This window comes from Entelurus aequoreus, linkage group LG20 (assembly GCF_033978785.1).
Source record: "Entelurus aequoreus isolate RoL-2023_Sb linkage group LG20, RoL_Eaeq_v1.1, whole genome shotgun sequence".
Classification (NCBI taxonomy): domain Eukaryota; kingdom Metazoa; phylum Chordata; class Actinopteri; order Syngnathiformes; family Syngnathidae; genus Entelurus; species Entelurus aequoreus.
The window spans coordinates 34,221,139-34,509,496 of NC_084750.1; the positions used below are offsets into that span (position 1 = coordinate 34,221,139).

At 39.1% G+C, this 288,358-nt stretch overlaps 10 protein-coding genes and 2 long non-coding RNA genes across 19 annotated transcripts in view; 5 read left to right on the plus strand and 7 right to left on the minus strand.

Annotated features, from left to right (window-relative positions):
* slc30a8 (solute carrier family 30 member 8) overlaps window positions 1–1,942 on the minus strand; it is a 32,454-nt gene extending 30,512 nt beyond the window's left edge. Inside the window, exons 1-2 of one of the 4 annotated variants that reach the window (XM_062029983.1) lie at window positions 1,840–1,942; window positions 1,486–1,588 (exon numbers count right to left, since the gene is read on the minus strand). In XM_062029983.1, the coding sequence (XP_061885967.1) occupies window positions 1,486–1,588; window positions 1,840–1,870 (134 nt within the window). In that variant the 5' untranslated portion in view covers window positions 1,871–1,942. Of the gene's footprint in view, window positions 1–1,485; window positions 1,814–1,839 lie in introns of those variants that run through there. The other 3 variants (XM_062029985.1, XM_062029986.1, XM_062029984.1) reach the window with 3 other exon arrangements.
* Window positions 1,943–14,460: 12,518 nt separating this feature from the next.
* Window positions 14,461–47,684, minus strand: LOC133636207 (uncharacterized). The gene is made up of 5 exons (XR_009822197.1): window positions 47,664–47,684; window positions 43,415–43,486; window positions 32,034–32,207; window positions 26,468–26,520; window positions 14,461–14,845 (listed from the first exon to the last, which is right to left on the minus strand). It is a non-coding gene; the product is annotated as an uncharacterized LOC133636207 (long non-coding RNA).
* A 1,606-nt stretch (window positions 47,685–49,290) lies between these two features.
* Window positions 49,291–56,736, minus strand: utp23 (UTP23 small subunit processome component). The gene is made up of 3 exons (XM_062028916.1): window positions 56,300–56,736; window positions 52,876–53,050; window positions 49,291–49,869 (listed from the first exon to the last, which is right to left on the minus strand). Exons 1-3 carry the CDS (start codon window positions 56,485–56,487, stop codon window positions 49,501–49,503), a joined length of 732 nt encoding a protein of 243 aa, XP_061884900.1. The 5' UTR covers window positions 56,488–56,736; the 3' UTR covers window positions 49,291–49,500.
* Window positions 56,737–57,582: 846 nt separating this feature from the next.
* Window positions 57,583–59,242, plus strand: LOC133635680 (uncharacterized). The gene is made up of 4 exons (XR_009822110.1): window positions 57,583–58,333; window positions 58,466–58,536; window positions 58,650–58,720; window positions 58,808–59,242. It is a non-coding gene; the product is annotated as an uncharacterized LOC133635680 (long non-coding RNA).
* Window positions 59,243–63,358: 4,116 nt separating this feature from the next.
* rnf5 (ring finger protein 5) lies at window positions 63,359–91,190 on the plus strand. Its single transcript, XM_062029987.1, has 6 exons — window positions 63,359–63,706; window positions 83,304–83,322; window positions 83,451–83,563; window positions 83,643–83,700; window positions 86,077–86,188; window positions 89,898–91,190. Exons 1-6 carry the CDS (start codon window positions 63,390–63,392, stop codon window positions 90,008–90,010), a joined length of 732 nt encoding a protein of 243 aa, XP_061885971.1. The 5' UTR covers window positions 63,359–63,389; the 3' UTR covers window positions 90,011–91,190.
* Window positions 91,191–92,355: 1,165 nt separating this feature from the next.
* Window positions 92,356–134,766, minus strand: slc44a4 (solute carrier family 44 member 4). Its single transcript, XM_062029988.1, has 21 exons — window positions 134,513–134,766; window positions 120,932–120,980; window positions 120,721–120,794; window positions 113,383–113,461; window positions 113,202–113,301; window positions 112,976–113,095; window positions 112,807–112,867; window positions 110,679–110,799; window positions 110,059–110,142; window positions 109,755–109,867; window positions 109,471–109,593; window positions 104,714–104,813; window positions 104,492–104,584; window positions 104,268–104,370; window positions 100,768–101,027; window positions 99,499–99,593; window positions 97,351–97,454; window positions 94,878–95,022; window positions 94,709–94,803; window positions 93,289–93,373; window positions 92,356–93,209 (listed from the first exon to the last, which is right to left on the minus strand). The coding sequence occupies exons 1-21, from the start codon at window positions 134,550–134,552 to the stop codon at window positions 93,094–93,096; spliced, it is 2,160 nt and encodes a 719-aa protein (XP_061885972.1). The 5' UTR covers window positions 134,553–134,766; the 3' UTR covers window positions 92,356–93,093.
* A 4,602-nt stretch (window positions 134,767–139,368) lies between these two features.
* On the minus strand, window positions 139,369–178,378 carry ehmt2 (euchromatic histone-lysine N-methyltransferase 2). Its single transcript, XM_062029989.1, has 26 exons — window positions 178,287–178,378; window positions 175,555–175,618; window positions 175,314–175,472; window positions 172,409–172,635; window positions 171,336–171,402; window positions 169,513–169,589; window positions 168,994–169,108; window positions 167,390–167,476; window positions 164,916–165,052; window positions 163,266–163,409; window positions 162,877–163,196; window positions 159,708–159,947; window positions 158,384–158,466; window positions 156,372–156,478; window positions 156,144–156,266; window positions 155,949–156,050; window positions 155,444–155,548; window positions 153,355–153,509; window positions 153,044–153,211; window positions 147,351–147,495; window positions 145,763–145,840; window positions 145,566–145,681; window positions 144,204–144,290; window positions 144,048–144,126; window positions 140,052–140,227; window positions 139,369–139,958 (listed from the first exon to the last, which is right to left on the minus strand). The coding sequence occupies exons 1-26, from the start codon at window positions 178,311–178,313 to the stop codon at window positions 139,778–139,780; spliced, it is 3,369 nt and encodes a 1,122-aa protein (XP_061885973.1). The 5' UTR covers window positions 178,314–178,378; the 3' UTR covers window positions 139,369–139,777.
* Window positions 178,379–188,947: 10,569 nt separating this feature from the next.
* LOC133636212 (zinc finger and BTB domain-containing protein 12-like) lies at window positions 188,948–202,203 on the plus strand. Of its 2 annotated transcripts, XM_062029990.1 has the most exons (5): window positions 188,948–189,241; window positions 194,819–195,027; window positions 195,120–195,314; window positions 198,448–198,636; window positions 200,909–202,202. In XM_062029990.1, exons 2-5 carry the CDS (start codon window positions 194,824–194,826, stop codon window positions 201,986–201,988), a joined length of 1,668 nt encoding a protein of 555 aa, XP_061885974.1. In that variant the 5' UTR covers window positions 188,948–189,241; window positions 194,819–194,823; the 3' UTR covers window positions 201,989–202,202. The 2 variants fall into 2 exon arrangements, with proteins under 2 accessions (XP_061885974.1, XP_061885976.1); XM_062029992.1 differs by lacking the exon at window positions 198,448–198,636 and having other exon boundaries at window positions 200,909–202,203.
* Window positions 202,204–204,242: 2,039 nt separating this feature from the next.
* On the minus strand, window positions 204,243–210,992 carry nelfe (negative elongation factor complex member E). The gene is made up of 11 exons (XM_062028918.1): window positions 210,931–210,992; window positions 210,652–210,731; window positions 207,883–207,952; window positions 207,623–207,768; window positions 207,466–207,540; window positions 206,560–206,597; window positions 206,107–206,480; window positions 205,889–206,030; window positions 205,733–205,787; window positions 204,587–204,689; window positions 204,243–204,486 (listed from the first exon to the last, which is right to left on the minus strand). The coding sequence occupies exons 2-11, from the start codon at window positions 210,724–210,726 to the stop codon at window positions 204,413–204,415; spliced, it is 1,152 nt and encodes a 383-aa protein (XP_061884902.1). The 5' UTR covers window positions 210,727–210,731; window positions 210,931–210,992; the 3' UTR covers window positions 204,243–204,412.
* Window positions 210,993–211,094: 102 nt separating this feature from the next.
* On the plus strand, window positions 211,095–247,235 carry skic2 (SKI2 subunit of superkiller complex). The gene is made up of 29 exons (XM_062029993.1): window positions 211,095–211,235; window positions 211,544–211,662; window positions 214,627–214,748; window positions 218,365–218,482; window positions 218,559–218,673; window positions 218,763–218,837; window positions 221,046–221,099; window positions 221,922–222,085; window positions 222,271–222,426; window positions 222,499–222,644; window positions 225,611–225,757; window positions 225,844–225,928; window positions 226,281–226,387; window positions 226,477–226,623; window positions 228,159–228,255; window positions 228,330–228,542; window positions 233,423–233,533; window positions 235,243–235,354; window positions 235,438–235,556; window positions 237,250–237,381; window positions 237,984–238,121; window positions 238,193–238,297; window positions 238,519–238,654; window positions 241,360–241,486; window positions 241,572–241,782; window positions 243,162–243,272; window positions 243,383–243,601; window positions 246,577–246,717; window positions 246,834–247,235. Exons 1-29 carry the CDS (start codon window positions 211,223–211,225, stop codon window positions 247,032–247,034), a joined length of 3,741 nt encoding a protein of 1,246 aa, XP_061885977.1. The 5' UTR covers window positions 211,095–211,222; the 3' UTR covers window positions 247,035–247,235.
* Window positions 247,236–251,943: 4,708 nt separating this feature from the next.
* Window positions 251,944–270,823, plus strand: prrt1 (proline-rich transmembrane protein 1). The gene is made up of 4 exons (XM_062029994.1): window positions 251,944–252,127; window positions 259,093–259,415; window positions 262,408–262,599; window positions 266,907–270,823. Exons 1-4 carry the CDS (start codon window positions 252,112–252,114, stop codon window positions 267,081–267,083), a joined length of 708 nt encoding a protein of 235 aa, XP_061885978.1. The 5' UTR covers window positions 251,944–252,111; the 3' UTR covers window positions 267,084–270,823.
* Window positions 270,824–276,071: 5,248 nt separating this feature from the next.
* Window positions 276,072–288,358, minus strand: part of tmem268 (transmembrane protein 268) — a 48,457-nt gene continuing 36,170 nt past the window's right edge. For 3 of the 4 annotated variants that reach the window (XM_062030003.1, XM_062030002.1, XM_062030004.1), the window contains 8 exons: window positions 286,988–287,089; window positions 286,593–286,687; window positions 286,393–286,500; window positions 281,208–281,360; window positions 280,984–281,094; window positions 278,718–278,807; window positions 278,395–278,607; window positions 276,072–276,782 (listed from right to left, as the gene is read on the minus strand). In XM_062030003.1, coding sequence (XP_061885987.1) covers window positions 276,615–276,782; window positions 278,395–278,607; window positions 278,718–278,807; window positions 280,984–281,094; window positions 281,208–281,360; window positions 286,393–286,500; window positions 286,593–286,687; window positions 286,988–287,069 — 1,020 coding nt within the window. In that variant the 5' untranslated portion in view covers window positions 287,070–287,089 and the 3' untranslated portion in view covers window positions 276,072–276,614. The remainder of the gene's footprint in view (window positions 276,783–278,394; window positions 278,608–278,717; window positions 278,808–280,983; window positions 281,095–281,207; window positions 281,361–286,392; window positions 286,501–286,592; window positions 286,688–286,987; window positions 287,090–288,358) is intronic. The other variant, XM_062030005.1, reaches the window with a different exon arrangement.

Genomic DNA, 288,358 nt, shown 5'->3' on the forward strand with positions numbered 1-288,358 from the left:
GACCCCCCGCAACCGGACGGTAAGACCGCCCCCGCCCCACCGGCAACCGGGCCCCCACGAGCCCCCGGAGAGCGCAGCGAGGCCAGCCCACAGCCACCCCACCCAAGCCGGCCGCCACAGGACCACCCAGCACGGGGCCACGGGAACCACCCACCCCACCCGCAGGGACCCCAACGATGGAGATGGAACAACCAGCAACCGCCCCGCCGAGTCCCCCCCTGAGGTAGGGGAAATAAATAAATAAATACATAATAATAATAATAATAATATTAATAAAATATATTTAAAAAATAAGAATAAATAAATAATTAAATCTATTTATAAAAATTTTTTTTAAAAAGAATTAAAAGAAGATCACAGACATGCTGACACACAAGGTCGCTACCCCAACAACTGGCCGACTCGCAGCACCTCGGAATACCCTGCAGCACCAAGCTACCACAGTAGACGCAGGGACCAGACCCAGCAGGCCCCAATCAAGACGGGCACCCGGAAGGGATGGACGCTGGGACCCAGGAGCTCCAGACACGCAGTCCGGATGCAGTAGCCTGAGGCGCCGACCCCCACCCGACAGGCAGGCCCAGAACGTACCCCCAGAAATATACATACATATATATATACATACACATAAACATACACATGTACACATACACACACATACACATGCATACACATACACATATACACACATGTAAAAAAAAATAAATTTAAATTAATTTTAAAAATTACTTGAGACTTCCTGTGGGCCGGATTTTGGATGCTGGGGGGCCGGATTTGGCCCGCGGGCCGTAGTTTGGGGACCCCTGCTCTAGAATATCACGGTTTGTGGTGATATTTTACTGGAGCGGACTAAAATACGATTATTTAAGCTTCCGGTACGATCATTTTGTCATTTACCGTCTGGCTACATGGATACAGCCTGTCCTCATTTAGGGTCAAGGCAAGGTGAGCTGGAAAGTTATTTATTGCTACCACTTTCTACAAATCTAAGAAAGAAGTGTAAACATTTTTACTTGAGTTAAAATATATATATATATATTATTTATTTTTTTACACAACAGACCACGCCGTGTGAGTGTCACTAATGTGACGTATATTTTGTTTTTATACGACATCAATCGAACAGTGACGAATCTGCGGATGTGTAGAACATGCTAACCGTGTAGCTTTTTGAGTTAGTGGCGGCGTGCAAAAGAGCCGTGGGATGTCACTAGTGACTATGGTGAGTGGACTGATGTTTGCACACTGCTAATCCCCGCATGCTTTAGTCCCGTGTGGAAAAAAAAGGAACATAAGAAGAGGAAAAACAAGACTATACCCAAATTAAACTACTACAGATAACAAGACGACTAAATACGTCACAAAGGTATAAAGAGTGCCATTCAATTAACTACTTACTACAGTCATGGTTAAGCTGCTTAAAGTTTGGGTCGAATATTAACTTCTTTTTTTTAAAAATAAACTATAATAAATGAAAAGTCTTACCGTCCCGGGTTCGAGTAGGTGCTTTTTACATCAGTCACCAGGTGAGTCCTCTCAGGGTCCTTGTTGGCTTTGAGCATGATGACAGCGGAGATTAATCCCTCAATTGGGAGAGAAAAGAAAAGAAAAAGGACAATAAAAAGAAGCGTCTTGACTTTAAAAGACAATGCAAGTTACTGGAGCTGCTGTCTGCACAGTTTGAATGCGGGCAGCCGGTGTGCAAAAAGCTAAATGAAAGATTCATCTTGTGACTGCTGCACCGTGTGCAAAACGGTGGCGCTTGCAGCGACCTTTTTTTTTCTTTCTACCAAACAAAAGTATAAATAGGATAACACATATTAAATATTGGTATACAACCCATGTGTGGTCTTGATTGCGGCGTCCACATACAGTAGAAGTTACTTTAGCGGTTAATTGAGAGGGTGGTCAGTGCACGAGAAATAAGGGGGCGGGTCAATACCAATATCGATGTATCGATACCATGAACAAAGATAGCGATGAGGTCAATATTTTTCAGTTCTCTCCAGTCGTGTGCCTTAACATAATCAGGTATCATGATCATAATTAAAGATAAAAGTAATATTTAATTTACTTTCCCTAAATATTAGAGATGTCCGATAAATGCTTTAAAATGTAATATCGGAAATGATCGGTATCGGTTTTTTATTATCAGTATCGTTTTTTTTCGTTTTTTTTTTTATTAAATCAACATAAAAAACACAAGATACACTTACAATTAGTGCACCAACCCAAAAAACCTCCCTCCCCCATTTACACTCATTCACACAAAAGGGTTGTTTCTGTCTGTTATTAATATTCTGGTTCCTACATTATACATCAATATATATCAATACAGTCTGCAAGGGATACAGTCCGTAAGCACACATGATTGTGCGTGCTGCTGGTCCACTAATATTACTAACCTTTAACAGTTAATTGTACTAATTTTCATTAATTACTAGTTTCTATGTAACTGTTTTTATATTGTTTTACTTTCTTTTTTATTCAAGAAAATGTTTTTAATTTATTTATCTTATTTTATTTTATTAATATTTGAAAAAAGGACCTTATCTTCACCATACCTGGTTGTCCAAATTAGGCATAATAATGTGTTAATTCTACAACTGTATATATCAGTATCGGTTGATATCGGTATCTGTAATTAAAGAGTTGGACAATATCGGAATATCGGACGTCCCTACTAAATATATAAAAGTATTCATATTCTCTTCATGTCATGTTATGCTCCTTCCAGCGCTGTTGTTTTTAGGTTATAGAGTTTTTATCCAATCAGAATTCAGCTAGCTTATGTTGCCATGCTGCACCAAATCTGCCTAGAGCATGGGTGTCAAACTCTGGCCCGCGGGCCAAATTTGGCCGCATTCACCGCTAATACTCATACTTGCCAACCCTCCCGATTTTCAGTGCCCCTCTCGAAAGTTTCCCGGGGCAACCATTCTTCCGAATTTCTCCCGATTTCCACCCGGACATCAATATTGGGGGCGTGCCTTAAAGGCACTGCCTTTAGCGTCCTCTACAACCTGTCGTCACGTCTGCTTTTCCTCCATACAAACCGCGTGCCGGCCCCTGTAATTGTAATCCGCAAAAAATGTGCCGTTGTTGAGTGTCTGTGCTGTCTAGAGCTCTGCAGAGTAACCGTGTAATACTCTTCCATATCAGTAGGGGGCAGCCGGTAGCTAATTGCTTTGTAGATGTCGGAAACAGCGGGAGGCAGTGTGCAGGTAAAAAGGTGTCTAATACTTAAACCAAAAATAAACAAAAGGTGAGTGCCCCTAAGAAAAGGCATTGAAGCTTAGGGAAGGCTATGCAGAACGAAACTAAAACTGAACTGGCTACAAAGTAAACAAAAACAGAATGCTGGACGACAGCAAAGACTTATTGTGGAGCAAAGATGGCGTCCACAATGTACATCCGAACATGACATGACATGACAATCAACAATGTCCCCACAAAGAAGGATAAAAACAACTGAAATATTCTTGATTGCTATAACAACGTAGATACGAGAAATATCGCTCAAAGGAAGACATGAAACTGCTACAGGAAAATACCAAAAAAAGGGAAAAAGCCACCAAAATAGGAGCGCAAGACAAGGACTAAAACACTACTCACAGGAAAACAGCAGAAAACTCCAAATGAGTCAGGGTGTGATGTGACAGGTCGTGAGAGTACACCTACTTTGAGACAAGAGCTATAGTGATGCATGCTTGGTTATTTATTTATGTTGTCTGTCTATCTGTGTTGGCCATGCGATGAGGTGGCGACTTGTCCAGGGTGTACCCCGCCTTCCGCCCGAATGCAGCTGAGATAGGCTCCAGCACCCCCCGCGACCCGAAAGGGACAAGCGGTAGAAAATGGATGGATGGACCTAATTTTGCTGAACGTATTGAATGTAAAAAGGGAATATTATTGTTTTGTTATTGTAACTGGCTAAAAATACTTGAGCTGTAAAATGAGGACCAACAAATTAAAAAGAAAAATGAATATTTTCAAGTAAAAAAGTATTGGTATTGGCAATAGTGGCCTTGTGGTATTGGATCGATACCGACATTTACCATATCGACCACGTAGTTCGACAACCATAAAAAGAGCCGTGCACCATTTGTATTCACAGCCAAGTATTATCACAGTTAAGTACTCATAATTTGCCAATGTGGTTAAAACATCATGTATTCTAGTGTTTGAAGGTTTTGGTTATTGATGCACAGAAATATATTATTTATTTTTGTTTATTTTCAAATTGAACTAAAAGTAAGTAAAACCCGTAAACACGTGCGTAATGCAAATTTGATCAAAATACATTTTCTTTAGCTTGAAGGCAATCCAGCAAAAAGTTGAAGCTGTATTACCCATATGTACCACAAGATGGCGACAAAAACGACAAAGACATACAGTTCAATGTATGACTGAGCAATAATAATCAATCTATTAATCACATTTTATTTATATATTATATTATTCAAAGGTGTCTCAAAGGGCTTCACAAAGTCACACTGACACCCCCTGATCCAAACCCACATACCGTATTTTTCGGAGTATAAGTCGCTCCGGAGTATAAGTCGCACCTGCCGAAAATGCATAAAAAAGAAGGAAAAAAACACATATATAAGTCGCACTGGAGTATAAGTCGCATTTTTGGGGGAAATTCATTTGATAAAACCCAACACCAAGAATAGACATTTGAAAGGCAATTTAAAATAAATAAAGAATAGTGGACTTTCGCTGATGTGTTGGACTTTCACAATATTATATCAGACCCACTCCACACCGAGGATGTCGTTGTGGCTTGTACAGCCCTTTGAGACACTAGTGATTTAGGGCTATATAAATAAACATTGATTGATTGATTGATTGAACAACAGGCTGAATAAGTGTACGTTATATGAGGCATAAATAACCCACTGAGAACGTGCCTGGTATGTTAACGTAACATATTATGGTAAGAGTCATTCAAATAACTATAACATATAGAACATGCTATATGTTTACCAAACAATCTGTCACTCCTAATCGCTAAATCCCATGAAATCTTATACGTCTAGTCTCTTACGCGAAAGAGCTAAATAATATTATTTGATATTTTACGGTAATGTGTTAATAATTTCACACATAAGCCGCTCCTGAGTATAAATCGCACCCCCGGCCAAACTATGAAAAAAACTGCGACTTATAGTCCGAAAAATACGGTAAATGGATTTTTTCAGTAGGCCTTTAAGACTGACGTGTTTTGTGATGATAATGGAGGATATTAAATATGTACCTCTATTGTGTAACTAAATAAATAAATGATAAATGGGTTATACTTGTATAGCGCTTTTCTACCTTCAAGGTACTTAAAGCGCTTTGACAGTATTTCCACATTCACCCATTCACACACACATTCACTCACTGATGGCGGGAGCTGCCATGCAAGGCGCTAACCAGCAGCCATCAGGAGCAAAGGTGACTACAACATTGATAGGATTCCTGTTGCTCTTTCAAACTTCCACAAACAAGCCCTTCTGGCCTATGGTCGCTTATATACAAGCACAATTTTTCACCTACGAAATATTTCATTCGGAACAATAAAGACATATGTTACAAAAGGAAATCGCTTTTCCTCAACAATTGGTTCGAGAGTGGTATTATTTTAGTGGGTCAGCTTTTCAATAAGGAAGGTCAACTTTTTAACTACCAAGAATTTCTCAACCATTTTAAGGTCCCTGTGACTCCCAAACAATTTGCCATTGTATTTGATGCCATTCCAACAGGTGTTGTTGTGTTGTACAGGGCTTACTCATCTCCTCTTTCTGCTGTAACAATTGTGAATGATCCACTTGACACTCCTGAGGGGAAACTTAGCTTTGATCAGAAAAATCTGCAGCTTATTCCAAAATGATTGTGTGTCTGTCTCCTGTGTAATTGCGCTCTGGAATAATGTTGTGAATGACATCTGCTGGGTCAAAACGTGGTCCCTTCCTAACAGGTATTTACTTACCAGCAAAGTCAAAGAGATATCTTTTAAAATCATTCATGGTTATTACCCTGTAAAGACTGTGATGGTTAGATACAAGAAGGACATTGATGTTACCTGCACCTTATGTAATATGCATCCAGAGACTGTTCACCACCTGTTTTGGACTTGTGAAAGCACTCGATCACTATGGCAGGGCATCTGTCGCTTCATCCTGGACAATATTCATGACAAATTTGTGCTTTGTTTTAAAAGAGGTGCTATTTGGATTTACACTGTATGAAAAACTATTTGAAAATGAATTTGACCTTTGCAACCTCATTATACTATTGGCTAAGTTTTATATTCATAAATGTAAGTTTCTCAATATCCGACCTGTTTTTTGTGCCTTTAAAAAGATTTAGAACTCTACATTAAAACACTCTCTACCTCTAACAACCAAAAAGCTGTGAAAACGATGATGCTATGCTCCAAATTTAAGTTATTTACTGAGATTGAGTGAGCCTACGGCTTTGCACTTTGTTTATTTTATATATATATATATATATATATATATATATATATATATATATATATATATATATATATATATATATATATATATATATATTGCATTCTTTTTTTAGTTACTTTGAATTTACATCCCCCTGGCGCTGCTTTGTACTGTTTTGTAATTTTTTTTGTACTTACTTTGATTATTATTTTCAACTGTTTAAATGTTGAAATTTATAAATAAAGGCTTATATAAAAAAAATTTAAAAAAATAAATAAATAAATGTGTACCTGCAATACTTCCAGTACACCACAGGGTGTCAGTGCCGCCTTCCAAACACTTCCTATTTTTCTTCACTGTCTGTCACGTGTCTTTAGAGCAGGGGTCACCAACCTTTTTGAAACCAAGGGCTACTTCTTGGGTACTGATTAATGCGAAGGGCTACAAGTTTGATACACACTTAAATAAATTGCCAGAAGTAGCCAATTTGCTAAATTTACCTTTAACTCTGTTATTATTAATAATTAATGATATTTATCTTTGTGGAAACACTGATCATCTTAATGATTTCTCACAATAAATATATATAGAAACAGATAAATATCAATATGCAACACTTTATTTTTATATTTTCTCTAAGTGCACATTTTTCAAATTGAACATTTTCAAATGATCACTTCTAAGACAGTCTTGTGAAATCACAATATCCCATTTTAACTAGCTAGCCACTAACATTTTTTAACAAATCATGAATTACTTTGCACCATGTTTGTACAAATAATAACTCATGTAAAATACAAAAGTAAACTCTCCAATTTTTAAATCATGTCACACTTTGAACTGGACACCAAATCTGTTATCTGTTTCTTTGTCAGTTAGTGGGAAGCCTGGCATTGCATGCTGTTAACTAGTGTGTTGTACTCTGGTGTGTAACTTGACACTGCAACTCTGAGTGAGTCTTGCAGATGTGCATCAGTGAGGCGTGTTCTGTGTTTGAAAGGTTTTGTACAAAGAGTATGAATATGGGGGCCTGAAACTTCTCAACCTTGAAGCTATGTGTCTGTCTTTAAAAGCATCAATTGTTCCAAAGATGTATTTAAACATTGAGTGGTACACAAATGTCCTGTTGGACAAAAAACATGTACTGTATCAAAAGAAATTGTATCCTTTTTTACAAGTGATCCCCTCCCAGAGAGTCTGCTGGGAAACATGGCGGGGTTCATAAAGGAAACAATCCACTCATAGTGGTGTTTTCAATTTTATGTGCCAGAAAAAAGAGACGATATTTTGCAGCAGTTAATATGGATGAACTCTAATATTGTAATAGATGGAAAGCCTTTCTTTTGGAAAAATATGTTTGAAAGAGGAATCATTTTTGTCAATGATATTATCAATGAGAATGGTAAAATTTTGAAGTATGATGAATTTAGAGCTATGTATGGTGATGCTTGCTCAAGCTTTTCATTTTATCAACTAACTGGAGTAATTGGGAAAAGATGGAAACAAATAATTAATTATGGAACTACTAAATTATTAGTTTGTAAACCTCTAATAAGAAATTCTAGTTGGCAAAAAGGAACTAAAATAAATGGAAAAATATATAATTTTTATTTAATAAAGAAATCTTTGAAGGCTGCCTCATACAACACAAATGGAAAATGGGAGGACTTTTTTGACTGCCCGTTGCCATGGGATGCCATATTCAAACTAATCTATAAAACCACTATCGATGTGCAAAATCGTTATTTTCACATTAAAATTATTTATAACTTCTTACCCACAGGGAAAATGTTAAAATTATGGAATATGACAGAGTCAGGTGATTGCCGATTTTGTTGTCAGGAGCCTGAATCCACCCTGCATTTGTTTTGGTATTGTCATATTGTGTCTTTGTTTTGGGTGGAAGTTGAAAAAATGTGTTTAAGGATTGGTGTGTTTATGAAGCTTAATGTGGTTTCTGTTATTTTAGGAGAGTTCATTGACAATCATGATTTAGTAAATTTAATTATAGTACTCTGTAAAATGTTTATTTTTAAGGCCAAAAACAGATATTCACTTAGTATTACTTTCTTTAAAACATTTATTCAATATTTTCTAACTTTAGAAAGTTACATGGTTGAAAACGATAATGATGCCAAAAAACATTAAAAAAAAAAGATAAGAAGTCCTCAAAGGCTTATTTTGAAAGTATAATTATGTTTATAGATTATATGATATCTGTTGTTGTGTTCCCTAATTTGAGTGACCTGGACGTAATCTGGACTGTACATAAATGCTTATTTTGAAAATGTAATTTTGTTTATAAATTATATGCAATCTGTTGTGTTCCCTAATTTTTTTCTGTGTACATGAATGAAGGTGTGTGTTGCTGAGTCCGACTTGGACATTATACTTTTAAACAAATCTAATTTCATTGACAACCTGGTCTGTTGAAGATAAGGCCCTTTTTTTAGAAATAAAATAAAATAAAATAAATAAATAAAAAACATTTCTTGGATAAAAAAGAAAGTAAAACAATATAAAAATAATTACATAAAAAATAGTAATTAATGAAAATGTTAGTGGACCAGCAGCCTATACAATCACGTGTGCTTCAGGGACTGTGTCCCTTGCAGATGTGTTGTCTATGTTGTGGGAACCAGAATATTGGTAGCAGAAAGAAATAACCCCTTTTGTGTGAGTGGGTGTGGATGAGTGTGCATGGGGGAGGTTGTTTGGGTTGATGCACTGATTGAAAGTGTATCTTGTGTTTTTTCTATGTAGATTTAATTTAAAAAAAAAAAAAAAAAAAATTTAATTTTTTTTTTTTTTAGAACAGGCCCGCGGGCGACTCATCTGGTCCTTACGGGCGACCTGGTGCCCACGGGCACCGCGTTGGTGACCCCTGCTTTAGAGGCTCGTTTTGGATTTCATTTTAGCTATCTGGCCTAGCCTTTTAGCAAGATTGATAGATAGCAGGGTATGGGCAGATCGATCAAAATATTGATACAATCAATACCAAAGGCAGTATCATAATAAGGGATCTATCAAGGATATATATATACTTATTTTTTTATTTACAATTAATAATTTTTAATTTACAACTTTGTCAGCAACATTTATCTCTGATATATATATATATATATATATATATATATATATATATATATATATATACATATATATATATATATATATATATATATATATATATATCATCATTAGCCGTTGTCAGTCCACTGCTGGACGAAAGCCTCAGCATGTTTCTGCCATAGTGAACGATCTCTTGGCGTACTCTTCATGCTGGTTATATATATATATATATATATATATATATATATATATATATATATATATATATATGTATATATTATATATTATATATATATATATATATATATATATATATATATATATATATATATATATATATATATATATATATATATATATATATATATATATATATATATATAATATATACATATATATATATATAATATATACATATACATATATATATATATGTATATATATATATATATATGTATATATATATATATATATATATATATATATATATATATATATATACATATATATATATATATACATATATATATATATTTATTTATTTATTTTTTAATATTATAAAAAAAAAATATATTTTTATTTTTTTAACTTTATTTTTGTGGTCTGCCACAAAATAAATACATAAAATGTAAACTCCTGCCAACAGTTTCACTTATCATGAAATTTGGTAGGGACATCTATCATGACAGGACAAATGAAAAAGTCTATTGCACCCATGTTAAAAAAATAAAAATAAAAAAGAACGGAGGTTGGCCATTTTGGTTTGGAACCTGGATTTTTTTGGATGATGAACTCCTACCCCTAGTTTTGATTTCTAATTATGATCAACAAATTAATGTAAACATCTCAAAATCATTTAGTGATCTTTAAAGATGTTGATATCTGCAATACTCGCCTTGTATTTACTTTGTAGGACGAGAACTAACTTTAGCAACTTCTTACAAAAAGTTACACTCCAGATTCTCCCAGCATGCGAACGGACGAAAGAACGGCTCTTTTACATGACAGATGATAGCCGAAGAAAATGAATCAGAGTCAGGGGAAGCGTAGCAGCATTTAGCTCACTTATGTGGTTCATTGTTCTAATTGGGGTAATAGAAAATGCGCTCCAAAAAATTAATTTACATCCGAAAAGTGATTGTAATTTAACCCAATTCGAAATCAACTCATAATTCAATGATTAAAAATCAATTAATTCTTAAAAAGACGTTTGTTAGGCCTTATCCTTAAGCAGCCAAGAGAAGCTTTTGTAACCTGGAATCTGTTTTGAAAAGGTTTTATAATTTTTCTACCAAATAATGTATTGCGAGAATCGGTTTGAATCAAGAATTGTGCTGAATCGAATCATCACCCCAAGAATTGGAATCAAATCACATCCTAGAGCACAGGTGTGAAAGTCGTTTTCACTGAGGGCCACGTCGTAGTTATGTTTGAAGGGTGACAAGCCGGTGGCTGAGCTGATTTGGGAGTTGTGGGCGTATTCCACCCAGGATAGGTGTATGGTCGAGGAGGACGGGAGGCAACGCAGCGCAGGGAGGACTCCAGGCTCTGGTTAGCTCGTTCAGTCTGTCCATTGGACTGTGAGTGATAGCCGGAGGATAGGCTGGAGGTGGTTCCCAGGGCCCGACAGAAAGCCTTCCACACCTCCAAGGTCAAAACTGAGGTCCGCGGTCCGACACGATGTCCTGGGGGATTCCATGCCGCCTGAAGACATGTGTGACTAACAGGTTAGCTGTTTCCAAGGCGGTGGGGAGTTTCCGTAGGGAGACAAAATGTCAACAATCGTAAGGATGGTGTCGTTACCCTCAGAGGGGGACAGTCCGGTAACGAAGTCCACTGCGATGTGTGACCAGGGGCGTGGAGGGATGGGCAAGGGCTGCAGGAGCCCCGCCGGGGGTCGGTGCGAGGGCTTGCTGCACGCGCACACCGTGCACGCAGCGATGAAGGTCCGGACGTCAGAAGCCATAGATGGCCACCAGAAACGCTGCTGGATGAGGGCTAGAGTGTGGTGGACCCCCGGATGGCAGGCTCTTTGACGTGTGCCCCCAGGAGAGTACTGATGACCTGGTAGATTGTGGGCCGACCAGCTGACCCGGTGGACATCTGTCAGGAACCGTCTGTCCCTGAAAGGCTTCTTGAACCTCCTGTTCCACCCGCCAGTGGACCTCTCCCAGCACACACTCGGGGTCCAGGATGGTCTCCTTAGAGGGCTCCCTCCCCTCCAGGGCGAACTGACGGTAGAGTGCGTCCGGCTTGGTGTTCCGAGACCCAGGGCGGTAGGTGATAGTGAACTGGAATCTGCCCAGGAACAGGGCCCAGCGGGCCTGCCGTGAGTTCAGGCGGCGGGCAGTGCGGAGATAGGCGAGGTTTTTGTTATCTGTCCATACAATGAAGGGTTGAGCAGCCCCCTCCAGCCAGTGTCGCCATTCTTGCAATGCCAGCACCACCGCCAGGAGTTCTCGGTTCCCCACGTCGTAGTTACATTCAGCGGGAGTGAGAAGAAGGCGCAGGTGTGGAGCTTGTTGTCTGAGGGTAGGCGTTGGGAGAGGACGGCCCTACCCCGGAATCCTAGGCATCGACCTCAACCACAAACTGCAGCTCAGGATCTGGGTGCACAAGAACAGGGCCTTCACAGACTCCACCTTGGAGGATCAGCCCCCAGCAGTCCCTTCTCGACCACAAAACCCAGAAATTTTACCAATGGTACATGAAATTCACACTTTTCTGCTTTGACATACAACTTGTTTTCTAGCAACCTTTTCAAAACATCTCGAACGTGGGACACGTGTTGTTCAATAGAACTTGAGAAAATCAGGATGTCATCCAAGTACACAAAAACAGTTTTGTTGAGCAGATCCCGTAGCACATCGTTCACCAGGCTTTGGAAAACTGCTGGCGCGTTTGTGAGTCCGAAGGGAATGACTAAATACTCAAAGTGCCCTAAGTGGGAGTTAAATGCTGTCTTCCATTTGTCCCCTTCTCTAATCCTGATGAGGTGATAGGCATTTCTAAGGTCTAGTTTCGAGAAGACACAGGCAGTGTGTAGGGGGATAAATGCAGAGTCAATCAGGGGGAGTGGGTACTTGTTTTTGATTGTGATTTCATTTAAACCAGTGTAATCTTTGCATGGACGCAGGGATTTGTCCTTTCCTACAAAGAAAAAACCGGCCCCCACGGGAGGAGGGGCGAATGACGCCGGCTGCTACAGACTCTGTAATGTATTTTTCCATGGCTTCACGCTCAGGTTTGGACAAATAAAAAGTCTTTTGGTGGGGAGAGGAGCACTGGGAAGCAAATCTATGGCATAGTCGTAAGGTCTATGGGGGGCGGTGAGGAGGCGGAAGTTTTGCTGAACACTTTTTGCAGGTCATGGTAGTCAGGGGGTACATTATTCAAATCGATTACCTCAAGTGCTGTGGGTGGGTCTGGCGGTCTGGCGGGCAGGGCGGAGTGGAGGCAGTGGGCGTGGCAGTGGAGACTCCAGTTACGGATGGTGGCAGTGGACCAATCTATGTGCGGATTGTGGAGCATGAGCCAAGGAATTCCCAAAATGACAGAGTTAAGAGGTGATGAGATAACGTAAAGTCTAGGTGTACATGATGGTTGCTGGAGAATACTGATTTCAGTGGGTCAGTTTTGTGTAACTAGCTCTAATAGCTGGCCGTCTACAGCGTGCACCTTCTTGGGGGAGGACAGTTCGTATATGGGGATGTCATGAGCCTTCACAAAGTTACAGTCTATAAAACTATCGTCGGCCCCGGAGTCCACCAGCACCTGGACCGGAACCGTGTGTTCGTACCTGGTACTTGGATTCTTGAAGCTGAGGAGGAAGAGATGCGGTTCACCAGAGTTCCCCCTTCTACTGGTAAGCCTGGTCTTTTTGTCACCTCTGGGCAGCGGGAGATGAAGTGGCCCCCTTGGCCGCAGTAGAGACACAGCTTGTCTCGCATCCTGCGTTGTCTCTCTGTCGGGGTGAGGCGAGCCCGTCCCAGTTGCATGGGCTCGTCAGCAGGTGGCGGCCGTGGCTTGTGAGCGTAGTAGGTGGCTTCCAAACGTCCCCGCAGTGGAGTCTGGTGAGCTGGGTTGGGCGCCGAAGGGAAACCGCCTCTTCTTCATTCCCTCACGTTCCCTAGCCCTTTCCCTTATCCTATTATCAAGGCGGATGGATAGATCAATAAGGGAGTTAAGAAAATTACACTCGTCCTGGACTGCCAGCTCATCCTTTAATCCCCCTGCCAACCCCTTTAAAAAAATGGCCTGAAGGACAGAATCCCCTCACCCACACGGAAATTCACAGCACATTCTGCCACTGAAAGGCAACCCTGTTGAAGATCCAGTAACTGGCTGACGGCCTGCCTGCCCTTTACGGGGTGATCGAAAACTCATCTCATCTTTTCTGTGAACAAATGGTAATTATTTATTAGCTCATGCTGTTGAGAGGAGATAGCTAGGGCCCAAGCTGCTGCCTGGCCGGTGAACAAGCTCATAACAAAAGCTACTTTAGCTTGGGGAGTGGCATAAATGTGGGGTTGTTGATTAAATACTAAATTACACTAGTGTAAAAATTGTGAGCAGGTCCCTAAATCTCCGGAGTACCTGGCTGGTATGGGGATATATGGCTCACGAGCTTGAGGTACTGGGCCGGTCGGCTGGGTGTCAGCGGGGTGGTAAGCAGCGGAATCAGGTGAGGGAGCAAGTTTGTCCTTTAGTGCTGCCATCTGACCGCCCAGTTGAGACGCGCTGGTGGTGAGCTGCTGCAGGTGATTCATCACTTGCCTTAGGGATGACTCGTGTTGATTCACCATGGTAGCTTGGGACGAGAGCACATGTTTCAAATTGTCAGACTCTGCTGGGTCCATGCTGGCTGGATTATTATGTCAGGGGTCAAACAAGGAGGCCATGACTTAGTAGCAGAGTATGATACAAAAAAAGGGTTTATTAACAAAGTAACAACAAAAACACAGTTCATCAAAGAATGTAGCAAAAAGGTATCAACTGCAAATTCCTCAGGGGAAAAGTGACAACAGAAAATGGCTGAACAGAAAATCACCATTAATATGGGAAAAAGGCGAGCGCAAAAGTTTAACAAAAAAGGCAACAAGGCACCAAACTCACAAAAGCACAATTCCAACACGGGAGCATAAACATGTGGCGAGAGGCAGGAGATCTCTGGGAGCACTCGTGAGATGCTGAAGCCAAAGAGAATAATCCAGCACTGGAGACAGAGAGAGTGTTGCTTAAGAAGCCGGCTGATTAGCCCAAACGAGCTGCAGGTGTGTAGGGAGTCATGTGCTCCCGGAGATCGCCCCGCCCATCGGCACTCACTGCAGGAAGAGGGAGGGAAGGATCAGACACAACACATAAAATCAGGCCCACAACAGACAAATTGGCTAGGAACTACAGAGGGGGCTCAGAATGGAACCCTGAGGAACTCCAGACAGCAATTTAACTCTAAGACGTTGCATCATTTAGAGATTTTCATTCTGGTCCACTTTCTTGAGTGTTTCTTCACATCTTGGCTTTTGTGTCGCATCAATGAATGGCTATTTATTTCTTTATTTATTTCATCAGTCCAAAAGTTAAGTTTGAGACCCAGGTTGTCATCTAATGTAGCACAATGACCTAGATACTTTTTGTTCCAAATGTGGACAAAAACAAAACTAACAAAACTGAAATAACTTTCAATACGCTATTTTGGTTAAAGGCCTACTGAAATGAATTTTTTTTATTTAAATGGGGATAGCAGATCCATTCTATGTGTCATACTTGATCATTTTGCGATATTGCCATATTTTTGCTGAAAGGATTTAGTAGAGAACAACGACGGTAAAGGTCGCAACTTTTGGTCGCTGATAAAAAAAAGCCTTGCCTATACCGGAAGTAGCGTGACGTCACCGGAGGAAGGACTCCTCATATTTTCCCATTGTTTACAATGCAGCGAGAGAGTTTCGGACCGAGAAAGCGACGATTACCCCATTAATTTGAGCGAGGATGAAAGATTTGTGGATGAGGAAAGTGAGAGTGAAGGACTACAGTGCAGTGCAGGACGTATCTTTTTTCGCTCTGACCGTAACTTAGGTACAAGGGTTCATTGGATTCCACACTTTCTCCTTTTTCTATTGTGGATCACGGATTTGTATTTTAAACCACCTCGGATACTATATCCTCTTGAAAATGAGAGTCGAGAACGCGAAATGGACATTCACAGTGACTTTTATCTCCACGACAATACATCGGCGAAGCTCTTTAGCTACTGAGCTAACGTGATAGCATCGGGCTCAAATGCAGATAGAAACAAAATAAATAAATCCCTGACTGGAAGGATGGACAGAAGATCAACAATACTATTAAACCATCCATCCATCCATCCATTTTCTACCGCTTATTCCCTTCGGGGTCGCAGCTGCAATCGGGCGGAAGGCGGGGTACACCCTGGACAAGTCGCCACCTCATCGCAGGGCCAACACAGATAGACAGACAACATTCACACTCACATTCACACACTAGGGCCAATTTAGTGTTGCCAATCAACCTATCCCCAGGTGCATGTCTTTGGAGGTGGGAGGAAGCCGGAGTACCCGGAGGGAACCCACGCAGTCATGGGGAGAACATGCAAACTCCACACAGAAAGATCCAGAGGCCGGGATTGAACTCACGACTACTCAGGACCTTCGTATTGTGAGGCAGATGCACTAACCCCTCTGCCACCGTGCTGCCCTACTACTATTAAACCATGGACATGTAACTACACGGTTAATAATTCCCAGCTTGGCGAAGCTTAACAATGCTGTTGCTAACGACGCCATTGAAGCTAACTTAGCAACGGGACCTCACAGAGCTATGATAAAAACATTAGCGCTCCACCTACGCCAGCCAGCCCTCATCTGCTCATCAACACCCATGCTCACCTGCGTACCAGCGATGGACGGAAGGACGAAGGACTTCACCCGATCATCCGTGCGGTCGGCGGCTAGCGTCGGCTAGCGCGTCTGCTATCCAAGTCAAAGTCCTCCTGGTTGTGTTGCTACAGCCAGCCGCTAATACACCGATCCCACCTACAACTTTCTTCTTTGCCGTCTTCATTGTTCATTAAACAAATTGCAAAAGATTCACCAACACAGATGTCCAGAATACTGTGGGATTTTGAGATGAAAACAGAGCTTTTTTGTGTTGGATTCAATTGGGTACCAATACTTCCGTTTCAACGATTGACGTTACGCGCATACGTCATCATATATAGACGTTTTCAACCGGAAGTTTAGCGGGAAATTTAAAATTACACTTTATAAGTTAACCCGGCCGTATTGGCATGTGTTGCAATGTTAAGATTTCATCATTGATATATAAACTATCAGACTGCGTGGTCGGTAGTAGTGGGTTTCAGTAGGCCTTTAATTTAAAAAAAGCGAGTTTTCATTCAGATAGAGAAGAAGTTTGTATATAGATAGACAAGGTTGCTAGAAACTACTAAGAGGGCCCAAAATGGAACCCTGAGATCACCCAGAAACTAATTTACCTATAAGACAATGTAATATTTAGAGATTTGCAATTTGTTCTACTTTCTTCAGTGTTTCTTCACATCTTGGCTTTTGTGTCCCATCAACGAATGGCTATTTATTTCATTAGTCCAAAAGTTGGGTTTGAGACCCATGTTGTCATCCAATGCAACGCAATGACGTTGGTACTTTTTGTTCCAAATGTGGACAAAAACAAGCGACTAAAATAACCTTTAATGGGCTATTTTCGTTAATTAAAAAAAAAAGTGAGCCTTCATTCAGATAGAGAAGAGGTTTGCATGTGTGAATAGACAAGGTTGCTAGGGGCTACAGAGGGGACCCAAAATGGTGTTCAGTTTAGAAAAACAGTGACAAATCTCTTGCTGGATGGCTCCGTGGGTGCACGTTTGGGTTTACATTCATTCATCCAAAAATCCTTTTCTAACACACCATGTGATCTTTAATTGAAAAGACAGGTTGCCCTGACAACCACTTGAGTGATACAACTGACGTCAGAGCCGGGCTGTCACGTTCATGCTCCAATGACTTTGGCTAGCTGTGCCAAGATGGGTGGCGTTGACGTTTGAAAGACAGACGGCAGGAAAAGAGAGGGGAGAAGGCGGGAGGAGGAAGGGTAGAAAGTGCCCCAGAAGTGCCAAGCAAGTCATAACAGAATCAGACGAGGCTCGGCGGGCTGAATACAACTGCAGGGAAAAGCTGCTGTCGTAAAAACTAACATGATGGAAGTGGTTCTAACTCGACTGCGGGACTTCTCCTGCAAGGTCACCACCTTTGATGAACATGAGCCAGGGGCTGCATGCAGGGATCCCCCAAGCAGGGCCGACTGCCCCAGGAAAGGATGCTCAGCTGGAGAAGGCCCCAAACTGGACATTGAGAGCGCACTAGCATGGCTACGAAGGGAGCTGGTAAGTTCCAGAATTACAGCTTTCATAAGCTAATGAGTGTATTGCTTACCTCGGCAAAATACGGCCCGCGGGCCACATGCGGCCCATTAAGATTTTCAATCCGGCCCGCCGGACGTTCTACATAATTTTTTTAGACCTTTAACATCAAAACTGTAGCCGCCATTATGACGTGCAGTGCTGTTTTTAAATGACCGTAAGTCTTGAACTACAGAAAGTATTTCAATGGTTGAAATCTGCGCTTTTGGGTGTTATACGAGTTATTATGGTAATCTACACTACCGTTCAAAAGTTTGGGGTCACCCAAACAATTTTGTGGAATAGCCTTCATTTCTAAGAACAAGAATAGACTGTCGAGTTTCAGATGAAAGTTCTCTTTTTCTGGCCATTTTGAGCGTTTAATTGACCCCACAATTGTGATGCTCCAGAAACTCAATCTGCTCAAAGGAAGGTCAGTTTTGTAGCTTCTGTAACGAGCTAAACTGTTTTCAGATGTGTGAACATGATTGCACAAGGGTTTTCTAATCATCAATTAGCCTTCTGAGCCAATGAGCAAACACATTGTACCACTGGAACACTGGAGTGATAGTTTCTGGAAATGGGCCTCTATACACCTATGTAGATATTGCACCAAAAACCAGACATTTGCAGCTAGAATAGTCATTTACCACATTAGCAATGTATAGAGTGTATTTCTTTAAAGTTAAGACTAGTTTAAAGTTATCTTCATTGAAAAGTACAGTGCTTTTCCTTCAAAAATAAGGACATTTCAATGTGACCCCAAACTTTTGAACGGTAGTGTACGTCACAGCAGCTCAGACGAGGAACAAAGCAGAGTGGGCGGGGTTTGTTTTCAGAGCAGCCAGCCCCATACGCATGTGTCAGAAACAGATGCGAAAGCATATTTTTACAATAGATTTCTGCATAAAAGTGATAATATACAATATTGTAGGTGTGTATTACCCTTTGCATTCATATTTTTCTGTTTGTTACATTTTTGTTGTGTTTTGCTTGATTGTAAAATGTCTATCGAGGAGCTGGTCTGAGAAGTAAAAGAGGAGCGGCGTTCATATGTTGTTCAATCAATCAATCAATCAAAGTTGATTTATATAGCCCCAAATCACGAGTGTCTCAAAGGGCTGCACAAGCCACAACGACATCCTCGGCTCAGATCCCACATCAGGTCAAGGAAAAACTCAACCCAATGGGCTACAGTGAGAAACCTTGGAGGGGTCCGCAGATGTGGGTACCCCCTCCCACCCCACGGAGCAGAGGATGAATAACCACTTTTTTTAATGAAAGGGGAACGGTGCCAGAGGAAAGTTAATAATAAGTTTATAATATTTAGCACTGATGGTGCTAATAGTACAAACAGTTCCTTAAAAAGTTTCCCAGGAAATGGGTCAAGTTAAGTAAACATGTTGTTTGTTTTATCCCATTTACACGCCGCAGGAGTTCCTCTAATGTTATTTCATCAAAAAGAGAGAGACTATTTTGGAGGGCAATATCCGTCGTATATACGTTCGTATCTGTGTTAATAGAACCCGGTTGTAGCTGGGATGTGTTGTCTTTTATCTCCTTTATAATGAGTTCAATTTTCTTGTTAAAGAAATTCATAAAGTCATCTGCCAAGTGGGTGGAGCCACTCGGAGGAGTCCCTTGTTGGGTTAGCGATGCTACTGTACTGAACAAATATTTAGGATCTTTTTTTTTTAGGCGGATGGGAGTTGAGTAGTAATAAGCTTTAGCTAGGGTAAGCATGCATTTATAAGTTATTAAAGGCCTACTGAAATGAATTTTTATTCATTTAAATGGGAATAGCAGATCCATTCTATGTGTCATACTTGATCATTTCGCGATATTGCCATATTTTTGCTGAAAGGATTTAGTAGAGAAAATCGACGATAAAGTTCGCAACTTTTGCTCGCGGATAAAAAAAGCCTTGCCTGTACCGGAAGTAGCGTGACGTCACAGGAGCTAGTATTCCTCACAATTGCCCTTTGTTTACAATGGAGCGAGAGATTCGGAGCGACAAAGCGACGATTACCCCATTAATTTGAGCGAGGATGAAAGATTCGTAGATGAGGAACGTTACAGTGAAGGACTGGAGAGGCAGTGATGGACGTATCTTTTTTCGCTCTGACCGTAACTTAGGTACAAGCTGGCTCATTGGATTCCACACTCTCTCCTTTTTCTATTGTGGATCACGGATTTGTATTTTAAACCACCTCGGATACTATATCCTCTTGAAAATGAGAGTCGAGAACGCAAAATGGACATTTAAAGTGACTTTTATCTCCACGACAATACATCGGTGACACACTTAGCTACTGAGCTAACATGATAGCATCGTTCTCAAATGAAGATAGAAACAAAATAAATAAACCCCTGACTGGAAGGATAGACAGAAGATCAACAATACTATTAAACCATGGACATGTAACTACACGGTTAAAAATTCTCAGCCTGGTAAGGCTTAACAATGCTGTTGCTAACGACGCTAAGGCTAATTTAGCAACTTAGCAACCGGACCTCACAGAACTATGATAAAAACATTAGCGCTCCACCTACGCCAGCCAGCCCTCATCTTCCCATCAACAGCCGTGCTCACCTGCGTTCCAGCGATCAACGGCGTGACGAAGGACTTCATCCGTGGGTTTGGCGGCAAGCATCGGCTAGGCGTAGTAAGTAGTCCTTGTTGTACAGCTGTAAGTATTGTACTTAGCCGCTAATACACAGATCGATCCCACCTACAACGTTCTTCTTTGCAGCCTCCATTGTTCATTAAACAAATTGCAAAAGATTCACCAACACAGATGTCCAGAATACTGTGGAATTTTGTCGAAGAAAACAAGAGGTTTCTGTATCGGGTTCGATGGGGTCCATCCACTTCCGTGGATTTTGTGACGTCACGCGCATAAGTCATATCCAAAGGAGTTTTTCAACCGGAAGTGTGGCGGGAATTTTAAAAATGCACTTTATAAGTTAACCCGGCCGTATTGGCTTGTGTTTCAATGTTAAGATTTCATCATTGATATATAAACTATCAGACTGCGTGGTCGGTAGTAGTGGGTTTCAGTAGGCCTTTAAACTATCACTCCATGCTTGATGGAAAACCTAAAGTTTAGTCACGCGCCATTTGCGTTCCAGCTTTCTACATGATAGTTTAAGAGCTCTAGTTTCTTCTGTAAACCAGGTGGTACACCTTTTATTGGCCCTTTTTAGCTTTAACAGTGCTATACTACTATCAATGGTGTCGCGCATGGCGTCGTTAAAATTGTTAGTGAGGTTATCGATAGAGCCCACATAATTTGGGAATGGCGCTATTACCGAAAGCAGTAGGCCAGCAAGAGTCATCGTTGTGACAAAATGTTACTGTATAATATAGTGTTTAAAAAATAATAATTTAAAAACACTATATTATACAGTACAATTTTGTAAATGTCAAGTTTTGACTGCAAAATCGACAGTCTACTTAAAACAATTTATATAGTTAATAATGAAATCCAGAGGCAAATTCATACATTATTCGCTGTCTCTGATGGCAGCCATAACTGTGATGTGGCCCTCAATGAAAACGAGTTTGACATCCCTGCTGTAGAGGATGCTGATTCTGTGGAATAAACAAAATAAGACTAATAGTGAAGAGAGAAGTCCGGGCCCCAGTCGTCCGATTTCTGGTAATATGGGCCCCAAAACACTTAAGTTAAATATCCCAGTCCTAGTGAGTTTGTATTGACTGAATGGTATCACAGTAAAACACTCCTGTGAGTTATACAGGCAATGGTTAAATACATTTCTGTAAATTTACACAGCACTCCAGTGGAAGGCATTTATCGTCCCACTAAATAACCACAGCAGCCATTTTCTGCCTTTATGTGCCGGGGGCCCAAGGTTTTACTCGCCTTTTGTTCCTAAGATACGTGAAAGTCATGTTGGTAAAATGTCAGCCGTTGTCAGACATTCCCTTCGATGTGTGTTTTCACAGCCTGTTTTTTCACTTGACTATTGCATGCACACACACACACACACACACACACACACACACACACACACACACACACACACACACACACACACACACACACACACAGCTCATCAATGTAAACTGATGTCCTGCACAATTAGTTAAAAACCTAAAAATTGAGTACGTTTTGTCAAAGCAAAATATATAGTTATACAATATAGTCATCAGCTAAGTGAGAATACAGTGGTAGCTCAATTTAAGAGCTGTCTCTCAGCTTGTGGAACAATTTCCCTTGTGGATCATTAAAGTTTGTCTAAGTCTAAGTCTAGCTTATTGTTATGCTTTAACTTGCAAGCAAAAATTTGAGTTACAAGCATCTCCCCCATTAGTTGGCGCAGTAAACACCACAATGAACCCCGTAAAATCCGCCCAAAACATCTGGTTTTACTCACTAGCGTTAGCTTATTGCTAAAGATGGACATAACCATGTTTTCCAACCATGGGGAGGAAGAAGGTAAATGTGAAGGACAGTGGTTTTTTGATTGATTGATTGAGACTTTTATTAGTAGGTTGCACAGTGAAGTACATAATTCCGTACAATTGACCACTAAATGGTAACACCCGAATAAGTTTTTCAACTTGTTTAAGTCGGGGTCCACTTAAATTGATTCCTGATACAGATATATACTATCATCATAATACAGTCATCACACAAGATAATCACATTGAATTATTTACATTTATTTACAATCAGGGGTGTGGGGGGGGGGGGTGTGTCAGCAAGTAGTGGACAGACAGAGAGAGAGAGAGAGAGAGAGAGAGAGAGAGAGAGAGAGAGAGAGAGAGAGAGAGAGAGATCAGAAGGCATAAGAAAAAGTATCTGCATTTGATTGTTTACATTTGATTATTAGCAATCCGGGGAGGGTGTTAGTTTAGGGTTGTAGCTGCCTGGAGGTGAACTTTTATTGCGGTTTTGAAGGAAAGAGTGAGAACAAGAAGAGGACGATATGCACTGAATTAAGGAAAGAAAGAATCAAAAACGAGACAGCGTGTTGCCAACTTGGCGAATACATTTTCGAGCGTTCACTGCTCAAAGCAGAATATGTCAAACGCCAGCCAAGAATGTTAAAATAATATCTAAACGCCGGACATTTATTCATGAAAATATGAGGAAGCTGCTGCTGATGTGTTTGACGGAGAAGCATCTCATAGGTGGTACCGTAAAAGTCCAAGGTAAATGCTGTTTATTATTATTACATTAAAATACTATAGTTATTTAGAGTGCATTCTACTGTATTATGTTTTATGCAATACTTTTTATATAAAAGTTTGTTTTTCTTTTTAAAAGGCACGCTACTAATGGTGCTGTTTTGTGGGCGGCCAAGCACCAATTCAATTGATTTCAATTAATTTCAATGGAAGACGTTTATCGAGATGCAAATTTATAGTGTTTAGAGGTTTGTTACAGAACCAATTAATCTCCTAAATTGAAGTACTGCTGTATTTTTTTTAAAAGTGTTCTTAGATTGTAAGGGTCAGGACTTTCGAGCAATTTGAGAATACATTACAAGTCACTGTGTTTAAAAGGCCGTACTGACAAAGTGTGATTGTTTTTCCACTCTATATGATATATATATATACAAAGTGTACGTACATGCATCCATTTTACTAAGCCATATTCAAAAAATGTAATAACTATACCTCTGCATGACACTGTAAGCTTATTTCCACCTGTTACCGGCATGGCACCACTATTTGAGAAGGACAGTACTAACCCACCTGAGCTAACCTTAACCACAAACCCATCCATCCATCCAACCATACTGACAGGGGTTGGTACCGAGCAAATATCAGGTAAATACAACCTGGGTTTTTTATGCCATAGGATTCATAGGATTCCGTTTTCAACAAAAATGTAAATATGAGTTGGCACTGATTGTTGTCGGAATACAACCTATTTTTTTAGGCAAAACCAAAAATAATAAGGAAACAAAGGCAAAACCTACTATTGGCTTTCATGTGCGTCCAAGAACTGTTTCATTGAGTTTGTAAACAATGTACTGTAATATAAAATACAACAACAATGTGACATGGACAACGACACAGATATTTGCGAAAGAATACTTTAAAAAGAACTGAAAAATACCAATCTCATCATGCTAATACGCTTGGTGTCGATCCTGTCGATATTTTAGGATTATAGCAGGGATGTCAAACTCGTTTTCATTGAGGCCCACATTGCATAATGTATGAATTTGCCTCTGGATTTCATTATTAATTATATAAATAGTTTTAAGCAGACTATTGATTTTACAGTCAAAACTTGACATTTACAAAATGTTACTGTAAAATATAGTGTTTTTAAAAATGTTTTACAACATTTTACGGTAAATGGAAAAACAGTACCACTGGGGTTTTTTGGGGGGAGGGGGGTGTTACGTAAGAAGCTGGGGCAGCTTAGTTGGCAGAATTTTTGCGTTAAATTTACATTGTTTTTTACAGCATTACATTGTTAATGGAAAAAGAGTACAAGTTATTTCCATTTACAGTAATGCACCGTTAAAAACAACAACTGTAGATTTTACAGTCAAAAACTGGCAGCTCAGTCAACAGAATTTCAACGCAAAAAACAGTAGTAGTTTTTTTCAATTTACATTAATATGCTGTAAAGAACAAGGTAAAAATGTATTGTCATTTTTATTAATTCAATGAGTAGTTTGCTGTAAAGTTTGCTTGGGTTTTTTATTTTTTTATTTAGACAAAACATGTTTGTAAAGTATGATAATATACTGTAATATTGAATACTATTAAAGTTTAAAAGGTATGCAATTTCAAGCAGTACACATTTTTTCTTTCAAATTGAAAAAAATTCATTACATTTAGTGAGAAAATATCAAGTACTTTATTGACACATATCATTTCCAGGTGTTTGCGGGCCAGATCTGGCCCCCGGGCCTTGAATTTGACACCTGTGCATTTTAGGATAAAACAACCTACTGTCACAAATTTTGTGTTCCAATTACGGTCTCTGAATTAGAATGTGTTCCAATACTAGACTATGTTACGTTTTAGTGATTTGTACTGAATCAACTGCAGAGTTGTTGCAGTTTGAGCTCTTTAAAAAAGCCAGCCATTGACAGCCCAGTAACAACCAAATGAGAGGAGTAATACACGCCAGCTGAATCAATGGGAGTATGGAAGATTTACCACTCCCTTCTTCTACAAACGTAAAAGGGTACAAAAAGTCTGCAAAGTTAGGTTGAAATGAAATATAGAGTGGAACCCACATAAGTCAGTTCTGTTTATGTTGACAACCCAAGTCAACCAAGTCCTCATCTGTATTCCACATGACTGAAAAGTGCCTGTTTAAGACGGCGTATGCCATACATCAGTGGTGTCCAAAGTGAATAAAAAATAAAAAATAATTATTACTTATTTCTAACATTTTTATGACTGAAACCCTCCCGGGTATCGGGGACCAAACTTGAGAAAAGCCATAAAGGTTAAAAAAAAAACCTATATATTCTATTGGTTTTAAAAAAGGAAAAAATATCAAAATGGCCCCCGCAAGCTTTGATTTTTCAGTCTGCGGCCCTCAGTGGAAAAAGTTTGGACACCCCTGCCATACATGGTCGACAGCTTTTCTCAACATTCATTTTTTTATGGATAATGAGCCTGTTTATGTCGCCATGTATTGTTGTATTGTCACACGGTGACTTCCTGCTCAGTGCAAAGTAACGTCAAAATAAAAGCATAGCAGTGTTAACCTAACATAATGCACTTTTTTTCCAAGTGCACCACTTTTGCACTTCTTATCAATTGCGCACACAGTACATGCAATTTTATAGATTATACACGCATTTGTTTGTTTGGCACTTTTTAATTTAGCCTTAGCTGAGCTTACCAGCTGGTTGCACAATCATAAACTGGGTTGGATGGCGCATGCCTGGTTGCCACGCATGTCGCCAATACGATGTTTGTGGAAACATTTGTTATACATCATGACTTTTTAAACCCTGCGTAATGTCTTTGATGTAAGTGTGACGTCATTATTCTTACTAACCGGACAATAAAAGTCAGTGCCTTGCTGCACATCACTGCTGTGATATAGCAAAAATAAAACATAGCTACTGTAATATAATTGTACAGGCCAAAAGTGTGAACACACCTTCTCATTTCAATGCATTTTCTTTATTTTCATAACTATTTACATTGTAGATTGTCACTGAAGGCATCAAAACTATGAATGAACACATGTGGAGTTATGTACTTAACAAAAAAAGGTGAAATAACTGAAACTAGTTTCTTAAAAATAGCCACCTTTGCTCTGATTACTGTTTTGCACACTCTTGGCATTCTCTCGATGAACTTCAAGAGGTAGTCACCTTAACGGGTTTTCACTTCACAGGTGTCATAGTTTTGATGCCTTCAGTGACAAGCTACAATGTAAATAGTCATGAAAATAAAGAAAACGCATTGAATGAGAAGGTGTGTCCAAACGTTTGGCCTGTACTGTACCTTCACACACCACATCATCCACATACTCACACACCTACTTACCAGTTCTATTGAGTCAACAGTCTGCATTTAGACAGTCTTTCATAATAAAATACCTGCAGAAAGAAGAATTTCAAATAAGTTAGTAAACAAATAACTAAATATACAGTAGGAAGTGAAGTTATATTTATATAGCGCTTTTCTGTAGTGACTCAAAGTGCTTTTACATTGTGAAACCCAACATCTAAGTTACATTTAAACCAGTGCGGGTGGCAGTGGGAGCAGGTGGGTAAAGTGTCTTGCCCAAGGACACAACAGCAGTGACTAGGATGGGAAGCGGGGGATCGAACCTGGAACCCTCAAATTGCTGGCACGGTCACTCTACCAACCGAGCTATACCGCCCCAAGGATCCACAGGAAGGGGATTCATATGGCCCCATTCGTGGCGGTTTAATTGAGACATGAAACCTGACAATTCCAACTTTGACTACAACGTTAGTTGCTATGTGGAGTAGAGTAGCACTCTCCATCATTTTCTGCAGACTGCAATGCAAAATGATTAACCCCCCACCTTCCTCTCACGCGAGATCCACCCAGGAATGGAGCCATATGTATCACTTCCCCACCGTCACACAACTTACAGTATATATTTTGTGTGCACAGATAGAAATGCGATCCCAGGACCAAGCTCTGGTCCGCCAGCTGATGGAGCTTCACTCCGGCATCCAGGAACTCAAGCAGGAGCTCTCTGAGGAGGAGGAGGACGACGACGACGAGGAAGGCAACACCTGGGACTCTGAGAGTGAACAGGGAAGCGTCTACTCCAGCTGCGGAGAAGTGGGCTCGACCGTTCCTTTCATTAAGAAACCTTGCTGCCTTTATTCCAGTAGGAGAAGCTCGGTGCCGTGAACAAAAAGTAACCAGTGTTACTCCCCCTTGCACTAAAATCACTAAAACATCTGAAGATACAGATTACAGACAGCCATTTTTTATGGATATGATATTAAACAATACTCCTGTGTTTGTCTACACAGAGATATCTAGGATTACTGTAGAATAACCTGAAGGCAGTCACCGTTGCCTTTGTGTAACATTGTCTATCTTTGTGTTTATGAGACAACTATACGTTTTGTATGGAAAATGTACTTTTTCATGTCACATTTACCAAATGTGGGGGGAAAAACTCCCTCTTTTTAAATGTTTTTCATGATGTGTTCATAAAGGACAAAGCTCCTTCCTTGTGGAAATTAAATGTTGATGTAAAAAATAAAAAAAATTAAATAAATAAAAAAATTAAAGGCATTGTTACACGTCTTAAAATAAAGCCTCTGGCTCTGCCAAGAGTCATCTATGGACGTGAAAGCTCGTGAAAGTTTGTTCATTCTGCTTTACTTCAGCAAACAGGCTAATCTGGCATCATGTTGTTACAATGGGACGTGTAATCAGCGTTGCCAGACGTCTGATGATTTCACCCTTTAACTCCAAAAATTCAATAATGTACGATAATTTGAGCCCTTTAACAAGTGACAATTTGTAAACAAGAACAGGCGCCTGAAGTGGAAAGGTAGTCATGTGTCTCCTAACAACCAATTGTTAGCGCCCCCCCGCTGTTGCACCACTGGCATCTTATGTAAAGGTAAAACTGCATTTTAAGATATACACTATAGACCAGTGTTTCTTCACCATTCGCCAAAAAATATGTTACTCAGTTGTAATACCATTTTCCACCATCACACCCACCCACGCCATCTCAAAATAACAGAATTAGTCTGGAGCTAAAGTCATAGAGAAGTTTCTTAAGCGCAAAAAATATGACTAAAGTGGTAAAACTGTATTTTCAAATGTACTTAAATTGTATTGACAGTTTAGTTAAGAAACATTTTAATCACTGATTTAGTTTCTTATTTTAGAACAACATAATTGGATGTACATTTATTTTTCATCAGTTATTTATGAGTCCCTCCTTATACAGTATATTTGGTTAGTACTTATTTTTCTAATTAGCCTGAACTAAGCCTAAGATGTATATGTTAAATAAATAATATTTGTGATTAACACATGGTTTCACATCATTTGACAAAGTTGTGAACCGCAAGTAGGTTAGATATAATGATTGAATATAATTAAAATCAAGAGTAAGATGACTATTTCAGGCTTAATATTTGCGTGGGCCCATCAGTAGTTCGAAAGTTGGGCGCCGAGGTCAAAAAGATTAAGAACCTCTGCTATAGACAGTCTGTGCTTTTTTACTGCCGCGGATGGTCCTGAGCAACGTCAAATCGGGAATGTACGATTATTTCCCTCAAAATACGATAATTTGTCATTTATCGTCTGGCAACCCTGTGTGTTATGCTCGCACATTGGCTCACTACGCTAGTGTTGCTAACTGTTGTGTCCTTACCGACTGGTACCTTGTTGTATGTGATGTACGACATCTATAGGACAAAGTGGATAAAGTGCACAATAAAGCTTTTTTGAAACACACTCTGTTGCAGACAGGCGTGAACAAACACAGCTCATTAGCATTAAAGCTACCGACACAAAAAGGAGTGTTTCCGGTAGGGCAGGGCTATTCAACTGGCCCGTGAATGACACCATACCAGCCCCCGAGTTCAGTTCGAAACTTGGGAGACAAACATTTTTGCAGAAAATCCCTAAAAAAGTTATCCTGTTGTATAGAGGAACGTTGACCACTGTAAACACATTGACAAATCCTTGAATTGACAATTTTACATAGAACACTGAGGTCCAAACGTGTGATTTACATAACCACTCAAAGAGCCATTTTGGCAAGTTTCACAAATTAAAGAAAGTAATGGGAGCCACAAAAAAAAAATTTAAATTTAAAATGAAAAACACCGCATACAAAGCTTAAAAACTTTGTGCTATGTTAACCAGGGGTCTCCGACACACGTGGAATGTGGAAATTTGATGTTAGTGCAGCCCGCGAGTTTTGAATGAATGGCGCTTGATAGCATCATACTTGCCAACCCTCTCATTTTTCCCGGGAGACTCCCGAATATCAGAGCGTAATGACACTGCATTTGGCGCCCTCTACAGCCTGCCCTAACAGTGTACCTGCTCGACCACCCGTAGAATGCAATTTCAGCTTGCTCACGTAAGTGACAGCAAGGCGTACTACCTCAGCAGCCACACATCTTACACTGACGGTACCAATACCCAGAATCCCATGCAGCCCTAACTCTTCCGCTCAACCAACGCACGGAGAGGGGGGGGGGGGTTGATGTGTGGGGAGATTTGGTGGTAGCGGGGGTGTATAATGTAGACCGGAAGAGTTAGGGCTGCATGGGATTCTGGGTAATGGTTGTGTTGTGTTTATGTTGTGTTACGGTGGGATGTTCTCCAGAAATGTGTTTTTCATTCTTTTTTGGTGTGGGTTCACAGTGTGGCGCATATTTGTAACGTAACAATGTTAAAGTTGTTTGATACGGCTACTGTCAGTGTAAGCTGTGTGGCTGATGAGTAAGTATGCTTTGCTGTCTCCTGTGTGTGCAAGTAATAACAACATGCAACATGTGGCTGGACTGGCACGCTGTATGTAAATGCTATAGAGGACAATTACCGCAGTGCAATTACGGCACACCCTTTATTTAGTAATTAGAGTGTAAATAGGGTTATTTTTTCCCTGGGAGTAATCTATGAGAGACACTGAGATCCATAAGTCTCCTGGGAAAATCGGGGGGGTCGGCATGTATGTAGCTGAGCCGCATCAGAGTGGTCAAGGAGCCGCATGCGGCTCCGGAGCCGCGGGTTGCCGACCCCTGACTTAGGCGTTCCTCAAGGCACCCATTTATATCCTCTCCCTTTTTGCATTTATTTATCATAATGTGATTTATGTTACTAAGGTGTCGCTGTTGCTTGTTTACTTCAGATGCAGTCAGTAGTCATTTGTTCAACTTCTTTAGTTACGCTAGTGGTGTTCCTCAAGGTTCCATTTTAGGTCCTCTTGTTTTTGTCATTTGGGCTATTCAACGGGTGCACTGCAAAAACTGAAATCTAAGTAAGATTAAATATCTCAAATAAGGGTGATATTTGCTTATTTTCTGTCTGATAAGATAATTCTTCTCACTAAGCAGATTTTATGTTAGAGTGTTTTACTTGTTTTAAGTGTTTTGGTCCTAAATGATCTCAGTAAGATATTACAGCTTGTTGCTGAGATTTGATGACCTATATTGAGTAAAACATGCTTGAAACTAGAATATCAACTGTTGCAAAACTGTGTCATCAACACTCACAAGTATAAAACTAATTTTTTAAAGTAATAATTTCTTATTTCAATCATGAAAAAAAAAATCATGCGCATATCATTATGTCAAGATAATGGCACTAGCATTTACTTCATTTAAGAATATTTTTCAACATATTGGGCAAAAAGCTCTCTTTTTTTTCTACCAAGAAAAGTGCACTTGTTATTAGTGAGAATATACTTATTTTAAGGTATTTTTAGGTTCATTGACGTTAGCTAATTTTACTTGCTTTGGAAAGTCTTGACAAGCCAAATTTTCTTGTTCTATTGGCAGATAATTTTGCTTAGTTCAAGTAAAATACCCCTCATTTTTGTATTTTTTTTTCTTGTTTTTGAACACTGACTTTTTGCAGTGTGGCCAGCAAGTTCAGTTCAAAAAAGTTGTGAAAAACTCACTTTTTTGCAGCAGATTCCTAAAAACACAGGAGTGCTGTCATAGAGATGATCTTTGACTAGCTTTTTTTGCAGTAGGTCCTTAAAAACAGCGGAGTGCTCCTGTAACTCTGACAAAATAAACACATAAAATTAAAATGTTCACTCTAGAGAACATTGGTTCTCTGGAGTATACAGAATAAAACTAATAATAAGATGTCCGCTTCCCCTGGTCCTCAGCTTTCTGGATATGTGGCCCCCAAAATAATTTAGTTAAATATCCCTGCAGTAAAGCACCAATGCCTGATTTTGTGTGACACCCTCAGTACACTATTGTGGTGCCCCAAAGACGTAAATTAAAATCGATTTGAAGGGGGTTGAGGTCTTGGCTTTGAGTTTTTCCACACCAAACCTCTCAGAGCATGTTTTTATGAACCTTTCTTTGCCTCGGTTGTCCACAACGTAAGATGAAGCCCTGAAATTGATTAACTGGCTTGTCTCAATACTTCCGTCTACAAAGTCTGATTGGCATCGGCTGTGACTGCTTCCCGCATGGACGCAATAACAAGGAAGTTATCGGCACGGTTCGTTAGCGCTGCATGCTCGCTGACCTTAAACGGGACCGCTGTGAGTTCCATGCCGTGATAAAACATTGTGACAGGGCAATAGTAAAAAAGGTGTAGGTCCAATTAGCTTTATGAAGATACATTTAGAGAACAGAGGCGTTCCTACTAAAAAACGAGGTACGTTCAAATCCAGAAAACTGCGTACGCCAGTAAACATTTTTACGCCGAAATAAACTTTAAAATTGGTCCCAGATGTCGGCGTGGCTTGGCATGCCCAGTTCAGTTCAGTTTATTTATTTATATAGCACATTTAAAAGCAACCCCAGTTGGCCAAAGTGCTAAAAAAGGGAACAAAAAAGGGCACGTAGTGTCGCATTTACATTGTAACACAGAAGGATGAATAAAACACAATAGTAAAATATACCTTAAAAGAATTGCAGAATACAGCACGGTGGCAGAGGGGTTAGTGTGTCTGCCTCACAATACGAAGTAGTCGTGAGTTCAATCCCGGCTCTGTGTGGAGTTTGCATGTCCTCTCCGTGACTGCGTGGGTTCCCTCCGGGTACTCCGGCTTCCTCCCACCTCCAAAGACATGCACCTGGGGATAGGTTGATTGGCAACATTAAATTGGCCCTAGTGTGTGAATGTGAGTGTGAATGTTGTCTGTCTATCTGTGTTGGCCCTGCGATGAGGTGGCGACTTGTCCAGGGTGTACCCCGCCTTCCGCCCGATTGTAGCTGAGATAGGCTCCAGCGCCCCCCGCGACCCCGAAGGGAATAAGCGGTAGAAAATGGATGGATGGATGGATGGATCTCCTAGAATACTAAAATGTAATAAATAAATAAAAAAGAATAAAACAAGAAATAAAACCAACCAAGATATCCTGCCTAACTGGATTTGAACGCCAGGGAGTAAAAATATGTTTTTAGCCTACATTTAAATTGGCTCTGAGACTGGGAGGATCTAATGAATAGGGAAAGGTTGTTCCACAGTCTGGGCCCTGCCACTGAAAAGGCTTTATCTCCTCTGGTTTTTAGCCTGGTTTTTGGGACAGCCACGAGGAGCTGGTCTGAAGACCTCAGGGTCTGGCTAGGACAATAAGACTGCAGCAGCTCAATAAGATAGGGCGGGGGTTCTTGGTGTAAGCGTTTAAAAACAATAAGTACAATTTTTAAATTAACTCTAAAAGTAACTGGGAGCCAATGAAGGGAAGCCAGTACAGGGGTAATGTGCTCACGTCGTTTGGTTTGAGTTAAAAGACGAGCAACAGAGTTCTGCAAGCGCTGGTGAGAGCACTGATCCAGGCCTACGTACAACAAATTACAGTAATCCAGGCGTGACGTCACAAATGCACGATTAGCACTTTCAAAGTCAACCAGTGGAAAATACTGTTTTATTATTGCAAGGAGTCTTAGCTGAAAGAAGCTTTGATTTAATGACAGAGCTCATTTGTTTGTCCAGTCAAATCTAAAAGCAAAAGAACTGCAGATTGACCTGAGTCCACAGCTTAAAAGCAGGTCATTAAAAACTCTTCAAAGGGCAGTTTCTGTGCTATGTTGTGATTTAAAGCCAGACTGAAAATTTTCCCCAATACCATTTAAGTTAAGATAAGGAAGAAGTTGATCATAAACAACCTTCTCTAGAACCTTGGATAAAAATGGAAATTTCGAGACTGGTCTAAAATTAAAAAATTAATTTGGGGTCAAGGTTATTCTTTTTGATTGGTGGTTGGACCACAGCATGTTTCAATGAGGTTGGGAAACATCCACACCTCAGGGAAGAATTGACTAGATGGACAATAAAAGGCCCTATAGAGTTAAAAACATTTTTAAAAAGCCGACATAGGATAATGTCCAGTGGACATGCAGAGGGTTTTATCTGTTGAACTATTTGTCAACTATATGTCAAAAATTGTTTACAGAGAGTAAAAGAAGACACCACACTGTTGGAGCTCAGTGGCTTGATAAGAGAGTTCAAAATGTTAAATAGCACGTGTGGTTTGTGGCTATTTTTAGATACAAGATTAGAAAAATAGGTGCTTTTTGCTACTTTAACATCCATCCATCCATTTTCTACCGCTTATTCCCTTCGGGGTCGCGGGGGCGCTGGAGCCTATCTCAGCTACAATCGGGCGGAAGGCGGGGTACACCCTGGACAAGTCGCCACCTCATCGCAGGGCCAACACAGATAGACAGACAACATTCACAGCCCTTTGATATTCTACCAGAACACGTCCAGGCCACGCCTCCTTTAATAACGCAAATCATATTGAAAGTAGCCATGTGCTTGGGCAGTGCAGGTTTTAATTCAGAGCTACTGCTAAACGGTTGCCTTTTAACTACTAAGTGCCTTGTGTCTTCTCTGCGAAACAAATGTACCAAACTAAAGTTCAGCCTCCTCCAGTTTATTCTGGCAACCTCTTTTAGCTCTATTATAGTTCTAAATGCTTTTAGTACCCACGCCCACTTAGAACTACTACAGAATGTGGCACTTAACCAGGATTTTAAAAATGTGTGGCCTTTGATTGATAAAAAACAGTGACATGTTAAAATGGTGCATGATAAAAACTATTCTTAGCCAGGTGTCAATTGTTAATCGACCTCTACTCTTGTCCACCACAACATCCTTTAATTTTCACATTCAGCGATTACTGAATGTGCGTCAAAGCTCAGAGGTTTTGGCATCCCACGCACTGCAGTCAAGCGTGATATAAAACGGAAGTCTGCCTTTTATTGGTACCGTTAACCCTGAACTCTGACTGGCAGGTTCCTAAAGCCCTTCCTTTTTTATTTATACAGTAGCAAGCTCACATGAGCCAGATTAGAGTTTCATGTGAAAATGATGCTATATGGATGGGGTGGAACGACCACCTCTGTGTGTCGCTAAAGCATTCGCAGCCTGTAGAAATGTACATACGTTAGCCATGTAATTGGCGTGAGGCAGCGCTTGTACATTTCCACATCAACGTCAGTCTGGGTACATCTCATCTTTGCCGTAAAAATGATCGTACGCCAGGTTTATAGCTTACATGAGGCCCCTAATGTATATTTTTTCAAACTAAAGATGCTAAAAAACATAAACATATTCTAAGCTACTGTTATAGGTGGCATGCATTAAATGACACTTGGATGTATTGCCAAGCTTAGATTTCTAGCAAACAGACGCCAGCACAATAAAGATAAGTACAGAATATTTTTATTTGTCATACAATTAATTAACTTTATTGGTGAAAGTGCAAAACATCACACAAACATGCACACATTCCACAAACTAAGCATGTTTTTCTCCTTCTTTTCTTTCTATAGTCAGGATGTCGTTGTGGCTTGTGCAGCCCTTTGAGACACTCGTGATTTAAGGCTATATAAGTAAACGTTGATTGATTGATATAGGTAACCATTGTCAATTTATTACATTTTGTAACCATTTCATCTCATATCAAAAAACGCCATGTGTTCCTGCAGCATTTAGACTGCACCCGTTAGGGATGATAATCCCCGACTTCCTCCACACCTCCATAACTCTCCCTTCTTAGTCTTTGGATCTCCGAGTTGAGTCCGAGCAGTGTTTGGGCCAGCTGGAGGTCCTGTGAGCGCATCTCCAACTGCATGACAGAAAGACAACTCAATCAGCTCATGATGGACAAGCATAGAATTACAGTAATTACAGTACTGCACACATCGTTGAGTAAAATGGTTCCTTGTTTTTTATTCATTTCCACGAAGTAGGGACAATATTTACTTTTATGATTTATTATATGCATTTAACATCTTATAAACTCGACAGTTTTTACACTCAAACACTTCCAATGCTCCAACAACACTGTATACACTGAAAAACTGACTTAATTTTAACACAAAATTTAAATGGGTAATCAAATATGCGATAAGTGAACTGGGAAGTGGGAAGTGGTGAGTGACATGGACGTAATTTAGAGGGCGGCGGGAACATATCCCCGGCCCTTTTTGTCCATTCACTTTTTAATAATGTTACGCTATTAAACAGAGACAAGTCAAACACTTGTGTCAGGCGGAAAACGGCCGCTCAGGTTGAAGATTTTCCCTTTTAGACAGTCCACAAGCTCATTGATTGCCAACGTGACAATGATTGACAGCACGCGGCAGCTGACCACTCAGTGGTCTGATGCGAGATAAGACAAACGTGCATCTAATCCGAGGGTGTCTAATGTGTGCAATTTTGTGCCCCACAATTTTAAATAAACAGTAAAAATGAAAGGAATAAGACGCACTGTAATAAGAAAAAACTTAGAAATTGTAATACTAATAACTAATAATAATACATTTTGTAGCATACAAAACAAACCTGACAATTTTTTTAAAGCCAGATTTACACCAAAATTTGGAAAATATACCTTAAATAATATATTCTATAAATAAATCCAAAATGTATACAATGTATTAAAAATATACATTATCGAGATGATTATGTAATGAATACCAAAATCCTATTATAATATATATTTGGGGTATTATGGTAATGTAAAAGTGCACAGGGATTTTCATTAATAGAAATTACGAAACATAATGGAGTTAATGTGTGCAGAAAGATTATATAAATGAACGTACCAGCTCAGACCTGAGCCAGGTTATGGCTCCATCTATCTGCGCCCTCCTCAGCTCCTCGTTGGCTTGATAACTCCTGCTGATGCTGAGCGGCCTCGCCGAGGCACCCGCAGCCTCTCCGTGATCTTCGCTGCTCGCCCTGAAGGCGTCGATCAATTTGTTCTTCACGTTCTCCAGAACCATGCTGGAAAGCGAGTCTTCGGTGTAGCTGTCACGGTCCATGACGGGTTGCTGGCCCTGCGGGCGATTCTGGAGCGCTCATCAAGCTACTTTTGCGGATCAACAAGTGTGCAGAGCTTCTGCAGCTGCCAGCTCGCTCTCCTCGGAGCTGCCTTGTTTTGTCACAGTTACTATGGAGAAGCACCTCCCTCGGGGAGCCCCTAATAGGAATGGTGGAAGACGCTGGACAAAGACTATTGTTGCCTCCAATAAGAAATGAAAAGACCCCCCTCCCTTCATCCCATCCTAACTCAGCCACCACACCCTCCCCCTCTTTTTTTTTGTTTTTGCTTCTCATTCAGTCTGTGCCGCCCTCGTACAACTCAACTGTGAGAAATGTGTGGCTGCCTTTTCGGTTTCCCTGATGTACGCCGCACACAAAATCCATCAAAGCTTCCGTGGACCTCAATAAGACCTGCTTGTCAAGCTTAGGAGACGAACAGGTTGTGCGAGGAAGGAGACACTGCTTCAGTGTTAGTCCATTCCCCCGCACAAAAGGCTGTACTACAGTGAAACACAAGCAGAGCCTTTGTTTCCCAGTTCAGTCTGTTCCCAGTAAACCATGTGGGATGCTTTTTGGCAGCTGCCAGTAGTTTTTTTCTAACTTATATGACTGCAGCCTTTTCCTGGAGGTGATTTTTCACTCTTGACTGAAACAATAAAAGAGACAATTGATTACGGTAATTGTCTTAAAATTAACTTTCAACGCTCACTCTTTCCTAAAAGGGAACCTGCACGTTTATTTTGGAATTTTGCCTATCATTCACAATCCTTCTGTGAGACAAGAGCACCCACATTTTTCTTTTTTTATGCACTCTAAATCCTAAATAAACGGCAGTAGGGATGTAACGGTAAATGGTATAATGATAAACCGCGGTAAAATTCCGGACGGTTAGTAATACCGTTTAATTTTTTAATAATCGAAAAATGCATTTTAGGCGACATGGCTCACTTTCTGGAAACGTAGCAGCAGCCACGTCTCCAAAGATGGCGCGTGCGCACTAGCGCTGTTTGCAATGGCGGAAAACAACACACTAGGGTTGTAGAGTCTACAGGTACTGGTATAGTATTGCGGTACTAATGAATCAAAACCGGTACTATACTCTGTTTGAAAAGTACCAGTTTGCCATATTTTAATTTATTTTTTACAGGCATGACGTGACATTGCTGGTTTTACAAGCACAGGAGCATGTTCGGCAGCGCACAATCACGGAGTACTTACAAGCAGACACAGTGTGTAGACAGAAAAGGGAGAACGGACCCATTTTGGCTTAAAAACTAACAATAAAGGTGAAGCTATAAGACTGAAACGCCCTCAGGAAGAGGTGCTTTAAAACATAGCTAGCTAGTTAGCGCATACTTGCCAACCCTCCCGTTTTTAGCGGGAAAATCCCGATATTCAGCGCCTCTCCCGACAACCTCCCGACAGAGATTTTCTCCCGACAAACTCCCGGTATTCAGCCGGAGCTGGAGGCCACGCCCCCCAAAAAAAAAGTCTGCCGCAGCTGCGATTGGACCTGACCAGCCTCCGGGTACAAGTACTGGAGTACCAATTGCTTGCCAGGGAAGATCTCCCCCAGGAAGCAAGGATTGACCGGTTTTGGGCCATGCTAGGGAGAGATGGAAGATTCCACACTCTCGTGCATTTGATGAAAGCACTTTTGTGCGTGCCACACAGCAATGCATCATCAGAGAGGGTGTTCAGCATGGTTATAAAAATAGTGACAGAGAATAGAAAGAGGATGGACAATTCAACCCTTAACAAAGCATTGTACTTTCAAGTACAACAATGAGTAGATGAGTGTTGTGTGTGTGTGTGTATATGTGTAAATAAATGAACACTAAAATTCAAGTATTTCTTTTATTTATATAATAAAATCAATATATATATATATATATATATATATATATATATATATATATATATAAATATATATATATATATATATATATATATATATATATATATATATATATATATATATATCTAACGGTGTAGAAACAGACGTTCATTATGCTTGATTAAATTATGAATGAAGTGTTGCAACAGCGCCTGTTGCTGGCGAGAAGTGGTATGTACTTTACCTGCGGGAAGTGCTCAGAACTGTGACGCCTTCCAATTGATAATCCCGTGACCCAAGTGGACTCACAGTCTCACAATTTGCACTGTTTTGCAGGACACTAATAAAAGAAATTCATAATCCACCTGGTGCCAGTGATATGTTGAAGCGACAGCAGTGTGGAGCTGCATTTTGCCACATACAGTTGTGGACCGTCACATATATATATATATATATATATATATATATATATATATATATATATATATATATATATATACATATATAGCTAGAATTCACTGAAAGTCAAGTATTTATATATATATGAAATACTTGAGTTGGTGAATTCTAGCTGTAAATATACTCTCCTCTTAACCACGCCCCTAACCACGCCCCCCGCCCCAACCACGCCCCCCACCCCCGACCAAGGGCCCCCCCACCTCCCGATATTGGAGGTCTCAAGGTTGGCAAGTATGAGTTAGCGGCTAATGTCCATCCGCAATCGGCAGAGTTTTAGTTTCTTCTAAATCACTAATCATCACCTCCATGGCGACAAATAAAGTGAGTTTCTTACAAGTATCATCCCTGCAGGACGAGGAATAGCTAAACATGCTTCACTACACACCGTAGTAGGATACAATAGCTCACCGGCGTCACAATGTAAGCAAATGCCATGGGTGGATCTACACCTGACATCCACTGTAATGATACCAAGGACAAGAGCGTATATAGTCGATACTACTATGATTACAGCAATATTTTTTATCGTCACAAAATATTTTTTCATTTTTTTCATATTATATTCATAAACTCAGGAAATACGTCCCTGAGAACTTAAATTATGACCAATGCATGACCCTGTAACTACTTGGTATCGGATTGATACCTAAATGTGTGGTATCATCCAAAACTAATGTGAAGTATCAAACAACAGAAGAATAAGTGATTATTACATGTTACCAGAAGTGTAGATAGAACATGTTAAAACAGAAAATAATCAGATATTATCAATCAATCAATCAATCAATGTTTATTTATATAGCCCTAAATCACAAGTGTCTCAAAGGGCTGTACAAGCCACAACGACATCCTCGGTACAGAGCCCACATACGGGCAAGGAAAAACTCACCCCAGTGGGACGTCGGTGAATGACTATGAGAAACCTTGGAGAGGACCGCATATGTGGGTAACCCCCCCCCCCCCCCCCCCCCCCTCTAGGGGGGGGGGGGGTTAACAGTAAATGAACAAGTACATACATTTTTACAGCTTCTTCTTTATAATTTTGACAAAATAATAGAATGTGGAATGACACAAAATGATACTGCATATGTCAGGAGACAAATTTGCTTATTTACTACTGTGGATGAGGAACGTGAGAGTGAAGGATTAGAGTGCAGTGCAGGACGTATCTTTTTTCGCTCTGACTGTAACTTAGGTACAAGGGCTCATTGGATTCCACACTCTCACCTTTTTCTATTGTGGATCACGGATTTGTATTTTAAACCACCTTGGATACTATATCCTCTTGAAAATGAGAGTCGAGAACGCGAAATGGACATTCACAGTGACTTTTATCTCCACGACAATACATCGGCGAAGCACTTTAGCTACGGAGCTAACGTGATAGCATCGTGCTTAACTGCAGATAGAAACAGACGAAAAAAGCCCCTGACTGGAAGGATAGACAGAAGATCAACAATACTACTATTACTATTAAACCCTGGACCTGTAACCACACGGTTAATGCTGTACCGCCTGGTGAAGCTTAGCAATGCTGTTGCTAACGATGCCATTGAAGCTAACTTAGCTACGGGACCTCGACAGAGCTATGCTAAAAACATTAGCTGTCCACCTACGCCAGCTCTCATCTGCTCATCACGACCCGTGCTCACCTGCGTTCCAGCGATCGACGGCGCAACGAAGGACTTCACCCGATCATCGATGCGGTCGGCGGCCCGGAGACGGAGGAAGTCTAGGTGAGGACAGCGGCGCGGCGGCGGGCGTTGTAGCTTTCGACGACACCCCGGCCGCCATCAGAGTCGGCAAGAAACATATATTTCCCCAAAGTTACGTACGTGACATGCACATAGCGCCACGCACGTACGGGCAAGCGATCAAATGTTTGGAAGCCAAAGCTGTACTCACGGTAGCGCGTCTGCTATCCAACTCAAAGTCCTCCTGGTTGTGTTGCTGCAGCCGGCCGCTAATACACCGATCCCACCTACAGCTTTCTTCTTTGCAGTCTCCATTGTTAATTGAACAAATTGCAAAAGATTCACCAACACAGATGTCCAGAATACTGTCGAATTTAGCGATGAAAACAGACGATTTAAGCTGGCGACCGTGCTATTCCAAAATGTCTCCTTCAACCCTTGACGTCACGCGCAAACGTCATCATACCTAGACGTTTTCAGCCGGAAGTTTCCCGGGAAATTTAAAATTGCACTTTGTAAGTTAACCCGGCCGTATTGGCATGTGTTGCAATGTTAAGATTTCATCATTGATATATAAACTATCAGACTGCGTGGTCGGTAGTAGTGGGTTTCAGTAGGCCTTTAGTGTACCGTAAGATTTTTTGTTAAAATAAAGTCAATAATGCCATTTTTTGTGGTCCCCTTTATTTAGAAAAGTGTCGAAAAGTATCAAAAAGTATCGAAATACATTTTGGTACCGGTACCAAAATATTGCTGTCGTGACAAAACTACAACACACGGACCTCGCTCTTGAGATGTTGCCCTCTTAGTAAACAGACAACATCTGAAGTCTGGACGTATTTTGGATTGGTAAAGCATGCTGAAGGTAAAATAATTGAGGATCGTCAGTCCATCACCAGAAAATGCAGGAAAAAAGTCTCCATGAAGGGAGGCAACACTTCAAGCATGTTGAGCCAACTCCGGAACTACCATCCACAACTACACCTCGCGTACAAGCTAAGTCTACTTGTACAGTAGCTGAATGCATGATGGAAAGTGTTTGAAAATGAAACGTTCTTATAGTTACACTTCTGTGTTACATAAAGTTACTTGTTATTGGGCGCTATCAGTGAGCGCAAGTAGCTTGTGCACACAACACATACTGCAGCAGAACAAAATATACTTCCGTTTGTGTTTTGTACTGTTAATGACCGCTGCTACTTTACGTTACTGTTAAAACGTAGTGTTAAAAACAAAACCTAGCAGAAACACTGCAACGTGTTTTGGTTTTAAAACTGTAGCATTAGGGTTTGTGTGTCAGTCAGATGATTATAATAATAATCAGCATCTAATAAAAATAATAATACATTTGCTTTTCCCTTATTTACAGAGTGGGCGTGCAGCGCGCAAATCTGATACAACAGTTACAGTACATCATCATCTACCAACATCACACATACAATAGCTGATGTCTTCCAGAAGCAGTTCCTTCGTCAAAAATGGCAACAGACCTCACTGCAGTGCTGTCATATTTCATTACCAAACTGTCAAATAGTTGAGGTGTTCTCTGATATGTGTAAAACTAGACCTCTCGTATATCAACACTATTGTTGTATACTAGGACAACAAGTGCACTTCCATCTTCATGGGATCGTTCTCCCAAGATGCAGACGGAAACTCCGGAGTCAAGGTGCCGGTGAGACAATGATTTGACTGAGGTTGCCAGATACGCAGCCGAATCCGAATCCCACTCCAAAGAACTTCAAATAGCAATCGACGAGTCCTACGTTGTAGGTTTCTCTTGTTTACGCTTTGTGCAAGATGGTTTACGAAGTAACTATGCCACATTTTACTGATGTCGATTAGCCAAATGTATTTGTAAAGAATTGGTTGAGATATTTTCATGTACAATGTCATTAAATTGCTACAGTGGCAGGTGCAGAGGAAGTACAAAAGATGTTAAAAAAAGGACCAAATCTAAATTAAAGCACAATTTAGTCACATAAATAGATCATTGATGTCAAAACTATGGTTTACTACAGGACAATCAACTTCTGTATATAATTTCTGCTGCCCTCTTGTGGTAGCCTTGCTAAGATAGTTTTTATGTCCAAGGCAGTTATTGCACTATTAGAGCAACATAAAAATGTACAATAAATGTTGTCTTAAAAGTGGACTAAAATTTTGCATTTAATCAAATCTGTTATACGTTCAAATTCATTCAAACTGATATTTTGACCCAATTCACTGAGTTCTGTTACAAAGCTTCCTTTCAGACAAAAGAGCAGGCGTGCCCTAACTTTTTTCAGCGAGGGCCGCTTACAGAAAAATTAAAGAATTTTACATTTCCAAAATGAATACAATGCAGGGCAATCAATATATGCTGAAAAATCTGTAAGAAAATTGCAGCATTTTGCTTTTTTCATAAGCAAAGTATTGTCATATCTAATCTAACCCCCACATCGCAGTTATGGATGCCCTCAGAGGGCCGCTTTTAACAGTGAATAACATACGGCATGAATATAAATGTGTATAAAGTCGTGCTCATAAGTTTACATACCCTGGGAGAATTTATGATTTCTTGGCCATTCTTCAGAGAATATAAATGATGCATGGTCGAGTCGCCAGAAGAAAGCCATTTCTGCGCAAATGTCACAAAGTATCCCGCTTACATTACGCCAAACAGCACAGAGACAAGCCTCAAAACTTCTGGAACAAAGTAATTTGGAGTGATGGCTTTCTTCTGGCGACTCGACCATGCAGCCCATTTTTCTTCAAGTGCCTCCTTATTGTGCATCTTGAAACAGCCACACCACAATTTTTCAGAGAGTCCTGTATTTCAGCTGAAGTTATTTGTGGATTTTTCTTTGTATCTCGAACAATTTTCCTGACTGTTGTGGCTGAAATCTTTGCTGGTCTACCTGAATCCCTAATTTTCCACTTCTTAATCAGCGTTTGAACACTGCTGATTGGCATTCTCAATTCCTTGGATATCTTTTTATACCCCTTTCCTGTTTTATGCAGTTTAATTACCTTTTCTTGCAGATCCTTTGACAATTCTTTTGCCTTCCCCATGACTCAGAATCCAGAAACATCTGTGCAGCACTGGATGAAAGATGCAATGGTCTGTCAGAAGCCTAGAAACTCACTGACCTTTTATACACACACATTAATTACAAACAAACATGTCACAGGTGAGGATTTGAACATTGATTAGCCATTCAAACCTGCTTGTGTCAACTTCTGTGCATGTTATAAGATCAAAGTCACTGGGGTATGTAAACTTTTGATCAGGGTCATTTGGGTACTTTCTTTTGTCATTTTGATTTAAAAAGAGTAAACAGTTGTTTGCCAATAATTCATAAATAGCTTCACACAACCATAATTGTGTCTTTTTTACGTATGTTGTACAAAACTAAACCTTTAGATTGTACTGTATAAAACCACAATTTTACCGTAATATTTGCAGGTTTTTTGTTTTTTTTACAGCATTTAAAATACAAAAAATACATGTAATTAAATTAAATGGAATGGAAAAACGGTACTACAGTTTTTTTCACGTACATTTTTTGTACTGTAAATTCTACGGTTGTTGTGTTTTATGGTGTATTATCACTCTATATCAGACCTGGACATTCTGCGGCCCGCGGGCCGCATCCGGCCCTTTGTGCGTCCCTGTCTGGCGCGCGTGAGGCCAATTATAAATTACAAAATAAATTTAAAAAAGTATCTATGTCGAGTGTGCAATACAACGGTGCTGCTTTTGTTTTGAAAATCGTTATTTGTATTACTTCCGTGTGGACGTATGCGTGTGCGTGATTGTGAGTGAATGTGAACAGCTGCAATCACAAATTACAAAATAAAGTTGAAAAAACATCTATGTCGTGCGCGCAATACAACTGTGCTGCTTTTATTTTGAAAAGTATTATTTATGGGCGTGTGTCCGTGTGTAACCTGCGAGTGAAGGTGCACATGCAGCGACAAGTGATGCACGGTTTACACCCGAGACGCTAAAAAGAGAAAAGTTGATGAAGAATGCCGTGTTTCCAACAAGACATGGACTGCCAAGCAACGTTCCCTTTAAGGTGCGTGCCTGCGCAATTGCGCACTGCTCAAGCGTCCTCTGCGCACAGCAAATATATGCCGCGCACCAAATCAAATCCCATCTGAATTCTAAACAAAATAAACATATTTATTCTATGTAATTTTGCAATGCAACTTTGAGTGACAGTGACAACAAGCGGCCCTAACGGTGTTCGTCAACACCGTTCAATTGAACACCGTTCAATTGTTGTAACGTCTATCGAGATGCTTTGAGGACAGGAATTATATCGATCACTTTATTGAGCAAAACTGTTTATATTCGGACATAACCACACCAAAAACATGAGTAAAACAATTCTATCTCGAAAAACTAGTCATTTTCTGCCGTACAAACCAGGCCAAAACCAACTTGTCATCTGTCACTAACACGCATAGCACTAAACCACTGGTGCGTTTATGGCCACACAAAAAGTCGGACAACTCAAACACCACACAAAGTTACACTATGACTCCTCAGTCATACGTGTGCTTATTTTACTGTCATTTATTATTAATGTTAATTTATTTATATTAGTCATGGAATGCTGTTACACACACTATGTTGAAGTATTACTATTATTATTAATTATTATTATTATTATTATTATTATTTATATTACGGTATACATCAAAAATAATATTGAGCAAAATTTAATTGAAATATTGTCGATGTGGCCCTCCAGCAGTGCTCGGGTTGCTCATGCGGCCCCCGGTAAAAATTAATTGCCCACCCCTGCTCTATATTGAAGTGGGTTTTACTGTAAAAAAAAAAAAAATTTATATGAAAAGTTTGTTGGATTACTTGCTTTGAAATCATAAGTCAAGCAGATGTTTAAGTATTTATCTTTATTTGAAACAATAACATTGTTTTGAAATGTATGATGATATAATATTTTGTTTTATTATTAGAGATGTGTAAATATGTAATTGTATGCAGTACATTTATTTTTGTAATACATTTATTAAGAAAAAGAAGGACATTTATTTACACATTATTTCCACGCTTTCAGGGGCCACACAAATTGATGTGGCGGGCCAGATCTGGCCCCCGGGCCTTGAGTTTGACACAAGTGCCCTAGGGATATCCATCCATCCATTTTCTACCGCTTGTCCCTTTTGGGGTCGCGGGGGGTGCTGGAGCCTATCTCAGCTGCATTCGGGCGGAAGGCGGGGTACACCCTGGACAGGTCGCCATCTCATCATATCTAATTCCTTATTATCAGTCTTTACTCAAATTATTATTACACTGACTAAAACCTTTTTGAGGGCTTTAGTCAACTCAAAAAGTGAGCATATCCTACTAAAAAGATGTGTAAACATGTTCATCATGACAGGATGCATGGAATTCAAAGGTCGTCTGCCATTTTGTAGTATAGTGCCCATTTTTGCGGCCGCACTTTGACCAACATTGACTTGTTGGTATGATCATGTAAAAGTTAGAATTTTTATACATAGCAGATGTTAATATAAACGCACAATTGCAAATCATAACATCGAAAAAAAGACAACTGTTATAGTATTTGCTTACACACAAACAGGAACACAAGCAAGGTTGTTCATATACAACTAATATTTAGTAACCCAAACGCGTGTTATTAAAAGTAAAATGTCCCCCCAAAGACCAAGTGGAACACATATAGGCATACTTGCCAACCCTCCCGTTTTTAGCGGGAGAATCCCGATATTCAGCGCCTCTCCCGACAACCTCCCGACAGAGATTTTCTCCCGACAAACTCCCGGTATTCAGCAGGAGCTGGAGGCCACGCCCCCCCCAAAAAAAAGTCTGCCGCAGCTGCGATTGAACCTGACCAGCCTCCGGGTACAAGTACTGGAGTACCAATTGCTTGCCAGGGAACATCTTCCCCAGGAAGCAAGGATTGACCGGTTTTGGGCCATGCTAGGGAGAGATGGAAGATTCCACACTCTCGTGCATTTGATGAAACCACTTTTGTGCGTCCCACACAGCAATGCATCATCAGAGAGGGTGTTCAGCATGGTTAGAAAAATAGTGACAGAGAATAGAAAGAGGATGGACAATTCAACCCTTAACAAAGCATTGTACTTTAAGTACAACAATGTAAGTAGATGAGTGTTGTGTGTGTATATGTGTAAATAAATGAACACTAAAATTCAAGTATTTCTTTTATTTATATATATAATAAAAATATATATATATATATATGTATATATATATATATATATATATATATATATATATATATATATATATATATATAGCTAGAATTCACTGAAAGTCAAGTATATATATATTATATATATATATATATATATATATATATATATATATATATATATATATATATATATATATATATATATATATATATATATATATATATATATGAAATACTTGAGTTGGTCAATTCTAGCTGTAAATATACTCTCCTCTTAACCACGCCTCTAACCACGCCCTCCACCCAACCACGCCCCCAACCACCTCCCGATATTGGAGGTCTCAAGGTTGGCAAGTATGCATATAGGACACATTTCTGATGTGTGCTTTTTTTAAAAATAAAATACTACTAATATAAAAGTGTGGTGTTACTTTTACGTTCATGCTATATGTATTCCTTAATATTTGAAAAAACCTCAACTCGACCTTATTCGTGCGCAATACCACAAATGTACTTTGAATTTAATTTTTTTTTTTTTAAATCACACACACACACATATATATATATATATATATATATATATATATATATATATATATATATATATATATATATATATATATATATATATATATATACATACATATATATATATATATATACATACATATATATATATATATATATATATATATATATATATACATATATATATACATATATATATATACATATATATATATATATATATATATATATATATATATATATATATATATATATATATATATATATATATATATATATATGAATACATAAATATATACTCTAAAGAGTGGAATAAGTGGTATATATCGAGCGTCTTATTAGCATGCTATTTTGACCAAAAAGAAATGTCATGACAGCAATTTCCAACATTTTTGTAGCTTTTATATATTGATGAATTCACCCAATTATGTTATAACAGTTGTTTTACGTAACATTTGATATCGTTTGGCTTGTTAAATGGTTTTAAAATTACCTTTAATGGCAAAAATGTTACTTTAGGACATTAGCTAGCTTACCTGACACTGCCTGAAGCTACATCCGGGTATGATCACGTGGGTAGGGGCAGGCAACTCGATAAAAATATCGGTTGCACTGATACCAAGGGCAGTGCTGTGTGAGATCGGCATTTTTTAGATCTCTTCTTTAATTGTACACATTTGTGTTGTTTATATGACTATTTTCATGTATTGTTTACAAACTCGTGGAAAAGGTCATTTGGGGCAAAAAGCCAAATATTTAAGAACCAACAGTAGTTTTATCATTTATTTTGCTCAAATATATGCACATTTTATTTTATTTTATTATTAGAATAGAATAGAAAGTACTTTATTGATCCATGGGGGAAATTCAGCACCACAGTTCGCTCACAATAAACAATAAACACTTGGTATTTTTTATATGTGAATAATATACAGTCTATTCTACAGCATTATTCACATGTGAATAATATAAATACAGTCTATTATACATACATTATAAACTATTGACATATTGTCTTATATTGTTGTACTGTTATATTGGTAAACTCACAAATAGGTGCATTCATACAAATACAGTATTTAATATGTATCCTGTTTTATTCTGATTATAATCATGATTGATAAATTAAGTGCAGAATCAAAGTAATTCAAAGATGTTGAAAAAAACATGTATCAGCAAACCTGGGGCCGTACTTATCAAGCTTCTTAGAGTGCCATTTTACACGTAAGTCCTGAGAATTTGCGAAATGTAGTCCTACTCTCAAACTTAAAAGCTTTTTATCAACGTTCTTAAGTGTAAGAATCACTCCTACTCTCCACAATATTTAAGAGACCTTCAGAGGTGTCTTAAGTGGTTAGGAGTTGCCAGCAGGGGATGGCACTGAGGCGAGAGAGACGTGCGCGAACGTTCAGGGAACGGAACAATGTTTTTTTTTTTTTGATGACGAGCAGCTGATCAAACGGTATCGTTTAGACAGAGCGGATATTATTTTTGTCACAGATTTAGTACTTTTCGATTCCTTGTTGATTTTTGCATGTGTCTGCAGTGGGCTAGTATATATAGAGCCACCCACACCAGTTTCAAATTAGTTGCCTAATTAATGAATTGGAAAGAAAATGTTATGACAGTAGCGTATGTGTGTGGCCGTGAGGTGAGTGACGTCAGTGAGTGTGTGGGCGATAGAAGAGAGGGAGCGGTAGCGTGAGTGCCGGCGGGGACTAGTTTGTTTTGTATTATTTTGTAGTTTATTGTCAAAATATACACTCCCATTGTCCACTTAAATATTTCCAAGATATTTCTTTATTCTTAGACAACGGATTCCCTTCCGTGATTGGTCATTTCTATGGACACAGAAATGACGTCACCTAAAATTCCGTTTACGGCACATAGTAATGTCGTAATTCAGCTCTGAGTGTGACACTTAAGATTCAGTCCTACACTTCGCTGAAAGTGTGAGTAAGACGCTTGATAACTAACTTTTAAGTGCAGCTTTCAGCGAAGAATTTATTTACTCTTAAGTCAACTCTTAGCAGACTTCTTAGGAGTAATTCTAAGAAGCTTGATAAGTACGGCCCCTGGTCATGTTGACTCACTGTATGGAATGATATCAAAATTTGCTGTATCGCCCACCCCTAACGGTCACACGACAACCACTCCAAAATGTATAGGACACAGGATATTTAATGTGTTGGGTTAAGTTAAACAAGGCAATAAAAAGGACATTAAATGCTGTAAAATGTAAAAATATGTAAAAGGATTGTGTGTTGATTTATTGTTGGAGTTGTTAGCAGAGTAGATGATGTATGTACTGTATGTAATATGTTGCCATGGAAATAAACATATTTTCAGCACACATGTTAACGGTATATAATTCTATGGTGCATCACCTCCCTCTGTTCTACTCTTCTTTTGTCGGCGCCGCTTCTGACCCTCTTCGCTTTTTTTAAGTGGAGGTGTGGGCACGCCTTTCTTCTTCTTCTTCAGGCAGCTCAAAGGGTTGGGGTTGGGCCGTTTCCTCTTCTTCCCGCGTCTGTCCCCGTCCTTCCGAGCGACTATGCCCTGCTCCTTCTTCATGCTGCGGAGGCTCTGCTGCTGGCTGGGGCTCACCAGCTCCCCCAGCTGCACGGCCTGGACGTGGTCGAGCGACAGCTGGTCGGGTTTGTCCAGCACGATGGTGTTGACGATGATGTAGAGCAGAGGCACGCCGGGGATCTTCTTCAGGCCCGTTGTTAGCGCGCGGTCCTGCGGAATCAAAAACACCACTTAGACATGCAGACACACACAGCCAGTCCATATGGACTAACTCAGGGGTCTGCAACCCAAAATGTTGAAAGAGCCACATTGGACCAAAAATACCACAAAAGTAATCTGTATAGAGCCACAAAAAATCAAAGTGTTATAAGGAAGGCAACACATGATGGAAGTGTCTATATTAGCCTACTATCAAAATGACTATGTGTCGCAGGCTGACACAAATCCTTGTTGACAGAAATGCTGGAATTTACTTTTTATGCCACATATTTTTGCAACATTAGAAAGCATCAGAGGGTGAGATAACTCCTGGAAATGACTGGCTTAGAATGGCCAAAGGCATATATATGTGTGTCCAAGTTAAAGGAAACGGCAGGCTTTCTTCTTCTAATGTATTGGTTTGCTGTGGTCTGGAACAATATGGCACACAAACTATCAGAAATGCAGCACACGTAACATACAGATAATGTGTCATGAGACTAGTGCTGGGCGATATGGGCTTTTATTAATATCTCAATATTTTTAGGCCACGATATATATCTCGGTATTTTGCCTTAGCCTTGAATTAACACTTGATGCATATAATCACAGCAGTACGATGATTCTATGTGTCTACATTAAAACATTCTTGTTCATACTGCATTAATATATGCTCATTTTAAACTTTCATGCAGAGAGGGAAATCACAACTAAGTCAATTTACCAAAACTGTATTTATCAAATACTAATTTCGAAACAAAGTGCAAGATTGTCAGAGACATTTTAAAACAAATTAGGGCACTTTTGTGCATGATGTCACTAAGATGACATTTGTAAACAACACTAAATTAAAGTGCACTTTTTTAACAGAACGCCACTACAATATTTTTAAACAAATAAAGTGAACTTTTGTGCATGATGTCACACAAGATATTTCCAAAAAGAGGACCCTATTTGTATGGCCACAATGCCTGAACATAAAACAATGGCAACAAAAGGTCAATGAGGTTACTTATGGAAAAGTTCACAGCTTTAGTCTTAGATTCTTCTGTATGAAATACCTGTATATGGCACAAATAAGAAGTTCAAAAAATATATAGTTGCATTTTGTGCATGGTGTGTTGTGCTTGTGAAAACAACCAGTGAGTAGTACCAGGTTGTTCAGAGGTTTTGTGCCGAAAACAAGCCTATTAACGGTGTCTGGTTTGAGAGATGCTCGGTGGCATGTAACTATATTCCCACTGGTACTAAACACCCTTTCCGATGGGGAACTGGTGGCAGGCACACAGAGATACTTTTTTGCCACATTTTTTAGGTTTGGGAACATTTCCTCATGGTCTTTCCACTACTGCAGGGGATTTGCTTCACTGTCAACATTAACAGACTGCAAGTAGGCAGACAACTCTTTTTCAATACGCTCTCTCTGTGATAGTGTGCTTGAGGATGATGTTGCTGCTGTTTTAAAGAAGCTTCCAAGGGTTTTCTTCCTTAGTGGCTCTGTTGGTTGTGATGCTGTTGATGCATCTTGAGGGTGGGAAGCAGGGCCCTGGTCAGACTCGAACAGCATAGCCTCCATCTCAGCTAAGGCTCTGCTCTTGATGTCCTCCACCTTTCCTTCTGGCAAGTATGTTGTCTTGAACCTGGGATCCACTAAGCCTGCCATGTCCAGCAGGGCGTTAGTGGAAGGATCAGAAAACTTCTCGCTCAGATAATCCAGGATGGAGGCTTTGATAGACTGGGTCAGTGGAGTGTCATCCTCCTGATATGCCAAGAGGCTGGACTTGAAGAGATGGAGCACAGGCTTGACATAGGACACTGTGATGTAACTCTCACCTGATAGAGCATCAGTGAATTCCAGGAGGGGTTTGAGAGCCTTGTGCACTGACTCGAGGACTTGCAGGTCTTGCCAGGTGAGAACGAGATGCCGGGTTTTCTTGTTCGGATGCAGTGTTGTAAAGCGCGTCGCCACTGGACTCTAAAGCAGCGGAGACGCGTTCTCTGGAGTGATTAATCACGATTTTCCATCTGGGAATCTGATGGACGAGTCTGGGTTTGGAGGTTGCCAGGAGAACATTTCGGACTGCATTGTGCCGAGTGTGAAATTCGGTGGAGGAGGATGTGGTGTGGGGTTGTTTTTCAGGAGTTGGGATTGGCCCCTTAGTTCCAGTGAAAGGAACTTTGAATGCTCCAGGATACCAAAACATTTTGGACAATTCCATGCTCACAACCTAGTGGAAACAGTTTGGAGCGGGCCCGTTCCTCTTCCAACGTGACTGTGCACCAGTGCACAAAGCAAGGTCCATAAAGACATGGATGAGAGAGTCTGGTGTGGATGAACTTGACTGGCCTGCGCAGAGTCCTGACCTGAACCCGATAGAACACCTTTGGGTTGAATTAGAACGGAGACTGAGAGCCAGGACTTCTCGACCAACATCAGTGTTTGACCTCACCAATGCGCTTTTGGAAGAATGGTGGAAAATTCCTATAAACACACTCCGCAACCCTGTGGACAGCCTTCCCAGAAGAGTTGAAGCTGTAATAGCTGCAAAAGGTGGACCGACATCATATTGAACCCTATGGGTTAGGAATGGGATGGCACTTCAAGTTCATATGTGAGTCAAGGCAGGTGGCCTAATACTTTTGGCAATATAGTGTATATTATTTTGTTTTATTATTAGAGATGATTAGTGTAAATATATGTAATTGTACGCAGTACATTTATTTTTGTAACACATTTATTAAGAAAAGATAAGGTACTTTATTTCCACATTATTTCCATGCTTTCGGGGGCCACACAAATTGATGTGGCGGGCCTTGAGTTTGACACCTGTGCAATAGATTAACACATATACCAGCAGCTAAATTAGGAGAAATGGTCCTAATATCATATATTTGCCCAAAAATATATTGTGATATATATTATCACAAGAGGCTGCAATTTATACTGCAATATTTATTTTGAAGTATTAAGACGATAATGTAATGTTTGAAAAAAACTAAACCGTGTGTTTTATTGACCTGTGTGGCGACAAAGTAGTGATGTGGGTTTGTCTCCTCCAGCATGGACAGCAGACACTGGGAAGCAGGAACCGGGTTCTTGAAATGTGGACATCTCCTCACTTGGTACCGCTGCAGAATGACTCTTGCCCCATAGAGTTCTTTCCCCAGAGTTTCCAGTTCTTTCAGAGCACAGCTGAAAAGCACAACAACCACGTGAAATAGTGCTGGCTGAAAGATTGTATGTACTGTTAAGTCAGTGTTTTTCAACCACTGTGCCGCGGCACGAGATATTGTCTGGTGTGCCGTGGGAGATGATGTCATTTCACCTAATTGGGTTAAAAATATTTTTTGCAAACCAATAATTGTAATCCGCAAATAATGTGCCGTTGTTGAGTGTCTGTCCTGTCTAGAGCGCGGCAGAGTAACCATGTAATACTCTTTCATATCAGTAGGTGGCAGCAAGTAGCTAGTTGCTTTGTGGATGTCGGGAACATGGTTTGTTGTGATCACAATATGCAGACAACAGCGGGAGGCAGTGTGCAGGTAAAAAGGTATGTAATACTTAAACCAAAAATAAACAAAAGGCGAGTGCCGCTAAGAAACGGCATTGAAGCTTAAGGATGGATATGCAAAACTAAACTAAAACTGAACTGGCTGCAAAGTAAACAAAAACAGAATGCTGGACGACAGCAAAGACTTACAGCGTGTGGAGCAGCAGACGGCGTCCACAAAGTGCATCGGTACATGACGTGACAACCAACAACAAAATAGGAAACACTACAAACATGAAAACACACAGTTAGGGCTGGGCGATATATCGATATACTCGATATATTGCGAGTTTGTCTCTGTGTGATATAGAAAATGACTATATCGTGATATTCGAGTACCGTATACGTTCTCACGCAGTTGCTTTTAGCTGCAGGCATTACACTACAGGCTCTTCTCACTCTTTCTAGTCTCTCCTCACAGACAGCAAGCGCACCTTCTTACATACGTCACATACGTATACGCCCTCGCGCAGCAGAGAGGTAGCAGCATGGGTAACGTTAGCTGTGGTGCGAGTGGTAATACGAGAGAAAGAAGGTGCGAATCTGGTAACAAATGAAGGAAGAATTAATTCCCAAGAAAAACAGCACTGGATCCATCGTCTGCCGGTGGTTTGGCTTCAAGCGGGAATATGTCAAACAGACAACCGTAATTTGTCATGTGTGGGGCAAAAGCGTTGCTACAAAAAGTAGCATTACTGTTAACATATAGCATCATTTGAAAAGTCACCTGCTAGAGAATGAAGAGTGCTTACTCCGCATGTCAACATCTCCGTTCGGTGCCACACCAACAAAATGCAGAGGCAACCATTTCCACATCAACCGTCACCGTATGAAAAAAATAGTCAACAGGAGATAACGTCCGCCGGAACCTACCACATAGTGAAGGACATACACAATTTGATTTCCTATTATGCAGCTCATTTTTATTTGAGTTATTGAAATATCTTGTGTGACATCATGCACAAAAGTGCACTTTATTTGTTTTAAACTATTGTAGTGGCGTTCTGTACAAAAAGTGCACTTTAATTTAGTGTTGTTTTGATATGTCATCTTAGTGACATCATGCACAAAAGTGCACTCATAGCTTGTTTTAAAACAGGGGTGTCAAAGTCAAATGGACGGAGGGCCAAATAAAAAATTTAGCTACAAGCCGAGGGCCGGACTGTTCGAATGTTCATTGAAAAATTTTTAAATGACGCATATAGTCTAGTGAACCTAATTGAACCTACTGAAAACCTAACAAATATATTCCAATATGATCAGATAAATAAAGCAATATTTTCTTATGGCTCTGTCAGTAATCTTTAATTTTCAACAGACACAAAAGACAAATTTCCTTTATATAAAAATCCCCATAACATGAACATTAAATGAAAGAAACCGGTATTCAAGGCACCATCAGTAGCCTATATTTTCTATTTTAGCAAAAGTGGGCTAAATTTACTTCAAAGAAAAAAACAATAATAGCAATTTTCTATCATCCACTCAACTGAAATATTTTAAAAATATAATTAAATTGAAATACAATAAAATAAAGTGCAAAAATCTATAAATCAAAAACAACACTTTGTTTAAGGAGAAGTAACATGCAGTGAAAACAAATATTAAACTTTAACTTTTAAACTTGAATTGAGTAAAAACTCTAAATATGTGATTGCACAGTAATGTTCACATTAAACCCCCCTCCTCCCTCCGTGGGAGGGAGGCGAGTTGGGTGCCCGAAACCCCCCGCTGGTTTCGGCCCGCCCCTTGGCGCGCGTGGCACGGCGGGCTCCGCGACCCGACGGCTGGCCCTCGTGGCTTGACGGCGGGCGCGTCCCGACGGGCCGCGCGTAGGGGTCAAACGCAGAAGTCTCAGGGCCTCGTGGTGAGGGGGTGGCCTGCGGGTTTCGGCCCGCTTGACCCCCCCGCTCCGCTTGGCGCGCGCGGCACATGACGGGTTCCGCCACCGACGCTCGGGCTGCAGCCCGACGGTGGTGCGGGCCCGGCGGTGACGCGCGGTTTGGGGAAACAAAGCAGAAGTCTCAGGGCCTCGGGGCCGGGTTTCGGCCCGCCCCCTTGGCGCGCGTGGCACGGCGGGCTCCGCGACTGACGGCCGGGCTGCAGCCCTTCGGCCGGCAGGCGCGTCCCGGCGGGCCGCTCGCCCCCTTTCGGAACCTTGGACCGGCATCCGCTTGGTGCGTGTAAAAGATCTGCGGTCTAAAAAAAAAAAAAAAAAAAAAAAAAAAAAAAAAAAAAAAAAAAAAAAAGATCTGCGGGCCGGTTCTAATAATAAATCAAGATCATCCCAAGGGCCGTAAAAAACCTTCTCGCGGGCCGGATATGGCCCGCGGGCCTTGACTCTGACATATGTGTTTTAAAATGTCTCTGACAATCTTGCACTTTCTGTTTTGAAATGACATGAATGTTTGTGCCACTGCTTAATAACTGTTTAATAAATACACTTTTGCTAAATTGACTTAGTTGTGATTTCCCTCTCTGCATGAAAGTTTAAAATGAGCATATATTAATGCAGTATGAAGAAGAATGTTTTAATGTAGACACATAGAATCATCATACTGCTGTGATTATATGCATCAAGTGTTCATTCAAGGCTAAGGAAAAATATTGCGATATATATCGTGTATCGTGACATGGCCTAAAAATATCGAGATATTAAAAAAAGGCCATATCGCCCAGCCCTACACACAATACACCTACTTTGAGACAAGAGCTATAGTGATGCATGGCTGGTTATGGTTTGAATTTATATCTAACAATTGTGAGAACGACTATTTACTGTCAATATCGGCTGCTAAGTTTCATTTTTTTATGATTTCTGCTGGTGGTGTGCCTCTGGATTTTTTCTAATGAAAAAACAAGGTTGAAAAACACTGTTTAAGTGTACTCACTTGGTGGTGCACAGCTGCACTTCGCCCATTAGATATTTCGGTATTTGCTCCTTGATTTGAATCTTGTTCTTCAACGCGGCCTGGCAAAAAGTTCCGTCAATGAGAACTTGATAAGGTTCCCTGAAGCAAAAATTATATTTGTAAAATGATAACGTTTTCTTGGCTTGCTTTTGTCGCTTGATCTTCATGGTCGCTTGTGCGCGTACACGCGAGACTTAATCAGATGTGTTGATATCTATAAGACTCTATGGTAGCAGTATTTAACATTATCCGCAAAAAACGACTAGTTTAATGTGCCAATTTTCCGCTATTTGATCAGTTTACATGATGTGTGTGTTCTTCTCTAGCAAGTCAGACACGTGTGTCCGTTCTGGCTTAGACTCCGCTAGGAAACAAAACACTGGTAAAAAGGTTCCGGAGTGAGTAGCTTTCACACTGCTTCTTCTTCTTCATTTTCATTTTATGGCGGGTCGGCAACCAACGTTATAGATGCATACCGCCACCTACTGTACTGGAGTGTGTATCCTCGGGATACTTAGGTTACAGACTATGTCTGTACATATCAAATATGTATTTACACCAGTGGAGGCTCCTCCATAGAGGTGGAGGAGGCCTGGCCTCCCCAATAATTTGAGAGAAGAGAGAGATTTAAAAAAAACAATAAATATATTTATTTTATTTATTTATTTTAACAAAAAACATATTTTTTATTTTTTATATTCATATTATTTTAGTTTTGTTCATAAATCTAAATGTTCCCATGGCTAAAACCCAATATTGCAATTGTAAAGCAACAGGCCAGATTTCCCTATCAGTTTGTATTAAGGGAGGCCAGGCCTCCCCTAGGAAATTAGCTTCTCATAGAAGTCAATGTAATGCATGCTTTTTCATGCCAATATGTGATTGGCCAGATCACTGAAAATGGGTGGGCAACGGAGGCCTGGCCTCACCATGCATTGTGTCCAGGGCTGAAAGATTGACATTTTGTTCGTCCAATCACATGCTACTGGTTCATTTGGAATCAATCCTTTCCTTTCCTAATCAACACAGAAGCCATTTTGAGAATTCGCCAGCCACTTCAGTCAAACAAACACTCGCCATAGTGGCTACGAGTGTCCTATCAACTTGTGCTTTTCAGGAAATTTAGAGAACACCCCTGGCTATCATCCGTGAAGTTTATAGCTCATATAGCCAAATACTTTTGCTTAAAACGACCTCGGAAATCGGCGAGATGTGACAGAGGACCCGGCACATCACAGCAAAAGACGCAGACAAGGTAACAGGACCCAAGAGAAGTTTACAAGCGACTTTACGACTCCATCCATGTAAGCGTTAAAAATCAGATTGAGCAGAGGTTTCAAAATCTTGAATGTATGAGGTTTATGGAGCTTCTAGATTTTGACCTATATGACTCCTACAAAAAAGAGTTTCCACAGGCAGCATTCACAAGTCTGAAAGATAACTATGGTCATTTATTCGATATGGTAAAACTGAAGTCAGAACTGCAGGTGTTTTACAATAACAAGGACCTCCAGGGCAGCGCTAGGTTGTGTGATTCACTGTGCGCAATGAAAACCAATGAACTGAGCGAAGCAATGCCTGAACTGTACAGACTAATGTGTCTCGTTGCCTCTATCGGGGCTACGTCTGCCGGGGTGGAGAGAAGTTTCTCTTGTCTGAAAAGACTGAAAACGTATGCAAGGAACACAATCGGACAAGATCGACTGAGGAGCTTGGCTATCATCGCACTTGAAAGAAGGATTCTAAAATCTCTTAGAGAGAATCCACAGTGGTATGAAAAGACCATAGACATCTTTGCAGCACAAACAAACAGGAGAATGGACTTTACTTTTAAGTAGGCCTAAATTATTTTTCTAGGCCTAGGCTATATTTCATTTTCTTTTGTACTTTTTTTTTAATTGTTGAAGGGAAACAAAAAGCAGAGACAAGACCGTTTTTGCAATCAACGTTACAGTTTTTTTTAAATCTGGGGATGGATGGCTGAGTTGGACACGTTCTGGATCCACACGACCTGTGAGTATTCTCACTACTTTGCTCTCAAGAAATTGCAGTACAATCTGAATTACTTTTTGGATGAACTGGGTGTCTACCAGTGTTACACCACTAGTTCTCAGTAGTAATAACACTCCATTTCATGTCTCTCAGTAGATGAAGCCAGCTGCAACCCGTAGAGTGGAGTCGTGGAGAGAGCCCCTCGCCCCTCAGCTAAACCAGAGGTGGGTTGAAATCTCTACCAGTGTTATACCACTAGTTCTCAGTAGTAATAGCAGTGTTACACCACTAGTTCTCAGTAGTAATAACACAAAATTTCATGTCCTGTATTTCTCAGTAAATGAAGCCAGCACCAACCTGTGGAGTGGAGTCCAGGAGAGAGCATGCCGCCCCTCAGCTAAACCAGATGTGAGTTGAACTAATTAGATGTCTCTACCAGTGTTACACCACTAGTTCTCAGTAGTAATAACACTCCATTTTGTCTGTGTTTCTCAGCAGATAAAGCCAACTGGAACCATATTTTTACATATTTTATATTAAATATATTGAATAAAACTACATATGATAAAGAAAGTGTTATCTTATCTTTTTTATATGCTAAACTTGATTAAATTGGTGATTACATGTTGAAGCTGTAGAAGAATGAAAAATGTAAGCTAAACAAAATTGTTTTTAACTACATAATTAAAATTCCTGCCTTTTACACATGTTCACTTGGCGTTTATATAACATCCAAATGTCATTTCTCAGCTTAATTATCAGGCAGGCTCATAGACTTACAGCAATGTAATTTCTTCAGGAAGGCACAAGGCTAAGCTCTGCACAATGAATTGCATCAGCAAGAACTTTCTGACTGTAGCTTACACTCCAAATAGTATGCCTTTGGCCAGCACAAAGACAGATAAGAGAACAGGGAACATTCCATCGCGAGTGAAGTGAGCAAGCGGAAAAAAATGGCCTCCTCAATTCTGGAAGTCACCAGCCTCCACTGATTTACACAAAACCACACATAACAAAAGGAGAGGAAAAAATAAAATAAAGAAATATATCTATGTATATACACACTATATTGCCAAAAGTGTTTGGCAACTTGCCTAATTGATACTTCAAACTTGCATAAATAACTCTTAAGGAGTATAACATAATTTGGCTTCTGAGAGCTTCAAAATGTAATGAATAAAATGCTAAAGTTGTTGATGAACAAGCAATTATTTTAATAATTAAATATGGTAATTTTAAATGAATTATTATGATCATTTAAAATTATTTCAAAAATGTTTATTTTAATGTATAATTCTACGGCTGGATGTAATAAGCAGTCAGAAAAAATACAAATAAAAATACAATTAATTTTGATGTTTTTAGCAAAATATAGTAAAAATGTATTTAGTTTTTTTTTAATTAATAAATATATTTATTTTTAGGTGAGATAAACATAATAATACGATTTCTTTCTAGTCTGGATGATTTAGTTCTTGTCAAGCTGTTGTCCTCCCGTCTCTTCCCCAAGGATGGCTCCAAGAGCTGGGCAAACGCCTGGAGATGCCCTCTATCAACAACACGGTCGGCGGCCCGTCGGTGCACAGCTCGTACATCGCCGCCTTCTACTTTACCCTCAGCAGCCTGACCAACGTCGGCTTTGGCAACGTGTGCGCCAACACGGACGCCGAGAAGATATTCTCCATCTGCACCATGCTCATCGGCGGTATGCCGGACGCCTCGTATGGACTAACGTGATTGGGCAGGCACGCTGTTTATATCGTGGGAAAGCAGACGTGAAAAAAGGCTGTCCTCACTCAGGTCCGCATGGAGCTGGAGGGGGCGTGGCCTCCAGCTCCGGCTGAAAATCGGGAGATTTTCGGGAGAATATTTGTCCCGGGAGGTTTTCGAGAGAGGCGCTGAATTTTGGGAGTTCCCCGGAAAATTCTGGAGGGTTGGCAAGTATGCCTGCCTCGACTCACATATGAACTTGAAGTGCCATCCCATTCCTAACCCATAGGGTTCAATATGATGTCGGTCCACCTTTTGCAGCTATTACAGCTTCAACTCATATGGGAAGGCTGTCCACAAGGTTGCGGAGTGTCTTTGTAGGAATTTACCACCATTATTCCAAAAGTGCATTGGTGAGGTCACACACTGATGTTTGGTCGAGAAGGCCTGGCTCTAATTTATCCCAAAGGTGTTCTATCGGGTTCAGGTCAGGACTCTGTGCAGGCCAGTCAAGTTAATCTACATCAGACTCCGTCATCCATGTCTTTATGGACCTTGCTTTGTGCACTGGTGCACAGCCATGTTGGAAGAGGAAGGGGCCCGCTCCAAACTGTTCCCACAAGGTTGGGAGCGTGGAATTGTCCAGAATGTTTTGGTGTCCTGGAGCATTCAAAGTTCCTTTCACTGGAACTAAGGGACCAGGCCCAACTCCTGACAAACAACCCCACACCATAATTCCTCCGCTGACCCCCTATCTGTCAGTTTACGTGGCCTACCACTTCGTGGCTGAGTTGCTGTTGTTCCCAAACTCTACCATTTTCTTATAATAAAGCCAACAGTTGACTTTGGAGTATTTAGGAGCGAGGACATTTCACGACTGGATTGGTTGCACAGGTGGCAAAATCCCAGTTTTTACCAGGATTCTCTAATTGCTGTATTAATCAGTGATTTTGCCTCCCCTCTTCCAACTGGGATAATAATTAACTTATAGCTTTCACACTTACAGTATATGTTGATTTAAAACAATAATTTGCGACATTAACCTAACTTTGTTGCTTTTTTTTATGTTAACGGGGTTTGATGAATTATCTTGAAAAATTGAATTTTTAGACACCAATTGTTATTTTTTTTATTTTTTTTACTTGTTGGCTAGGCCTCATTAGTTTATTTACAGGGGTGTCCAAAGTGCGGCCCGGGGGCAGCAATTTTTTAAATTTTAAAAATGCGTTTACAAAAAAAAAACATAAACAGTGGAATAAAAAAGCAAACAGGTGTAATGTAACGAGAACATGTAGCAGTATCGACACTAATAACAAAAAGCTGCCATGCAGGCAGTTTATTTTAATTTTAAAACTGTAATTGCTCAAAAATAAATAAACACTTATACTCGACGGCTAAAACTGAAGTTGATCCAGCGATTTAAGCATTTAAAAGTAAAAATAATCTTTACTGATATATGATTTGTTTTATCAGTTTAGGCCTTTTGGATCATTTGGGACTTTTAGTCAGATTTTTCTGTACAGTCATTGTTCAAAAAACAATAATGAGTCAAAAGCAATGTTGTTATGAATTATTTACATATAAGACTCCAATTACTTCACATTAAATATTCCATTTTGAAAAAGTTTTGGGGAAATGTTGCATATTTTGTGTTTTTTTCATGAAAAACCGAAAAGGGCATTAAATATATACAAATAAATTCTGTATGACGGATAGTTCTTACATTTAAAGTTAAAGTACCACTGATAGTCAGTCACACACACACTAGGTGTGGTGAAATTACTCTCTGCATTTGACCCATCCCCTTGTTCCACCCCCAGGGAGGTGAGGGGAGCAGTGAGCAGCAGCGGTGGCCGCGCTCTGGAATCATTTTGGTGATTTAACCCCCAATTCCAACCCTTGATGCTGAGTGCGAAGCAGGGAGGTAATGGGTCCCATTTTAATAGTCTTTGGTATGACTCGGCCAGGGTTCTTAATTTGATATATAAATAATTAAGTATTTAAAGTTAAAAAATACATTGACTTTTCTTTAAAACTCTAATAACCGTTAACATTCTCCAAAATTGAGAGGAGCCCTAAGTATTACAATGTATGGTGTATTGGTTTTGAAAATGAAAATGTTTTTCTTAAATTTTTCAGTGAGTGGCCCTTAATGGAAAAAGTTTGGACCTGCCTGGTCTATTAGAACATTGGGCTATATTTTAAAGCAGGCGTGTCAAACGTACGGCCCGAGGGCTGGATCAGGCCCGCGAACACGTTTTATCCGGCTCGCGGGATGGGTTTGCTAAGTATAAAAATCAACCTAAAATTTTTGAATGAAAGAAACAGCTCAAGGTGTCCACTGGATGTCGCAATAGCAAATTGCAGCCACACTTCCGTCAGTCTACCCCAGGGCAGCTGTGGCTATGAAAGTAGCTTACCACCACCAGGTGTGAATGAATGATGGGTTCTACATGTAAAGCGACTTTGGGTACTTAGAAAAGCGCTTTATAAATTCCAGGTATTATTATTATTTGTATCTTTGCAGATGATGCTACATATGTACAAAATAAACCACATGATGTTAGTACATCAGCCCAGGAAAATGATCAAACTACATAAATAACATCCTGTAATTTGATTTTGATATAATTTTTATCTAGATAGATTGAAAATTAACAACAATGAGTTGACTGATGGACATTATCACATAATTTATTCAGAAAATATAAATACAAATAAAGTATATATACTATTAACCGCAACAGATAATTGTAAAAAAAACAACCCCAAAAAACTTTATGATTTGTACAATTTCAGAATGTGCTTGTTCTATTTTTAAACAAAAAAAACAATCTGAAGCTGTCTTTATTTTTAAGTTATCGTGCCATGATTTCACCAGTCCGGCCCACTTGGGAGTAGATTTTTCTCCATGTGGCCCCCGATCTAATCATCAATTTCCACACTTCTATTAGCCCTGGGTCCAGCTGACCAGGACATCTTATCTGTAATAGAAATGTGTAGGGGGGGGTGTATGGTGTGTGGTCATTAAATATGTATTCTGATATATGTTCTTCACAGAAAATGAGCCAAAGTCAGTGAGTCTCAGTTTGAAAAATTAATTAATTGTATCATTTTTCTTTTAATAAAAAATGAAAACGGGTCCCACAGACCCGAACACCACACTTATTTATATATCGCATTTATAGCATATTTATACATATTATTTGTATGTATGTATAAATGTATAATTTACATTACTTTCACACGATTAATTATGGTATATTATTAAATACATTTTGGATTTGATTTACGATCGGTAGGCGGTGGTTTGTTTCCCCCGGAAACGGACATCTGTATTCCGGAAGTGCGTCACAAACATAGCTTTATGTTAGTGACAGGCAGCCCACTCGTCGCTTGTGATTCACAGCTAACGTTAACCCTGGTCGGGCCCTTGTGTGACAGCTCGGTGCGTGGCCCTTTCACTTGCACAGGACGTACTATGGCGGCCGCGGATCCCCGGTCCTCGAGTGACGGCGGACCGGCCAGCAGAGGAGGAGTCCCGGGCGGGGAGAGCAGCAAAGACCGCGATGGACCGGGCGGCAGCAACGGGGAAGGCGAACGGGAACGAGCCACCTTCGAGTGCAACATTTGTTTGGACACTGCCAGGGACGCTGTCATCAGTATGTGCGGACACCTCTTCTGGTATTTACCGGCTTGCTTTTTCCCCCACCCAAATTTCACATTTGATTATCATACCCTGCTTGTGTGTGTGACGACTGTGCGGCCTTTATTTACTTTCGTTTGGGCTGTTTTTAAAGGTGCAAACACGCCCATCCACAATGACGGAAGAGACTAGATTATCGTTTCGCATTAGAACTGGGGCGGTATAGCTCGGTTGGTAGAGCGGCCGTGCCAGCAACTTGATGGTTCCAGGTTCGATCCCCACTTCCGCCATCCTAGTCACTGCCGTTGTGTCCTTTGGGCAAGACACTTTACCCACCTGCTCCCAGTGCCACCCACACTGGTTTAAATGTAACTTAGATATTGGGTTTCAGTCACTTGAGAAAAAGTGCTATATAAATGTAATTCACTTCACTAACTTCTTCATAACAAGTGCAATCGCCTAGATGGGTCTGATAGAGCCGGAGTGATCTTTGCACCTACAGTTTGGTACGTGCTGACCTTATCGTATGTTTTGGTGTAAGGCACCTTAGTTCATGGCTGACACATTAACCTGCACAGTCATCTTATGGAGATTTTTACTAAAGCAGTGGTTCTTAACCTGGGTTCGATCGAACCCTAGGGGTTCGGCGGAGGTCAAAACACACCCGACTCATCATGTAAATACAAACTTCTCCCTATCGGCGTATTACGGACACGGCAACAGCTGACTGATTTGCAGGAGTGTAGTTTGTTGTGAGTTCATGCACTGTGTTGGTTTTGTTGTTTGAACAAGGTGATGTTCATGCACAGTTCATTTTGTGCACCAGTAAAAAAAAAAACATGGTAACACTTTAGTATGGGGAACATATTCACCATTAATTAGTTGCTTGTTAACATGCAAATTAATAACATATTGGCTCTTAACTAGTCATTATTAAGTACTTAATAATGCCTTATTCAGCATGGCCTTATTATAACCCTGACCCTAACCCTAACCAAATAACTCTAAATTAAGTCTTTATTACTTAGAATATGTTCCCCTAGTGCAGTGGTTCTTAACCTTGTTGAAGGTACCGAACCCCACCAGTTTTATATGCGCATCTACCGAACCCTTTAGTGAAAACATTATTTTTTTATTTTTTTTTCAAATTTAAGACAAAGTTATATGTTTTTGGTAACACTTTAGTATGGGGAACATATTCTACGTAACAAAGACTTAATTTAGAGTTATTTGGTTAGGGTTAGGGCCAGGGTTAGAGGGTTAGGCTTATAATAAGGCCATGCCGAATAAGGCATTTATAAGTACTTAATAATGACTAGTTAAGAGCCAATATGTTACTAATTTGCATGCTAATAAGCAACTAACTAATGGTGAATATGTTCCTCATACTAAAGTGTTACCATGTTTTTTTACTGGTGCACAAAATGAACCGTGCATGAACATCACCTTGTTCAAAGAACAAAACCAACACAGTGCATAAACTCACAACAAATTACACACCTGCAAATCAGTGTGACTTCTGCTGTTGCCGTATCTGTAATACGCCGATAGGGAAAAGTTTTTATTCACACAGGGGCGGCGTGGCGAAGTTGGTAGAGTGGCCGTGCCAGCAATCGGAGGGTTACTGGGGTTCAATCCCCACCTTCTACCATCCTAGTCACGTCCGTTGTGTCCTTGGGCAAGACACTTCACCCTTGCTCCGGATGGCTGCTGGTTAGCGCCTTGCATGGCAGCTCCCGCCATCAGTGTGTGAATGTGTGTGTGAATGGGTGAATGTGGAAATACTGTCAAAGCGCTTTGAGTACCTTGAAGGTAGAAAAGCGCTATACAAGTATAACCCATTTATCATTTATTTATTTACGATGAGTCGGGTGTGTCTTGACCTCCGCCGAACCCCTGAGCCCGACTCACCGAACCCAGGTTAAGAACCACTGCCCTAGTGTCCAAATAACTCAAAATTATGTCTTTGTTACTTAGAATATGTTCCCCATACTAAAGTTTTACCAAAAACATATAACTTTGTCTTGAATTTGAAAAAAAACAAAAAACTTTTCTTTTTCATTTAAGAATGGTGAATGCGCATATGAAACTGGTGGGGTTCGGTACCTCCAACAAGGTGAAGAACCACTGCCCTAAAGGGACATGGAGGGGAAAAAAATGTTTTGCGAGATCTCGCAAAAGGTTTCTCTCCTATGTCAGTGAACCGGAAGTAAAACAGACACAGCGATGGTGAACCGGACGTGAAACAGACAAAGCAATGGAGGAGCCCACCCATCATCCGTGGGAGAAGTTTACCCATCTTCTTCCGCTTATCCGAGGTCAGGTCGCAGGGGCAGCAGCCTAAGCAGGGAAGCTCAGACTTCCAGCTCCTACCGGGGTATCCCAAGGCGTTCCCAGGCCAGCCGGGAGACATAGTCTTCCCAACGTGTCCTGGGTCTTCCCCGTGGCCTCCTACCGGTCGGATGTCCCCGAAACACCTCCCTAGGGAGGCGTTCGGGTGGCATCCTGACCAGATGCCCGAACCACCTGATCTGGCTCCTCTCGATGTGGAGGAGCAGCGGCTTTAGTTTGAGCTCCTCCTGGATGACAGAGCTTCTCACCCTATCTCTAAGGGAGAGCCCCACCACCCGGCGGAGGAAGCTCATTTCGGCCGCTTGTACCCGTGATCTTGTCCTTTCGGGCATAACCCAAAGCTCATGACCATAGGTGAGGATGGGAACGTAGATCGCCCGGTATATGAGAGCTTTGCCTTCCGGCTCAGCTCCTTCTTCACCACAACGGATCGATACACTCGATCGATCTCACGATCCACTTTTCTCTCACTCGTGAACAAGACTCCGAGGTAATTGAACTCCTCCACTTGGGGCAAGATCTCCTCCCCAACCCGGAGATGGCACTCCACCCTTTTTCGGGCGGTTCGCAGCCGAGTGTGAAGCGACTGGGATGAGAATCAGCACCTCCAAGTCCGAGTCCATGGAGAAGTTTATTGATTTCTATTTTAGTATTGGCCTAACATATGTAGACATCAAATCGTATTATGGTCCCACAACATAGCACAGATGATTAGGGATGATACTCGAAACCGGTTTTCCCGGTTGTTCGATAAGAAAAGAACCGAGTCCTCGGACTCTAATCCCTTTTTGAGAACTGGTACCCGTTATCAAGACCACTATAGTAAAGAAAAAGAGTTGGTTCTTTATTCGAATCCCTCGGAACGAATCCCGTCCCGACCAGAAATGCCTCTCGAGACATCACAAGAAATCAGTCACGTAGCTCAGTCATTAGGCGCAGATAGCGAAAGCAGGAAAAAAATGGACGGGAAAAAGCGCTCCAAGGTGTAATAAAGTTCAAAACAAAAGGTATAATCCAATGAATAACTTTACTGAAAGATCTCAGCAGGGTACAAACACATGAAGAACACTTTTACGACCAACCGGAAACATAGCAACCAGGCTAGCAACGCACCTCCTTTACGGCAGCTGTCGCAACGTTTTTAAAGCAACCACAGCACATACATATATATATACACAACATATATGACATGATATCCCTTTTTTAACTTTTGTTTTTCTTTCCTTGTAAACAAAACAAAATCACACTGTATATGTGTTATCTGTCTAATTATAAATAATGCAGACGAGGCGTGTTGGCTGAGTTCTTGACGTTTACTTTCACGGGTGACGACATGCAACAACACTTTTCAGGGCTACCGCGCATGCTCGTCACTCCCGTTGCATGATGGGTAGTGTAGTTGTTATATTCCCTAGCTCATAACATCTTTCCCCCTATAAATAAATAATGTTTGTGTATTATAGTGTATTTCTTTTTTTAGCTTTAACTTTTTATTTTTTAGCATTGTAACCACATTTGCAAACAACTTTTCTCTTCATAGAATTTTCTTTCAATAAAGAAATAAAGTGCAAAAATGTCAAAGCATCATAACAAACAGTTATGTCAAATAGCAGCAGAATTGCACTTTTTGGAGAGCTGTATTATTTCCAGTTTTGTGCCCAAGGGACTGATTTTATTTAACACTATATTATTATTTATACACCTATAGTGATCACAGAGACAGGTTGTTTTTGTGTTACTGTATATATTTGTTTTTCTGAAAAATCCCACTTAATATACTTTCGGTAACCACAGTTAATATTTATTTATTTAATTTTATTTTGTTAGGGGGTAACAGTCAATATTTATTTATTTATTAGATTAAATTGTTTTCTTATATAATAAAAGTGAGTTTTTGTTAAACCAAATATTGTGTGTTTTTTTCCATATACAACAACCTATCTGGACTCGATAAGAGAATCGATAAGGAATCGGTTCGATAAGAGGATTCGATAATAGGCTCAAACTCGATAATTTCTTATCAAACATCATCCCTACAGATGATGGGGAGGCCCCCGCTCCTCCATCACTGTGTCTGTTTCACTTCCGGTTCACCATCGCTTTGTCTGTTTTACTTCCGGTTCACTGACATAGGAAAAAAACCTTTTGCGAGATCTCGCAAAAAGTATTGCCAGATCTCGCAAAAGTATTGCCACATCTAATGCCACAAGTAATGCCCACTGCTCCCCTCACCTCCCAGGGGGTGAACAAGGGGATGGGTCAAATGCAGAGGACAAATTTCACCACACCCAGTGTGTGCGTGTGACAATCATTGGTACACCAAACCAACATGACTACTGTGCAGTCAACAGAGTGCAAACTATTTGAGTATGCAAGGGGGCAAGATCCTTTTATTAAAAGTAGATTAGAGCAAAAAAAATCGAACTATGCGATGCAATCTATCGCTATACTTTTTGTCGATTTGTCAAGGGATGTTAGGGATTATGGAGTACTCGGAAATGTCAAACTATCTGGTGCTCCAGACGTTATTCTAGATACAGATAGTACTTTATTGATTCCTTCAAGAGAGTTTCCTCAGAAAAAAAAGACACGACAGAACGGATGGAAACTAGGAAAAGCATGGAGGTCTACAACTTCTTTGTGTGTGGCTCGGTCAAGGAAATTGGTATCAAGACTCTCCCGGATAAATCATGCATCGTTTTTGCCGGGTTAAGGTTGCATTTCATGATTAACTTTGCGTCTACAGCCATGTTTTGTTGCCTTATTGTTTTTGCAAGCGCCACTACGAGTATGCATGTTCCTAATCAAAATATAACTAAAGATCTCAACGTTGTGTATGTGCTGAAAGTAGGGCTGGGCGATATGGCCTTTTTTTAATATCTCGATATTTTCAGGCCATGTCACGATACACAATATATATCTCAATATTTTGCCTTAGCCTTGAATGAACACTTGATGCATATAATCACAGTTGTATGATGATTCTATGTGTCTACATTAAAACATTCTTCTTCATACTGCATTAATATATGCTCATTTTAAACTTTCATGCAGAGAGGGAAATCACAACTAAGTGAATTTAGCAAAACTGTATTTATTAAACAGTTATTAAGCAGTGGCACAAACATTCATGTCATTTCCAAAACAGAAAGTGCAAGATTGTCAGAGACATTTTAAAACAAGCTATTAGTGCACTTTTGTGCGTGTCACTAAGATGACATATCAAAACAACACAGTGCGCTTTCTGTACAGAACGCCACTACAATATTTTAAAACAAACATACGGTGTTGATCTGGAATTGTTTGCCTCGGCATTTTGATGGAGTGGGCGTGTGGCACCGAATGGAGATGTTGACATGCGGAGTAAGCACTCCTCATTGTCTACCAGGTGACTTTTCAAATGATGCTACATATTAACAGTAATGCTACTTTTTTTAGCAACACTTTCGCCCCACACTTGACAAATTACGGTTGTCTGTTCGACATATTCCCACTTGAAGCCAAACCGCCAGACGATGGACCCCATGCTGTTTTTCTTGGGAATTAATTATTCCTTCATTTGTTACCAGATTCGCACCTTCTCTCTCTCTTATTACCACTCACACCACTCCGCTAGCATCACAGCTAACGTTACCCATGCTGCTACCTCTCTGCTCCGCGAGGGCGTATACGTATGTGACGTATGACGTGACAGTATGTGAGGTGTCGCTGTCAGTGAGAAGGAGACACAAGAAGGAGTGGGAAAAACCTGTAGTGTAATGCCAGCAGCTAAAAGCAACTGCGTGAGAACGTATACTCGGATATCACGATATAGTCATTTTCTATATCGCACAGAGACAAACCCGCGATATATTGAGTATATCGATATATCGCCCAGCCCTAGCTGAAAGCCTCAATTAATGATTGTTGCCTTTTAGGGTTTTTTCACAATGGACTCGCCGAGTTGGTGCTTTTATGAAACACTCATGTTTTTTGACCTCGTTAAACAAGATAAAAATACAAGTAAACTCAAGATAATATTTAAATGGGAAATATTACAGGTTAAAAGTACAGTACAGGCCAAAAGTTTGGACAAACCTTCTCATTCAATGTGTTTTCTTTATTTTCATGACTATTTACATCAAAACTATGAATGAACACATGTGGAGTTATGTACTTAACAAAAAAAGGTGAAATAACTGAACATGTTTTATATTCTAGTTTCTTCAAAATAGCCACCCTTTTCTCTGATTACTGTTTTGCACACTCTTGGCATTCTCTCGATGAGCTTCAAGAGGTAGTCACCTGAAATGGTTTTCAGTTCACAGGTGTCATAGTTTTGATGCCTTCAGTGACAATCTACAATGTAAATAGTCATGAAAATAAAGAAAATGCATTGATATGAGAAGGTGTGTCCAAACTTTTGGCCTGTACTGTATATCAAACAAACCTTAAACAAAGTGATCACTGCAAACCTGTGCGTTCTTCTACTTGATATGCTACCTTGGTCTGGAGTGTGTGCTACTTGTCGTTTTTCCTAAAATCTTGCACTCTATTGCCCTTCTTGAATACCTCTTAAAGGAACTCTGAAGAAACTTGTATCTTTTTCACGTTTTGATCGGTTCCAACAGCCTAAAGCCATGCAAGCATAGGGCATTTTTCTTCGAGAAAGGTAAAATACCGCCCACAACGCTATAATAACAGACGCTCACATATTTAATGAGCCGGACATGACGTCAGGTGAATACAACCTATGCTACGACAGTCGTGGGAGCGAAATTTAGCATTTAATTCAGTCGGAACAAACATCTTCTAAGACAAACCACACAGTCCAGCTGCAATCGATTGAATGCCCTGAGAATACAATGAGATTATCAATAGATTCCCCAAAGTTCCGTTTTAGGGCCCCTCTTTTTTTCATCATTTGGGCTTAATCATCTGGTGCTTGCGAGTTCAGTTCAAAAACTTGTGAGAGACTCATGTTTTTGCAGAAGGTCATTAAACTCTGTAACTCTGACAAAATAACTGACCAAAATCAAATGTCTGCTGTAGCGGACAATTGGTTCCTTGGAATATACAGAATATGACTGATATAAGAATCCAGCCCCCAGGTCCTTAGCTTTCTGGAAATGAAATATCCCTGTCCTAGGGACTGCAACCAGTATAGGAGAGAAACTGGATGCATGCTGTTTAATGTGTGCAATTGAATGAAATATAGAGTATTGAACAATTGGCTAAGTGTTTAAAATGCTTTGTTCTGCTTCCTTGCTTTCTTTAAAAGTCTGTTTTTGTGCCAAACTTGATGACTCCTTGCTTTTGTGGCTCCTTGCAATTATTAAAAAGTGAAGTCCCATTGTTGACCTGTTGTAGACAGGAAAGTAATGCAATGACGTGCCTTTTGGTTTAGCAACCGATGACTTCATGGAAAAAGCTACAGTCAGGTTATTTCCTGTACTTTTAGTAATTATCTGGATACAGCTCAAAACATTTCTTTTTTTCTTTTCACCTGCGCTTGCAGTTATAGCTGCCATGCTAATTGGAAGATTTCTGTTGTAGATGTTGCTAATGTCATTTAGTTGCCATGCTTCCCTCCCCTGACTCTTGCACCGTCGTATTTGTAATATGATGCAACAATCTGTAAAGCAGCCAGATGATGGCATCACTTTTTGCCCTGTTGCAACTTCACAATAAAGTTGCCATCAAATCATAATGCGAAATTACTCTGTCAGCAGTGTTCAACTGCAGTATTCGACCGCCTGTTGATTTTTGTAAGTTTTAAAAGACATTACGTTACAGTACATATTTTTTTTAGCATGTTTATGTCGACAAAGAGACAGAATATTAAACAAAAATCCAGAAAAAAATCAAATAAAGATTAGAAATTCGTGTTTGATTTGCCTTTTTTAACTGATCTGTGATGTTTACCGCAGCTGTGTCCCAGTGTTTACATGGCTAAAGATCATACTCACGTGAAAGAGTCCTTCAAAAGGAATGCACGGAAATACTCATTTACTGCAGTAGCGACTTATGTGTGAAATTATTAACACATTACCGTAAAATATCAAATAATATTATTTAGCTCATTCACGTAAGAGACTAGACGTATAAGATTTCATGGGATTTAGCGATTAGGAGTGACAGATTGTTTGGTAAACGTATAGCATGTTCTATATGTTATAGTTATTTGAATGACTCTTACCATAATATGTTACGTTAACATACCAGGCACGTTCTCAGTTGGTTATTTATGCGTCATATAACGTACACTTATTCAGCCTGTTGCTCACTATTCTTTATTTATTTTAAATTGCCTTTCAAATGTCTATTCTTGGTGTTGGGTTTTATCAAATAAATTTCCCCAAAAAATGAGACTTATACGCCAGTATGTTTTTTTCCTTCTTTATTATGCCTTTTTGGCTGGTGCCACTTATACTCCGGAGCGACTTATACTCCGAAAAATACGGTACATAATTCCATCCATCCATTTTCTACCGCTTATCCCTTTCGGAGTCGCGGGGGGTGCTGGAGCCTATCTCAACTATAACCGGGCTACATAATTATATTTCCATATTCCTTGTTAAACACATGCAGGAGTTGCATGAACTCCAGGAGGGTGCATGTCTTGCCAAAACACCGGCTCAAATTTGAGCGCAAGTTGCAACGAACGCGTCGCCTATGCAGAGTGTGAAGCCGCTTCTAAGATATCAGTCCTCACCACCTTGGCGAAAAATAAACAGTTTCTTCCAAGTACTATTATCACTGGAGGACAACAGGAAAATTAATGGCTAAGCATAGCATGCTACTCACACACCGAGCAGGACGGCACAAGAAGCTAACCGCTAAAGCTTCAATGTAAAGTAATTGACCCATATGTCGATGCTAACAATACCTACTATAGTATCAGTATGCAACTAAAGTGATTAGATAAATATTTTTCTAGTTCTTATTATAAAGAAATATTTTTTGGGGTCGTTTTTGTTATTGTTTATAAACAAAGGGAATGTCTCGACATACAGGAAGTCTTTGAGGGCAAACCCCAAATTATTTCAATGTGAGCCAAAAGTAGTTTTTGCTTTTTGTTTACTTATTATGCATTAGCCACTAAACCAGTGTTTTTCAACCACTGTGCCGTAAGATACAGTATGGTGTGCCGTGGGAGATGATCTAATATAACCTATTTTGGGTAAAAAATATTTTTTGCAAACCAGTAATTATAGTCTGCAAATGATGTGTTGTTGTTGAGTGTCGGTGCTGTCTAGAGCTCAGCAGAGTAATCGTGTTATACTCTTCCATATCAGTAGGTGGCAGCCGGTAGCTAATTGCTTTGTAGATGTCGGAAACAGCGGGAGGCAGCATGCAGGTAAAAGGGTATCTAATGCTTAAACCAAAAATAAACAAAAGGTGAGTGCCCCTAAGAAAAGGCATTGAAGCTTAGGGAAGGCTATGCAGAACGAAACTAAAACTGAACTGGCTGCAAAGTAAACAAAAACAGAATGCTGGATGACAGCAAAGACTTACTTGGGAGCAAAGACGGCGTCCACAATGTCCATCCGAACATCAATCAATCAATCAATGTTTATTTATATAGCCCTAAATCACAAGTGTCTCAAAGGGCTGCATGACATAACAATCGACAATGTCCCCACAAAGAAGGATGAAAACAAAATAGATGCAGGAAATATCGCTCAAAGGAAGACATGAAACTGCTACAGCAAAATACCATAAAAAGACAAAAAGCCACCAAAATAGGAGCGCAAGACAAGAACTAAAACACTACACACAGGAAAACAGCAAAAAAAGACTCCAAATAAGTCATGGCGTAATGTGACAGGTGGTGACAGTACACCTACTTTGAGACAAGAGCTATAGTGATGCATGCTTGGTTATGGTTTGAATTCATATCCAACAATTGCGACAACGACTTTTTACTGTCAACGACTTTTTACTGTCAACTGAGTTTCGTTTTTTAATGATTTCTGCTGGTGGTGTTCCCCGGATTTTTTCAACGCAAAAAATGTGCCTTGAGTCAAAAAAGGTTGAAAAACACTGCAGTAAACAAATAAATTGTATGTAGCATTCTGTACCACAAATGTGACGCATCATTTAATTTACAGCAATATTAGCGCATTCTACATTTCATCAGATAAGCTTTATAAAAATGTGTTTTTGTTTACTTACTGTCAAACATTTTAAGTTTTACAATTGCCAAACTGTAGTGGTACACAGGCTCCATCTAGTGGTACACCAAATCATCACTTGATGAAAGTACAGTGTTTTCTTTTCCTATATTTAAACACAGTGTTACTGTTCAAAATGTTTGTAATGTTACAGTAGCCAAAAGTATTAAATATACTTGTTTAACAAAACCTTTGCCTTTTTAGTGAATACTTAGGTCTACACTGTATTTTAATGCTGTTCATTATGGTGGTACTTGGTGAAAAGAGTTTAAAAAACCATAATCTATTGTGGGCGTATGGGATAGGGACTTGAAATCAGATCGGATTGAAGGCAAAAAAAAATTGGATCCGGATCCAAAAATGTTGTTTAACTCTGGCAATGAATAGTGGAGCGCCACACATTTTATAGCATAATTCTAAAAAATCTTGAATAAGAGCCCAACAACAGCATCTCTACTGTCAAGCATGGCGGTGGAAACAATCAGCTTTGGGGCTGTTTCTTTGTTAAGAATACAATAAGGGCCTGATTTACTAAAAGCTAAATACCTGGCGTAGGCAAAGAAAGCATGTTGTATTATTGGGCGTGTTGCTATCTACTAAGACTGTGTGTGCAATTGTCAAGTGGCGCATACTGCCTTATTTAAATAAGATTTTGCATGTACTATATGGGGCCTCACCACGGAATTACTCATTTACTGCACATTCACGTTATGCTCCTACCTGTGGTGTGTTTTTATGTTTTCAAACATGCAGGAGACATGTACCACTTTTTATGGGCATTTTAGAAGCAGCCGTGCAGTCCACACCACTCCCCCCCCCCATTTTCTCACCACTGAAGGTGCATGGTAGAGAAGATGCAAAAATGCATAGCTCAAGAAGTTTTATCATATTGGATATATGTTAGACATGTATTTTCTATGTGAAAAAACGGAAATATTAAATGACACAAACACGTCAATTACATTTGTTTTTATCTGCCCCTTAAGTCATCTAGCGGCTATGAAATTATAAAAGGATGTTGCTGAGTAGACGTTTACAAACGTGCTAAATAAAACGTGCTCCGAAAACGGTGATGTGTTGCTAAATCACTTTGCGTGTGCTGTATTTGCATTTTGTCCTCCCAGTATTGTGGGTGTTATGCTAATCAGCATATACTTTGCATTTTAATGAGGAGTCAGGCAGAGACGCAAAATGGATGACATGCCTTATTCTGCTCACTTAACAAATGCGATCCACTTTGCACACGTTTTGCCTGTGATATTAAGTTTGCACGTGTTCTAATACGCGCAAACCTTTAGTAAATCAGGCCCTAAGTCCGTAAGACGGGTCTGTAAGACTGCAATGAGGGCGTGATTTGCCTCCTGAGAACCTTGTGGTCTAATTCAAAACACCGATGATGAGTCTTGCGGAATTACAATCATGTCCCAAAACATAGGACCCAGGCCACAAAGGAGTGTCTCAAGAAGAAACATTTAGATCCTGACGTAGCCTAATCAGTTTGAGGAAAATCTAAAACTAAGTAGCCAAGCAAAACAGCCTTGAACAATTCAGCATTTGGAGAGGATCTGCAAGCAGAAGTGGACTACAAAACCTAAAACCAGGGAAGTTGGCACGTTGTGTAAATTGTAAATAAAATCAGAATACAATGATTTGCAAATCCTTTTCAACTTATATTCAATTGAATAGACTGCAAAAACAAGATATTTAACGTTCCAACTGGTAAAATGTGTTATTTTTTGCAAATATTAGCTCATTTGGAATTTGATGCTTGCAACATGTTTCGAAAAAGCTGGCACAAGTGGCAAAAAAGACTGAGAAAGTGGAGGAATGCTCATCAAACACTTATTTGGAACATCCCACAGGTGAACAGGCTAATTTGGAACAGGTGGGTGACATGATTGGGTATAAAAGCAGCTTCCATGAAATGCTCAGTCATTCACAAACAAGGATGGGGCGAGGGTCATCACTTTGTGAACAAATGCGTGAGCAAATTGTCCAACAGTTTAAGAACAACATTTCTCAACGAGCTATTGCAAGGAATTTAGGGATTTCACCATCTACGGTTCGCAATATCATCAAAAGGTTCAGAGAATCTGGCCGAAAACCAACATTGAATGCCTGTGACCTTCGATCCCTCAGGCGGTACTGCATCGAAAACCGACATCAGTGTGTAAAGGATATCACCACATGGGCTCAGGAACACTTCAGAAAACCACTGTCAGTAACTACAGTTGGTCGCTACATCTGTAAGTGCAAGTTAAAACTCTACTATGCAAAGCGAAAGACATTTATCAACAACACCCAGAAACGCCGCCGGCTTCGCTGTGCTCGAGCTCATCTAAGATAGACTGATGAAAAGTGTTATGTGGTCTGACGAGTCCAGATTTCAAATTGTTTTTGGAAACTGGACGTCATGTCCTCTGGAACAAAGCGGAAAAGAACCATCCTGATTGTTCTAGGCGCAAAGTTCAAAAGCCAGCATCTGTGATGGTATGGGGGTGTATTAGTGCCCAAGACATGGGTAACTTACACATCTATGAAGGCACTATTAATGCTGAAAGGTACATACAGGTTTTGGAGCAACATATGTTGCCATCCAAGCAATATTATCATGGACACCCCTGCTTATTTTAGCAAGACAATACCAAGCCACATTCTGCACGTGTTACAACAGCGTGGCTTCGTAGTGAAAGAGTGCGGGTACTAGACTGGCCTGCCTGTAGTCCAGACCTGTCTCCCATTGAAAATGTGTGGCGCATTACAAAGCCTAAAATAATAGAAACTAGAATATCAACTGATGCAAAACTGTGTCATTAACACTCACAAGTATAAAACTACATTTTTAAAGTAATAATTTCTTACTTCAAGCATGAAAAAAAAAAATCATGATGCTGAGCGCATATCATGTCAAGATAATGGCACTAGCATTTACTTAATTTGAGAATGTTTTTCAACATATTGAGCAAAAAGGTCTTTTTTTTTCTACCAAGAAAAGTGCACTTGTTATTAGTGAGAATATACTTATTTTAAGGTATTTTTGGGTTAATTGAGGTTAGCTAATTTTTCTTGTTTTGGAAAGTCTTGACAAGCCGAATTTTCTTGTTCTATTGGCAGATAATTTTGCTTAGTTCAAATAAAATACCCCTAATTTTAGTAAAAAAATTTTCTTGTTTTTGAAGACTCACGTTTTGCAGTGTAATCACATAATGCATGATGAGGGTTGGTGGATTTATTCCATTTGGCACAACCTTGTCCACAGCAATGATACAGTAAATAATTGGTGCCTGGTCTGACCGTGGTATATGGATTTCCGAGAAGTAGAATTATATGTCGAATATTTTCATAACTACAGCAAAAAAAGACTATGACCTTTTTTTAACATTTTAAAGCCCTGTAGATATGAAAAAACACCCTTATACTCACCTTTACACTTTTTAAATTCAACATAGTAATGCTGCCTGAGGCTGAGTCATGTTGTACGTGTATGTTAACGTAACATATTATGGTAAGAGTCATTCAAATAACTATAACATATAGAACATGCTATACGTTTACCAAACAATCTGTCACTCCTAATCGCTAAATCCCATGAAATCTTATACGTCTAGTCTCACTTGAATGAGCTAAATAATATTATTTGATATTTTACGGTAATGTGTTAATAATTTCACACATAAGTCGCTCCTGAGTATAAGTCGCACCCCCGGCCAAACTATGAAAAAAACTGTGACTTATAGTCCGGAAAATACGGTAGCTAAAAAAAAAAAACATGCTAATGGTAGCATGTGTCAAGTACCAAGTTATGACTGAAGTGTACGCATGCAAAATTAGCTATGAAAGTTAGCTAAGCGTCTTAACAGGTAGCATGTATCAAGTACCAAGTTATGAGTCTGAGGTGTACGCCTGCAAAATCAGTTAAAAAAGTTAGCAATGAATGTTTTTCATTATTCACACAATAATTGTTATTTTTTAATGAGATGCAACTATTTTATTTGTAAGAGTTGAAGCGGAATTAAAACGCTGCCCACCCAATTTTACAAAATATACAACTCTAAGATGCGTATCAACAAAACTAGCTAAAAAAAAAAGTTAACATGCTAATGTTGGCATGCTAACAGTTAGCATGTGTCAAGTACAAAGTTAAATGACTGAGGTATACACCTGCAAAATTAGCTATTAAAGTTAGTATCCTTAAGTTTTAACATTAGCGTGCTAACATGTAGCATTTGTCAAGTACCAAGTTACGAGTGAAGTGTACGCCTGCAAAATTAGCTAAAAACGGTAATGCTTTTGAGCATTCACACAATATTTTTTTAATGAGGCAGCATCAATAAGGTGCCTAGCAACAAAACTAGCTAAAAAAGCTAAAATGCGAATGTTGGCATGCTAAATCAGTTAGTACTATGTAATATGACTCTTTGGTATACGCCTGTAAAATTAGCTATAAATGTTAGCATGCTAACAGGTAGCATTTGTCAAGTACCAAGGTATGAGTCCGGATTGTACGCCTGCAAAATTAGCCAAAGTTAGCATGCTAATGCTTGATTGATTGATTGAGACTTTTATTAGTACATTGCACAGTACAGTACATATTCTGTACAATTGACCACTAAATGGTAACACCCGAATACGTTTTTCAACTTGTTTAAGTCGGGGTCCACGTTAATCAATTCATGGTAGCATTCACACAATAATTATGTTATTGTTTTAATTAAATACTATTACTATTTATTTATTTATTTGCGAAAAAAAACATGTTTAGATTAGAGTCAAAATTGAAATATTTCAAGGCTGCTATGTAAGGATATAACAGAACATTTTATTGTGGTTTCAACAGGGAATAGGGAATAAACTGATTTGATACTCACTATCTCATGGTTATCATGTGACAGCAGAACATGTAGATCGAACATCTTTGAAATGTCTGCGGGCTGTAGATGAAAACATACAACAAAAGTCATGAGTCATCACAATTGAGACGGTAGTGATGAGGCAATCATTTGCTCCATTACATGTACACAGGCTCCAGTTGTGCAATAAAGTCTGTCAGTTTGAGGCCGGCATTGCTAGCTTTTTGTTTAATCTGATTCTGACGCGTGCTTTGTTCCATTGTTTGCACGTTCCAAAGGAATGTCAGCAATCTGCATCAACAAAGGATGTTTGAGTTAAGCTCAATTGAATAAATTGAATGATGCAAACATGTTTGTTACTGGATACTTTCTAATACTCTTCTGCTTTGGAGACTTTGAATGTGCAAGTAATATGAAACTATAATTATTTGATACTTGTTTATATTGACAAATGTGGTGTTTTAGTCTGTTTTAATTAAAGACACTAGGGCTGCGAATCTTTGGGTGTCCCACGATTCGATTCAATATCGATTAAAGGCCTACTGAAATGATTTTTTTTTATTTAAACGGGAATAGCAGATCCATTCTATGTGTCATACTTGATCATTTCGCGATATTGCCATATTTTTGCTGAAAGGATTTAGTAGAGAAAATCGACGATAATGTTTGCAACTTTTGCTCGCTGATAAAAAAAAGCCTTGCCTGTACCGGAAGTAGCGTGACGTCACAGGAGCTAGTATTCCTCACAATTCCCCATTGTTTACAATGGAGCGAGAGAGATTCGGACCGAGAAAGTGACAATTACCCCATTAATTTGAGCGAGGATGAAAGATTCGTAGATGAGGAACGTTACAGTGAAGGACTTGAGAGGCAGTGATGGACGTATCTTTTTTCGCTCTGACCGTAACTTAGGTACAAGCTGGCTCATTGGATTCCACACTCTCCTTTTTCTATTGTGGATCACGGATTTGTATTTTAAACCACCTGGGATACTATATCCTCTTGAAAATGAGAGTCGAGCACGCGAAATGGACATTTAAAGTGACTTTTATCTCCAAGACAATACATCGGTGACACACTTAGCTACTGAGCTAGCGTGATAGCATCGTTCTCAAATGAAGATAGAAACAAAATAAATAAACCCCTGACTGGAAGGATAGACAGAAGACCAACAATACTATTAAACCATGTACATGTAACTACACGGTTAAAAATTCTCAGCCTGGTAAGGCTTAACTATGCTGTTGCTAACGACGCTAAGGCTAATTTAGCAACTTAGCAACCGGACCTCACAGAACTATGATAAAACATTAGCGCTCCACCTACGCCAGCCAGCCCTCATCTTCCCATCAACAGCCGTGCTCACCTGCGTTCCAGCGATCAACGGCGCGACGAAGGACTTCATCCGTGGGTTTGGCGGAAAGCATCGATCGGCTAGGCGTAGTAAGTAGTCCTTGTTGTGTTGCTGTAAGTATTGTACTTAGCCGCTAATACACCGATCGATCCCACCTACAACGTTCTTCTTTGCAGTCTCCATTGTTCATTAAACAAATTGCAAAAGATTCACCAACACAGTGGATTTTTGTTGAAGAAAACAAGAGGCTTTTCTATCGGGTCCGATGGTGTCCAACCACTTCCGTTGCTTTTGTGACGTCACGCGCATAAATCATATCCAAAGGACTTTTTCAACCGGAAGTGTGGCGGGAATTTTAAAATTGCACTTTATACATGCCGTATTGGCATGTGTTGCAATGTTAAGATTTCATCATTGATATATAAACTATCAGACTGCGTGGTTGGTAGTAGTGGGTTTCAGTAGGCCTTTAATGGGGTCACGATTCGATTATAAATAGATTTTTTCGATTCAACTCGATTATCGATTCATTCAATACATAGGATTTCAGCAGGATCTACCCCAGTCTAGGTCCTAGAGGTCCAGTAATCACAGGTAAGAGCTACTGTGCTAGCTCTAGTCACAGCTTGCCCCACTTTTAGTTTTGTCTCTCTGTAAAGTGAAGGTACAACATTGTCTGTAAAAAAACGAGCGTGATGGGATGTCATACCGTAGCTCAATAGTTTTGATCATGAACCTGAAGCCTTCTCTCTCTCCACTGCGCTGTATGGTCGCAGGTCTTTTGCAATGAAAGCGATGGATCTGGTTATCTTCTTTGCCCGTTCAGAACTGGGTGGTAATTTTGTAAAATGGTGAAGTGTGTGTTGATCAGCTGCCGGTGTTAGTGGATGATCCTTTTCCATTGATAACTCTGGGTGGTGTCTGTCCAAGTGAGCGTGAGGATTTGAAGTATTCCCAAAATACTTAACTTTAGCGTTGCAAAGTCTGCAAATTGCATGAGTCATGTCAAGCCCTTTCTTGCCACAGTAAAATCCAAAGTGTCTCCAAATGTTTGCTTTCAAAGTCCGTGCAGGCGGTTGTATTTCTTCTTTAGGCTGCTCCGTTTCTTTTTCTTCTACCTGCTTTTTAGCGGCAACACAACAACACTACACTCCCCTTAGTAGCTAGCCACCATTGTATTTTCTTTTCAGTTACACGAAAAGATGTAAAATGTGAGTCTCTCACAAGTTTTTGGAACTGAACTCACAGGCCACCAGTTGAATAGCCCAAATCATGCACAAGAGGGAACCTGAAATGGAACCCTTAGGAACACCGCTAGTATAAGTAAAGAAGTTGAAGAAATTACTACTGACTGCATCTGAAGTACACAAGCTCCTTAGTTGCATAAATATGGAAGTAGAGTTGTCTCACATCAACTTCTATGTATCCATACATCCAATTTCTACCGCTTGTCCCGTTCGGGTGGGGGGGGGGTGCTGGACCCTATCTCAGCTGCATTCGGGCGGAAGGCGGGGTACACCCTGGACAAGTCGCCACCTCATCACAGGGCCAACACAGATAGACAGACAACATATACCAATATGATAATAATACATAGGCATATATTAATAAATATACAAATACAAATGTGATATACAAATAAATAAATAATTTGTATAAATAAACGCGTATTTGTGAATATATTTTTGAGATATATTGTAGCGTCCCGGAAGAGTTAGTGCTGCAAGGGGTTCTGGGTATTTGTTCTGTTGTGTTTATATTGTGTTACGGTGCGGATGTTCTCCCGAAATGTGTTTGTCATTCTGGTTTGGTGTGGGTTCACAGTGTGGCGCATATTTGTAACAGTGTTAAAGTTGTTTATACAATCACCCTCAGTGTGACCTGTATGGCTGTTGACCAAGTATGCATTGCATTCACTTGTGTGTGTGAAAAGCCGTAGATATTATGTGATTGGGCCGGCACGCTAAGGCAGTGCCTTTAAGGTTTATTGGCGCTCTGTACTTCTCCCTACGTCCGTGTACACAGCAGCGTTTTAAAAAGTCATACATTTTACTTTTTGAAACCGATACCAATAATTTTGAAACCGATATCGATCATTTCCGATATTACATTTTAAAGCATTTATCGGCCGATATTATCGGACATCTCTTCTCTAATAATGATGTTAGTATTATTTACTATTTACTAAAACTTATACAGTATGTGTTTTATGTTGCACGATTGCACCAAGAAAAATTCCTAGTTTGTGAACCCGTTCTCAAACAATGGCAATAAAAACTATTCTGATTCTGATTCTAGTAAATTTAAAAAACAAAAAATTATGTGGTACATTACATAGGACATGTAAGTGTCAAAAAGACAGCCATCGTAGATGATAATAAATCTAAAAGTAAAATAGGATAGGATGGGTCTTTGTCATTGCACAAGTACAACGAAACTTTGTTTTCAGCACAAACCCGTTCAAGATTAGACAAACAAACAGTGTACAGGGTTACAGAACAGGAACGCTGATGGGTCGCCACGAGGCGCCCCGTAAAAGATGGGAAAAAGGTAAACGCTGGGGAAGGATGAGTAAAAAATACAATCTAGACTGGTCTCCTAAGGGGGCCCAGTCTGGAGTAGGAAAAAACCTCCATAGCAAAGCACATATACATATTACAACGTACATCTAGAGATATCTAGCAACAGAGGGGAGGGAGTGGGGGGTCATGGTGACAAATATAGTGTAGAAATGCACCCAAATGCAGGAAAAGTAGTCTTATTTTCAAAATGTTCTTTCAGAGTTTGCGGGGCAGCACTTTGTCCTGAATCAGCACCATATTTCTATCAGCACTGCTGGGTTAACAACATTGCATGTTTTATATAAGGTGTTCAACGACGAGATGCAAATTAATCTTTTTTTTTATGATCTCTTTTTCTTCAGCTGGCCCTGTCTCCATCAAGTAAGTATTAGCACACTTTGACCGCCTGATAAGTTGATTTTGGATCCATTTTTCAGTTGTTTTTTTTTTTAGATATATAATGAATAGTGATGACAAGAGCTCTTTCAGTCATTTCTTTTCCACTCCAGTGGTTGGAGACGAGGCCCAGCAGACAACAGTGTCCTGTGTGTAAAGCTGGCATCAGCAGAGACAAAGTCATCCCATTATATGGACGAGGGAGCTCCAGTCAAGAGGACCCACGGTTTGTGTGCGCGTGTGGGCGTGTGTGTGTGTGGCTGATGGTGCCTTTTTGAGTGACTGTTGTTAACGTTTGCCCTCAGGTTGAAAAGTCCCCCACGGCCTCAGGGACAGAGAACAGAACCAGAAAGCAGAGGCGGCGTGAGTCTTATTTTCTCATCTATACTCCAAGTATCAATGTGACAGATATCCGATTATACTGTGTATGTATGTATACGTATGTATACATGTATGTACAGTACACGCCAAAAGTTTCTCATTTCAATGCATTTTCTTTATTTTCATGACTATTTACATTTTAGATTGTCACTGAAAACTATGACACCTGTGAAGTGAAAACCATTTCAGGTGACTACCTCTTGAAGCTCATCGTGAGAATGCCAAGAGTGTGCAAAGCAGTAATCAGAGCAAAGGGTGGCTATTTTGAAGAAACTAGAATATAAAACATGTTTTCAGTTAGTTCACCTTTTTTTGTTAAGTCAGGCTCCAGCACCCCCTGTGCCGAAAAGGGACAAGCGGTAGAAAACTCCACGTGTTCATTCATAGTTTTGATGCCTTCAGTGACAATCTACGATGTAAATAGTCACGAAAATAAAGAAAACCCATTGAATGAGAAGGTGTGTCCAAACTTTAGGCCTGTACTGTATTCAGTCGTAGTCAAAAGTTTACATACACTTGTGAAGGACATGTAATGGCTGTCCTGAGTTATTCCAATAATTTCTACAACTCTTTTTTTTTTTGTGATAGAGTGATTGGAGCACATACTTGTTTGTCACAAAACATTCATGAAGTTTGGTTCTTTTATGAATTTATTATGGGTCTACTGAAAAAGTGACCAAATCTGCTGGGTCAAAAGTATACATACAGCAACATACAGTACATGATCAATTTGGGGATGTAGAAAAGTTACAATCAAATCAAATTAGCTTCATGACATGGCCTCTTAACCTTATGTGAGTGATTATTATTGACGACACCTGTTGACTTCTCTGAGCCCATTTAAATAGGGCTCATGTGATGCAGTAAGACTCGGTTACAATCGCGACAATGAGAAAGTCAAAGGAACTCAGCATCTGAAAAAACGAATCATTGACTTGAACAAGTCCGGAAAGTCACTTGGAGCCATTTCAAAGGTCCCAAGAGCAACTGTGCAGACAATTGTTCGTAAGTATAAAGTGCATGGCACAGTTTTGTCACTGCCGTGACCAGGAAGAAAACGCAAGCTATCACCTGCTGCTGAGAGAAAATTGGTCAGGATGATCAAGAGTCAACCGAGAACCACCAAAAAGCAGTCTACAATGAATTGGAAACTGCTGGAACACAGGTGTCAGTGTCCACAGTCAAGCGTGTTTTGCATCGCCATGGACTGAGAGGCTACCATGCAAGAAGGAAGCCCTTGCTCTAGAAGCCACACCTTAAGGCTTGTCTAAAGTTTGCTGCTGCTCACATGGACAAAGATAAGACCTTCTGGAGGAAAGTTCTGTGGTCAGATGAAACAAAAAATTAGCTGTTTGGCCACAATACCCAGCAATATGTTTGGAGGAGAAAAGGTAAGGACTTTAATCCCAGGAACACCATTCATACCGTCAAGCATGGTGGTGGTAGTATTATGCTCTAGGCCTGTTTTGCTGCCAATGGAACTGGTGCTTTAAATGGGACAATGAAAAAGGAGGATTACCTCCAAATTCTTCAAGACAACCTAAAATCATCAGCCCGGAAGTTGGGTCTTGGGCGCAGTTGGGTGTTCCAACAGGACAATGACCCCAAACACACATCATAAGTGGTAAAGAAATGGCTAAATCAGGCTTGAATGAAGGTTTTAGAATGGCCTTCCCAAAGTCCTGATTTAAACGTGTGGACAATGCTGAAGAAACAAGTCCATGTCAGAAAACCAACACATTTAGCTGAACTGCACACCTTTTGTCAAGAGGAGTGGTCAAAAATTCAGCCAGAAACTTGTGGATGGCTAACAAAAGCACCTTATTGCAGTGAAACTTGCCAAGGGACATGTAAGCAAATATTAACATTGCTGGATGTATACTTTTGACCCAGTAGATTTGGTCACATTTTCAGTAGACACATAATAAATTCATAAAAGAACCAAACTTCATGAATGTTTTTTGTGACAAACAAGTATGTGCTCCAATCACTCTATTACAAAAAAATAAGAGTTGTAGAAATTATTGGAAACTCAAGACAGCCATGACATTATGTTCTTTACAAGTGTATGTAAACTTTTGACCACGACTGTATATGTATGTATACATACATGTATGTCTATGCATGTATACTTGTATACGTGTGCGTTTATGTATATATATGTATATGTATACATGTATGTATACGTGTCTGTGTGTATATATGTGTATAAGTTTATATTTATAATATATCTGTGTGTTGGTATTTATATTATATATTCAATATATATTAATGTATTGTATAAAAATAAATACAATTCAAAGTGTCTCTTTTACTTTTGTCTCCACATATTCAACTAAACATCGGCGGTGCCTCCAGATGTTCCAGGGCTTCAGCGACACTGGTTTTCACATGTCGTTCGGCATCGGCGCCTTCCCCTTCAGCTTTTTCACCACCGTCTTCAACACCAACGACCCCTTTCACCGCGCAGGTATGCATCTTTCCGTAATAAAAAATGATGATTTACAAATCTGACAGCAAAGGTTCAATTCAATCTACGTCTATTGGACCGAAAGCAAATGAATGGCTAAAATTATTCAGGGCAATTTCATAGCGTAGCATGAGCTCATATTGTTTTTGTTTGTTTACTGGTTAATAAACACAGTCGGCCAGGCAAGGTCTAAGCTTTTTAAACAAGGCCTACAAACATGCTAATGCTAACTAGCTTGCAATTAGAGAAAATGTGAGGTTAGTTTTATCCAATGTTCTCTTTTTACGCCTGTCAGCACCACTCCTAAATTTTATTTTCGGCACCATTTCAGTCCTTAATATTAATGTTTGCGTGAAGAAGCACATGTAAAATGGCAATTATTTAATTACAGGTTGCTTCAAATTAAATGTTTTACTAGCCCCTTCATGCTCCATCACTGATAAAAAAAATATAATGACAGTGGCGTACAGTTAGTGCTGGCCTGGCAATTTGATGCACACTGATTGAATCCTGGTTGGGCTTGTAACATGTTTAACTTTATCTTTCATTGTGTCAAATTTTTATTTTGCACAAAAAAAATTCAATTTCTGTCCTGTAAATTTGTTTTAGTGCAAAACATGCAGTTTGATTAACTTAAGATTGACTATACACACTTACTCTTAGGAACCAAAAGGAAACCGCTTGTAAAACTCACCATAAAAATATGTGTACTTTTAACGCTTAAAATATTTCAACAACTTCAGATCTTATATAACAACTTTGTATTACAAAGTTGTTATTTTTATAGTTTTTTAATGTTTTACTGCATTTATTTATAAAAAACCCAAAAAAAAACGCTTTTTATAATGGGGGGAGGAAGCAATATTTCTTTAAAAAAATAAAAAATAATAATAAAAATGTGCACAGTGGAATTTTTGAGCTTGGGTAATTACAGCCTGGAATTGGTCAATATTTCACAACAGCAGGTACGAATAGGTAAGAAAAGTTGGTTTTGCATAATAATGCGAAACAAAACGCCAGATAATGTCTCTTAAAAAGTGCTATTTTGGGGTCCTTATACACTCACCATACTAACACCCGTATGTTGAAGCACGGTACGTCTGACTACAGTAGCCGTAATGCTCCGAAAATCCCTCAAGCGGTGCGGCTTCGTCACTTACTAAAGTTGTACTAAAACATTTTGACAGATTTTTGAGCGCCGTGTGTAATGTTCTATATTCTCAATGAAACATCAAAGTTTTGGTGTTGCTTGCTTACGGGGTACTTGCTAGTGTCATTTATTTACCTGCAGTCCAGATGTGCCTCTTATGTGTAACTGCCATCTACTGGTCACACTTATCATTGCATCATTTACAAAGTAAAGGTTGGTAAGCACCATCAAAATTATAAGGTACATTAGGTGCACTGGGTTATAAGGCACACTGTAGATTTTTGAGAAAATTAAAGTATTTTTAAGTGCGCCTTATAGTCCGAAAGATACGGTACTTTATTCATATCCTATTCTAATGACATTGCAAGCTTTAAAGTGAACAATCATATCCTGTTTTAGGCCCTCGGATTGCACAAGGGTCAAAAAGTATAAAAAAAAATTGACATGAGTAAAGTGTGGAAAAAAATGTTGCAATGGGGGGTATGAGCCTTAAAATTTAATTCTGAGTAGGTCAAGGTTTCTTTCATGGTACCCGAAGGTAAAATAGTTATTGTGCAGACATTTGGGCGGTGCGCCAAAGAGTCACTTGTTTAAGGCAGTGTTTTATTTTCCTATATTCAAACAGTGTTATTGTTTAAACATTAGCCAAAATATTAGACTTACACTTCCTTTTTATTGTCATTCAAATTTGAACTTTACAGTACAGATAAGAACAAAATTTTGTTGCATTAGCTAATGGTAGTGCAGAATAAAAAATCAATAAGGTGCAGGTATAAATAAATAGATTACTGTACAGATAAATATATTGCACTTTTGCATATGCATCCACGTTTATGGATGTATGTTATATTGTCTTTATATTCCAGCGAGTTAATCCCTTTTTGGGGGGAATTGAGGGGATAATTATGATGCGTTCAAGAGTCTTACGGCCTGAGGGAAGAAGCTGTTGCAGAACCGCTCTGCTACGGAGACTGCGGTACCTCTTTCTAGAGTCAGAGTAAATATGAAATATACTTGTTAAATAAAACATCTGCCTTGTTTTTAATGACTACTATTGTGGTTCTTGGAGAGCCAAGTTTTTGTTTCTGGGGGGTGCCTTTAAGAACCGCTGGCATAGATGTAGAACAGGGGTGTGGAACACGGTTACACTGAGGGCCACAATCGCAGTTATGGCTGCCCGCTTGTAACCATATATCATTTATGAATATAAATGCATAAGAATTCACCTCATGATATTATACAATTAATTGCTGGGCATTTGATTATTATATTTGTATTACACACTGGAAAAAAACAAACTGGAAGCTGAGTTGCCACAACTTCACCGTAAAATGTACAATGTTTTTTACAGCGTATTACTGTAAATGGAAACTGACATTTATTTTTTTTACTGTAAAATCCTGGCAACAGAGCAGCCAGTTTTTTTTACTGTAAAATCTATTGTCATTGATGAATAACTTGCTTTGATATAACTCAAGCAGATATTTATTTTGTTTTAATTTTAGTATGATAGTACTATAATGATAGTATTATATTTGTTGTAGGGATGTCCGATAATATCGGACTGACGATATTATCGGCCGATAAATGCTTTAAAATGTAATATCGGAAATTATCTGTATCGGTTTCAAAATTATCGGTATCGGTTTCAAAAAGTAAAATGTATGACTTTTTAAAACGCCGCTGTGTACACGGACTTAGGGAGAAGTACAGAGCGCCACTAAACCTTGAAGGCACTGCCTTTGCGTGCCTGCCCAGTCACATACTATCTATGGTTTTGACACACTCACAAGTGAATGCAAGGCATACTTGGTCAACAGCCATACAGGTCACACTGAGGGTGGACATATAAACAATTTTAACATTGTTACAAATATACGCCACACTGTGAACCCACACCAAACAAGAATGACAAACACATTTCGGGAGAACATCCGCACCGTAACACAACATAAACACAACAGAACAAATACCCAGAACCCCTTGCAGCACTAACTCTTCCGGGATGCTACAATATATACCCCCCGCTCCCCCCCCACCTCAACCTCCTCTGTCCCAAAATTCCAAGCTGCTGTTTTGAGGCATGTTAAAAAAAAAAGCACTTTGTGACTTCAATAATAAATATGGCAGTGCCATGTTGGCATTTTTTTCCATAACTTGAGTTGATTTATTTTGGAAAACCTTGTTACATTGTTTAATGCATCCAGCAGAGCATCACAACAAAATTAGGCATAATAATGTGTTAATTCCACGACTGTATATATCGGTATCGGTAATTAAGAGTTGGACAATATCGGATATCGGCAAAAAAGCCATTATCGGACATCTCTAATTTTTTGCATTATTAGATAATAAAGTTTAATCAATAGCATGCAATACATGTATTTCTGTCCGTCACAATGAAAAGATTACATTTAGTAAATGATAAAATGCTTTATTGACTCATTATTTCAGGGCTTTCGCGGGCCGCCTTAAATGATGTGGTGGGGTAAATCTGAGTTTGACACCTGTGATGTAGAATGTACATATTTTAAAACATTTTGTACTCACTTCCGACAGATCAATACGCGGGCGATCCCCAAGGCAACCTCAACAACGGGAATTACAACTGGCAGGATTCCCTTTTCCTGTTCGTGGCCATCTTCTTTTTCTTCTGGCTGCTGAGCGTGTGACGAAGAGGACGAGCAGCGAGAGGACGAACAGCGAGAGGAGAAAGCGAGGCGGCGCCCTGATTGGGAAGGCAATGGGTGGGGTGGGGGGGCAGGGGAGCTGGATAAACAAATACCACACACACTTTTTAACCAGAGCCACAGATACACACTCGGATGCTAACCTCAGCACGCGCCTGACACAAACGAGGGGCGCTAAAGTGTAATCGGCTTGACTGTAGGAGTAATCCGTCTGCTTTTAGGGGAGAAGAGACAGTATTATGTGGCTTATTCCAGCGAACGTCCTTACAAGGACACGGGGAAGAGTTGTGGAAAGTGAAAACAGAGAAACATTGATGGTTACCATAGCAACGGATTTTCTTGCCTCGACGGGACCAATCAAAAAATAGATTTGTGTATTTCCCCTGAAGGAAGCTACTATTTGTCTTAACTGCCAGTACACTGTGAAGTTATTTAAAACTGTCATCTGCCAGGCACCAGAGCAATCCCAAAAAAAAACAAATAATCTGCAGGCTAAGTGAACCATATTGGGAACTAGTAATCTATGCCACTCTTCAGTGAACTGCAATGTAAAATGTAATATAAAGCACACCTGAGTGATGCATTTGTATATAATACAATCTGTAATATACATGTTTTTATGTCTTTTGGAATTCATTAGTAGCACAGAGATGCGGTTTTTTTTTGTTTTTTTTAAGTTTTGCCTTTAGCCAGTGGTGTCTTCCAGAAAACATGCACAGTACTCATCTTGTGTCCCGTTAAACTGGCCGTGTCCAAAGTGCGGCCCGGGCGCCTGCAGCTCACCCCCTTTCAGAACGTTACTCTGAAAAGAGAAAAGAAAAAGTAACGTAAGCCATGTATCAGTCCATGAATTTTCAAATCTACAAAAAAAAAAATTGGAATTGGATTATTTAATTAAGATGCGAAATGTGCTTATTCTATTCCGGAATTTAAGTATATAACATTTTTAGTTATAGACATGTTTTGGATAAGTCTGTTTCCTCGTTGAGTGTTCCATTTTGGAAAAAGTTTGGATGATACCAGGGTATCTTTAGGATGTCATCATTGAGGGCATACTTGTCTGATTGTTTGGTATGTTGGCTAATGTGACACTACACCTGGACACATTGTGCAGACAATAATGTCTTCAAATATTAAAATTGTTTAAAGCATCCACCTGTTGTTTCTGTTAAATGGTTTTTAATTGCAAAGCGCTTTCTATCAGTATATATTGACATTGGTGTTATCTTCAGTTATATATTAATTTATGAAGAGAAATCAACAGGAAAATAAACTTTTTTTTAATATTGTCATAAATACGGAATAGTAAAAGATAAATTAAAATGTAGTTTTTTCTGTAAAAGTATCAATTAAAAAGTATGTCACAGTTAAAGTAGAAAGCATTTTAAATTGTTTTGACACAAATACTGGAAAGTAATACAAAAAACATTAAAGTATTGAACAGTTAAAGGACATTAATAAAAGTATTGTAGAGTAGAAGTAAAAGTATTTTGTCATAAATACTAAAGATTAAATATAAAGCAAAAAAAAAAACTCAAGTAGTGAAGTAGAAGAAAACCCACAAAAATCTGTAATGATCATTGGAGAGTAAGTGTCGAAAAAAATAAAAACTTTAAAGAACATAACAGTAACATTACTGAACAGTTAACATAGAAAAAAGTTTTTTAACTTATTTTGATACAAGTACTGGAAAGTAATAGAAAAAAACATTCACGTACGAACCGTAAAAGGAAATTAGAAAACAAGTATCGGAAAGTAGAAATAGAAAGGCGAAAGTATGTCATATGTACTGAAATACTAATTAAGTAGAAAAATAAACAATAACAAGTATTGAAGTAGAGTAAAATCCCCCCAAAATATTGCATACGTATTGGAGCGTACAATTAGAAAGAAAAAAAATTACAAGACCTTAACAGTATTTTAAATTTTGTCAAATACTGAATAGTAAAAAAAAAATGCTTGAGAGTAAAAGTAGAAATTAAAATGTATATTTTCAGTAAACATTAAAAAGTTAATTATTTTGACATAAGTACTGGGGAGTAATAAAACTACTAAAGAATAAAGTAGACAAAAACCTTATAAGTACTAATGTAAAAGAAAAAACAAACCCCAAAAATATGTCATAAGTACTGGAGTGTAAAAGTAGACATAAAAACAAAAAGAACCTAACAGTAAAATGTATTCCTTTAAAATATTGTCAAAAATACTAAAGATTAAAGAATAAAGTAGAACCCCCCCTCTGTCATAAGTACTGGAGAGTAAAAGTAGAAATAAAAACAAAACATTTGTCACAAGTGCTAAGAAGTTGTTTTTTTCAAAAATAGAAACATTAACATTTTTTTTAAAAAAGCATACAGTAAATATTGGAGTGTATAGGTATTAAGAAAAACAAAAACATATTGTCATAAGTAGTGAAAACTTAAAAGCAATTCCAAATAGTGTCACAAGCACTGAAGAATAAAAGTAGGAAAAACATTTAAAAAAAGAAGTACTTAGTATAAAAAAAACGTCGTGATAAGTACCAAAGAGGAATAATAGGAAAAAGGTAGAACTAAAAACACCCAAAATGGTCAAAAATACTGAAGTGTAAAAGTAGAAAAAAAGCAATACAATTATACAGGATGGAGTCAGGGTTAGGTTTAAAATCTAACAGTTCAACACCACAATGTAAGCTACAGCACACTAAAGTGGACTCCATCATACTACAAATGTAGAACAGAAATGACTTTTTGACATAAACAATCTTTTATTATAAATCAACAATTTCAATACGGTCAAAAACAATGTTTTTGCAACATGATATAAAATAAAACATTTGCAATAGATAAACATTAATGGTGATCATGTGCACAGCAGAGAGAAAAACTATTTCACACAAAAAGATGTCAACAGAAAAGTTTTTGAACCAACTCAATCAAGGAGAAGTTCAATTTGACATCTTACAAAAAGGCTCAGTCTGCACTAACGCCACTCACTCATCTTTGAACATTGAACAATCATTCTAAAGTGCAAAATCAGCAAATAGTTTTGGTAAACGTGAGAAAAAAACAGGAGGGTTGGCGACTTCACTTTTTCTTGCCCTTTTTGGGAGTCTTGTTGGATTTGTTGAGGATCTTCATGAGGTTTTTGGACATGAAGTAGGGTTTTTGCAGAGAACCATCATTGCGCTCCAGGTCCTCCACTGCGGAGAGTCAGCTTGTAATGTGCACTGATCTTTTTGCATCCTATTTTGTATGAAACACTTATTATTTGGTACTCACGGAAGCAGAGGAAGAGTGTGTCCACACACATGTTGTACACACTGAAGAATCCGTGAGCTATGAGGTAGCTACCAAACACCACCGTCTGCATTTTGGAGAAGAACATCAATAAAGATCATAAAGCTCAGAGGTTCACTGAGGGCTGCTTCTAACAGTGAATACTATTATTACACCTTGTTTTATGCATTTTATTAGTAGATTTTTTTTTAAACTAAAATGTAAAAAAAATACGGTAAGTTGCAATAATTTCACCTCAAAATGTAGTGTATATTACTGTAAATAGAAAAACAGTACTGCTCTTTTTTATGATAAAAAAAAGGCAGCTAAGTTGCCAGAATTTTACTGTAAGATGTACATTTGTTTTTTTACTGTAAATAAAAAAAACTGCAATTTTACAGTAAAGTTTGTTTTTGTTTTTTACAGCAAATCAACAACTGTAGATTTTTCTGTGCATTACTGTAAATGCCAAAACAGCACCTCAGTTTATTACAGTTAAAAAAAAAAAAGTACTGTTTTTTTCAGTTAGAGAAAAACGCAGTAAATTTCACAATTTTATCAGGAAATCTATTGCTACTTTTACATTGCACAATTTGATGGATAACTTGCTTTGATATCATTATTAGTATTTATTTCTATTTAAAAAATGGTTTGAATGTTTGATAATATATTTTTGCATACCGTATCGCAGTTTTTTTCATAGTTTGGCCGGGGGTGCGACTTATACTCAGGAGCGACTTATGTGTGAAATTATTAACACATCACCGTAAAATATCAAATAATATTATTTAGCTCATTCACGTAAGAGACTAGACGTATAAGATTTCATGGGATTTAGCGATTAGGAGTGACAGATTTTTTGGTAAACGTATAGCATGTTCTATATGTTGTAGTTATTTGAATGACTCTTACCATAATATGTTACGTTAACATACCAGGCACGTTCTCAGTTGGTTATTTATTCCTCATATAACATACACTTATTCAGCCTGTTGTTCACTATTCTTTATTTATTTTAAATTGCCTTTCAAATGTATATTCTTGGTGTTGGGTTTTATCAAATAAATTTCCCCCAAAAATGCGACTTATACTCCAGTGCGACTTATATATGTAATTTCCTTCTTTGTTAAGCATTTTCGGCCGGTGCGACTTATACTCCGGAGCGACTTATACTCCGAAAAATAAGGTAATTAGACAATATTTAAGTTAACATAATTTGCGATTACATGGAGTAAAAAAAAAATTTTTCCGCCCAAAATAGAACTAAATAATATATTTAGTAAGAAAAGTTACAGTACTTTATTGATACATATTATTTCCAGGCATTCGAGAGCCAAATAAAATGAAGTGGCGGGCCACATCTGGCCCCCGGGCCTTGAGTTTGACACCTGCGATATAGTTGGACACACTGACTAAAACATACAATGATTGGCATCCAGTAGTAGTTGAGGGTCTCCGTCTGGAAAGTGTTGCCTGGTAAAGGTATTCGGCCGGAGAAGAAAAAAAAGGACAGTACACCTGAGGGGGAAAAAATGGTCAGAAACATGCACCGAAAAAGATGACGATTAAAAGGTGCGATACATATTACATACCGATTCCGCCCACCACCAGGAGCTTCCCAAAGAAGAGCAGCATGTCTGCCACTTTGTCAATGACCACAGCCCTTATGATGTTCCTCATCAGCAGAGAGAAAGCATTCCTGGCCGAGGTACAGAAGTTCTTCCCGTAAATGGCGATCTGCGGAACGGCACAGATGGTCAAACAGGGCTGGGCGATATGGCAAAAATGTTTTTATTTAAAATAAAATTAATTTAAAACATTTTTTTTATATCATCCGATCTCGATCAATATCACCATTTTTTTCTCATTAGAGCAGATTGTCCCGTGCAGGATTATAGCGAGTATCACATCTTTATTTTGCAGTATTTATATATAATAATATATATTGCAGTATCTTGTAATAGACATGTCCACCATGTTTGATAGAGGTAATGTATGCTAACAACTGTCAGTTTGTACATATATACAATTGTGTTTATTAGACGGGTAACGATATGGGTAACCCACGCTACGGTCCGACTTCCTTTTAGGGCCACGGTTTTGCTTCTTTTTTGGTACATTTTGTGGGAGTAAAAAGAAAAACTTTTTTTCCTCTCAAGGTTATTTTATTTATTTCTCTTGCAGTAAACAAAGTATTAGCCGTGAAGTGAATACTCTGAGCTTTATTTCAAGTTAACATTTACTATTTATTATTTGTATTCTTTAATTACGTGTATACATGAGCGCTTCTCACCAGTGCTTTGGCAAAGGGTGACCCAGATTGTGTCGTTTTTAAAACTCAAATTCTGTATCTCATATTGAATGAAAGTAAAATATTGAATTTGAAGTACTGTAGAATAATGTGTACAAACACATAAAACAAGTTTAATGATTATTTCAGGAAGAAAATGGTTTTCTATCCACAAACAAACAAAAAGAACACAGAGTGTCTGCAGAGTGTTTTAGTACATGTTATATCAGAGGAGTTGAATCTTTGCAGACACATAAACAACAAAAATAATTAGATTTAAAAATGCCTTTTCTAATTAAATTAATTGGTGTGTTGATTCTCCCAGTCCGGACAAATACATTAGGCGTTCTGTGAGTGACTGCAAGTCCGCATTCGTGGCAAGATTATTGGTGAGATGCAGCAGATAGTGAAAGTAAAGTTGCTGCTTCTTTTTAATGTTGTGTTTCAACTTCTATGCTAGTGTTAGTCATCCATCCATCCATTTTCTACCGCTTGTCCCTTTTTTGGGGCCGCAGGGGGTGCTGGAGCCTATCTCAGCTGCATTCGGGCGGAAGGCGGGGTACACCCTGGACAAGTCGCCATCTCATCACAGGGCCAACACAGATAGACAGACAACATTCACACTCACATTCACACACTAGGGCCAATTTAGTGTTGCCAATCAACCTATCCCCAGGTGCATGTCTTTGGAGGTGGGAGGAAGAGGATTACCCAGAGGGAACCCACGCAGTCACGGGGAGAACATGCAAACTCCACACAGAAAGATCCCGAGCCCGGGACTGAACTCAGGACTACTGAGGACCTTCGTTTTGTGAGGCACATGCACTAACCCCTGTTCCACCGTGCTGCCCATTTTAACTCAATTAATAAAAAATATAATATGTTTCTTCAGTAAACTGTCAATGATATCAAGTACAAATGAAAATACAGTTTCATCACATTAGTCATCATTTTTGCACTTAAGAAACTTCCTTAGAGCTTTAGCTGCAGATTTATTTTTTCTTAAATATTGTCATTACTGCCACAAATGGTGGAAAAGTGTATTACAACTGACTACCGCTACAGACCACAGCTGAGAAAGATATTTTTGTGCGGCCCTCTAGGGGGCACTCACGGCCCTACAATGGTAGAGTCATATTTCTTTATTTTGTTCTTCTGGGCATCACTTCCAGCTGTGAATGGGGAAGATGCACAAGGCGATTGAACATTAATTACGTCGGCACAAGCCTGACATTCGTGACAGTGGAACTGGATGGTTGTGCACAGACCGACACAAACACACACACATTAACAAACACACAGGATCACGGGGCGGCATGGCTCGGTTGATAGAGCGGTCATGCCAGCAACTTGAGGATTCCAGGTGCGATCCCCGATTCCGTCATCCGAGTCACTGCCTTGGGCAAGATACTTTACCCACCTGCTCCCAGTGCCACCCACACTGGTTTAAATGTAACTTAGATAATGGGTTTCACTATGTAAAGCGCTATATAAATATAGCTCACTTCACTTCGCGGTCAATAAAGGCGGATTGTTCCGTGCAGGATTATATAAAACATCGTTGCTTCCCTACTGTTGACCACAGAGGTCTCTTGTCACAGACGTTTCCGCCATGTTTGATCGAGGTAATATATGCTGACAGCTGATCGCCATGTTAGAACTCAAATTAATCGCGATCAACGAACACCATCATATAATCACGCAGCCCTAGTCAAACAAGAAATATTGCCTATGTGCTGACGACTACTACTGTACTACTGGAAGTGACATGTTACCATGATGTATGCATTTCTGTTGAGGAACTTGATGAACTTCTCCAGGCACCAGAGGCAGCACTTCATGCAGCACAAGATAAAACGTGCGACACAGTTCTGAGCCACTGGAGTCATGAAGAAAAAAGCATATTAGTACTGCATACATAATGTATACTGTAACAAGACAAAAGCTTATTAGTAATGTATATTAATATGTATATATATATATATTTACACATATATATATATATATATATATATATATATATATATATATATATGCATATATATATACACACACGTATATATCTGTATACATGTATATGTATATATACATACACATATGTATATATATATATATATATATACAGTACATATATATATATATATATATATATATATATATATATATATATATATATATATATATACACAGTTACGGTGTGTATATATATATATATATATATATATATATATATATATATATATATACACTGTAACTGTATATATATATATATATACATACATATATATATATATACTGTAACTGTATATATCAGGAGTATCAAACTCATTTTTATTGAGGGCCACATCACAATTATGGCTACCCTCAGAGGGCTGCCTGTAACAGTGAATATATATGAATATAAACGATTAGCCATATTACACAATTTGCAGGGGCAACTTATTTCTAATGTTGCATGTTTTACCAACAAATTTATGGAAACTTGTTTGGAAATCGTAAGTCAAGGTGACAAGCATTTAAGTATTTATTAAGTGTGGCTTATATTCCGAAAAATACGGTACATTTAGCCAGAAAGTGCTTTATTATTTCCAGCCTTTCGCAGGCCACATAAATTATGTTAAAAATCAAATATTAAATATTAAGGTCCACATTAAAAAGGAACTGCAGGTGTTGTTTATCTTTCACAATGTTTATGTGGGACAAGAACATGTCATATTTTTTGTGCATTCTCAATATCAAAAAAACGCTCGCAAGATACGGCTAACATTTTAGCAAATGGGATTTACCTAGATTGCCTCCAAAGCACTCTAAAAATGCATTTTAATGACTGTTGTTGGCATTGACAAAAGGTTTGCTCCTTTGAATGTCAACAGTTGTTTTTTTACTACTGCTTAATCTAAATAAAACAAATAACTCACATCAGGACTGAAGAGCACTTCATATTTTAGTTCTTCTTACTACGGCTTTTAGTACTACAATAGGTGAAACCACCCTTGCCTGTACTCGCCCTCCTTGTGTTGGGCGATGAACAGTTTGGGCTTTGGCACCAACATCTAAACTAGATCTGACCATGATAAAGTGGAACCTTGGTTTACAAACCCCTCTTTATGCAAACTTTTCAGTTTCCTAACTTTTAGATCGCGGCAAATTTGCCTCTGTGTACGAACCATGTCTCTGTGTACAAACGCTTCATTCATGCATTTTGTGTCCCGCTGGCTGCCCTTTTGTGCTAGCTCATATTGAAGAGATTGAAGAAGCCGGCTTCGTACTACAGAATGTTTTGAATTGCGATGAGAATGGATTTTTTAGAAAAAGATGCCAAAGTGGACTTACTACACAGCGGAGGAGAACACTACTTGTTGTTTAACTCTTTTATGAGCACACACACAAACACTCCCTTCTCTCCTCTCACGAGCTGCTCCTTTTGCCAATTGTTAATGTTATTGTTAGGAATGTTTGTGATTTCTGGTCGTTTGTGAAGGCACCAAAGGGACTTCTGTGTGCGCGCCCTTGTTGGCAGAGCAGAGCATACAGCACCGCTCAGCTTGTCATCGTTGTTTTAGCTTGTTATTAAAGAGATAGTAGATTTATCCTCTCTTTGTTATGTTTGTTTGATATACAGTACTGTGTAACACTTTATATTGCGTTCAAAGTGTACAAACTTTAACTAAAATAGGGACTTTTGTCGAGGCTGAAACAAATTTTTCATAACTACATCGTTTTTTTATGGAGAAATTTGCTTCACTGCAACTTTTTGATTTACTAACCCTGTTCAAGAACAAATTAAGTATGTGCATCGAGGTTCCACTGTATATCTATGAGCACGAAGCCTGACAGGGAAAATGTCTTCTAAGACAAACTGAACAGTACAAATCTGGTTGACTGGATGCCCTGAGAGTATTTCAAAGGGTGAGACGCCTTACTTCTGGTTTTGTGGTCAATGTACTCCAGGATCACCCTCGCTACCTGCACAAGTGTCAGGATCAAAGCACCAAATGCCAGTGAGCCAATATGGTACCTGGGATTAAAAGGAAGGAAACTGGTTAAATGTATTATCAGCTCCATTTTTTTTTCTCAGCATAATGATCAAATTTGAAAAAGCTCTGTCAAAACATTTACCAGAGTGGTGTATAAAGAGAGTATGGCCAACTAAACAACAGGCGCCATGACTGCTACCAAGGACGTGTGCGGCTGTGCCAGGATGCATGCAATTGCTGTCGCTTTGACGTTGGTTTTTCTGACGAAATTACCCAAAATAGCATGTCTATATATAGCTTTGGACCAACAATCAAGGATAAATTATAACATTTGTTTGAAGTATGTCAACTGTGGTGGCTGCTCCAATGTATTTGTAATTACTGTATGTATCACTCATTATGTAGTATTTTAACTGTTATTTATTTTTGTAACATGCTAAGTAAATAAGTGTACTTATTTTTCCATATTTCTGCACAATAAGTCAGATATGGTAACCAATCTTGAAAATGATATGATTTTTGGTCTAGAACACATTTTGCTTTATTCATTATTGACGTATTTCTTGCCACTTTATGTTGTATAATTTTTATGAGATTTCCGGTTCCTTTTATTTCAAAATGATTACACCCAAAATTGGGTTTCTTTTACTCATTCTTTGTCCGCCTATTTGTATTTGTGTTTCACTTTCTCTTCTGCTGTTACCGAATTGCATTTTTTAAATATTTATTTTCAACAATAATCTGTTTTTGTCAAACAATCTCTTTAAGTTATTTATTTATTATGTTATCATTTGTATTATATTTTCTGTGTTCTCTCCTGAACAAAACACAAAAGTTGTGTCGTGCTTTTACCTGGCACAAAATGCTTCAGTTGGTGGCTCTCCAGTGTTGATGGTGAACTTTCACTTCCCATACTTGTCTACTTTCCGGGTTGTGCGAAAGCGATGTAAAAGCTTTGTACAATTCTTGCGGTTAGAGCAGCCAGACCCATGGTGCACAACAAATTTTTAGACGGCGAAAAAGTAACAAAGAAGCGCCGCAAACACATACCATCAGCTCAAAGTTAGTAGCAGTCATGGCTCGAGAGCACCTGAAACTGAGTTGGCCATACTCTCATTATTACAGAGTACAGGAGCCCACTCGTGGCTACGATGCAAACTGCAGCCAGTAAGCGTTTAGTGTAAGAGCACATTCTCGGGAAGCAACTCAACATACCTTAGTGTGCGCATAAAAGCAGCAGACAAGGGGAACATGGGGATGTCGTCTGGTTTGGAGAGGGCCCAGTAGTAGGAGGCAAAGGCACCAGCAAGCGTGCACTGGCCCAAAGCGATGACAAAGTTGACACACCAGAGAAAGGCCACTGCGTTGTAGATCTGAAGGTTGAAGAGGGTCCTCTGGAACGTGCCCTCATCGTTGTATTTGACAAAAATGCACGCAGCGGAGGGGCAAGATTGGTAATCTGATGCGTTGAAGGTCTGAAAGGAGCAGGTAAAACTGACTGGATGCAAACAAGACATACAATTCATTAAAAAGCATTTATCATTACCTCCGCCAGGTACTTATGTAATTGTCATTGATTTGTCTGTTTGTTAGTTAGCAACATAACTCAAAAAGCTATAGGCAGATTTCAGGAAACTTTCAGAAAATGTCCAAAATGGGATAAGGAACAACAGGTAAGATTTTGGGTCTTATCCAGATAAGTATTACGTTACCTCACTTTTACTTAGTATGTGGCCAACATACTGGATAGCATACACTGGATAGCATACATCAGATGTTGGCCACTATGTATGTGGCCAACATCTTAGCACCTTTGGTTGGCAAAACTCCTCATCATGTCCAAAACTCAATTGACTTTGAAGGGAAGATCAGAAATCTAAAACTGGACAAAAATGAAACTACAGTTTCATTCAACGTCACCCCCCTTTTCACCTGTATTCCAACCCAGGATGCAATAGAGACGGGGAGCCAACGTCTAAGAGGTGATCCCACTTTACAGGATAGATCCACACTAAACCCAGAACAGATTTGCCTTTTGCTGGAACTTTGCCTTAACACTACATACTTACAAATCATAGGAATGTTTTACCGACAAAAACATGGTTGTGCCATGGGACCACCTGTATCCCCAATAGTAGCAAACCTTTACATGAAGGACATGTAAAAGAGAGCTCTGAGGTCTTTTAAGGAAACAGCATCAAGTCATTGGTACAGATATGTGGATGACACATGGCCACAAGCCTTCACCGAGCACATTAACATCAAGTTCACACGTGAGAATGTCAAAGACAATAAGTTGCCTTTTTTGGACTGTGATGTCCACATTGATTAAAAATAGGGGCTTCCATGTCCGGGTTTACCGAAAACCCACACATGCTGATCAATACCTACTTTTTGATTCACACCACCCACGGAACAGAAACTGGGCTTTATCAGAACCCTACAACACAGAGCTGATAATGTTCCTACCAGCCCACAGACCAAAAAGAAAGAGCATAGGCATTTGAGGGAAGCCCTCAAAACCTGTGGTTACCCCAGCTGGTGGTTTGTGAAATGTGAATCCAATTCCAGAAATAACAAGAACAGAGTGGATGAGGAGGAAAAAGGTGACAGACACAAAAATATTGAGAAATATTTTTTAACCAACACAACATCCCTGTACACTTCAAACCAGGCAACACCCTGATGTGTCAGGGTGTTGCCTAGTGCATCCTAAAGACCGGACACCCCACACCTACAAAAACAATCTAGTGAATGCTATCCAGTGTAATGATGAATGCACTGATTCATATATTGGGGAAACAAAACAACCACTAAGCCGACGAATGGCACAGCATAGACGGGCAAACTCTTCAGGCCAAGACTCAGCTGTCTACCTGCACCTCAGGGAGAAACAACGCTCCTTAAGAGACCAAAAATGTACAGATTCTGGATAGGGAGGATGGATGGTATGAAAGGAGTGAAGCCATCTATGTCAAGGTTGAAAAATCATCCCTGAACAGAGGAGGTGGTTTGAGACACCACCTATCTCCCACATACAACACTATCCTTTCAGCCATTTCTAAAAGACTCTGCAATTTTGCCTACAACAAATAACAGGAGTTAGCAACATATTCTAACTCCAAATGGTATTCTAGTCAATGAAAGTGACCAGAATACCATTTGTTCACAACTGAATGGAATGCTAACGTGGGTGATTCCGACTCTTTTGGACTGGTAGTAGTCAATCCACAGTGATCGTTCTGCCACACAATACCATCAATGCTAACGAGGGGAAATTACACTTCAACAACTGTCGTTGGCTTTGACAGTTAAGATTGCTCGTTTGCATTAAAAATAGTTGTTTTTCTCACTACGATAGGGCGAAACCATCCTTGCCCAGGCGCACCCTCCTGGTGTTTGGAGTATAAATATTTGAGGTTTTGACACCAGCCGCTAAACTCGATCTGACCAATCTAAGTCTATGAACATTAACTGACAAAGCCTACTCAGATGAGAAGTGAAACATCGTCTAAGACAAACCAAACAGTCCAGCTGCGATCGATTGAATGCCCTGAGATTACAGGGATTTTGTTTGACTTTTTTATACTTATTCTATCCAAATCCTGAAGGCTGTTGCTTTGTAATTTCAAATTTCAGAGATTTTTAATGGGATTCATGTTTGGAAACTGGCTAGGCCACCCTGGGATCTCACCATGCTTCTTTTTGGCCGGATGTTTTGGTTTATTGTCATGCTAAAAAGAACCATCTGACGCCAAGAGGTCCCCGAACAAGATTCTGCCATTTAGTTCAACCTGTTCTTTTAAACCCCGCACAATAACAGGTGCTAACATGTGCCTGTGGTACTGTTCTTATATCCTTTTGTTTAAACAAATATATTTTTAAGCCAGTGACATACTGTAAATCACCTTTAAAGGGGACCTATTGGTACCTGTTTTTGTGTAATTGGGATCTGCATTAAGTCCCTAAAATTTGAAATCAAGCCATAGACGCAATGTGGAGATATTTAAAAATCAATCTTACCTTCTTTCATACCTGCGCCAAACAAGCCATTTGGAATTTGCCCAATTTGTGATGTTTTTTTTCAGCGGATATATCCATATATAGTAGAGATTTACCTGAAAGGCTTTGCGCGAGTTCACCATTGTAGTCCAACATTTAAGTCAATAAGTTGCTCTTTTTTCTCTATCCTCTTGTTGTGGGGCAGACTGGCTCGTACATGCACATGCATCCTCCGCTGTTGCCATTTCTAATACAAATTTGTGTATAGTTCAAACTTATATCTCTCGGTAGACACGTTAAAAACGTCAACATGGCTGACGAGGAGAAGACGCAGTGGAAGTGGAGACACGTAAACAAGACCGCCCACAGAACGGCGTATCCTGAAAAGACGGTCAGAAAGCGGCTTGAAGATGGAACCACCATTACATGTTATGTAGACCACAAGGAAGTGTTTTAAATGTAGAAAAAAAATCATAATATGACCCCTTAATAGTAAAAAATAGTTTAGGAAATCTAATCAAATTAAAGAACATCTGGCATTCAGAAAAAGATAAGTGTTTGACCTCAGAGGTTCCATTGTAGTGTCACCACTCCGTGAAAGCAAAATTATGGCTGTGCTACGATTAGACAGTTGCGAAAATACGATAAACACTAACAAAAATAACTTGGATTACGATTCTAACCCACACTTGGCTTTTATTCCACCCATTTACCTGAGGATCACACTTCATTGTGCCATTGATGCTCTGACAGTCACTCATACTGGAATTGAGGGCAACCACTTTGTAGATGGGTTCTCCTGAGGTGGCCAAATATCTGTAATTAGCAATTAGTTCAGGAGGAACACATGTTGTGGTCTGTAGACTGTATTACTACAGACAGGGCTTACATATTATAATAGGTATGTGTACTGATGACAGACAGAATAAAAGGATACAAGGCCGTGGCACCCCAGTAAGCCACACAAACCAGGAGGAGAACAAATGTGATCAGAGGGTACAGCAGCGTGTACATCATGACACCAATTGCTCTGTGAAACACACGTCAGCTCATCTTCCAGAAGACTCAAGTTCGGACAACAGTTAAAAGTTGTCCAGTCATATTACACTGATTTAAACAATCCTTGAATTATATTTTAGTTCAAACAAATACAACTCACTTGCTCGACTCTTGTATGAGCGCAATGGCGATGAGGATTCTGGACCGCAGGAAGATGAGAATTAAGATAAGGATTGCCTCGACCACACAAAGAATGATTACTGAGGAGGATCAAAACTAGTTTTCATTGTCCATGAATTACAAACATGATAATAAAGGGTTAGGACTTTATAAGTAGCTGCACGTTCTGGTTTGTAAAATTGGTTGAGACAAAAACACATCTCGCGCTTTAGCACATTTCTTTTCAACTGGAAAACCATGGGCCAAATCTGGCCCAAGAATGACACCCTACACCCCAAGCTCAGTTCCAAAAACTTAGAAGAGACTAAAAACACTCGAGCGCTGTTATATAGAATCTTTGACTTGATTTTTTGAAGGAGGTCTTGAAAAAGAGCAGCGCACTCCTGTTGCAAGGGAAATATTTGTATTTTTATTCAACCCAACAAAAAATGATGGAATACAAAAAAAATATAAGATTTGCAACAAAAAAAAAGGATTTTTAAATCTTTAAAATATTTTTTGAAAAATCAAACTTGTAGTTAATTTTGTGGCGAGTTTGGTCCGCTTTACAAAATAATAAAGCCACAAATCATATGGGATATTAACTTCGCTGAATGTCTTTTTTTTTTTTTAATACACACACACGCTGAGAACCCACTGGCAGAAATGTAGACCGGCGCCTATGTTAATAAGTATGTATTATAAATAGAAAAATTGAATAGTGTATATTATGTGTTTAGAGGGTTTGCAAAATACTCATCTACAGTCTAGTCTCAGTTTTTAACTGAAACATGGCTGGAACAAAATAACAGTGCAAGCATTCTGATCGAGACAGCACCCCCCAACTATAACTTCGTTGATATATGTAGATCGGGGAAAAGAGGTGGAGGGGTTGCTGCTATATTTAAAAACATGTTTCAGGGGAAACAGATGTCACTCGGTGAGTTTACATCATTTGAATACCTGTGTGCTGTGTTGAAATGCTCTCCCAAAATTCTCTTGTTAATTATCTACAGGCCACCTAAATATTCTGCAAATTTTTTTGATGATTTTACTGAACTATTGTCTAGCATCTCCACTGACTTTGACTGCCTGGTTATAACTGGTGATTTTAATTTTCATATTGACGATTTAAATGACAAGGGCGCAAAAGAACTTTTTACTATTTTAGACACATTTGAACTGTCTCAACATGTGAAAGAGGCTACACATTATAAGGGACACACCCTGGACCTGATTATCACAAAAGGTCTCAATGTTTCTGATGTTCTTGTGATTGATCCTTCATTGTCTGATCATTTCTGTGTTTTCTTTAATATTTCTGTAATTCCGGACACACAAACAGAATCAAAGAATGTCAAAAAGCGGTACATAAATGAACATGCTAATGTCCTCTTTAAAAACGCCATCTCCTCACTACCACCTCTAAACCCATGTCATGCTGATGATCTTGTAAGCAACTTTAATTCCAAAATTGTGAATATCATAGATATCATTGCACCTGTTACAGTTAAAACGATTTCTGGCAAGCAAAAGGCACCCTGGAGAAAATCTGCTGCTGTAACAGCCCAGAGAAGAGAGTGCAGGAAGGCTGAACGAATCTGGCGGAATACAAAACTTCATATTCACCATGACATCTATAAAGAGAGCCTCCAGGCCTACAATTTAGTCTTAAAAAGTGCTAGAGAAACATTCTTCTCCAATATCATAAACAGCAACACAAATAAGGCCAAAACCCTATTCACAATCGTTGACAGACTGACTAAACCCCCAACACAAATACCAGCCGAACTCCATTCCACGCCGAAATGCAATGACTTTGCATTCTTTTATACTGATAAAATTGAAGGCATCAGACGCACCATCAATATCTCAAGTAAAAAAGTTGGATCACCACCCCATTTAGGCAAAAGTAACACAGCAATGATGGCAAGCTTTAATGCCATAGACTCTAAAACTCTAGTGGAAACGGTGACAGCTCTAAAGTCATCCACCTGCTGCCTTGATGTTTTACCTACCAACTTCTTTAAGAATGTTTTTGACTGCCTATCAACAGACATCTTGCAAATAGTTAATAATTCTATTAAATCGGGCAATTTCCCGAAGGCTTTCAAAACTGCAGTCATTAAACCTCTTCTAAAAAAGCAGAGCCTAGATGCCTCTGTTATCAACAACTACAGACCAATTTCAAATCTACCATTCATAAGTAAAATAATTGAGAAAGTTGTCCTCCAACAACTAAATCACTTCTTGGCTTCTACTGGCTGCCACAACAACTTCCAGTCAGGATTTCGACCTCTTCATAGCACAGAGACGGCCCTTCTTAAAGTTATAAATGACATCCGTCTAAACACAGACTCTGGCAAAACTTCAGTATTAATGCTTTTGGACCTCAGTGCTGCATTTGACACTGTCGACCACTCAATACTTTTGGACAGGTTGGAAAACTGGGTGGGGATCTCAGGCACAGTTTTAAGCTGGTTCAAGTCATATCTACAAGATAGGAACTATTTTGTTTCCATTGGTGACTTTGTATCAGAACCAACCAACGTAACGTGTGGAGTCCCCCAAGGTTCAATCTTGGGGCCGACTTTATTTAACATCTATATGCTCCCACTAGGACAAATCATGCAAAATAATAACATTGACCATCATTGCTATGCCGATGACACCCAAATCTATGTAGCGCTATCACCAAATGACTATCGCCCCATAGATCTTCTGTGCCAGTGCATTGAGCAAGTCAAACACTGGATGTGCCAAAATTTCCTACAACTAAATGAAGATAAAACTGAGATAATTGTTTTTGGTGCTAAAAAAGAAAGGTTTAAAGTCATCCAACACCTTCAATCACTGTCCCTGAAAACCTCAAATAAAGCCAGAAATCTTGGGGTTATTTTAGATTCTGATTTACATTTCGACAGTCACATCAAATCAGTAACAAAATCGGCCTACTATCACCTCAAAAATGTAAAAAGACTTAGAGGGCTCATGTCAGCTCAAGACTTAGAAAAACTTGTACATGCCTTTATTACCAGTAGGCTAGACTATTGTAATGGTCTCCTTGCAGGTCTTCCCAAAAAAACTGTCAGGCAGCTACAGCTTGTTCAGAACGCTGCTGCTAGAGTTCTAACAAACACCAAAAAATGTGAGCACATTACACCAATTCTTAAATCCTTACATTGGCTCCCTGTACATCAGAGAATAGATTTCAAAATCCTCCTGCTCACATATAAATCACTACATGGTCTAGGGCCCAAGTATATCACTGATATGCTCCCACTATATACGCCCTCTAGATCACTAAGATCTTCTGAGACCAATCTGTTAGCGGTTCCAAGAGTAAACTCAAATCAAGGGAGATCATCATTCAGTCACTATGCAACACATAGCTGGAATAAACTTCCTGAAGATGTCAGACTCTCCCCAACTCTCACTACTTTTAAAACTAGACTGAAGACTTTTATGTTCACCTTAGCTTTCAGCTAAATCTTTTAATCTTTTAACTTTTAACGTCTGCACTGTTTTTATTTTTATTTTTTTTATTTTTTTTATTGTCTGCATTGTAATTTTGCTTTTATTTTCTTTCATTTCACTTTGTTGTCTGTGAAGCACTTTGAGTCTGCCTTGTGTATGAAAAGCGCTATACAAATAAAGTTGCCTTGCCTTGCCTTGCCTAGTCTGAATATTGTATTATGTATGTATTAATGTGGATATTAAAATACAACAATTCATTTGCTCTGTATCATCATTTTTTTTTGGGTTGCATAACATACACATTTCTCTCCATAGTTGCATGGACAGTAGGGGTGCTTCAAAAAATAAATTCACAGCCAAATCAAATCAAATTGTATTTATTCTGATTTTAAATCGATTCATAATTTTTGAGAATTGGCATCTAAAAATCCATCCATTCATCCATTATCTACCGCTTGTCTGTCTCGGGTCGCGGGGGGTGCTGGAGCCTAACCCAGCTTCACGTTTAAAAAAAAAAAATTCTGAAATTTTATTTTCTATTTTTTAAGATTACATTTTTGGATTAAAACTAATATTTATATTATTATTAATGATACTGTTGATTATATTAATTTTTAGTTTTTCTTTTTTTAGTATTGTATTTGTATGTCTAGTCTATTGCTTTGTAAATGTATTTCCTAAGTATTGTAAAGCTGGGATTTGGTTGGAGTTGCTCTGTTTTTTTTAATAGATTGTGATTTTTGTAAATACAAGTTTAAAAATAATTTTAAAAACACGTTCTTTTGGTCAACAGTGCGCACGCGCATAAGTTGTACATCAGCAGCCAAGATGAGCTTTTGTAACTTGTAACCTGTTTTGAAAATGATTTGTTATAATTTAAATAGCAAAAAATATATTATGAGAATCGTGTTGAAACAAGACTCGATTTTGAATCAAAACGTCACCCCAAGAATCGGAATCGAATTGTGAGGTGCCCAAAGAATTCAAACTCCAATAAACAGCTTTTTTTTTTTTTTCAAATTTAGTAACACTGACAATATAAAATAAAATAAAATGTCCACTGCAGAGGACTGTGGTTCTCAGGAATATACAAAATAAGAATGATAGTGAAGGGAAACGTCTGGCCCCCAGTTATTAGCTTTCTGGAAATGTGGGCCCCTAAACAATTTAGTTGAATAGCCCTCCTTTAGCAGCTTGCTGAATGAGCAGCATCTTTGAATAGTAAAAAAACTGTGCACAGATAGTGAATCATGTGTGAGTAAAAACATGTGTCAGACTCACAGAAAGCTAACCAGGTCTCTTGCACTTGCAGATAAACATTGAAGTCAGTAGTGAAGCCAACGTCCGTAATGGAAGCAGCTTGTGTCTTGTAGCGATCATACTCCCAGTAGCAGTGCCATATCCCTGTTGCAAAGACACAACCCTTACAATTATACGAGCCAAACAAACAAAAAGCTACACTACATAGCACAAATATTTCTTAACTCGTTATGTATCATCTAATCATGACTAGACTTTTCATTCCCATTTAAAGTACAGAGAATGTAAAGAAGTGTTTAGCTTACCATATGCCCCGGTGCTGAGGACTGCTACAATAAGGACCCACACCATGACACTGGCAGTGAATCTCAGCAGCAACAGGAACAACATGCTGAGCACCATGGAGATTACCAGACCACTAAAAAACACAGTGAATTAAATATCCATTAAACAAAACACAATATAATTATGTCCAAATGTATAATAAGAATATGAATATTAATAGTATTAAATTAAATAAAAATGTAGTAATCAAATAGGTCCGTTGTTGATACTAAGTATGTGGTGTTCTCAGTGTCTGCCAACAGGTGGTAGTGTCAATCAACTAACAGAAGGATCCAGGGCCATGATGATGCGAAATCCTCAAAGATGCGAACGCCAATGTCCCTGGCATTGAAGCCATTTAATATATCCCTATCAAAGACAAAAATAACATGACAACATCAGTGGTAAATATTGGCAACATTTCAAAAAGCATGTTGTAATAGTTTTAGTGCTACTAACATGTATGCAGTGGTAAAGAAAAGTATATGTTTGCATAAGCCATTGTTAATAATACAAATATTTTGAGCATTTAAATATTGTTCCTTAATATCTTTAATCTCTTTTTAGGTCAGTTTTCTCTCCACTGCATCACTATTGAGATCCAAACATAGACGAACAGCATGCAAACGAAACATACATCTATGTGGACGACTACTGTTAAACTAGCATACAGTATGTATGTCTCATGAGTGTTTCACATGGCACCGCTGTGCAGCTTGACTCGTGCACAGCAACGGGAGTAACTACAACCAAACACTACTCTAAGGATTGGCACACTCACAAGTCCACCAACCTTTTGCTGGTGATAAAGAGGAAAAACAAGTGGGATTATTAAAGTGGTTATCTTTTAATCTGGGCGTGTGACCTGGGGTTTGTCTGTATAACAATGTAAGAGCTACTCCTACCCAGTGCCGTTCTTGATGAGGTTGACCGTGTCACTGACAGTTGTTGGCAAGCCCGGAACGTTGGAAAACTCTGGCGGAATCTGCCCAAGCACTTTGATATCAGGCAGACATCTTCCTAGTACTAATAAAAAAAAAGACGAACAATATAATGAGTGTTTTTCATGTTTTTCAGTGGTTCATGTTTTTGTAAGCCAACAATTGACCAAAAGGAAAAAAAACTGTGAAACCTTAAGAAGTAATGAAAATAAAAATAATAAAGTATAGGATCAAACTGTTGCCATTATAAAATATTTGCTGTACAATTTACATTCTTGAATGTTATACATGTGTAAAAATCTGTTAGAAACTGTTATATTAAAACGTAAAAACACATTAAACATAATTAAAGAACAAGCGACATGAAGGTGCTCCACTTCATAAATGCACCACACACATCTCACCTGCGTAAAAAGAAGTTAAAAAACATCAAAATAACTAAACACAACACTTAAAAATTACATCCTGTGTAACGCTATGCATGACTCCAACTTTTGATTTTAAAGACTTTCGAACATTTTGGTCCACATGGCATTTATTTGACTTCCAAGTAGGGATATGTATCTTTTATTGTATATTTTAAACAATAATAGTTGCAAAATCGGTACTTTTAAAACGATGCCAGTGCTTAAACATTGCTCGAACCGGTACTTAATATTTGTAAACAAAAAAAAAGAACAATGCCTTTTTATGGAATTTTCAATTTGAACAGAATGGTAATTGAAATACTTCAAAGATATAAAATAAATGATAACTAATAACACATTTAAAAATAACAAACACATCCATGCACAACAAATTCAGCAATAGAGAACATAGAGAACATGCAAAAATTTAATGTTTGATCCACGTAATTCCAGGGGGGTGGTGAATGCACCACCACGCTGGCCGTAACAGTTAGTGGTGCATAATGAGGAAGTGTTGTGTTTTTGTGGCGCTAGCAGTGTTACGAGGGCTACTCTTGGCGTTGTCACTACAAAGTCAATACCGGAGGACATGATCAGTACGTGCATGCGCTTAGACCAGTCACTTCCTTCCCTCGCAATTTTCATAAAGGAGCTTCTGGGGACGGCGTGGCGAAGTTGGGAGAGTGGCCGTGCCAGCAATCTGAGGGTTACTGGTTCAATCCCCACCTTCTACCATCCTAGTCACGTCCGTTGTGTCCTTGGGCAAGACACTTCACCCTTGCTCCTGATGGGTCCTGGTTAGCGCCTTGCATGGCAGCTCCCGCCATCAGTGTGTGAATGTGTGTGTGAATGGGTGAATGTGGAAATACTGTCAAAGCGCTTTGGGCTCCTTAAAAAGGGGTAGAAAAGCGCTATACAAGTACAACCATTTACCATTTACCATTCTGTGAAGTCACTTGCTGTGATATTTGAATGTTTTACTTATGTTTTTGTATTTAAAAAAAAGAATACGTAACAGAAAAGGATAACAATAATATCAAAATCCCAACTGAATTTTAACTATCGATTTTTATTAAATGTTCATTTTTCAAAAAAAGGCACTTCACTTAAATCCATATCTGTAGCTGTAGGCTAAACCAAAAAGTAGATTTTGTAATTGTCTGTATTGTGAACTGATGTATTGGAAGAAAATAAAATGTATTACTTTGTCTTCAGTTTAATTTAAGGCTGCAGAGCTGATAATTTCTGTTTCTATACAGATTAGTTATTGTCACTTTTCACCATGCATTAGAAAACTGTATGCTTGATATATAATGTTTGTTTTGTAGGCAACGTTTTATATTACATTGTTATTAAAATAAAGATTATCAAAAAATAAACGTTATTAGTGTCAGTGTGCATGAATGTAACTGCCGCTAAATAAGTTAGGGGGAAGTGAGATAGTTCTTGATGTTACTTGCACAATACCACTGCCAAGTCCTTGTTGCACGTGGTTGAGTCTGTATTAATTTTGCACTGAAATGAGGCACAGATAGCTATTTTTTTTGGTCTGGATATTATCGTTTACATCTGCACCAGTGCTATTGTGGAACCGGGTTTCGGTACCCAATCCTACTTCCAAGGTCCCACTGTATTAAGAAGACCAAGTGAATTGAACTATATACCGAACAGTCATTTACACTTACCAGCGATTGTGGGAATAGTATAGAAAGGACAGAGATCCTTCTCCACAATTTCTTTAACAGACTAAAAAAACACAAAAAAAAACATTTTATCGTATTAAAAAGTGCTGGCAGACCAACTTAAGTCTGATGTAAACACACTAAACAATGTACTCTGCTTAAACAAACTTACCATGTTTGACAGGTTTACGGATGGTGCACATAGATTTTGGTTGAAAACCTCTGCAGGTTGCTGGGCGTATGCAAGCGGCCCCACAGCAGAGAAATTAGTGGGGCACTTTGCCACACATACCTGTTGAATAGTACAGTAAATGAGGGAGATTAATGTGAAGAAATGGCAGCATGCTTGGCAAAAATGTTGGCTGCACATCAGCCACGACTAAACCACTGCACTGTACCTGTGTGGTTGGACACTGGAACCCATTGAGAGCCGTAGCCATCACGTTGACCGACGTCGCACATTTGACGATGTCAAAGTACAAAAGTGTGGGTCGGTCTCTGAAGGGAAGAAGGCTAATTAATACAGTATCGGTCAAATGGCTTGATACTTTGATGTTGATAGAGGTTAAAATTAATCACTTATTTGGTCCAGTGCCACAATACCATCCAGTTGAATTCCTCGGAAAAAGAACATGCCGGGGATCTCCATAAAGCCAAGCTGATAAAAGGAATACAAACATATTAGGTATAGATCCAGTATACACATGCAGTTACACTAGTACATGCATCATTTTAGAGACTAACTGGGGAAGTACCTAAAGGGGACCGATGATGATTTCAAACTACATTTAACACACTTCCTTGTGGTCTAGATCAGGGGTGTCAAACTAAATTTTGGTTTAGGGGCCAGACAAACCCTTAAAAATGCCAAGTAGGCCAGACCACTACAATCATAACATACAGTGTTTCCCACAGGAATGGTGGCGTTGGGTCGCTATATGACATCATCCTCTAATTTTGATCTAAAATTGATCATGACACAAAACTGTATGTGTGTAAACTAGTAAAACAGAGCCTAGTGTGTGTGACATTATATCATGTTTTTAAACCTTTTTACATTAAATTATTGACATACCTGTGTTGGTTTGGTTCTTATAACACGCGCGGGTGATTATAAATAATATTCATGGTGTTTCCTGGGCTCCATGCAAGTGAGTGATCATTTTAAATATTTTTTTTTAATTAAAATTTTTGGGTGGATGGGTATCCATTTATTTTATGCTTGCATTTTTTTAATTACTTGATTAATCAATTGATTTTAAAGATAATGTGCACGTCATCGCATGGACAAAATCTCACCGTACCATTGGACCATACCAATGAACAAATGCGTCAAAATGCGCGACTAAGTCAGCTGTGGTGTGTGCGCATGATGTGTGTTAGAAAGTAGAGTTACAATGCTATCTGTTGTGTGGAGTTGGATCAAAAAGCTAAACAGACAGTCCTTGCATTGTGTTTTCCAGGGCAAAAAACCAGACAAAATCTTTATGCGGCGGTCCAAGTTAACTCTGGTGGGCCACTACAGTCAAATGCTGTATGGGAAACACTGACATAATGACCTATTGATAGAATACAGTAAGTCCATGTTCCATTTGTTTTCATTCAAATAAATACCTAAGAAAATCTTCATATTTACCATATTTTCCGGACCATAGGGCGCACCGGATTATAAGGCGCACTGCCGATGAGCGGGTCTAGTCAGGTCTATTTTCATACAAAAGGCACACCGGATTATAGGGCACATTAAAGGGGTCATATATATGTTTTGTTTTTTTTCTAAATGTAAAACACTTCCTTGTGGTCTACATAACATGTAATGGTGGTTCTTTGGTCAAAATGTTGCATAGATTATGTTTTACAGATCATCTTCAAGCCGCTTTCTGACAGTCGCTTCAGGATGTGCCGTTTTGTGGGCGGTCTTATTTATGTGGCTCACCTTTGGCAGCATCTTTTATCCATCATCTTTGTTGTAGCGGTGTAGCGTGCAAAGACGGGAGTGGAAGAAGTGTCAAAAGATGGAGCTAACTGTTTTAATGACATTCAGACTTTACTTCAATCAATAACGGAGCAGTATCTTCTCATCTGTGGCTCACTAGTGCAACAAGGCCGGAAATGTGTCTCGTGAAAAACTGTCAGACCGGAACTCTCTAATAACTAAAGTTCCTTAGGTGAATTATGTAAACTCACAATACCAGTATTTTTTTAGCGCTTTCATGGCGAGTTTACTGACAGATATAAGAACTTTACACTACTTTATATTAGAAATGTCAACAGTGGAGGATGAATATCCCATAACAAGAAGATAGAGAAAAAGAAGAAGCTTATCGACTACGGTGTCCACACGGACTACAAAGGCGGACAGGCGCAAATTTTCAGGACTTATGCAGATCCCAAATACAGATCAGCAGGTACCAGAAGGTAAGAAAAGTTGCTTTTGAATAATATTGCGAAACAAAACGTTAGATAATATCTGACCTTACCTTACCTGTCTTACCTTATACACACATCATAATAATAGTTGTATGTTGACACACAGTACAACCTATCAAGCGGTGCGGCTTCATAGCTTACCAAAGTCGTACTAAAACATTTTGATAGATTTTTGAGCACCGTGTGTAATGTTCTATATTTTCAATGGAACATATAAAATGTTGGTGTTGTTTACTTGAATCATATTGCAGTCTACACGTATCTCTTATGTGTGACTGCCATCTACTGGTCACACTTATAATTTCACCATGTACCAAATAAAATAGATTTGAGGTCGGTAAGCACAACCAAAATTATTCCGTACATTAGTCCGGGAAACCAAAGTCTTTGGGTTCCGGGGGGAGTATAGTTGCAAAGCTGAAACTTAAAGGAATTTACGTTTTGAGAAAATGAAAGGATTTTAAATGCGCCTTATAGTACAAAAAATACAGTATTAAATATCCATTCACAAAACATATCATGAACAATCTCAGATTTCTAAAAGCAAGTGTGCTGACAAATACAAGAAAAAAACTTAAGTCTAAGGTATTTGGAACTAAGAATTATACTAATATAATATATCTTCTCTCGTCTTAGTTGTGCTAGCAAGATATTTTTTGCTTTGACGAGTGACGCGAAATACTGGTATATTCCTTGAGCACCGACATGTGATTACACACTAAGCACACAGGTTTTACATTCATCTCTGTTAATAAATAGAAATTGGTCTATTTTTATTGGAAAACCTTACTCTCCTTTTTAACAAAGACATTTTAGCTTTGGATGAGTAGGTGAGTATAATCTGAGGTAGTCTACACCTTAATTAGTAAAAGGAGCATTACTACCATTTGCTGTTCGGTCTTAGTGTCAGAGTTGTGCCTCTTCTTTTACTCTATTTACAACAGTGCATGCTTCTCCTCGAACACAGTGCACACCAAGCAAATGATTTAGAAATAGCATGGTATACATGCATTTTTTGACTTAAGGGTAGTCAGTGTACAACTTTTATAGCAGAAAGCAGAAAGCCAGTGTTGTCTAGACATCTTGCTACACAAGTACCAAAATGATCGAGTCGAGTTTTGCATAGAGTCAAGCATGGTGGTGGTGTTATAGTCTGAGGCTGCATGAGCGCTGGCCGCGGAAAACAAGAATTCCAAAATATGCTGTACAGTGTTTCCCATAAACTGCCAAGATACCTGCGGCGGTGGGGGCGTGGCTATGGGCGTGGTCACCATGACATCATCGAGTAATTTGCATAATTTACTACAATGATATGATTTTCTCTAAAAAGGCTAAAAAAATGTATACTTACTAATTAATAATAACAGTTTTGTTTTAAACGTCCATCCATCCATCCATCCATTTTACAATATAATTACAACACTTTATGTACATATTTATATACAGATTTGAACAATAAGTTATTCACTGAAATATATTTATTAATTGTGGTTCTTACAAAAAATATATCTTATAAAATATAAAAGCTAAAATGTCTCTTAAAGCTCTGCCCCTTTAATTAGTGCATACTAAATAATTTAACTTTAGCCTACTACTACAACCATATTATTTACCAGCAACATAAAGTGAAACAGAGGCAGAGGTGTCCTGCCACAGTCAGTAACAAATAAACAGAAAACAGTAGTGGTCAAATACAATTAAGGCAACAAGAGAAGTATCCTACACTTCTCTTTTGTAAAGTAAATCTGAACAGCCTATATGGGCATCTACATCAACTATATGATTTGCCTGAGAAGCTGGACAGGAATTAAAAAAAAATAAAAAAATTAAAAAAAATTTATTTTATTTGTGGCGGACGTAATTCTTTCGTGGTGGGCCGCAACAAATAAATGAATGTGTGGGAAACACTGCTGTATTATGTCAGTTTTTCCAAGATGATATGGAACTGAAACACACCTCAAAGATGACAGCTCCCGTGATGAGGAAGCTGAAGGTGAAAGTAAAGGATGGGCAAAATATGTAACTAATGCCAGATATAGTGGTTGTGTTTTAGTACGTGTGTAAATCTCTCTCTCTGACACCTTAAGAGTTTGTGCTGACATTTTAGGCTTTTGGCTAGTTTTTCCTCGTGCACTTGTCTTTCAATCTGCAGACCAATTTGATCCGCGGGCAGGGTGAAGGCGCAACAGACGGGTTACAAAGTATGCCCCCAGGCCTAAATGAGCACGAGCCCAAAGAATGTAACATCCACCAGCTTTGTGATAATGGAAAATTCCGGGAACAATCTGTGCACCTGTGGGGAACTAAATGGCTGAGAGGTTTAAGACAGTGCAAGATAACAATGGTGCTCACACTACTATACATATTCAAACTTTGGCCACAATTTGTAGATGTTAACTCTGTGGTGTAGTGTTGACACCTATTCAGATTGTGTTAAATTATTCTCAGAAGACAGTGACTATTTACTGCTTTCCAAGCTGTACACTGGCTACCCGAAATTACATCCAAGTTTTTTTTTCATAGAGAAGCTATAATTAACTGATTTTTTTTAGAGTATGAACAATATCCTACATTTTCCATCTAGAATCACTATTCCATCTTTTACATCCCTTAAATTTTGAGTCAATGTTTCTGTCTTGTATCTCTTATTGTTCTGTCCTGTAAGTTTTCTAATAGCCCACCGAAGATTAATTTCTGTTCTGCAATAGCAATAAAGATCATCTGTTCTGTTCATTATTTTTTTCAAGCTTTTACTCTTCCACTGAAGCCACACACTTTAAAAAACATTGCAATAATGAATGGCGCTCCTTCTTTGTTGGGTCGATTGTTACTCAAAAGAATAGAAATTCGACTGGATGGGATCCAGTGACATAACTTAATGAGGTCAAACTAAGCTGCCTGCACACAGACTTTGTATTGACCTAAGATAAGGGATTACGTACTGCGCCTTGGAACAAGTTAGATGACACCGTTAAAATGGTCCAGTATAAGGGAAATTGGCTAGATATGGTTTAACAAGATGATAACCAGGCTGACGCCTTTAGGCAGTGTCCCAATGTACAGCATTTTACAGAACAATCTCTGTCCACACTTTAAAGTGGACTTATGATGATTCTAAACTATTTTAACACACTTTCTTGTGGTATAGACCAAGAGTTCTTAACATTCATGATCTTGGGCCCAACTTTTCCACTACAGAGAGGCCCAAGGCCAACTCAAAAATTACCACTGAATTAGTAATCTTACTCTTGATTTAATCGTTTTCAACAATTTGACCTAACCCACTTACAGTGAACAGTCTTGCGAAATGATATGAAACCATGTGTTGATTACAAATATTATTATCAAGGCTTAGGTCAGGCTAATTACAAAAATAAATTATTAATCAAATATACTGCAAAAAGAGGGACTCATAAAAACTGATGAAAAACACATTCACATACAATTAGACTGTGTTAAAATAGAGAAATTGTAATTAAGTTAATAATAACAATAATTTATGTGTCTTAAAAAAACTGTCAATAAAATTGAAGTGCAAATGAAAATACAGCGTCACCACTTTAGTCATAATTTTGGCCCTTAAGAAACTTTTCTATGACCTTACCTCCAGACTTCTTCTGTTTGTAATTTATAAAAAAATCTTAATTTATATGATATTAATCATCAAATGCTTTTACTAAATTACAGAAATGCTAATAAAACTGTAATGATTTATTATACTGACATCAAGTTACACGAATGTACACTTTATCCAATGATTGTTCTACAGCACAGATCTCAGTGTACAACATGCAAATGTTTTAAGGGGAAATAATTGTAAACTCTGAATGGGGTACACATCATTTCCAAAGCAAGACCCCCACCCAGGCATACAATAGTAGTATAATATATATTTTTGAACTTTCATTGAAAGCGGGCCAACTCGCCTTTATTAGAAAATAATGTAATGCAAATTACTGCGGTCATTTGATTATAATAATAAGACATTTAACTTGTTATGATGTCAGGTTTGGGGCAAGTGTGCTGCTGGTATGGCCACATGGTATGTGAACGTCTGATTCTGCACACATTTTAGTTTAGTACAAGTTAGGGGGAACATTGGTTTCTGGCTGCAAAACAAGTTTACCTTTATGTACCAATAAAGTAACCTAACCTAGTAATTTAATTTATGTTGCGGTTAATCCGTCTTTGTCGAAAAAAACATCCTGTGTAAAATGTAGAGGGCAAATAAACACAGAAGTATTTGTCTTTTTAGAAATCAGAGCAGGCGGGTGGGTATAAAAGCGAGAGGGCATGACACAGGAGGCTGCAGCCTACATTCTCAGCACAATTGAGCGGCAGAAAGGTGCTGGTCAAAAGCATTTAACTTGAATGCCCACATAAATACCGTAATTTCCGGACTATAAGCCGCACCTGACTATAAGCCGCACCAGCTAAATTTAGGGGAAAATACAGATTGCTCCATATATAAGCCGCACCCGACTATAAGCCGCAGAGTTTTGATGTGTAATTAGCGTAGTATATAGGGGTTCCTGCTGCCACGGAGGGGATTGTCGGGACAGAGGTGACTGTTTGGGAACGCAAAGCGTTCCATTTATTAACAATAAATCTTTCAATCATTCAATCAAACTTTCACATCTTTGACATAGCGAACAGCATTCGTGCAGAGTACAAATAATACAACGGTGCAAAGTTTATACAAAGTGCTCGCCTGTACGTTATCAAAATAACCAGCCTACCGGTATATGAAAAGTCAGTCTTTAATCATTGTGTCATTGTCTTCCTCCTGCATACTAAAACCACTGAAATCCTCTTTGTCGGTGTCGGAGAAGAACATGCCGTAAATAAGCCGCACCCTTGTATAAGCCGCAGGGACCAGAACGAGGGGAAAAAGTAGCGGCTTATAGTCCGGAAATTACGGTAAGTATGTCCGGCACATTGTAGTCTGCCCACTGTTAAAAAAGACAGCGACAGAGTCATACAAAACTGCTTGCAGGCTCATGATTTGACGTGTTGGCATTGTTTAACATGAGTATACAACATTCATAGGGTAGAACAGAGAAAAATTATTACTTTGTGCATGCCAAAGTAGTAGTAGGTATCACTATATGTCCTAAATGTAAAGACTTTGGCCAATCAGAAGCCTGAAGAAAATCATATTTAAAGGGTGGCCTGATAATGCAGCGAATTTCAAAAAAAGTTTCAAAAACAAACAGAAAACAACATTAAGGCATAAACGACAAAAGCATCATAGAGGAGGGTAACACATTGTTCCATTGGACATCATTAATAATGAGAGCATCCACAAAAGTCAAAGTGTAACTAACAATGGGTTTATTATTTAGAGAGGTGCAGGAATATAAAACAGTCTATGAGGAAATAAAACAGGAAGAGTGGAGGAAAATATGTGCTATAGATACGTAATGTTTCAGAGTGGGAATGTGACAAATCGACTTGAAATATGTCAAGTAGTGTAGTTACGCTCACCTACAATTCCGACTGCTATGTAGCCAAGGAGGACCACTAGAAACAGCACACAGCAGATGATATCAGTGCACCCTCTGGAAGAAAAAACAGCACAGCAAAATTTACAGTGTTTAGGGTCTTAATTGTGATTCTGTCAATTAATACGAGCTAAGCTTGACCTTCACAGCACATAAGGAAATGCAGTGGGAATTTTTTTTAAATTGAGAATCACCTCTTTTTTATGGGTCCATTAAAGCTAGGATCAAACTCGGCCGGTTCACCTGGGACAGAAAAAGCAGACAGTAAATATTTGTTCCCACACATACAACATCCACTACTGGCCAGTTGTGGCATTGTGTCATTACCTTATTAAAACCTTTCTTGTTTGTGGGTCCACAGCGTCTTGTGTCATTTTAAAGTTAATACATTACTGTGCTGAATGAATGTGGAATTTTAATAGACCTGAGAAGGAACTATTTGTACTCGGGGAGTGCTTACAGGTGCTGTAAATGTAATCATTACGAAAGAAAAAACTTCCTGGAACAAACTGAATGACTAATTGCAGGAAGGTACATCAACAACAAATATCATGAGGCCACATAAAGAACAACAGGTTATTTTTTTTTATTTCTTTTGAATTTACAATGTTATGAAGGACTCCAAACAGACATAATGAAAACATTGAGAACATTAAATAGCTCGCTATAACAAACAGAATATAACAGACTGCTAGTAGTTTCATTCAAGGTGAGCAAAAAAGTGACAAGAGGAAGCATAATAGGATTTCAACAAAGGAACCTGTTCATCTGCCTCTTGCAATGACACCAGTGTCCGATTTCACAATGTTGTGCATTTGCAGTAAAGGGTGACTTGGAAAAAAGCTCCATGCCAGTTTAACAGAGAACGGCCTCTGCCAGTGTTGGTGTGTGCCATGCAGGGCCAACCTTGGCTAAATGGGAGCGCTAAGCAGAATTTTGTTTGGAGTCTGATTACCTTCCACTGTATTTTGTCTAAAAGTCCACTTTGTAGATGTTTTTGAGCCTGTCTACCAAATCCTCCATCTTGGTAGACAGTCATTCATTCAGCAGAGCATTAAAATATATTTATTGTATCTGGTTTGTGTAAATAAAGTATTTTTAAACAAAAGCAATTGAGTTCTTTGATGGCAAAAGATGGCGTGGTAAAAACAAGTGTTTGCTACTTCTCGTACGTCACCCCAACTCATACTGACTCAGTGTGTGTGGCGACGGAGAGTACTTAGACTTCGACTTAGACTTCCTTTTTATTGTCATTCAAATTTGAACTTTACAGTACAGATAACAACGACATTTCATTTCATTAGCTCATTGTAGTGCAGGATAAAAAAGCAATAAGGTGCATATATACAGGGCCTCTTGGCATGATTTTTCTTAATTTAGAACAGTGGTTCTTAACCTTGTTGGAGGTACCGAACCCCACCAGTTTCATATTCACGAACCCTTCTTTAGCGAAAAACAAAATTCAAGAATTCAAGTTACATGTTTTTTTTACTGGTGCACAAAATGAACTGTGCATGAACATCACCTTGTTCAAAGAACACAACCAACATAGTGCATGAACTCACAACAAATTACACGCCTGCAAATCAGTGTGGCTTCTGCTGTTGCCGTGTCCATAATACGCCGATAGGGACAAGTTTTTATTTACACGATGAGTCAGGTGTGTCTTGACCTCCGCGGCGCAGGCTCCGCCGAACCCCTGAGGCTGACTCACCGAACCCCTAGGGTTCGATCGAACCCAGGTTAAGAACCACTGGTTTAGAGTCTGATGAGCAAGAACGATGATGTCACACTTAATTTAAATACAATTGATGGAATGTTCATATTTTCCTGTTTAGATGAAGAATTAAAGGCCTACTGAAATGAAATTTTTTTATTTAAACGGGGATAGCAGATCCATTCTATGTGTCATACTTGATGATTTCGCGATATTGCCATATTTTTGCTGAAAGGATTTAGTAGAAAACAACGACGATAAAGGTCGCAACTTTTGGTCGCTGATAAAAAAAAAGCCTTGCCTATACCGGAAGTAGCGTGACGTCACCGGAGGAAGGACTCCTCACATTTTCCCATTGTTTACAATGCAGCGAGAGAGATTTGGACCGAGAAAGCGACGATTACCCCATTAATTTGAGCGAGGATGAAATATTTGTGGATGAGGAAAGTGAGAGTGAAGGACTACAGTGCAGTGCAGGACGTATCTTTTTTCGCTCTGACCGTAACTTAGGTACAAGGGTTCATTGGATTCCACACTTTCTCCTTTTTCTATTGTGGATCACGGATTTGTATTTTAAACCACCTCGGATGCTATATCCTCTTGAAAATCAGAGTCGAGAACGCGAAATGGACATTCACAGTGACTTTTATCTCCACGATAATACATCGGCGGAGCTCTTTAGCTACTGAGCTAACGTGATAGCATCGGGCTCAAATGCAGATAGAAACAAAATAAATAAATCCTTGACTGGAAGGATAGACAGAAGATCAACAATACTATTAAACAATGGACATGTAAATACACGGTTAATAATTCCCAAAAGCTTAACAATGCTGTTGCTAACGACGCCATTGAAGCTAACTTAGCAACGGGACCTCACAGAGCTATGATAAAAACATTAGCGTTCCACCTACGCCAGCCAGCCCACATCTGCTCATCAACACCCGTGCTCACCTGCGTTCCAGCGATCGACGGAAGGACGAAGGACTTCACCCGATCATCCGTACGGTCGGCGGCTAGCGTCGGATAGCGCGTCTGATATCCAAGTCAAAGTCCTCCTGGTTGTGTTGCTGTAGTCCGCCGCTAATACACCGATCCTACCTACAACTTTCTTCTTTGCAGTCTTCATTGTTCATTAAACAAATCGCAAAAGATTCACCAACACAGATGTCCAGAATACTATGGAATTTTGAGATGAAAACAGAGCTTTTTTGTATTGGATTCAATGAGGTACCAATACTTCCGTTTCAACGATTGACGTCACGCGCATACGTCATCATATATAGACATTTTCAACCAGAAGTTTAGCGGGAAGTTTAAAATTGCACTTTATAAGTTAACCCGGCCGTATTGGCACGTGTTGCAATGTTAATATTTCATCATTGATATATAAACTATCAGACTGCGTGGTCGGTAGTAGTGGGTTTCAGTAGGCCTTTAATCATAATCCTTATGCAGGTAAAAAATAAAAAAATTAAAAAGTGGGCTTAAACGAGTGTCTTTTAATGTCTTTCTCGCCATCTCTGTGTCGAAGTTAAATTTCGAAGTTGACCAACTTCTCGGTGTATGGCCACAACCTGAAAGTGAACTGAAGTGAAATACATGATTTATAATCAAGAATTAACTTTTACCAGCTCAGAGGCAATGCAGCATTCTCACCGACTCAGTATGTTAATAGCTGCATAATCTAGTTACCTCTCTGTGATCACGGCGCCACTTGAAGTATTTCCTCAGTGTTAGTGCTTATAATAACAATATGCTAATACTTGGTTAATATGCAAGTCACGACATGTAAATGGGAGTATTGTTGGCGGTTTTTAGATGTTTTTAGAGGGTTTAATGGGTGCAATAGAGTACTCTCCTTAGCTGTTTTGCAAGCCACCTCATACTTGTCATATATTGCAAATTAGAATGCATAAAACATTTAAAACATACAGTACAGGCCAAATGTTTGGACACACCTTCTCATTCAATGCGTTTTCTTTATTTTCATGACTATTTACATTGTAGATTGTCACTGAAGGCATCAAAACTATGAATGAACACATGAGGAGTTACTTACTTAACAAAAAAAGGTGAAATAACTGAAAACATGTTTTATATTCTGTTTTTTTCAGAATTGCCACCCTTTGCACACTCTTGGCATTCTCTCGATGAGCTTCAAGAGGTAGTCACCTAAAATGTTTTTCACTTCACAGGTGTGCCTTATCAGGGTTGATTAGTGGAGTTTATTGCTTTATCAATGGGGTTGGGACCATCAGTTGTGTTGTGAATGAGAAGGTGTGTCCAAACTTTTGGCCTGTACTGAATGTGTATTACATAGGGATTGTGAATGATAGGCAAAATCCCAAACAAGTGTAGTTCCCCTTTAAGTTTGTTCAAATTTAAATTGTTATTTTTTTATGGATTTCAGTGACATTCAGGAGTGTTAGTAAAACTCCATGCTACACAATTTTCACGCAACCACAAAAAAAGGTGTCACGGCAAAGCCATTATTTCAGGCTTAAACCCTTTTGCCTCGCTAACGCAGGATGGGTGTCCCCGCAGGCTGGATGGGAGAATACAAATAAGATAAATGTGTAAAAGCGTGTAAAAAAAAAAAAAACACTTACGCGCAGACGGGAGAATAGGGCCCTCAGCAAACAGGAACGTTTTTATGTTGCCGACCCCTGGGTTAGGATATGTTTTTAATTATTTCTTACTCTAATTCGGTCATTCGCGTTTATATGCACTAACTTTCTCAGTTCCGGTGTTTGGAGGGCAGGATTGTGTCGAGCTGTGGACATAGTCACTACTGGTGGGGAGGCTCGTAACTCAGATTATGCTCGCAACTTAGAGCATAACAAAAAGCCGAGAGACAATTAATGGGAATTTTAACATGTTGTAATGTATCATTAATGGAAAAAAATTTTTTTTACTTTTGTATTGCATATCACATAAATAACTAGTCCTGAATATAAGCTACTTCTCTTCTGTAAACTGTTTGCTTCATTTCCACTAGATTGTACAAGGAAATTCAAGCTGAAGATGACCAAGTGTTTCTGGTAAAATTGCAGGTAAGTGTCATGTTCTGTGGTCATGTTTTGTTTAGTTATGTTCTGCTTGGTTTTTGGACACTTTTTAGTTCCTGTTTTCACTCCCTTGCCTTGTCACCATGACGACCATTAGTTTCACCTGTTTCACGTTTTGCACTCGCGCACCTGTTGTCAATCATGTCTGTATTATTTAAGCCGATAGTTGCCAGGAAGTCAGCCTGGCAACATTAACTCTGTTTGCTTCTGCTACCCTTGTCATCCATGCGTTCATTTCAAGCCATTGTTTCATGCGCATTTTTCATGCCACAGTAAGTGTTGTATATTTCATGTCCACAGTTTTTGCCTTTGTGCTAGTCTTTTGTTTTCATTAGCCAAGTTTGTACCTCCGCCTTTGTGCGCGCCTTAAGTTTGTTCCTGTTGTTAGTGTTAAAAATAAATATGTATTTACCTTCACGCCATGTCCACTCCAACTTTACTTGCATCTCGGGAAAACAAACATCCCACAGTCCACGTCTTGACAGTAAGCAAATGTTTCAGTTAATCATTACAGGGGACCGATGATGAATTTCGTCTTTTCTGGCTTATAAACGTTGTTACAATGTTGGATACTCGTGTTAAACAATGCCAACGTGTCAAATCATCAAAAATCTGAATTGACTTTTATAGTTTAATGATGCGTTGAGCCGATGTGGTCCGAGTGTTGACAAGCAGCAAAAGGGCAAAACGCAAGAGTTGCCTGTGGGTTGACAGTTATGACAATGACCCACCTGCCTTTGTTCTGTGTGAATGCGAATGCAATGTTTACTGTAACGGACCGCAGTGCCATTGCAATTTTGCAGCATAACACTTGCCATCCTATTCTTCTGGGGTTTTTTTACATGTTACATAAACTAACATGAATTTACCGGCAAGGGAGGGTTTATTTGCCGTGGCCACACCAAACCTCCCAGAGTGTCAATACTCTTGTGATGACAACAATACAGTATAAGCAAATATCAGGAAGCAGAATTCTAGCTTTTCAGTTCGCATTGACACTGCTAAGGAATGTCTGCTTTTGTCACTGAACCATTAAATTATTTGAAATGTGTTACAATAACAAATTACAAACTTCAAAAATATGGAGATGTCGGGTATTTGACCACAATCGATTAGTTAAGAAAGCTAAGTACTTTCATGGGAGGTGTTGTTATAACTTAGTAACTCGTTGACCACCTTTTGAGGGAAGTCACTCAAGTTAATTGTAAATTGTTAACATTTAAACGAATACGTTAGAGTTTGGTGGAACAATGAATATAGTGTCAATACCAGGGATATTATCGGCATAATACTAGAGCAGGGGTGTCAAACTTGTTTTCATCGAGGGCCACGTCGCAGTCATGGCTGCCCTCAGAGGGCCGCTTGTAACAGTGAATGTAAGAATATGTGTACAGCTCCACTAATGGACATTGAAGTGTTACTTTCAAAGGCAAAATGAAAGTATTGCTAGAAACATAATTTTATATGGGACTTTATTGTATTATATGTATAGTACATTTTCCAAAAAGAAAAACGCATAAAACACCACCAGAATTAGAGATATTACAAGTCAAAGTGATGAAGCTTAGTGTTACGCTCATGACTTGGTGTAACTAAATATTACCCTATAAGATGAAGGCAATCACATTTTATTGATATTTGAAATGTATTCAATGTTTATAAATGCATATTTAAATATACTAAAAGTAAAAAAGGGAATAAATATTCAAAATAAGATCATTAAATGAAATCTAGTTTGGTTACGCCATCATGAGCGCAACACAAGGTTGTAAAAGTTTCAACTACAATTCTAAATAATATGTCAAAAGCAAACTGAAATCAAATACACACAGCTTAAAGATTGATCAATACCTATTTAAATTGAGTAATACATAAATATGATGATTTATCAAAATATAAAATAAATATACCTGAACAGAACGCTCATGATGGTTACACCAAAAAGTAACACTATGAATCGCGTTTTTCCAAGTTTTTGGGGCATTTTTATGCTATTTCCAAGCGTCTCCTTTTTATTATCGTTGATTTTAAATGGTCAAACTAATGCATATTATATATGCATGCCCTAGTAAACAAAACAAAAAGTCATATTTATTTTGATTGTTACATTTTGAAGTACATTTGTGCAGGTGGGTGCGAATGTACCCATTACCAGAGCTGTACACATATAAAAGTATAATCGCCTCATTATATTATTGCCTATGCCTTTGTCCCACATGCCATTAGACTGTACAACTCCTCTCTGGGGGGGAGGAAGGGATCTCGGATGACAGGGGATGCAAAACAATAACAGTGCAATACTTTTTCACAACATGGTCACTACTGCCTAGTTTATCTTGTTATATTCTTATTTTACTGTTATATTTTTATTCTCCTTGTTGCTTTTTATTTTTATTCTTATTGTAATATTTTTCTATTTTGTTTCCATTTATACTTCCATTATTTACTTTTTACTTTTTAAATTATATCTCAATTCTGTACACTGCTGCTGGAATTTTAATTTTCCTGAGGGAACTCTCCTGAAGGAATCAATAAAGTACTATCTATCTATCTATCTACACTACCGTTCAAAAGTTTGGGGTCACATTGAAATGTCCTTATTTTTGAAGGAAAAGCACTGTACTTTTCAATGAAGAGAACTTTCAACTAGTCTTAACTTTAAAAAAATACACTCTATACATTGCTAATGTGGTAAATGACTATTCTAGCTGCAAATGTCTGGTTTTTGGTGCAATATCTACATAGGTGTATAGAGGCCCATTTCCAGCAACTATCACTCCAGTGTACTAATGGTACAATGTGTTTGCTCATTGGCTCAGAAGGCTAATTGATGATTAGAAAACCCTTGTGCAATCATGTTCACACATCTGAAAACAGTTTAGCTCGTTACAGAAGCTACAAAACTGACCTTCCTTTGAGCAGATTGAGTTTCTGGAGCATCACATTTGTGGGGTCAATTAAACGCTCAAAATGGCCAGAAAAAGAGAACTTTCATCTGAAACTCTACAGTCTATTCTTGTTCTTAGAAATGAAGGCTATTCCACAAAATTGTTTGGGTGACCCCAAACTTTTGAACGGTAGTTTATCTTTGGTTATTTTATTTTTGTACATACAAATTGATGGATAACTTGCTTTGAAATCTTAAGTCAAGGTGACAAGCAGATATTTAAGTATTTATTGTTATTTTTACAAACTATCATACGGTATATAATAATTAGGGGTGCTAAAAAATGTTTTTTAATCACATTAAAATCCTGATTTTTTTGGTAATTTTCAAAAATCTAATTTATTCTATTTTTTTTAGACGTATTAATAAAAAATGTGTTTTTTAGGCCATCTCAACGCTTACTTGGTGCGCGTATATGTCATACGTCAACAACCAAAAGGAGGCTGTGTAGCCTGTAAGCTGTTTTGTTAAGGTGTTGTTATTATTATACCAAATAATACATTGCAAAAATCAGTTTGAATCGAGAATCGTGTTGAATCGAGTATCGATTATGAATCAAATCCTCACCCCAAGAATCGTAATCGAATGGCGAGGTGCCCAAAGATTCACACCAATAACAATTGAATATATGTGTATACAGTATATCAAAGTTTAAAACATATATCAAATCTCATGTCAAAATGGAAACAATGATAACATTTAGTAAGAAAGATGAAGTTTGCACATTATTCCCAGGCTTTCGCGGGCCACATTAAATGACGTGTCGGGCCGGATCTGGCCCCCCGGGCTTTGAGTTGGACATGTGTATACTAGAGTGATTAATACATTTATTTATGTATTTCCTCAAGACAATGAACATTGATAACCAATCTGATTAACAGACTGTAAATGAGGCAGATTACAGCATAGTTGCTCATTTACATCTGTAGTCTGAAAACAGAAAAACAGAACACAGTATGGCGATATGACAATATCATGTTAAAAACACAGAGACCCAAAAAATAAAAAACAATGACTGGGAACTTTTAAGAAATAGTTTAATATTAGGGATGTGACGATATGAAAATTTCCTAGTACGGCTATTGTCACCAAAATTATGACGGTTATCATAATTATCACAGTATTGTTGAATGTGCTCAAAAAATACTCATACACTTATAACAAAGTTTTTTTTTAAATCAAACACAATAAATAAATAGCCACACAATATACTTTCTTGGCAGAAGAAATATGTTATATAATAATATTGCTATGGCTACTTAAGAGCTATATTATTTTATTTGAGTGCTTAAATATGTTAATCTTCTTCCGTTTTTAATTTGTAAAAAATTTTTTTATAATGAGAGAGAAAAACAAACAAACATGTGTGGGTGCGTTACGGCCCGTTGGTGTGACGCCATGCAAATTCACTTCTTGTTGTCATATTGCTTCGAGTATCGATCGATCTCTCTGTTTTAAGAGAGCACAGCCTATAGCAGACCAGGTCAAATACGGCTCGTTATGATTCTCAATCCGCCCCGCCGGACGTTGTACATTATTTTTTTAGACCTTTAACATCAAAACTGTAGCCGCCATTATGATGTGCAGTGCTGTTTTTAAATTACCGTAAGTCTTGAACTATAGAAATGATTTCAATGGTTGAAATCTGCGCTTTAGGGTGTTGTACGAGTTATTACGGTAATCTACGTCACAGCAGCTCAGACGAGGAACAAAGCAGAGTGGGCGGGGTTGGTTTTCAGAGCAGCCAGCCCGAAACGTGTGTGTCAGGAACAGATGCGGAAGCAGATTTTTACGTGATAATATATCATCATGTAGGTGTTTATTACCCTTTGCATTCATATTTTGCGGTTTGTTACATTGTTGTTGTGTTTTACTTGATTGTAAAAGGTACACAACTATCGAGGAGCTGGTCTGAGAAGTAAAAGAGAAGCGACGTTCATATGTTGTTAATATTCAGTGTTTTATTGTTCATAGTTAATATTGTAAATCCCACTTTCTTTATTTTAATGTATATTTTGGGTGTGCCATTCGGTAAAAACTGTAAAATTACATTCTGTTTTTTTTAGGTGGACTGTCATAACTTTTTTAGAATTGTGACTTTTGGTATTATCCATCCATCCATTTCTACCGTTTGTCCCTTTCGGGATCGCGGGGGGTGCTGGAGCCTAGTGTTCCTGAAAAACAAGGACCCAAACACACATACTGTACAGCAGATTTTTACAGCTAAATGTGTACATATAATTTATGCACACATACACATTGCCCCCCCCCAGACACATTTTTTCTCTCAAAGTGGCCCCCGAGTCAAAATATTTGCCCAGCTCTGACCTATAGGTTCAATATGCACAATTGAATATCTGAGCTGCTCAGACAGCAATGTGTTTATACTGTACAAGTTTAGATTGAGGAATGTCATTTTTTTTAAATAGAGAAAGTAGTTAATGACTCTTGTATTCATGTCGGCATTCAAGTTAGCCAGCGCTAACTTTTTTCTCCAGTTAATGAGCAGTGTCACCAGTTCGTTCATCAATGTTATCAATCATGGTTTTACGCTAATTTTAATTTAAAACGTTGTTTTTTTTATTGAGATTGAGACTTTTATTAGTAGATTTCACAGTACAGTACATATTCCGTACAATTGACCACTAAATGGTAACACCCGAATAAGTTTTTCAACTTATTTAAGTCGGGGTCCACGTTAATCAATTCATGGTATAAATATATACTATCAGCAGACTACAGTCATCACACAAGTTAATCATCAGAGTATATACATTGAATTATTTACATTATTTACAATCAGGGGGGTGGGATGCGGAGGGGTTTGGGGTGGGGCGGTTAGGTTGGGTTGCTATCAGTCATCAACAATAATATCATCTGAGAAATGGACATTGAAACAGTGTAGGTCTGACTTGGTAGGATATGTACAGTGAGCAGTGAACATAGTGAGCTCAGAAAGCATAAGAACAAGTATATACATTTGATTATTTACAATCCGGGGAGGTGGGATGTGGTGGGGGGAGGGTGTTAGTCTAGGGTTGTAGTTGCCTGGAGGTGTTCTTTTAGTGCGGTTTTGAAAGAGGGTAGAGATGCACTGTCTTTTACACCTGTTGGGAGTGCATTCCATATTGATGTGGCAAAGAAGGAGAATGAGTTAAGACCTTTGTTAGATCGGAATCTGGGTTTAACGTGGTTTGTGGAGCTCCCCCTGGTGTTGTGGTTATGGCGGTCATTTACGTTATGGAAGTAGTTTGACATGTACTTCGGTATCAGGGAGGTGTAGCGAATTTTATAGACTAGGCTCAGTGCAAGTTGTTTTACTCTGTCCTCCACCCTGAGCCATCCCACTTTGGAGAAGTGGGTAGGAGTGAGGTGTGATCTGGGGTGGAGGTCTAGAAGTAACCTGACTAGCTTGTTCTGGGATGTTTGGAGTCTAGATTTGAGGTAATACTAACCGTGGGAAGTTTTACCACGGTTTATCATTATACGGTTTATCGTTGCGTCTCTATTTAAGATCCTTTTTAAAAGTGCAGAAAGTGGGACATCTTCTCTCGATATATTTTCCAGTTCTCTTCTAGGTTTATTTTTTTTATAAATATATATATAAAAAAAAAAAAAATCTCCTCTCAAGGTTCTTCTGCACAGGGGGGTTTAGGAGCAAGCTTTTAAATTAGCGCCAATGGCATTTGCTCAAACTGCACTTTATGTTGTTTGAAAAGTGTTACAGTGTAAGGCACTAATGGCATACATTGTTACATTGTCGTAGGGTTGTACGGTATACCGGTACTAGTATAGTATCGCGGTAGTAATGAATCAAAAACGGTACTATACTCTGTTTGAAAAGTACCAGTTCCCGGGCATGACGGCGCATCATCACGTCGTGACATTGCTGGTTTTCAGGAATAGGTGTTTTAAGACATGGCTGGATAGCTAGCAGCGAACATCCATCCGCAGTCGGCAGTATTTTAGCTACTTCTAAATCACTAATCCTGGTCTCCATGGCGACAAATAAAGTAAGTTTCTTACAAGTATCATCCCTGCAGGACGAGGAATAGCTAAACATGCTTCACTACACACCGTAGGAGGATACAATAGCGAATCTACACCTGACATCCACTGTAATGATACCAAGTGGTTAGAGTGTCTGCCCTGAGATCGGTAGGTTGTGAGTTCAAACCCCGGCCGAGTCATACCAAAGACGATTCCCGGGCGCGGCCACCGCTGCTGCTCACTGCTCGCCTCACCTCGCAGGGGGTGATCAAGGGGGTCACATTCAGAGGATAATTTCACCACACCAAGTGTGTGTGTGACAATCATTGGTACTTTAAATTTCCCTTTTTAGGTACAATAGTGTATCTAGTCGATACTACTATGATTACATCGATATTTTTTATCGTCACAAAATCTTTTTTCCTTTTTTTCAAAATTCATATTATGTTTATAAACTCAGGAAATATGTCCCTGGACAGCTGAGGACTTAAATTCTGACCAATGTATGATCCTGTAACTACTTGGTATCGAATCGATACCTAAATTTGTGGTATCATCCAAAACTAATGTAAAGTATCCAAACAACAGAAGAATAAGTGATTATTACATTTTAACAGAAGTGTAGATAGAACATGTTGAAAGAGAAAGTAAGCAGATATTAACAGTAAATGAACAAGTGGATTAATAATAATTTTTTACAGGTTGTCCTTTATAATTTAGACAAAATAATAGAATGAGAAATGACACAATATGTTACTGCATATGTCAGCAGACTAATTAGGAGCCTTTGTTTGTTTACTTACTACTAGAGATGTCCGATATCGGCCTGCCCAAAAAACCTCCCTCCCCCATTTACACTCATTCACACAAAAGGGTTGTTTCTTTCTGTTATTAATATTCTGGTTCCTACATTATATATCAATATATATCAATACAGTCTGCAAGGGATACAGTCCGTAAGCACACATGATTGTGCGTGCTGCTGGTCCACTAATAGTACTAACCTTTAACAGTTAATTTTACAAATTTTCATTAATTACTAGTTTCTATGTAACTGTTTTTATATTGTTTTTACTTTCTTTTTTATTCAAGAAAATATTTTGAATTTATTTATCTTATTTTATTTTATTATTATTTTTAAAAAGGACCTTATCTTCACCATACCTGGTTGTCCATATTAGGCATAATAATGTGTTAATTCCACGACTGTATATATCGGTATCGGTTGATATCGGTAATTAAGAGTTGGACAATATCGGAATATCGGATATCGGCAAAAAGTCATTATCGGACATCCCTATCCTTCCATCCATCCATCTTCTTCCGCTTATCAGAGGTCGGGTCGCGGGGGCAGCAGCCTAAGCAGGGAAGCCCAGACTTCCCTCTCCCCAGCCACTTCGTCCAGCTCTTCCCGGAGGATCCAGAGGCGTTCCCAGGCCAGCCGGGAGACATAGTCTTCCCAACGTGTCCTGGGTCTTCTCCGTGGCCTCCTACCGGTCGGACATCCCTACTTACTACTAAATAACAAGTTGTCTATTATGTTCACTATTTTATTTAAGGACAAAATTGTTGTTCGATTGCAATAAGAAACATATGTTTAATATACCCTAAGATTTTTCGTTAAAATAAAGCCAATAATGCCATTTTTTGTGGTGCCCTTTATTTTGGTACCGGTACCAAAATATTGGTATCGGGACAACCCTACATTGTTGTATTATAATATTATGATTAATACTATTTATTATCTTTAATAAGTACTATTAGTCAAATTAATATATTTCTGGTTTGTCAACACTCACTCAAAGATATTGAAAACTTTCAAGTAAAAAGAGTCGGTATCGGTTTTGGGGATACTGGTCCTTTCAGATCGATACCAACAATTGTATTGAATTTAATAGATTTCCTCATTGTCAATGAGTCACCGATAAAACAGGTATACATCATGAAATATATAACCACACTTATTCAAAGGTACATCATTTTTGAACTTCTTATTTAATTCCGTGTACCAAGTAAAGGCAAAACAAGGTAACGGGCGACGTCAACTCACCGTACGGAGACTCTGGATTTATCTTGTCTTTTTTGCCCATTTTCCGCCTCTCCTCCCGTCTTCACTTCGTTGGCTTCCCACTCACAGGTCGCTTTTACCTCAACTCGGCCACAAACCGTCCGACGAAAAAGTTTTTAAAAAAGTGGTTTGGCAACAGGCCAGCATAAAAGGAACAAATCTTTTCCTTCCTGGCAGTCGTTGCCACGCAGTGACGTCACACGCGCACCTGCTGGGAGACGTGCACCGGAAGTGGCCAGGTGCACGCGCCGCTTGGGAAATAAAAACATACATTTTTATATTCCAATAAATGATTTTAATATTTTCAAGCGCTTGAAACGAACGAAGGAGTTCACTATGTTGGGCAAATACCTTCACCGAAATGCCAGTTACATCGCATCGTAAAAACGCCAATCACGAAAATGGCGGCGTCAGCAACGTGTTATTGTGCAGCTCTCGATTAAACTTTATTTTAAAATGTGTGACAGAGCGTGAGTATTAGAACACAATTTAATGAACACTTAACATGTTTAAGTATCATTCCTTTGTTCAGTCACTGTACAAAACCCAAAATCAGTGAAGTTGGCACGTTGTGTAAATGGTATAAATAAAAACAGAATACGAACCCCGTTTCCATATGAGTTGGGAAATTGTGTTAGATGTAAATACAAACGGAATACGATTATTTGCAAATCATGTCAACCCATATTCAGTTAAATATGCTACAAAGACAACATATTTGATGTTCAAACTGATAAACTTTTTTTTTGTGCTAATAATCATTAACTTTAGAATTTGATGCCAGCAACACGTGACAAAGAAGTTGGGAAAGGTGGCAATAAATACTGATAAAGTTGAGGAATGCTCATCAAACACTTATTTGGAACATCCCACAGGTGAACAGGCAAATTGGGAACAGGTGGGTGCCATGATTGGGTATAAAAGTAGATTCCATGAAATGCTCAGTCATTCACAAACAAGGATGGGGCGAGGGTCACCACTTTGTCAACAAATTTGTGAGCAAATTGTTGAACAGTTTAAGAAAAACCTTTCTCAACCAGCTGTTGCAAGGAATTTAGGGATTTCACCATCTACGGTCCGTAATATCATCAAAGGGTTCAGAGAATCTGGAGAAATCACTGCACGTAAGCAGCTAAGCCCGTGACCTTCGATCCTTCAGGCTGTACTGCATCAACAAGCAACATCAGTGTGTAAAGGATATCACCACATGGGCTCAGGAACACTTCAGAAACCCACTTAACTGTTGTTAAAAGGAAAGGCCATGTAACACAGTGGTGAACATGCCCTTTCCCAACTACTTTGGCACGTGTTGCAGCCATGAAATTCTATGATAATGATTATTTGCAAAAAAAATAAATAAAGTTTATAAGTTTGAACATCAAATATCTTGTCTTTGTAGTGCATTCAATTGAATATGGGTTGAAAAGGATTTGCAAATCATTGTATTCCGTTTATATTTACATATAACACAATTTCCCAACTCATATGGAAACGGGGTTTGTAAATAAAAACAGAATACAATGATTTGCAAATCCTTTTCAACTTATATTCAATTGAATAGACTGCAAAGACAAGATATTTAATGTTCAAACTGAGAAACTTAATTTTTTATTGCAAGTAATCATTAAGTTAGAATTTAATGGCTGCAACACGTGCCAAAGTAGTTGGGAAAGGGCATGTTCACAACTGTGTTACATGGCCTTTCCTTTTAACAACACTCAGTAAACGTTTGGGAACTGAGGAGACACATTTTTGAAGCTTTTCAGGTGGAATTCTTTCCCATTCTTGCTTGATGTACAGCTTAAGTTGTTCAACAGTCCGGGGTTCTCCGTTGTGGTATTTTAGGCTTCATAATGCGCCACACATGTCTGGACTACAGGCAGGCCAGTCTAGTACCCGCACGCTGTTGTAACACGTGCTGAATGTGGCTTGGCATGGTCTTGCTGAAATAAGCAGGCCGTCCATGAAAAAGACGTTGCTTGGATGGCAACATATGTTGCTCCAAAACCTGTATGTACCTTTCAGCATTAATGGTGCCTTCACAGATATGTACCGTATTTTTCGGACTATAAGTCGCAGTTTTTTTCATAGTTTGGCCGGGAGTGCGACTTATACTCAGGAGCGTCTTATGTGTGAAATTATTAACACATTACCGTAAAATATCAAATAATATTATTTAGCTCATTCACGTAAGAGACTAGACGTATAAGATTTCATGGGATTTAGCGATTAGGAGTGACAGACTGTTTGGTAAACGTATAGCATGTTCTATATGTTATAGTTATTTGAATGACTCTTACCATATGTTACGTTAACATACCAGGCACGTTCTCAGTTGGTTATTTATGCGTCATATAACGTACACTTATTCAGCCTGTTGTTCACTATTCTTTATTTATTTTAAATTGCCTTTCAAATGTCTATTCTTGGTGTTGGGTTTTATCAAATACATTCCCCCAAAAAATGCGACTAATACTCCAGTGCGACTTATATATGTTTTTTTCCTTCTTTATTATGCATTTTCGGTCGGTGCGACTTATACTCCGGAGCGACTTATACTCCGAAAAATACAGCACCTTGGGCACTAATACACCCCCACACCATCACAGATGCTAGGTTTTTAACTTTGCGCCTATAACAACCCGGATGGTTCTTTTCCTCTTTAGTCCGGAGGACACGACGTCCACAGTTTCCAAACACAATTTGAAATGTGGACTCGTCAGACCACAGAACACTTTTCCACTTTGCATCAGTCTATCTTAAATGAGCTCGGGCCCAGCGAAGCCGGCGGCTATTCTGGGTGTTGTTGATAAATGGCTTTCGCTTTGCATAGGAGAGTTTTAACTTGCACTTACAGATGTAGCGACGAAATGTAGTTACTGACAGTGGTTTTCTGAAGTGTTCCTGAGCCCATGTGGTGATATCCTTTACACACTGATGTCGCTTTTTGATGCAGTACCGCCTGAGGAATCAAGTCACGAGCTCCAAATTCTCTGAACCTTTTGATGATATTACGGACCGTAGATGGTGAAATCCCTAAATTCCTTGCAATATCTTTTTGAGAAATGTTGTTCTTAAACTGTTGGACAATTTGCTCACGCATTTGTTCACAAAGTGGTGACCCTCGCCCCATCCTTGTTTGTGAATGACTGAGCATTTCATGGAAGCTGCTTCTATACCCAATCATGGCACCCACCTGTTCCCAATTAGCCTGTTCACCTGTGGGATGTTCCAAATAAGTATTTGATGAGCATTCCTCAACTTTCTCAGTCTTTTTTGAAACATGTTGCAGGCATCAAATTCCAGATGAGCTAATATTTGCAAAAAATAAAAATGTTCATATCAAACATTAAATCTCTTGTCTTTGCAGTCTATCCAATTGAATATAGGTTGAAAAGGATTTGCTAATCATTGTATTCTGTTATTTATTTACCATTTACACAACATGCCAACTTCACTGGTTTTGGGTTTTGTATAATACAAGCAAAATATTTGCCAAATAAAACACAAGAGACTACTTTTGTTGGTCAATGTTGAAAATGTGAAATAACTGAAAACATGTTTTGTATTCTAGTTTCTTCAAAATAGCCACACTTTGCTCTGATTACTGCTTTGGACACACTTGGCATTCTCTTGATGAGCTTCAAGAGGTAGTCACCTGAAATGGTTTTCACTTCACAGGTGTGCTTGAAGCTCATCGAGAGAATGTCAAGAGTGTGCAAAGCAGTAATCAGAGCAAAGGGTGGCTATTTTGAAGAAACTAGAATTTAAAACTTGTTTTCAGTTATTTCACCTTTTTTTTTAAGTACATAACTCCACATGTGTTCATTCATAGTTTTGATGCTTTCAGTGACAATCTACAATGTAAATAGTCATAAAAATAAAGAAAACGCATTGAATGAGAAGGTGTGTTCAAACTTTTGGCTTGTACTGTATATCAAATAGTAGGTTTTGCTATTTACCGTCTGCTCAAAGAATTGTAACACAAGGGAATAATTATTATATTGCTATATTAATATGTAGGTAAATTGATCACACATATGCTGCGTTTTATTATGATCTTGAAAAATGTCAATACTGTAAAAAGTAGCGGTATCTGCAATACTGGTCCTGTATTTACTCGGTACCAGATCGATACCAGAATGTGCCATACTGTATCCCTCAATGCAAGTAGGAAAGTACATTTCTGAATCATTTTCATGTCTTTATATGCACCCTCTGCTGTTCAGAAGCACTCATCAGAGTTGATATCACTCTGATACATACAGTACCTGTAAGAAAATGTTGCTAAAGGATACTTACAGGCCCGACTAATCAGAAGTTTGGTGACACTGTTGCACAATTGAATGAGTGTCACCAAACTTTCGACTTGTACTGTTTCACAATCGTATTAAGCAAATAATCATTAGAATAAAAATATATACAGGCCAAAAGCTTGGACACTACTTCTCATTCAATGAGTTTTCTTATTTTCATGACTATTTACATTGTAGATTGTCACTGAAGGCATCAAAACTATGAATGAACACATGTGGAGTTATGTACTTAACAAAAAAAGGTGAAATAACTGAAAACATGCTTTATATTCTAGTTTCTTCAAAACTCTGATTACTGCTTTGCACACTCTTGGCACTCTTTCGATGGAGTTTCAAGAGGTAGTCACCTGAAAGGGTTTTCACTTCACAGGTGTCATAGTTTTGATGCCTTCAGTGACAATCTACAAAGTAAATAGTCATGAAAATAAAGAAAACACATTGAAATGAGAAGGTGTGTCTAAACCTTTGGGCTGTACTGTACATATTGACAGTATATATATGGTACTGTACATGACAGCAAAATATGCTTGCAGGAATCAATGTGGGAAAACATTGTCCTGAATTTATTATAGGAAAGTTAGAAAACAAAAATAAAAGTCAATGCAAATGGAAATCCTAATCCTCTGTACAGGTGCAGGTTAGGTCAGAATGTGTAAAAAAAATGCTGCTTGTTTCTTGGCAAAACAGGAACTAAACATTGTATGTGACACATGATGGCAAATAAAAATTGTTTGACAATATGCATACAGTATGCAAGCAAACTTGATCTCATTTTGTTTTTTAGCAATAATTGAATGTTTTCGGCCCAAGTTGTCGACGATTGATAAAAGTTGATATTACAAATGTGTTATCACATAGACTAAAATAAAAAGTATAGTAGATTAAACATGTTGTTAAATGCGCCATAATATTACGATGAGTTTGAGTTCCTTTAAATGTGTCCGGGTATAGTTAATCCACAGTCTGCTCCCGCCTCTGGACTGGCGTCCATTCTGGCTAGTCTGCTCTGTTCCAAAGCGATGGCCTCTGCAGAGTGTTTGCATTTCTCCGAGCCACACTGACAGGTAAAGTACTTGCTCTTGATGTCCCAAAAGCGGTCTCCGTAGTCAAACCTATGCAAAGAGACACAGATAGGATGAACAAGCCTTCCTAAAAAGTGCAATGCAGACCATCGATGGAGGTGACTCACACGTCTCAACACTCACCCGAGCTCTTGGCCGCTGAGGATGTCTCTGGAGCTGAAGAAGGCAATGCGAGGAAACCTCAGGTCCTGGTGCAGCATGAAGACCCTCACTGGGATGAGGTTGGGGTCGCAAAGGTGGTTGATGAAGCGGCTGATGTTGCCGTAGTAACGAGCATCAATACAATACACCTCCCCGTCCTTGAAGAAAACACGTCTTCTGTTAGACATCAATTGCAGCTGGAATGTTTGACTGGAAAAGGTGGAGTCACGAAATGACTTTAATGCGACTGCTTTCCGGAAATTGTTCATGAAAACCAACACATTTCATGATAGACATAAAATACTCACAATTAGGGATGTCCGATAATGGCTTTTTGCTGATATCCGATATTGACCAAACCCTTAATTACCGATACCGATATCAACCGATACCGATATCAACCGATACCAATATATACAGTCGTGGAATTAACACATTATTATGCCTAATTTGGACAACCAGGTATGGTGAAGATAAGGTCCTTTTTTAAAAAATAAATTAAAATAAAATAAGATAAATAAATTAAAAACATTTTCTTGAATAAAAAAGAAAGTAAAACAATATAAAAACAGTTACATAGAAACTAGTAATTAATGAAAATGAGTAAAATTAACTGTTAAAGGTTACTACTATTAGTGGACCAGCAGCACGCACAATCATGTGTGCTTACGGACTGTATCCCTTGCAGACTGTATTGATATATATTGATATATAATGTAGGAACCACAATATTAATAACAGAAAGAAACAACCCTTTTGTGTGAATGAGTGTAAATGTGGGAGGGAGGTTTTTTGGGTTGGTGTACTAATTGTAAGTGTATCTTGTGTTTTTTATGTTGATTTAATTAAAAAAAAACAAAAAAAAACAAAACACGATACCGATAAAAAAAAAAAAACAGTAACATAGAAACTAGTAATTAATGAAAATGAGTAATATTAACTGTTAAAGGTTACTACTATTAGTGGACCAGCATCATGTGTGCTTACGGACTGTATCCCTTGCAGACTGTATTGATATATATTGATATATAATGTAGGAACCACAATATTAATAACAGAAAGAAACAACCCTTTTGTGTGAATGAGTGTAAATGTGGGAGGGAGGTTTTTTGGGTTAGTGTACTAATTGTAAGTGTATCTTGTGTTTTTTATGTTGATTTAATAAAAAATGAAAAAAAATAAAAAAAACCCGATACCGATAAAAAAAAACCCGATACCGATAATTTCCGATATTACATTCTAAAGCATTTATCGGCAGGCCGATATTATCGGACATCTCTACTCACAATAATCTAAAAGTTAAAAAACGAGGGCTGTCAAGTGATTAATTTTTTTAATCAGATTAATCACACTCTTGAACTGTGATAAATCATGATTAATCACAGGTTGCTATTTGCTTGCATAACTAAAGTTTCCTTAAGAAAATACCCCAATATATGGATACAAGTGCAATTTGGTAGTAAGAATGTCATACGCGCAGGGGTGTCAAACTCATTTTAGCTCAGGGGCCGCATGGAGGGAAATCTGTGCACACGCAGGCCGGACTAAAATCATGGGATTAAAACTAAAAAATAAAGACAACTTCAGATTGTTTTCTTTGTTTTACTTTGGACAAAAATAAAACAAACACATTCTGCAAATATTACAATAAAAATACCGGCAGCGGTAAAGTTTAGATCCATGAAGGAAAGAAGAACGTGAATGAATGTTTATAACTGAATACATTTACATATGCATACAAAAATCTTTTTGTTTTGTATTATTTTTTTAATGAATAAAATAACGTTTATGACAACCTTTTTCCAAAACACAATTTAGAATGTGAGATATAACAGGATAATGCATACATTTATCATTTGTTTTCAAAACGCTTACAAAAAAGTGGGACCCCAAAAATTTACTGTGGGACCCCATTTAAAGTAACTTTGATTTAATTTTTGTTCTTTCTAAAACCATACAATGTTCAGACACTTTTGGCCGCAGTCGCCATAAACTTGCGGTTTAAAGACATGTGTCGCTTCTTTGCTCATTCATATCTATGGCTGACAGACGTGTGCTCTACTGTATAGATGTTATTGTCTCTCCTGACGTATTAATCTACTTGCTAATTTCCTCTTCTGAGCTGGTTACTCTCTGATGTAATGTGGTTCCGATTAGCCCTCTGTTGAAGTGCACATAGCATTTATTATTTTCTTGTTTCACTACTTCACATTCAAGGTAGCCTAGCGCTGCGGCTACAATAGCTTTTCCTCTCCTCCTAACTCCACATGTCTGCACTAACCAAGCTGACACATAACATTAATATAATGTTAGTTAATGGTTCTCCCATTGTTTATTAGAACTAAACCTACAACTAACGTTTAGAGAACATTAGCAGTAATGCCGCATTTTAAAACAGTCCATGGATTCGTGAATCACCCATGTTCTAATCGTGATGCATCGTAGAATCGATCATCTTTTCCACATCAAATGCATTCGCTCACTCTTTGGCAAGTAATGAAAGTCGCCACTTCACACAGAATAAATCATCAAATATGACTGGAAGTAATCCACTAAATCAGGCATATTGCAGTAAAATAAAAATATAGTTGAGTCCTTTGGGGACACGGTGAATCACGACCAAGTCCAGTATGGTATGAATGGCGAAGTGAGTACACCCTAAGACAGACCTGGGCAAATTAAGGCCCTGGGCCGCATGCGCTTAAGCTTTTCAATCTGGCCCGCCGGACATTCCCCAAAACATTTTTTAGATCTAAAGGTCTAGTTCTAAAGCTTGGTGATATATCAGATAGTAGGTGGGTTTATTTTTTACCCTTCGCTTTCATATTTCGCTGTGTTTGTTGCATTTTTGTTGCGCTTCGCTTGATTGTAAAATATGTCAATCGAGAGGGGGTGTGACGTTCATATGTTGGCAATATTCAATGTTTTATCGTTCATAGTTAATATTGTAAATCCCACATTCTTTATTTTCATGTACATTCTGGGTGTCTCATTCAGTAAAACATTTTTAAATTCCATTCCGTTTTTTAAGGCGGTCTGTCATAACGTGTTTAGCAATCAATCAGACATTATTGTGAGGTTTTGTATTTGTGTTCCTAAAAATAGATTTACCGGCCCCCAGACACGTTTTTTTCTCTAAATTTGGGCCCCCGAGTCAAAATAATTGACCAGGCCTTCCCTAAGATAACTTGGTGTGCTAATAGATAACCAGAAAATAAATGAATCCACTCAACAGTGCACAACATTTAAATGAATAGACTAAATAGTTCATCTCGGGAATGTAAAAAAAATCATAATGTGAAATGCAGATTTTTCAGTTGTGTTTTTAAAATTTCCATTACCTTTTTAGGGCTGTCAACATTAACAAAATAACTCATATGATTAATTATTAAAAATATCACATTAATGACGAACACACTTAGATTAATCATGCAATTCATTTTTTTTTACCGTACAGCTCTTTTAACTTAAACATTATACGGTCATGGATCAGATCAATGCATATGTCAGCACAAAAATTTGTGAAAAGACTTCTTTCTTTTTTTTTTTTTTGTGAAAAGACTTCGATTGGTGTGCTTGCTGGCAAATTTTTACTCCAAAATATGGCCTGGAAGAACTTGAGATAAAACTCCTACCAATTTTTGGTGAAAATAAATAGCCAGCATACAGGTAAAACGATAAAAACATACCTAGATGACATTCTGACCAAAATTTGCATTGATGTACAAATATTGGTGTCTTTTCTTAAGCAAATGTTATTCATGCAAGGGAATAATCACCTGTGATAACTGTAATCATAATTCATCAAATTCATAAATGTGATTAATCTGATTTGACAGCCCAACTTTTTTAAAAGCTGTTTATCTGCTTTTGCATATGGTTTATATTAAAATTAAAGCCTTTACAGAGATAACTATTAGAGAGTTAAAACTATGTTTATTGTAGTTTCATTATTATCACTATAGTAGTTTGTGGTACCTTATTGTCCAAGTCAAAAAGGTAGGAATCGTCCTCTCTAACGTCGGCTTCTGCATCCGAGATCAGCTCCCCCACATATCTGCGTGGGAAGAAGACATCACTTAATCTGACACTTTCTGTGGAAAACATACCTTGATTGGACAGGTGGACTCTTACTCGCAGATGAAGCTTCCCTGGGGGATGTCCTGCAACGCTCGAACGCCCCAACCCATCTTCTCTGTCCTGTAGAGTTGAAGGCGAACTCTAAGAGAAGAATATGAACATTTAGTGGGTTTACTTCTAGTGTGAAAATACACAAAGTACCTAAATTTTGATGAAACGTGGCTTCTTATTTCTGACACATCAACAGAATGGGTGGTAATGTCCAAATTCACTTAAACCTTGGGTAATAGTTTGTGAATTAAGGACTACACATTGCTGAACTAAACTTGCTAATACAGGCAAAAAGTAATGTAAAGAATGCAATTCGACACTTCCCTTTATGACCAGTGGCATTTTAAATTTAAACTTAGTAGAAATTGGCACCTTTTTTCAGTGCTAAGTTAATACTTACTATCAAAGTAAACCATAAAGTTACTATTAAATCATGGTAACTATTTAGTTAGTGGCATCAAAGTGAGGCATACATTAGATATAGTTACACAATAGTTGATCATTTTCAATGTCTAAATCCGGACTTAACTGTCGTTTATAAATAATTAAATGTAATTTGACATTTGTGTATTTAATTACAATTCTAATGAATTAATTACACATTTAAGTAACTATTTAAAGGTGTATTTATTTTAAAAATGTTGTTCCATTTACTAAGCCTGATTTACTAAGATCCAAATACCTCGTGCTAAACAGCGTGTGCAATCTACAGTACAGGCCAAAAGTTTGGACACACCTTCTCCTCATTCAATGCGTTTTCTTTATTTTCATGACTATTTACATTGTAGATTGTCACTGAAGGCATCACAACTATGAATGAACACATGTGGAGTTATGTACTTAACAAAAAAAGGTGAAATAAATGACAACATGTTTTATATTCTAGTTTCTTCAAAATAGCCACCCTTTGCTCAAAATAGCCATTCTTGGCATTCTCTTAATGAGCTTCAAGCACATCTGTGAAGTGAAAACCATTTCAGGTGACTACCTCTTGAAGCTCATCGAGAGAATGCAGCGTGAGCACTCCTCTCTCTGTGTGGAACTGTGTCAGTTTGCATGTCCTTTTCCAAACGTGCTAAATAAAGTGCTCCCAAAACAGTAATGAGTATTGATAAATCACATCACAAATGTATTTCCATTTTCTTCTCCCATTATTGTGGGAGTTTTGATTATCAGCATATATTCTGCATATTAATAAAGACAAACGCAAAATGAACTGCGCACCTTATCCTGCTCACTTAACAGACGCAATCCACTTTGCACACGTTTAGTAGATCAGCTTTGCGTGTGCTTTCAAATTTGCGCATGTTTTAGTACACGCAAACCTTTAGTAAATCAGGCCCTATGCGTGTGTATACTACTTACTTGATGCCAGCCTGTACCACTCTGTTCTTGCATGTTCGGTGACAAGAGCAGGCCATGTTGCATTCAAAAATAAGTGGGGGTTCAATCTTGTTAAACTCCTGCAGCAACCGCTGATCCTACAGATAGAAAAGGGTATTCTATAGTTTTAATCTGCATACTTCTGACCCTACATGACATACATTTTGTCCTCCGTTTACCTTGTCATACCAGCAGCGGATGCTGAGCTGTCCACATAGACAGTTACTAGACGAGCAGTCGTCTGTGCAGCCACAGTGCTGAAGACAAGTGTGAGATTTGATGTAATATACTGCAGTTGAAGGCCTACTGAAACCCACTACTACCGACCACGCAGTCTGATAGTTTATATACCAATGATGAAATCTTAACATTGCAACACATGCCAATACGGCCGGGTTAACTTATAAAGTGCAATTTTAAATTTCCCCGGGAAACTTCCGGCTGAAAACGTCTATGTATGATAACGTTTGCGCGTGACGTCACTGGTTGAACCAGACATTTTGGAATAGCACGGTAGCCAGCTTAAGTCATCTGTTTTCATCGCTAAATTCCACAGTATTCTGGACATCTGTGTTGGTGAATCTTTTGCAATTTGTTCAATTAACAATGGAGACTGCAAAGAAGAAAGCTGTAGGTGGGATCGGTGTATTAGCGGCTGGCTACAGCAACACAACCAGGAGGACTTTGAGTTGGATAGCAGACGCGCTATCGTGAGTACAGCTTTGGCTTCCAAACATTTGATCGCTTGCCCGTACGTGCGTGTCACTATGTGCATGTCACGTACGTAACTTTGGGGAAATATATGTTTCTTGCCGACTCTGATGGCGGCCCGGGTGTCATCAAAAGCTACAACGCCCGCCGCCGTGCCGCTGTCCTCACCTTGACTTCCTCCGTCTCCGGGCCGCTGATCATCGTGGTGAAGTCCTTCGTCGCGCCGTCGATCGCTGGAACGCAGGTGAGCACGGGTGGTGATGAGCAGATGAGAGCTGGCGTAGGTGGAGAGCTAATGTTTTTAGCATAGCTCTGTCGAGGTCCCGTAGCCAAGTTAGCTTCAATGGCGTCGTTAGCAACAGCATTGCTAGGCTTCGCCAGGCGGTACAGCATTAACCGTGTGGTTACAGGTCCAGAGTTTGGAAGTATTGTTGATCTTCTGTCTATCCTTCCAGTCAGGGGCTTATTTCGTCTGTTTCTATATGCAGTTAAGCACGATGCTATCACGTTAGCTCCGTAGCTAAAGTGTTTCGCCGATGTATTGTCGTGGAGACAAAAGTCACTGTGAATGTCCATTTCGCGTTCTCGACTCTCATTTTCAAGAGGATATAGTATCCGAGGTGGTTTAAAATACAAATCTGTGATCCACAATAGAAAAAGGAGAGAGTGTGGAATCCAATGATCCCTTGTACCTAAGTTACGGTCAGACCGAAAAAAGATACGTCCTGCACGTCCTGGCTCAAATTACTGGGGTAATTGTCGCTTTCTCGGTCCAAATCGCTCTCGCTGCTGGTGTAAACAATGTGCAAATGTTCAACCGGTGACGTCACGCTACTTCTGGTACAGGCAAGGCTTTTTTTTTATCAGCGACCAAAACTTTATCGTTGATGTTCTCTACTAAATCCTTTCAGCAAAAATATGGCAATATTGCGAAATGATCAAGTATGACACATAGAATGGATCTGCTATCCCCGTTTAAATAAGAAAATTTCATTTCAGTAGGCCTTTGAGTTTGCTAGTCAAGTAGCAGAAGCAGTACAGTCCGAAACATCTTACCTGTAAATGTGTGATGTTGCGATCTATGTTCATCGCTGACGTTTCACAGTTTTCGGAAACGTATTTGTAGTCCGAAGGGCAGCCTTCGTCGTCCACCGCGTTGACACATGGAATGGGTACGTTCTCGTAGCCTTGGGCAATGTCACTAGGATAGTGGAGTAATAGTAAAGACAATCAGGTATAATGGCGAATTGTAAACCGAAAGCAGGCGAAGGGAGTACCTCAAAACAGATAACTGACACAATACTGTACAGAATATTAAATCATCATATACTTGCATGCTACCATTAGGGGTGCCGATAAGAAAAAAAAAAATCGATCCACACCTGAATCACTATTCCTATTTATTTCAATTCAGAATCTGTAAAAAAAAAAAAAAAAAAACAGTTTAAGAATTGATTTTTAAAATGACATCGCTGCGTTTATTCGTTCCGTGTATACATCATCACCCAGAAGCCAAGATGAGCTTTTGTAACCTTTAAAAAAGGTTTTGTTATAATTTATATACCCATTGATACGTTGTGAGAATCGATTTGAGTCAAGAAACGGTTTGAATCGAGAATTGATTCTGAATTGAATCATCAACCCTAGAGTCAGAATCAAATTAAATCGTGAGTAGTTGTAAGATACCATACAACTTGATTAGAATGGAATAGAAAATAATCATTTATTGTCACTGTCAACTTTGTAAAATTCAGTTTTAGCAGCTCCACATGACCTCAAGCAGTGCCTGAGACAACAAACCGTAGCAGTATAATAATAAATAAAAAATAATATGAAAAAAATGTATTGTATATTTTTTTAACCATGTCTCAACCTATATGGCATGCCTGTAGGATACCCTCTTTCACCGTAAATGGAGTTGCTTGCTTGCTTGTTTGCCTAAGAAATAGTTAACCCACAGGTCTTATGGGTCAGACTGATATCACATATTAGGTAGTAGATCCAAAGATGGTTTGTTTATTTTAGATAAGAGTTGTGGAGTCAGATCAGTACAGGAAGTAGTTTTAACAAAAGGGTGATACCAAAACCAAAGGACAAGGTCAATTAGCAATTTGAAAAAAAGGTTAAGTTACACCTTGAAACCAAACCAACAGAAAAATCGAAGGAAAAACACCACTTGATCTCTTGATGGCAGAAAGTCAAACCTACTTGAGCGGGGCCTGATTGTCTCCCTTTTCAAGATTGTCTTTGTACCATTAACTTCAATCAATCACAATTCTGAATCGGAAACCACTTAGGGAGTCTTGATTGAGTCAAAAGAATACGCTAAAAGGGGAACTGCACTTATTTGGAATTTTGCCTATCATTCACATTCCTGATGAGAGGCAAAAAGACAAAAGGTTTTTGGGTTTTTTGCCTTCTAACTTGTAATAATCCGTTCGTTCTAGCAATGCAGCTAATGGGAACGATCCATTAACCTGTATAATAACCAAGCTGTAGCGACATTGTTATTGTAAAAGCCAACACTGAGGAACTCTTTTGCTTGCGTAGTAATACATCGCCATGCTGCGGGATTAGCCGTAAACTAGCTACTGTAAGCTGTAAACTAGCTACTGTAAGCGGTAAACTAGCTACAACAAGAGGTAAACTAGCTACTACGTCAACAACTGAATGGCTTTTGAGTTTGTACTGCACAATAAGATGCCATAGGACACCAATCTGTACTGACTGAAAAACAAGAACAATCATGTTAAAGTATTTATAAAGTATTATTTGTATGTACTGTAGCTGTACGGTGATGTGCTTGTATCATGATCAATATTAGTGACTCACTCTATGTTTGGTCAAGCTGGCCGGGGACGTTTCCAGTTGATTTGGGTAAGCAATCCATTTATTTCGGCATAACTTGGCTCAAAGTTTCACATTTGCAGCTTGACCAAATCATGCTGACCTGACTCTCTCGACTTCCGTCTGCTCCAACGTTTCACCCTCCGTTCGTGCTCGCTTCTATAAGCAGCAGCTCATCCTCCATATGTTAAGCTTCAATAAGATTAGGTTGCGAATCCTCATTTGTCCAAAAATAGTAGTCTTCGTTGTCTATTACCAAGTCTGCCATGATTAAAACACACTTGTGTTTGTTTCCGGAAGTAGGGACACACATTTGTTGCCTGAAGTGTGCTGCTGTGGAAACGGAAATAAATGTGCAGAGAAAATAGGTTTCGTAATTGCTTAAAATGACCAAAATACTGTCACACCGCGGTGAGGGATGTCTTGTCTTGGTTTTTTCTGTCTTGTGAATTGCATGTTTTAATTTGAAAAGTAACTCTCCTCTCGTTTCAGATCACTTGCCCTTCCTTTTGTGTCATCAGTCTGACATCCCTGATCCCTGATTGTTTCCACCTGTTCCCCATTACCCTCATGTGTCTTATAAGCCCACACCTCCCCTTTGTTCTGTGCCAGATTGTCTCGTTTGTTCGTGCCTCTCTAGCATCCTGTCCAAGCCTTGCTTCGTCTCTTGTTTGAATCTCTTGATCCTGAATTCCCTTGTTGATATTTTGAGTTGTCTTTTTCTCCTCCTCAGCAGAGTGATTTTGGTTATTTAGTTTTGCAGCCGAAGTGTTGAGTTTTCAGTTTTTTCTTACAGTTCTTCCTTTTCCTCAATTTTTTGAGTGACACCTTTTGTTAACTTTTTTTAGATAAGATACAGTGTAGAAGTTTTATAGCCATTGTTTCTCCCTCCTTTTGGAGCGTTTTTTTGTTTATGATAAACTTCATAGATTAAATCCTGCGCCAAGTTTAGTTCGTTATTGTTTTTGTGTTTCCTCCTTTCGGAGTGATTTTCGGTCGTTCCTTTTTGTGGAACCTTTTTTCGCCGACTAGTCAGGTTATCGCCTATGTTGATTTGCCCTGACTCTGGAGGTGAAAAGAAACTTTCAAAATAAAAGCCTGCTGGATTGTTCCCTACTCTACATCTGAGTCCCATTTTTGACCAAGCCTGACAATTACAATAAATGTTGTGCATATTGTTATAAACATGTCTGTTATTACATTATATATATACTTGAAGTGTGTAAATAAAATGTTGATGGATGTTTTGAAGTTGTTTTAAAAGGCTTTGAAGGCTGCAACCGTGACTCCCATTAGCTGCCTCTCGCAAGCGTTTTTTTCTCATCTTTAAAATAAAAAAATTAAAAACAAGAGATGTGTGTTCTTGTCTCATGATTGTGAGCGATAGGCAAAATTCCAAAAAAAGTGCACTTCCTCTTTAAGGCCCAGACAAACTCGGGGTGAACAAACACGGAGTCCCACAAGACCCCTACACGCAAACCTCAAACGTTACGCTTGTGTGAGCTCTGCTCCACGCACTGTGTCACGCAAAACACTGCTCGCCATGTTTCACATTGACCCACATGACACCAATCTGCATTTTGCCACACGAGCGTAATCATAAAACCTAAATCATGTCAATGTATGAATGAAATGTTTTCCACGTCTCACCCCTGAGACAATTTCATACACGGTTGATTTTCCGGACTTGATAACTGGTTGCAACACTTTTCCCGCAGTAGGCGGTAGCGATTACTCAGAGTGACCGCCATCCTCTGTACGTCTCTTGTGGCGTTTAATGGCTGTACGTCTTTGAATTTTTGCAAAGCCGGCAAGTAGAACAGTCGTCAATGTAGGCGCCATGAGGAAAAAATGAACACAACGCCCAAGGATTGTGGGAATTGTAATATTGGAATATTATTTTGACAATGTTATGTCAATTTTGCCATGTACAGTTATTCCGTGCTTAACATATATATAAATAACATCATAACATCAAAATGATTTCCACGACTCACAAAATATAGATTCGGACATGAACATTTTTGCGACAAATTCCGAAAAACACTTGAGTGCTTCTGGACCTGGAACTTGAACTGTTGTAAAAACATTGGCAGATCTTTGCATTGACATTTTAACCTTGCAAACAAACAGAACACAGGGGTCCACACTAGCGATTTACATAACTGGGGCATTTCTTAAGGCACCACTTTAAGTCCTCTCTTTTTTGGCAGTTACAATTATTTTTTGTAATGCAATTTATGTAACTAAGGTGTTGCTGTAGGTTGTTTACTTCAGATGCAGTCAGTAGTCATTCGTTGAACTTTTTTAGTTATATTAGTGTTGTTCCTCTAGGTTCCATTTTAGGTCCTCTTTTTCATCATTTAGGCTATTCAACTGGTGGCCTGCAAGTTTAGTTTAAAGAGAGAGACTCACAATTTTGCAGAAGATTCTTAAAATGATGAGAGTGCAGTCATAGAGATGATGTTTGACTAACTTTTCTGTAGGTTCCTAAAAAAGCAGAGCGCTCCTGTAACTCTGATGAAATAAATAGACCAAAATGAAATGTCTACTGTCGAGGACACTGGATCTCCAAAATATACAAAATAAGAATAATAGTGAAGGGAAAAATCCGGCCCCCCCGGTCTTTAGCTTTCTGGAAATGGGGCCTCCAAAACAATTTAGTTGAATATCCCTGCTCCATTTCAGCTCAATTTGTTGAGGTAGCTGGCCATCCCACGCTAATTGCCTGGTACACATATCAAGATAATTGAGCAATTTTAAGCCTGACTTCCTCCTTCCACCCGAAAACAGCAAAATATTATTAATAATCTGAAGGTAAAGTGCCCTTAAAGAGGACCTTATGCAAAACCTATCGGTACCTGTTTTTGTATGTAAGTATGTAAGTACATTTTATTTTTAAAGCGCTTTTCACAGATAAAACCACAAAGCGCTGTACAAAACATAGGTGAATTAAAACAACAATTCAATTAAAACAACAGGGGCAACATCATAAAAAGGATAAAAAGTGGATTAAAAATTATAGTTAAAAGATGCATTAACTAAAAGCTTTACCAAAAAGAGAAGTCTTCAAATGTTTCTTAAAAGTGTCAATACAGTTTTTGCGTATTTGGGATTTGCCTAAGTCCCAAAAATTTTGAATACAACTATGGAGGCATGGCAAAGATATTTATAAAACAATCTTGCCTTCCTTCATACTTCCTCCAAACGAGCCATTTAGGATTTGAGTAGCTAGTGACAATTTTGTCCCTGGTTCCGTCAAAGAGCTTTGTGTGAGTCCGCCATCGTAGTACCTAAGTTCCTTCTTTTTCTGTATCCTCTTGTTGTGGGGCAGACTGGCTCGTATATGCACATGTATCCTCCGCTGTTGCCATTTCTAATAGAAAGCAGCGTATAGTTTGAACTTATATCTCTGTCAGTAGACTCGATACGGAAGCTTTAAAAACCACAACATGGCTGACGGGGAGAAGACCCAGTTGCAGTGGAAGCACATAAATAAGATCGCCACCGTCAGACCATTAGAAAGCATCTTGAAAGTGGTCTGTAAAACAATCTGTACAACATTTTGACCAAAGAACCACCAGTACATGTTATGTAGACCACAAAGAAGTGTTTTGAATGTTCAATCAATCAATCAATCAATGTTTATTTATATAGCCCTAAATCACAAGTGTCTCAAAGGGCTGTACAAGCCACAACGACATCCTCGGTACAGAGCCCACATACGGGCAAGGAAAACTCACCCCAGTGGGACGTCATGTTAAATCATAATATGACCCCTGATGTAAACTGGCACTATAAAACTGTATTTGACCTGCCTATTGCCATCTAAAGTAAAAAAGTAAGACAGAGAGACACCAACGCCAATGGATGCAAGCTCCCAAAACATTAACAGCATTTACCTGCATATGATTCTTTCTGTCCGAAGCATACGATTGGTTATTCCCCTTCGTATCTTTCTGTTGATTTGGAGTGCAACCCAGACTGGCGTGTCGGGGCGGGCAAGAGTGAGGGGTGTGTCTCCTTCCCTGTTCATGATGTCAATATCTGCACCTCTGGACAGAAACAACCTAACATGCCAGCTTTGTAAGTTACAGTAGTTGATCGTGTCAAGAATATCATGTCAATTTGGTAGTTACATGTTCAAAGTAATATGGCTGGGAAATAGTGCTTAGATAATAAAGCATGAAACACTTGATTGAATTTGACTCACGTAACGCATTCCAAGTAGCCTTCTCTGGCAGCGATGTGGAGTGGCGTGTCTCCATGCAGGTTTACTGCTGCAAGTGAACAGCCAGCGTTCAACACCATCTCTGCAATATCCACGCTTCCTGCATACGCTGCCCAGTGGAGACACACATTCAGCTCCTAAAGGGAAACATTTTCGTTGATTAAAATGTATCTGTGATTAATTCAGTTAAATACAAATTCAAACATACCAGTATGTATGGTCAATTTGTTTTAGACAGGCTTATATAATAAGTTACGTTAAGAAACATAATGTGGTTCCAGTTAATTACACATGTCTAAAAAGGAGTAGGAAGCAGCAGAGCCTATTTAATTATAACCCTTTTTGTTATCGATTACTGATCATTCATTCACAGCACATATTTTACATGTTGACACATATACAGTATAGTACAATACTTCCTGAACTTAAAAAATATATAGTTCTGAGAATAATAAACAATGTTGGGTATCAGAAACACACATCTACAGTCATGGCCAATAGTATTGGCACCCCTGCATTTCTGTCAGATAATGCACCACTCCTCCCAGAAAATTGTTGAAATTACAAATGCTTTGGTATTCACATGTTTATTTATTTTGTTTGCATTGGAACAACACAAAAACAGCCAATTCTGATATTATTTTACACAGAACTCCAAAAATGGACTGGACCAAATTATTGGCACCCTCAACTTTTGGTTCTGCCTCGGGGAGCCATGGTCATGTTTGCACCAGAGACCAGCTGCTGGCTCTCTGCCACACCGGAGTCCACATAGAGAGACCGGAGGTGATGCAGAGGAAAAGACGGTGCTGTGCAGAGAGCGTTGAGCGTTAGGATGGACGAGCTTCACAGAGCCCTGGTTGAATGAGCACTTTGGTTTCCCTGGACGGATTCTCACTCATCGGCGCTGACTGGACATTGGCCGAATGCTAGTGGGCAAACTAGGACAGATCCTGCTCTCTTGGTTACTTTGTTGGGTCTGTTCCTGTCTCTGTCTGTGCTGCCACACACCCCAGGAGACGACGTGTGGCGCATCACAGAGGCCACTGAGGTTTTTGTTTTGTTTGTCCAGCATGGTGCAATAGAATGTGCGCATTGTGTATTATTTGTTGCTAATATTTTACTTTTGTAGCTGTATGTACAAATAGTTCCACTGAAGTAGCAGGTGGTTGCATCAGATTTGTACTCTTTTAATGTATTTCATGTCCTTTGTGTTCTGCGCTCTCTCGCAGTTGTTATGTTTTTGTTTCTTACATTGAACAAAGAGCACAATGTACAAAGTCAAATTCCTTGTGTGTTAAACATACTTGGCCAATAAAGTTGATTAAATAAAATACATACAAAAATAGTAATTTATGTATACAAATTAAGCGCTAACTTAACAGTTGTGTACAATGCAAATTGTTTCCAAGACGTTGGTCACAGCAGTCAAGTGTTGCTCTAACACAGAAAGTACTGTAAAAAAATATGCCACTAAAAACAAGTACCGTATTTTTCGGAGTATAAGTCGCTCCGGAGTATAAGTCGCTCCGGAGCATAAGTCGCACCGGCCGAAAATTCATAATAAAGAAGGAAAAAAACATATATAAGTCGCACTGGAGTATAAGTCGCATTTTTTGGGGAAATTTATTCGATAAAAACCAACACCAAGAATAGACATTTGAAAGGCAATTTAAAATAAATAAAGAATAGTGAACAACAGGCTGAATAAGTGTACGTTATATAACGCATAAATAACCAACTGAGAACGTGCCTGGTATGTTAACGTAACATATTATGGTAAGAGTCATTCAAATAACTATAACATATAGAACATGCTATACGTTTACCAAACAATCTGTCACTCCTAATCGCTAAATCCCATGAAATCTTATACATCTAGTTTCTTACGTGAATGAGCTAAATAATATTATTTGATATTTTACGGTAATGTGTTAATAATTTCACACATAAGTCGCTCCTGAGTATAAGTTGCACCCCCGGCCAAACTATGAAAAAAACTGCGACTTATAGTCCAAAAAATACGGTACTATGTTTTTCCAAATAAAGTTTTGATATGACAATAACTCACCTTGTCACTGATGGTAACGTCGGCTCCTCGGTTCAGCAGCACCTTGATCACCTCCACGTGTTTGTGCTCTGCAGCCCAAATAATTGGCGTCCAACCGCCGTTGTCCTGAGATTAGCCATGGAGAAGAATTATAAAATGTATCTGTGTTAATCGGTAATAGGAACTAATAGTGGATGTTGCTGTCAGCCCAATAATAACATTACTATAATTAAGTAAGTACATTTCATTTATAAAAGTCTTTTCACAGATAAGAATCACACAGTGATGTACAAAAACAAAACATAGGTGAATTAATACAACAATTTCAATAAAAACAACAGGGGCAACAAAATAAAAAGGATTAAAAAAACGTTAAAAAGTCCATTAACACAGTCAAGCTCACGGAGGGACTGGTGCAAGTCACTCCATTCTATACAATGCAAACTCCTTTTTGCATGCATGACTGATGACATGTACAGTAAGTGATGCATACAAAAGTGTATTTTTGGAATTAGAAGCTCATTACCTGACCATTGACATCAACTTGTCCTGTCTCCAACAGCATGCTGACAATTTCTAGGTTGCCCTGTTTGGCTGAATGGTGGAGGCCAGTATAACCATCAGTCTCCTGAAAATAAACCAACAACATGAAACATGAATCTTGACCAAACCTGCAAAATCTTACTGTCACTGTTTTTTGAAAGGAGACAGCGATACTTACAACATGATAGACACAGGCGCCATTCTGGACCAGGTATCGAGCCACCTCTATGTGGTTGTTGACAATGGCTTCAAGGAGTGGCGTTCTAAGGTCTCTGTCTTGAGCATCAATTTGGGCACCTGCCTGGCAGTAGAAGATTGTCATTTATTAGCTAATGCACCGGATGGGGATAAAACCCTAATAAACAAATGACACATACATGTATGCTGTGTTAATGCACCCTCTCACCTGCAGGAGTATGTAGCAGACTTCAAGGAGTCCTCTTTGAGCGGCAGCATGTAGAGCAGAGCGCCTGTTCTGAGAGTCAGGCTGGTATGTGGGATCAATGCCTTCCACTTTGACAAAAAACATTGTACAAAATATTAAGATTTTTTTTAACAATTTAAAAACATAATAATCATTTCATCACATACACAAAATTGAAGATAACCAAAATATATACAAAAAAAATTGGTCAAAATGTTAGTGAAAATGTTCTAACTAGAAATATACGAGCATTGTTTTTGTAGTATCTATTCCCTTTTATGAAAAAAAAGGTGAAATAACTGAAGACCTGTTTTATATTCTAGTTTCTTCAAAATAGCCACCCTTTGCTCCGATTACTGCTTTGCACAGTCGATGAGCTTCAAGCACACTTGTGAAGTGAAAACCATTTCAGGTGACAACCTTCTTGAAGCTCATCGAGAGAATGCCAAGAGTGTGCAAAAAAGTAATCAAAGCAAAGGGTGACTATTTTGAAAAAAATAGAATATAAAACATGTTATCAGTTATTTCACTTTTTTAAGTACATAACTCCACATGTGTTCATTCATAGTTTTGATGCCCTCAGTGACAATCTACAATGTAAATAGTCATGAAAATAAAGAAAACGCATTGAATGAATAGGTACAGTATGTCCAAACTTTTGGCCTGGACTGTATATACATAAAAAAGTCAATTAAAAATATTCAAATTTAAAAGAAAACTTTTTTTGGAATTTTGCCCATCAACCAAAATCCCTATATGAGACAAGACTTCTTTCCCTTTACTGTGTTTCTAGTAGAACAACTGCCAGCACGAGGCGGATAACAATGCAGGTAATGAGGATTCTACTATTTCGCCTTTCACACACTAAAATAACATCCCAAAACCGCCAAAACGCTCCATTTATATGCCGTGACCTGCATATTAACCATTCTTTAGCGACATTGTTATTGTAAGGAACTACTTTTCTGGTGTAGTGATGCCGTGCAATGGTCACAGCGTCTTTGGCAACTATCAAGAGCTGTGAGGTAATGCTAGCAGCTACTGGAGTTGCTTTTGCTGCTGAATCGCCTTTGAGTTTGGAAATGTTTGAAACTTGGAAATTCCACACGCTACCAGCTAAAAACCCAGACCGACTTAAGCAGCGGATACTGGCTCTCAACTTAAGACAGGAGGCACCACTAGGAAGATGCAGCAAGATGCTCGTTTGCTCCCAGCATTTTTTTTATCTGAGGAGTGAGGATTACGCTGAATTCACCAGCTAAATGGGGAGCACAAGTCTTGTGCTGAAAGATATGAACATACAGTACCATCATTAAGCATTCCAGTGAGAGAAGACATTGTAAGGGAATGTTTTATGTTTTTATTTTGTTGATGAAACATTTAGCATTTAGCACGAGTGCTACATGATAGTTTAGTGTTTCACTATAGCTGGATCTGCCTAGTACCAGCTTCTGAAATGTGTGGCTAATCCTCTGTATATTCAGGCTCAAATAGATAAGGTTCTGGATGTCCCAAAGTAGTTGTCGCTGGCTTTCACAAAGTCTTTATTGTTAGCAAATAGAGAACATGCTCTCTATGCTGTTGTTGCTATTGACAGAAGTAGCATTCGTTGCTATGCGCTCTGTGAAATCAATGCACCCAGGAAAGAAGTAATGCTTAAAATGACCAAAATACTGTAAGGACTACATGTTATCATGAATGCCTGCTACTCCATTGTTATAGCATGAATATAAAACATTGCTGGAGTTTTTGTTAGAACGTGTTATAAGCAGAAAAGGTGAATCCCCATTACCAGAATCGTTAGCCGCCTCCTACTAGCAGTTTTTTACTATGTAGATTGCACAGAAAAAAGAATGATGTGTGTTCTTGTCTCCCATAGGGATTGTTGATGAGGGAACAAATTCTAAAAAAAAGTGCAGTTTTCATTTAAGCATAGTAGTCATATTTCTATTAAGAAAGCAACATAAGTTTACAAATTATTTTGTTCAACTCACTTAGCATCAATAAAACTTTCTGCACCTCGCCTTGCTTGGCAGCAGGGTAGAGTTGGCGAGGGTGGAACCTCAGTTTCTTTTTCCTAAAAAAAAACACAACAACTTTTGATTTAAACAGTCAACATTTTTCGGGAGCACCAAGCATCCATCTCCATTTAGTAATAGTGGTATACCACGCCTTTCTATATACCTAATAAGAGATTATTTTGACAAGTTTTTAATTATACCAGGTAGGCTGCGAATCCCAGTATGTTGGCCAAGAAGAATGTAGATTTACCTTGTAGCCTAGATATTATACATTTATGGTTAATTTTATTAGAAGAATCCTACCATTTCTACAGTGTACAAACTAGAAATTGATGGCGTGAACAACTCTGCAAACATTTCGGCAACATTGTAATGAGCAGCCAGCCAGTAAACCACACACCCAGTCATTTCGCTTTACGCACACAGGCACGCGCGCACACACACACACACACGCACGAGCATGCGCACGCACACACACACACATGCAAGAACAAGAAGCGGCACAATACCCAGAAGACTCATGTTACGCTTGTCTGCAAATTTAGTGATTTTTACTCAACTAAATGTTAAAAAACAATTTAATCATATAGAAATACATTGACAACACAGTTTAATGGACAAATATTAACATTTATTTTATGGTTTTATTGTTTTTGTAAATCCACCTTACCTGCCTACCCTGACTACACACCCATGCTACTTATTAATCTATTATATCCAAACTTTTAACATATTTTATTTTTTATTATGTTTATTGCACTGTAGCTCTGGTTAAGAACATATTTCCATTTCCTTTGTGTATATGCATTTACTCTGAAAATGACAAGTAAAGGAATCTGAATCATAGTGGTCAATTATTATCTTAATAGCCCTTGAAATGAGCAGGATATGGCCATTTTAAAGATGCTGAAACCAATCATGTAAATCAATACTGTACATGCTAAGCTAGCTGAACAATACAGCAACATCTTAGCTTTGTATTATAGGTAACAAAGCATATTAGTGTACTATCTAATAATACAGTATGCCTCATTAATAATGTATTAATTAGATTTTTTGAATATGCCAAGGGGCAATGAAAAACCAGCCTCTGGGCCCCACTGTGGATTTCCCTGCTCTAAATTATCCATTAGTGTAAATGTTCATGATTGTTTGGCATACGCGCCCGGTAACTGACTGTCAAGGGTGTACCCTGTCTCTCGGCCCAAGTTAGCTGATATAGGCTCTAGCTCAGCATCGGTGTTTCTACTGCTTCAGCTGACAGAATACTTGAATATTTAAATACTTGAAAGCAAACCTTTCAGTGTCCTGTGTGAGAATAGCCTTTTGTAGCGCTGCCCTGCTGGGTCCTGGTGGAAGAGCACTGGGGCTAACAGGTTTCCCGTTTGGCATACAGACAGAAGGCCCCACGCTGTCCACCCCTTCTTCTGGAGGAGGAATGGTGGTGACGGACGCAGTTGAGGGTGCCGGTTGGGTTGGTTGCTGTTGTTGTTGCTCCACGGTCAGTGTTACCATTCCATGGCTGCGCATACGTGCACTGGTAAAGGCCATACAGAAGGATAATGTAACACACATGACATTTTGAGCTTTTCTTTTTTTAATATGATACTGCAGCACCTCGATTTATGAACACCTTTTTTTGCAAACTTTTCTATTTACAAACCATAAGATAGAGCCAAATATGTCTTTCTGTGCGAACCATGGCTGTGTACGAACACTTCATTCATTCATTCATATTGTGTCCAATTGGCAGAAACCTTGTGCCAGAGGCGCAGCCATTTTGCGGCGGCAGAGCCCTCCATGCCACTACACCAGACCTGGGCAAATTAAGGCCCAGGGGCCACATGCGGCCCATTAAAATTTTCAATCTTGCCCGCCAGACATTCCCAAATCATTTTTTTAGATCTTTAAGATGGAAACTGTAGCTGCCATTATGATGTGCAGTGATGTTTTCAAATGACCGTCAGTCTTGAACTATACAAAGTATTTCAATGGTTGGAATGTGCGCTTTTGCATGATATACTAGTTACTATGGTAATCTAAGTTACAGCAGCTCAGACGAGGCACCAAGCAGTGTGGGCGTGGTTTGTTTCCACAGAGTGTTTCCAGAGAGGCCAGCCTGAAATGCGGGTGTCAGGGACAGACGCGAAGGAGATTTTTACAACAAAGTTCTGCAAGAAAAGTGATATATCAGATTGTAAGTGGAGTTTTTTTACCCTTCGCATTCATATTTCACCGTGTTTGTTGCATTTTTCTTGCGTTTCGCTTGATTGTAAAATATGTCGATCGAGAGGGGGTGTGACGTTCATATGTTGTCAATATTCAGTGTTTTATCGTTAATAGTTAATATTATAAATCCCAAATTCTTTATTTTCATGTACATTCTGGGTGTCTCATTCAGTGAAAAAATTTAAAATTCCATTCCGTTTTTAAGGCGGTCTGTCATAACAATCAGACATTATTGTGAGGTTTTGTATTAGAGATCCTAAAAATAGATATACTGGCACCCAGACACATTTTTTTCTCAAAATTTGGCCCCCGAGTCAAAATAATTGCCAAGCCTGCACTATACTGTGTGCGTGTGTATTTTCAATGTTTTTTTTAGCATTTTGCTAACTCAATAGGAGTCCCAAAGAGACACCAGATCAGTGTGGAAAGTGGGAGGGAATTGCTGTGGGGTTAAAAAAAAAGACTATTGGCAAGGAGTACATCAATGGCACTAGCAAGTAATATGGAATAATCGACTAAGCAGTCTTTGCACTATAGCAAGATTTTAATTGTGATGAGACCTGACTTTTCTGGAAAAATATGCCAAAGCGGACTTACTGTATATCACAGCGGAGAAGACGGTACTAGAGGGACACAAGCCAATCAAGGATCGCCTGCATCAGTGGCGTCATTATCAACACACACACACACACACACACACACACACACACACACACACACACACACACACACACACACACACACACACACAAACAAACAAACAAACAAACAAACAAACAAACAAACAAACAAACAAACAAACACACACACACACACACACACACACACACACACACACACACACACACACACACACACACACACGCACGGCCCTTCTTAGCTTTCCCGTCCGTTGTGTCTGCCTGCTTTCTGCCCCAGTCAGCTCCACATTTGCAGACGACGAGGTAAAGTGGATTTTACTTTTTAAACATTTATTATTGCAGCAAAATTGTTATTAAAGGGGAGCTGCACTTTTTTTTGCCTATAAGTCACAATCCTTATGAGAGACAAGAACACATGTATTTTTAATGCATTCTAACTCGTAAATAAAATTTAATAAAAGTACGCTTACAATAGGAGAAATACAACGAGCCATGAATTCATGGTGTCATTGCGTCTATTCCGACCATAAAACCCAATAAATAACCATCCAAAAAGCACCAACTATTTGAATTTTGTGACCTGAATATCAACTAAGTACTGTATTAGCGATATTGTTATTATAAGCGCTAACGTTAAATACCTATTTATTTTGGCGCATTGATTACAGAGAGGTAACTTTTCTTATGCTGCTGTATTGACGTCATCAGCTAGTGAGGTGTTTTCTCGCCTCGGAGCTCACCTGCATATGAGATTGATGTGGCAATAAAGACCCGAAAAGACGCTTTATTATTCGGGAGCATTATGAGTAGTTCTTCATCTAAGCGAAAACATGTGTAAACAAGAACAAAGAAACATCCTAACAAATGGCATCCCAGTGAGAGCAAATGTTGTACAGTAATATTACATATTATTAAGAACGTGCCTATTACTACATTACATATATACTTACAGTGTGTATATAAAACGTTGACAAAAGTGTTTTGAATGCTTTTTAAGCGCTTTATAGGCAGAATAGAGAAACTTCCATAGACGTTATTGTAAACAGACTTTTGCTCGCATTTATTTACAAGTTAGAATACATTAAAAAATAGAAAACATGTGTGTTCTTATCTTACATAAAGATTTAGAATGATGGGCAAAATTCCACAAAAAGTGAAGTTCCGTTTTAAAGTTAAGGATTTTTGTGATTTTAGATCGTTTGTGAGGGCATTAAAGGACTCGTGTGCACGTGTTGGCAGAGCACCTGCATACAGGACTGTTAAGGTTGTCGTTCTTGTTTTGGCTTGTTATTAAAGAGATAGTTGATCCATCACCCCCTTGTTATATTTGTTTGATATACAAGACATTATATCACTTTATGTTGTGTTCAAAATGTACTAACCTTCACTAAAACTTTTGTCGAGACTGGAACCCAATTTTCGTGTTTCCATTGTTTCTTATGGAGAAAACTTGCTTCACTATACCAACTTTTCTATTTATGAAGAATGTTCAACAACCAATTAACTTCGTAAATCAAGATTCCACTGTATAATGCTATTCAGAGTAATTGGGTTAAAAAGGCAAATACAATTTGAAGGTTACAAATAGAATTTTACCTGACAGGCCTTTCAGGCATCTTTTCGTCCTTCATCCCTCCTGTGGAGGCCGTCAGCGAGGGCGCTGTGGGAGCAGATGGCGGCAGAGACGGTGTTGTGGTAGAGGACGCTGACATGGTGACAACCTTAGTCGTCGAGGCGGCTGTGGAGCCAGAGGAAGGTATGGTGACTTCCTGAGCCTCGGTAGCATCTTCACCACAGTGGGGACAGAAAAGCATCCCTCCATTTCCCCTAATTCGCCCTCCCCCGAGCACTGTCACACACCCCCGGTGGAAACGGTGGGCTATGCGCTGGTCCGGACAGCACTCAAGGAACGTTCCCTTGAAAAAGACATTGGGCATGAAAAAGGGCAACTCGAAAAGAACCAAAAGTGGTAATATAAAACTTACAGTAATGCAAAAGTAGCCACAGCCGGGGCAGCAGTGGTGCTTGACCATGTGTGAGCGATGAGTTTCACAAAGCACCATGAGGTTTACTTTACTAGACGGCCGCATGGTCTCTCCTTTGCTCGTCACATTTGTGCAAGCCCTCAACTGGTAGATATAACCAAAAAAAGACAGTTGGAAATAGAGCATAGGGGTTATAGGTGACGATTAGCAGGGATGTTCCTTTGATCAACTGTTTGGAGTGTAACTTCCTGTATGCAGTATGGATCATTAGTCTGGAGTACGTACGTACAGTGGAACCTGCTAAAGTCAACCAATATACCAAGTCCCGGTCCACCAGGAAAAGAGCCCGCTTAAGTCGACATTGACATACATTGTTGACTGTCTTTTTTCTTTAACAGCCAAAGTGGTAATTTTGATGAAAAATGGGTCTATTTAGGTCACCATGCGTAGTATCGTCAAATTCCTCATTATCATTAATCAGCATAAAATGGCTACAGCAACTAAACTAGTGCCTAGTTACGCAGCAAAGTTATTGTTCTGTCTAAAGTAAGCTTAAAAAAAAAACATGACAATATTGACATAACAAAATTACATATATATATGATTTTTTTTAGATTGCTATTCACGGGAAAATATGCACATGTACGAAAGCTTTTTGTTGTTATTGTCAAGAAATACATATGAAATTACCGAAACAGCTCTGTTAGATTAGATTTAGGGATGTGAAAAAAAAACCACTGTTAGAAATCCCACTATTTTTCATGTTTTGTGTTTCTTATGCTTCCCTGAAAATGTTAGGTCTTAGTATCTTGTTATTTTAATGGTTAAGCTTTTATTGTTTTGAATATTGTTTTTTTTATTGTAGCACATTGAGATGTATTTAAATCAAAAGCAGATAAGTAAAATCTATTTTGATTTATTATTGCTGGCAGGCATTGTGGCATCCTACTCTGTTCAGCGGTCCTTGAATGCATCGTAAAAGCACCTCCTTCTCGTATTCCTTTGAGTATAGAACAGTCACATTAAGAGAGCGCAGCTTGTAGGTTCAATAGCTTAGTTGCCCAGACAGCAATGTGTTTATATAAGGTTAGATTGGGGTATGTCGTTTGTTAATGGGTAAATACCGTAGGTTTATCAAAGTGCAGTTATCAAAAACGTTTTTTTTCCATAATTTTATTCAAAATTGTAATACTAACCGTTAGGAGTTTTACCGCGCTTATCATTAATACCGTTTCTCGTTACATCCCTAATTAGAGTATGAAATAAAACAAAAATATATTATTTATTATTGCCCAATTTCCTTAAGTCAACAAGCAACAAGTAAGGGTGAAAGCAACAAGTAAATGTGCAAGCAATGGCTAGTTTCGGATTCGATTTTAGCTATGTCGACATGCGCTTAAGTCAACACCCAGTGTCAGAGGCATTGACAGAAACGGGTTCCAATGTATAATTGAAATTTTAAAACTTCATTATAAGAAATACATATAGAAATACTTTTTCATAGATGCCCACTACTAATACTTCAGGCATCTTCTAGATGTTTATGATAACAATAGGCGGCCGATCTCAAGCACCTCCTATTCATTCTAGACATGTACTGATGCAAACATCTGCAGGAATAACTGCAAAAAGGTCAAAGTTGACACACACCTCTCCATTGCTGCTCTCAGTGGCCATGCACTGTCTGCTGACATGGTGGCCGGAGCTGTCAACGCGAGGAGCCTCCATTCTGCAGCTGCACAGAGGAAGCTCTTCCAGCCTCTCTGTGTCGCCTCCATCACTTCCTTCTGCAACCACAACATTCTTCATTACTTTTCTTACATCATTGTTATTATTGCATGCATTTATTAATTTCACACACACACGCACACACATTCATTTCTAACTAGAAAGGTCTAACCATATCTTTTTTTTTACTTGATGATATCACATACTGTATGGAAAGCAGTTTAAAGTGGTCCCCGCTCTATCTCTCTATAACAGGTGTAGGGAACCTGTGGCTCTTTTGATTACTGCATCTGGCTCTCAGATAAATCTTAGCTGACATTGCTTAACACGATAAGTAATGAATAATTCTGCTGCTAATCACAGTGTTAAAAATAACGTTCAAAATATACATTTTAATGCATCCATCCATTTTCTACCGCACCTGTACAAGAAGTCGCATTAACGGTAAGAAGTATTTTATTTATTATTGGTTAGCTTCAGAATAATAATGTTATTAAAAAGAATAGGAGACTTATTATACTCTAAAAATGTTGGTCTTACTTAAAAATGCACGCATTTAGTATTATATGGCTCTCACGGAAATACATTTTAAAATATTTGGCTTTCATCGCTCTCTCAGCCGGTTCCCGAACCCTGCTCTATAAGCTCGGGGGTCCTAAGCCTGGAAAACGTTGACGATCCCTGCACTACGGCAATCAAAGTATAATATTTACCAGTAAGTTTTTCGAGAACACTAGCTGCGTTTCTAAAAAAAACGTGCAAATTCATTTCGAGTGTTTGACTTAATAAAAAAAGTGTTTTTACATTGTTTTGTAATTATTCAGCATGCTCTAAAACTTATTTTCTGGTAACCAATTCAATTCAATTGCACTCAAAATGTTTCAACCATCATTGTAAATTCTATTTATATGCAAAGTTTATTGGAAAAAAAAGAAGTAAAAAAGTAGTTTGCAGTAAACCAACAAAAACAAAAACAACTTATTAGCTCAAAACAGTAAATAATAAAAAAACAACCCTACATTTCTTTTTTTTTTCTACATAGTGTGTACATTTAGAAAATACATGTACTTTGCAAAGGGAGTTAAATAATTTGGAGTACAACTGCGATTCAGTAGAAACAGGACCTTTTTTCTTTCTTTCTTTCTTTAGTTTATTTCGAACATGAACACACTTAGATCATAATACATCACACAATTTCATATCATTTCATTTTACATCTTGCCCGAAAAGGAGTAGGAAGAAGCAAAGCTTATTTAATCCTACCCCTTTCCCACTTCAAAGCGTTTACAAATATATAGAATAATTTACTGACCTTTTTATATAATAAAATAACATCTATGGATGACTAATACAACAGTTGTGTAATATGTAATTAATTAATTCAGTCATTATTAACATACTGAGATGAAGAATATCTTATTTTCAATAAGGTTGGAAGTATTTCTCATAATTCTTCTTCTTTGTACTTTGTAAGCACTATTATTTTGAACAACCTCTTAAACTGGATCATATCAGTACAATTTTTAACTTCTTTACTTAATCCATTCCATAATTTAATTCCACATACTGATATGCTAAAAGTTCTAAGTGTTGTACGTGCATATAAATGTTTTAAATTATTTTTTCCTCTAAGGTTATATTTCTCCTCTTTAGTTGAGAAGAATTGTTGTACATTCTTTGGTAGCAGGTTATAGTTTGCTTTGTACATCATTTTAGCTGTTTGCAATTTTACCAAATCACCAAACTTTAATATTTTTGACTTAATAAATAAAGGGTTTGTATGTTCTCTATATCCAACATTATGTATTACTCTAATTGATCTTTTTTGTAACACAGTTAGCGAATGTAGCGCACATTTGTAGTTATTTCCCCATATTTCTGCACAATAACTCAGATATGGTAACACTAGCGAACAGTAGAGAATATGAAGTGATTTTTGGCCCAGGACGTATTTTGCTTTATTCATTATTTAAATGTTTTTTGCCACCTTATGTTGTATGTTTTGTATAATATGTCTGTATTTAACACCACAGTGACAAGACACCTGTGACAATACAATTCCTGAGAAAAATTGTGTGTGAAATGTGTGAATGCTGTTGACTCTGATGCCGAACTGCAATGCTGTTAAACGACACGTTCAGAGCACTAGCCGAAACTAAATGCCGGCGAAATTGCTTACGTCAGCATGTGTCGAGTACGTAGTTATAGGACTCTGAGGTGTACGCCTGCTGAAGTTGAATTGAAATGCTGCATGCTAACAGTTGTCATGTGTTAACTACCAAGTTACATGACTCTAGGGTAAATGGTTACAAAATTTGCCAAAAAAGTTAGCATGGAATAAGAAAACTGGTTGGAATATTATACGTGTGACTACTACAAGTACTGTATAAACCTACCATGATGAGGTGAGAGCGTCAGGCTGTCGGCAGCAGCGATGTCCAGGGCACCTAAGGGAACCTCTGTGTACTCAGTGGATCTTCCATCTGAAAGCAGTAAAAAAGACAAATCCTATGACGCAAAAAGTACTTTGTTTATTGTAGGTGGAACTGCTATCGTACAGCAAGGGTTTGTGTGGCGTCGCAGACATCTCAGGCCTTATTGTAGCAAGGATAAATATTTACAGAATTTAAACAAACAATGTTTCTGCCTTTACCATGACCATCCCATCACCCACTTGAGCTGTCGATATTACTTTGCCCGTTATCTTATTACCGGCCATTATTATCGTGAGCTAGATTTAAACTACAGAAGATGCAGTCGGCAGGAGCGTTGAATGTTTTAAAACCACAAATTTGTAATGCATATGCAGGGTTTTTATACTCAAATAATGTTGATAAGAAAGCAGACTAAGACTATAACCTGACTTCTGATCTACATTTTTGCAAAGCATAATGCTCTTCAGCACAGCCTCTATTATCATTCATGAAAAGAGGAGCAGGTACTGTGTGCCATTGTTATCAATAATCGTTTACTCTTTAAATGTTATTAAAAGCTATGTGCGTTTAGAATTTCAATAAAAAACACCATTATTGTGTAAAATTAGTCACGTGCAATTTGATTTTTTTTGTAAGGGGGGCAGAGTATTTGCTGCACAGTTGGAGGAACATTGTGTTTTAATGACTCCAGGGTATTAAACAAAGTATTTGCATATGTGTACAGCTCCACTAATGGACATTGAAATGTTACTTTCAAAGGCAAAATTAAAGTATTGCTAGAAACATAATTTTATATGGGACTTTATTGTATGATATGTATAGTACATGTTCCAAAAAGAAAAAAGCATAAACCACAGTATATTTAAATATACTAAATGTAAAAAAGGGAATAAATATTCAAAATAATCTATAGTTTGGTTACGCCATCATGAGCGCAACACAAGGTTGTAAAAGTTTCAACTACAATTCTAAATAAGATGTCAAAAGCAAACTGAAATCAAATACACAAAGCTTAAAGATTGATCAATACCTATTTATGATGATTTATCAAAATATAAAAGAAATATACCTGAACAGAACGCTCATGATGGTTACACCAAAAAGTAACGCTATGAATCGCGTTTTTCCAAGTTTTTGGGGCATTTTTATGCTATTTCCAAGCATCTCCTTTTTATTATCGTTGATTTTAAATGGTCAAACTAATGCATATTATATATGCATGCCCTAGTAAACAAAAAAAAAGTCATATTTATTTTGATTGTTACATTTTGAAGTACATTTGTGCAGGTGGGTGCAAATGTACCCATTACCAGAGCTGTACACATATAAATATGTTACTGTAAGTAGCAGTATCGCATCAGATAGACATGAAAAAGTGGTATTGGGCCGTGCCTAATATTAATCAGGTTTTGTCATGAGTTAGTCATTAGGTCACTAATTTGTATAAGAACATGAATACACAAGTATAGTTTACCATTGAAGATATGTTTTTTTACTGTTAATCTGTGTTATTTTATGTCAGACTTGATACCAAATGACAAGAAGATGTTTACTTTGTCACTCACCTCCAACAGCTTCCACTACATCACAGGTGAATTGTTCTTTTCCTGCCTGATGCCATGGGAACTCCTGAGATTTGTTTTGAATGGGTGTGCTTCTTTTTGATTCAGATTCTGAATCCTGCAAAAGAGAGAGAATAAATGTGATGTATTGCTTTGACACAAATTGTGCAGAATCGGCACTATTTCCAGTCAATGCAAGCCTTTGCTTGGACTAAAAAAAAAATCACAAGGCACACATAGACAAACAACATTCCCACTCACATTCACACCAATGGGCAATTAAGTCTCTGATTAACCTGAAATGCGTGTTTTAGGGATGTAGGTGGAAGCTGGAATTCCCAATGAAAACCCACCCACGCATGGGAAAAACATGCAGACAGACAGTCTAACCCTCAATCTCCTGTCTGTGCAACATGCTAACCACCATACCACTTTATGGTCCCCAGCACTCACTTTTTCAACAAAGTTACAAGAAAATAACTCACTTCCTCGAATCAAATAAAGTCTTGATATTCGGCGTACCGTATTTTGTGTATTGTCGGAAAATGTCTTCTCAGGAGTGCTGGCAGATATGTGGTCCACTTTTCTCTTTTTTGCAACTGCAGAAAAAGTGACACTTTAATAAGGACCCAGTAACACAAACAAAAGTTTACCATATTAAGGTAATTCACATATTAAAATAAATACAATGGGGAGTAGGGATAGGGACATTGGACTAAACTTAATCAACTCAAAGAATCAATTACCCGATTGTTTTTTGTTGAACATAATTGAAACCTGTTTATGTCTACGCCCCTCAGACTGGCTGAAACAAGCTGTTGTCGACATAATCTACTGAACTAGACCTTGCAGCAGTTTACTTGTGACTTTGGCCAGAGACATAAGGAAAATGAGTGATAATATACAGATTTTTGATCCCAGGGTAGTTTGTTGACATGGTTTTCCTCTACTTGTACATATCTTTATTATCTCCCCCAGGAGATTATGTAATTGCCGACGAAGTGAAAAGGAATTGAAGGGAATTATATTTATATCTTACTTTTTCCTCTAGTAAATCAAAGCACTTTATACATAGGGAAACCCATTACCTACATTTAAGCTATATTTAGACCAGTGTGGGCTTCCCCAAGGACACAACGGCAGCGACTGGGAAGGCGGAAGATGGATTTAAACCAGGAACCTTCAAGTTTCTAGCCGGCCGCTCTACCATTTGAGCCACACCACCCCGTCAATTGTCAATTGGTTAGTTAGTTAACTCAAAAGGTTATGGGCGGATTTTTATGAAACTTTCAAGAAATGCCCGAAATGGGATAAGGAATGAGTAAAACGATTTTGGAGGTGATACTAATCTAATATTGTAACAGCGATCCAGCGCCTCCCCTCACTAAAATGGGGCACGCAAACAATTGTTATACTTTTTTAATCAAACTTGAATTTAATTTGATGCATGCTGCAACTATTAATCGGTTAAATTGATTAATTACATTAGAAAAAAGCTTTAATTTATATTTTGTCGCTTTGTTTAATCCTTATTAAAAAGGGGAACTCGTAAAATCCGGACTGCACGGAGTGCCTGGAACCTGAAATACGCGGACATAAATTTCTGCACGGCCGCTGCAGTACAGCATATGTGGGTGCCATGATATGTGTGGCCACGAACAGCAGAGCTTTTTTTGTATAAATGCAAACAAAAGTGAAATTTTAATGTTGACGATGTCCATTTGTGTCGTTCACACTGGTGAATGCATGTTAATGAATGATAGGTGGTGGTCTGAGGGGCCGTTGGCGCAAATTGGCAGCCACGCCCGTCAGTCTACCCCAGGGCTACAAATGAAGCTTACCACCACCTAAATGTGAATGTGGAGTGAATGAATGATGGGTTCTCACTTCTCTGTGAGCGTTTTGAGTGTCTAGTCTATAGAAAAGCGCTATATAAATCTAATCCATTATTATTATTTTTAGATAAGCAACATTTCCCCCAAAAAGTGCAGGTCCCATTTAAAGTTAAGTTAAAGTTTAAGTTAAAGTACCAATGATTGTCACACACACACTAGGTGTGGTGAAATGTGTCCTCTGCATTTGACCCATCCCCTTGTTCACCCCCTGGGAGGTGAGGGGAGCAGTAGGCAGCAGCAGTGGCCGCGCCCAGGAATAACTTTTGGTGATTTAACTGCCAATTCCAACCCTTGATGCTGAGTGCCAAGCAAAAAAACTATGGGAACAAAACACAGTGGACAGTGACTTGTGAGTCGGTCGACTTAAACAGGTTGTCAACATAAGCGAGGCCGACTTAAACAGGTTCCACTGTATAACACAAGTTTGAGCCAGTATAGGAAGACACTCACCAGTTTCGGTATCTGAGGATGACCCTGAAGGAGGCATTGGTGCACTTGGTGTTTGAATTTGGCTCATCTGTATATTAAAGTAGTTAGTGGCTGAAGTGATGATGAAAATATAGAGTCAATGCAACATAGTTATTAAAAACTTGATCAATAACATATTCAAAGCAGGATAACTTTTCCAAGATGGTGCCGCTGCAGTGGCTGCTGGTTGCAGGAGCTCTGCACTCTTGTGTATCCTCCTTTTGTGTTCTTGATGTTTCCCTCTTGTTTTCATGTGTTTGTTTCCTTTTTGGTTGGGGCCCTGTTGGGATTGCGCAACAAGAAGTGGCACTTTCGTGACTTCTGCGGCGCCTTTTTGAGAACTTTTGGATCCGACTCAGGGAGGCCTTTTGGCCATGTTTCCACCTGGAAACCAGCTGCTGGCTGTCTGCCACACCGGAGTCCCCGTGGAGAGCCCGCAGGAGATGCGGGGGGAGAAACGGGGCTACTGAGCTAGCGTTGAGCGTCAGGATGGACAAGCTTAACAAAGCCCTGGATGAACGAGCATGTATCGGAAACTTTGGTCTCCCAACACGGATTCTCGTACATCTGTACGGGCCGGAGATCGGCCGAGAGCTAGTGGGCAGCCTAGGCCTCGACTCTCTTGGTTGGGGCTGTTCCTGTCTTGTCTCTCCCCTAGCAGATGATGGCATGAAGTACTGCAGAGGCCACCACAGTGTACAATATGTGGGTGTTGATATTATGCTTTTGTTATTTGTCTATGCATGGTGCAATCATATATGAGCAATATGTATTATTTATTGCTAATTTTTTGGTTTTTCGATGTGTTTTACTTTGTAGCTGTATGTAGAAATGGAGCTGCTGAAGTGGCAGCATCAGCTCTGTGGTCTTTTAAAGTAGTTTATATAATTTGTGTTCTTTATTGTTTTTTTCTTGTTTTTTGTGGACTTTTTTTATCTACACAGCAACCACATAATTTCCCTATTGTAGTATGAATAAAGTATATCCTATCCTATTCTATTTTAATAGAGCACGGGTATCTTTTACCAAAACTCTGTTAGGTCCAGAAGGCTTACCTGCGCTGGTGGTGGCCGGTTCATTGTTTTGCGTGCTCGATGGATTTTAGGGGATTCACTTAAAAGTGATGGAGAGGAGGACGACGAAGGCGCAGACGGCAGCACAGGTTTACTACTGACAGGCCCAGAAACACTCATCTTTGCTCGGCCTGGCGACAGCGTCAAAGACGTGGAAGGAGAGGACAACAAGGAGGACGACGACATTTGTAAGGATTTTGCTGCATGCCCTGAAAAAGAGAAGTACAAAGCATTACAGTGGGACCTGCTTAAGTCTACAATCAATCAATGTTGACTAGGTTATCAAGTCCTGGTCTAACAGGTTCTTATTTCTAAAAAGTGGATATTGACATACAAGTTCCAACGCTTTTGTCCACATAAAATTTGAGAAGAAAAGGCAAATTTCTATAAAAATTAATAAATAAATAAATATATATTAAAAATAAAATAAAATATATATATATACACACAGTACAGGACACACCTTTCCATTCTATGCGTTTTCTTTATTTTCATGACTATTTACATTGTAGGTTGTCACTGAAGGCATCGAAACAATGAATGAACACATGTGGCGTTATGTACTTAACAAAAAAGGTAAAATAACTGAAAACATGTTTTATATTCTAGTTTCTTTAAAATAGCCACCCTTTGCTCAGATTACTGCTTTGCACACTCTTAGCATTATCTCGATGAGCTACAAGAGTTAGTCACCTGAAATGGTTTTCACTTCACAGGTGTGCTTGAAAAACTAGAATATAAAACATGTTTTCAGTTATTTCACCTTTGTTTGTTAAGTACATAACTCCACATGTGTTCATTCATAGTTGTGATGCCTTCAGTGACAATCTACAATGTAAATAGTCATGAAAATAAAGAAAACGCATTGAATGAGAGGGTGTGTCCAAAATGTTGGCCTGTACTGTATATATATATGTTCGTTTACGTCGACATGCATTCTAATATTACAGTGTAGTGTTGAAACGACAACGTCAAACATCAATTTATACAAATGAGGAATGACTTGGATAAATGAACATTCAACATCACTTTTGCATCTACTGAACACTCTTCAGGCTTTCCCGAAGATTGCCAAGATACCTGGGGGCGTGGTCACCATAACATAATTGTATAATTTGCTATTATTATACGATGTTCTTTAAAAGGGCTCAAAAAATGTATGCATACATTTAAAAATAAATCTGTGTAATTATCATTTAGTAGTAACATTTTTGTATATTATATTGTTTTGCCATCTTTTTAATTGTTGCTGCTTATAGTACAATGTACGTTGTTGAGAATTTTTGAAGACTTTTAGTGACTTTTTCTTTAATAAAAACGACTCGCAACAAATCTAGTATCTTTTTCCGGTGTTATTATAGACTGTACTCGTGTTTACAAAAATCTACTTCTGTGCCAGCTGCAGTGAGAATGACGTCACACTTGCTTCGCGCTGCTGCTCCAGTTGAACTTTCTCTCCTTTTTAATAATTGCACATTTTGTAAATCGCTGTCCACAGGTATATCTGGGATGTATTAAAGTTACGTCCACATCGCAGAAATGCTGACAAAGCTCCAGACTATCGCGTGCGTCTTGTTTACTTTATAACAACATCTGGTTTTGTCAGCGCTGTGATCAATGTCTTGTTTTGGCAACAGAATTTCCGGTGCATCACTAGTCAATAGTGCGCAAAAAATAAGCTATGTTTATATACAATCATACTGTAACAACCTGGTGGTAGTAATGTTTTATGTTTGTGTGGTTTTAATTTAATTAGAATTTTTCCCATGATCGCAAACACACCCTCCGTGCCTGAAAGCGGATTGACGTAGAATTAGGAAGTGTTGTGCGTCCGGAATTGAAGCACGGAGACGATTAATTGGGCTGGTTGTTAGCATAAGATTGAGAATAAAAGTTAAAAATACCGTCGGATATTGCGTGACGACTTCTAGAGGCTACGATAAATTATATTACTTTAATTTGCGTTCACACGTTTGAAGGTGTGTGATTTTGCCTTGGCGGTGCGCAACGTTTAGTTACATTAAATGCAAACCCTATTCTACCTTTTGTACTTTGCTACGAGTTCTTTCTTGAACTCAATGGTGTTTCTCACCTTCTTTACCAAAATGCTGGCACTAGTGTTGTATCCAAGAATGACTGTGCTTACATGACTTAGACTGATGCCATCACTTATACATGCGCTAGATGGCACAACATGGAACACTGACGTGACTCCACAACCCCACGTCAGTATGCTACAACTTGCAACTTTCTTTGGCCCCATGGTGGCTTATTTTGAAGAAGTACTCAATAAAAAAAACATAGAAGGCAAGTCATTAACGTATGTATGCTTTGTTACCTTTGGTGAAATTTGTCAGAATCAAATGAAAAGTGGGGCGTACAAAAACCGACTTGCCAATGTGCTGTCTAGTTACATTGTATTAATGCATGCACTCAGTGCAAAGTAAGCTTCAAAATAAAAGCATGGCAATATTAACCTGGATTCTACCACAGCAAGTAACAAAATGTACACATTAAAAAAATTTTTTAAAGATTGTTAGCCACCGGCAGAAACTTTGCCAGTTACGAAACTTCATCATTGAAGTCCAGACATACAACTAAATTACCGAAGCAGCTCTGTTAAAAAGGAGTTTAAAACCCACAAAAGAAAACTAAAATAAAAATATGCATAAATGGAGGAAAACGATGTAAAAAAAAAAAACTGCCGTAGGTTAAAAAATCTGTTCTCGCCCGTTCTCCACGTGTCAAAGTAAATGTGCAAACAGTAACTATTTTTGGTTTTGAACACCTTATGTCAATCGGTCAGAGGGACATCGACATTAATTGGTACCACTGTACAAAATTGCCAAAATAAGGAATTGGTGGCAATTCATAAGCAATAATTGACCTGGTTTGTTAAGTGGGGAGGACTCAGCTGGCCATTTTTCTCCATCCTCTCCATCTTTGGGCGCATCCCTTCCCAACGGCTGGGCGCTCAACACTGGCTGCACGCTGCTATATGGTTCAGTATTTCTGGCAACAGCAGTCATGGCGTTGTCCGCATCATCTGAAGAAAAAATAGGATTTCATGAATTAAATATTTTTTCATTTAAAATGTAATAAAAAAATAAGCTGCCGAGCAGACTTACCCTGCTTGACTTGACTGGGCCCAGCTATCGACTCACATTTCGAGTCTTTTTCTTCTATAGAATCCTGGGGGAAAAGCAACATATTTAACATTTTACCCATTGAAAAACATTTAGAGTAAGACATTATTGTTTATGTTTTAACCATCTTCGAGGGATTTTACTATTTATTATAGTGGTCCGAATCCAAATCATGCACCTCTTACGCAACTACACTCTGAATGTACAAATGAAAAACGTGTTAGAAAAATGTAATTGTTTCTGCTGAAACAATCTTGGTCGTCTTGCTGGATATGTCCAATGCTGCTATCAATAAATCGTCACAATTGCACAAAATGACCCCTAAGGGTCAATGACATGAAATGCATGTGAGTGTGTGTGTGTGTGTGTGTACTTTAAGTACTTTCACAATATTTAAAATATTTGTTTAATTATATGGCAGCTCAAGCCACAAAATAGAAGGTGGCACACCTGTCCCTAACTTTTAAAAATGGTACATTAATAGTATTAAACTCAAAATAATATTTTCTTTATACCCAAAAGCTTTCACAAAAACACCAAAAAGTTGTTGAGATAACTGAATAACTTTTGTCCAGCATTTTGTATGTTGTCAAATGTCAGGGCAGCAGAAAACAAACTTTTATTGTAAAATATAAAAAATAAGTAAACAGGATGTGCCATGAGCATAATTGCATTTTTTAAAACATTATTGGCAAAAGCCAACGCTAATGCAGAAGCGTGTTTAATTTATAATTAGTTGTAAAAGTTAGGTGGCGCAACTGAACTGAAAGTCCATCCATCCATCCATTTACTACCGCTTATCCCTTTCGGAGTCGCGGGGGGTCCTGGAGCCTATTTCAGCTACAATCGGGCGGAAGGCGGGGTACACCCTGGACAAGTCGCCACCTCATCGCAGTGCCAACACAGTTAGACAGACAACATTCACACTCACTGGGGTCCCACTGGGGTGAGTTTTTCCTTGCCCGTATGTGGGCTCTGTACCGAGGATGTCGTTGTGGCTTGTGCAGCCCTTTGAGACACTTGTGATTTAGGGCTATATAAATAAACATTGATTGATTGATTCACACACTAGGGCCAATTTAGTGTTGCCAATCAGGAGGTGGGAGGAAGCCGGAGTACCCGGAGGGAACCCACGCAGTCACGGGGAGAACATGCAAACTCCACACAGAAAGATCCCGAGCGCAGGATCGAACCCAGGACCTTCGTATTGTGAGGCAGACACACTAACCCCTCCTCCACCGTGCATGTACCTAAATAGAAAATAATCTAAAATTATTTTTTACGTTTTGTAAATGTTTTTTTTTTTTTTTTCAAATATGCACTTAAAATCTTCACGTTTAGACTTAGACAAACTTTAATGATCCGCAAGGGAAATTGTGGTTATAAACATGTTAAAAATGTGTTTATAATTTGACAGATCGTGAAAAATCTGCACACTATGAAAACATTGATTGATTGATTGAGACTTTTATTAGTAGATTGCACAGCACAGTACATATTCCGTACAATTGACCACTAAATGGTAACACCCGAATAAGTTTTTCAACTTGTTTAAGTCGGGGTCCACGTTAATCAATTCATGGTACAAATATATACTATCAGCATAATACAGTCATCACACAAGTTAGTCATCAGAGTATATACATTGAATTATTTACAATCCGGGGGGTTGGATGTGGAGGGGGTTGGGTGTGGGGGGGTGGGGTTAGGTTTGGTTGATATCAGCACAATTATATCATCTGAGAAATGGACATTGAAACAGTGTAGGTCTGACTTGGTAGGATATGTACAGCGAGCAGTGAACATAGTGAGCTCAGAAAGCATAAGAACAAGTACCGGTATATACATTTGATTATTTACATTTGATTATTTACCATCCGGGGAGGTGGGATGTGGTGGGGGGGAGGGTGTTAGTCAAGGGTTGTAGTTGACTGGAGGTGTTCTTTTAGTGTGGTTTCGAAGAAGGATAGATATGCACTTTCTTTTACACCTGTTGGGAGTGCATTCCATATTGATGTGGCATAGAAGGAGAATGAGTTAAGACCTTTGTTAGATCGGAATCTGGGTTAACGTGGTTAGTGGAGCTCCCCCTGGTGTTGTGGTTATGGGGGTCATTTACGTTAAGGAAGTAGTTTGACATGTACTTCGGCATCAGGGAGGTGTAGCGGATTTTATAGACTAGGCTCAGTGCAAGTAGTTTTACTCTGTCCTCCACCCTGAGCCAGCCCACTTTATAAGAAGCTTATTTGTCATATTAAGCAACAATACACATTAAAATTACATCACCATACATGAAACAGTAAGTTAAGGGTCCATTATTGTACATGCATGTTGTTCATTCATTGCAGACACACATGAGTGTTGTGTTGATATGCTGTAGGAATGAGCACATTTAAAGCCGTGCAACAGAATTGGGTGGATTACTAAAACCAATGTAAACATGCAACGGAACACGACCTCCAAAAAAAAAAATCTAAACAAACGCAAGATTTAATGGGGCAGTGATTCTAAACACAATACTGTTGCAAGCTAACGGCTAATGCTAACAGTTCAGGAAAGCTTGGAAGCAAATGCTACTACAAACAAATACATTGAAACCCCTAGTTTCACACGCTGCTACATCTTTAACGAAACGTTTTGCCGTCAGTGAGAGTGTTTTTAAAATATTTAAATCATAAGCCCGGACCGTGATGTGTGCAAGTGTCGTTTGCTACCTTTGTTGCTGGTTCGGATGCCGACATGTTTTACCATTTGGGCTCCAGAAGTCACGTGATCTCGCAATGCATCGTGGGTCGTGGTCGCCATTTTTGCCGGGAAAAGTTTTTGTTTACGTTAGTTGGACACAGTGATTTCAAATGTTTTGAAATGTCTTGGAAAATTGTTTAAAAAATAATAATAAAAAAAGAGAGAAAATCCCTTAAATTACTGTCTTTATTTGAGTTTTTTTTAATTGTTTCAGAAGATAATCCCAATATTTTAGAATTTTTATTTATTGTATTTTTTTGTTTGTATTTGTTATTTTATTTTTTTGTAGTGTTAGATTAGATTAGATTAGATTAGATTAGATAGATTTATTGGTCCCCGTGGGGAAATTCATTTTCACTGCCGTACATTTCAACGTAGACATTACACATCACAAAACAAAAATACATCATACATGACAAAACACATTTATGGGCTTGTTAGACAGGTCACCGGGCCTGCTGTAAAGTGCGGCTATAGCTGCAGGGATCAGGCTTTTCCTGAGACGGGCCCTCCGGGATTTGATGGTTCTGTTACTTTACATAACTTTTTGTAAAATGTTTGTTGTTTGTAGAAAGATGTCCATTGCTCAACCAAGTGACTATCTGTAATATAGAGATATATTGGAAGTGCCTTGGTTTGATTGTCATATACCTAAAGGCCAAAAGTTTGGACACACCTTCTCATTTCAATTCGTTTTCGTTTTTTTTCATGACTATTTACATTGTAGATTATCACTGAAGGCATCAAAACTATAACACCTGTGAAGGGAAAAACCCTTTCAGGTGTCTACCTCTTGAAGGTCATCGAGAGAATGCCAAAAGTGTGCAAAGCAGTAATCAGAGCAAAGGGTGGCTATTTTTTGAAGAAATTAGAATGTAAAACATGTTTTCAGTTATTTCACCTTTTTTTGTTGAGTACATAACTCCACATGTGTTCATTCATAGTTTTGATGCCTTCAGTGACAATCTACAATGTAAATAGTTGTGAAAATAAAGAAAACGCATTGAATGAGAAAGGGTGTCCAAACTTTTGACCTGTACTGCATGTTGTTTATGTGTTCAATTATTCAATAAAAAAGTTTAAAAAAAACAAAAAACCTGTTGGGACATTTAGCCAAGGAACCTTAGAAGTAAGTTTAAAAAGTGAATTAAAATAAACATTTAAATAATGGGATTAAAAAAACACATTGCTGCGGCAGCGCGAGCAAAAGACCAAAGTGAAAATGGACCATACAAAGGGACCTTATACAGAGACATATTCATCTATATCTGGTGTGGTAGGTGCAAGTGTAGCAGTTGCACCGCTAACAACAGATTGACTCCCTTTCGGGTTATCTGCGGCTTAAGTGTGTCCAAGATGGATAGAGGGTGCCTGGTTAACCAAAAAATATAAAAAAAACTTAAAAAAGAGAAGCGAACGTGAAAAAAGTTGATCATAAAAACCTGTGAACACAAAAAAACTAAGTGTACAAAATATAAATATTGGCATTAAATACATGTCTTATTCAAAAAAGTATACACCAAAAATATTGTATTTTTTCAACGTTTGTATTTATCCGTTGCCAAAACTTGTTTCAATACAACCTTTTCTATATGTCTTTTTTTTTTCCAATACCAAATCTTACTGGATGGGTTTCATACATTTCATAAGCAGGTTTCCCTGAAAAAGATCCTTAGTATATTTTTTAAATATTGTACTTTGACCGCTTTCTCCGAAAGGAATTATTATTTATTCGTTAGCTTTCAGAAAAAAACATGTTTTTCCCTCAATATATGTTATGCCGGGTTTCACATCTTTTTTTTTTTGGATCAGACTTTTGGCCTCAATCTCGCGTGGGGCGCAGCCATGAACTGAGGGGCATGTAATAATGACAGACAGTTTAGGAAAAAGGATGTATCACGTTGCCTTCAGGGAACATAGGAGCTAAAATAATTTAACTCAGCACTTTATGTAGGCCAGTGATTCTCAAACTGTGATACACGGGCTCCAATTAGTGGTATATCAAAGAAGTCTTTAAATATGCACTGTATAGTATCATTGTTGATGAGGTTTGTGCATTGTTTGTAATGTGGCCAAAAATTAATATACTTGTTCAATAAATCCTCTGCCTTGTTTTTAATGAATACTTAGGCCTACTACTACTGTATTTTAATGTTGGTCATTATGGTGGTACTTAGAGAGCCAAGTGTTTTCTGACGTGGTACTTAGTGAAAAAAGTTTGAGAACCACTGGTGTAGGCTACACTGGAGGTACCCAGCTACCGGACCACGGCCGCAATTATTTTATTGGAAAAATAACATACTGTTCGGAAGCCCACATTTGTTGCATATTTTTGTTTTGTTTCATCGTGCTTCGCCGAACATTCCCTTTTCCCATTTTATTTAGCCGCCCCGAAAGCACTACATTTGTGTACAATGAGACAAGTAAAGCTTGATCTGAAAACCGGAAAAAAAAATTAACTAAAAAATCAAATTTGAATTTGAAAAACACAACTTTCAGCTTTTCTGTTAAAGCCTTGCTGATTGATGAAAATATGTGGTACCGTATGTGTCGTCTCTGAAGGCCTTACACACACCGGGACAGGAGGAAGGCAGACAAGACAGCGTGAAAGAAGTTGCTACATATTTAGAGACGCCACCTGGAAAGATGAGGAAAATGAACAGCATTAAAAACCTCTAAAGGCCTTAGTGGCCACATGCATGGACAGCACCTTTTAGCTCTTATTTCCACAATTGTGTACACTACTGAATTGGGGTCTTATGGCCCTTATTTGGACACTTATACTGCCATCTGGTGGTGTCAGAAGAGTATAACACACAATGGAATTTGGAAAAGAAAAGTGTAAAAATAAGAATTAGCATGTCACTAAACATGAAGTACACGTTTGTTACTTATGGACTAAGTACATCATATCAAAAAATTATTCTTAGTTTTTATTCTAATTAGGGTCCTATAAGCCCCAATAGCAAAGATAAATTAAAAAAAGCATGTAAACAAACAGCTTGGGCCTTAAGAGGTTAAATTAAATGAAAACCGAGTCACATTATGTTTATGAATACCAATCTTTGCTAAACACAGGCAAAAAATGGCTACCTAGATGTTGCTTTGTTTTTTGACTTTTTCACATTTGAACTTATTATTTGTTGTGCAATGTTTGGTTGATGTTGGAAATATTTGGAAATAAAATTTAGATAACACTTTGGGTTTATCAATCTTTTAAATTGAGGTAATTTATATATTTTTGTCACAGTCGGTTTTATGTTGAGGATATGTTGAGAACCCCACGAACACTAGACGAATGTGGCAGGGCGTACATGTCCATACTTGCCAACCTTGAGACCTCCAAATTCGGGAGATTGGGGGGGGGGGGGGGGGGGGGGGGAGTATATTTATAGCTAGAATTCACTGAAATTCAAGTATTTCTTATATATATATATATATATATATATATATATATATATATACAGGTATATATCCATCCATCCATTTTCTACCGCTTATTCCCTTCGGGGTCGCGGGGGGCGCTGGAGCCTATCTCAGCTACAATCGGGCGGAAGGCGGGCTACACTCTGGACAAGTCGCCACCTCATCGCAGGGCCTATATATATATATATATATATATATATATATATATATATAAAATAAATACATGACTTTCAGTTAATTCTAGCTATGTAGTATATATGTATTTTATTATATATATATATATATATATATATATATATATATATATATATATATATATATATATATATATATATATATATATATATATATATATATACATATAAATAAAATAAATATTATATATATTATATATATATATATATATATATATATATATATATATATATTATATATATATATATATATATATATATATATATACAGGTATATATCCATCCATCCATTTTCTACCGCTTATTCCCTTCGGGGTCGCGGGGGGCGCTGGAGCCTATCTCAGCTACAATCGGGCGGAAGGCGGGCTACACTCTGGACAAGTCGCCACCTCATCGCAGGGCCTATATATATATATATATATATATATATATATATATATATATATATATATATATATAAAATAAATACATGACTTTCAGTTAATTCTAGCTATGTAGTATATATGTATTTTATTATATATATATATATATATATATATATATATATATATATATATATATATATATATATATATATATATATATATATATATATATATATATATATATATATATATATATATATATATACATATAAATAAAATAAATACTTGAATTTCAGTGTTCATTTATTTACACATACACACACATAACACGCCTCTCTACTCATTGTTGTATTTGAAAGTGCAATGCTTTGCAGCCAGTAGCACAGCCTTTGAAGGAGCATAGGTATGGACAGTGTAATATTTTAGGTTGAAGTCAATAACCAGGCGATAAAGTTACGTCTCTTTACTTCATACTTCAGAACCGACTCCCACACTTGCCAATGACAAATTTGTGCTTTGTTTTAAAGATGTGGTATTTGCATTTACACTATATGAAAAAAAATTTGAAAATGAATTTGACCTTTGCAACTTCATTATACTATTGGCTAAGTTTTACATTCATAAATGTAAGTTTCTCAATACCCGACCTGTTTTTTGTGCCTTTAAAAAAGATTTAGAACTCTACATTAAAACACTCTCTACCTCTAACAACCAAAAAGCTGTGAAAACAATGATGCTGTGCTCCAAATTTGGATTATTTACGAAACTTGTGTGAGCCTATTGCTTTACATTTTGTTACATATATATATATATATATATATATATATATATATATATATATATATATATATATATATATATATATATATATATATATATATATATATATATATATATATATATATATATATTGCATTCTTCTTTAGATGCTTTATTGAGTTTACAAACCCCCTGGCGCTGTTTTGTACTGTTTTTGTACTGTTTCTGTACTTGTTTTGATTATTATTATTATTTTTTGATTGTATGTAAATGTTGAATGTTAAAAATAAAAGTTTTGAAAAAAAAAAGAAAAGAAAAAAAGACTCCCACACTTGCCGTCAGGGTGCGCAATACAACGTAAACCGTTGGCCAACCAAAAAGTAACCACAGAACACTATAGTGTTCTATGGTTACTTTTTGGTTGGCCAAGCGGACGTGACGACAGGCTGTCCTCACTCAGGTCAGCACGGACCTGAGGGGGCGTGCCTTAAGTCCGGATGGAAATCGGGAGAAATTTGGGAGAATGGTTGTCCCGGGAGATTTTCGGGAGAGGCACTGAAATTCGGGAGTCTCCCGGAAAATTCGGGCGGGTTGGCAAGTATGTACATGTCATCACAGACTATAAAGCTACCCCCTGTCCCTCGGACAGCAGCATCAGCTTTCTTAACAACCTCAACAATCACTTTCCAAGGTTTGAGGCACTTAACACCAGTGTTGGGTTAGTTACTGAAAACCAGTAACTAGTTACAATTACTAGTTACTTTATTTCAAAAGTAACTCAGTTACTAACTCAGTTACTAACTCAGTTACTTACACCAAAAAGTAATGCGTTACTGTGAAAAGTAAGTATTTAGTTACTTCTTTCCCCCCCCCTTTTTTTAAGGCTCCCATTAATGCCCTTTTAGCCTTCATTTCAGTACTGTTATTGCACTGGAGAATAATACAATCTGTTGATCAACTTGACATGCATTTGCATCACTGAACTCAGAAAGCAATGTGGTCTATATACAACACACAAACAATGTGGTCTACATACAACACACAAACAATGTGGTCTACATACAACACACAAAGACAAAGATATGTTTCAAAGGGCCAATTTATTTCAGGCCAGAAAAAATTGACAAAACTATTTTAAATAGCTGCAACATAATGGCACTTTAACTTTAACTCTAAGTAGATAGGATCTTTGATCCAAGACACAACTTACATTTAACTAAAATGTTGTTTTCTTTGTGCTCGACAAAAGAAAAGTATTGAGAATGTCTCCATGTTAAAAAACTTGACTTCTGGCTTCGCCATGATGTCTTGTTAGTTGTTATGAGAGTAGCGTATGTATGTGTGTGTGTGTGGCCCTTTAAGATATGACAGCATGAGAGGTGAGTGACGTCAGTGAGTGAGTGGGCGAGAGAGGTGAGGGAGCGGCGACAGTGAGTGCATGTAGGCAGGGGCGCAGCTAGGGATTTTGGGCCCCATGAAAAGAATCTTTACAGGGCCCCCAACAGAGCGGCTACATTTTTTGATGCTATTTTACATACAATTATGCATTTTAATGGTATTTTTGACTATCATTACCATATTTCTGAAAGAAGAACAGCATCACAGTTGACATGTACAGTAGAGGAAGAACTGAGCACTCTGAATACAATGGAATTCATTTTGAGTCATTTATTTGCTGCACCACTGATTCTTAAATTGGAAATAAACTCTTCCATGACATTATTGAATAAGAACAGCTTGATAAATGTTTGACTGGATTGATTATTTAACCAATATAGCAGTAAAATGTAAAAATCCAGAGTTTTCTTGAGCTAACATGGTGAGAAAAGTGAGCTAGCTTATTACCACAGACAGGGACAAAGTTAATATGCATAACTTTCCACCACAACTAACAAACCCACCTTTTTTTGGAAATATTGGGTGACATATTGTCGACCCTTCAACTCCTTCTCCTCTCTTATTTTCTTTTCCTTTCTTTGTTGGCTGCCTGATTTTTGAGGCATACTGCTGTCTCCTCTGCTTTGCCCGCTGTGGCGCTGTCTGTGACAAATAGTAGTGTTGTGTCGTTCGCGAACGATTCGTTCGAAAGAACGAATCTTTTGAGTGAACGTACTGAACCGAATCACTTCATGAACTGATTCGTTCCTTTCTCAGTTCAGTTGAGCTCCGCCGCGACCATGCCGGTATGAGTGGAACTGGCGCATTCTGTGACTCACTGAACCCTCGACGTCGGCGAACGACGCAGCGAATGAGAGGGCGGGGGGAGGGACTGAGCGAACGATTCGTTCACCGCGGATTAACGACATGAATCACTCAGTGAACGTCAACGCTCTCGCTCTCTGCTCTGCTTGCCCCAATGCCGCGAGTGATTCTCCCCCCGTCGCGGGGATATGTTTCATGCCATTGGCATCCGTTCTCCATTCATTCTCCAAGCTAACGGCTAATGTTGACTCAAGCCACATGAAAACAAACACACGTCCCCATTATCTCAACACATAAAGTTAAAGAAAATCCGTGCAGGCTGAGCAGCAGCGACGCGAGGGGGAGGGGCGGAGGGTACGTAGGGCAGGCTGTTTTGAGAAGATTTAAAATAAAAATAATAACTAATGTATGTACACATACATAGGCTATTATTTACACAGCTTTTTTGTAACAAAAATAAATTTCTCCTTGGGGATCAATTCTGATTCATATTATTATTATTATTATCCATTCTACTGCAACTGTTGTTGTTGTTTAGTAGCTATCATCATCATTATAATAATGCTGATTTGCAATTAAACTGTACTGCTGCTGCAGAAGTGATTCGGTACACGTACTGAACTGGCCACCGTGTGGCGTTGTCAGTCACTGCTGATTCTAGTGATTCGTACAGTCAAAAGAACTGCCGATCCCATGAAAACAAGCCACATGAAAACAAAATGAGAGTAGACTAGTAGAGGAGACAGAAAGAAGGGGCGGGGGGTAAAGTGTAAGCAGGCTGTTTTGAGAAGATTTAAAATAAAAATAATAACTAATGTATGTACACATACATATGCTATTATTTACACAGTTATTGTAACAAAAATAAATTTCTCCTTGGGGATCAATTCTGATTCATATTATTATTATTATTATTATTATTATTATTATTATTATTATCCCTTCTACTGCAACTGTTGTTGTTGTTAGATTAAGGCGAGTCCCTACGCAGTGCGCGAATGTCTGCACTGTACTGTCTGTACTACGCACGCCCCCCCCCCCCCCCCCAATTTTTAATTTTTTTTTTTTTTTTTGGGGGGATTCGGTGAACGAATTTTTTTGAACGAATCAATTTAAGGAACTGATTCTAGTGATTCAGTACAGTCAAAAGAACTGCCGATCCCATCACTAACAAATAGCCGGTGCTCTACCTGCAGCTGATCCAGTCGGACTGAACCATTTTACGTAAATAGAGGGGGGGAAGGGAAGGCCCTGCAGGTGTTGATGCTTCCAAAACAAATAAAGGTATTGTTACCAGGACATGGAAAATAAAACATGTGTGATTATATGTTAGTTAATAACTTAGTGTCATTATTTTTTCTGTATTATAATTTCATCATCATTAGGGGCCTCTCTGGGCCCCCCTCCATCATGGGCCCCTAGAATCCGTCTCCTTTACCCCCCCTTTTCGGCGCCCCTGCGTGTAGGTGCTCTAGCTTGCTGGATGGCTGCGTGCAATAAAGTCACAAAGTTGCAACAAACTGCCGGGCTCGTCATTCACCCTCAGCTGTAAAGACCCTCTTCCGGGTAAAGTGAAGGTTGTTAGACCCGAAGTACGGCTCTGGAGGAACGTCTCCCCTGCGGGGAGGCGTGCTTTCTGTGGCTGGGGGAAAGCACGCCTCTTCTTTTCCACCGGAGCGCTCCAATAAAACACACTCAGATCTTCAGTTTCTAGCCGATACTACATAAAAATAACGTAAAATAACGCAGTAACGCATCATGCAGTAACGGTAACGGAGTTACTGTATATAAAAAAATAACGCGTTAGATTACTAGTTACCGCCGAAACTAACGGCGTTACAGTAACGCGTTAGTCCCAACACTGCTTAACACCACTCTGGCGAGGAAACCCATCCCTCGCCCTGATGAGCAGCCGCTCAACCTGGACACAGCGGATGTCCGGAGAACCCTGAGGAGAGTGAACCCCCGGAAAGCAGCGGGACCTTATGACATTCCGGGCAGGGTGCTTAAGGGATGTGCAGACAAGCTGGCTGGGGTTCTCACAGACATCTTCAACACCTCGCTGACCCAGGCTGTGGTACCATCATGTTTTAAGACGGTCACCTCGCTGACCCAGGCTGTGGTACCATCATGTTTTAAGATGGTCACATTCATTCCACTGCCCAAAAAACCCACAATTTCCTCCCTCAATGATTATCACCCCGTGGCACTCACCCCAATCATAATGAAGTGCTTTGAGAGGCTGGTAAAGGAACACATTGTCTCCAGACTTCCCCCCACATTCGACCCATACCAGTGTGCTTATCGCCCTAATCGCTCCACAGAGGACGCCATCTCCTCTGCACTCCACCTTAGAACATCTGGAAGGAAAGGACACACACGTGCCGATGTTGTTTCTGAACTTCAGCTCGGCGTTCAACACCATCATCCCGCAGCACTTGGTGAGTAAACTGGCCCCCCTTGGATTCAGTACCCCCCTATGCAACTGGCTGCTTGACTTCCTCACAGACAGACCCCAGTCTGTGAGAGTGGGCGACAACACCTCCAGTGCCATCTCCCTGAGCACCGGTTGCCCCCAGGTAGACTGGTAGACTTCATCGTCGACTTCAGGAGGCCGTAGTCCAGCCACACTCCACTCTTCATCAACGGCACAGCAGTGGAGATTGTAAGCAGCACCAAGTTCCTGGGGGTGCAAATAACTGACAATATAACCTGGTTTATACACACCGGAGCTCTTGTAAAAAGAGCTCAGCAGCGCATGCACTTTTTGCGTCGGATGAAAATAACACAGCTCCCTCCCCCCATTCTCAGCACATTCTACAGAGGCGCTATAGAGAGCCTACTGACCAATTGCATTTCTGTCTGGACTGGAGCCTGCAGTGCCTCAGGCTGGAAGTCTCTGCAGAGAGTGGTGAGGATGGCGGAAAAGATCATCAGGACTCCTATTCCTCCTATACAGGAAATCGCAAAAAGCCACTGCCTGACCAGAGCTGAGAAAATCTGTAGAGACTCCTCCCACCCCCACCAACGACTGTTTTCACTGATGGACTCTAGAAAGATGTTCCGCAACCCCCGTAGCAGAACCTCCACGTTCTGTAACAGCTTCCTCCCTTAGACCATAAGACTCTTGAACGCATCAAAATAATCCCCTCAATTCCCCCCCATTAACGGCTTAACTCGCTGGAATATAAAGACAATATAACATACATCCATAAACGTGGATGCATGTGCAAAAGTGCAATATATTTATCTGTACAGTAATCTATTTATTTATATCTGCACATAATTGCTTTTTTTTAATCCTGCACTACAACGAGCTAATGCAACGAAATTTCGTTCTTATCTGTACTGTAAAGTTCAAATTTGAATGACAATAAAATGAAGTCTAATTCTAAGTCTATGTCTAATATACATAGATAGATCGATAGTACTTTATTGATTCATTCAGGAGAGTTCCGTCAGGAAAATTAAAAGTGAATAAATATACAGTACATAATGCACATTTGATATGATTCGATTTTGAGAGTAGAAATGTATCTTTTGTGGATATTGGTAATAAATCAATTTTAGCAGCAAAAAAATGTGAGAAAAGTGAAGAAATTCCCATCACTTTTTTTCCAATGAGCGTCGACGTGAAATAACGTGGCTGCGTCACATAACAAGCCCCGCCCCTGTACCTGACATTATTGAATTTTTTAAAAACCCGCTGATTGGGAATCAGTCCGCAAAGCTCACGTTGAAAATAAACTAGCGTGAGGACAATTGCAGGAACTGACCCGAAGTCTGTCCGGCTGGCAACCGTCTAAACGGCGGTTGGCTGTTGGTTGTCATCCAACGAGAGGTCACAAAGTAAACACACTCATTGACTGTAAGGCAACGACGCTGGACAACAGAGGCATTTTAGCATTCGCTGTGTTAATCAGCCTGCCTTTTTTTAATCGCCTTTTTAAGCAGTATTCGACGGTACGGAAGTGGCAGGTGAGTCGCTTCGAAGTGAAATAGTGAAGAGGTTTGTTTGTGTGACTGCTGACTGGTCGGATGTCAACAAGCTAACCTGTTAGCTAACGCTAGCTTTGGTGCTATTGGATTAGCTTTGAGGGACAACAGTAAATCGAACGTCTTGTTTGTTAACGATATCCTACCACCATCATTTACCCTTTTCATTTAATCAAATACATTTATATGACAATTTATTTCCCTCCCCCGTTGTAGTTTGTTTTTGTTGCCACCATTATAGTTAACTTTCTTGTCCAGGTCAATTCTAAGATGGTAATGTTTATTTTATGTGGTGGACTCACATTATGACATAGAGTGGAAGTCATGCTCTTGTCCTTGTTTTCACTGGTATTGTACTGAGCTCATACCAACATTTACCATGCATTCTTTCCACATGTAAATGTCTCTGCACAAAATGAACACATAAAAACAAAAACATCTAAAAATACTAGAGATGTCCGATAATGGCTTTTTTTTGCCGGTATTCCGATATTGTCCAACCCTTAATTACCGATTCCGATATCAACCGATACCGATATATACAGTCGTGGAATTAAAACATTATTATGCCTAATTTTGTTGTGGTGCCCCGCTGGATGCATTAAACAATGTAACAAGGTTTTCCAAAATAAATCAACTCAAGTTATGGAAAAAAAATGCCAACATGGCACTGCCATATTTATTATTGAAGTCACAAAGTGCATTATTTTTTTTAACATGCCTCAAAACAGCAGCTTGGAATTTGGGACATGCTCTCCCTGAGAGAGCATGAGGAGGTTGAGGTGGGCGGGGTTGAGTTGGGGGCGGGGGTGTGTATTGTAGCGTCCCGGAAGAGTTAGTGCTGCAAGGGGTTCTGGGTATTTGTTCTGTTGTGTTTATGTTGTGTTACGGTGCGGCTGTTCTCCCGAAATGTGTTAGTCATTCTTGTTTGGTGTGGGTTCACAGTGTGGCGCATATTTGTAACAGTGCTAAAGTTGTTTATACGGCCACCCTCAGTGTGACCTATATGGCTGTTGACCAAGTATGACTTGCATTCACTTGTGTGTGTGAAAAGCTGTAGATTTTATGTGACTGGGCCAGCACGCAAAGGCAGTGCCTTTAAAGGCCTACTGAAATGATTTTTTTTTATTTAAACGGGGATAGCAGATCTATTCTATGTGTCATACTTGATCATTTCGCGATATTGCCATATTTTTGCTGAAAGGATTTAGTATAGAACAACGACGATAAAGATTGCAACTTTTGGTATCTGATAAAAAAAAGGCTTGCCCCTACCGGAAGTAGCGTGACGTAGTCAGTTGAACATATACGCAAAGTTCCCTATTGTTTACAATGATGGCCGCATGAAGTGAGAGAGATTCGGACCGAGAAAGCGACAATTTCCCCATTAATTTGAGCGAGGATGAAAGATTTGTGGATGAGTAAAGTGCAAGTGAAGGACTAGTGGGGAGTTGAAGCTATTCAGATAGGGAAGATGCTGTGAGAGCCGGGGGTGACCTGATATTCAGCTGGGAATGACTACAACAGTAAATAAACACAAGACATATATATACTCTATTAGCCACAACACAACCAGGCTTATATTTAACATGCCACAAATTAATCCTGCATAAAAACACCTGCGTGTTTGTTATGCTAGCTCCTAGCTCCTCTGCTAGCTCCTAGCTCCATAGAACACGCCAATACAATTCAAACACCTGATCAACACACACAATCACTCAGCCCAAAAGACCGTTCACCTAACCCAAGGTTCATAAAGCTTATATATTTTTAAAAAGTTACGTACGTGACGCGCACATACGGTCAAGTTATCAAATGTTTACCAGCCAAGGCTGCATACTCACGGTACCTGATATTCAGCTGGGAATGACTACAACAGTGAATAAACACAAGACATATATATACTCTATTAGCCACAACACAACCAGGCTTATATTTAATATGCCACAAATTAATCCTGATCAACACACACAATCCCTCAGCCCAAAAGACCGTTCACCTAACTCAAGGTTCATAAAGCTTATATATTTTAAAAAAGTTACGTACATACGCAAAAAAAAGTTGCGCACATACGGTCAAGCGATCAAATGTTTAGAAGCCAAAGCTGCATACTCACAGTAGCACGTCTGCGTCTTTGTCATCCAAATCAAAGTAATCCTGGTAAGAGTCTGTGTTGTCCCAGTTCTCTACAGGCGTCTGTGTATCGAAGTCAAAAGTCCTCCTGGTTAGAGTCTCTGTTATCCGAGTTCTTCCATCTTGACTGCATCTTTCGGGAATGTAAACAAAGAAGCGCCGGCTGTGTACTGTTGTGGCTGACTACGTTCGAAAAATACGTCCATTTCGCACCGACAACTTTCTTCTTTGCTTGCTCAGCTTCCTTCTCCATAATGCAATGAACATGATTGAAAAAGATTCACGAACACAGATGTCCAGAATACTGTGGAATTATGAAATGAAAACAGAGCTTTTTCGTATTGGCTTCAATGTGGAAGGCATACCCGTGTTCGCCGGTCTACGTCACGCGCATACGTCATCCTCAGAGGCGTTTCGAACCGGAAGTTTAGCGGCAAATTTAAAATGTCACTTTATAAGTTAACCCGGCCGTATTGGCATGTGTTATAATGTTAAGATTTCATCATTGATATATAAACTATCAGACTGCGTGGTGGGTAGTAGTGGGTTTCAGTAGGCCTTTAAGGTTTATTGGCGCTCTGTACTTCCCCCTATGTCCGTGTACACAGCGGCGTTTTAAAAAGTCATACATTTTACTTTTTGAAACCGATACCGATAATTTCCGATATTACATTTTAAAGCATTTATCGGCCGATAATATCGGAGTGACGATATTATCGGACATCTCTAAAAAAATACATATGCTGTTGTGATTTGGACCATTTTTGATGTTACAATTGTTCTCATTTTTGATTCACTATACTGTTTAACATAGGCAGCATGGTGGTACAGGGGTTAGTGCATGTGCCTCATAATACGAAGGTCCTGTGTTTGATCCCTTTCTGTGTGGAGTTTGCATGTTCTCCCCGTGACTGCGTGGGTTCCCTCCAGGTACACCGGCTTCCGCCCACCTCCAAAGTCATGCACCTGGGGATAGGTTTCTTGGCAACACTAAATTGGCCCTAGTGTGTGAATGTGAGTGTGAATGTTGTCTGCCTATCTGTGTTTGCCCTGCAATGAGGTGGCGACTTGTCCAGGGTGTACCCTGCCTACTACCTGAATGCAGCTAAAACAGGCTCCAGCACCCCTCGCGACCCCAAAAAAGGGGCACGCGGTAGAAAATGGATGGATGGATATACTGTTAAAATAGCTTGTGCCTTTTGAGCAGCTCATTAACTATTTATACATAAAGATTAGCTTAAAATGTTTATTAATGCCTACTGAATATTAATGCATAACATTAGGTCCTTAGAACACGTTTTGTATGATGATGCTTATTTGAACATTAATGCTCCACATAGATCAGAGTGAAATGTATTGAGCATCGCTGAACCTCATGACCTGCTGGTTTTTGCAGAAGTGTAAACAAGTCCTATTCTATCAAAGAGCAAATCAGTGCGCAAGAGGAAAGAACACGACTGCTCTATTCTATAAAAGATGTATGGCCCTTCCCCAGGGGACTTTCTCTCGTATAAGCTTAAAAAGGGAATGATTTTGAGCAACGGAACTCTTACCTTCACGTAATCCAACGAGTTTGGTGATTGTATTGCCAACAGTCCAGAGTGCTTCTAAGTATATTTTTATGGTTGATGTAAGGCTGAAACGACGCGTCGACGTAGTCGACGTCATCGGTTACGTAAATACGTCGACGCCGTTTTTGTGCGTCGACGCGTCGCATATTTACGTCACACTACCGTCATGGCGGACCGCAAAGCAGACGATCAAAGCGAGCGGTGCGAGCGAGGGGGGAAAAGCATGCCAAAAGTGGTCAAAAGTGTGGGAGTATTTCAATAAACGGCCTAATAATGTTGTTGTATGCACACTGTGTCGAGCGGAAATGGCCTATCATAGCAGCACAACGGCTATGAACGAACATTTGAAAAGAAAACCATCAACTAGTCAATCGTCCGCGCGAGCATACGTTGTCATCATTACACAAAAACATGACTGTGTCATTTGTATCTGCTAGGGGTGTAACGGTACATGTTTTGTATTGAACCGTTTCGGTACGGGGCTTTCGGTTCGGCACGGGGGTGTACCGAACGAGTTTCTAAGCTAAAGCTAACTTTAGCTGCTAAAGTCTTAACAAGCTGCTTCGCTCCTCTGCGTCTGTCTCAGCACGCAGCATTGTCCCACCCACACAACCACCTGATTGGTACACACGCAGCATTGTCCCACCCACACAACCATCTGATTGGTACACACGAAGCATTATCAGCCAATCAGCAGTGTGTATTCAGAGCGCATGTAGTCAGCGCTTCAGCGTGGAGCAGATAGGTGTTTAGCAGGTGAGCATCAGGCAGCGGACTCTCCCCAAATGATAATAAACACCTCCCAGTCAACTACTAGTAACATCACTATGAGCCCGTTGACCTTCTAGAAATATAAACTGCAGCTCAGCTCACTCGCAGTCCTGGCTTGAGGTGAAGGCTAATTACCTCTCGTTCCAGCCACATCGACCCCTTCTGAGCGCCTATTTTCAGCTACTGGGAATATTGTAAACAAGAAAAGAACCAAACATGTACACATGCTAACCTTTCTTCATTACAACTGTTAGACACTCACTGGAATGAGTAGAATTGGTTATTGTGTACGGTGTTGGACTGGATGTTTATTTTGCACATTTTAAAAGCAATACTTAATGTTTACAGTGCTCCAGAATATTTAGATTGGCACTTTTTTGTATTGGATGTTTATCTTTATTTTTGCACATTTTAGCAAATAAGCAATACTTTCACTTTTGTTGAAATGTTTACACTGTTGTTACAGAATATTTAGTTTTGCACTTTTTTGTATTGGATGTTTATCTTTATTTTTGCACATTTTAAAGCAAAATAAGCAATACTTTTACTTTTGAAATGCTTATACTATTGCAGAATATTAAGATTTGCACTGGATGTTGACTTTTATATTTGCACATTAAAAAGCAAATAAGCTACTTTTAATTTTGTTAAATGTTAAAAGTTTTAAATGTTTACATTGTTACAGAATATTTAGTCATGTTGTTGTCAATGTTGACTGAGTGGCCATACTTCTTTTTTTTTGTAAATAAAAGCCATGCCTTTTGAAAAAACGGGCCTACATTTATTTTTTCATCTTCATTTTGAATAAAAAAAATAATCGGTAAAAGGAAAAATAATCTATAGATTAATCGGAAAAATAATCTATAGATTAACCGATTAATCGAAAAAATAATCTATAGATTAATCGATAGAAAAATAATCGTTAGCTGCAGCCTTAGGTTGATGCAAATAAATGTAACTGATTGAGCATTAACATACATGTCTGAAAACCTTAATTTCCCTCTGGTTAAATAATGAACACGCGGCGAGGTGGGACGAGTTCCTTTGCCAATAATGCCTAGATTTTAATGTTCCATTTCCTCAGACAAGATGGAGATGCTCTGTTTCCGCTTGCCGGGCCATGGGGACATGACCCTGAAGCACATGAATTCTCTGAGGTCTCGCCAGCACTTTTGTGACATCACCATTTTGACCAGCAACAACCAGACATTCCGAGGGCACAAAGTAGTGCTGGCGGCTTGTTCGCCATTCTTGAGAGACCAATTCCTCCTTAGTCACGCCTCCAAACTTCAGGTATCGACAGTCACCATGCCACACTTTCTAGTGTCTCATATATATTCTGCGATTAGGAGGTTTTTCCTCTCTTTTTTCCTGTGAATGTCAAGGTTTCAATGCTGCACAGCTCCTCGGTCATGTGTGACCTGCTACAGTCCTGCTACACTGGTTTGTTGCAATTCAACCCAGAGGAGATTGTCAACTACCTGACTGCTGCAAGTTACCTGCAGATGGAGTGTATCGTAGAGCGCTGCAGAGATGCGCTGAAGAAATACATGCGATCGAAGAACCCGGGTCCACTTAAGGTCAGTCACTCAAAGGGGAGTGTCTACAGAAACTGCACTGGTAAAAAAGAGCTATCAAAATATAAGATAAAAAAGACTACTGGTATATTATATTTTAGAAAAATACTAAAAACTTGTGAAATTAACTAGCTGCATGGACAGATTAATTTACTTGATAAGATATGCTAAATTAAGATTTGTGTATCAAGACATTAGCAAGACTTTTAAGATAGAAATAAGTACAGAATTCCGATAATATCGGACTGCCGATATTATCGGCCGATAAATGCTTTAAAATGTAATATCGGAAATTATCGGTATGTGTTTCAAAATTATCGGTATCGGTTTCAAAAAGTAAAATGTATGACTTTTTAAAACGCTGCCGTGTATACGGACGTAGGGAGAAGAACAGAGCGCCAATAAACCTTAAAGGCACTGCCTTTGCGTGCCGGCCCAGTCACACAATATCTACGGCTTTTCACACACACACAAGTGAATGCAAGGCATACTTGGTCAACAGCCATACAGGTCACACTGAGGGTGGACATATAAAAAACTTTAACACTGTTACAAATATGCGCCACACTGTGAACCCACACCAAACAAGAATGACAAACACTTTTTGGGAGAACATCCGCACCGTAACACAAAATAAACACAACTGAACAAATACCCAGAACCCCTTGCAGCACTAACTCTTCCGGGACGCTACAAAAGATTCCCACTTCTAGTGGTTATCGTAATGATATGTTTTTTAAAATTATTTAAGCCTTTATCGTGTCTGTAAAATGACAGAGTAGGCCAGTTATGTGGTAATAATGAGATTGTAAAGGACTGTTAATGAGTTATGTTAATGTGCTAAACATGCTACATACATTAATAACTGATCTATGTTGATGTGCATAATACAAATTAATAAAGTGTTTGGATGCATTCATTTAAGTGAGTTATATATATATATATATATATATATATATATATATATATATATATATATATATATATATATATATATATATATATATATATATATATATATATATATATATATATATATATATATATATATGATAATGGAGTACATATACTGTATTGTTAATGTGTTGAAGTACCCTTAATACCCATAAGAGAGTTACATATATGATAATAAAGTAGCTACTGTACTGTTTACATGTTGAAGTACCCTTTATACCCATAAGAGAGTTATGACAATGAAGTACATACTGTACTGTTTACGTGTTGAAGTACCCTTTACACCCATAAGAGAGTTGCATATATGATAATAAAGTACCTACTGTACTATTTACGTGTGAAAGTACCCTTTAAAAAGCTAAAATCAACCCCAAACAACATCTTTGTGAGTCACAATTATATTTTGACATTGACACAAATAATGGCATCGGGACAACCTTACCAGTAGCCTATAAACTAGATTACAATTGTGACTCTCAAGCAGCCAATTTTTCAAAACCTTAGTTAATGTTGCTTGTGTTGCTAGTAAAGTTTGCGCGATACAGACAATACACGATATAAATGATAGAAATGTTGCTGACTATAGAGCTTTTAATATTGTTGTATCGTGACAATGCATGTTTATGACACATTATAAGTGTGTCCGTAAATTTGACAGTGAATTGAATGACCGCATCCTCATCACACTAGCATTCTTGCTAGCAGCTAATGACCCTCCACAGTGCAAAGCCACTTCTAAGTCAGTAATCCTCGCTTTCATTGTGGCAAATAAACTATGTTTCTTACAAGTATCATCCCTGGAGGACAAGGAATAGCTAAACATAGTAGACTTTGCATGCAGTTGCAATTCCAAGATGGCAGTAGTGTATATAGCGTACGGTGGGTTGCCATAGTCAAGAAGTAGTCTTTGCCGTTAAGCTGAATGTGTCGGTTTTGTTTTTAGTTGAGCCCTACAAAGTGTTAATACTTTAAGTTTTGTGCTTATTACACACCAGGTGTTTGATTGTAACGTCCATCTTAGGTGTAGTTTTGATTACAAACTTTGAAAGTGTTGAAATTGCCATGTAAAGTTGCTAATGCTAACTGGTAGCTTATATATTGTATATCCTATGTAAACTAGCAACGTGTTACCACATTTTGAAAAGTGGAGCCTTACTTTGTTGGCATGGACAATTACATTAGCTAGAGACAGTTCGCTACGAATACACCTGTTTGCCCACCAAATGTTTGATGTTAACCGGACGTGATATCACGTGCAACAAAGGTATCGAAATATGGTACCGTCTGAGTTTACATAGTACCGAACGGAATAAAAGTGCTGAATTTGGTACCCTTTCCTACTTTGTATGTTATCAGAGTCAATGATAGTTACACAATTCATAATTTCTGTTTTAATGTATAGCAGTGAGCTTTTTTTTTTACGCTTCAATAACTACTAAGAATGTTAGAAATATGAAAACATTAAAAGGTCGGGAGTCTTATTTGTATATTTTTATTGTTTCATATGTGTAAAATTCTTTGTAAATATAAAGAGGTTACTACTGTATTTTGAGAACCAGTGTCATCTGCATTGAATATTTGTATTCTATTTCTTTTGTGAGCATTGCAAATTTAGGGAGGGTAAAAAATAGCCCTTTTATGCTCACATATGCCAACTGCAGTAGATGCTGGTTCCTAGGTGGATATGCAGGCAAAAGCATTATTGTTTATGAATAATAGTCAACAGACAATGAACAACCAAACTAAGGTTTAAGATCAAATCTGCCTTGAAGCAAGAATCCTATTAATTTTCAGCCATAGCTGGTATAGCTAAGGTTAAAGGTGTAAGGCTGTTTAAGAGAATTGGTTACATTTATGCATCCCTAAAACTACACATTAGCCATTAAAGACTGGTAGTAGATGAGGTCATAGGTCACAACACACAGATATCAATTGGTTGAGTGTGTCAGAGGAACTCTATTGATTTTGGATGACAGTTCATCCAGATCGGCTGATAGGAAAGGCCACAGCTCCAGGGTCTAATAAAATCCTTTAACCCGAGTTTGCATGGATCGCCTTACAGGGAACTCTTAAGTTTTCTATACTGTGCAAAGGATTATTATTTTCTATTTCTACCCATTTAAGAGACAGCTTTTATAGACGTCATGTGTACCAAACACATTAAATTCTTAATGTGTTCCAGATAACCACTGAAGAGAATTCGGCTCAGCCTGTGATTGTCAGCGGCAGCATTCATTCCATTGCGCCACCGCCCACCGGCCGAGCTTCCGCTGCGCGTAGCCCTGAAGTGCACTTAGTTGATAAGAACAGCATACAGGAGAGCAGTCAACAACAAGATGGCACTTCTTTTGTGCAAAAAGCTTGCGTCAAGGTGTGTGACAGGCATCTTCATTCATTTCTCGGATGGATATTAAATGCTTCATGATTTATGGTTGGCACTCGTGGTCTGTGCTTTAAGAAAAATACAATGATTAGTAAATACTAAAAACAAAACTATGGATAAATGTACAGAGATAAGCCATGTACCTGGTAAAACACACATTTGTTACAGATAAAACACTAATTGTAGGAATTTGTTACAATATTTAGTAATTTCACTTGCATTAGTTGAAGCTATGATTAGGCAGTTTTAACTCCGCTAATATTTGGCATCAAATCAAGCAGCTGTGTGCGTGTCTACTTATTAAGATTAAAGTTTAAAGATTAAAGTACCAATGATTGTCACACACACACTAGATGTGGTGAAATGTGTCCTCTGCATTTGTCTAAATGTGCACAGCAGGGGAGCTGGTTAAGAGAGTATTTGTGTTTGTGAGAATGGCAAAGTGATGGCTGAGTGACGTCAGTGAGTGAGTGGGCAAGTAAAGAGAGAGAGAGGGAGCGTGTGCACTGCGCAGTAGAGAGATGAACGGGTTTGGTTGTGTGCTGCAAAACTAATAATAAAGTGATTGTCGTGAATCGGCGGCCTTGTCATTCTAACCCCAAAGCGGAGCTTAGCAGACCCAGTGCCTAGTAAAGAGAAGGGTCTTACCCCGACGAAAACATCCGCCCTGGAAGGAACGTTTGCCTAATGCTCCTCCACTACGGTCTGCACCAGAGCTGAACAGCAGGACAGGTGTAACAACTGCGTTGTTACACAGTGGCGGGCCGTGCGTTTCCCACCTAGGCCTTCAGTGATGTCCGACTTCAATTAATACCTCTCAAAATACCATCATTTATGTCACCACATGACCATTGCTGGAGAAATACTATACAGGAACACATTTACACACTACTGGGCATTGTACAAAACAGGTTATTTTCTGGCGCATTTAAAAATCAATAAACCCACATCAGCAATTGGTACTGTCAAAATTTAAATTGCAAAAAACATATTAAACGTGAAAAAAATAAATAAATAAAATATCTGAATTCACATTTCATCGCCGGGACAGCTGAGCTAGCTTCCGGGGTTGGTCGACATGGTCTCACAAGATGTACTTTCTCCTTAAATATCCTTCTTGAAAATGGCCTTGCAAATATATGTGATGTCTTGTCTAATCATCAAAGATGCAGATGAGGCGTGTTGGCTGACTTGTTAAAGTTTACTCCACAGCGTGCTCATCAAAAACATGATGAGCATGCTCTTCACTACTGGAGTTCTTATGTTACCTAGCTCATAACATCACAATATATCTGCCTTAGGCCAGCTAGAAGGCCTTACTGACAACAACTTGTGATCTGATTGGCTATCGCAACTGTCTGTCAAATGTTTGTGTCCGTTCACTTACAGTGCATAGACGCCTGCATTGTTGATTCTGAAGGCTCGGGGCAGATTTTGTACAGCATGGCAACGTAAACTTTTTGAATTCTGAATGGATAAAAACTCTATAACCTTAAAACAGCGCTGGAAGGAGCATAATATGACATGAAGAGGATATGAATACTTTCAGATATTTAAGGAAAGTAAATTAAAAAATACCTTTATCTTTAATTATGATCATGATTTCTGGTTGCTGTTAGGCCAGCAGTGAAGGCCTTGCTGGCCCTGACGGCACACCACTGTTATTACTTGTCACTCTTTATAACTCCTTGTGCAGATATGAATGCTTATTATTTAAATGTTTACTTAAGTTTGAAGCAACGGTGGTAATACTAATGGAATGTTTTAATTACAACACTTACAGCGTGGCGCCTCCCTGTATAAAGCGTCACCTTTATCGATAGTGTTGAAGCCCACTATACCTCCATATTGCGCTTCACCACTAGTAGAATTACCGTTTTTTGCTATTCTTCCCCACCACAATGTCATTGCTTGTATGCACTTTGTGTGTGCGTTTTGACACACTCAACATCATGCGCCTGCACAGCTGCATGCAGATGAAAGGACGGTACCGGTACTTTTCAAAGGTAGTATAGTACCGGTTTCAATTCATTAGTATCGTGGTACATTATTAGTACCGGTATACCGAACAACCCTAGTTTGAACTTTCAACTAGAATATGATACAGTAAATCTGAATAGCACTTTGTTGTCACAAGACTGAAAAATAACAACTTATTACCTGAAAAGTAGCTGTCCAATGTTGCAGTACTGATACAAATGAATGGGAAATGGAAAAATGTCTTTGCCTTGTATCTTACCTCCTCTCATTTTTGGCGTAGGAGAAGGCATCAGACAATGAAGGAGAGACCCGCATTGAAAAGGAGCATGTGTTCCAAGTGTACATCTCTGATGAAGAGCCGAACAATGTCAAGGACGACGGGGCCCTCGCTCCCACTGATGAGCCTCAGGATGCACGGTCCCCTGAAACGGAGGGGGGAGTAGTCGGAGGAGAGAGAAGCGAATACGACTTAAATCCAACAGGCAAAGGTGCGAACACCTTATCAAGAGATGAACTGCGTGCTCTCAGACACAGGTTATCGGAACCTGAGCAAGGCAGAGGAGGCGCAGCAGGACGGGGGCTCAAGAGGAGACGCTTGGTGTCAACTCAGGAGAAAAGATCTCCTAGATTGGCCTCTCAAGATTTGTGGTATTTGGCCAACGCAGCAACAGCAGGGGGCTTTGGGCTTGACTTCAGTGAAGGGCTCAAGACGGGGAGTTTGTTCTCGGTGGATCTCCCACAATTGGACTTCAGCTTGGACGACGCTCAAGGGGACAAATCTTTGCCACCGGCCGCCACTAGTTTGACTCATTTTGGCCTGGAAGAGTCTCGTGATGCTGGTGAGGGAAGTTCCGGGTTAAACGTTGGCACCAGCGAGGGAGGGGATGAGTCCGTCGCCGTGGTGGGATCCACGTCGAGCGTCACCGGTCCCGTCATCTGCGAGCACTGCGGCGTGACGTGCCCCTCGCCTCACGACCTCGCCATCCACTACTGCGCCGCTCACCAGGTTTACGCGTGCCCCTTCTGCGACAAGCAGTTCCAGCACTCTTATAACCTGAACCGACACATGGCCTTGCACCGGGGCAACGGTCGACCCCACCAGTGCCCCCTCTGCTCCAAGAGCTTCACCCAGCGGTCCACGCTCATCGACCACATGAACCTTCACAGCGGTGAGCGCCCACACCGCTGCTCATACTGCCACGCTCGGTTCGCACACAAGCCGGCCTTACGGCGCCACCTGAAGGAGCAGCACGGGAAAACGACGGTACAGAACTCCCTCCACGAGCAGGAGGAGCGAGAGAGGTCGATTGGAAGAATACAAGAAGGGCAAGAATGTCCGATTATGGAGCAAGTTTCCTAAAACCAAAGAATTAAAAGCAAAACCGAGTAACCGTGTGCTGGTAGTTTAGCTGTGAGGCCTTTTTAGACTGCTTTGTTTTAGTCTTGAGGAGGTTTTTATATACTGTGTAGTGTCAGGACATCAAAGACAACTCAAGATTGTATATGTTTTTAAAAGAAGAAATGTGATATGATACAGCATTAAATGTCAAAAGAAGGTTGGTTTTCATTCCTGAAATTGCCTACACAAAACCTTCTGTGGGGCTTTTCTAAATTTAAAAATGTAAGTCATTTTAATAGATTTACAGTAGATTTTTGTTCCCACAAATGCTTACGTTTTTGAAAGGACATTTAATTGGTAATACTTTATTTATGACACACCACAGAAATATCCATCCAAGTATAAATATAAAGTTAAAGTACCAATGATTGTCACATACACACTAGGTGTGGCGAAATTAATTCCTGCATTTAACCCATCACCCTTGATCACCCCCTGGGAGGTGAGGAGAGCAGTGGGCAGCAGCGGTGGTCACACCCAGGAATCATTTTTGGTGATTTAACCCCCAATTCCAATGCTTGATGCTGAGTGCCAAGCAGAGAGGTAATGGCTCCCATTTTTATAGTCTTTGGTATGACTCGGCCGGGGTTTGAACTCACAACTTACCGATCTCAGGGCAGACACTCTAACCACTAGGCCACTGAGTAGGTACTGTATATACTGCAGTTTCAAAAGGTTGTATTCATCAAATGTACATGGGGAGATAAATAATTATGTATATGGGCTCTTACTCTCATTGTGTATTTCCCAATCTCAGGCAACTTTACTTCATTTTTGTTCAAGGCTCCAAAGCCAAATATGTTGCATTTCAGCAACAGGACTGAAGGTCACAGGAGTGAGTTTTTAGCATATCAAATACAAGAGTTTGCTAAGTCTCTCAAAAACCTTTGGCTCTCTAAGTACCACCATAATGATTAAATTTAAAATACAGTAGCATAGTAAGCCTAAAAAACCTTAAAAACAAGCCTAAGGTTTTATTTTAACAAGTATATTTAATATTTTTGGCCACTGTAACATTAATAATACTAATAATAATGGATTTGATTTTATATCGCGCTTTTCTACTATTAGATACTCAAAGCGCTCACAGAGAAGTGGGAAGCCATCATTCCTTCACACCTGGTGGTGGTAAGCTACATTTGTAACATTACATACAGTTTGAACAGTAACACTGTGTTTGAATATTTAATTCATTGGTGTATACCAGTGCCACAGTTTGAGAATCACTGGTCTATGCTAAAACCTCCCTCCTGTTACTTTCATTACTGTTACTCAAATGAGTCATCTTGTTCTTAGGAACCCTTTATGAAAATTACATTTTCAGTACCAAGACAAACCGTGCAAGCTCCCTTCTCCTAACACACCTCGAAGTTACTTCTGACAAACTGTGGCCAGGCTTGTGATGATAATTCCCACATTGGGCTCTTTACTTTTTTGTGTTTTTTCAAAATTTAGAGTTGGAAAAAAATACATTTAAGTTTATTTAACAAACAAATGTAACTGTTTCGGCGGAATAGCTAGTAAAAGCCATTACAAATTACTTTAATAGTGCATTCACAAAAGTGACATGACGTACAGTACAGGCCAAAAGTTTCGACACCTTCTCCTCCAATGCGTTTTCTTTATAGATAGTGTAGATTGTCACTGAAGGCATCAAAACTATGAATGAACACATGTGGGTGGAGTTATGTACTTTACAAAAAAAGGTGAAATAACTGAAAATATGTTTTATATTCTAGTTTCTTCAAAATAGCCACCCTTTGCTCTGATTACTGTTTTGCACACTCATGGCATTCTCTCGATGAGCTTCAAGAGGTAGTCACTTGAAATGGTTTTCACTTCACAGGTGTGCTTGAAGCTCATCTGGAGAATGCCAAGGGTGTGCAAAGCAGTAATCAGAGCAAAGGGTTGCTATTTTGAAGAAACTAAAATATAAAACCATTTAAAACATGTGTTCATTCATAGTTTTGATGCCTTCAGTGACAATCTACAAGCAGTCATGAAAATAAATGAGAACTTTTGGCTTGTACTGTATATGATAACAAACGATGGTTCTCTCAGCTTTTTGAGCAAAGAAGAGCTAAACTGGAATTTCCCTTTTTTTTTTTTTTTTTACCGTAAATTTCCCTTTAAAATCTTTAGGACGTGTGGTTATGTAAACTATATTTTACTAGAAGCTGTGGCCCTGTACTGACACCCACTACCAAAATAACTGTAGGAATAATTTTTATTGGGCTTGCTTTATTAGTCAAAACAAAAACCTCAACAATTGAACTAGTAATTACAAAAAAAAAGTTAATATGTATGAAAAAAGTATTTTTACAGATACAGTCCTAGACAAAATCTAAAGAATGGAGAGAAAATAACAGCTATCTGCTTGTTTCGCTACAGGAAATCTTCACTGTACACCACCTGGTTCCTCTTGTCCCTGTAAGAGCCTTTGGCGCTGTTGTGCACAGCTGTAAATAAAAGAGGCAAAAGTGCAGGTTAACCAACAGTGAAGATGCACAGGAAAAGCGAATGAAAGAAAAAAAACAAAAACAAAACTCAGCGTTTTACCCAAAGAGGCCCACACAGATTTTCCAGTGGCAGCGTCCAGCATGGGCTGCTTCCTGGCGATGCTGACTTTGATGTGAACGTCTCCCACCGTGCTCCCATTCAACTGGGGGGAACAACAACAAGGTAAATCTGTAAAAGAGGTCTACTTTGCCTCAATTTTCCTTTTTTTTCTCCAAATGTTATGACTACTTCTCCCGTGTTTTCTAACGATTTCAACAATCACACCATCAAAACATTCCACTTGGTCAGGACAATTGGGCCGTCCATTCTTTCCCGCTTTAATGTAGCACTTATTCTGTATTAAAAAGGGTTACTACTTCCACATTTATCTAGACTGACCATACGTCCTCTTTTCCCCGGACATGTCCTCTTTTACGGGGCTGTCCGGGCGGAGTTTCTTAAATGCCTCAAATGTCCGGCATTTTGAGTTAGTTGCGTGTATTTTCAATGTTAAAATGTATGTATGCCCTGGCACACCATTATCATCATTTCATGACCGAAGCAAAACACTATTTACACTTTTATACTGAAATAAATACACCTACAACTTATTAAATAAAAATATAGAAAAAACTACCAGCAGCGGTAAAGTTTGAATACATGAAGGAAAGAAGAAAGTGAATGAATGTTTATAACTGAATACATTTACATATGTACACAAATTAGTTTTCTTTTTTTATTATTTTTTTAAAATGAATTAACGTTTATGACAACCTTTTTCCAAAACACAATATAGTAGGTGAGATATAACAGGATAATGTATACGTTTATAATTTTTTTTCAAAACGCTTACAAAAAAGTGTGACCCCAAAAATTTATTGTGGGACCCCATTTTGAATATTCCTAGCGCCAACACTGCTGTCAACAGAGGAGAAAAAATGCTTTATTTAAATAAATATATTATTTATAAAGCAAGTTCGAGTATCATTGGCAAATTTTCACCTAGTCCCGGCCTTGGCGTGCTGCCCGCTTTGGCACGCATATATGTGTCCTCTTTTTGGGATTTCAGAATATGGTCAGCCTACCTAAGAGTCATATAACTTGGTACTTGACATTCTAACTGTTACCATGCTAACCTGTTCAGCTAATTTTGCAGGCATACCCCTCAGTCAGAACTTGCATATTCTAGGTAAAGTTCATACCAACCTCAGTTACTGCCAGGTCTGCAGACTCCATCTTCTCAAAAGTAATGAATGCACAACTAGAAAACAAAGTGAGTAATACACACTCAACACTGATTTTTTTTTTTTTGTAAACAATCCAAGCAATAGAGAAAGGAGGAAGCCATTTATAGCTGCTGACTTGCGTGGGTTGTCCATGGAGAGGTCGATGATGTTGCCATGTTGAGAGAAAGCAGAGCGCATGCTGTCCTCAGAGAGCCCCGATCCATAAACATACACAGTGTTCCCTTTCCTCACTCTGCGCTCAGGATAAGAATCAGAACCTGACAAAAAGAAAAAATGGAGTTTACACATGGAGCCATGAACTAGGAGCCTGTGAGTCCTTGCGTGGTTACTCACGTCTGAAGGACCCATCTCTCTCTCTTTCACCTTCACGGTCCCGATCTCTCTCGCTGCTCCGGTCCCGCTCTCTGTCTGTCTCTCGGTCCCTCTCCCGGTCTCTTTCTCTGTCTCTGTCTCGCTCCCTGTCCCTGTCACGTTCTCTATCCCTTTCGCCTTCTCTATCTCGACCCCGCTCTCTGTCACGGTCCCTCTCTCGCTCTCTATCGCGCTCGGGGTCTCTCTCGCGCTCTCGTTCGCTGTCCCGTTCCCGCTCTCTGTCCCGCTCCCGATCGCGGTCTCTGTCCGTCTCTCGGCCTCTGTCCGTCTCTCGGCTGGAGGACACGCCGCCCCCGTCGTCCTCGTCCCGGTATCTGTCACTGGAACTGACAAAGCTGCAGGAAAATGCATGAGAACGATCTCACGGCGATACAATCTGCACATCAGGTGTGCTGAACAAGTGCACAGTACTACCTTTCGTACAGCGACTTCCTCTGGGATCTCCTTCCAGACTAGGGAAAACCATATGTAAAGATTACTATTTGACATGAAAGACGTCCTCTCATGTCAGGATCAGCTGTCTTACTTCAGATAAGACTGTATAGGAGAGCTCTGATTCTAATTCTGTAAATTTGTATTCTACAATTTTTAAGACAGCACCCTCTGGTGGCGAGATGTGAGTGAAACAACCACCCTGAATGACAACTACGGTAACCTGTTTAATGGAGGTGCACGAACAGTGCAGGCCAAAAGTTTGGACACACCTTCTCATTTCAATGCGTTTTCTTTATTTTCATGACTATTTACATTGTAGATAGTCACTGAAGGCATCAAAACTATGACACCTGTTAAGTGAAAACCATTTCAGGTGACTACCTCTTGAAGCTCATCGAGAGAATGCCAAGAGTGTGCAAAGAAGTAATAAGAGCAAAGAGTGGCTATTTTGAAGAAACTACAATACAAAACATGTTTTCAGTTATTTCACCTTTTTTTGTTAAGTACATAACTCCACATGTGTTCATTCATAGTTTTGATGCCTTCAGTGACAATCTACAATGTCTACAATAGTCATGAGAATAAAGAAAACACATTCAATGAGAAGGTGTGTCCAAACTTTTGGCATGTACTGTTTAAATTTCAACCTGTATGTATAATTTTGAACCTGTGTAAATGAGAGAACAATCTGAACAAGTTCAAATATGTGCACCAAATACTTTTTTTTATCAGAGGTCATAAAAGATGACTTTGGAAAATGTTTGAATAAATCCTTAAAAACCAAAAATGCACATGAAATGTATTCCCATGACTGGTTTGTGTAAACATGTGAGGGAAAAAGCACACAGTAAAATGTATCAACAGCATGCTGTGACTCCACAATACCTCAGGTTCAACTTCATCTGTGGACACACTCCTTTGGAAAGGCAAGAAAGCAGGAACTGGACCTTTTTCGGGATCCTGTAATGCACAAAAAAGTGAAATGGCAAGTGAACATACACCACCATACATAATTTGTTTAAAAAATGCACAACAATCTCACCTTTAGTTTAATCTCCAGCATGCGAGAACGTTTAAAACCAGAGTTCTTGTTCTCCGATTTGATGGCGCTTATTGCACCCGACTTGATCAACATCTTGGCTTGCTCGGTTGCCGTGGCAGTGTCAACAACTGGCTGGTCTGACAGCGCTGTAATCAAAGAGTGTTTCAATAAAAACAAAACAATATTACGACACTAAATATGCCACAATTTGATGAAAAAAAGTAACCATTGACTTTTCAAGTCACATAAAATAAACTTACTGCGTTTTAATCCGCTCTGGTTTGTCTGGTTGGTTGTATTCTGCTTCTTAAGAGCAAGCAGTGCTTTTCTCTAAAACACAAGGGTGGGGAAGTAAGGCTTGTCAGTAAGTGTAGTACATGTAGCATTAATACACATGCGTCAAACTCAAATCCTCGGGGCCAGATATGACCCGCCACATCATTTTACATGGCCCGTAAACGACCTGGAAGAAATATAAGTCTGTAAAGTACGTTATCTTTTCTTACCAAATGTATTCTTTTTTTTCATTTTGACTGAAAAACAGATATTAACTGCATGACATTGCATACCTTTTAAACTTTAATAGTATCCAATATTGAAACAAATATTATATTACCATACTTTACAAACATTTTATTTCGTCAAAGTAAAAATAAATATCAATATCTGCTTGACTTATGATTTCAAAGCAAATTATCTTGCTGTAAAAATGATAAGTTTACAGTAAAATTTACAATAATTTTTCACAGCATATTACTGTAGATTGAAAAAAATTTACCACTGTTTGAAATTATGTTTACTGAGCTGCCAGTTTAAATCTACAGTTGTGGATTTAACGGTATATTACTATAAATGTAAAAACGGTCACACATTTTTTTACGGTACAAACTAGCAGCTCAGTTGCCAGAATTAAAAATAAAAGTGGTACTGTTTTTCCATTTCCACTGTGGCCCCCAATAAAAAAAACACTATATCTTACAGTAAAATTATGGTGACTGATACTGACAGTTTTTCACTGTAGAATCTACAGATTTACAGTAAATTTACAATTTTTACAGTGTACGTAATATATAGTAATAATAATAAGAGATTTTATTTGTAAAAAGCCCTTTACATTGAGTAAACAATCTCAAAGTGCTACAGTGTATTAAATTTAAAAAATAAATAAACAGAACTAGTATGCATATATCTAAAAAAAAAAAGGCTTTTTTAAAAAGAAGGGTTTTTAAGACTTTTTTTAAAAGCATCCACAGTCTGTGGTGCCCTCAGGTGGTCAGGGAGAGCGTTCCACAGACTGGGAGCGGCGAAACACCATTGTCCGTAGCTTAGTCCTCGGAGGTTGGAGGAGGTTAGCCTGTCCGGAGCGGAGGTGTCGTGTGGAGGATTTGGGGGTGAGTAGTTCTTTGAGGTAGAGGGGGGCATTTCCATGGAGGCACTGGTGGGTTAGTAGGGAGACTTTGTATTCAATACATTCATATAAATCTTTATGTATATAATAATCAGTTGCATAGGCAAATTCATATGATATGTTTACTGTTACAGGCAGTCCCTCTGACGGCAGCCATAACTGCAATGTGCCCCTCGATGAAAACGAAAGTGACCCCACTGCTTTAATAGTGGGCCCAATCAATAGGTTTAGTTTATACCTGTACAGGGGAATTGATTGATTGATTGAAACTTTTATTAGTAAATTGCACAGTGCAGTACATATTCCGTACAATTGACCACTAAATGGTAACACCTGAATACGTTTTTCAACTTGTTTAAGTCCGGGTCCACTTAAATTGATTCATGATACAGATATATACTATCATCATAATACAGTCATCACACAAGATAATCATCAGAGTATATACATAGAATTATTTACATTATTTACAATCCGGGGTGTGGGATGTGGAGGGGATGGGGGGGGTTAGGTTTGGTTGATATCAACACTTCAGTCATCAACAATTGCATCATCAGAGAAATGGACATTGGAACAGTGTAGGACTTGGTAGGATATGTATAGCAAGTAGTGGACATAGAGAGAGAGAGATCAGAAAGCATAAGAATAAGTATCTACATTTGATTATTTACAAACCGGGGAGGTAGGATGTGGAAGGGAGGGTGTTAGTTTAGGGTTGAAGTTGCCTGGAGGTGTTCTTTTAGTGCGGTTTTGAAGGAGGATAGAGATGCCCTTTCATTTACACCTGTTGGGAGTGCATTCCATATTGATGTGGCATAGAAAGAGAATGAGTTAAGACCTTTGTTAGATCGGAATCTGGGTTTAACGTGGTTAGTGGAGCTCCCCCTGGTGTTGTGATTATGGCGGTCATTTACGTTAAGGAAGTAGTTTGACATGTACTTAGGTATCAGGGAGGTGCAGTGGATTTTATAGACTAGGCTCAGTGCAAGTTGTTTTACTCTGTCCTCCACCCTGAGCCAGCCCACTTTGGAGAAGTGGGTAGGAGTCAGGTGTATCTGGGGTGGAGGTCTAGAAGTAATCTGACCAGCTTGTTCTGGGATGTTTGGAGTTTAGATTTGAGGGTTTTGGAGGTGCTAGGGTACCAGGAGGTGCATGCGTAATCGAAAAAGGGTTGAATGAGAGTTCCCGCTAGAATCTTCATGGTGCTTTTGTTGACCAGAGAGGAGATTCTTTAGAGAAATCTCGTTCGTTGGTTGACCTTTTTGATTACCTTGGTTGCCATCTTATCACAGGAAAGATTAGCCTCTAGAATGGAACCTAGGTAGGTGACCTCATCTTTCCTGGTGATAACAATGCCACCCACTTTTATAGTGAAGTCATTGACTTTCTTAAGGTTGATGTGGGACCCAAATAGGATGGATTCCGTTTTACCCAAGTGTATGGATAGCTTGTTGTCAGCGAGACAGTTGCAAATTCTACAGAGTTCAGCACTGAGAATTTTCTCCAACTGTGACTTGTCCTTGCCGGATACCAGCAGGGCCGAGTCATCCGCAAACAAAAACAATTCAGGCATTTTAAAAAAACTTACGTTTTTTTTCTCAACATAAGGCATGCATTTTACCTTTTTCTTGAGTTTAGCATATTTTTTTTGCAAAGCCTCCTCTTCTTCAGTCAGTGAAACTGGAAACGCCACCATGATGACTAGGAAAAAACATGAATAATAATTATTGGCATCAAACAATACAAACAGTAGTTTATTGTCGCGGTCATACAACAAAGGCTGATTAGATTGATAACACGAACTAATCGAAATTACAAAAGAAAATTATATTCATTTTATACATCAAAAGCGAATCATAGTGTAGTAGTATGTAATATATTCGAAATATATTCTGCTTACCTACATACAAGCTCACCGGAACAAAAACACAGTCGCGCACATATGACGTAACAAAAAGCGACGTTCTGTCGGAGGAAAAAAAGTAACTTCATAAAATTGCACCATTTTGATATGTGGTGGTTGTATTGTATTTCATTCATTATATTACAAAGACATGTTATTCATATTAACAATAAAATACGGTTTTTATCATTTTTGATTTAAGATATATTCCAAGCAACTTCCGCGTGTCATGCAAGCTACTTCCGGTTCGGCTAAACAGCAACAACTAAAACATCAGTGACTGAGATAAATGGACAGAATAAGTAAGTGGGATTTAATGAAAATACCACCAGTTTCTTTTCATATAAAGTAAAGTTAGAAAATAATCATGCCTCATTTTGAACGAACCCACTTCTGTTGATTGACTGTGGTGTTTTGGGCAACTTCTCTTCAACGTCATCATAGCTTTTGGTGTAACATTTAACGTATTACTTTACTAACTTGCTAATCAATGTTAATACATGCAAAATATATAAATCATTATTGAGAACATATTTGTTTTAAACGGTGTTTAGATGTGTCCCACATGCCTGTGAACTCGCATGCATTTGTTTACCTCACTGCACTGCAGCTGTGCCCCCGGCGGGCCCCATGGACCTTCCCTTGTCCCTGTTGGAGATGGGATGCTCTGGCAGGTTTGAAATCATCACCCATCCTTCACCGGGGCTGCCTTTCCCTCCCCAGACTACAGTAAGATTGCCTATGCAGGGTCATTGCTAGTGCATCTAAATGATTAAAAATAGTTAAATTCAGAGTCAGTTACCATGGCAACTTACTCTGTAACTTACTCTACCTGAGTTTTTTCATGGTACCTTCTGATAAACATGAAGCAAGCAGTCAGACATGACGTGTCTGCTTCTTTGTAACCCAGTAGATGTCCAAACATAAACCTGAATATTTATGCCAAGAGAGGGTTTTGGAGTCCACGGTTAGTTAGTTATACTATCATTGTATAAGACTGCTAAGGAAAATCAATCAATCAATCAATCAGTTTATTTATATAGCCCTAAATCACAAGTGTCTCAAAGGGCTGCACAAGCCACAACGACATCCTCGGTTCAGAGCCCACATAAGGGCAAGGAAAAACTCACAACCCAGTGGGATGTCAATGTGAATGACTATGAGAAACATTGGAGAGGACTGCAGATGTGGGTGACCCCTCCCCCCCTCTAGGGAAAAAAAAAATTGTTAGTCAATAAAAAAAAAATCCTTGATTTTGGATATTTAATATTTATTGGATTTGTTTAAATAATAATAAAAAAAAATGTAACCAACAGAGACATACATACTGTTTTCATTATTGTTAAACTAAAATATGTGCTGTATCCCGCAGCGTCCTCCAAACTAATACAAACATGTCCACTGTGGAGGACTCTGGTTCTCAATTTTGCACATATTTAATTAAATTATGACGAATATGAAGTGACCTGTTGCCATGTGATTTCATATATTTAACCTGTGTTAATCCTAATCCTAATGTCAAATGAATACAGTATTTTATACAAATATATATTACTAGTAGAAAGCAAAGTAACCCTCCAAATGGCAGATTATTTTCAAGAGTACATAATATAGATGAGCTCCACCCCAGGAAGGAGAACATATTTTGCACCCACCTCACACCCACCCCCCCCCACCCCCCACCCCCACTTTCCACTGTGACTCTAAATTGTATAATTTGTCTATATAATTGTTATATTTATACCTCTGCATAACATTGTAAATTTATAAACATTAAAGTAAGCAACACACCGGCCTTTCCTCGTCTCCCACCGTGGTTGCAGTGAAGCTTAGTCTTACATACGGTACAGAATAAAAAGCATGTTCCCCAAGGTCACCCGCCCACTTTTTGAGAAGGACTAGTCCAACTGAAGAAAATATACAAAAAGCCACTCATCGATATTTACTTTGCATTTGCATTAATTTTACATCCATCCATCCATCCATTTCTACCGCTTATTCCCTTCGGGGTCGCGGGGGGCGCTGGAGCCTATCTCAGCTACAATCGGGCGGAAGGCGGGGTACACCCTGGACAAGTCGCCACCTCATCGCAGGGCCAACACAGATAGACAGACAACATTCACACTCACATTCACACACTAGGGCCAATTTAGTGTTGCCAATCAACCTATCCCCAGGTGCATGTCTTTGGAGGTGGGAGGAAGCCGGAGTACCCGGAGGGAACCCACGCAGTCACGGGGAGAACATGCAAACTCCACACATATAATTAAAACAAATAAATATATTTTTCAGCTGCCTCCATGTGTGTTTTTGCACTTAAATATCATATCAAATAAACTTCTGCATTTAAATCATGCATTGACTCTGGCATTAATTGTTCCTCACTTCAGTCCAATTTTATTTTACTGTATTGTTTTTCTTTCTAAAATAGTGTTAACACTGATAAAACATTAATATACATGCATTAACATTTTCATTTCCAGCTGGATAACACAGCATTTTCTCTGTCCCAAGTTGCTATGGTGAATCATAGATTCTGCGCTCCAATGATCATGTCTTTTTATCGTGGTCTTGAAGGGGAACTGCATTTTTTTTTACTATCATTCACAATTATTATGAAAGACATGACGACAGATTTTTTTTTTTTAATGCATTCAAACTCGTAAATAAACATTAATAAAAGTCTGCTTAGAACAGAGCCAATCGGAGGTCCTCTATTCCAACCATAAACCCCAATAAATAACCATTCAAAAAGCGCCTACAATACTCATTTTATATTTCATGACTTGAATATTAACCAAGTATTAGTGATGTTGTTATTATAAGCGCTAACGCAGACAAACTATTTATAGCTGCGCCGTGATCACAAGCTTGCATGCTACTTCCTTGTTTACTTGCTCGTCAAACTTTGTTGTAGATAACTCATGCCTTTCACTTGGATATTTGAAGGACAAAGACGGATTCTGACATGTTGGTACACTTTGACCGCCAATTTACACAGGAAACGACGCTTGGTTCCATTATGAGTATTATGAGTCATTCTTAATCTAAACGGGAATATAAGAACATCCTAGCAGTCGGCATCCTAATGACAGCAGACCTTGTACAGTAAGTGATGTTTTATTATGTTTGTTGGCTCTCATAAAGTCTGCAGTGAGTAATAATCAGTGATGTTGTCGAGGGAAAAAAGTGAACGTCGTGATGCGTTTTAAAATGAATGCGCCTCATATGCTTAAAATGATCGAGATACGTAAATATTAAATGTAATTATAAATGTGCCTGTTACTACATTACATATATACTTACATCATGTATATAAAACCTTAATGGAGATGTTTGGATGTTTTTTAAGGGCTTTTTAGGCAGAATAGAGCGGATCCCAAAAGCTCCATTGTAAGCAGACTTTTGATCGCATTTGTTTACTATTTATAATGCATAAAATAAAATACAACAGTTTCATGTCTTTCATAATGATTGTGGCACAATTCCAAAAAAAGGGCAATTCCCCTTTAACTCGGAGTCAACATACTCAGGATTGATTGAACTAACTCAGACCAGCTGTCCTAGTTTCGCATCTTAGGGCAAATCAACTCAAATGCCAGGTTTAGACTCATAGTTTGTTGAACCTCCTGCCTGGAATACCTGCATCTTTTTTTTTTAGTTGATAATCCTGTACTATCTTTCCTTCTCCAGCTCCCTAATGGTCTTCCCCCTACATGCCTGAGTCTGGAGGCTGAAGTGAAGAAACAGTTTTTACAGGACCCAGCCTGGCTTCCTTTACACGACACAGACTTTGCCTTCCAGAGGTTTCTCAAGTGCGTTTCCACTCCTAAGAAAACCTTATTTACTGCTGTTTAGTATGTGCTTATTATGGGGGTTACAGTTTGCAGTAGGGATGGGCGATACGGCAAAGATTAGCCAGTACTGCAGATAACAATACTTAAAAATGTTCAATCTCATTAAAGGGGTCCTATCATGCAAAACCAACTTTTCTTACCTATTGATACCTGCTGTTGTTCATTTGGGATCTGCATAAGTCCTGAAAATTTGAAAAAGGCATTGTGGCGATACTTATAAAACAATCTTGCCTTCCTATCTACTTCCTCCAAACGGTCTGTTTTGAATGTGCACAATTGGTGACGTCACCAATTGGGAACATCGTCAACGGATTATCCATGTATGGTATAAATCTACCCAGACTGCTTTAGTTTATTCCAGTGTCATCTGAAGAAGTAGGAAGTGCCTTACTAACTTTTTTGTTTCGCGGCAATGTGCCTTCAATTGTGAAGAAGTCGCTTTGAGTGTGTGCCAAGAAGAGTCCTGCTTCACCCACAAAATGATGCATTTTCCGAAAAACACATTTTATTGGCAGGCTCGGTGACTATTAATAATGGCAGACAATGAAACGGTAAGTATAACAGTAGGTTAGAAATGTGTGAATAATACGTTAGCAACGTTAGCTCGAGTTGTTGTGTAGCTAGCTTAGCCTTCTACTTTATAACAATAGCATCACCGTCCTCTGGCAAAATAAAGAAGGATTTTCTTAAAAACGACTTTTAATCGGATCAGTGCATACTGTGTTTGGCAATGAATGAGTAAGTTATATAATATGTTATCACATTTGCGATGTAGCTCGTAGCATACCTATAGCCTTAAGCCTCTGTTGTTTACAACTCGAAGCAGCCGTGCAGCGGAGTTCCTGGGATATGATATTGAATAGAAAAGCCTTTTATTCTCAATATACACATGTATACGTCCAGGATCGAGCATTAGAAAGTTTGACTTGGTGAAAGTTTGAACCTTAGCCAGCGTGTATAGTTCCAGACCTGTACGTCAGTCTCTCTTGTCCGCCCGCAATCGTCTCCTACCTTTGTTGCAGACAACAAACCACGGTGAGCCGCTGATCTCCCTATATCATCTGGGATGTTGTGTTGTGGTTAAAGTCACTCAAACAGATGGCTGGTGGTGATCGCCGATGTCCGTAGTGCATAATAAAAAAATATTGTTAAATGAACTAAAAATATCAATACTACAGTAGTATTAGCCCCTAGATGAGACCAAACCAGAGCACGCTGTTCAGTATCTTAGCCACTGATTGGTTCAGCCTCAGCCAGCATTAAGGACTAAATTGTGTTCTTTCATGTCTAGAGTGCTCTCGTTATGTTGAAAAATTTATTGAAAGGATAGTAAACAGTTTTTATGCTCTAGATATTAACTGACATTGATAAACGAGGGATTATTGTAGATGACTCTATTTAATTATTAGGTCAACATTCGAGCATTCAGCAATCGTCAGGCAACTTCTGAAGGTAATTTTTTGCGCTCAGATGATGGACACTTCTGCACACTAGACTTTTAGGTTTTTGAATTGTTAAAAAATGTTTTCAAATCACATATAATTTTCCTTTACACTATAATTGTGTGTCGCTTCGTGTTGATCCGTCATGTAAAATCCAAATAAAATATATTCACGTTTATGTTGTAACGTGACAAAAAGTTAAATAGTACGGATAGGGTTTGATGCTGCCAATTCCGATACTGATTATCATCGAATAAAACCATCCGATACCAATACCGATATCGTTAACACGTGTGAACTGTAAATGTTTTAATTTATTTATGGAGAAGTGCTTTTGACTGTTTAACAATATCAAACAATGTTTAAACTAGATCCTTATTCTCTTTTATTACATACAAGTGTTTCATCAAAACCAGTCAATAGTACACAATAACAAAACAATAGTTAAAACTATAATCAACTCCTCATTTAAATAATTTGGTTTTTGCCCTCAAAGTCCTCCTGTGTCCAGGGATTTATTCCCTTAATTTGTAAACATGAACAATAACGATTTTGAGAAAAAAAAAATCAATCTAATGAGACGAGTACAGTGGTTCTTCACCTTGTTGGAGGTACCGAACCACACCAGGTTCATATGCGCATTCACCGAACCCTTCTCTAGTGAAAAATAAAAACAATTTTTTTTCAAATTCAAGACAAAGTTATATGTTTTTGGTAACACTTTAGTATGGGGAACATATTCTAAGTAACAAAGACTTAATTTAGAGTTTTTTGGACACTAGGGAAAGATATTCTAAGTAACAAAGACTTAATTTAGAGTTATTTGGTTAGGGTTAAGGTTAGAGGGTTAGAGGGTTAGGGCCAGGGTTAGAGGGTTAGGGTTATAATAAGGCCATGCCGAATAAGGCATTAATAAGTACTTAATAATGACTAGTTAAGAGCCAATATGTTACTAATTTGCATGTTGATAAGAAACTAATTGATGGTGAATATGTTCCCCATACTAAAGTGTTACCATGTTTTTTTACTGGTGCACAAAATGAACCGTGCATGAACATCACCTTGTTCAAAGAACAAAACCAACACAGTGCATGAACTCACAACAAATTACACACCTGCAAATCAGTCTGACTTCTGCTGTTGCCGTATCCGTAATGCGCCGATAGGGAGAAGTTTTTATTTACACGATGAGTCGGGACCTCCGCCAAACCCCTGAGCCCGACTCACCGAACCCCTAGGGTTCGATCGAACCCAGGTTAAGAACCACTGGTCTAGTATCAATCATATACTGATACTACCCTTGGTATCGACACCACCAATTTATGGATCGATCTGCCCTATTTTGTGTTGTGTACTTGCTTCAACGGTGCTGATACACATTTTATTAATCTACGTGTTAATTTCCTGTTAATATCTGCTTACTTTCTTCTGCAACGTGGTTCCATCTACACTTCTAAAAATGTACTAAGCACTTATTTCTTAGTGTTGTTTAAAACTAGCTTCGCAGTTATCTTAGCTATTAACATGCCTGCACTTGGCTTGTTCTCGGTGTGTAACATGTTTAGCCTTGTTCTTCAAAGATAGTTGTCATGATACTTAAGATTCTAAGAATCACAGTTTATTTGCCATAATTAATAACTTAGGGGAGCTGTTCCACACTGTGCATGGAGATACACAATTATCTGCTAGCTGCTTGTCAGCCGGGGGATTAAAAATAAATACAGAGGTGATCGGCGTTTGTGATCATTAAAAGGTTTTAATCGGAAATGGCGATCACATGCGATCGATTACCACATATACTGTAGCTACAGTAAATAGTATGAATACTTTTTTATGCCGCTGTATACCAACAACCTAACAATATGAACACCACTACACTTTGTTTTTGATACTGTCGATATTTGGATCAATTGGCCCAGTCCTGGTTTTTAATGGCGCAAAAGTGTTAGAAAGAGCTCTCGGAATGATGCAGTGTACCACCGAAAATTGGACTCACAATACAGAAATACAACTTAAAACAGAATAAATATTACACTAAGTTTAGATCATCATTAGATGCTCTTAATGTTTGTGTCAGGTCACTGAGTATTTCATCAACGTACAGTTAAAGTTAGAATCTTTTATTTTTTCAGAGTGACAGAAAGAAACACGGATGTCGACTCGCTTCTCAACTGCACTCAGGCTCCGCTCCATTCCGGCCTGTCTGTCGTCAGAGATCCGACCACAGGGATGCTGCTGGATTTCACAGAGGTATTCACACTTTCTAAAGTCCTCCACTCTTTGTTTCATACAAAAAAATGACTGTTGTCGACTAATTCATATTTAGGTTTTATTGGAGAACACCGGTCTTTCTGCAAAGAACTCACTGTCATTACAACGCAAACCCGGACCTCCTTCAGAGAGTCTGAGAGGCAGCAACACCAATTATCCCTTCCTGCCTGGTGAGTATTTATTATAAAATATGAGGAACATACTGTACCTCGAATATCTATATTAACCCTAACTTTGTTTCCATTCTGCCTCTGCACAGGGGGCATGGAAGAACTTACTCTGGACCAAATCAAAAACAAATCTGAGCTGGAACAGGAAATAGACTTTGAAAATGGTGAGATTATCTTTAATGGTGTTTTACCATTGTTCAAATAAACTGGATAAATCAAGTCCAAAAAAAGTATCAAAACCCCTTTAATTTTTCTGCATCTCGTCCCGATACGACCACAAACATGAATAGATTTTTTGGGGATTTTATGTAAAAGACCAACACAAAGCGGAACACAATTGTGGAGTAGAAGGAAATGATACTTGATTCCCCCTCCACCCATTTTTTGGCATATAAAAGTATACAATCCCCCTTTATTTAGAGTGCAACCAATTGCCTTTTTAAATTTGTGTAATTATAGCTAGATGATCGAATGTTGACCTAATAACTAAATATAATTCACCTGCTTGTAATCTAATCTCACCCATTTTTAGTTTTTCATTGCATTTTTACTTTTGTTGCTGTATGTTAAAATGGCACCGCTCAAGTGGCAGCTGGTTGCAGCAGCTCTGTGCTCTTTTATATCCTCCTTTGTGTTTTTTAATGTTTCCCTCTTGTTTTATCTGTTTTTACCTTTCCTGCACTGGTACCACATCATTTCCCAATTGTGGGATGAATATCAGTCTATCCTATCCTATATAATCTCCGTTTTAAAACTTTTTAAAGCCACTTTAGGGCAAAAAGGGGCCACAAATCCAGAACCTGAGCAAAAACGTCAAGACAGGACAAAGCAATTGATATAACTCCCAGTCTTATTTTTTTTCCTTTTTGTTGTGTATACCCTTTCAAATGGGCATATTTTGTAATATTTTTGTATTAACTTGACAAAAAAAGGGTAAAATACTATTCAACTATGTTCCGTAGAGTCGTCCCTCACCATAATGCGCTTCACCACATAGCATCATTTTATTTTAATTATCTGTTTTTTAAGCATATTCTACATTTTTGCCCTAAATTAAGCATTTTTCAAGCATAAAAATAGCTAAATAAACTAAAAATAGCAGTACTACAGTACTGTTGGCTATTAGATGAGACCAAACCAATCAGATCAAGCTGTTCAGTATCGCGTCTACTGATTTGCTCAACCTTCATGCAGTATTACTATATTAGATTAAACGAGTGTAAAGTTTGACTAAAGGGTGTTATATCATGTCAAGAGAGCTCTCATAATGCTTAAAAATGTATTCAGAAGGTAATAAACAGTTTTTATACTCTAGCTATGAAAATATTTTATTTATAATTACTGATTCCTACTTCGCGGAAATCCCCTTAAAACCTATTAACAGCGATACACCGATAAACGAGGGATTACTGTATATAAAACGTGTGTGATAGAAAAGGATTGATCCCTGTATGTATGCTTTAAATCAGGCCTGGGCAATTATTTTGAGACATTTAGAAAAAAAAATGTGTCTGGGAATCTATTTTTAGAAACACTAATACAAAACCTCACAATAATGCCTGATTGAATGCTAAAAATTTTATGACAGGCCGCTTAAAAAACGGAATGGAATTTAAATTTTTTTTACTGAATGAGACACCCAGAATGTACATGTGTGATTTACAATATTAACTATGACCGATAAAACACTGAATATTGACAACATATGAACGTCGCACCCCCTCTCCATTGACATATTTTACAATCAAGTGAAACGCAGCAAAAATGCAACAAACACAGCAAAATATGAAAAATAAACCCACCTACAATCTGATATATCTGATATATCCCTAAGCTTTACAACTTTGTTGTTAAAATCTCCTTCCGCGTCTGACCCTGACACCCGCATTTCAGGCTGGCCGCTCTGGAAACACTCTGTGGAAAAGCTCCCGACCCACACTGCTTGGTGCCTCGTCTGAGCTGCTGTGACTTAGATTACCATAGTAACTAATTAGATTACCGTAGTAACTAGTATATCATCATGCAAAAGCGCAGATTCCAACCATTGAAATACTTTGTATAGTTCAAGACTTACGGTCATTTGAAAACATCACTGCACATCAGAGCTAGAGTTTCCATCTTAAAGATCTAAAAACATTTTTTGGGAATGTCCGGCGGGCCAGATTGAAAAACTTAACGGGCCGCATGCGTCCCCCGGGCCTTAATTTGCCCAGGTCTGCCTTAAATGCACACATTTTATTATATTTATTTTTTGTTCTGTTTCTATTATTTATATATCTGACCAATTTTCGAGTGGCTACTGTACTGTAACTACAACATCGGTATTATTTAACTTCTTACACGCTTTCTGTTGTTGTTGTTTTTACCCACAGATTTACTCAGAATCCCCCCTGGTTTTAAAGCTGGAATGGACTTCACTGATAAAGGTTTGTGGGTCAAAATACATTCTCAAATAATTTAGTGGTGTTCATTCTAGATCACTGATACGTTAGTGCAGGGGTATCCAAAGTGCAGCTCCACAGTTAGTTTTTCATTGGCCCATGGCACATTGGAGAAATGAAACCCCCCAAAAACTGAAAAAAATATATAGGCACCTATAAAAAGTGCGATCATTCGGCCACTGATCAGTATCGGCTGGGTATTGTGAAAAAAGTATGTGATCGGGCTTTGCCGATGAATGTCTTTCAATGCGTATCAGTATATGATTGATACTAGAGCCATCAGGTCGATATTTTTATTTTCACGAAATCGTTTTTAGTAATGTTTACAGATTCAGAGAATAATTCCAGAGCCCCAGGAGGCTTTGGAGGGCAAAAACCAAAGGGTTTAAATGATTAAGAGATTGTATTTTTATTAGTTTTTAATTTTTTTTTAGTAATTGTGTACTATTGACTTTATTTTGACCAAACAATTGTATGTTATATTATAGAATAATGAACTTGTTTAAATATTGCGTTGATATTGTAAAACTGTCAATAGTACTCACCATGAAAAAAAAAAAGAATACAGTTAATTCATGTGATCGGTATTGGCCGATCTCACTCATGGATTATCGGTATTGCAATCGGCAGCATGAAACCCTGATTGGAACATCCCTAGTTGATTCTAGTTCCTGCTAATAACACAGCTCTTTCTCCTTGTGACATTTACTTAGCCAATGGCTACCTATATCTTTGCAGCATCGAGAGATTCCAGTGCAATAACTATTTCAATGTGCTGTTTTCATTTTTTAAATGTGTGTCTTCAAGAAGCGAAAATCGCGAAACCAGAGGTCAACCTCATGTCGCTGCTGTCCGCTTCTGATGACATCACTGACTTGGTGGCTGATGTAGAAGAAAAAGTGAAGGGGCAAGAACAGAAGGAAGCTGCCAAACTACCAAGAACAAACAGTCTTGAAGACCTGGGCATCCAGGTACGACATTCTTCCTTTTTGATAATTCTGTCAGTGGCTATGAATTTTACAAATTTATAGCTAAATAACTAGTTCAAACCATAATTTGCTTGTTTGTTGATGGTATAGTTCGGTGCGTTCTTACCTTCATAATACATTTTCAAATACAAAACGACTTGTAATGCATTTCTAATATCTCCCATCAGGCGGCTGTGTCATCCTCCTCTCACTCCAATAAGGGAAAAGATGTGAACTCAAAGCAGAGTGAGAAGCCAGAATATAATAAAAAATGGGCAATTCCTGTGGACATAAGTTCTCCTTGCGAGGACTTCTACAAACGCATTCCTCATCCGGCTTTCAAGGTACTCCTGCCTCTACATCACGTCGAACAATTGTTCGTTGGCAGACAACAACATCTTTTGTTTTTTTTCCAGTGGCCGTTTGAGCTAGACGTGTTCCAGAAACAAGCCGTATTGCGACTGGAGGCCCACGAATCTGTGTTTGTAGCCGCGCACACATCGGCTGGCAAGACAGTGGTGGCCGAATACGCCATCGCCCTCTCACAGAAACACATGACAAGGTGTGTAGTTACTGTTTACCATATGTTTCGGACCATAGGGTGCACTGGATTATATGGCACACTGCAAATGAGCGGGTTTATTTTCATATTAAAGATTATAAGGTGCAAAAAAGGGTCATATGATATTTATTTCTACATTTAAAAGACATCCTTTTGGTCTACATAACATGTAATGGTGTTTATTTTGGTCAAATTGTTGCATAGATTATGTTTTATAGACCATCTTCAAGCCACTCTTTGACTGTCTCTTCAGGATGCGCTGTTTGGTGGGCGGTCATTTTTACACGGCTCCACGTCTTCTCCCCACCATCTTTGTTTTACCGGTAGTTGTTAGCGCTTCCATAGCCAATCTAGTAACAGATTGAAGTTAGAACTGTACGCTAATATGTACAATGGAGGACAAATGCTCCCATAACAAGAGGGTAGTGAAAAAGAAGGAGCTTATTGTCTATGGTGCGGGCTACATTGGCGGACACGCACACATTTTCGGGACTTATGGAGATCCCAAATACACATGAGCAGGAACCAATAGGTAAGGAAAGTTGGTTTTGCATAATAAGTCGAAACAAAATGCCAGATAGTATGTCTTCTTAGAGGTGCCATTTTGGGGTCCTTATAGGTTGTATTCCTATAGGTTGTTTACTTCAGCAGAAGTAAACAAAGGGGTGGGCCACCAAACCAATATGGCTACTGTGAAGCAAACAGAGTGCAAACTATCTGAGTACGCAAGGGGCCTAGATCTTACCACTAAAAAGAGATACGAGCAAAAACATGTAACTATGCAATTGTAACTATTCATATACGTTATTAAAAAAAGACTTGTGTAATGTTTTATATACTTAAAGAAACATCAAAGTTTTAAGCACAACCAGAATACATTTTTATTCTGGGTTTTAAGGAGAGCTGTCGATTTTTTTGAAAATGTAAGGGTGGCGCCTTATTCTACAAAAAATATGCTTACTCTAGTCATAATTATAACATATTAAAATGTAATCTTCATGTCAGAGTTGTTTAGGCGTTGTCCAACGAAACCAAAAGTTAACCTTAGCTTGGGTTTTGGACACACGCACATTTGTCCACTCTCGCTTAGTCTTGTTCCTGGCACCTCTTCTCACCATCGAAGCTAATTAAGAGAATATGTGTGTGTATTTGCAAAGATAAAAACACAGGGTGTACTTGTGTTTTGATCTTGAACAGAACCAAGTGAACAGGTGAGATTCCCTGTGCATTCCATTCTGCTTTAGGGTAAAAAAAAAAAGGTGTACCTGTACCATACCATACCATACCAACTTTATTTATGAAGCCATTTAAAAACAAGCACAGTTGTAAAACAAAGGGCTGTACACCACAAAGAAATAGAGGCAAAGGACAGACTAAAAAATAACATTTAAAACAGAAATAAAAATACACATTTAAAAAGCAAATATAAATTACCCTAAGAACAGTTTGTTAGATAAAAAAAACGTTTGAAAGTTAAAAACAGTTAAAAAAGTTTAAAGCTAAAAACAGTTCAAAGTCTCATGCTGGGTTAAAAGCCAGTGAATAAAAATGGGTTTTAAGAAGGGTCTTAAAAATAGCCAAAGAAGGGGCCTGTCTCACATGGAGAGGGAGATCGTTCCAGAGTTTGGGACCCGCAACAGAGAAGGCTCTGTCCCCTCTGAGCTTGCGCTTTGTTTTGGGTACCTCCAGGATCAGCTGATCAGCTGACCTGAGGGACCGGGTGGGGGCATAGAGGTGGAGCAGCTCAGAGAGGTACGGTGGGGCAAGACCACGTAAGGATTTAAAAATGAGTAAGATAATTTAAAAATGGACTCTAAAAGACAAAGGCAGCCAGTGGAGGGAGGCTAAAACAGGAGTAATGTGCTCTATTTTTCTTGTGTTTGTTAAAAGTTGGGCAGCTGCATTTTGGACCAGCTGCAGACGTGAGAGGGAGGACTGACTAATTCCAAAATACAAAGAGTTACAGTAAACCAGCCGAGATGTGATAAAGGCATGGATTACTGTCTCTAACTGTTGCCTAGAAAGAAGGTTTTTAACCTTGGCCAGCTGACGTAAATAAAAAAAAGCTGGCTTTCACCACTGTGCCAATCTGACGGTCCAATTTAAAATCACTGTCAATACGAAAACCCAGGTTGGTGATCATGGGCTTAACGTGCAAAGCCAAGGGGCCAAAGTCAACAGGGGGGAGCTCACAGGTACCACTAGGTCCAAACACTATTACTTCTGTCTTCTTTTCATTGAAATTTAAGAAGTTTAGGGCCATCCAGGCCTTGATATCATCAAGACAGGCAAGTAATGGCTGTATTGAAGAGGCATGATTTCTCTTTAACGGAAAATACATTTGTGTGTCATCGGCATAACAATGAAAATAAATATCATGCTTTCTTAGGATTGAGCCCCGGGGAAGTAAATAAATAGAAAAGAGCAGTGGTCCCAAAACTGAGCCCTGTGGGACCCCACACCTGTAATAGGTAATAGCTATTAACCATAACCATAATTAATAAAAAGTCGAATAATTACACAAAAACATACATTTGATATAGAAAATAATATATGAAACAAAACAAAAGCATTGATAAAAATAATTCAATACGTACAAATTCAAAATTAAAGAGGCTGTTTGCAACTTACTCAAAATACCAAAAAATTAAATAAGAACACCACCGGCTAGCTTTTGTTACCAATACCATATATAAGTGTCTATATATTTCACAATACTAATTGTATTGAATAAAAACTGCTGGGGTTCAGGCTGTCTTACCGACACGTACATGGATTGAGCGCGTGCACACATAGAAAAGCAGTCTAGAAGCAACTAACAATTTGCAATCATGTTGTTATGATAGGCGACAGAGTCAACGATAGCTAACGTTAGTAGCTAAACTTTGCTACATCGCTATCATGTGCGTGCAAAACCTTTTTTTACACTGTTTTTTGAGGGTAGTCTTAATTGTGTCTTCTGATAGGACCATCTACACTTCCCCAATCAAGGCCTTGTCAAATCAGAAGTTCAGAGACTTCAAAGCAACTTTCGGGGATGTGGGACTCCTGACAGGTGACGTCCAAATCAGTCCAGAGTCTTCATGTCTCATCATGACCACTGAGATTCTCAGGTATTCTAGCACAATTGTGACAGACAGTTAAATAGTTGTTAAGTTCCTCCTCGGGTCCATAAACGCACCACTCTCTTCCTTCTCAGGTCTATGCTGTACAACGGTTCAGAGGTCATTAGAGACTTGGAGTGGGTCATATTTGATGAGGTCCACTACATTAATGACGCTGAGGTCAGGAGATTTCCATGACTGCTTCTTTTGGTTTATCCCCATCCGACTTTCACGATTATTACGGCGTGGCGAAGTTGGTAGAGTGGCTGTGCCAGCAATCGGAGTGTTGCTGGTTACTGGCGTTCAATTCCCACCTTCTACCTTCCTAGTCACGTCCGTTGTGTCCTTGGGCAAGACACTTCACCCTTTGCCTCTGATGGCTGCTGGTTAGCGCCTTGCATGGCAGCTCCCGCCATCAGTGTGTGAATGTGTGTGTGAATGGGTAAATGTGGAAATACTGTCAAGGTAGAAAAGCGCCATACAAGTATAACCCATTTATCATTTATTTATAATTATCTTCTCCATTTTTCAGAGAGGGGTTGTGTGGGAGGAGGTTCTGATCATGCTTCCCGATCATATCAGCATCATTCTCTTGAGCGCCACGGTGCCAAACGCTCTGGAGTTCAGCGAGTGGATCGGGTAGGCGCCATGACAATAACACAATTGACCTGTAAAGAAAAAGGCATAAACTAAATATTGACAGGGATGTTTTTTCTCTCTTTAACCAGCCGCATTAAGAAGAGGCACATTTACGTGATCAGCACATTAAAGAGGCCTGTGCCTTTGGAGCATTATTTGTACACTGGAAACAACACAAAGACCCAAAAGGAGATGTTTCTGCTTATGGATGCGGCAGGAAACTTCCTCACTAAAGGGTACCATTTTTTACTTTGACAGTACACCATTTTTATACTGTACACCCATGGTGACCCTAGAATACGCTTGCGTGCTTCGCTTCTTTACAGGTACGCATTTTGTTTTCAGTTTCGAGTTCAGTCTGTGATAACGGGATTATGCTCCCGTGTCATGGCACCAGCAGCGTATGCTACAGCGGCTCACTCCTCCCCTGCAGAGCCTCTTTTGTGGCTTAGAGTAACCTCGCAAAAGAACGTTATTGCCCATGTGTATTCTGCTCATTCAGAGCCCGTATAGCCTGAGCCAAAGATGTGACTTTTGTGAACAAATCGAGTCTTTTGAACGGCTCTTTTAAGTAAACGTCGAGAGCCGATTCGCAGTCGCGAGATGTTCGTTTGCAAGCCAAATTCTTACGCACATGTAGATACATTGTCGGTAATTGCCCAAGTCGCATGTGCGTGCAACCCGACTCGCGACTGGACTATAGATAATGAGTCAAGAGTCAAAGAAAACAAAGCTGCATTTAGATTCACTTTTCCTGTTCATTGTTCTGATGTAGATATGTGAAGTAGTTCAAGCGTAAACACACACCAAGTAGGGTAGTACAATTTTATATTTATTGGGGAGGGGTTTCATTTGCAATCTGGGAACGCCTCCAGGAACGAACATCTTGCACATAGACTTAAAAAATGTACGGTAACTGTAGAACAAAATTTACACCAAGTATACATGATATACAGTACAGGCCAAAAGTTTGGATACACCTTCTCATTCAATGGGTTTTCTTTATTTTCATGACTATTTACATTGTAGATTGTCACTGAAGGCATCATAGGTCCCCTTTACTAAAAAACCCCAGCTAAAATAGATACATTTTTTTTTAAAGCTTGTAATAGCAACGTTTCTTTTAAACATGTATCGGTAATATGTAATATTTTTTATAGCCTTTTTACTGAACTGAAGAAATATATTAAAATATCTCACTTTTATAGGCCTATGCACCTTTTTTTACATTAGATTTTTTTTTGTACTGTATATTTCTTTGCACTGCTCTATTGTAGTTACGTAATATTGATTTTATTGTGGGGATGTGAATATAACGATTCAATTTAATTTAGTTTCAGAATCGAGTCTTGATTCAACGCGATTCTTAACTCAAACCGATACTCGTAAGCCCGGGGATAGCCCAAACAATGTATTTTTTCAAATTATTCTTAAAAAAATAAATAAACAATTCAAATTTAGAAAATTATGAATTGATTTTGTATCTGAATGAATAAGAATCGTGATTTGGTTGTGAATCAAATTTCTTCAGCACCTCTATTGTATTGTATTTACACGTATATTGTGATTACACTATGGAGAGAGGAAAACGTAATTTCTATGATCTGTGTCTGATACACATTTGACAATATGGACTCTTTTAAATCTTCAATTTTTAAGTGATTGTCGAAGTGTGTTACATACAAAGTATTTAAGCTTGGCAGGTGTGCAGCTATGAATAATTATAACAATATTAAGAAAGTTTCAAATACACATTATTGGGTTTTTACAGGTACTATGCAGCTGTGGATGCCAAAAAGGAACGCACCAGCAAGTATGCCCAGTCTTTTGGCACAAAAAGCACAAATCAAAACACCACAGCGAGTCAGGTAATTTATCCCCTCAAGTTGATGCTCTTCTTATTTTTCATCCTTCACTTTTCTGTCTTCCATCTACATTTTAGGACCGATCGGTGTGGCTCACCCTCTTGCACTTCCTGTCCCAGCGGCAGCAGACTCCCGTGGTGGCCTTCACGTTCTCCCGCACACGCTGCGACAACAACGCCCACTCGCTGGAATCCATGGACTTGACCACGTCCATAGAGAAAGCAGAGATCCACTCCTTTTTCCAGAAGAGCCTGAGTCGCCTTCGAGGAGGAGACCGACAGCTTCCTCAGGTATGCAAACTCTGCTCCAAAATGGTGCTTTATCCGTGAAACACTACCCAGATATACACAAAAGGCTTCTATCGTAGAGAAATCTGTTCAGATATGTTTTAATGAGCATTGAAGCAAAGTCATCATTTGTTTATCGCAACTAATTATAAAAATGCAACTAATCGTTTATTGCAACTAGAGAAAGTAAAACACTAACACAAATACACGGAGTAGACATTGAAAGAGTAAAAGGAATAACATTTTTGGGTGTAATAATTGTAACCTATTTTTATGGACTTGCCTCTTTGTGATGTTAAGTTCCTGTTATTGTGTTGAAACGAGAATGTTTCTTTTTGTAGGAGGGGAGACATGTAACCTATTTTTATGGACTTGCCTCTTTGTGATGTTAAAGGCCTACTGAAATGAATTTTTTTTATTTAAACGGGGATAGCAGATCCATTCTATGTGTCGTACTTGATCATTTCGCGATATTGCCATATTTTTGCTGAAAGGATTTAGTATAGAACAACGACGATAAAGTTCGCAACTTTTGGTCGCTGATAAAAAAAAGCCTTGCCTATACCGGAAGTAGCGTGACGTCACAGGAGGTAGGATTCCTCACAATTCCCCGTTGTTTACAATGGAGCGAGAGAAATTCGGACCGAGAAAGCGACGATTACCCCATTAATTTGAGCGAGGATGAAAGATTCATGGATGAGGAACGTTAGAGTGAAGAACTAGAGAGGCAGTGCAGGGTGTATCTTTTTTCGCTCTGACCGTAACTTAGGTACAAGCTGGCTCATTGGATTCCACACACTCTCCTTTTTCTATTGTGGATCACGGATTTGTATTTTAAACCACCTCGGATACTATATCCTCTTGAAAATGAGAGTCGAGAACGCGAAATGGACATTCACAGTGACTTTTATCTCCACGACAATACATCAGCGAAGCTCTTTAGCTACTGAGCTAACGTGATAGCATCTGGCTCCAATGCAGATAGAAACAAAATAAATAAATCCCTGACTGGAAGGATAGACAGAAGATCAACAATACTATTAAACCATGGACATGTAACTACACGGTTAATAATTCTCAGCCTGGCAAAGCTTAACAATGCTGTTGCTAACGACGCTGAAGCTAACTTAGCAACTTAGAAACCGGACCTCACAGAGCTATGATAAAAACATTAGCGCTCCACCTACGCCAGCCAGCCCTCATCTGCTCATCAACACCCGTGCTCACCTGCGTTCCAGCGATCGACGGCGCGTCGAAGGACTTCACCCGATCACAGATGCGTTGGCGGCTAGCATCGGCTAGCGCGTCTGCTATCCAAGTAAGTACTCCTTGTTGTGTTGCTACAGCCAGCCGCTAATACACCGATCCCACCTACAACTTTCTTCTTTGCAGTCTTCATTGTCCATTAAACAAATTGCAAAATATTCACCAACACAGATGTCCAGAATACTGTGGAATTGTTCGATGAAAACAGAGCAGTTTGTATGGTGACACATTGGGTACGAATACTTGCGTTGCCGTCGTGACGTCACGCGCATACGCATCATCCAAAGACGTTTCCAACCGGAAGTTTAGCATGAAATTTAAAATTGCACTTTATAAGTTAACCCGGCCGTATTGGCATGTGTTGCAATGTTAAGATTTCATCATTGATATATAAACTATCAGACTGTGTGGTCGGTAGTAGTGGGTTTCAGTAGGCCTTTAAGTTCCTGTTATAAGCTATCATACAGTATATGCCTTGAGCTCTTATTTTGAAGGCGCTAAGAGCGGAAGTGGTGACACGTTGTGGTGGAGCGGAGTTTTGAAAACAGATGAAATAAAGTGGTCCTCGTGTAAATCTGGAGCCTTGTTATTTTGTAGTTTTATACAGTATAGGCGACATATATAAACCCTCGGTTACAATCCAATCCAATCCAATCCACTTTATTTATATAGCACATTTACACAACAAGAATGTTTCCAAAGTGCTGCACAGCCATGTTAAAAACAATATCAAAAACAATATTAAAAACAATATTAAAAACGATATTAAAAACAATATTAAAAACAATATTATGCTAAACCAATGACTGAATAAAAACAAAGAATAAATGAATAGAAAACCAATACAGAGACAATATAAAAAATAAATATGATTAAAAACGATTTTAAAGGGTAAAACCAATTAAAACAGTAAAATAGACATCAAAATGTATAACCCTAACCCTAACCACACAGGACAACAGAGGACAGAAGACCACACAACTCACGTAGTGTTAAAAGCCAAAGAATAAAAGTGGGTCTTAAGACGAGACTTAAAACACTCCACTGTGGAAGCAGTTTGAACATGGAGGGGCAGAGTGTTCCAGAGATTAGGGCCGACCACAGAGAAGGCCCTGTCTCCCCTGGTTTTAAGTCTCGTCCTGGGCACCACGAGCTGGAGCTGGCTCTCGGACCTCAGACATTGATCCTGTTCCTACAGCATTCCTTGAGCGGGTGTTTAATAGTGTTTCAAGCCCTGTCCTAGACATCATAAATACATCCCTTAGGACTGGTGTCTTCCCAGATGCCTTTAAAACAGCAGTTGTAAAACACCTGTTAAAAAAACCTAACCTGGATAGTGAGGTACTGGCAAACTATAGGCCGATATCCAACCTTCCGTTCATCAGTAAGGTACTTGAAAGGATAGTTTCAATTCAAGCACATTCCTTTCTAGAAGAAAATAACATCTTAGAGGAATTCCAATCGGGGTTCAGAAAATATCACAGCACTGAAACCGCTTTCGCTACAATAATCAGCGACCTCAGACTAAACTCTGATGAGAATAAGGTCTCCATCCTTGTCCTGCTAGATCTCAGTGCAGCATTCGATACAATTGATCATGATATTCTAGTCAGTCGTCTCGAAAAGCTTGTTGGTCTATAGGACTATGTGCTGAACTGGTTCAAAACGTACATCAGAGGGAGGAAGGTCTATGTTAGACTAGGAGGCCATATATCTGAGAAATATGACAATCACTATGGGGTTGCACAAGGGAGCTGCCTCGGTCCATTACTTTTTTCTCTTTACATGTTACCGCTGGGCGACATAATCAGAAAACATAATGTAGACTTCCATAGCTACGCAGATGTTACACAACTGTACATATCCGCAGAACCTAATGATACAGCAGCTGTAAACTCCATCACCAACTGCCTATTGGCAATAAATAAATGGATGAGTAACAATTTCCTGAAACTAAATGAGAACAAAACTTAAATTGTAGTTATCGGCCCCAAAACAGAAAGAGAAACGTTAATTAAAAACCTAGGAGGATTAACTCCTTGGATCAAGTCTGAGGTCACAAGTCTCTGTGTTATCATAGACTCAGAACTGAATTTCAACTCCCATACAAACAAGGTGACCAAAACATCGTTCTTTCATCTCAGGAACATAGCAAAAGTATGACCATTTATAAATCAAAATGATGCAGAGAAGCTAATTCACGCCTTCATATCTAGCCGGTTAGACTACTGTAACGCACTCTTCACAGGTCTCCCTAAGAAAACCACAGAGAGACTTCAACTTATTCAAAACTCTGCAGCTCGACTGCTATCAAAAACCAAAAAGGGAGAGCACATTAGTCTTAGCTACTCTGCACTGGCTCCCTATAATGTTTAGAATTGACTTCAAGGTCCTACTCCTTACATACAAAGCCCTAAACGGACAGGGACCAAGCTATATCGCCACAACCCTAACAAACTATGTACCAAAAAGAACACTGCGGTCATCAGCTGCTGGGTTATTAGAGGCTCCCAGAAATAGTCAAAAGAGGTTCGGTGAGGCAGCCTTTGTCAACTACACCCCAAGACTATGGAACACACTGCCCAAAAATATCAGGGAAGCCAACTCCATAGATATCTTCAAAAGACAGCTTAAAACCTATCTCGTTACTCAAGCATTTAAATTAGATATCAGCGAAGCAAGCTAACTACACCTTTAACCACTACACTATCACCTTGCACTCACACTGCATCACCCTTTTATTTCCTACATTGCTCTTAAATTTCTGCATCCACACTGTGATTAGTGGACTGTAAAATGAAACCTGCGATTCAGTGCCTTTTATTTCCTACATTGCTGTGATTACTGTACTGTAAATGAGACCTACGGCCTACAGTCATCCTTGTATTTTATTATACAAGGATTACTGTCTGCATTACTGTCTAAATTACCTTCGGCACTGCTTTATCGTACGGCTTCCTACTTTGTTTTTATTTTATATCATTGCGGTACCATCAAACCGATACAGACCGGTTGGTTGTAATACATTTGTACTTTTATGAGTTCACTGTAATTTGCTATTCTGACTTTTATACTATATAATTGCACTATATCTTATTCTCTGCATCCATACTGTGATTATTGTACTGTAAATGAGACCTACGGCTCACAGTGATCCCTTTATTTTACCCTGCATTACTATTAGCCTTTTATTTCCTACATTACTTTCTTTTTCCACACTGTGATTATTGTAACTATTATTGTCTGATCCTTTTGTTTTCTACTTTGCTTTTATCTTTATTTTTATTTTTTATAATTTATTTTCCATTTTCTACACTTGTTTTTACCATGTTTTTACTTAATCATGTCTTTTACTGCTGTGAAGCACTTTGAGCTGCAATTCTTGTATGACAAGTGGTATACAAATAAAGTTTATTATTATTATTATTACTGTACTACAGTGGTCAATTATACATATTTTAATACATTTGGGAGAGAAATAATTGTCCCTCTTAACAATCAAGGTAGCCTTATTATGAGTGTTTGAATGTGACATCAACAGAAGCCAACCAAAAATGTGCACATTGTTGATTGAATAATTGTCTTACCAAGTAACAACAATGAAAACTCCTCTTTAGATTGTGCTCATGAGGGACCAATTGAAGAGAGGAGTGGCTGTCCATCACAGCGGGATCCTGCCAATACTCAAGGAGGTCATTGAGATGCTCTTCTCAAGAGGTCTAGTAAAGGTCAGTCTGACTGCTTTAGCGAGCATGTAGAACAGGGGTGTCGAAACATCTTGACAAGTCGCCAACACATGGATCCACACGCGGACACACACACACACACACACACACTCAGACACACACTCGAACACGCACACACAAATAAACACATTGCGACACTTTTTTTCACCACACAGCAGAGCGTTGATTGTGATGTAACAACAATCATTTGTACAAAAATAAAGAATGTAGGATTTCCGATATTATCAGGAAATGACCAGAGACAATTCGGTTTGCATTACTTGAAGCAAACTATAGCTAACAGACTGAAATCAGCACATAACTTTAACTTTTATTAACAACCCCACCCCTCCACATCAGACCTTGGCGACACTGCAATATGAAGTATGAACAATAAAACATTGAAAATTAAGAGAATGTGAATGTTCGACTCCTACGGTGTTTACTTCCGTGACGACATTCTTAAAGTTTCGTTATTAATCAGAAACACCAAACAGTTAAAATAAGGCAAACGTGGCGAAGTGTGGAGAGTGTTTTGCTTTGTAGTCTCTTTAAATGGGTGTATTTTTTTAATTGTGTATGGTGCTTAGACATTTTTTATAATGTCCACATAGTTCAGTGAGCAGGTTGTGCGTTATATCCCACTGTGTGTTGACTTTCTCTGTGGGTTATGGGTTATTTGCATCATGAGTGGAAAAGGTTGCTTGGATTCGGGTATATAAATTGATGCTAGGCTCATTAGTCTGTAATACAAAATGCATGGTCATTGACTCACATTACGAACAAGGTGGTGTAATGTTTGCAGTTATTAAAAATTAATGATCTTCATCAATTTAGTAAGGTATCATCAAAGAGTACAAATTCATTTCTTTCAATATGCATCATAACAAAAACGGTAATATTAAAAAAATGGATAGATGTTGATAGTCCAATTCATACTGGGACACATTTTCAAGCGTTGACCGGTCGCCAGCTACAAAAAGGTTGCGGACCACTGGTTTAGATAATAATGAGTCATATATTGGAATATGGGATCCATTATTTAAATATGTTTTAACTATTAAATTAACCTAAAATATGACTTATTTTATCTTTGTGGAAAATATTGGACACAATGTGTTGTCAAGCTTATGAGATGTGATGCAAGTGTAAGCCACTGTGACACTATTGTTCGCTTTTTAAATGTTTATATTTTATTTTTTATAAATGGCTGTGATGATAATGTAAATGAGGGATTTCTAATCACTGCTATGTTGGAATTCTTATTAATATTGATACTGTTGTTGATATTATTCATTTTTGTTTGACTACTTTTGGATTGTTTGTGAATGTTGTCTGTCTATCTGTGTTGGCCCTGCGATGAGGTGACGACTTGTCCAGGGTGTACCCCGTCTTCCGCCTGTGTGCAGTTGGGATAGGCTCCAGCATCTCCCGCGACCCCGTAAGGGAAAAGCGTTAGAATATGGATGGATGGATGTGTCATGTTTGTGTGTCCTCTCAATTGCTCTGTTGATTGCTATTTTGAATGTTGCTGGGCCGGTTTTGGAATTGGAATTGTATTATTATTGAATTATTGTGTATTATTTTGTTGGACTAATAATAATAATTAAAAAAAATATATATATATAAAAAGTAATGACAGAATGACGACGTTGCAATTTGAACACCTCTGATTTACAAAGAAAATAAATATACCCTCTTCGGCGTTAAAGGTGCTGTTTGCGACTGAGACGTTTGCAATGGGAGTAAACATGCCTGCCAGAACTGTGGTGTTCGACAACATTCGTAAACATGACGGAACCAGCAATAGAAATCTGCTGCCTGGTATGTTGCTCACTGCTAATGTTGATTGCGTTCATCTCTGCACGTGAATCTGAGTTTCGACATAACTTGAATGTTTCTTTAAGGTGAATATATTCAGATGGCGGGGAGAGCAGGCAGAAGAGGTCTGGACGCGACAGGCACCGTCATCATTCTATGCAAAGGCGGCGTTCACGAGATGTCTGATCTTCATGTCATGATGCTGGTGAGAGCCTTTATGTTATGTATGTTGGCATGGGTTCCTCCCACACTGCAGCATATAAGTGTCTGCCTTGTGCTTGGCCGCTAATCTCTCCATCTTTCCAAATGTCAGCTATTATAGGATGGATGGGTTGTTTTTAAAGGGTGATGTCAAGTAGGGATGTCCTGATCCGATACCAGCAAAATAATACAATCAGTCCTGCAGCGTGCTGGACAGCCAGTTCACATCTAAATATCGCACACTAGTTTGAACTTTTCTTGTAATTTAGTGAAGTCATTTACAAAACGTAAACACGGTAGGCTATACTGTAGGCTACTACGAGCTAGCAGCCTACACAACAGTTGAACACATAATAGCACACAAGCTAAACATAGTCTAAACATAGTACTAACTGTCCTCATTATTGCAGTCTAAATCACATGTGTCAATGTATAAAATAATCATAGTTGCATAATATTTAAATATATAAATTCTCCAAGGCAGAAGGTTTGTTGTGTACTGAGAAGGGAAGGAGGTGACAACCAAGGCTGAACTGCGGTTTACAGGGTTTATTGAAACCTTTGATGAGTGAGTGGAGTGTGTATGCTACTGTTAGTGAATGGGTGTAGACGATGTGTAGAATTAACCGTGTAAGTGTTACCAGGGTTTGTTGTCTGTGAGTGTTGGATGGATCTTTCGTCGAATCAAGGGGGCAAGGCGAAGAGGCAGTCCGTAAGAAGGCGAGCAGTCGAGGGTAGGAGAGTGGCAGCGTAATCCGTGTCCGAGCAGGGGTCGAGGATCGAGGAAGGCAGTCAGAGATCCGGATGGATGTCGTGAGGCAAAACACGATCACAGACGACGGGGAAGACACTGCGGGTGACACAAGGGACATGAACTAGGGAACAAGGAAGAGCACGGAGAAGGCGAGCAAAGCACAAGGGAGGGGATCCCAGACGTGATGCTTACTGGGAAGATGAGCGACGTTCTAGCAAAGGTTCCTTGGGTCCGCTGGTCTTTATGTCGCTCCCTCTTATTAGGTCCAGGTGCGCTGATCCGTGATTGCCTGCAGCCTTGTCGCAGCGTGGGCGTGCTGCGCTCAGCGCGAGCAGGGGCATGTCTGGGCACGCTGTCAGCGGAGGTGCCGGCAGACCCAGCTGCCGGCGAAAAGCGGGTTAAAGCCCGTGCCGTGACAAGTTTTTTAGAAATGATCCAGTAACAAACGTGTCTTGATCATACGCTTTTATAGCTACCATTGTTCTTTGTTTGAGTAATTTCTCTTGATCAAACATTTTCTAACATTCCGCACTACAAAATAATAAAAGTGTGTATGATTCCAGCTGATAACATATAGAATCAATATCGGTATTGGCCAATACTCAAGGCTCTAATATCAGTATCGTATCGGAAGTGAAAAAGTTCAGGACACCTATTTATTTAAAAAAAAATGTTTGGAACATCTTGTGCATGATCAGATCATTTTAAAGTTTAGAATATGCATTTTTTTTCTGTCAAAACTGAAAAAACTAATAAATTTAACAATAGAGATGATGTACTTTATTGACGCATATTATTATATTATTACCAGACTTTCACATAAAATGATGTGGCGGGCCACATTTGGCCCCTGGCCCTAGAGTGTTACACTGGTGGTGTTAGATTGGAGAGTAAAAAGGGAACTAAAACATTTTTTTGCTAATGTCCTAATTTTTTCTACCAGGGCAAGCCTACCACCCTCCACTCACAGTTCAGGCTGACCTACACTATGATCCTAAACCTGCTGCGAGTGGAGGCTCTCCATGTGACGGACATGATGAAGAGGAGCTTCTCTGAAAACCACAGAGACACTCAGGTAACAAGTCCAAACTGGCTTATGGGATCATGACAGTAAGAGCAAAAAAACAAGGTAATGTTATATTAAATATGTAACATCTTCTATATAAGTAGCCTCTTTTATGATGAAAAATATCAAAATTGCCCTCACATCTGTTGATTTCTCTGTATGCGTCTCTTAATGGAAAGGTTTGGGCACCCCTGCTCTAAACTCTGGAATATGCCTCTCACGGTTATTCAACACATTTTAAATTCAGTTTTAGACGTTAATAAAAAATTACAGGCATGCATTATACAGTTGTACTTACAAAACGTTGTTGCGTCTTATTAAAGCATCATTGAGTGACCTGTGCGGTATTCATAGCTGGAGAACTCTTTTTTTTTTTTTTAAATTGTTGTAAATAGTGCATCCAAACCACTTTTTATTTAATTTACATTTAATAACATAAAATATGGGAATTTCATAAAGTAATGATTAGTAGTAAAGAGCATTTCCAAACAAAACACAATAAATGGTCAGAAGGTTTGTGTATACTTTCAGTCATTGTAGATTTTATTGTAATCCCTTTTTAAATTGCCACAAAAGAACACATGCAAACATTCAATTGCTTCTACTTCTAGGCTCATGAAAAGAGGATCACCCAGCTGAAGAAGACAATGGCCACGCTACCGCCTCCGGCCAACGAGGGTCAGCTGTCTGATGTGTTACCGTACTACCTCACTGTGACAGAGCTACAAACCACTAAAGACATCCTCCAGGTGGCACAAAGTACCTCAAACCTCCGCAACCACTGTTTATTTTGAGACCAATTCTTCCTCTTTGACTGCAGCATGCTATTCTGGAGTCGGTCAGTGGGCTGAAAGCTCTATCTGTGGGCCGGGTTGTGGTGGTGAACAACAAGCAGCATCCTAACGCCCTGGGAGTCATTCTGCAGGTAGGCGTGCCGATGTGTCAGTAGCTCAGGGTCAGTTAAGGATGCTGAGTGTCCCAGCATGCATTGGGCAAAAGGTTGCAAAATGCCTGGAAGTGGTCTGCAGACAGTAATTCACACCTTCAACCCTGAAAACAAGTTGGCTAAATTAGGCCAGGAGTGGTAGCGTTAGCATCGCCAAATACTGCGGCTGTCCCTCCATGTCTGCAACATGTGCTCTGCAGGTGTCCAACGATGCTGTGAATCGCACCTTCACCGCGCTCATTATATGCGAGAAAGGCAACGAGGAAATGGAAGGGAACGGCGGTGACAGCCGAGCTTTTCCTCACCACTTCGACACGGCACTCTTCATCCCTGAAGGTTGGTCAATAAATGATTACCGTATTTTCCGAGCCATAGGGCGCATGAGCGGGTCTAGTTAGGTCTATTTTCATACCAAAGGCGCACCGGATTATAAGGCGCATTAAAGGAGTCATATTATTATTATTGTTTTTCTAAATTGAAAACACTTCCTTGTGGTCTACATAACATGTAATGGTGGTTCTTTGGTCAAAATGTTGCATAGATTATGTTTTACAGATCATCTTCAAGCCGCTTTCTGACAGTCGCTTCAGAATGCGCCGTTTTGTGGGCGCTCTTATTTACGTGGCTCACCTTCGACAGCGTCTTCTACCCGTCATCTTTGTTGTAGCGGTGTAGCGTGCAAGGATGGGAGTGGAAGAAGTTTTAATAACATTCAGACTTTACTTAAATCAATAACGGAGCAGCATCTCCTCATCCGTGGCTCACTAGTGCAATAACAACGCCGGAAATGTGTCCCGTGAAAAAACGTCCAACCGTAACTCTCTAATAACTAAAGTTCCTTGGGTGAATTATGTAAACTCATTACACTGGTATGTTTTAAAGTTAAAAGTACCACTGATAGTCACACACACTAGGTGTGGTGAAATTACTCTCTGCATTTGACCCATCCCCTTGTTCCACCCCCTGGGAGGTGAGGGGATCAGTGAGCAGCAGCGGTGGCCGCGCTCCGGAATCATTTTGGTAAATTAACCCCCAATTCCAACCCTTGATGCTGAGTGCCAAGCAGGGAGGTAATGGGTCCCATTTTTATAGTCTTTGGTATGACTCGGCCGGGGTTTGAACTCTCAACCTACCGATCTCCGGGCGGACACTCTAACCGCAAGGCCACTGAGCAGGTTTAAGCGCTTTCATGGTGAGTTTACTGACAGATATAAGTAAGAACTTTACACTACTTTATATTAGAAATGGCAACAGCCCAGGATGAATGCCCCACAACAAGAAGATAGAGGAAAAGAAGAAGCGTATTGACTACGGTCCGCAGACTACAAAGGCGGATGCGCACACATTTTTTGGACATATGCAGATCCAAAATATAGATCAGCAGGTACCAGAAGGTAAGAAAAGTTGTTTTTGCATAATATTGCGAAACAAAACGCCAGATAATGTCTTACCTTATACACACACACCATAATAATACTCGTATGTTGAAGCACAGTACAATCCTTCATAGCTTACAAAAGTTGTATTAAAACATTTTGATAGATTTTTGAGCGCCGTGTGTAATGTTCTATATTTTCAATGGAACATATACAATTTTGGTGTTTTTTACTTGAGTCATATTGCAGTCTACACATATCTCTTATGTGTGACAGCCGTCTACTGGTCACACTTATCATTACACCATGTACCAAATAAAATAGCTTCGAGGTCGGTAAGCACAACCAAAATGATTCCGTACATTAGGCGCACCGGGTTATAAGGCGCACTGTCGAGTTTTGAGAAAATGAAAGGATTTTAAGTGCGCCTTATAGTCCTGAAAAATACTGTAAGTGCTCTTACTGGATAAACAACACAAGTGATTGCTGACAGTGCCCCAAAATCCTTCATGACTTGTAATGAATCTGATAGTAAACTAACTTTGTGTACAAGTGAAACTCAAAAAAGGAGAATATAGTGCAAATGTTTGTTTATTCTAGCAATTATATTTACAAGGTGAAACTAATATACAGTATGACATTGGCTCATAACATGCAACTTGAGATATTTTAAACATTTCGATGAAAGCTTATGAAAACCGGAAATTGAAAATGTTGGGTTTTTAAAAACTGTAAGCCGTGATCATCAAAATGATAGAAAATAAAGGCTTAACATGTCTCACTTTGCATGTAATGAGTTTACATCACATATTAGAAGTTGAATTGCCGAAACGGATGGACTTTTGCACGATATTGTAATTTTTTGGCAGTGCCACCGGTATATTCTCCTTTTAACATAGAATAGTGAGTTTGTCGTTTACTGTTTTTATTCATCTTTATTTATAGGGCAGCACGGTGGAACAGGGGTTAGTGCATGTGCCTCACAAAACGAAGGTCCTGAGTAGTCCTGAGTTCAATCTCGGGCTCGGGATCTTTCTGTGTGGAGTTTGCATGTTCTCCCCGTGACTGCGTGGATTCCCTCCGGGTACTCCGGCTTCCTCCCACCTCCAAAAACATGCACCTGGGGATAGGTTGATTGGCAACACTAAATTGGCGCTAGTGTGTGAATGTGAATGTGAATGTTGTCTGTCTATCTGTGTTGGCCCTGTGATGAGGTGGCGACTTCTGCCCGAATGCAGCTGAGATGGGCTCCAGCACCCCCTGCGACTCCAAAAGGGACAAGCGGTAGAAAATGGATGGATGGATGGATGTTTTCATTCCCTCTTTCCATTTAAAAAAACTGGTTGGAATGACAAAGGATCTGGATTTTTTTCTTCCAGATTTGATCCAATATTTATTCACTAAGTACTTTTTGAAGGTTTCAATCTTTTCATTCATATAGTATTTTTACATTTTCATCTGAAAAGTATGAAGGGTAATCGTTAAAATCATTCTTAGTAATACAGTGTAGTATGAAAATAGGAAATCTATACTGTTATACAAGCTGTACACAGACTACTGTAAAGTTTACCCAAGTTGAATCTCTATAGTAGTGTCCCTTTGGAAGATATACTGTAAATGTGTACACACATGTACTGTAAGTGATGATCCTGTGTTTTGTGTCAGGTCCATGCAGCCACACGGTGCAGAAGCTAAACCCACAGGACATCACTGCCATCACAGTGAAGACCCTGAAAGTGATCCCTGACAGGATCATTGACAACTATCATAAGAGACAACAACCCAGATTCAGGTTTGACACTGGGTTCCTTTTTCAGGACTCTGATTTTTTGAATAAATATGATAAAGGGAAGTTATTTTTCTATCTAATCTTCCAGAAGTGAACCCCCTGGCCAGGCCATCTCCACGGCCTCACAGGAGCTCTTGCGAATGGCCGAGGCCAACCCCGGCGGCGTCGCCACCCTCCACCCGGTGAACGACCTCCAGCTGAAGAGCGTGGACGTGGTCGAGGCGTCCCTACGCATCCGTGCGCTGCAGGACAGCCTAAAGGATTTTAACTGCATCCATTCGCCCACGTTTGCAGAGCAGGTGTGTGCTTGTGCTTACTCCTTTCTGGCCCCTTTGTTGGGCAGACAGGAAGTAGGCGTTCTCAAATTACCAATACTGACCAACCGCTGCACCATGTTTTTGACATGTACATTTTCTAGACAGCGGTGTTTTGTTTTTAATTTGAGATGGGCATTATTTAGTTTCCTTGGGTGCGATAAAGCAAAGCATGTGTGTGTGTGTGTATATATATATATATGAAAAAAACACAGAGGCTATTTCATCCCTACAAGCCTGTTTCCCAGGTTTCCCTGCTCTTCAGGGGATTTTATTAAAAAGAGCACGGAAACCTGCATATACATATCTATATATATATATCTATATATATATATATATAGATATGTATATGTATATATATGTATATGTATATATGTATATGTATATATATATATATATATATATATATATATATATAATTTTTTTTTTATATATATATATATAGATATATATATATATATACATATATCTATATATATATATATCTATATATATATATATAGATATATATATATAGATATATATATATCTATATATATATATAAAGCCTATACATATACAGTACAGGCCAAAAGTTTGGACACACCTTTTCATTCAATGCGTTTTCTTTATTTTCATGACTATTTACATTGTAGATTGTCACTGAAGGCATCCAAACTATGAATGAACACATGTGGAGTTATGTACTTAACAAAAAAAGGTGACATAACTGAAAACATGTTTTATATTCTAGTTTCTTCAAAATAGCCACCCTTTGCTCTGATTACTGCTTTGCACACTCTTGGCATTCTCTTGATGAGCTTGAAGAGATAGTCACCTGAAATGGTTTTCACTTCACAGGTGTGCCTTATCAGGGTTGATTAGTGGATTTTCTTGCTTTATCAATGGGGTTGGGACCATCAGTTGTGTTGTGAATGTGTCCAAACGTTAGGCCTGTGCTGTATGTGTACTGCGCCAAACATAGATGAGTGTTGAGACAGTGTTATGCATTTTACCATAATAATTGTAGTGGATTTAAATGGGTGTAATTTAGAATTATGATTGGTACTTGGTACTAACATTTTTTAAGTATCCACAAAGTTCAGTGAGCAGGTTGTGTTATGTGTGTTTTTTGCAATTTATTGGCGGCATGAGTCGTATATAATACTGTGCTGTGCATGCTTCAAAGTACAATTAATGGTCATTGACCTGATTTACTCACATTGTCCACAAGCTGGTGACACATTTCCAGCAATTAGGTTTTCATATATTGAAAACTAAGCTGCGAACCTGATTCCATCTGCGGGGCCAATTTGAAGACGCAGGCGGCCAGAGTTTGGACACCCCTGCTATTGATGGTGACTGTGTCCCCACCTGTGTTTCAGTATGCACAGGTTAAGGAGAGAATGAGTGTGCAGGAGGAGCTAGACAAACTGCTCTTTTTGGTGTCAGACCAGTCACTGTCTCTACTGCCTGAGTACCACCAGAGGATCAAGGTTCGATTGGATCATTCTATTTACCAATGCAGTGCATGTATGTATATCTAGCCCTAGCTGTAAGTATTTACCCGTACTTGACTGTATTTTTCCACCGGCGTGTCTCTCAGGTGCTGCAGTCTCTCCAGTACATAGACAGCAGCGGCGCGGTGCAGCTCAAAGGCCGAGTGGCCTGTCAGATCAGCAGCCACGAGCTGCTGCTCACGGAGCTGCTGTTCGAGAACGTGCTGAGCCCTCTGGCGCCCGAAGAGAGCGCCGCCCTGCTGTCCTGTTTGGTCTTCACACAGAATACGCAAGTGAAGCCGCATGTTAGCAACAACCTGAAAGAGGTAACTGAGTGTACTACACCCGCTTTGTATGACAGTATCTAACACCGTACACATGCACATGTGCTGCATAACATCCTGTAGAAAGGCTGGTAAAAATGGGAGAACATCTTTCCTGTGTCCTGTCCTGAGAGCTTCACTGGTACATGAAAGTGCTTTATAGGGTCTTACATTAGTTATGACTTGTCGCAAGAAAAAAAGCTTCAGTTTTTTTTGGTTTTTTTTACATAAGTGACATATTTTCTCTATACCTTTGTATACACAGCCACAACATTAAGTACAAGAGTTCAAAAACTACGTTTGCAACGATAGTAAACATAGTGATGGTAATTGTAATTGATTAACCAAAATGTTTTAAAATGGTTGTCGTTAGAGATGTCCGATAATATTATCGGCTGATAAATGCTTTAAAATGTAATATCGGAAATTATCGGTATCTGTTTCAAAATTATTGGTATCTGTTTCAAAAAGTAAAATTTATGACTTTTAAAAACGCCGCTGTGTACACAGACGTAAACAGAAGTACAGAGCGCCAATAAACCATAAAGGCACTTCCTTTGCTCGCCGGCCCAGTCACATAATATATATGGCTTTTCACACACACAAGTGAATGCAAGGCATACTTGGTCAACAGCCAGGTCACACTGAGGGTGGATGTATAAACAACTTTAACACTGTTACAAATATGCGCCACACTGTGAACCCACACCAAACAAGAATGACAAACACATTTCGGGAGAACATCCGCACCGTAACACAACATAAACACAACAGAACAAATACCCGGAACCCCTTGCAGCACTAACTCTTCCGGGACGCTACAATATACACCGCCGCTACACCCCTGAAACCCCGCCCCCCCCCCAACCCCAACCCCGCCCACCTCAACCTCCTCATGCTCTCTCAGGGCGAGCATGTCCCAAATTCCAAGCTGATGTTTTGAGGCATGTTTAAAAAAAAAAAATGCACTTTGTGACTTCAATAATAAATATGGCAGTGCCATGTTGGCATTTTTTTCCATAACTTGAGTTGATTTATTTTGGAAAACCTTGTTACATTGTTTAATGCATCCAGCGGGGCATTACAACAAAATTAGGCATAATAATGTGTTAATTCCACGACTGTATATATCGGTATCGGTTGTTATCGGAATCGGTAATTAAGATTTGGACAATATCGGAATATCGGATATCGGCAAAAAAGCCATTATCGGACATCTCTAGTTGTCTTATGACTATTTGGATAAAATACAATGTGACTAACAGACAGTGGGGAAAATTACTATTGGATCCCCTGCAGATTCAATAGTCATTTTTTATAATGGTATCTAAAGTTTAACGGAAAACATAATAAAAAAACAACACAAATCTAGGAAAAAATACTATAGGTTATAAATTAATTTGTTCCAGCCACCCCCGCTACCCAGAGAGGGACAAGCAGCCCTTCAACTTTAATCCCCCCCCCCACATCAGACCGTGACGACGATGCAATATGAAGTATAAATGATACAACATTGAATGTTAAGAGTAAAAGTGAAAGTTTGACTCTTACTTTATTCCCCCCCCCCTGACAACCTCTTTAAAGTTGTGTAATCAGAAATATCAAGCAGCTAAAATGTGCCAAGCATGGGGAAGTGTGGAGATTGTGTTTTGCATATATTACCCATCATGCACTGTAATGGATTTATATATGTGTAATTTTAAATTATATATACGTGTTTCATAATGTCCACAAAGTTCAATGAGCAGGAGGTTGTGTTATGTGTGTTGACTTTATTTGTTGGTTATAGTTAATTTACACCATCAGACAAGAGGGCCACAATATCACTCTAAATCACGGGTGTCAAACCCACAGCCCGCGGGCCTGATCAACAGGTTTTATCCGACCAGCGTGATGAGTTTGCCGAGTATTAAAATGAGCTGCTTATTTCTTTTTAACGAAAGAAACTGCTGTTCTAAATGTGTCCACTGGATGTCACAATAGCAATTCTGTTAGGCAAGCAAATGGTTTATACCGGTGCCAAGCAAGAGGTACACAGTAAAGGGGGACTGTGGCTCCTCCTCCTCTAGCCACATGAAACTTAAAACCTGTCGTTTTATGTCTTCTGCTTCGAACACATCGTCATTTGGCACCCTTGTTGCCCCAAAATGTCTCAGTCAAACACGAGAAAAGTGAACTTAACCCTTTTGAATAGTTTTTACCTCCGTTTCTTACGGTTTGTTGAGTTAGCACTGGATTGATACGTGGACGTATTTGATACCTAGAAGAGTTTACATGTGTTTTTTGTTCAATCCCAGAAAGACTGTGATTTAAAGTTGAATGCTGGCTTTGTAGATACACTGAGACCAAGTCTGAGCTCATTGTGTTTTTGAAACTGCACCAATTCCCTCAGAATTTTCAACAAATTTGAAGGATTATTTGTGATTTGTACGTTTTTCAGAATGTGCTTGTTTTATTTTTGGCTAAAGTGAAACAAAGAAAACAACCTGGAGTTGTCTTTATTTTTAAATGATGGATGCCATGATTTTACCATTACGGCCCACTTGGGAATAGATTTTCCTCCATGTGGCCCCTGAGCTAAAATGAGTTTGACATCCCTGCTCTAAATCAATACACAGGGGACAAAATGTAGGGAAAAACGCACAGCGGGCCATTTATCTTGTTAAACTTGTGATGTGTCGCGGGCCGCACCGAAGACTCCAGCCGGCTGCATTTGGCCCGCGGGCCTTAGTTTGGACACCAAGGATCTATGGGATTAAGGACCAGACACTGGTTAGTCTACTCCAGGATCTTAACCTGCTTCTTCTTATGCCTTAAGGCTTAAGGCACGGTCCCGCTGCAAGACCAATCCAGCGACCAAGTTTTAGCTGAAGCCAAAGTGCATCTTTAGAACAGCTTCTCTCGTATTTTCACTGACATGTAAAGTATGTTTTTTTCCTGTTCACGCACCTCCTCTTCTTATTTATGTTTCCTTTCAGGTTACCGATCGGGTGTTATCGGTGGCCAAGCGTATCGGAGAGCTCCAGAGGGATTGTGGGTTATCACAGACTGCAGAAGAATTTGTGGGCCAGTTCAAGTTTGGCCTGACCGAAGTGGTGTACTGCTGGGCCAGAGGCATGGTGAGCTCCGTGCAGGCCCTATTTCCTTTTGGGGGGAAAAAATGAACATATTGGAAAAATGGATGCACCAATCAAACAACATTTTGTCTCTTCTTCGAATCCCTTCACCACCACAGCCCTTCGCAGAGATCGCCCAGCTGACAGACGTCCAGGAAGGCACGGTGGTCCGCTGCATCCAGCGTCTGGACGAGGTCCTGAAGGAGGTGCGCCAGGCCGCCCGCATCGTGGGCGACTCCGTGCTGGGAAGCAAGATGGAGAAAGCGTCCCTTGCCATTAGGAGGGACATCGTCTTTACCGCTTCCCTCTACACGCACTGAGAGACAGGCGAACACTTCATATCAGCTCACTGCAGTGATATTTTTTTATGATAAACCCTAATCTGGCTTGTCAAGTGTCGGGGCTTTGACATCTGCATCAGTTTTTTTAAATAAAAGGAAACCTACGAATGAATTTAACTTAAATAAGTGGAACACTTTGTGTTTTCTCTTTAGGGGAGTCCATACTTTTTTTTTTTGAAGGATGCAGGTGCCACATTGATATTTTTAAATTGTAAAAAGGCCTATAGCAGTATACACTATACATTTAATTAAAAACAGCCTTTAATACTGACATTAACTTTTCTAATTAATTACAGTTTTTGCTGTTTTATTTAGTTTAATTTATTGTTATTATTTTTTTAAAACAACACTACCATCTAGTGGCCCGGCATGCACATTGCAACATTATATCATACCCTACATCAGGGGTGTCAAACTCATTTTAATTGAGGGCCATATCGCAGTTATGTTTGCCCTCAGAGGGCCACTTCTAACAGTGAGTGATATTATTACACAATTGCCTATGCATTTGATGGTTTATTTATTTTTTTATGTACAATGTAAAAAATGTTTGTAGATTTTACTGTAAAAAAACTGACTGGTCAGTCGAATAAATTTTACCGTAAAATTTACTCACGTGTATATTTTAAAATATTTGTATGTATTTTTTTATAAAAACATTTTAATAATTTCTTAATGTATAAAAAATATTTTGTTCATTAATTAGTTATTTCATGATTTAATTATTAAGTTCATTATTTAATAATTATTAAGTTATTTTATAACCCTGTCGCTTCATGAATGTACAGTGTTTTGTCTGTCAAACTCACGCATCAAAGTCAGTGGGTGGGGCTAACAGGAAACTACTTCCGCATTTTCAGACCTGGGTATCGACCAGCATTCCTCCGCTTCTCTGGTCCAAGTTCCACAAACAAGTGAAAGTATTCTATGACTTTGACTGCTGGGTTTCACAGATAAAGTGAATTCATGAAGCCCTGCCACATAAGTTTTAATAAATAATTTAATAAATAACAAAAACATGAAATACTTAAATTATAAAATAACTAATTAAATTGTGAAATAATTAAATCATGAAATACTTAAAATATGTAATACTTAAACAGTAAAGTAATTAAATCATAAAATATTTGCATAATCATGAAATAATTCAACCATAGTCATTTAATCATCATCATTAAATCAAGAAATAACTACATTTTGAAACAATTAATTAGCCAATTATATAAATAAATGATGAATAATTAAACTATGAAATAATTGAATGAAATAATTAAATTGTGAAACATTTTTTAATTATGAAATAAATAAGTTCTTAAATCATGAAATAATACAATTTTAATATTATTAACTAAATGTAAAACAATTAAATTGTGTAATATTTAACTGAATTATGAAATAATTGAAGAGATAATGAAATAATGAATCAAATTGGGAAATAATGAATCAAATCATAAAATAATTATTGTAGTTGTGGATTAAATAAATACGTAAATAATTCATGAAACAATTAAATGGTGAAAGAACTAAATCATGAAATAAATAAACCCATAAATCATGAAAACATGAAATAACAAAAATGTGAATACATAATTAAATCATGAAATAATGAATTAAATCGTAAAATAAATAAATCATGACTTTTTTGAACAACTCATGAAATAATCAAATTGTGAATAACTCATGAAATAATCAAATTGTGAATAACTCATGACATAATCAAATTGTGAAATAATTAAATAATTAAATAAGTCCTTAAATCAGAAGATGATTATCCATCCATCCATTTTCTTCCGCTTATCCGAGGTCGGGTCACAGGGGCAGCAGCCTAAGCAGGGAAGCCCAGACTTCCCTCTCCCCAGCCACTTCGTCCAGCTCCTCCTGGGGGATCTCGAGGCGTTTCCAGGCCAGCCGGGAGACATAGTGTCTTGGGTCTTCCCCGTGGCCTCTTACTGGTCGGACGTGCCCTTGACACCTCTACAGGTAGATCAGATGCCCAAACCACCTCATCTGGCTCCTTTCGATGTGGAGGAGCAGCGGCTTTACTTTGAGCTCCTCCCGGATGGCAGAGATTCTCACCCTATCTCTAAGGGAGAGCCCCGCCACCTGACGGAGGAAACTCTCTCGGAGCGGACCGCCACAATCAGACAGTCCGATACCCCATACTCTCTGAGCACTCCCCACAGGACTGCCTGAGGGACATGGTCGAATGACTTCTCCAAGTCCACAAAGCACATGAACAGTTGTGCTCATAAGTTTACATACCCTGGAAGAATTTATGATTTTTTGGCCATTCTTCAGAGAATATGAATGATAACACAAAAAACTTTCTTCCACTCATGCTTAATGGTTGTGTGAAGCTATTTATGAATTATTGGCAAACAACTGTGTTTACTCTTTTTAAATCAAAATGACAAAAGAAAGTACCCAAATGACCCTGATCAAAAGTTTACATACCCCAGTGACTTTGATCTTATAACATGCACAGAAGTTGACACAAACAGGTTTGAATGGCTAATCAAAGTTCCAATCCTCACCTGTGACATGTTCGTTTGTAATTAATGTGTGTGTATAAAAGGTCAGTGAGTTTCTGGGCTTCTGACAGACCATTGCATCTTTCATCCAGTGCTGCACAGATGTTTCTGGATTCTGAGTCATGGGGAAGGCAAAAGAATTGTCAAAGGATCTGCAAGAAAAGGTAATTGAACTCCATAAAACAGGAAAGGGGTATAAAAAGATATCCAAGGAACTGAGAATGCCAATCAGCAGTGTTCAAACGCTGATTAAGAAGTGGACAATGAGGGATTCAGGTAGACCAGCAAAGATTTCAGCCACAACTGCCAGGGAAATTGTCCGAGATGCAAAGAAAAATCCACAAATAACTTCAGCTGAAATACAGGACTCTCTGAAAAATTGTGGTGTGGCTGTTCGAAGATGCACAATAAAGAGGCACTTGAAGAAAAATGGGCTGCATGGTCGAGTGACCAAAAAGTTCAATTTTGGTCTCATCACTCCAAATTACTTTGTTCCAGAAGTTTTGAGGCTTGTCTCTGTGCTGTTTGGCGTAATGTAAGCGGGATACTTTCTGACATTTGCGCAGAAATGGCTTTCTTCTGGCGACTCGTCCATATACAAAGGACCGTTTATGTATTTGACCCGGGGGCCAAATTTAGAGAAAAATATGTGTCTGGGGGCCGGTATATCTATTTTTAGGAACACTAATACAAAACCTCACAATAATGTCTGATTGAAACGTTATGACAGACCACCTTAAAAAACGGAATGGAATTTAAACATTTTTTACTGAATGAGACACCCAGAAAGTACATGAAAATAAAAAATGTGTGATTTACAATATTAACTATGACCGATAAAACACTGAATATTGACAACATATGAACGTCACACACCCTCTCCATCCACATATTTTACAATAAAGCAAAGGGCAACAAAAATGCGACAAACACAGTGAAATATGAACGCGAAGGGTAAAAAAATCCCACCTACAATCTGATACATCTGATATATCACTAAGTTTTAGAACTTTGTTGCAAAAATCTACTTCCGCGTCTGTCCCTGACACCCGCGTTTCAGGCTGGCCGCTCTGGAAACACTCTGTGGAAACGCTCCCCACCCACACTGCTTGGTGCCTCGTCTGAGCTGCTGTGACTTAGATTACCATAGTAACTACTTAGATTACCATAGTAACTAGTATATATTACCATAGTAACTAGTATAGATTACCATAGTAACTAATTAGATTACCATAGTAACTAGTATATCATGCAAAAGTGCAGATTCCAACCATTGAAATACTTTGTATAGTTCGGGGGTAGGCAACCGGCTCTAGAGCCGCATGCGGCTCTTTAGCGCCGCCCTAGTGGCTCTCTGGAGCTTTTTCAAAAATGTATGAAAATTGGAAAAAGATGAGGGGGAAAAAATATTTTTTTTGTTTTAGTATGGTTTTTGTAGGAGGACAAACATGACACAAACCTCCCTAATTGTTATAAATCACACTGTTTGTATTAAACATGCTTAACTGATTCGAGTATTTGGTGAGCGCCGTTTTGTCCTACTAATTTTGGCGGTCCTTGAACTCACCTTAGTTTGTTTACATATATAACTTTCTCCGACTTCCTAGGACGTGTTTTATCCTTTTTCTGTCTCATTTTGTCCACCAAACTTTTAACTTTGTGCCTGAATGCACAAAGGTGAGTTTTGTTGATGTTATTGACTTGTGTGGAGTGCTAATCAGACATATTTGGTCACTGCATGACTGCAAGCTAATCGATGCTAACATGCTATTTAGGCTAGCTATATGTACATCATTATGCCTCATTTGTAGGTATATTTGAGGTCATTGTTTTCTTTAAGTCCTCTTAATTCAATTTATATCTCATGACACACTATCTGTATGTAATATGGCTTTTCATTTTTTGTGGCTCCAGACAATTTTTGTTTTGTATTTTTGGTCCAATATGCCTCTTTCAACATTTTGGGTTGCCGACCCCTGGTATAGTTGAAGACTTACGGTCATTAGAAAACATCACTGCATAATGGCAGCTACACTTTCCATTTTAAAGATCTAAAAAAATTATTTGGGAATGTCTGGCGGGCCAGATTGAAAAGTTCAATGGCCCCGGGCCTTAATTTGCCCAGGTTTGCTTTAGAAATATGGCTGTGAATCACATTTCTAAAAAAAATGTATCCACTAATTTAAAAAAAAAAGAAAAAAAAAAGGACCATGCCATATAAAAAAATCAGCAGTTAACGTTCAATCCAAACCCTGCCTTTAAAAAAAACAAAAAAAAACGTACTGGTTGTGATTGGACGTTGCAGCTGCGTGCCTGCGCCTTTAAGACAAGCATCGCTGGGTGTCAGATTGATTTAATATTCCGCGACGTGCCAGTGAGAAATCTCGTTAGACGCACGCAGAGACAGATCGCTCGCTAAAGATGAGGACATCTTGAGGATGGCCTGCGCGCATTCGGACTAAAAGTGCACCATTGCGCATCAGTGGGAGGTTTTTTTTTTTTATCTGGACAAGCCACTAAAGGACATGTCGGAGAAACACGGTGAGATGATTCCATAGTTCTGCGAATCCGATGCAGCTAATAATATTTGCGTATGGCTTTATTGGCTTAGTGCTTTTAGGTACCCATTTGTCAGCATCTCCGTGGTGCGCAGTTCTACTGAACATGATGCGTGGGTGCCCACTAAGCAGAAACATCATCACGGCCTTACTACATTTCCGACTTTTGTCACATAACAACTGATATTCATTATTGTCATCAAACATGAGAAAATGACTCATGCATTGTCTTCAATATAGCACACTTACAGGCAAAAAGGCATACATTTTAAAATATATTTTTACAGACAATGCATTACAGACATATTGTAAAATTCAAATTATAGTATATAATATGATACAAGCGGTATAAATATGTTGATAGAAATGTTGCTATGATTTCATATAATTGTATAAAACCCTAACACTTCTATAACCCAAAGACATTAAATATACATTTTTTAAATAATATAAATATTAAATAGACTATCCAAAAGATTATAGTAATTAGTTTTTAATTTATGTTGAATAAATACTGTTTTATTAAAAATAGATAATACAATGGTTAAAAATATTTTATATCAAAATATATTTAATTTAATATTAAATTAAATATATTTAATTATACATATATATTTAATTGTATTAAATAAAAAATGTATATGTGTATATAATTTATTTATATAATATACATTACCCTGAAAACTTCAACAGTATTATACGCACAATTATTAGTAATTAGCGTATACTAATATATATATATACTAGTATAGTAATTAGTTTTTAATTTATGTAAAATAAATACAGTTTTTTTAATACAAAAATAGATGCATAAAAAATCAATAGTATGAATAGAAAAAAAATAAATGTAATTTAATTAAAAAATAAAAGATGTATATGTGTATATAATTTATTTATATGATATACATTACCCTGAAAACTTCAACAGTATTGTACGCACAATAATTAAAATACCACATCAATATCAAATACACTATCCAAAAGATTATAGTAATTAGTTTTTAATTTATGTAAAATAAGTACTGTTTTTTTAAATAAATATTACAGTGGTTAAAATATTTTATATAAAAATATATGTATAAAAAAATGAATAATATAAATACAAAAAAAAAGAAATTTAATTTAGTTAAAAATAAAACAAATATGTGTATATCATTTATTTATATGATATACATTACCCTGAAAACTTCAACAGTATTATACGCACAATAATTAAAATACCACATAATCACCAAACTTAATTTTAGATGCCCTAAAAAACCCTTCTGTCCTATCCCTGCATGTGTGTGTGTGTGTGTGATAGAGGACTATTATGTAAATGTGGCCCTTTAAGTGCACGTAGTCGCCCCTCAGCTGTTCTGCTGTAAGTCCCTTCAAGTGGGTCCCCCCACTATTTCACCCTCTCATCCTTTCCCAAACACCATCGCTCATTTCCTGTTTCACTGAATCACAAAGGGAGGACGAGCATATCAGAGATGCTGATGGATGTTTAGTTTTGTAGGGTTTGTAGCAACTAGCGCACTAATTGCTAACTGACTACTAGTGCACTAATAGCTACCTGACAACTAGCACACTAATCGCTATAGCTGACAACAAGCACACTAATCGCTAGCTGACAACTGGCGCACTTATCGCTAACTGACAAATGGCACACTAATCGCTAGCTAACAATTGTTACACTAATCGTAAGCTGACAATTGCCGCTCTAATCACAAGCTGACAATTGGTACACAAATCATTATCTGACTACAAGCGCGCTAACCGCTAGTTGAAAACAGTGTGCTAATCGCGAGCTGACAACTGGTGCACTTATCGCTAGCTGAAAACAGTGTGCTAATTGCTAGCTGACAACTGGCACACTTATCGCTAGCTGACAACCGGCGCACTTATCGCTAGCTGACAATTGGCGCGCTAATCGCTAACCGAAAACGGTGTACTAATCGGTAGCTGACAATTGCCGCATTACTCACTAGCTGACAGCTAGGTGCTAATAACTAGCCGACTATTGCCGCACTCACTGCTAGCTGACAACTGGTGTGCTAATTGCTAGCTAAAAACTAACTTGAAAGTGTCAGTCTTGCTACTGACAGTTTGGTATGTTTGGGTTTTTCTGTGTTTTGGTGTTTTAATTCCTGTCTAGTGTTATTGCTAGTTTCTCAGGATTCAGGATGCTTTATTATTGTCCATTCTTTAACATGTACAAGACACATAAGAACTGAAATTACATTTTCGGCACAGTCCCACTAAGAGCAGACATACGTTACAGGGAGACAAGACGGGACCGGCAACGGATCAGCCACTTACGGCGCTCCTTAAAAAAGGTGGGAAAAAGGTGATATTGGGAAAGGGGGGAAGAGTAAAAAATATCAGTCAAAGGCTGGACCCTCGGGAGGGGGTCCAGACTCAGTCCAAGGGAAAAACCTCATTTAGCATAGCACACATAAACTTGTTACATATAATCACAACAACTCGCAACAGAGGGGGGGATTTAGGGTCCTGGAGGCCGGCCTGCTGCTACAAAGCGCTACTCAGCCGTCCATAACCCCGAAGAGGAATTAAGCGGTGGTGAGGGCGTTGGGTGGGGAGTGTGTTGGTATATATGCCTATAGTTTTTTGGGTGAAGTGAAGGAGTGTTCATGAGCCCAGAGTCGTTCTGCATGCAATGCAAGCAAAGTCCGACTCCCAGGTCTCGTTGAGGTGGGGAGGAGGGAGGGAGGTCAAAAGCGTCCATCTTTGAAATTCCTCAGGGGATGATTACAGAACAGCCTGTTCTTGTCTCAAGGCCATTCGGGGGAGTCAAATCGTAGATAAGGATTTTTGTTTTTTGTCGAGCAGGCATTACAATGGCTTGCCTGTTCTATATGTCCATGCTGGCCCTCATGTCCAATCCTTCCTTTACAGCAAGCTTCTCCATGATGGGATCCATCTCGCGATTCAGTTCAGAAATCGCCCCAGACTGTGATCCCACAGCCCGGCCCAATCCGTCCATTGCGACGAACAGCCTTTGAGCTCTTTGAGTGGCTGCCATCGTCTTACGAATTTTACGATACACCAGAGCAATGCGAAGCCCAATCAGCAGGTGCCCCGCGACCATGGTTCCAAATAGGTAGATGTCTTCCACGTCCTCGATGGAAAGGACTGAGAGGCACATGATTCTCCATTTGTCCCAGGTTCCATCAGGGCAGCCAGGCTCCCCAGAACCTCTTTTCCTCGTCGAAAATATTTTGTCAATAGAGTCGAGAATCCAGCTAATCAATTCCATGTCTGATGAGGACAGCGCAAAGAAAGAGGCTTCAAAAAAAGTTTAGACAAGACAAGACAAAAGAGAGCAAGCCAGAAAAAGACATTTAGAATCACTTCCTTTCACGGTGCTCTTGTTTTGTCAGTGTTTCCTGTTTGGTCTCTGAGTTTTGAAGCACCTTTACTTTCTGTTCCATGTCCTGTCAGCACACCTGATTCTCAATAATTAGTTGTATTTAGTTCCACCTGGGTCCCTCCATCAGTGCTGGATCATTCTACTTGTTAGATTTTGGCACTGATGGCCACATTGAAACGTTCTTCAGCCACTCCTCAAGCTCTCTCCCACCCATCCCTGTCTTCTGTCGGCCTTTCTGTGGACTTCTGAGATCCGTCCCTTGAGGGGTGGGGGGTGTCCTATGAGTAGCTGTGCAGCTGGGGAGAAGCGCCTGCAGAAGCGCCCGTCTGGCACTCGCCGTCCTCGCTTGCTGCAGAAGCGCCCGTCTGGCGTTCGCCGTCCTCGCTTGCTGCAGAAGCGCCCGTCTGGCGCTCGCCGTCCTCACCTGCTGCAGAAGCGCCCGTCTGGCGCTTGCCGTCCTCACCTGCTGCAGAAGCGCCCGTCTGGCGCTCGCCGTCCTCGCCTGCTGCAGAAGCGCCCGTCTGGCGCTGGCCGTCCTCTCATTCAGCAGAAGCGCCCTTCTGGCGCTCACCATCCTCGCCTTCAGCAGAAGTGCCTCTTTGGCCCTCGCCTTCCTCGCATCCTGCAGAAGCGCCCGTCCGGCGCTCGCCTTCCTCTCCTTCAGCAGGAGCGCCCCTCTGGCGCGCGCCGTCCTCGCCTGCTGCAGAAGTGCCCGTCTGGTGCTGACCGTCCTCGCATCCTGCTGAAGCGCCCGTCTGGCACTCGCCTTCCTCGCCTGCTGCAGAAGCGTCCCTCTGGTGCTCACCGTCCTCGCTTCCTGCAGAAGCGCCCGTCTGGCGCTCGCCGTCCTCGCCTGCTGCAGAAGCGCCCGTCTGGCGCTTGCCGTCCTCGCCTGCTGCAGAAGCGCCCGTCTGGCGCTTGCCCTCCTCGCCTTCAGCAGAAGCGCCCCTCTGGCGCTCGCCGTCCTTGCTTGCTGCAGAAGCGCCCCTCTGGCGCTCACCGTCCTCGCCTGCTGCAGAAGCGCCCGTCTGGCGCTTGCCGTCCTCGCCTGCTGCAGAAGCGCCCGTCTGGCGCTTGCCCTCCTCGCCTTCAGCAGAAGCGCCCCTCTGGCGCTCGCCGTCCTTGCTTGCTGCAGAAGCGCCCCTCTGGCGCTCACCGTCCTCGCCTGCTGCAGAAGTGCCCGTCTGGCCCTCGCCGTCCTCTCCTTCAGCAGAAGCGCCTCTCGCATCCTGCAGAAGCGCCCGTCTGGCGCTCGCTGTCCTCGCTTGCTGCAGAAGCGCCCGTCTGGCGCTCGCCGTCCTCGCATCCTGCTGAAGCGCCCGTCTGGCGCTTGCCGGCCTCTCCTTCAGCAGAAGCGCCCCTGTGGCGCTCACTGTCCTCGCTTGCTGCAGAAGCGCCCGTCTGGCGCTCGCCGTTCTCGCCTGCTGCAGAAGTGCCCGTCTGGCGCTAGCCGTCCTCACCTGCTGCAGAAGCGCCCGTCTGGCGCTCGCCGTCCTCGCTTGCTGCAGAAGCGCCCCTCTGGCGCTCACCGTCGTCGCTTGCTGCAGAAGCGCCCGTCTGGCGCTTGCCGTCCTCACCTGCTGCAGAAGCGCCCGTCTGGCGCTTGCTGTCCTCACCTGCTGCAGAAGCGCCCGTCTGGCGCTCGCCGTCTTCGCCTGCTGCAGAAGCGCCCGTCTGGCGCTGGCCGTCCTCTCATTCAGCAGAAGCGCCCTTCTGGCGCTCACCATCCTCTCCTTCAGCAGGAGCGCCCCTCTGGCGCTCGCCGTCCTCGCCTGCTGCAGAAGTGCCCGTCTGGCGCGCGCCGTCCTCGCCTGCTGCAGAAGTGCCCGTCTGGTGCTGACCGTCCTCGCATCCTGCTGAAGCGCCCGTCTGGCACTCACCGTCCTCGCCTGCTGCAGAAGCGTCCCTCTGGCGCTCACCGTCCTCGCTTCCTGCAGAAGCGCCCGTCTGGTGCTCGCCGGCCTTGCCTGCTGCAGAAGCGCCCGTCTGGCGCTTGCCCTCCTCGCCTTCAGCAGAAGCGCCCCTCTGGCGCTCACCGTCCTCGCTTGCTGCAGAAGCGCCCTTCTGGCGCTCACCGTCCTCGCCTGCTGCAGAAGTGCCCGTCTGGCGCTGGCCGTCCTCTCCTTCAGCAGAAGTGCCCGTCTGGCCCTCGCCGTCCTCTCCTTCAGCAGAAGCGCCGCTCTGGCCCTCGCCTTACTCGCATCCTGCAGAAGCGCCCGTCTGGCGCTCGCTGTCCTCGCTTGCTGCAGAAGCGCCCGTCTGGCGCTCGCCGTCCTCGCATCCTGCTGAAGCGCCCGTCTGGCGCTTGCCGTCCTCTCCTTCAGCAGAAGCGCCCCTGTGGCGCTCACTGTCCTCGCTTGCTGCAGAAGTGCCCGTCTGGCGCTAGCCGTCCTCACCTGCTGCAGAAGCGCCCGTCTGGCGCTCGCCGTCCTCGCCTGCTGCAGAAGTGCCCGTCTGGCGCTCGCCGTGCTCGCCTGCTGCAGAAGCGCCCGTCTGGCACTCGCCGTGCTCGCCTGCTGCAGAAGCGCCCGTCTGGCGCTCGCCGTGCTCGCCTGCTGCAGAAGCGCCCGTCTGGCGCTCGCCGTCCTCTCCTGCAGCAGAAATGCCCCTCTGGCATTTATCGTCCTCCTCCTCGTCGGCCGCAACGGTGGTCAGTCCATGAACGTCCTCTGCGCCGACAGCAGCAGCGCACTAGACCTGGGCGTGGCTTCCTGCTAGTACTGGGGTGTTAATTGTGCGCTTCTCGTGCTCCCCTTCACCAGATACGGCGGTGTTCCACCCGCCGCCGACACCTGGCTCTACCCCGCTGACTGGGGGTACATGGCCTGGACTGTTGGCCGGCCCTTTGAGGCTGGGGCACAGTTTAGCAAGCCTCCGCCATTCCTCCCTCCACCCTCCCTTGGTTTTGGACTTTCTGTTTACCTTAAAACGTCTGGTATTCCTGGTAGGAAGGGGGACTACTGCCAGGCTTGCTAAGTATGTAACTATATTACGGTATTTATTTAATTTGATTTTTTTTCCTTTACTTTAGTCACTATCTTTGCAACACATGTTTTATTATTTGTTGCAAATTGTCGCTTGTAAACACAGGAAGTGAACAAATGACCAGCCATTGATTCAATAAGCTTTGCTTCTTCCTACTCCTTTTTGGAGAGGTTGAAATGTGAAAGTGTGACTCATGTCCAAAACAAATAAAACCAAACAAATATTATATATGTAATTTATTTATGCAGGGTGTCCATAAAGTATGGAATTAAAATAATATGTATACATTATATGAAAACTTTTAATTGAATTTAATTATTCTAAAATATTAATATATTTTTAACATTTTCAAAACACAATTAAACTATTTATGAATAATTAGCAATGATCTATCAGTACTGAAAAAGGATTACACGTATGGGAGGTGTCCTGCATGTCTTGTAGGTTAAATGCTAATTAAACAATGTATTATTTAAAAATTATTAAAATTAATCCATTACAATTTTTTTTTAAATAATTCAAATGAATAAAAGACAATAATACCTAATTTATTAAATACAAACTATAATTTTACATTCCCTTCCAAGGCCTCGAAGACTCCAGCCGGCAGACAATGCAGCCCCCTCCATACCCCCAAGACCCTAACGTACCTCAACACGCCAACATGGCACCCAGCGCTCAGTCCGGCTATCCCCCACTGCCGCCACCCACGGGCGCAGAGGGATACCTCCAAGAGACTCAGTTCCACTGTAACACAATGGGACCCCCCGGGGCTCCACAGGGCTACACGGTCCAGACTCAGGGCCCAGGAGGAACCATACCACATCCCCCTGTGGGGTACCTCCACCCTGGATACCCTCTGCAGCTGCAGCCGTGCACAGCTTACGTTCCTGTGTACCCTATGGCGTCGGTGAGTGCTTTATTATTATTTATCATATACTTTCATGAGGTATATCTACTCTCTTATTGTCTAAAGTGATATATCAATTAAAGTTTCCCTTTTAACAACAAAAAAATAGCGAGGGTGTGTATCTAAATAACCATTTTTATAGAAATAATTTCTTCTTGTTAATGTATTTAATATGTTTAATATTTTTCTAGTTTATATAATTATTAGTGTATTATTTTCAGAATATTTGTATTTTTTACTATTATACATAATTATTATATATAACAAATATAAATACACGGTATATATATAACAGTGTAATAATTTTTTTACCTATTTACTTTTGTTTACTTAGTTTTCTTTTAATGTATTTTAATGTATTAATTTAATATTTTTCTAGGTTATATAATTATTAATGTATTATTCTCAGAATATTATATTTATATTATTATATATACTATATAAACACACACATACGGAGCCCCTTAAGGGACATGGAGGGAAAAAAATGTTTTGCGAGATCTCGCAATACATTTGTGATACTTATATATATATATATACATATATATATATATATATATATAAACTTATTTTTCTTTATTTACTTATTTTTAATTTTTTTTTATTCTAGTATTTCAAGTAATTCATAATGTATTGTAATATTGGATTTTGTATAATGTATGTATATTATATACAGTATTTGTATCGTCCCTAACAGTGGCGTGCAGTCACTAGAGGCAGGGGAGGCGGGGCCTCACCTGCCATCATGGAAAGAAAAAGAAAAAAAAATTAATTCAATTGTTATATGTATCCAGTGATTATACTAAAGTTATTTTCCATTTAACTTCACCAGTTTTAGATTATTTTTATTTTTATTTTCACATTTGCCGTTCAAATACTGAGAAGAGACGGTGTGGTGATCAGCAGCCAGTTGAGGCACTTGTGCCTCACCATGGATTGCGACTCGGCTAACTGCTGGCCTGCTGTGCAGTGAGACCGTATTGCTATATGAATTATATTATACATTTCCATAGTTTAGTTAGCTGAGGTATATAATGTACAGTGTATTTTGTCAACAACTGTACGTGTGTAACGTATTTTTAGTGCTGAGCGATCATAAATCTGCTGCGGAGACACACTGTGTGAGGCTCGTATCATAACCCCGCCTCCTGGTGCCAAGCACCTCCGCCGCAGAATGCACCGCCCGACGGGAGCACCGTGGCCACACCAACCAAAGCCCACACCCAAACCCTCCACGTGCAAGACCGAATCCACCCAAAAAAAGTCACTTAACAAGAAGCCAAAAAGTGCAAAAACAACGATGCTCGCGCTGCAGGAGCCGCGAACGACCGCAGGGACACAACATTAGGTACACCTGCACTGCAGGTTCATATGTTTGTAAATTTGACTGTGATGATGCAGTCGTGCCTCACCAGACATTAACCTCACCGCACGCCACTGGTCCCTAAAGTCTGGATACATACAGACAAAAATACACATTATACAACTTAAATGTTTATCTAAATAATAAGGCATTTATTCATTTTAATGTAACAATTGTTTAATAGTTTTGTAGTTTATATGATTATGAATGTTTTCTTTTTTCAGAATGTTTATATTATTATAGTGTGTGTATATATATATATATATATATATATATATATGATGATAGTATATATGATAGTATATATCTGTATCATGAATCAATTTAAGTGGACCCTGACTCAAACAACTTGAAAAACTTATTCGGGTGTTACCATTTAGTGGTCAATTGTACGGAATATGTACTTCACTGTGCAACCTACTAAATAAAAGTCTCAATCATATATATATATATATATATATATATATATATATATATATATATATATATATATATATATATATATATATATATATATATACACACACACACACACACGTTATTTTACCTTATTACTTATTGTTACTCTATTTTTATTTATTTGTAAACATTTGTTTATTGGATTTTTTACATATACTGTCTAGAAATACTATTAAACACATGTCAAATGTTCTTTTTTTTCTCTCTTCCAAACAAGTAACCCACAAAAATTATATTTAAAAAAACAAAAAACAAAACATGCATCAGTATTTTTTTAGTATTGTAATATAATTAATAATTGATTGTATTATTAATTTAACTAATAATGATGTTTTAAAGTAGCTCTTTGGTATAGTGTACACATATCATATACAGTATTGTGTATAGACATCCCTAAAGTCTGGATGCAAAAATGCATATTGTTCAATTTGAATGTGTAGTTAAATAATTGTTATAATAGAGATAGCTTCTTACTTTTAATGTATGAATCATGTAATATCTTTCAAGTTTATACCATTTTTAATGTGTTACTTTATTTATTTATTTATTTTATTATATATAATATATATATGATATTTGTATTTATTTTAACCCGCTTACTTATGTTTACAACATTTTATAAGTATTTTTATTTCACTATTTTAATTGTTTAAAACAATTCATAATGTATTATATTATTTAATTAAATACTATTTATATTTTACTTCTTTTGTATAATGTATACATTTTATGCTGCCCACTGCTCCCCTCACCTCCCAGGGGGTGATCAAGGGTGATGGGTCAAAAGCAGAGAATAATTTTGCCACACCTAGTGTGTGTGTGTGACAATCCCTGGTACTTTAACTTGAACTTATATATACTTAAGGGACACGATGTACAATAATAACATAGATCTGCGAAATTGTTTTGATTGTTGTCTCTGATGACTTGTTGCTAAGCAGAGTTTGAGACCTTATATTTCGCAATCCTGTGACTGTTCTGTATTAAATACAAATTACCTCTGGAGGAAGAAAAAAACATATTGGGACTATCACTGTCGAGTAACCACTATGTTATAAATAGGATGAAGCTAGTTCTAACAATGTCCACTGATTGGTCAAATTACCGTACATGTTTTGTATATTTGTAAATAAAATTCACCTTTGAATAAAATACTTTTTTCCATTCCAGGGACAACCCTACATGCCAGCCACAGGAGGCCACCCGGCGATCCCACCGGGTCAGATTCATCCCATGCAAATGCCGCCCAACATCACCTTAATGGACCGCAGACCTCCACATGACTACCTGCCCATCGCTGTGCTCACTACTGTGTGCTGCTTCTGGCCCACTGGCATCATTGCCATCATCAAAGCAGTGCAGGTGGGTGTGAGATTATTACCTTTTTTTTATGGACGACACATAGATGGCTAGATTATCACCTCTGTGGTGGACCGGGAGACATAGGACAAGAGAAGCATGGCAGACAAGGAAATTAATGTCATTTATACAGGGTGTTCCTATTGTCTGGACATATACTATACATAAATTATACAAAACACCAAAACCAGTGAAGTTGGCACGTTGTGTAAATGGTAAATAAAAACAGAATACAATGATTTGCAAATCCTTTTCAATCTATATTCAATTGAATAGACTGCAAAGACAAGATACTTAACGTTCGAACTGGAAAACTTTGTTATTTTTTGCAAATATTAGCTCATTTGGAATTTGATGTCTGTAACATGTTTCAAAAAAGCTGGCAAAAGTGGCAAAAAAGACTGAGAAAGTTGAGGAATGCTCATCAAAAACGTATGTGGAACATCCCACAGGTGAACAGGCTAATTGGGAACATGTGGGTGCAATTATTGGGTATAAAAGCAGCTTCCACGAAATGCTGGATGGGGCGAGGGTCACCACTTTGTCAAACAGTTTAAGAACAACATTTCTCAACGAGCTATTGCAAGGAATTTAGGGATTTCACCATCTACGGTCCGTAATATCATCAAAAGGTTCAGAGAATCTGGAGAAATCACTGCATGTAAGCGATGATATAACGGACCTTGGATCCCTCAGGCGGTACTGCATCAAAAAGCGACATCAATGTGTAAAGGATATCACCACATGGGCTCAGGAACACGTCAGAAAACCACTGTCAGTAACTACAGTTCGTCGCTACATCTGTAAGTGCAAATTAAAACTCTACTATGCAAAGCCAAAGCCATTTATCAACCACACCCAGAAACGCTGTCGGCTTTGCTGGGCCCGAGCTCATCTAAGATGAACTGATGCAAAGTGGAAAAGTGTTCTGTGGTCTGATGAGTCTCAACTAGCGGTTGAGTCATTTCAAATTGTTTTTGGAAACTGTGGACGTCGTGTCCTTCGGACCAAAGAGGAAAAAAAACATCCGGACTGTTATAAGCGCAAAGTTCAAAAGCCAGCATTTGTGATGGTATGGGGGTGTATTAGTGTCCAAGGCATGGGTAACTTAATGCTGAAAGGTACATACAGGTTTTGGAGCAACATATATTGCCATCCAAGCAATATTATCATGGACGCCCCTGCTTATTTCAGCAAGACAATGCCAAGCCACGTGTTACAACAGCGTGACTTCACAGTAAAAGAGTGCGGGTACTAGACTGGCCTGCCTGAAGTCCAGACCTGTCTCCTATTGAAAATGTGTGGCGCATTATGAAGCCTAAAATACCACAACGGAGACCCCGGTCTGTTGAACAACTTAAGCTGTACATCAAGCAAGAATGGGAAAGAATTCCACCTGAAAAGCTTCAAAAATGGGTCTCCTCAGTTCCCAAACGTTTACTGAGTGTTGTTAAAAGGAAAGGTCATGTAACACAGTGGGAAAAATGCCCCTGTGCCAACTTTTTTGCAATGTGTTGCTGCCATTAAATTCTAAGTTAATAATTTGCAAAAAATAACAACATTTACCAGTTCGAACATTAAGTATCTTGTCTTTGCAGTCTATTCAATTGAATATAAGTTGAAAAGGATTTGCAAATCATTGTATTCTGTTTTTATTTACGAATTACACAACGTGCCAACTTCACTGGTTTTGGGTTTTGGGTTTTTGATGTGGTATGTTTTGGGATATTGAGTTCCTTCCGTCTATTGATTAAGGAAATGATTAAAATTTATACAGAGTGCCCCCTCAAGTCTGGACATACAACATACACACATTAGGCTGTACAAAATGTGAAACTTAATCACAAATATGTAGCTATACAAAAAACTTTTATTAAATTATTTAAAAAAATACTAACAATTAAATAATTGTTTAAAATGTAAAATAAATAATATGTTCATTAATAATTAGTAAAGACTTATCCAGCACGGAAAATTAATGAAACTTAATAGAGGGTGTTCCGTGAATTATTATAGATTAAATAATAATTTAAATAATGTATTATTTAAAAAAAAATAAAAATAAATAATTATAAATGATTATTATTATAGAGTGTCCCGCAAGTCCTGTATTTAATTATCATAGGTTTAATAATCAAATAATACATTAAATAATGTATTATTTAAAAATAATTCAAATTAATCCAGAAAATCATACATAATATAAAATACAAACACATTACACTCAGAACATCAATTTGAAAAAACAAACAAACAAAAAACATTCTATTATGTATGCAATTTATACAGGGTGTCCCTAAAGCAGGGGTGGGCAATTAATTTTTACCGGGGGCCGCATGAGCAACCCGAGCACTGCTGGAGGGCCACACCGACAATATTTCAATTAAATTTTGCTCATTATTTTTGATATACCGTAAAATAGATAATAATAATATTTTCATTTAACCTAACTTATTTTTATTCAAAAGCAGATGGCTTTTGATGGTTTTATTTTTATTTTTATTTTAACACTTTCTTACACAACACTTCCTGATCTATATTGCAATACAAAAATTTCAATTTATGTCACTTTATCCTGCATGCTCTTTGTTGTGAACGTAGCACGCCTGTAAGGTGATTGGCGAAGAAGGAGGAAGTGTTGCTGTTGCGGAAATGAGGATTGAGGATTGGTTTTCCTTTTGGAAAGAACGAGATAAGTTGAGCTGTGTTAGTATAGCATGCTCAATAAAAGTTTAAAAAGAGCATCAGACTTGGTGTGCACTTTTTCTGGACGCTACAATTGATGTCACAAGTGGGATGAAATGCCTCCCAGTTCGCCTTGCCATCAAACCTGGGAGTCTTCATTGAGGGCGGAATTCCCCTGTGGCAAGCAGCGTGGCTGCACCTGTAAACGCTGTCTCTCTCTCTGTCTCTCTCTCTCTCTCTCTCTCTCTTTGCGGCGAGCTCCTCACGTGGCACGTACCTCCCAATGACGTAGCACACAAACAGTGCAGTATGCGCAAAGTTTTACTTCTGACACCAATTGTAGCGTCCAGAAGAAGTGCACAGCAAGTCTGACGCTCTTTTTAAACTTTTATTGAGCAAGCTATACTAACACAGCTCAACAAATCTCGTTCCTTCCACACGCACGTCTCCTCGCTCCTCATTTACGCAACTCAAGAAGACAACATCTACTTCAGCAGGTCGTTACACTATATTCTTTAAACACAGCAACGTGTGTACCACAAATAAGCACACGGCTTTACCTTTACTTGGCAGTCCATGTCTTTTTTAAAACACGCCATTCGTCATCAACTTTTCTCTTTTTAGCGTCTCGGGGATAACCGGGCATCACTTGTCGCTGTGCGCCTTCCCTCACAGGACATACGCACATATAACATTTTTCAAAATAAAAGCAGCACAGTTGTATTGCACGCACGACAAAGATGTTTTTTTAAATTTATTTTGTATTTGTAATTGCCGCTGCGCGCACAAGCATACATCCACACGGAAGTAATACAAATAACGCTTTTCAAAACAAAAGCAGCACCGTTGTATTGCACACTCGAAATAGATACTTTTTTAAATGTATTTTGTAATTTATAATTGGCCTCACGCGGGCCGGACAGGGACGTACAAAGGGCCGGATGCGGCCCGCGGGCCGCAGAATGCCCAGGTCTGCCCTAAAGTATGGACATAAAATACAGTATATGCATATAATATGCATATATTATACAAGAAGGTTTTTTATTATTAAAAAAGTATTGTTTAAGTGTAATTATTAAGAAAATAGAATATAAACATTAATATAAACACAAATATTTATAAATAGAATTTTTCGAAGTAAAAGTTACAATTGAAAATAAATGATTAATTCATGTTACTGTACTGTATCCCTTTTTCTGGTATATTATACATCATATGCACACCTTGTAAATTAATAAGCTGTTATCATTTTATACTTTGTCGTGTTGTACCAAATTGACGTATGATGTGGTACGCTTTTGTATTATTATTGTTATTAGTTGGTGGGTCGGTGCCTGTGTAACAGCAGCCGACTGTGCAGGTCCACATGCAGCCAACAGATAGGTTACATAACAGCACCATTTAGGGAGCAACTGCGGGGGCTTGTTTCCTTTTTTTTTTCTCCAGTGGGCTCGCTCACTCTGCTCAGTTGACTCTGTGGCGATTGGAGCTGACAAGGCCCGAGCATGACTTTGGCGTGTCGCTGCAATGTGGCGTGGCGTGGCCTCTTTCCGCACGCTCGGTGAAATCCATCCCTCTCGTGCGTCTTGCGGTTCACGTAACAGTCTAACGTTTCCCCGCCGCAGGTGCGTACGGCGATCGCCAGAGGGGACATGGTGACGGCGGAGATCGCTTCCCGCGAGGCCCGCAACTTCTCCTTCATCAGCCTGGCCGTGGGCATCGCCTCCATTGTGCTCTGCACCATCCTCACCGTGGTCGTCATCATCGCCTCGCAGCATCACGACGACGACTGGGAGCCGTAACCGCGCGCCGCATCGGAATCCATCACAGCGAGTTAATTACATGGAAAGAGTAGCGGTGATAATGTGTATCCCTACTGCTCGCAGCTACACACCCATGTGACCAAATACACACACTGGATGCCAAATACTGATGAGTGTTGCTGTGATCCAACTAATATTTACATATTTTTCATAGGTGAAGTGACAGTGTCGACCAAAATCATCAAGTCCCGGTGAACCCTCTTCTTCCTATTCCTTAAGAGTGCCCGCTTAAGTTGATGTCTGCTTTTGTCCACACTAAATTTGAGATGCAAATTTTAATGAAAAAATGGTGAGTATATGTTCAGATGTGATGTAATAGTGTCAACTTCATCACTATTGCTAAGCGGCGTGGAACGACAACAGTGTGTCGTCTAGGTGCAGATTGGGACTTCCTGTTCAGTGCAAAGTAAGAGTCAAACTAAAACTGAAGAGTGTAACTGATTTTTACAGTCTTGGTGCCGTGACAAAAGAGTTTTAAGTCACTCGAATACAGTGGAACCCGCTTATGTTGACAACCCGTCTAATGTCGACAACACAACTGATGTGACAACCCGAATGTCAACAACACATCTCATGCCACAACCCGTCTAGTTTGACGGCCTGTCTGAGGTCAACATATTGTCTAACGTGACAACTCGTGTAATGTTGACAACCGGTCTGTCGACCACCCGTCTAATGTGACCACCTGACTAATGTCACAACCCAACTAATGTGACAACCTGTTCAATTTCACCACTCATCGAAAGTGACAACCTGTCTAATGCCAACAAGTCGTCTAAAGTGACAACTCATCTAATGTGACAATATGTCTAATGTCACAACCCGTCTAATGTGACATGTCTGCCACAACCCATCTAATGTGACATGTCTAATGTTGACATGTCTGTCACAACCAATCTAATGTGACATGTCTAATGTCACAACCAATCTAATGTGACAACCCATCTAATGTCACTACCCATCTAATGTAACAACATGTCTAATGTCACAACCCGTCTAATCTCACAACCCGTCTAATGTGACATGTCTGTCACAACCCATCTAATGTGACATGTCTAATGTCACAACCAATCTAATGTGACAACCCATCTAATGTCACTATCCATCTAATGTAACAACATGTCTAATGTCACAACCTATCTAATGTCACTACCCATCTAATGTAACAACATGTCTAATGTCACAACCCGTCTAATCTCACAACCCATCTAATGTGACATGTCTGTCACAACCTATCTAATGTGACATGTCTAATGTCACAACCAATCTAATGTGACAACCCATCTAATGTCACTACCCATCTAATGTGACAACATGTCTAATGTCACAACCCGTCTAATCTCACAACCCATCTAATGTGACATGTCTGTCACAACCCATCTAATGTGACATGTCTAATGTCACAACCAATCTAATGTGACAACCCATCTAATGTCACTACCCATCTAATGTGACAACATGTCTAATGTCACAACCCATCTAATGTGACAACCCGACTGATGTCACAACCCATCTAATGTGACAACCTGTCAAATGTCACAACCCATCTAATGTCAACAACCTGTCTAATGTCACAACCCATCTAATGTGACAACCCGACTGATGTCACAACTCATCTAATGTGACAACCCGACTGATGTCACAACCCATCTAATGTTACAACCCTGTCTAATGTCACAACCCATCTAATGTGACAACCCGACTGAAGTCACAACCCATCTAATGTGACAACCTGTCTGTCACAACCCATCTGTGTCAACCCGACTAATGTCATAACCCGTCTAATGTGACAAACTGTCTAAGGTGACAACCCGTCTAATGTTGTCAACCTGTGTATTGTGACAACTGTTCTAAGGTGACAACCCGTCTTATTTCGACAACCTGCCTAATGTCAACAACCCATCTAGAGTGACAACCTGTCTAATGTGACATGTTTAATGTCATAACCCATCTAATGAGACAACCTGTCTAGTGTCAACAACCAATCTAATGTCAACAACCTGTCTTGAGTAACAACCCATCTACATATTTTTACAACTTATCTATTTTCAACAACCCGTCTATTTTCAACAATATTGGTCTAATGTCAACAACCTGTCTAATGTCAACAACCCATCTAATGCTGACAACTGGTTGAATGTCGACAACCCGTCTAATTTCGACAACCGGTTAAATGTCAACAACCCATCTATGTAGACCAAATCATTACGTACCAATGTCAACAACTCATCTAATGTGACAACCTGTCTAAAGTCGCAACCCATCTAATGTCACAACCCATCTAATGTCACAACTCAACTAATCTAACAACCCAACTAATGTGACAAACCGTCTAAGATATCCCCCCTTTTAATGTTGACAACCTGTCTATCGTGACAACCGGTGTAAGGCGACAACCCGTCTAATGTTGACAACCGGTCTAAGGTGACAACCCGTCTAAAGTCACCAGCTCATCTAATGTGACAACCCATCTATGTGGAACAATTAGTAAATGTGCAGTCAATGAGTAGTTTGGTTTTGTGCTAGCCAGTTTAGGGAGCGTCGACATAAACGGGTTGCACTGTAATAACAGGCTTTGTCACATGTTTACTATCGCCCATTCTTGCTCTTAAATTGGGCTTTCCATGGCGGTTGATGTCGACGACCGCTTATGTCGACGCGAGCGTGGCCCACTGTGTGCTAACACTCCAGCAAGTATGTACAATATCCATTTACAATAGGAGGGGTGCAAAAACTGTGCCATGTTGAAACCGTGTGCTGCTATCCGTGTTACTGCAAGTGTTAAGAGATCCATACCCGTTTAAAAGACCAAATGTTAAAACATTTTTAAATAGTGTAGAATTGTTAATTTTTTTTGAAAATGTGTTGCTTATTGCTTTGTTTCATAGCTGCCATGCAGTGATGTCACACTTTATCGTGAGAGGTTGCAGCTTAATACATGCACAGTGGCGTACATGCATGACAATTAATGCATTTGTGGTGAAGCGGCTGTAAAAGTAGGTGATTTATTCAACACGATGTACAGTAGATGCTGTCTAAATGGAAGCATTGATAGATTTAATATTTCTTTTTGTACGCGTTATAGCTTACGTTGCGCTGCCCGGTCACAAAGAGGCAGCATACAAGCTTGCATGTCGTCCTCACTTTGTTTCCCTTTTCTTTGCAATATTGATACAGTATTTAATTATACTCCTGTGCAATGAGTCAGGATTTGAATACAGTACACAATTATGGTATTGGAAAGCTTCAAAATGAATGTTTGTGATAGAAGAATATGAATAATGCCTGGACTGGTTTGTAGCACTTTGTTTTTTTTTAATGTAAATTCCCTTTTCTCTGTGGTTCTCATGTCCTATCTAATCCTTGGACCTGGTTTTAAACATATCTTGCTTCCCCTTTATTGGGCACTGTTTTCCAAAATCCTACAGTAATTCATATTATTATGGAAAGAAAAGTGTTCAATTATTATTTTTTTTTTCTTTTTATGTGCCAAATTTGCTTTATCGCTCAGAAATCACATATTTTGTGTATGTTTTTTTAAAATGTACAGTATATATGTAAAAAAAAAAAAAAAAACCTCACTACCAAAAGTATGGATTATAGTTTATGCTTTCACCCTTAAATCAATGCTCAAAACCAGGGGTTCCTAAACTACGGCCCGTGGGCCGGATCCGGCCCGCCAGCGTCCAAAATCAGGCCCGCGGGAAGTCCCAAGTATACATTTTTTTTTAAAAAAATTAAAAAAATAATTTTTTAAAAACTTTTTTTTGTCTTTTCTTATCCACTTTGTACCGCTTGCTACTCACAGTGTCTCCTAGCTGCTCAGGCAAATCATATTGTCTAAAAATGCATTTTCTCATTGATAACATGACATCATCGCGTGCGGAAAGTGCGCTATATATATATATATATATATATATATATATATATATATATATATATATATATATATATATATATATATATATACACAGCTCGGCCCCCGGCCAAATTGTTTTAACCCAATGCGGCTTCTGAGTCAAAAAGTTTGGGGACCCCTGCTCAAAACAATAAAATTACAATAAATTTTGTTAAAATATAAAATAAACTGACAATTATGTAACAATGTATATCATACAGTATTTATTACAGGAATTGCACTTATTTCTTGTCATACAGTGCAATACATACAGTCAGATGGGCAAACGCCTATTAAAAAAAACTATTGATTATAGAAATGATATAGATAATATAATACAAATGTTTTTTCAATTAATTTATTTGTATTTTTACGTATTTATTTTAAAAAATTAAGTATTTTTTGAATAATATATAATGATAACAATGTCATTGTGAGCAAGTTATATTGCAGCACGGCCTTGTTTTAATACATGGTCAATTTAAAATCAGCTTGTTAAGTACAGCAGGGAAGGGATTTTTATGACCCCATTCCTAAATGAGAGGGGGGGGGGTTTAATAATTTTGCAATGCAGTCTGCTGAAAATGATGGAAAGCGCCACTCTACATAGCAACCGACGCTGTGGTCAAAGTTGGAATTTCCACACAACACATTTTGAGATATTCAACACGCTACTGCCATAGTGCACACCGTCAATCCGTCACGTTTCATGTGTCAGGTAATCTGCGATGAATGGGGCCATACAAATCCCCTTCCTTCTGTACATAAATACTGTATGCAAAGTGGGTGCTTCTAATTAGTTAGTCCTTGCATATGTAGTTCATGAAGCTGCAGGTCCTTTTTAGTGCATTTTATTGCCAGCTGCTGTTCTGTGTTTGATTTAAAGGAGCTGGTGTGATAGCAGGCTGACACGTTTTTCATTCTGATGGTTTATGTGAATAATAAGACAAAGAATAAAAAGGGTCTGTCAGTGACATCTTGGGTGTGTTTTTCACCTGTGTCCCCCCCCCCACCACCACACACGCTCCCCATCAGTGCTATTTATAGCTGACCCGCTTTCACACCACTGTGTTTCTGCCTTTATATTCTGCATTTTCACTCGCTGTTATGCTTCCCCAAAGTGTGTTAAATCGATGGCACAGTGATGTCAGCATGTAGGTCAGTGCACTGGAGAACTAAACTGCGCACAGTGGGAAAAACAACCAATGGATTGCCAGGAAAAGGGTGGACTCTTGATTGTTAGATGCTTGTTAGGGGCGGACACCGAACCTGGTACTTTTGTAGGTAGTCCGTCGGTACATAGGCATGTAAAATTAAACTGTGCCATATTTTGATACCTTTTGTTGCACTTGGTGTTGTTTGACTAAGGGGAGATGACGACAACAGACACCAGGGGTCAGTAATGTTCAATAATTTATTATATATATATATATATATATATATAGTCAATATATATAATAATGCTAAACAATACTAACTAATAAATTAATCTAAAGAAATGGAGTGTGACAAAATCCAAGAGTGTGTATGGTGTGAGACTATGTGTGTAGCTTAGCTGTTAAGTGTTACCGTAAATTTTGAACGAGAGACTGAGGAAGTCCAGGGGAGAGAGAAGTCTACAGGTCCGAGTCCAAAGCGGGGGAAGTCAAGGGTCGAGGGAGGCAGTCAGAGTCCAGAGGGAGATCCAGGGAAAAGTGAGACGCACAGCTCACTTTCAAGACGACGTAGAGAAAACACACACTGAAAACACGGAGGGGAAAACAGAGAGAGAGCAAGGTTGCATCAAGCATCAGATGATCGCTTACTGTACGCCAACAGAAGATTATATTCCGGCCCGGCATGGCAGGTTGTGCAGGTTTATGAAGGCAGCTCGCTCATCACGGGCAGGTGCGCAGATTGTCTGCAGGCGCGAGGAGGCACGCCCACAGCGGTGAGAGAGCGCCTGTGGGCGTGGCCCGCGGTGCGCTCGTCAGGATGCAAAGATGAGGGCGCATTGGAATGGCCGTGACACTTCGCATATAAATTAAAAGTTAAGCACTCATAGTGGACCGCCTTGAGGTAATGTTATAATTCTTCGCGCCAACAAAACAAGAAGAAGGCACTTTTGAAAATGCACCATCTTGATGATAATGTTACTCACTGGCATTAGCGCATTTACATGGCGATTTTCACACCTCCGAATTTGGTATTCAAAACCACAACTAAGATTGTCACGCCAGGACACGCCCCTGCTCGCTCTGGCCGCATCAAGGCCACGCGCCGGCAAAGCTGCAGGCAATCACTAATCGGCGCACCTGGGACTAATGAGGGAAGGCAGCATAAAGACCAGCGGGCCCGAAGATCCTTTGCCGGAACGTAGTTCACTCTCGCAGTAAGCATCCCGTCTCTGGCTTCCCTTCCTCGTACTTGCTGTCTTTCTCTGTGCCCTTCCCTGTTCCCGTGTTTATGTCGACTATGTCTCCCGCAGTACAATCCCCGTCTTCCGTGATCGAGTTGTGTATCTCGACCTCCCTCTGGATTCCGGACTGCCTTCCCCGATCCTCGACCCCTGCTTGGACACGGACATCGTTGCTTCTCTCCAGACCCCGACCGCTTGCCTGCCCACGGACTGTCTTCTCGCCTTGTCCCTTTGGTCTGACGAAGGATACATCCAACACGCGCAGACAACAAACCCTGGTAACATTTACATGGTTAATTCTACATATCGTCTTGCACCTATCACTTAAAGTAGCATACACATCCCACACATTCATCAAGAGGCCGTTGAACTGATTCCTGTCGTGGTGTCGTCTCCTTCCCCCGCCGAACACAACTAAGATGCCCGTTACAATCAAACAGCAGGTATGTAATGAATACAATACTTGCAGTATAAACACTTTGTAGGGTGCCACAAAAGACAAAACGCATTCGACTACATGGCAAAGGCGCACCATAGTCGATGCACTACTGCCATCTACTGTCTTGCAATTGCAACTGCATGCAAAGTCTACTAATACTTGCAAATGGGACTCAGAAGTAGGGTTGTACGGTATACCGGTACTAGTACAGCACCCCGATACTAATTAATCATATTCGGTACCGGTTCCCCCCTTTTTTTAACGGGCATGGCGGCACGTCGTCACGTCGTGACATTGCTGGTTTTACGAGCAGAGGAGCATGTTCGGCAGCGCACAATCACAGAGTACTTACAAGCAGACACAGTGTGTAGACAGAAAAGGGAGAACGGACGCATTTTGGCTTAATAACTGACGATAATATAACACTGAAACGCCCTCAGGAAGAGGTGCTTTAAGACATGACTAGCCAGCCAGCGGCTAAAGTCCATCCGCAGTCGGCAGTGTTTGAGCTACTTCTAAATCACTAATCCTGGTCTCCATAGCGACAAATAAAGTACGTTTCTTACAAGTATCATCCCTGCAGGACGAGGAATAGCTAAACATGCTTCACTACACACCGTAGCTCAGCGGCATCAAAATGTAAACAAATGCCATGGGTGGACATCCACTGTAATGATACCAAGTACAGGAGCGTATCTAGTCGATATAACTATGATTACATCGATATTTTTTAACATCACAAAATCATTTTTCGTTTTTTTTAAATGTATATTATGTTTATAAACTCAGGAAATATGTCCCTGGACACATGATGACTTTGAATATGACCATTGTATACCCAAATGTGTGGTATCATGCAAAACTAATGTAAAGTATCAAACAACAGAAGAATAAGTGATTATTACATTTTAACAGAAGTGTAGATAGAACATGTTAAAATGGAGAATAAGCAGATATTAACAATAAATGAAGAAGTAGATTAATAATTCATTTCCTACCACTTGTCCTTAATAATTTTGACAAAATAATAGAATGGAAAATGACACGATATGTTACTGCATACGTCAGCAGACTAATTAGGAGCCTTTGTTTGCTTACTTACTACTAAAAGACAAGTTGTCTTGTATGTTTCATTTTCATTTCATTTTTTTTCCATTTATTTATTTATTTCAGGCAATGACATAAACAAGTACAAGTTGACAACACATAATAATATAAATTAATATAGTGCATGATTGTCCAGTTTTGCCTGAAAGGGAGTGGGAAGAAGATAATTTATTTAATCCCACCCCCAGTTCTCCATTCAGTGATTATTCACATGAGTTTCACTCTTACTTTGTTCAAGGATTATAATACAGATGTTGTGTCATAGTGGCATTACCACAGGTAACAATAATTATTACACTGTAAAAATAATTTGTATCAACAATGTAGGAATAATGAATATACCAACAATGGTAATAGACAACATAGCAATAATGGTAAGGAATCATTGAGCACATGTTAACACTTTGAGACAGAGTACAGCAGCAGGTAAAATTAAAGACCCTCGTCGCTATATTTTAACCAGACCCCATGTTTGTATAATAGTTTAAATCGATGAATAGTTTGGCATTGCTTGTGTTGTAAGTCCAGTTTGTTCCATAGTTTTACTCCGCATACAGACACACAAAAACCTTTACGAGTGGTTTGAGCTCTCGGCAATAAGAAATATCCAAAGCCTCTCAAGTTATAAGCCTGCACTCGTCTTATAAAAAAACGTTGTAGATTAGGCGGCAATAATTTGTTAAATGCTTTATATAAGATTATTAATGTATTATATTTAACAAGGTCTTTAAATTTGAGCAACTTTGATTGCATAAACAGATTATGAGTATGTTCTAAATAACCAACGTTGTGAATGATCCGCACTGCTCTTTTCTGTAATATGATCAAAGGATGAATTGTGTTGTGGTAAGTATTCCCCCATACTTCAACACAGTATGTAAGGTATGGGAGTACCAAGGTGCAGTATAGAGTACGCAGTGCATTTTCATTGAGGTATAGTTTTGCTTTGTTTATAATTGAGAGGCTTTTGGACATTTTTGTTTTAATATGTCTGACATGAGGTTTCCATGATAGTTTACTATCACTATTTTATTTAAGGACAAAATTGTTGTTCGATTGCAGTAAGATACATATGTTTAATGTAGCAAAAGATTTTTTGTTAAAATAAAGACAATAATGCCATTTTTTGTGGTCCACTTTATTAAGAAAAGTATCGAAAAGTATCGAAATACATTTCGGTACCAAAATATTGGTATGGGGACAACCCTACTCAGAAGTGTAAGGAAACAAGATATAGCAACTGGACAGCACAGTTATCATCTCACTGTTAAATAAAAAAACAATATTTTATTATTAAGAAATGTACATTTATTATCACACAAAAGTACTGAAAATCGGAACCGGTGTCAATTCACATGGAGCGGGAATTGGTACTGTACGGATTGAAATGTGAACAGATCAGACCATGTTTGGGAGGAACCAACGATGGCAGCTGAGTCATCCTTGTGTGCTTGGGATCACAGATGGCCGTTTAGTCTCTGAGATTGTTTAACTTGGCCTGGCGCTGCCCGCCTCTCTGAGCGCCAACTTCCTCGTGGTGATTCTCTCTGCATGTTTTGGCAGGGAGTGCCAGGGGGAAAACACTGCATAGAAACACACCAAATGTCGTTCAAAACGGCGCACTTGGCCATTTCTTTTTGTTTGTTTTTGTTTTCGCAGTCTGATATGTTAGTCCAGGATCTTGGTTTTGATGAACTGGCAGAGGCAGAATGACGCGGTGGGGCAGTGGTTCTTGCGCGGCCGTAAGCGATGGTGCCGCGGTACGGACAGTCTCTCAGACGCCAGCAGCTTCACGTAGGCGGCGCTGTAGGTCATCAGCAGCTGGTATGCTCTAGCCTGGACAATAACTAAGTCACTGATCAGAATGTACTCAAAATGACTCCTTGTTACTCGCCGACATGCAGGAAAAGCAAATTTGACACATGACCGTCTCGTTTTTATGAAAAATCAGTCGCTTTTATGGGCCTTGTAAATCTCTCAAAATAAACTTAATTCACTTTTTTTTTTTCAATGAAATACCTGATAACACACAAAATGTTCGATGGCCCAACTCGGGCTACTTTGTTTCATTTTTGTACAAGATTCCTGTAGCAAAAGTCTGATTAACAGGACTGAAAGTAACACAAGTGAGCTTTTAGCATACATTGCAACATGGCATTTATTCTACAAAACCCAAAACCAGTGAATTTGTGTAAATCGTAAAAAAAAAAACAGAATACAATACTAATCCTTTTCAACCTATATTCAATTGCATAGACTGCAAAGACAAGATATTTAACATTCGAACTGGAAAACTTTGCAAATATTTGCTCATTTGGAATTTGGTGCCTGCAACATGTTTCAAAAAAGCTGGCACAAGTGGCAAAAAAGACTGAGAAAGTGGAGGAATGCTCATCAAACACTTATTTGGAACATCCCACAGGTGAACGGGCTAATTGGGAACAGGTGGGTGCCATGATTGGGTGTAAAAGCAGCTTCCATGAAATGCTCAGTCATTCACAAACAAGAATGGGGCGAGGGTCACCACTTTGTGAACAAATGCGTGAGCAAATTGTTTAAGAACAACATTTCTCAACGAGCTATTGCATGGAATTTAGGGATTTCACCATCTACGGTCCGTAATATCATCAAAAGGTTCAGAGAATCTGGAGAAATCACTGCACGTAAGCAGCAAGGCTGAAAACCAACACTGAATACCTGTGACCTTCGATCCCTCAGGCGGTACTGCATCAAAAAGCGACATCAGTGTGTAAAGGATATCACCACATGGGCTCAGGAACACTTCAGTAACTACAGTTCGTCGCTACATCTGTAAGTGCGAGTTAAAACTGTACTATGTAAAGCGAAAGCCATTTATCAACAACACCCAGAAACGCCGCCGGCTTGGCTGGGACGTTGTGTCTTCAAAAATTGGTCTCCTCAGTTTCCAAAGGTTTACTGAGTGTTGTTAAAAGGAAAGGCCATGTAACACAGTGGTAAAAATGCCCCTGTGCCAACTTTTTTGCAATGTGTTGCTGCCATTAAATTCAAAGTTAATGATTATTTGCAAAAAAAATATATAAGTTTCTCAGTTCAAACATTAAATATCTTGTCTTTGCAGTCTATTCAATTGAATATAAGTTGAAAAGGATTTTCAAATCATTGTATTCTGTTTTTATTTATGAATTACAGAACGTACCAACTTCACTGTGTAAAAAAAAAACATCTCTCCGTGTTGCGAACTGTGTGTCTGTGTTTAGATTTGTGTGTGTGTGTGTAAAAACAATCTGTGGAGCCGTGTTGCGATTTGTGTGTGTAAAAAAAATTGATAAAAGTCAAAAATATGATATAAGATGAAAAGATGTACAAATGGAGGGAAACAAAGAAAACGTGTGAGGTCACACTCTCTCCTTTTGTCAAGTGTTTGATGGGGTTGAGGCCAAAGGTGGTGAAAAAGCGTGTCTCTTACCTGAGCAGGTAAGGCTGCATGGGGTACGAGGCTATAGTTGGCAGTGACTCTGGCGCCCTTCCTCTGGTGGGAAGTGGAACCGCAGCCCGTGTCCTCGTTTCTCAGCAGAGGCCTCTGCTCTCCTGAAGCCTGCTCCACATCCGAGTCAGCCACTTCTTCAGGGTCGCCCGCCTCGGTCACCAGGACCAGATGGGACATCTTCTTCAATATGTTCTGGCAGAAAAAAAACCCCGCGTTGTCTAAACTGCACTTTTATTCACCCCGGAGAGGAATGTTGAATCATGTTTTCTGTAGCCAAAAGGACAAAGTATGCTTGAACTCACCCGGGAGTCAACGTCCGCTGAAGCGTGTTCCTCTAACGTTTCAGTCAACGTTGTCAAACAACGCGCCATGTCCCAATACACAAAGTACAACTACAAGATAAGAACCATATCTTAATATTGTTATTTTCCAATAAAGTATTATTAGTGATATATTCTGAATTTATTCACACAGTGCAATATTTCTGTCAGTATAACCCAGGGGTGTCAAATTAATTTTATATGGGGGGCCACATGGAGAAAAGTCTACTCCCAAATGGGCCGGACTGGTAAAATCACGGCACGATAACTTAAAAATAAAGACAACTTCAGATTGTTTTCTTTGTGTCATGTCTGTTGATCATGTTTTTGTTTAGTTATGTTCTGCTTGGTTTTTGGACACTTTTTAGTTCCTGCTTTCATTCCCTTGCCTTGTCACCATGACTACTCATTAGTTTCACCTGTCTCACGTTTTTGCACTCGCGCACCTGTCACAAATCATGTCTGTATTATTTAAGCCCATTGTTGCCAGGAAGTCAGCCTGGCGACATTAACTTTGATACCCTTGTTACTTCCATGATTACGCGTCCATGCCATAGTTCTCTGATCTTTCCAGTAAGTTTTGTTTCATGTCCTTAGTCTGTTTGTGTGTTAATTTTGTTCATAGCCAAGTTTGTTCTCCGCCTTTAGTTTGTTCTTTTTGTTAGTGTTAAAATAAATCATGTCTTTACCTTCACGCCTTGCCCGCTCCAACTTTCCTTTGCATTCCGGGAAAACAAAACACCCCATAGTCCACGCTTTGACACTTTGTTTAAAAATAGAACAAGCACATTCTGAAATTGTGCAAATCATAATGTTGTTGGGTTTTTTTTACACCTACATGTTGCGGTTAATAATATTCTATCTTTATTTGTTGTTATTTATATTTTCTGAATAAATTATGTGATAATGTTCATCAGTCAACTCATTGGTGTTAATTTTCAATCTATCAAGATACAATCAAGTATGTTATTTATGTAGTTTGATCATTTTCCTCGACTGATGTACTAATAACATCATCATCTACAAAGTTACAAAGAATTGCTATTGCGACATCCAGTGGACAAATTTAGAACAGCTGTTTCTTTAATTCAAAAATTTCAGGTTAATTTGTATACTTAGCTAACTCATCAGGCCCTCGGGCCGTACGTTTGACACCTCTGGTACAACCCGACTTATCAAATCCCTGTTCTTATTTGTAAAGAGTCGACGTTGACTTCCACGGTCAAGCGCTTATGTTGACATTAAATGTGAAAGGGTCTGTTTATGTCGACGTGTGTTGTAGTATTGTCAACTTCATCAGCAACATGACTACTATCTAGTTACACAGCGTTAAAAGGTGCACACAGTGACTTCCTGTTTTATGCCATTCCGTCTTTGTCTCATTTTGTCCACCAAATATTTTATACTGTGCGTGAATGCACAAAGGTGAGCTTTGTTGATGTTATTGACTTGTTGGAGTGCTAATCAAGGCATATTTGGTCAGTGCATGATTGCAAGCTAATCTATGCTAACATGCTATTTAGGCTAGCTGTATGTACATATTGCATTATTATGCCTTGTTTGTGGGTATATTTAATTTCCTTTACTTATGTCCTCTGTGTATTTAGTGTATTTTTCCATGTTTCATGACACATTATCTGTATGTAATATTGGCTGCATTTCTGATAGTTGTTAGTGTGCCATGTTGTTCCAGACCACAGCAAATGTTACCCAGCTTGCAAAGATTGTAATAAATCCATTAGAAGAAGACGGCCTGCCATTTCCTTTTAACTTGGACACACACATCTATACCTTTTGGACATTCTAAGACAGTCATTTCCAGGAGTTATCTCACCCTCTGAGAAGTTTTACTAATGTTTTCCAATGTTGTAAAAATGTGTAGAATAATTATTTGAACATTTCTGTCAATGAAGATTTGCGTCAGGCTGCGACACATAGTCATTTTGATAGTAGGCTAGTATAGCTGATATAGACACTTATATCATGTGTTGACTTAATTATATATACTATAGAAGGCTTTTAATTTGTTGCGGCTCCAGACAGATTTGTTTTTTGTATTTATGGTCCAATATGGCTCTTTCAACGTTTTTGGTTGCCGACCCCTGTCTTAGGCTGAGGAACCTTGCCAAATACAAAATAAAGCAAACGGCACATATTTGGTGGAACATAACCCTTTTTGGGATAGGCTCCGGTTCAACCGTACCATTTCTAGGCAGTTTTCAACAAAAAAAAGAATGAAGAAATGAACCTGCATGCTTCCTCTGCAGTTGTGCACCCAGTCGGCCACGGCCACCAGCAGATTGTGCTTGACCATCCTCTCGTTCACCTGGATGAGCCGCACATCCAAGTTCACGTTGATCTGACACACATTGGAAACCAGTTCTTACCAACGTCCCACTGTGAAGCGCTTTGGGGTCCTTTTTAAAAGGGCTCGATATAAAACCTAATCCATCATTATTGCCACTGTTGTACCTCTTTCTTACTCTGGTTGAGAGCGTAGAGGATGGCGGTGGTGAGGAAGATGGAGATGAGACTGACGCAGAGACACAGGATCCAGTAGTCCACGAGGCTCATGTAGAGGCGCAGCGTGGAGAAGACCGCACACCACAACACCAAATACAGAAACTGCGGCAAGGATGCACGGAAAAGACAGTTTCACCATGAATTAATTACCTGTGGGAAGTTGCCCCGCCTTCTCCCATTTCCCTACCTTGTCCAAATCCAAATCCCCGCCCCCCCCCCAAACCCCGCCCACCTCAACCGACGCACGGAGGGGGGGGGGTGTATAATGTAGCCCGGAAGAGTTAGGGATGCATGAGATTCTGGGTATTTGTTCTGTTGTGTTTATGTTGTGTTACGGTGCGGATGTTCTCCCGAAATGTGTTTGTCATTCTTGTTTGGTGTGGATTCAAAGTGTGGCGCATATTAGTAACAGTGTTAAAGTTGTTTTATACGGACACCCTCAGTGTGACCTGTATGGCTGTTGAGCAAGTATGCATTGCAGTCACTCATGTGTGTCTGCAGAAGCCTCATATAACATGTAACTAGGCTGGCACGCTGTTTACACAGGATGTAAAGGGCGTTAAAAGCAGTGCCATCACGGCACGCCCTTAACATTGTTATTTGGGTGAAAATCAGCAGACATCCGATAGAATAGTTGCCCTAAATTACGGGAATCTCCCGGAAAAATCGGGAGGGTTGGCAAGTATGACGCTGTCAAGCGCCAGTCATATAAAACTCGCGGGCCGCACTAACATTAAATTTTCATATTAAGGTGCGGGCCGCAAAATAACGTCTCGCGGGCCGCGTGTCTGGTTTATACATAGCACAAAGCGAAAAAATAACTTTGTATGCAGTGTTATTTCATTTTAAATTTCAAAAGAGTTTTGTGGCTCCCATTGTTTTCTTGAATTTGTGAAACGGGTCAAAATGGCTCTTTGAGTGGTAAATGTTGCCGACCCCTGACCTAGAGGCTTCGCTGTGAGCTCCACAAGACACGCCCCAGCGTTTGCCGCGCAGACCGCGCCCACGCGTTGCCGCAGCCGGACACAATCTGCAATCAGCGCACCTGGACCTGATGAGAGGGAGCTGTATAAAGGACCAGTGGACCCAAGGATCCAGGCGGGAACTTATTTTCTCAATGGTGTACCATAAGCCGACACAAGCTTTATACTCTCTCTCTCTCTCTCTATCTCTCTCTCTCTCTCTGCGTTTTCCCTCCGTGTCTGACATCCTTGTTTGTTCTCCCGTAGTTCCTTCCCGAGTCTTCCGTTGTTTTCCCCTGTGGACTTTGGACTGCCTTTCTCGATCCTTGACCCTCGCCCGGACACGGACCTTGTCACTCCTCTCCTGCCCTGGACCACCTGCCTGCCCCACGGATTGCCTCGTTCCTTCGCTCTCAACACTTGGTAACACACACCTCAGCTAACTACACACACAGCCTCACACACACACACACTCTTGGGTTTTTGACACTCTCCATTTCCTTAGTGTAGTTTATTAGTTAGTATGGTTTATTATTATTATTTATATTGACTATATATATAACAAATACATAGAGCAATATTTCCCCCTGGTGTCTGAGCCATCATCTCCCTCTGTTAAACCATAACATATTATATGTCATGATCTGTTGCCCGGATCATGCTTTCTTTAGTTAAAGACTCCCTTAGTTCTGTTTCAGCACCCCTGGGTTGGTGTTTTTCTTGGTTGCCATGTGTGCTGATCATTTTCCACCTGCCTATGATTAGTGTTCGGGACGCTCACCTGCTCTCGGGCACTAATCAGAGAGCTATTTATTCCTGCTTTTCGCCGCACTCAGTCCGGCTGTCTTGTTTGCTTCACGCAGTTACGTTGAATACCTTTTTGATTCCTGAGCAAAGCTTTGCCATTTGTTTGCCTGTTTCTGTGCTAAACTTTGCCATAGCTTCCCGGGCAATCGGCGAATAAATCATTCTCCTACCTGCACACTGCCTCCGGAGTTCCGTCTGCATCCTGGGAAAACGATCCGCGCATTAACATTATAGTCATTAACATTATATTAATGAGTCAATTAATGAGTCAATGAATCAAAGAGTCATTAGTCATTAACATTATATTAACATCCGCCATAACATTATAGTTTTTAGGTTATTATCGTTTTATGGTTTTGTTACTAACGTGTAATTAATCATAACTAGACCTCCCCCTCACGCTCCCTCAACTGTGTCCAAATCTCCCCCAACTAGTCCCAATCGTTTGTGCTACGTTTGTGCTGCAAACATTTTTGGTCCAACTATTATAGTTTTTAAGTTATTAACGAATTATAATTAATACCTATGTTATTAAAGTGTAATTAGTGTGTTATGTTTGTACTGCAAATGAATTTGGTTGAACTATTATAGTTTGTAAGTTATGAACGTTTAAGGTTTTATGTTATTAACATGTAATAATCAACTAGACCAGTGGTTCCCAACCTATTTGTAGCTGCGGATCGGTCAACCCTTGAAAATTTGTCCCACGGACCAGGGGGGGGGGGGGTTGTTTTTGTTTTCCATAAAGAAATACAATCATGTGTGCTTACGGACTGTATCCCTGCAGACTGTATTGATCTATATTGATGTATAATGTATATATTGTGTTTTTTATGTTGATTTAATAAAAAAAATATATATATATATATATTTTTTAATTTTTATTTATTTTATTTATTTTTTTATTTTTCTTGTGCAGCCCGGTACCAATCGGTCCGTGGACCGGTACTGGGCCGCGGCCCGGTGGTTGGGGACCGCTGAACTAGACCTCTCCTCCTCAAACTCTCCCAAAACTAGTCTCAATCGTTTATGCTACGTTTATGCTGCAAAAACTTTTGGTCTACATATTATAGTTTTTAAGTTAGTACCATTTTATGTTATTAATGTGTCATTAATGTATTATTAATCATAACTTGACCTCCAACTGTTTTAAAATCTCCCCAAACTAGTCCCAATCGTTTGTGCTCGTTTATGCTGCAGACATTTTTGGTGTAACTATTACAGTTTTTAAGTTATTTTCGTTTTATGGTTTTATGTTAACATGTAATTAATGTGCTATGTTTGGTCTAACTGTTATAGTTTTTAAGTTATTTTCGTTTTATGGTTTTATGTTATTAACATGTCATTAATGTGCTATGTTTGGTCTAACTGTTATAGTTTTTAAGTTATTAACGTGTTATTAATCATAACTAGACCTCTCCTCCCGTTCCCCCAACTATGTCAAAACTTCCCCAAACTAGTCCCAATCGTTTATGCTACGTTTGTGCTCGTTTATGCTGCAAAAACTTTTGGTCTAGTTATTATAGTTTTTAAGTTATTGCCATTTTCTGTTATTAATGTGTAATTAATATATTATTAATCATAACTAGACCTCCAACTGTTTTAATATCTCCCCTAACTAGTCCCAATCGTTTGTGCTGGTGTGTGCTGCAAACATTTTTGGTCCAACTATTATAGTTTTTAAGTTATTAACGAATTATAATTCATAACCAGCCTGCCTACCTATGTTATTAACGTGTAATTAGTATGCTATGTTTGTACTACAAATCAATTTGGTCTAACTATCATAGTTTGTAAGTTATTAACATTTTAAGGTTTTATGTTATTAACGTGTAATTAATCATAACTAGACCCCCCTCCTCCCGCTCCCCCAACTATGTCAAAATCTCCCCAAACTAGTCCCAATCGTTTATGCTACGTTTATCCTGTAAAAACTTTTGGTCTACGTATTATAGTTTTTAAGTTAGAACCATTTTATGTAATTAATGTGTAATTAATGTATTATTAATCATAAATAGACCTCCAACTGTTTTATAATCTCCCCAAACTAGTCCCAATCGTTTGTGCTTGATTATGCTGCAAAAACTTTTGGTCTAACTATTACAGTTTTTAAACTAGTGCCATTGTATGTTATTAACGTGTAATTAATGTATTATTAATCATAACTAGGACCCCCCCCCCGCCCCCCCCCCCCCCCCAACTGTTTTAAAATCTCTCCCAAACTAGTCCCAATCGTTTCAGCTGGTGTGTGCTGCAGACATTTTTGGTGTAACTATTATAGTTTTTAAGTTATTATCGTTTTATGGTTTTATGTTATTAACATGTAATTAATGTGCTATGTTTGTGCTGCAAACAAATTAGGACAAATTATATAGTTTTTAAGTTATTAATGTGTTATTAATCATAACTAGACGGCTGGGACAAGTCTGGGGAGATTTAAACATGGTTGGAGGGATGGTTATGAAAAATAAAACGTTAATGAAACGTTTAAATAATACAAAAAAAACATTAATAAGTTAATAACGACACAAACACAATCTATTGCAGCTAGAGATGTCCGATAATATCGGCCGATAAATGCTTTAAAATGTAATATCGGAAATTATCGGTATCTGTTTTTTTATTACCGGTATTGTTTTTAAAAAAATTTTTATTTATTTATTTTATTAAATCAACATTAAAAACACAAGATACACTTACAATTAGTACACCAACCCAAAAAACCTCCCTCCCCCATTTACACTCATTCACACAAAAGGGTTGTTTCTTTCTGTTATTAATATTCTGGTTCCTACATTATATATCAATATATATCAATACAGTCTGCAAGGGATACAGTCCGTAAGCACACATGATTGTGCATGCTGCTGGTCCACCAATAGTACTAACCTTTAACAGTTAATTTTACTCCTTTTCATTAATTACTAGTTTCTATGTAACTGTTTTTATATTGTTTTACTTTCTTTTTTATTCAAGAAAATGATTTTAATTTATTTATCTTATTTTTATTTTTTAATTTTTTTTAAAAGGACCTTATCTTCACCATACCTGGTTGTCCAAATTAGGCATAATAATGTGTTAATTCCACGACTGTATATATTAGTATCGGTTGATATCGGTATCGGTTGATATCGGTATCGGTTGATATCGGTATCGGTAATTAAGGGTTTGGGCAATATCGTAATATCGGATATCAGCAAAAAGCCATTATCGGACATCCATAATTGCAGCACAAACGATTGGGAAAAGTTTGGGGAGATTTGGACAAGGTGGGGGGTACTTTTTTCCCCCAATGTTAATATTTACAAAATAAGAAAATAAAAGCAATATAAAAAGATCAACGCATGCAAGTCGGCCATCTTTACCGGCGCCACCATAAAATGGAACAAGGCGGAGTTGAAAATCATGTATCTTCTGACCGAAGGAACATCCAGGGCTGTTCTCAGCGGCGCTTCCATGTCTGCCACCGGAATCTAACACCATCGGGGCGAAACAAGAAAACAACAACACTGAAATATGTCGGCTCTACTTGAAGTAAAAAAAAAAGTCGATGTACAAATGTCACCTGGAAGCCGTTGGTCTCCAGCGTGGCGCTGCACGAAGCCAGGTCAAAGCTGGGGTTTAAGAGCGAATAGCTGGGCATTGCCAACACACACTGACCTGAGAGACACGTGTGTGTTGTTAAGTGTGAGTCAGTAGCAAGGTATACACTAGTAATGGGTAAAGTGATGCCTCGGTGAGTGTATGGCACACTCACTGGTTGCATTGACATTGCACTGTGTTTATAATGGTCATCTGCTGGATTAAAAAAGTCACTACATTTTACCTGCAAATTGAACTAATAGCAAATGTATTTTCAAAATGCAAAAAGAGACACAGTATCACTCATGATGCATCGATACTTCAGTATGGGTTGACCCATCACTCGTGTACAGCATAATACACAGTACTGTATACTACCATTTGTCCATTTGGGTCTGTCGTTGCTCTGTACATCAGCCATTTCACCGTCCTCCTTCATGTCCTCATTTGTGTCCTCCATCTTCTCGGAGGGGACCAAACCTTGTGTGAAAAAGTGAAAAATACTTTTTTCATATCAGCTACACCTGCAGCTAATGTGCGTATGTTGTTGTGCAAAACCCAAAATCAGTGAATGTGTAATATGTAAACAAAAAACAGAATACAATTAATTGCAAATCCTTTTCAACTTATATTCAATTGAATAGACTGCAAAGACAAGATATTTAATGTTCAAACTGAGAAACTTGGGTTTTTTTTGCAAAAAATCATTAAACTTAGAATTTAATGGCAGCAACACATTGCAAAAAAGTTGGCACAGGGAAGGCTATGCAGACCGAAACTAAAACTGAACTGGCTGCAAAGTAAACAAAAACAGAATGCTGGACGACAGCAAAGACTTACTGCGGAGCAAAAACGGCGTCCACAATGTACATCCGAACATGACATGACAATCAACAATGTCCCCACAAAGAAGGATAAAAACAACTGAAATATTCTTGATGGCTAAAACAAAGTAGATACGGGAAATATCCCTCAAAGGAACACATGAAACTGCTACAGGAAAATACCAAAAAAAGAGAAAAAGCCACCAAAATAGGAGCGCACGACAAGAACTAAAACACTACACACAGGAAAACAGCAAAAAACTCAAAATAAGTCAGGGGGTGATGTGACAGGTGGTGACAGTACACCTACTTTGAGATAAGAGCTACAGTATATTGATGCATGCTTGGTTAGGATTTAAAGTCATATCCAACAATTGCGACAAAGACTTTTTACTGTCAACTGAGTTTCGTTTTTTAATGATTTCTGCTGGTGGTGTGCCTCAACATTTTTTTAACGCTCAAAAAAGGTTGAAAAACACTGGCCTAAACTACAATAGCAATGGGGCTGTTTCTTTAACCAATCGGATTTCAGCATGCTAGCAGGGCCACTGTAAGCAGTTTTCCATCCTCTGATTGGTTGATTCAAAGCAAAACTGTTTGACAAGTAGTCTGTGGCGATCTGGAAAGGAGTACAGATTTTTTTGAAGAAAAAAACAAAAAAACAAATTTACATAACTGGTGAGTACGATGTATTAATTAAAAAATTGCCATGTTTTCCGATAAATATCGTTACCCTGTGCCAAACATACAGGCAGCCTGTGGAATAGTTGTACTATGTATTCTAAAACAAAGGATTAACTGTGTTTCTTGCTTTAGTAACGATGGTAACGCCATGCATTGTTGTATATTATCGATGCTTTGTATATTAAGAACCTGGAATAACAGCTGGATTAGGTTGGTCGCCACAAAACGCACCGGCCCCCAT

Bases quoted from the DNA above. Each gene is read 5' to 3' on its own strand.
- utp23 (XM_062028916.1), bottom strand. From the start codon at position 56,487: ATGAAGATCAAGCGACAAAAGCAAGCCAAGAAAACGTTATCATTTTAC. The intron at 53,051-56,299 runs GTGAGTACACTT...TGTGCTTTTCAG, and splicing joins GTGCAGCTGTGCACCACCAA to CTGTGCTCTGAAAGAACTGG. The intron at 49,870-52,875 runs GTCAATAAAACA...TTGATTCCGCAG, and splicing joins ACTACTTTGTCGCCACACAG to GACCGCGCGCTAACAACGGG.
- rnf5 (XM_062029987.1), top strand. From the start codon at position 63,390: ATGTTAGTGACAGGCAGCCCACTCGTCGCTTGTGATTCACAGCTAACG. The intron at 83,701-86,076 runs GTGAGTCTTATT...CGGTGCCTCCAG, and splicing joins AACCAGAAAGCAGAGGCGGC to ATGTTCCAGGGCTTCAGCGA. The intron at 86,189-89,897 runs GTATGCATCTTT...CACTTCCGACAG, and splicing joins CGACCCCTTTCACCGCGCAG to ATCAATACGCGGGCGATCCC.
- slc44a4 (XM_062029988.1), bottom strand. From the start codon at position 134,552: ATGGGCAAAAAAGACAAGATAAATCCAGAGTCTCCGTACG. The intron at 95,023-97,350 runs GTAACATGTCAC...GCCGTTCCGCAG, and splicing joins ACAGAAATGCATACATCATG to ATCGCCATTTACGGGAAGAA. The intron at 93,210-93,288 runs GTGAGTACCAAA...GACTCTCCGCAG, and splicing joins CACACTCTTCCTCTGCTTCC to TGGAGGACCTGGAGCGCAAT.
- ehmt2 (XM_062029989.1), bottom strand. From the start codon at position 178,313: ATGTCGGCATCCGAACCAGCAACAAAG. The intron at 175,619-178,286 runs GTAGCAAACGAC...CTTTTCCCCCAG, and splicing joins CATCCGAACCAGCAACAAAG to GATTCTATAGAAGAAAAAGA. The intron at 172,636-175,313 runs GTCAATTATTGC...TCTCTTTTTCAG, and splicing joins CTCCCCACTTAACAAACCAG to GGCATGCAGCAAAATCCTTA.
- LOC133636212 (XM_062029990.1), top strand. From the start codon at position 194,824: ATGGAGATGCTCTGTTTCCGCTTGCCGGGCCATGGGGACATGACCCTG. The intron at 195,028-195,119 runs GTATCGACAGTC...GTGAATGTCAAG, and splicing joins GTCACGCCTCCAAACTTCAG to GTTTCAATGCTGCACAGCTC. The intron at 198,637-200,908 runs GTGTGTGACAGG...TTTTTGGCGTAG, and splicing joins TGCAAAAAGCTTGCGTCAAG to GAGAAGGCATCAGACAATGA.
- nelfe (XM_062028918.1), bottom strand. From the start codon at position 210,726: ATGGTGGCGTTTCCAGTTTCACTGACTGAAGAAGAGGAGGCTTTGCAA. The intron at 204,690-205,732 runs GTTGGTATGAAC...TGTTCCCCCCAG, and splicing joins CAGACCTGGCAGTAACTGAG to TTGAATGGGAGCACGGTGGG. The intron at 204,487-204,586 runs GTAAAACGCTGA...TTTTATTTACAG, and splicing joins ATCTGTGTGGGCCTCTTTGG to CTGTGCACAACAGCGCCAAA.
- skic2 (XM_062029993.1), top strand. The intron at 233,534-235,242 runs GTCAGTCTGACT...TCGGCGTTAAAG, and splicing joins TCTCAAGAGGTCTAGTAAAG to GTGCTGTTTGCGACTGAGAC. The intron at 243,602-246,576 runs GTAACTGAGTGT...GTTTCCTTTCAG, and splicing joins TTAGCAACAACCTGAAAGAG to GTTACCGATCGGGTGTTATC.
- prrt1 (XM_062029994.1), top strand. The intron at 259,416-262,407 runs GTGAGTGCTTTA...TTTCCATTCCAG, and splicing joins CTGTGTACCCTATGGCGTCG to GGACAACCCTACATGCCAGC. The intron at 262,600-266,906 runs GTGGGTGTGAGA...TCCCCGCCGCAG, and splicing joins CCATCATCAAAGCAGTGCAG to GTGCGTACGGCGATCGCCAG.